We start from the raw sequence: 288,358 nt of genomic DNA on the forward strand, positions 1-288,358 counted from the left end.
TGTCCTATATTCTCAGAAATATTTTATTTCACATGATTCAGGGGAGATTGAGATCAGATGGTAGCTGGGGTTGTTTGATTTTTTTGCTAACATGTCAACACATAAAATCAGATACAATATTTGTACACATTCAAGGGCATTGAAGATATCTCAATTATGGTAAGTCTCAAACCGGTGCTAGGAGCCGTCTCAAACTGGTGATAAAACTTAAACTTGCAGTGAGGTGATAGTTTTTGCTCCGTGTTGAAGGCCTTACTGTGACTTTGAGATAAAGAACAGCAATAAAAGCGCTGTTTCTTTGCTTTATCAAGTTTTAACAGGTCTAAATAATATCCCCTTAAAATTACATTTCCAAACAAATATCCTAAAATGTGTTATTCATGAATTTTTAAGTGAGGTAGTTTTTTTTCAAAATGACGGTGTTTATATCCAAGTACTAAAACACTCTCATACACCATGCAATATCAATCATTTCTGAAAAAGTAATTGTACTCATAAAAAAACCACGTATTTAAATATAGGTTCAGGTGAGATGTGGGGCGAGGCGATTCTGCAGTGGGGCGAGTTGTCTTACTTCCAATTTCACTAAAGTTATTTCCCTTGAGCATGATGAGGTCTTGAATGGATTTACCGTACATAATAATAATTTGTTTAATTCTGCATTCATTGTAAGTTTCATATGAACTTTACTTCATGATATATATTAAAACTGAAATTATTCAAAATAACGTAGACCTACAATCACTCAACAGGCACTTGTTTATCAATACCAACGATTTGTACAGTTGTATAGTAATATATATAATTTATATATGGATACTATCAGAAGTCGACTATATACCTGTTTACATAATCTTCAAATTGGTGTTTTTTATTTTAAAAAATTGACATCCCAAAAACAAATAAGGAAGCTACCATTTGATTTTTATGGGGGGGCTAGGATGAAATTTGAAAAAAATAGGCAGGACAGGAGTTTTGAGTAAAAAAAAAAGGCAGGATGAGATTATTTCCAAAAAAAAAATGCAGGATGACAATATAGTTAAATAAAAAAGTCAGGATAAACTTTAAAAAAAGGCAGGACCGAATAGAGTGAAAAATAAAAAGGCAGGACCGAATAGAGGGAAAAATAAAAAGGCAGGACAAAATTTTTCATCCTAGACCCCCATAAAAATCAAATGGTAGCTCCCTAACTGTACCTCACAATGTCCTATGACACTTCTTTAAGTTAAAATGTAATTGATTATCACATATTCCCTTGTGACTGGGACTATTATACTATAATAGTCCCAGCTTGTAATACCCTTTTTTTTGCATCGCTGACAAAGCATATAGAACAATAATAGCACTTATATGGTCAGATCATATGTTTTTGTACGTCATATGAATTCGTACTATGCATGCCTTTTTAAAGGAAATTGTGACGTCACAATGTATTCTTAATAGCACGAAAACCCATGAGACGAGGATAAGTCTTGTCGACTCTTGTGGGATATGTTAGCATGGTTAGTCCAAATAATTATGAGTCTTGAAAGGCTATATTAATTGTTTGCTATGACGTCGTCCTACGACGTTGTGGGAAGACATCACAGCAAAAAATTAAAATAGCCTTTCAAGATGTCATATAAACTATGATCCATGATAACTGTTTGGACTCGTGATAAGACAGCTGACACTTTATGGATGACCAATTATGCCAATGTAGATAAGACCAGCCAGCTTATATGGACACACCATTGTGACATGCAATGACTAATTGGAGGTCTTAAATTCAACCATACCTTTAGGTGCCATTATCCTTGTCCCTTTGTCTCAGCTGGTTGATAGCGATCTGATGAGCAATCCTACATAGTACATAGTATATCTCCTTTTTATTATACTCACAAGTTTACAAATCCATATCAGTGAGCTATTACTAGTTAGCCCAATTTGCAAGCTTTTAAGACTTGCTTCATTTGAAATTTGAATTGACTCTGCAGTTTACATTTGTACATATAAAAATAAAGATGTGTTATGATTGCCAATGAGACAACTATCCACCAGAGGCAAATAATGTGGATGTTAATAACTATTGGTCACCAAACTGCCTTTAACAATGAGAAAAAAAACAATACCGTATGCATATAGTGAGCTCAAAAGGCATGCCATGACAGAATGTGAAACAATTTAAAAGAGAACATCAACAGCCTGATACATTTGTACCTGACTGTAAAGTGAAGTGTGTATCCATCATAAATTCATTTCTAATCATGCTTAACAAGCTTATGTCTTACGTATATACATTTCCAAAATGATGTCTGATATTGTGACCAGGTTTTTATAACAAGTTCATAGGGAAATTATTGATCAGTATAGTATTGATAAAACAATGCAACCCCCCCCCCCCCCCCCCCCCCCAAAAAAAAAGATCATATTACTTCATATAAAATAAAAGATGTGGTATGATTGCCAATGAGACAACTTTCCACAAGAGACCAATTGCAAATGACACAGAAATAAACAACTGTAGGTCACGGCACGGCCTTCAACAATGAGCAAAGCCCATACCACACAGTCAGCTATAAACAGGCCCCGAAATGACAATGTAAAACAATTCAAAAGAGAAAACTAACGGCCTAATTTATGTACAAAAAATGAACAAAAAACAAATATGTAACACATAAACAAAGGACAACCACTGAATTACAGGCTCCTGACTTGGGACAGGCACATACATACATAATGTGGCGGGGTTGAACATGTTAGCGGGATCCCAACCCTCCCCCTAACCTGGAACAGTGATGTAACAGTACAACAAAAGAACGAACTATAAAAATCAGTTTAAAGAGGCTTAACTCATCAGATGGATAAAAATACATATACTACAAATACAAGTGGACGTGGCCGGGTACTTGTACATCCAAACAACAAAAAGACATTAAGTACAGATCTGAGAGTACTCGCAGTTACTGACAACTAGTTCAAAGCCACTAACAACTTATAAAAAAAGCATGCATCTAAGACTAAATTATCAATCTGTACACATCCAACATCCAATGGATTTAGTGTAAAGACGTCATAAACAGTCAAAGAAAAACATGACCTTGTGCAATGCCAAGATACAGGTATCGACAGATTGTAGAGCCATGATTGTGCATATATGTATAGAACAATAATATTTAGTTAGTCTTATTATTTTGTCCTCCTTTTATCCAATTTCATTTATAGGCTAAATATGTGATAAACATCCAGAAATATGCCAGACTGTCTGACAAGTCTGACAATTATGCTGTTGGGTAGACAAATATTGGTAACTATATATCTGGTCCAACAGTCAGGGGTACTTACTTGTGCAAGTTATTTTTATTTACTTGAAGAAGTAAATATTAATAAACTTATATAAGTAAATTTGTAAGATACTTCTACAAGTGTATTTTATTTACTTGTATAGGTAAATTATTTTAATGGCTTAGTTATGTCCCTTAGACTATCAGATATTTTTACTTATACAAGTAAAAAAGTCATACTATCTCCCTTTCTTGAATTTCTCAAGACTTCTTTTCTCTTACTCTAATAGAATTTTTAATTGTCTGTCCTTTGCAGATGTCTTTACTTATCATTTAAGTGTAATTTCATGGACAATGAAAATCTCATTTGTCTGTTATCTTCAAAACAATGCTTATTTACTAGTCTCCAAGGGGTAATTTTTGAAAGCCTTGCGCAATTACTTTTAAAAGATATTTGCGCAATTAGTTTCTCTGTTGAAATAATGAGATGAAAGGTTGAACTCTAATAAAAAAATATGAGCTAACCAGAGAAAAATTGTTTAAGGCATGTTTTTACATCCCAAAACTTGAGAATTTTAGGGATTGTAAAAAAAAATTACTTATACAAGTAAATATTTTGAGAAAATTAAGGGGAGATTATTCAAACCTTATTAGAAAATATGAATACAACAAATTTACTTATATAAGTTTATTATTATTTACTTCTTCAAGTAAGTAAAAATAATGTGTACAAGTAGTACCCCTGACTGTCCAAAAGGTTGGCAAACACAAATTTTGACCCAATATTTTTCAGCCAAAATCAAGTTAAAACATGTTTAGATATCCATTTAAACACATGAAAAACATACAAAATTAATCATTGGAAAACGCTAAAGATATAGTATTGTTATTATTATCATGATTATAATTGAGTTTAAACTAGTGGAATATGTATGTTTATTGTTTTGGAGGTACATTGTACATGTAGTTTGTTATACATAGTCACACATACATTTGTATCATATATTTAATTAATTTCTAATTGAAAAGCCATTGCCTTTATCATGCCGATATATATATTTTTTTAAGCACTGTAATCTGAGACAATTACATTCAGTTTAAAAACCCTCAACTATTGTAATTCTTTTTTTTTCCCATATTGATTTTTACATGTACTAGTAACCATAGTGACTAAACATTTGCTAAAGAAAAGTGTATCAATAGAATAGAGAATAGAAATGGGGAATGTGTTAAAGAGACAACAACCTGACAAAAGAGCAGAAGCAGCCAAAGGCCACCAGTGGGTCTTCAATACAGCGAGGAAAATCACGCAGCTGACTGGTTGCAGGCTTCAGCTGGCCCCTAAACAATAATGTATACATGGTATACTTGTTCAGAGAAATGGACGCCACTTTAAACTCCGAAACACAACATGTGCAAATGAATCAAAATTTTAAAAACACACAAGAGTAACAATTAAAGGCTAGAGGTTCCTGACTTTGGACAGGAGCAAAAATGTGGCAGGGTCAAACATGTTTTGTGAGATCTCAACCCTCCCACTGTACCATGTATACCTCTAGCCAATGTGGAAAGAACAAAGCAAAGCAAAGCACATAGTAAAATATATATATTGTCACGATTGCAGAGTTTTTTATATAACTTTCTTTCTTTCACAAAGAAACAGTTAGCAGAACCAAAAATAAATGTATACATCATGTACATTACTGTTGAATGGTGACAACTATTACGATGTTTAAGTGTCAGGAAATCAAAGGAAAATGAATAATAAATCAAGTACACATAACATTGCATAAGTGAAACTTGTGATAAAGGCCATGGAAACACCAGATGGAATAAACTTAAGTTCAGGCAGTTCTAGTCCTAGCAGTGATGTGCTAAAGAGACAAAGAAATTGCATCAGTTCTAATAAAAGAAAAGATTCACTGCTATCAAGATGGAAAAAATCAGGGCTCGCTTTCAGGAGATATCTATATTGTTTAGATGCAAAACAATCTGACAGTTCATCTACAGACATGACAGATGAGGAATTAGTCAATAAAGTAAAGACCAGTCAAAATACTAAAAATAGTTATGTTAAAAAATCATTGTCAAAATATTCATCCAGTATAGACAAAAGACAGACTGATTGCCATGGCAATGGTTCTGCTTACGGCACTGGAGAAGTTCAAAACAATGATAGAATTTTAATGGCTAGTAAATGTCCACAGCGAAATAAGATTTGTCAAAAAGAGCAGAAAAATGTCCATTGTGAATGTTATACATGTTATAGTGCTATGGATGATTTGCTCACTGATGATTATTTATCCCTACATTCCAGTAGAAACTGTGACACGGATACAGATCAATCAGATTGGTGTCACAGTACGGACCTGATAGAAAGCACCTGTGATTGCTGTAGTCAATGTGATATTTCTAAAAATTGTTTAGACAGTTGTCATGCTTGTAAGAAATTGGAGGGAGATCAGATCATGACAGATTTTTATGCATTCCAAGGTCAAGATGAATATCATATATGTTCAGAACATTCCAATCAGTTGCCTGAAAATATTGAAAACCATAAACTTAATAAAACTGAAAGATATAACAAACCTTTTAAAAGAAGCAAAATTTCCATAAATAAGTGTCTGACTGATAAAACAGCTGGTAAAACTAGTCACTTTGATAATAATGGGAAGCAGAGTGGATCTGATGAAATCTTTTGTAAAAGATGTCATTCTGATAATACTATCAGCAAAAAGTATCAACATGCTGATGTATTTTGTAGAAAATGTCAATCAGAAAGCAATTTTAGTTTTTTCGGAAATAATTCAAAATCGTCATATGTTGACAAATCATCTGAGAGAACATGTAAGGATCACAGCAGAAGTTGTATATCAAAGAATTTAGATGAATCTAATTTAAAATCTGATGACATCATTCAAAATAGGGATAAATTTACCCTATCTGACAAAAAACTTCCATTAAAGGGAGATAATCATAGATTTACTTATTTACCTTTGAATTTGGATCCTGATTCTAGATCAGTACATGGAAAAGTTGATCATTCATACTCAAACCATTCCAGTCCTCAAGATAGTTATGTTGTTACAGAAGGATTTAGTGATGATGACAACGATGATGTTAAATATCTAGAGGCTGCCATAGACTACAGTCCCTCAGGGTTCCTCTCTAGCTTAACCAGAATAAGCTTAGGTATGTAAATATAGGTAAAGAAAACAAACTTAGCGTTATTTGTGCACTCTATGGTGAAAATCTCTACGTTTGTACAAGGTCATCCGTTTGACCTTTTTTTGGTAGATATGAGTATCATATGACTTTTTACAATTTTTTTCATTACTGAAATTGAGTTTATCTCCCTTGACTGAAAAATGGGTATGTAAATAAAAAGATTTTCACGTCCCCTAGCACAAAATTGAACCGAAAACTCGAAACATAAATTTGCAAAACGAATTTATTTCTTGATGAGGAAAATATCAAACTTTTTTTTTAGATTTGCAAGAGAGAGTTTTTTTAGGTTTTTATTTATAAGTGCAAAATAAGTTTTCAATATACATGATATGCACTCCAGGTGCGGGAGTTTCTCGCTGCATTGAAGACCCATTGGTGGCCTTCGGCTGTTGTCTGCTCTATGGTCGGGTTGTTGTCTCTTTGACACATTTCCCATTTCCATTCTCAATTTTATGATATATTGTTTATATTTTAAGTATTCGCATGTTTTCCTTAAGTGTTTAGTTATCTTTGCATTTCCTCATCAGATATCAGAGATCATGGAGATAGGAATGAATTAGTATTCAGTATCTAAATAAACATGATAAAATGCTATAGTTTTGAAAAGTTTTTTTTGGGGTTTAAATCTGATTTTACACAGACGAGTCAGAAAAATTGAAATATCAACTTATGGATAATGTCACCTGACCATTGGTTTTTTGTCGGGTGTGGTTGATAAGTCAATTAATTGAGTGTAATTGAATTTTGTCCCCGTGCAACGTGTTGCAGGGATGGGTGGGGCGTCCCTCCAGTTTTGTTAGCACTCTCAAGTGTACAATTCTTGCAAGATTTTTATGAAATTTATATCATAGGTTTATCATGTTTATATCAGCACTGACTTTGACAAGTTTGAAAATCAGTGCCAATCAATTATTCTTAAAAGAGCTATGTCCATGATGTCCATTGGAAATATTAGTTATATAGAAAATTGCATTGTTAGAGCTCTCTTTTGTACAATTCCCGCCAGAGTTTTATGAAACTTATATCATAGGTTTATATAAGCAATGTTTTAGATGAGTTCGAAAATCTGCTGATCAATCTTTTTTAAAGAGTTCTTCCCCTTAGAAACATTAATTATAAGGAAAATTGCATTGTTAGTGCCCTCATGTGTACAATTCATGCCAGATTTTTATGAAATTTATAGGTTTATATCATCAATATCTTGGATAAATTTTAAAATCAATGCTGATCAATTATTTTTGTCAGAATTTTATGAAACTTATATCATAGGTTTAAATTAGCAATTGATGTCTTTGACACTTTCAAAAATAAGTGCTGATCAAATATCATGAATATTTTTAACGAGTTATGCCCCTGGAAATATTGATTATAACAGAAATCGCATTACCATGATTACATTTGCTCTGAAGTCTTCATTTATAAAAGTTCTAAAGAACAAAAAAAAGAGTTTTTTTTTTAGTTATTGCCCTTGTGCAACCCGGGGACATTGGAACTCTGTCATTTTATTAAATTGGAAATATGTTGAATATAATCATGATGATCATGAATTGGAAATATGTCATGTACATGATGTATGTCATGTATGTTGAATATCAAAAATTTCCATGTGCTTAATCATATTAATTCACCTGTGGAAAATACTAGGCAGACAACCGAAGACTTCCTTTGAAATAACCACTATCCCAGAACTGCTTTTTTAAAAAAGGCAAGCCTCGCGTTTTAAATTTGAAAATTTAACTGTCTCGAGTGGATAAATATTGTATCACACTCGATGCAGTGGTAGAATCTATATGAAAATCACTTATTTTTGTGTTTTACATACTGACATTAGGATAACATTATAGAGATTTATATCATGATTTCACTAGAAACTGATCTGAGAAACAACAAATTAATTGACAAATATATTTGACCTTTTTGCTATTTTCAGAAAGTCTTTCAGAAGAATCTACAGATAAAATATATCTATCTGATGATGACAGTTTACCACAAGCACCCAGTTCCATTCCTGGTTTGAATTATGCCATGCCCTATCTCTCTGACAGGTTAAAGAACAGTATTGCACAACGTCTTGGTCAAGAAGGAAATACTGATGCTAGAAATGATCAGAATGATATCGTTGATTTTCAGGTTTGTGTGTACAGAAATTGAAAAAAAATAAAATTAGATTTCGTTGTTCGTTGTTTGCAGGAAATAATTGATCAAATAATTTCAGGAAAAGTAGATAAATAATTGTTGTTTATCTTTTTCTTTTCTTTTTGTGGAACATTTATGCATGATTATACATATCATGCATATATATATCGTATATATAGATTTTTATCCGCAAAAAAAATTTGCGGTCATATATTGGTATGACGTTGGCGTCGTCGTCGTCCGAAACCGAAGATTGGTTTTCGCACTCTAACTTTAGTTTAAGTCAATGGATCTCTATGAAATTTTACCATAAGGTTCAATACCACAAAAGGAAGGTGGGGATTGATTTTGGGGGTTATGGTACCAACAGTTAAGGAATTAGGGGCCAAAAAGGGGCCAAAAATAAGCATTTTTGTAACTTCCAGACATAATTTGTGTGTTAGTGTATGGAGGTTCCATATCACAAAGGGAATGCTGGGATTGATTTTGGGGGTAATTGCCTCCAAATTTTAGGAATTAAGGGCCAAAAAGGGGCAAAAAACAAGCATTTTTCTAGTTTCATGACAATAACTTGTGTGTAAGTGTATGAATATCCCTGACATTGTACCACAAGGTTCCATATCACAAAGGGAATGCTGGGATTGATTTTGGGGGTAATTGCCTCCAAATTTTAGGAATAAGGGACCAAAAAAGGGCAAAAAACAAGCATTTTTCTAGTTTCATGACAATAACTTGTGTGTAAGTGTATGGATCTTTATGAAATTGTACTACAAGGTTCCATATCTCAAAGGAAAAGCTGGAATTGAGTTTGGGGGTAATTGCCCAAAATGTTTAGGAAAAAGGGGCAAAAAATAGGCATTTTTCTAGTTTCCAGACAATAACTTGTGTTCAAGTGTATGGATCTCTCTGAAATTGTACTGCAAGGTACCATACCACAAAGGGAAGGCTGGGATTGATTTTGGGGGTAATTCCCTCAAAATTTGAGGAATTAGGGGACATAAAGGGGCAAAAAATAAGCATTTTTCTAGTTTCAGAACAATAACTTGTGTGTAAGTGTATGGATCTTTATGAAATTGTACTACAAGGTTCCATATCACAAAGGGAAAGCTGGGTTTGAGTTAAGGGGTAATTGCCTTAAATGTTTAGGAATTTGGGGCCAAAAAGGGGCCAAAAAACAAGCATTTTTCTAGTTTCCAGACAATAACTTGTGTTCAAGTGTATGGATCTCTCTGAAATTGTACTGCAAGGTACCATACCACAAAGGGAAGGCTGGGATTGAGTTTGGGGGTGATAAATCATAAGGGGGTTCAAAAAAATTTTTTTTTCTTTTTTTTCTTTAAAACTTTCCATTTTAAATTGGTTATTTCTGATTTATATATAAACATGATAAAAGCAAATAATAATGATATGGTTTGAATAGGTAAATTAAAATTTTTTAAGTTCTTAGACCACATTCATTCTGTGTCAGAAACCTATGCTGTGTCAAATATTTAATTACAATCCAAATTCAGTGCTGTTTCAAGCTTGAATGTTGTGTCCATACTTGCCCCAACTGTTCAGTGTTCGACCTTAGCAGTCGTATCAAGCTGCCCCCCAGCAGAGCATTTTATTCAAAATACACTGGATTCATTTATTTTCATAATTATCAATTTTTGTGGATTTTTAAAAAATTTTCATAGATATTTGATTCTGTGGTTGTCAAAGTTCTGCATACAAGACTAAAGAAAAATAGTTGTTTGTTGGACTTTTAAATTCGTGATTCACCCTTATCCCAAAATTCACCAAAATTGGTATCCCATGAAAAATATTAAATCCTCTAGCTGTTGTGCATGTTCATGATGTTGTGTAAATTGTGTAAATAGTCATGATAGTGATGAACATATGTCCTAAAAAATATTTGAAAATATTTTGAACAACTGAATTTATAAAGGAAATGATAATACGTAGATATAAGAAGATGTGGTATGAGTGCCAATGAGACATGTTTAGTTAGTCTTATTACATTTTGTAGATACATGTTACTTAAAGATGTGTCTAGATTATTTAAGTCATGCTCAAAATTGTCCAGTTTAATCTCTAAACTAAAGCTGTGAGTAAATTTAGAACAGAGTACTATAGTCCTGGCATCAACACTGATGTTTAATATCGTTTTAATGTCAATTATTGTTTAAGATGCCTAAATGATTACTATGATTACCTATTATTGCTAAGTCTAAAGGAATTCAAATCTGGATAAGAAATATTCTTTGGAAGCCCTGCTTTCAACACTACTTGTTCAATTTTATAGACTGGTGTCAGTCTTAAAACAAGAGAAATTTCTGATGATTATTTTCTTTACCAAATGTACAAATATAAAAAAAGAAGATGTGGTATGATTGCCAATGAGACAACTCTCCACCAGAGACCAAATGACGTAGACATGATAGAAGTTAACAACTATAGGTCAACGTATCGCCTTCAACAATGAGCAAAACCCATACCAAAAATAGTCCGCTATAAAAGACTCGAAAATGACAAATGTAAAACATTTCAAACGAGAAAACTAACGGCCCGATTTATGTACAAAACAATGAACGAAAAACAAATATGATATAAAGCAACAACCACTGAATTACAGGCACCAATTCAAGTTTGTTTAGATTAAAATAAAAAAACAATATGCCTTGCTTCATGGTATGATAATTATGTTTAAAGAAAATTTTTACTGGAACCAACATCAACATGATAAAGAACAAAATGATTCCTATAAATGCGTAAATACAACTATTATCCTCCAGTTGAGCCTTGCAATAATCAAAGTAATTTACATAATGGATGATGGTGATAACTGCTGAATGTACAGTGACAAATTAAATGCATATATTCAGGGTGAGAGTATGTTAATGTGATACGTATATGAATCCTGCTTTGTACTGACAAGATGATCTGGATTGATAATGTGCTAGTTCACAAGGTAACCAAGGTAACAGTTTGCAGTGAGACATATCATCATACTCAGACACATAATTCAGACTCCAAACTAACCAGTCTTTACCGTAACCTCTAAATACTTCATCATGTTCATGCTAAGAAGAAAAGAAGCAAAAACATAAATTTTGAAGTCCTTATTTTGACCTGCATGTGGATCCAACCTAGGACCAAAGGACTAACAATATAAAGGTATAAACAAAAACACCCACGAAAAAAGTTTCAGACTTTAGATAGGCACATTAAGGATGTTTGCTACTCTGTTTTAATATAACAAGCTTTTTAAAAGACTGAACTTAAAGTTGATAGTATATAAATAAAGGAACTAAAAAAGCAGAAAAACATGAAGGGTCTGTACGCTTGTTTTCGAAATATAAGCCATTGAAAATTTGGGGGGAAATTATTCTCTCTAGATTTTTCATACATTTAACTTTGGCAGCTTTTTCTTTCCAAAACTATGAAAAAATCAACAAGGATTTTATAGGATTTTCAAATATGGCTTTTAAAACTATTTGCAATAAAATTATGAAAAGAAAAGCAGGGGTTAGCGGGCAAAATGTGTAATAGCACTTCATGGATCAGGATAAAACCAGAGGATTCCGAATATCTGGCAAAAATTCAAAAACAAGAGGAGGAAACATCCTTAAATTCAGTTGAACTTGTACCATGATTAACTTTATTTCTATTGTACACAGCTATCTTCGATTTTTAATTTGGATTAATAGACTGAATAAAAAGGACATAGTACTGGTAACTCTTTGATGCATGTCCATTTCATCAAATGATTGGATTTTAGATGCATGACATAATTTTGTTTTAGTAATTTTATTAAACTTAAGTAACAGTGCTATGATCTACCATTTGTATTTTGTCTACTTTATTAGGAAACAGAAGAAGTAACTCACAGTGAGGAGGAAGAGTCTTATCAAGGGAGACAACTATTAGTTGACCAGAGCACCAATATAGAAAATATGACTGAGGAGGAAACACTGACAGATTTACTAACAAATCTGGAAAAGATCGACATGATTAACAATCTGTTACTCAGTGACCAGGACAATTGGGACATTAGTAGGGCAATGGAAACAGTTAGTGTAAAGTATTATGTTAATACAGAAGTAATTAGATATTTATAGATATGGACATGATGGAGCACCTTAGAATATCTCTGTTTTTCCAGGTTGGGGTTCATGTTTTTCAGTCTTTAGTTTTCTATGTACTGTTTTGTGGACTGTTGTTGGTCTTTAAGTTGATTTTCATTTTTTTGCCATTTTTGGGTCAGTTTCTCTTTGACTTATGAATTTTGATTAGCCCTTTAGGGGGATCATACACATCTTATTTATACATGTTATAGCAGGTATTCTTATAATATTTATGCAAAAACTGTGTCAGGGTTGATACGGTAATAATTAAAACTTCCATATTTTTAGCTCACCTGGCCCAAAGGGCCAAGTGAGCTTTTCTCATCACTTGGCGTCCGTCGTCGTCGTCCGTCGTCGTTAACTTTTACAAAAATCTTCTCCTCTGAAACTACTTGGCCAAATTAAACCAAACTTGGCCACAATCATTATTTGGGTATCTAGTTTAAAAAACATGTCCGATGCCCCGGCCAACCAACCAAGATGGCCGCCATGGCTAAAAATAGAACATAGGGGTAAAATGTAGATTTTGGCTTATATCTCTGAAACCAAAGCATTTAGAGCAAATCTGACATGGGGTAAAATTGTTTATCAGGACAAGATCTATCTGCCCTGAAATTTTCAGATGAATCGGACAACCCGGTTGCTGTCCCTGAATTGGTAATTTTAAGGAAATTTTGCCGTTTTTGGTTATTATCTTGAATATTATTATAGATAGAGATAAACTGTAAACAGCAATAATGTTCAGCAAAGTAAGATCTACAAATAAGTCAACTTGACCAAAATTTAACCAAACTTGTCCACAATCCTCATTAGGGTATCTAGTTTAAAAAATGTGTCCGATGACCCTGCCCGCGAACCAAGATGGCCGACATGGCTAAAAAATAGTACATAGGGTAAAATGCAGTTTTTGGCTCATATCTCTGAAACCAAAGTATTTAGAGCAAATCTGACGGGAAAAAATTTTTTATTAGGTCAAGATCTATCTGCCCTGAAATTTTCAGACCAATCAGGCAACACATTGTTGGGTTGCTGCCCCTGAATTGGTAATTTTAAGAAAATTTTGCAGCTTTTGGTTATTATCTTGAATATTATTATAGATAGAGATAAACTGTAAACATCAATAATGTACAGCAAAGTAAGATCTACAAATAAGTCAACATGACCAAAATTGTCAATTGACCCCTTAAGGAGTTATTGCCCTTTATAATCAATTTTTTACAATTTTCATAAATTTTGTAAATTTTTGTAAATTTTTACAAATATTTTCCATTGTAACTACTGGGCCAAGTTCATTATAGATAGAGATAATAGTAAGGAGCAAGAATGTTCAGTAAAGTAAGATCTACAAACACATCACCATCACCAAAACACAATTTTGTCATGAATCCATCTGTGTCCTTTGTTTAATATGCACATAGACCAAGGTGAGCGACACAGGCTCTTTAGAGCCTCTAGTTTTTCTTGTGATATTGACTATATTGTTATCACATATATATTTGGATATTTCAGTTCACTGTCAGAGCTCCAGATAAGTTGCGTATTTGCCTAATTACGCAATTAAAACAATAGAAAACCCAATTCAATTGTCCTTCTCAGTGTTTAAGAACCTAATTATTTATTAAAACTACATTTCCAACCCTAATAGTCGCTGTCAAGTGCGTTATTTACCCTAAATAATGAATTATTTTTGCATAATTTATAAATCTATTTTTGTAATTTAAAGAAATCTACTTGCGTTCTTAAAATAGAGCACCAATCAAAAAGCAATCCTAACTTCTCTGGCATTCTCACTCACTTACATTAACGTAAACGTAAGTGAAGTGGTAAGGGTCAAGAAGTTACAAATGGCAGAACTGGGTCCTTGTCGGATTCTAAAAATCGTTTGTACGTTGCTAGAATTTTGTATCCTGATAAACAAGCGGCACCAGTTCATAAAATTTTCTTTTTATAGCAAGGGAATAGAAGAGGTAGAAAAAGAACCTCTTGTGCACAATAACTCCGTGTGCAATACCACTGGACATTAAATAACCACCCATCATCAGGATCATATATTTATAGTGACCGTTTTGCTGCTTACATGAAAAATATTTTGGTGTTTATCACTGAATTGGGTAAAAATAAAACTGTCCATGAATCGATGTTACATTGTTTTAACACATTCACAGAACTTTAATATTGATGCATCATACACATGACAATGAATCAATTTTACCCAAACAGAGTAAATGTCTCAATTTTAAAACCATGATGAAAAAACCCCAATGCATTCAGGAATATTGGAGTGAAAAACCCAATTCAATCTTTGCCTGAGGGGTGAACTTGAACTGATGATGCAAAAGAAAAACCTATTTCACTCAATTACATAACAAATGAGGAGTAAAAACCCTAATTAGTAAATTCTTATCTGGAGCTCTGACTGTGTTGTTGGGTTTGTGTCTAATTGACATATATACCCCACATTTCCTTCTATTCATAATCTTCTTCTTCACTTTTCATGCCTTGTACAACAATTAATATAATGGGCACTGAAGTACATGTATTCAAATAATTTTGATTCATTTTGCAGACAGCTGATACTGATCAAAATAAAGATGAAGAAAATATTTCTGATGGTGGAGAAGCTGATGATGAATTTGAATGTGACTGTCAGTTCTGTGTAGGTTCCAGTCTAGGTGGAGATAGTTGTCATAACAATGAGGAGGATACTGAAGATAGAAACAGTCATGAAAGTGCTGCACAGAGTGAACTAACAACAGTAGAAAATACAGATTATGGCTTAAATTTTTGGTATGGGTTTAGATTTTATAGAACTACATTGTAATAAAACTGAAGACATTGGCCCCTTGGAAAGAAAAATAAACTATTAAAGTTAAATATCATTGAATCAAATGTTACTTTTGAAATTTTTATGCCCCCTCAACCCTTGACCGTCTGTACTTCCGTCCGTACCTTATTTGACAATTAATTTCCATTCTTTAACTTAAGTTTACCTCAACTAAATGTTATGTAACTTATACACAATGCTTATTACCACAAAACAAAGATCAAGTTTGAATTTTGGTGGCGTCACTTTTACGGTTCTAGAGTTATGCCCCTTTATAAATGGAAAAATTGCTGAATTTTTGGTTTCTGTTCTTTAACTTTAGTTTGACTCAACCAAATATTATGAAACTTATATACAATGCTTATAACGACAAAACAAAGATCAAGTTTGAATTTTGGTGCCATTCTAGAGTTATGCCCCTCTACAAATGGAAAAATTGCTAAATTTTTCATTTCCATTCTCTTACTTTAGTTTGCCTCAACCAAATGTTATGAAACTTATACACAATTCTAATCTTATTACCACAAAACACATCAAGTTCGAATTTTGGTGGCGTCACTTTTGCTGTTCTAGAGTTATGCCCCTCTACAAATGGAAAAATTGCTGAATTTTTCGATTCCGTTCTCTTACTTTAGTTTGCCTCAACCAAATGTTATGAAACGTATACACAATGCTTATTACCACAAAACTCAGATCAAGTACAAATTTGGGTAGCGTCACTTTTACAGTTCTTGAATTATATTCCTTTATAACATTATATGCAAGAGGGGGCATCATCTGTGTCCCATGGACACATTCCCCATTTATTTTTTTTTTAATTGTGATATAGAATAAAAAATTTACTATCTTTTGTTTCTGTAAATATATGGTTTAATTGACTTTTGATAAAATGACATTCATTTAAACCTTTGGCCTCAGTGACTATCAGTTTTTCAAAAGTCAATAAAACCACATTTTTGTCGAGCCTTCGACTTTTGTTGAAAAAGCGAGACATAGCGATCCTTCATTCCGTCAGCGTCGTCGTCGTTGTCGGCGGCGTCCACAAATATGCACTCTGTGGTTAAAGTTTTTGAAATTTTAATAACTTTCTTAAACTATCCTGGATTTCTACCAAACTTGGACAGAAGCTTGTTTATGATCATAAGATAATATTCAAAAGTAAATTTTGTAAAAAAAAAATTCCGTTTTTTCCGTATTTTACTTATAAATGGACTTAGTTTTTCTGCCAGGAAACATTACATTCACTCTGTGGTTAAAGTTTTTAAAATTTTAACAACTTTCTTAAACTATCCTGGATTTGTACCAAACTTGGACAGAAGCTTGTTTATGATTAAAAGCTAGTATCCAGAAGTAAATTTTGTAAAAAAAAAATTCCATTTTTTCCATATTTTACTTATAAATGGACTTAGTTTTTCTGCCAGTTAACATTACATTCACTCTGTGGTTAAAGTTTTTAAAATTTTAACAACTTTCTTAAACTATCCTGGATTTGTACCAAACTTAGACAGAAGCTTGTTTATGATTAAAAGCTAGTATCTAGAAGGAAATTTTGTTCCATTTTTTCCGTATTTTACTTATAAATGGACTTAGTTTTTCTTCCAGTTAACATTACATACAGTCTGCAGTTTAAGTTTTTAAAACATTTATTAGATTCATAAACTATCCTGGATTTTTACCAAACTTGGACAGAAGCTACTTACAATCAAAAGATAGTATAGAGAGGAATATTTTTATTAATTTTTTTCCTCATTTTTGCTGAGCCTGTGATTAACAGCAAAAAGTAGGCGAGACACTGGGTTCCGCGGAACCCTTACGAATTTTTACCTAATCAATAGACATTAATTGTATAATTTCTGTCACAAATTAAACAAATGTTGGTATACTTTCACGTTGTGGTTTTGATAGGGAAAACAGGGATATTTATGACTACTATATAGACATGATGGACAGAAATGAGTTTACTGGAAGTAAATGCATGTTCCTTAGAAGAAAACAAAGTTAAATGTTAACTCTCATTTTGATTGAACAATAAATCTTGAACCATGCAAGTATGTGATTTTTAAAACTCTTTATATATGTCTGTTTGATTATAGGATGTCTGAGAGAGATGATGATGACGGTATGTTTACTATAAACATTGAAGAGTTATCTCCCCTAGATCTACTGATGAATGACAGAAGAAGTGAACTAGAGCTGATGTTTGAGGTAATCAGACCTTATAAACACCTATAAAGCATCTATATCAGACTTATGAGCCAGCCCATCTGGCACTATGTCCCCAATGTAGATTGTAAGAAAATTCTGAATTAAAAGCATTTTATAAAACTGAAACAGATGTATAAATCATTAGCAGAAAGAATAAAACATCAATTTGGTTTGAACCCCTGCACATGGCAAATATCAGTGGTTCTTTGAAGGAACTTAAGCTTCACAAAAAACACAAAATTTCAATCAATCTATCACAAAACACCAATTTAGTCAACTCCCAGCAATGTTTCACATGTCAGTTTTCCTTAATGAAAAAATAATTATGTTTTGAATGAAACCAATAGACTCAATTTTATTTAGATACACTTGCAACTAGTTCCATATATGTAAATCAAAATTTATTAAACAAATATCACTCATTATGATTTAAAAAAAAAAAGAAATAGTTTTTAAACATTATTATATCTGTAACTAATGTTTGTGGAAGTAGTTATATAAAACTTGATATAAGTTGTATATTTATATCAAAGTTGATTCCCTACATTTTTCAATATATAAATGGATACTATTCTAGCTCAGTTATCCAAAATTATGAACTGTTAACTTAGCTATTGATTAACATAACAAATTTCCCATATATTCCTTTCGATACTTAAAAAGAGAACAAACAACTGATTCAAATAAAGCATTTGCAAAGAAATGATTTAATGGAGAGACTATGCCTTGCTATTTTTGGTCGATGGTACTTTGATATAAAGATATTGTAATACTTCCCTACAACATGAGCAATAATGAGATACTGGATTGACTTGTTAGTCTCAAACCCTTTGTAAAATCCAAATGAAAGAATTCATTATTTCCTTATTATATTGTTATGATTACAGAATGTTATAATACAAATGTTAGCTGTCCATCCAGACTTACTGGGAGAACAGGCTCCGCCTCCTGCTACTCAGTCTACTATACAGAACTTACCAATAACTCCAGTGACCAGTCTACAGATAAGTAAGTCTTTCACAAGTTGAAAATCTAAATAAGAAAAGTTTAGTAAAACAAGAATATGTAAAATTGAGAATGGAAATGGGGAATGTGTCAAAGAGACAACAACCCGACCATAGAGCAGACAACAGATATGATGCCCTCTCCTACTGTTACATTTCCAATGTTAATTGAAACCCATAATTTGGGGTCAAAACCCTATTTGGCCTTCATTTTAAATAAAATGTGTACCAAAATGAGTATGTACTAAGTTTCAAGTTAATGTGACTACAACTTTAAGATAGCTACCTTGAACCAAAACTTCAACCTGATATGGGGCAAAATGGAAAACATAAGGTCTCCCTACTACCGTATAGCAGGTTTTTTTCGCTGGTGTAAAATTTTGCGATTTAGGGGCAACAAAGTATACACCAAATTTTGGCAGTTTTTAGTTTGGTGGATTCTTAATTTCAATTAAATATATTGGCGGATACTGAATTGGTTGCTATTAAAAAGTTGTGAAAAAGTGGCAGGCAGAAAACAGTTAAACATATCTTTGCTGAATGACGTCTTATTTATTGAATATATTCAGATACAGTTTTTCAATAAAATACTGGTGACATAGATATTTAAGAAATTGACCAGACCTTTGGTGTACTAATTAGGTCATAAGATTATCATGAGTGACTTATAACTCTTATATAATTTGACACTAATTAAGAACGGTAATATACCTAACAGTCTGAGAGTACCTGACTCTCTTATATTATTTGACACTAGATATAAAGGGTATACATATACATTTTTTAATTAGCACTCATGACATCATTTTATAAAAAACTTGTATGTATAGTGCCCTTTGGCATTAATGTTTTTCAAACAAACCCATACCGTCATTGACTTTCCAACCGGAAAAAAATAGATCATTCACAAAATGATATATAGCTATTAGAATGTTCATATGCATAAATTTCGAATTTATTTTCACGATTTTCATTTATCCGCCAATATAAGCGAAAATAACCTGCTGTACGGTATTGTAGGCTGTGAATATCATTACTTTTGATTAAATGTACATAAGACTTCAATATTATAACATACTTGGAAAAAGCCATATATCTAAATGTTTGGGTTAATGAAAAGAACTTGTGTGCTATTGAGTTTATTGTCATTACAATGTAGACTGTCTTACTGATAGTTACTGTACAGTAATTGGGTAAACTATTAATTTTCTGAGCGTTCCTCTCAAAAATAGAAACTTCTCGACTTACAATTTTTAGTTCACTTGACTTACATCACTGTCTTATACTTTTTTTATAAATGTTCTACTCTGAAACCACTTGACCAATGTCAAACAAACTTTGCTTGAATGATCCTTAGGCTATTAAGCTATTGTTTTGTCACTGCCAACCAACCAATGTGGCAACATTGTCTCAAAATAAAACAGCAAGGGGGAAAATGCAAACAATTATCTTATTTCTTGAAAAAAGTTGATAGCACAAAAATGTTCAGAATGTTATGATCTACTTACTTCTCATTTCATCAAAATTATGGGATGAGTCATTGTAGGAATAATTGCTCTTAAATCAAGATTTTTGACAATTTTTAACATTTTTGCCTTATATCTTGAAAACTATAAAAAATAAAACAACCATCATTTACTCCTTATATAAAATTGAGAATGGAAATGGGGAACATGTCAAAGAGACTACAACCCGACCAAAGAGCAGATAACAGCTGAAGGCCACCAATGGGTCTTCAACGCAGCGAGAAAATCCCGCACCCGGAGGTGGTCCTCAGCTGGCCCCTAAATAAAATTGTGTACTGGTTCAGTGAAAATGGATGTCACACTAAACTCCAAAACATATAAAGGTACTAAAATAAAAAAAACATACAAACATATATGCATTATAAGAGTTATTGATAACTAAGCAAATTAAACCCTACAAATCATTTCATTGGTTTATGTCTGTCTGGTGAAGGGGCAATTTAGGGTAATTTGATTTTGGGCGAGAGGAAGTTTTTGTTTGTACTGTGATTTCATTTTTATTGGTTGGATATTAATTTTCCTTGAATTAATGGTTATAGGAAAACCACTGATTTAAATGTTAAAAAAAGTACAAATTTTCTAAAGGCTTTCTAAACTTTTGTAAAACCACGAAACCGAAAGTTCTATTCAATCCTCCAAAATTGGTATCCACGAAAAATAAATGAATCCACAGTATCCTGCGACTCTTTTCACAAAAAATCTTACGACTAAAATTGATCATAAGTTATACTGAAATGTGTTTGACTTACAAGAGTATTTTTACTCTTAAGATTTTTGGTGAAGAGAGCCACTGATTTTTATGTAAATGACAAATGTGATCCTGGCATTGAAAAAAAATATTGACCTTGATTTCACTTGAATGTACCAGAAAAAAATCTGATCAATAAAATAGTGAAATTATATATCAAAGTTTAATGTTTTGTTTTTTATTTATATATTAGTAGTGTTTTGTTTACTTTAAAGGTCAAAATATATCCTGTCCAATTTGTCTGTGTATCTATGAAGAATGTGACTCTACGACAACATTACCATGCCAACACCATTTTCATCCTCTCTGTATAAAGGCTTGGCTCAGCAAGGTATGTATTCTAAAAAATCAGTTAGTTGAGAACTTTGATTGTTATCTATAAATTTTCCTCAACAAGAGTTCAGTGTATGCAAATTGGAATTTGAGAAAGTAACAGTTAACTTACTTAATTTTGGAGGGAAAATGTGTTTTCAGTAGAAATTTTTAAAAAATGATATAAATATTTGCAAGGCAATTACAAAAAAAGTGTATTTGATCCTCATAAAGCAATGATCTAACTAACACCAAGGATTAGTATCCATCACACACAACTTTGAAGTAAAATAAATTGTGGAAACAACAACAACAGAACCAAATACAGGGGCTTAGATCACTGTAAATTTTAGTAATATTTAGAACTAACACAAACATACTGACTGCATATGCAATTATGTCAGATGAAGCAATCAGTGGAAAGTTTACTCAGAAAATTACTTTCATATTAAAAAAATAAGAAGATGTGGTATAATTGCCAATAAGACAACTCTCCACCAGAGTCCAAATGACATAGAAGTTAACAACTATAGGTCACCATACAGCCTTCAACAATGAGGAAAACCCATACTGCATAGTCAGCTATAAAAGGCCCCGAAAAGACAAATGTAAAAGAATTCAAATGAGAAAACTAACGGCCTGATTTATGTAAAAAGCAATGAACTAAAAACAAATATGATATACAGCAACAAACAACAACCACTGAACTACAGGCTCCTGACTTGGGATAGGCACATACAGAATGTGGATGGGTTAAACATGTTAACGGATGCCCAACCCTCCCCTAACCTGGGACAGTGGTGTCACAGCTGTACAACATATGAACAAACTATAAAAATCAGTTGAAAAAGTTTTAACTAATCAGATCGATACAAAGCAGAAAAACAAGTTACAAAAACACAGATGAACGTGGCAAGGAATTTATACATCCCTACAGCAAAAAAAACCACAGAGTACAGATCTGAAAGTACTCACAGTTAGCTAGTTCAAAGCCAATAACAACTATTAAAAAAATTATGTATCGTGTTCAGTTTGAGATTCTTTCAGTTACATTTACAGGGCTTTCAATAAATTATCAATGAACAGGCTGTTTACTAATTTGAAGTGGCTGACCAAAAAGGTGATGGGGGGTGGGCCCCCCCCTCGAAAATTTGTTTGACCTTACATTGAAAATGGTGCACTCTGAGTCATTTTCAAACTATTTACAAGTGCATAAAAAATGGGGTTTCATAGGAATGTTATCTTTTTTTTTAGCTTGTAAGGTCAATCTTATGTGATATTGCGTATTAAAATAAGACAAATAAAAATATATTAAAAATAATCTTAATTGTTATTGTATTGCCAGATTTCGCAAAAAATAAGAAAGCAACGGAGGGTCAGCATAAACTATTAATACCAAGACTCTGTGTTAAAGTCCTTACTTTGACCTATGGTTTACTTTGTGACTTGGATGGAGAGTTGTCTCATTGGCACTCATACCACATCTTCTCATATTTATGTAAAGACCTACATGTATATATGTCATATGCAAAATCTGACAATTTCAGTTTTGATCCAGAAAAGAAATATTATTTTCATGTGTTATATATTTCATAAAAACATGCAAACCTGGGAAAGGACATATATGCTGAAGTGGGAAAATGTCCACCCCTTCTTAGCCAGCACTTTTAACAAAGGCTTCCATTTGAGATAGGTTAATGTAAAAAAAAATCAAACTGAGGCAGGACCCATCCTAACATTGGTACTTTTTTCAACGAGTGGGCTAATGATCAGCAAGGGGAAATTATAACTGAAAAAATAAAGAGAGCCTTTTCCCTAGCCTTGGCATTTACCTTCCTACCTGCTTTTTTAGTAAAACTTGAGGGGAAAGGTCCAACTATAAATAAAAAATGGGAAGCCTTCCTCCTATCCTAGGCCCCATCCACAACAAATGGGCAGTGATAAACCTGGAACTATATACTACAAACTGAAGAGAAAAGGTCAAAAAAAAAAAATGGGCAGCACCCCTCCTAGCCTAGGCACTATTTTCAACCCCCCTTCCCTCCCCAAGAGTTAAAGGGTGGTAATAATTAATGAAATACTTGTTACATTATAAAAAGGGCATAGAAGGCAAGCTTAGGCAGGCCTCATTTATATAAACATGAGACTGTACAGACCTTCTAAGGCTTCTTTGAAATTTAATAACTTCAAATAAAAAGTTTTACCTGTAAATGGTTCCAATGATTTTGTCTTTTTGCTGGTAAAAAAATCATTTACTTTTGGTCTTTCATTTCATTCAGTTTCATTTAATTTATTAACATTCAATTTAAAAAATTGCCTCCTAAATCTTTTTAACTTTGGTTTTTCATGAGTTATCCATTGATAACATACGTTTTTATTTCGATATCTCTCTTTATTCTACCATTGACAATCTTGATCATTCAAGCGATTGATTGAAGATCGTATTTGAATGCAGGCAAACGTCTTACTGACGCTGATTTTAAGTTTACTTTCAGATTGAAATAAACAATTAATTTCTCCATAGGCGACAATGATAGCCTTTTTCGAGATACAGACTTTAGAAAGTTGATTTTTTTAACGAAACCTTGCTAGAATTAAAGATAAGTTATTAGGACAGTATTTTTTGGTCCAAAAAATATAGGTTCGCGTTGCTTTTCTTAGCGTAATTTGTACTTATCTCCCATGCCTATCAATTTTGCACTTAAAAATACGTGTCTCATCCTAGTGTTTAAAAAACATCTCAGTTCTGTTAGGGCTAAGGAAAATAATTTATTTGGCCTTTGGTATAATGCAGAATGCACGAAGTCTCTAATAACAAAAAATAACGGGCGCACATATCAACCAATCAGGATTAGCTATACTCTTAATTCTGAATACCATGTTATGCTCATAAAATGGCCGCGCCTATAAAATCTAATGGTGTATTGTAACCTATACGGTATTCAATACTTTCTAGAATCATGCAATTCATAGTTCGTAAGATGCACAAATATATATGCCACACAAAAATCATCTTCAAAACGTTCTGGCATTACTCTCTGAATTTTCACAATTTTTTATCAGAGGTGACCCCAGCCAAAAAATGTGAAAAAAAAAAATCTGTTTTTTTGAGTAAATGCGGTACTGCTAAAAAGGGCCTGAAGATAATGTCCACTTTCTCCAATGATTCTTTATATGTCATCAAGTACTGATTATATTGATACCAAAACCGATCCAATATGTAACTACTACGGGGAATTTTGAACAACAGTTTTAAATGAAACCATTTTCGTATAAAAGTACATTTTTGAAACAGACTATAGCATTTCAAAATATGAAAAATGTGTAAATATTTGTGTTTAAACATCGAAAACTATTTGTTAACTACAAAATGTCATGCCTATTCTATGTTTTATTGTCTGCCATTCGAGTGAACATTTCAATGTTTGAAGGGGATCATTTCTGTACATTTCCACTGAATTTGGTAATTTCGATAACAGCACTTGGATCGAGATTGTCATGTTTAAAAATCGATTTGTATATCTAAACTCTAGAAGTGTACGTGCTTTTTTCAAATAAATCAGCAGAAGTTCAGAAAATGACATTTTCTCTCCACAGTAAGTCAAAAGTTGAACCCACCCTTGTTTCTAAGGTAAAACGCAATACAAATATGAAACAGACTATAGCTTAAAAACTAGTTAATCAATAATTCATTTGTCACCAAAAAATACGGTTTCACATCAAATATCGAGTAAAATTACTGTTTTTGACACTTTTTGAGCACTATGATAAAGAGATGTCGTCGCTGTATAGATTGAAATAAACAATTAATTTCTCCATAGGCGACAATGATAGACTTTTTCGAGATACAGACTTTAGAAAGTTGATTTTTTTAACGAAACCTTGCTAGAATTAAAGATAAGTTATTAGGACAGTATTTTTTGGTCCAAAAAATATAGTTTCGCGTTGCTTTTCTTAGCGTAATTTGTACTTATCTCCCATGCCTATCAATTTTGCACTTAAAAATACGTGTCTCATCCTAGTGTTTAAAAAACATCTCAGTTCTGTTAGGGCTAAGGAAAATAATTTATTTGGCCTTTGGTATAATGCAGAATGCACGAAGTCTCTAATAACAAAAAATAACGGGCGCACATATCAACCAATCAGGATTAGCTATACTCTTAATTCTGAATACCATGTTATGCTCATAAAATGGCAGCGCCCATAAAATCTAATGGTGTATTGTAACCTTCAGTCAGACAAAATGGTCCAGTCGGTTATAAAAAGCCATCGTTTTTGAAAAATCTATGAAACTAAAAACTCCATGAGACAAAAGGTTAATAAAACTTTGTTTTTATACGACCGCAAAAAAATTTTTGTGGTCGTATATTGGTATGACGTTGGCGTCGTCGTCGTCGTCGTCGTCGTCGTCGTCGTCCGGCGTCGTCGTCGTCGTCCGGCGTCGTCTGGCGTCGTCCGAAGACACATTGGTTTTCGCACTCTAACTTTAGTTTAAGTGAATGGATCTTTATGAAATTTTACCACAAGGTTCAATACCACAAAAGGAAGGTTGGGATTGATTTTGGGGGTTATGGTAATAACAGTAAAGGAATTAGGGGCCAAAAAGGGGCCAAAAATAAGCATTTTTGTAACTTCCAGACATAACTTGTGTGTTAGTGTATGGATCTCTTTGACATTGTACCACAAGGTTCCATATCACTAAAGGAATGCTGGGATTGATTTTGGGGGTAATTGCCTCCAAATTTTAGGAATTAGGGGCCAAAAAAGGGCAAAAAACAAGCATTTTTCTAGTTTCATGACAATAACTTGTGTGTAAGTGTATGGATCTTTCTGAAATTGTACTACAAGGTTCCATATCACAAAGGGAAAGCTGGGTTTGAGTTTGGGGGTAATTGCCCTAAACGTTTAGGAATTTGGGGCCAAAAAGGGGCCAAAAAACACATTTTTTTCTAGTTTCCAGACAATAACTTGTGTTCAAGTGTATGGATCTCTCTGAAATTGTACTGCAAGGTACCATACCACAAAGGGAAGGCTGGGATTGAGTTTGGGGGTGATGAATCATAATGGGGGTTCAAAAAATTTTGGGGGGGGATTTATTTTTTTTTCCTTTTTTTCCTTTTTTGTTTCTTTTAAAATTTTCCATTTTAAGTTGGTTATTTCTGATTTATATTTAAAATCAAATAATAATGATATGGTAGGAGATACACACCAAACAGGATGTGTAAATTATTATATAATAAGTATTGTGCAATAGCAAGAAATTTTCAATTGCACAGTATTGCACAATAGCAAGAAATCTTCAATTGCACAGTATTGCGCAATAGCAAGAAATCTTCAATTGCACAGTATTGCGCAATAGCAAGAAATATCCAATAGCACAATATTGCGCAATAGCAAGAAATTGTCAATTGTACAGTATTGCGCAATAGCAAGAAATATTTAATAGCACAGGATTGTGCAAAAGAAGATACTTCCTATAAATTGCTTATTTCTTGACCAATTTCAATGGGGTTTTATTCTTGATTTCATGGGGTTCTTTAATATGCTGAATCTAACCGTGTATTTAGTTTTACGTTTAGGAATTTGGGGCCAAAAAGGGGCCAAAAAACACATTTTTTTCTAGTTTCCAGACAATAACTTGTGTTCAAGTGTATGGATCTCTCTGAAATTGTACTGCAAGGTACCATACCACAAAGGGAAGGCTGGGATTGAGTTTGGGGGTGATGAATCATAATGGGGGTTCAAAAAATTTTGGGGGGGGATTTATTTTTTTTCCTTTTTTTTCTTTTTTTCCTTTTTTGTTTCTTTTAAAATTTTCCATTTTAAGTTGGTTATTTCTGATTTATATTTAAAATCAAATAATAATGATATGGTAGGAGATACACACCAAACAGGATGTGTAAATTATTATATAATAAGTATTGTGCAATAGCAAGAAATTTTCAATTGCACAGTATTGCACAATAGCAAGAAATCTTCAATTGCACAGTATTGCGCAATAGCAAGAAATCTTCAATTGCACAGTATTGCGCAATAGCAAGAAATATCCAATAGCACAATATTGCGCAATAGCAAGAAATTGTCAATTGTACAGTATTGGGCAATAGCAAGAAATATTTAATAGCACAGGATTGTGCAAAAGAAGATACTTCCTATAAATTGCTTATTTCTTGACCAATTTCAATGGGGTTTTATTCTTGATTTCATGGGGTTCTTTAATATGCTGAATCTAACCGTGTATTTAGTTTTTGGATTTTGGGCCCCGTTTTTAAATTGGTCCACATTGAGGTCCAAAGGGTCCAAAATTAAACTTTGTTTGATTTCATCAAAAATTGAATTATTGGGGTTCTTTGATATGCCAAATCTAACTGTGTATTTAGATTCTTAAATTTTGGTTCCGTTTTCAAATTGGTCTACATTAAGGTCCAAAGGGTCCAAAATTAAACTTAGTTTGATTTTAACAAAAATTGAATTCTTAGGGTTCTTTGATATGCTGAATCTAAAAATGTATTTAGATTTTTTATTATGGGCCCAGTTTTCAAGTTGGTCCAAATCGGGGTCCAAAATTAAACTTTGTTTGATTTCAACAAAAATTGAATATATGGGGTTCTTTGATATGCTGAATCTAACCATGTATTTAGATTTTTGATTTTTGGGCCCCGTTATCAACTTTGTCCACATTGAGGTCAAAAGGGTCCAAAATTAAACTTTGTTTGATTTCATCAAAAATTGAATTATTGGGGTTATTTGATATGCCGAATCTAACCGTGTATTTAGATTCTTAATTTTTGGTTCCGTTTTCAAATTGGTCTACATTAAGGTCCAAAGGGTCAAAAATTAAACTTAGTTTGATTTTAACAAAAATTGAATTCTTAGGGTTCTTTGATATGCTGAATCTAAACATGTATTTAGATTTTTGATTATGGGCCCAGTTTTCAAGTTGGTCCAAATCGGGGTCCAAAATTAAACTTTGTTTGATTTCAACAAAAATTGAATATATGGGGTTCTTTGATATGCTGAATCTAACCATGTATTTAGATTTTTGATTTTTGGGCCCCGTTATCAACTTTGTCCACATTGAGGTAAAAAGGGTCCAAAATTAAACTTTGTTTGATTTCATCAAAAATTGAATTATTGGGGTTCTTTGATATGCCGAATCTAACCGTTTATTTAGATTCTTATTTTTTGGTTCCGTTTTCAAATTGGTCTACATTAAGGTCCAAAGGGTCCAAAATTAAACTTAGTTTGATTTTAACAAAAATTGAATTCTTAGGGTTCTTTGATATGCTGAATCTAAACATGTATTTAGATTTTTGATTATGGGCCCAGTTTTCAAGTTGGTCCAAATCGGGGTCCAAAATTAAACTTTGTTTGATTTCAACAAAAATTGAATATATGGGGTTCTTTGATATGCTGAATCTAACCATGTATTTAGATTTTTGATTTTTGGGCCCCGTTATCAACTTTGTCCACATTGAGGTCAAAAGGGTCCAAAATTAAACTTTGTTTGATTTCATCAAAAATTGAATTCTTGGGGTTCTTTGATATGCTGAATCTAACCATGTATTTAGATTTTGGATATTGGACCATAATAGGTGAATGTCCAATTTAAAATTTTTAAGTTCTTAGACCACATTCAATCTGTGTTAGAAACCTATGCTGTGTCAAATATTTAATCACAATCCAAATCCAAAGCTGTATCAAGCTTGAATGTTGTGTCCATACTTGCCCCAACTGTTCAGGGTTTGACCTCTGCGGTCGTATCAAGCTGCGCCCAGCGAAGCATTTTATTATTTTATTCTCTTCAAAATTATTTTTTGTTTAAGCATTTGAACCGGCGATTTCCGTCTTTTGAAACGGCGACATTCCGCTGGGTGCCGGCTCTTAATGAAAACCTTGCATTTAAGTATATTATACATAGTCAGGAACAGAATGGAGATTTTTACTTGCACAAATTTATTTTAATTCAAAATTTTACCATTTATATTGAGTACAGTTTAATTATCCCCTGACCAAATTGAGATGTTGAGTGGATACTGTGTATGGTTTGTTTGTGTGTTCATTCACTCTTTCATTCTTCCATGTAAAGTTTTGTATTAAAATTTAAAAATAAGAAGACTTGGAAGGATTGCCTTTGAGACAACTCTCCAGCTGAGACCAAATGATTTAGAAGTTAGCAACAATAGTTAACTGTACGGATTTCCAAAATGAGCTAAACCCATACCACATAGCAAGCTATTAAAGGCCCCAAAATGACAATGTAAGACAATTCCAAAGAAAAAACTAAAAAAGTCTTGATCTAAGCTACTAGAATTCAAAGATTAGTAATTTTCATTGATATATCATATTGAGTGATGAAGTTCCATACTAATATTAAATTACCTTAATTTTATTCGTGAAGGGCTATGGTTGAATTGTGTTGTCATGTAGAAGCCTTTTATAGCTGGCTATGCAGTATGGGTTTTTCTCATTGTTGAAGGCCCTACAGTGACCTATAGTTGATAATATCTATGTCATTTTTTCTCTGGTGGAGAGTCAACCCCTTATATTATATTGTTAAGTTTTGTATTAAGGTCAAGATATGCCCACTACCAATTATAGAAGAATTGACTTATGTCAATTGATGCATCATGCTAGTTATAAGTTATTAAGATCCACACTCAATTTTGATGACTTTGACCTTAATTTTTCACACCCTTTGTTTATTCCAACCATAATGCTTGGAGCACACTTGGTACCAATAGAAGTATCATTTGTCTGTTGAAAAACCTGTCAGCCCACCAGTAGTTTTAAGTCATAATTTTAAAGTTAATGAATTGTTATATATATATATATTAAACATAGAGTTATTTTTGCTCATGCAGAACTTAACCAGGAATAATGGCTTTTCCTGACCTTTGAAAATCTCTGCCATGAATGCGAGAAACTGGAAATCCTGGAGCACGTGGCAATCATGAGCTTCATTTTATCCGTTGTTGACTGAATATGTATCGAGGGTTATATGTTTATTTCTAGATCTGAGAAATCAAGAATGGTAGATCTTTTTTATATCTTCTCGACATTAATGTCTTTCTCAGGGTACTGATGTGTTGGATTCATTTGTTTTTGTTGGTAACCATTTTTCATTGATTGAGGAAAACTTGCAATTTTGTTGATATTTGATTTCCTGTTTTTGGTCAAAATCTTGCAAACAACCCTATAGAAAATTTGTTATTAGTTAACATTTCAATTCTGTGTTTCACCTGTACTCATGATATCCAATGAAAAATAATTAACCCACAGTTGAGTGAATAATCCAGAGTAGAGTGAATTCTTAGTTCTGATGGTGTTAAAATGGGTTCTTAGATTTTTGATTTGTTGAAATTATGTGTAATTCTACTAACATGGTTGAAGGGGCCTTGGTGGCCGAGTGGTCTAAGTAGTTACTACTGTAATCACTAGCCAGTCAACACTGAGGTTGTGAGTTCGAACCCTGCTCCTGTTGGTGCACTCGACTCCTATCTTAATTGACTAGGATTGTCAGTTTTCCTATCGAAGGTCGGTGGTTTTTCTCTGGGCACTCCGGCTTCCTCCACCAATAAAAACTGGCCGCCACGAAATAGCCCAAAAGCGGTGCTTAAAAGTGGCGTTAAAACACCAAAAATCAAATAAAAAAATCAAATCTAACATGGTTGATTGCATAATATCTTTATTAAGTGTTTAAAATATATGATGTATTTCTTTTCAGTCAGGAACGTGTCCAGTTTGCAGATTTACATTAGAATGAGAAGCCAACAGATATGAAGAATTCAAAATGAAACAAAGCTCTGGATTTAATATATTATAAATAATTAAATTTATTTACATGCTGGAACAGTTCTGTTAGACACACCAAAGCAAACAAGAAATACAAATGTAACACAGGTGGAAACATGCAGATTTAAAATAATCCTTATAGTGCTATGAAGAATATGAGTTGATGGATATTAAAATAATACAAGATATGTGATAAGCTCTTATGAAAACATAAATAAAGACTATTATTCCAATAATGAATTAATTTTGATTGGTATTAGTTGTTACGGTTGAGAAATAGAAATGTGAGGCGACTTTTGTTGTATATCCTGAGGAGACACAAAAACCTTTATGGTATAATTTATCAAGTCATAAAGTTAATTGTCCTGAAAATGAATGAAATATTTACTGCTGGTCATTAAGCAAACAGCAATCAATCCATCATAAATAAAGAAAGAAGAATAAATATAGAAAAATATGGCATTAGGAGTTGTATGTCAATTAAGGAATGACTGTAAAAAAAAAATTCTGTCTATGAAGAAATAACATAAAAAATGTGGTGCACACTGAATAACTGCATAGCATGTTATTTAAAAGTGTGCACCACATTTTTGAGGTTATTTTGAATAGACATAAAAAATATTACAGTCATTCCTTATAATTTAATTATATATTCCATTTTTAAGGAATAAATCATGAACAAACGTTGATGACAAAATTATGTTTATGAGCTGATAGACAAAAAACTTTCAGCCAAACAGATGATGTGTTACATCCAAAAATTAAATTGTTGCAAGATAATGAACAGATTACATTCCATGTATGAACTACTCCTACACTATAGGCATAGTAAAATTGAAATTTCAAACATATTGAACAAATTATTATGGTCAACAATTCTCTTTGTCATTTAGTTTGTTTAATTTGTTTGATTGCATATTAAGGTGCAGAATTAAAGATATATGCATAATTTTTTTTTTGTATTCCTTCAGCACAGTTAACCAAAACTTGGTTGCTTAATATGTTGTATAAAAGTCACCAAATGCACCAAAATCTTGACCTCATTCCTGTTTTGAGGAGTAAGGTTTTTAGGACTGAGGCATTTCAGGACAGGTAAACAATCATTGTATTGCAAATATGTGCATGTGTCAATATTTTTTGACCTCATTCCTATCCTCCTGTAAATGTTAACTTTTTTTCTATTCAGTCTGTTCCATAGTAAAGAGACGTCAACTTCCGGTAGGGGATAATAATGGGGAGATAATAAACCTGCCCAAATTCTTGACCATAATCTGTCTTGAGTTAGGTTGCGTAACCAGCCATTGACAAAGTATCGTTTAGGAAGATAATGAATGCAAGGGGAATACACAGTTAGGGATCAAAAAGCTGCATTTAAGGATATTTTTGGTGCAAAATGTTGAAGAAAATTATACAGGAAACACAGAAAAGACTAGTCATAGCACGTCATTAGTTAACCTACTTAGGTACTTAAGAAAAGGATATTTTGCCAATATGGCTTAACACAGCTTTAATCGCTATGAACCATTCAACTGCATATCAAAATATATTAATATCAAAAACAATGATATAAGTTTCCCTGGAAATAAAAAAAACAGGACACAACCAATGCATATTTCTTCTCAAAAGACAAAAAAAATAATTTATTTTTGGCTATAATTTGTGTTGTATTTGAGAAATGCAAGTCATTATCAAGACTGGAAAAAAATAAAATAATCAATTTTAACAATAAACAACGATAAGGCAAATAAAGAACAGAAAAAATATATAAAAAAAATTTCATAAAATAGCAGCTGCAACTCATTTAGTATGAAGATTGTAATGAAGATAAATGAATGGGCATACAAAAAGTAAATGTTTTAAATTGCAATAAAATAATAAATGTGTATAAAAATGAAAATGGAAATGGGGAATGTGTCAAAGAGACAACAACCCAACCAAAGAGCAGAAAACAGCCAAAGGCCACCAATGGGTCTTCAACACAGCGAGAAAATCCTGCACCCGGAGATTACTAAAAACTGCAAATTGGATAGAATTTGTTTAATTATTAGTACTATTTAAAAATGAGTGTGAAGGAATTTCCAAACAAAAGCCCAGGTCCAGATACAACATAAATCATTTATGCGAGGAACGTCCTTCAATGCAAAATTTAAGGAAAACGTTTAGATCACCATTATATCAAAACTGTACCATTAAGTCTCATCTTCCAATTGGTTTCATCAACTTTCAGGTTTTGACTTTATGAGGGGCTAAAATACTGGAAAACTGGCAAATCCTCATTGTATCACCTTGGTTATTAAAGGAACAGGCAATATCAATCTTTAGAAAGACTCTCACTAGAATATGCCAGTTCATTCTGGGACCCCTTCGTTATTGAGGATCCAAATAAATAAGAAACGATACATAGAATGGCTGCTTAGATTTTCATTTACTGACAGAAACAGCTCAAGAGTTAGTGACATGCTAATTAAACTAAAATGGAGAAACATAATACACAGAATGGCCGCCTTGTCATGCTCTATAAGATGAAATTGGCATCACAAAAACATAAACCCAACCGCTCAGTCAACCACGAATTATGTACTCACTCTCATACCAAATTCCATCCTGCAGAATATAAATACACCAACAATCATTTTTCCATGTTCCACTGATCATTGTGATGAGAGTAGAGTCGTTCAAAGCATCTGTCAGTTTACACCTTTAGTCAGTAAATTTTTCATGTGTAAACAGTTTTACTGTCATAGAAAAAACTAAATAAAAATGTACACTCTGTAAAAGAGTTGATTTTGATATATAAATTTTAAATTCTAATGTAAATACGGGTTCACTAAGCCATGTGGAGTACAGGTAACACAAACTCGAGCATGTTGAAGGCATTCACTAGGTTGAAACTATTGCTGTATATATAGGATATATCCATAAAATAGTCTACGATTTGGTGCTGAACTGACTTAACATGACTAATGAAAAACATCTTGACAGGGATTCTAAGTTAATTAAATTTTCTTTTGGAAGACTTAAGTTATGGATAATTTTCTCCATCACAAGTTACCGTAAATGAAAGCCGTTCTGTTTTGGGTCTTTCTTCAAATTAATTTTTGTTCCTACTGAATATTTTGGCTAAAACTGTATCCCTGATAAAAAGACGATATTTCCTTATACAGGCAACACATTATTTATAACAATTAGGGATGTCAACTCGGTGGACAATTACTAATCGAATATTCGTTGGTTTTATCGAGCGATGCTCGAGTGCTCATTCGGGAATATATCTACAACACGGAAACACAAACATTTGTATTTTACATTCTCAGGAGTGTTGTTCAACGGACGAAAAACCATCTGCATAAGTATCTGGGACAAGAAATTACACACCATAACTAATAGCTCATTACATTTACATACAAGTACTAATTAAGTAAAAAAACAATAATATAATCAATATAATTTAATGAACACCAATTTAAAAATTATAACGAAGAAAAAAACATATCAAACAATAGTATTTGGTAATCGTTAAGAAAACACATTTAATGTTTACAAAGGAAGTAAGGATAAGAAGTTTAACTATTCACTGAGAGTCACCAGAGGATGCAACGAATTTACTTTATTTAGAAACATTTTCTTGTCAACTATTATTGGTGACAGTCGGTTTTGCAACTTTGTAAATTACAGTCTGTATAGTGACTGGAAACAGACTGTAAATATAGAGAAAAAATTTTACTGGATGAACTTCAGGTTCTCCTGATAGAGATGGGAATTACAAAAGATAACAGGTAACAGTCTTGCAGACGAAAATATTTGCTCTGACGGTACCGATGTGACGGAATGGCTAAGACATGTTTAGTTCAAAGTGTTATCCTAGGTATAGCCCACGTATTTTCGGAGGCATTTTATTTTAGATGACAATTTAGCACAAGCATTCGAATCAAAATGTATTTTATTTACTAGTATGATTAATCAGTGATGCCTATTTAATTTCCGAAAAGAGGTTCTCAAGAAGATCAATTTTATATAAAGAAGACAGTAATATTCTAACAGAAAACCGATTAGTCGAGTATCGTTTTGGTATTCGATACTCGGTACTACCGAACGATACTCGAATACTCGAGTACTCGTTGACATCCCTAATAACAATTAAACTACTATGACCAACATTTCATATTTGTAGAAATTGGTAAAAGAGTGTTTTAGTCTATACCGTTTATCTAATGCAGATTGATCTGCGAGCTTTCTTTTGTGTGATATTATGTAGTTACTGTAGTGTTTTACTAGTGCGTTAAGTTTGGTTGTAATGCCTACCTTGATTTGTTTTATCTAGTAGCAGGCATCTTCCTAAATACAAGGAAGTTGCCATCAGAATGCCACGCTCTTCATCGTTATTAGCACATGCATACCCCCGTGTTCATAAAAATATATATGACTTAAATCAACGTTAAAAGATCTAATCGTTTAAGAAATGTCATATATTCAGTAAGACTAGAGACACAGACTTATATAGAAGTAGTATTAATTTTTTAAAAGTGGATGGTTTTGCACTTGTTAAAAGTTTGGTAACCTATATATGTACCACTGCAATACGTTTGAATCATATAAACAGGAGGCTAATGTTAAAGGACATTACAATCCACCATTTTCTACATTAGGAAATGCCTGTACCAAGTCAGTAATATCACAGTTGTTTTCCATTCGTTTGATGTGTTTGAGCTTTTGATTTTGTTATTTGATAAGGGACTTTTCGTTTTGAATTTTCCTTGGATTTTGGTATTTTTGTTATTTTGCTTTTTAGAAAATGTAAACAAGTATGACTCCGACAAATGTTCACATGTACAATGTCACGGTCATTTAACATCCGATGTAATAAAGTTGTACATCCTGTGTAGGATAAATGTAATCATGGCGGAAAGTAAAGACTTCAGTTTTAACATCATAGTGATAGCAGGAGAACCCGCTACGGGAAAGTCAGTTTTTATTTACAGATTCGCCGCCAACACCTACAAGTTATTAGGTCATACAATAGGTATGGTATATTTTATGTAAACATTGCTGTGGAGACTGCGAATTCGTTAATCGTTTCTTTTCTATAATTTTAAATATAGTTTACTATACTAACAACCCAATACATGTAACGCACTCCTCATTCCAATATACAGTAGTTTGATAATATCTTGTTTTTGCTAAATACTTTTTAAAATTGTAGTATATTTTAACATAACCTTGATTCAAAATTAATGCACGGGTTTATACAGAAATTTTATTGTTCTTTTTTTTGGCGACATTCAGGATTTCAGTAAATAAAGTCAAAAATCAAGTCGAGGATTAGTCAAACTGCAGGTCATTAGAAAATAAAATCGATCGAGAGACTGAACATCGAAGTCATTAACCTTGTTTTCATGTGAATAAAAACACGAGAATTTTCACAATTTGTTGCGTTTTTTGGTTGAAAATGTCAAAACTAAATTTTAAAAAATATTCCTTTACACGGAAATTGATGTTTATGACTGCAGAAATTTGTTTCTTTTGTCGGTTAGTATATATTAAATTGATTCTTTTCTAACGTTTTAAAATACCTTATTTTGGAAAGACTAATTTATCATTTCCTCGACACGGATAATTCGACGAACCCATTAAAAACGAAAATCATTAATTTATATTTTTATACGTAATATGGACGTGCGAATCTATAAAAGGTTGAATTGATAGTTGATTGGTGTTATTTGGACTCGACTCCAACACTGACCAGTAATCTGTCTTTTGAATGGTTTGCAATTATCATAAATCAACCATTTAATCCGTTCAATAATTTACTGCAAACTTCAGTTCACTTTACAAAAGTGTTGATAAATTCTATGGTTAACATCCACAGATGGTCATCGTTTGGCAAAACCCTTTTAAGATATTTTGAATTTTATTGCAGGTTGTGGTTATTATGAAAAGTCTATATCTGTAGATAAAACTAAAGTGATGCTTAACATATGGTAGGTAACCTTTGATACGTGTATCCGTTGAGATGAGAAAGAATGACCATTTAAAAGAACCACATGAATACAAAATCAAACGATTTTACATTTCAAAATTTGAAAAATAGTTGTGCGTTTACAAGCACTTAATAGTCCTTATTTTGAAACAGTTATTGAAGCATATAAACAAACTGACTGAATAAACTCTAACTTTCCGTAAAATTTTCTAGGTGAAGATAAAAGATCGAGTTTACGCATCAATCAAAATGAAAATAACTGGCATTACATATACTTCCAAAAATGCAGTAAATAAAATCATCATAGATACCAGGATTTGAAATTTTGTATGCCAGACGCGCGTTTCATCTACTAAAGACTCATCAGTGACGCTCGAATAAAAAAAGGTTAAAAAGCCCCAATAAAGTACATAGTTGAAGAGCATTAAGGACCCAAAATTCCTAAAAGTTTTGCCAAATACAGCTAAGGTAATCTACTCCTGAGGTACATTTAGAAAAGCCTTAGTATTTCGAAAATTCAAAGTTTTGTAAACAGTTAGTTTATAATTATGACCATATCAATGATAATTCATGTCGACACAGAAGTGCTGACTACTAGGTAAATTCATAGAAGATAAACTTTCATTACTTTCATTATTATTGTTCTGTTGCAAAACTATCTATGTTCAGCTTTGGAGATAAAACTTTTGAACCAGGAGAATTATATTGCATAAGAACAAACTTAAAGTAAATCACTAGGGAATCGCATGACCTTCAAAATAAGCGTGACCCGGTGTGTCAACAGGGCTAGAGTTTCCTGCTTATGCATTCATCACCTGCCATGCAAATTCACACCAAGTAAAAATGTCACTAATGACAATAGAACACAATCGATAATATTACAAATCAGACGACTATACTGCTTTCTAGGGTCCAAGACCTAAAGAAACATGTCGCTAATGAATTGAGACACCGGCAAATCGTATCGAACAACCGATTCGTGATGGTGACCGTAAAATTGAGTGTTGAATTTCCGGAACATTGCAACGTTTGAAAAGAACAAGCCTGGTTTTCTATCAACATGTATGGTGGAGAGAAAAAAAGACATTTCGGACACTGATAAAAGAGAACTGAATGTAGACTTGATTATGATTTAGAAAACAAATTGAAGTTTTTCCCAATAATGCTGTAAGACCAAATCACGGACCCCGACAGAAAGATCTGCATAAACAAAAAATATATAAACCACTTTTATACAGCGGGCAGACCCTATCCCAGCGGACAAAAGTATTTCGACAACAAGAAATTTGTAGACGAAACGATCCACGATGAAAGGACATACGTGTACCAACAGTTTGAAAATAATGTTACTACATCAATGATGGTCCAGTCATCTTGTATACATACGTTGTATGTTTTTATCTAAGAATGGAGTATGCAAGTCGAGAAAATATACCCGTGTCTGAAGGAACGATAATAGGTCATAATGAATTGTATATCAAAGCGCAAGGAGCGATAAAGGCCTTATTTGGACTTTTTGTTTTATTTATTTTTTTATTTTTATTTAAGATTTCCATTTATGTGCATTTTAAAGTTGAGGTAACACAAAACAAAAAGAGTTTTCATTCATGACGTCACAATAAATTTTCAGATAGTGGTCTGACTCGCAATTAAAGTACACATGCAAGTTTCAACTAAATAATTTACCACACCGTTTGTCAATATTTACAACACCTTATTGTTGTTCAACATGTAGTACTCGCATTATTTCTATTTTGTTTCTACTAACAATTTTGAGGCATTAATTTTTTTAGATAATTTGGAATTATGCTATATTATTTTGCATGCATGTAAATAATTATATGTTTATAATTGTCCAGTTTTTCTTACTAGTATGTCAGATGTCTTGTTATTAATTGATGACTATATTGTCGTTTTTCTTACTAGTATGTCAGATTTCTTGTTATCAATTGATGACTATATAGTCAAAGAAACAGTATATATATAGTTTGATTGATTGTTTACAACACTATGGCTTTAATAATGCTAACATACCGCAAACATTCAATCGTCGAAAAATCTTTGAACAATTAATTATACAATGTCTACTGTCATACAAGGCAGAGGTTTAGCTAGCTATAAAACAAGGTTTAATCCACCATTTTTACATCAGGAAATGCCTGTACCAAATCAGGAATATGACAGTTGTTTTCCAATCGTTTGATGTGTTTGAGCTTTTGATTTTCCCATTTGATAAGGGACTTTCCGTTTTGAATTTTCTTTTGAGTTCGGTATTTTTGTTATTTTACTTTTTAATATATTCTGAGATAATTCTTTTCATAGGGATACAAACAGCTTAGGGGAAACCCGGTCGTTATTGCCAGTGTATCTTTTTGGTGCCGAGGTAAGATTTATTGCTTTTGAACAAAGTACGTTATCTGGCAAAGTTGACCTTAGATAAATTTTGCTATTGTTCGGCCCTTTTGGTCATAAAGCTCATTATAATAACGTTTCTATGGTTTTGTAAATCCCTGGACTTCAAATCATTGGGGTTGTTGCGTTCCTCATGAAGATAACCTCAGAAAAGCTCTTCGGTTCGGTCGCACGAAATCTAGGAAGTGTTATTTTCATTTCTAAGCCATATTTTGGCCAAAGGCTATCCACCAGTTATAAAATGAAGTCCAAGTAAGCAACTTCATGTCATCTTACGGTTGTCAACAATGTTTGTATTAGTTTTCAGAATTTCAAATATATCTGCCTCGAGCCTCATTTTTAAGACATTGATTGTCAAAATGTGCATCTGATGAAGTAAGATATATACCGTTAATGTTCTTATTGTTAAAGTATGAAATGTCCGTTTTTACAAGGCATTAGAATTGTTGGCATCTAACATTCAAGGATGGTTTGGTAGAGGCGTAGCTTAAAGTGTTAATTTAAAGAAAAAGTTAAATGAACAACGATAGCAGATCGATCTCTGATTGGTCGAGAAAATCATCGAAGACACCAAAGATGTAACTGTATATTACGAGACATGATTGAAGTATAAAAAAACATAACTTTGTCTTATGTGAAAAATAAAAATATTACAATGTTAGAGAAACAAATAGAGTAAATTTCGTCGACACACGATTTAATATGACCAACAAGATTTACATTGTTATTTTATTTTATATTTTTCTTGTTATATTTATAAATTCAAACATGTTTACGCTGATGAAATTAACATGCTTCGACATATGTTATAAATTAATTTTAATCTTGCTATTTTTTATTTGTAGGGCATTATATTGACCTATGACATTCAAAGCCAAAAATCCTTCCTGAGTGCAAGTGAGATGATTCCAATTATCAATCAAGTATGTATGATCGTATACTTTTAACAATTACAAAGTGTACTTTCACAAGTAAATGTGTTTAGTCTTAAACTGCCATTTTGATCTCAAGCCTGTACACGTACAATACAGTAAGGTTTTGGAACCATATATATTAATTTTTGTAACATTCGCTGCCGATTGTAGTTACGTGTAAAAATCGGATGATAAGTTATCGATTTATTGTTTGATTGATTAATTTTGTGCTTATTACTGAGAGACCAATATTTGAGGCATATTAAAGACAAAAACATATCAAACTAAATTCCAAGGTTGATTTAACAGGATGTAGGGCAGTTAGTTTTGACTGCCACAGAAGAAGAGGGCTTTTTTAGTAAGGCTATACTCTTACCTTGTAATACGTCAACAACGGCACCCCTTTAAGAACTTATTGCAATCTTTCCTTTTTATTAAACTCCCCAATTTCGGTCGGATGGGATTGCGTAGTCTTACACCCCGGATTACGCAAAGGGTACTCCTTCTGCAAATGTTTTATTTTGGACAGGGGTTCTAGGTCACCATATTTGTTTGCCAAAGTCAAATCTTGGTTTTCCCGAAAAAAGATACACATTAAATTTGTAATAAATCAACCGTTTGTCTTAGAAGTGATGTTGGCAAATACAATAACATTGTATGACATGTTCTCATCTGTTGGTAACTAAATCAACAGTCTTTTGTGACATTTTGTGCCATGATGTTGTTAGAGTTTGTCCGATTTTACGTTTGAATATCCCTTTGGTATATTCCGCCGGTCTTCTTCCTCTTGAAGAACAGATAACATATCTGAGTCATTAACAATTCCAAAAGGCCGACTGAAAATCGTGTTTACACTGTCTAGATCGTCATCAATAACAATCCTGGTAAAAGTAAAAAAGGCAGATGGCCTCCCCTATTATATTCTTTCTTGAATGAAATATGACAGAATGTGGGACGAACTGTCAATAATTTAGTATTAAATGTATGTATCTAAGTGTATATTTGGTGAAAATTTCTTTTTAAATCCTTTCGAGGTACTTTTCTCCAATACAAAAAGTTAAATAGAATGTTTTCTTTTTTCAGAATTGTAATAAAGAAGTAAACAGAGTATTCGTAGGGTTAAAATGTGATCTTAGACATAACCGAGCAGTTCTACAGGAGGATGCCCAAGAGGTAATGTTAATAAATATTTTCATAAAAAAATCCGTCTATTAATAAATCAATTAAACTGATTTTAAGAGGAATATGAAGAAGAAGTACATTGTATGTAGTTATGCACTTGTTATTCGCAATAGAAAATAATAATATACAGTATGCGACTACTAGATGCCTTGCCTTAGATCACCCCGGTTCGTGTTGCCCGGTTTTTAGTTTTCTATGTTGTTTTTTGTATACTGTCTATTGTTCGTTTTTCTGTTTGTTTTTTGCCATTGCGTTGTCAATAGATATAAGAAGATGTGGTATGAGTGCCAATGAGACAACTCTCCATCCAAGTCAAAATTTATAAAAGTAAACCATTATAGGTCATAGTACGCCAGTTTGTTTTCGACTTATTAGTTTGAATGTCCCGTTGGTATCTTTCGCCTCTCATTACATTTTGTTGGATTGCTATTGAATTGATGTAACATCTCATAGTCTGTCATATACTGTGTTTGGTTGGGTTCGTGTTGCTCAGTCTTTACTTAATAACTTACTCATGTTACTATGTATTGTTTTGTAGGCGGTTATTTGTGTTTTCTTTGTATTTCGTGTTTTCCCATGGTATTGTTGTTCTTCGTCGACATGATAACTGATTGTCTTGTGTCTGTTTTTCCTTCATTCATGCGTGTAGTGCAAATCCTTTTGTAAACGACTGCTACATTTAAATTTAAATTTGACATATCATTTAATATCCATCAAATCCATATTATTAATATTTCATCTAGAAAAAACTGAATTTGTTTTAACAAACAAAAACCGCAAAAGCATGTGGTGGTATACCCCTTTTTCTGGCTATGAGGTTAATAAAAAGTTTATTGTCCCGGAGACTCTAACTAATTCCCGAAGCGAGGTGGAAAGAAATAGTTGTGTAAAGAGGGACAATTAACTTGCTAATGTCCTAATAGCCAGTAAATAAGAGTTTTTTTATACAGAAGGTATGGGAAAATGTCTGCTTCCAATACCCGTGAATAGTTTTTGAAACATTTAGTCAGGTAAATAGTCTTTCAGACAATTTCATCAAAATAGTAAATTTATTCGTGTATGATTTGATAAAGAAAATAAAACTCTGAGGTATAATAATAGAACATATTACAGACATTACACTTATACAACATACACTTGTTTAACATATACAAACAATTTCAAAATATTTTCTAGTGTACTGATATAATAATTAGACTTCCATATTGTGTCTTGTTTTGCAGTTTTTAGTCTATATTGCAAAAGTATGCAAATGAGATTTGATAGAAACAATTAAGAATGAGCGCATTGTACATATATAATTAACTGGTAACGATTCATTTCAACTCGTTTGTCTTTTTTTTTTATTTAGTTTGCAGACAAACATAATATGAAATATATGGAAGCCAGTGCATTTACAGGAGAAAACGTTGAAGACGTTTTTTGTTCCTTAGCGGAAGATATAAAACGAAGACTAAAACAAGAGATGGTATGTACGATCAAATGTATTGTTATTATATCATCTGACCATATCGTGCTAGCTTATATATTGTAACTGTGGTTTTTATATGGTGTAAATTACATTCTATTCTAATTCTTACCATGGTCGTCCTTCCACACTTGATACATGGAGACGTCCGTTCTTGTTTTATTTTTTTGTGTTTCAAAGAAGTCCGGAGCACTTTTCTGAAGTTACCTTCACCAAGAACGCTACAACCCCAAAATTTAAAAACAGGGGTTTAAAAAAAACGTCAACACGTTAGGAAATATATGACAACAATCGACATAACAGTACGATACTTTGTATGAGGTAGTTATATCTTAGCTTCTTATTTTTTTTAAAAATTAACAACGAGTAATTCTAAAAATGAATGTTACAAAAAATGTGAGTACTGACGCACTGATTACTGAGCTTATGAAACCAATCATGGATTAACACCACCAATGGTACTAACCTGGAGCTTGTAAATGAAAATAACACTATATATTTCGTGTTTCTGAAGAGCTTTTCTGGATTACCAGGAACGCTACAACCCAAACCGTTCAAAGCTACTAAAAACTTTTAGAAGTTACTGACAGCTAGTTCAAAACCAATAACAACTAATAAAAAACATGTATCGATGACTAAGCATGTTAATATTATTAAATTCAATGAGATAGAGGGTTTTTGACCACTACCACACAGTGAAAAACAGTTTTCTTCGACATCAATGACTGGCAGAACACACCGACAGAATTGCAAAATTAAAGAAGATTGTATTTCTACATTTCAGAATATTTTTTCTCATATTATAATTATATAGGATAAAATATTCAAATACCATTTAAAGATGAACGTTTAAAAATATATTAAATCAATACTAATCTATTCTAATCAAGAACATTCTCTTTATCACCACAGTGATTCTTTTTTGATTCAGCAGACATTCAAGCAACTGAACTAGTTAATCTCAAGTAATTAACTATAAAAGCTTAAATCATAGTTTCTAAAATGTCTACTTCATTAACATCTTTAGTGTTACAAGAACATGTACAAATTTTTCTTAGTATTTCATTGGAACTATGTTGTGGCAATTTACGTCGTTTGTCTATAGTTTTCATTAATGTTTATGTGCAGGAATCAAGAGATCGAGCTAGGAAAGCAAACAAAAAATCAAGATTTAATCCAGTGAAGTTAAGAAAGCAATCAAATTTAACCCGAAGTCCACACATTTCAGGGACAGCAAACCAGCAAACAGTAAAGGAAGGTTTATATCATTGATTTTGCAATATAAATATTGTTAATATGTTGCTCTATCAGAAGGCATGTAGTATTGAATAGCATTTCTTACATTTTTAGAAATTTCTAGGCAAACGTATATAGCATTTAGATGTCGCAGTTTAAAATGGACCATATACTCTTGGGGTATGCGAAACGGTTGTAAAACTGCTAAGTGTAGTAATGGGTGAAGTCATTTCTCTGAAAAAACACGACAACATTCATAAATAGCAGGTTTTATTAATTAAACATCAGCAAATACAATTTCAAGAAGGATATAAAAAATATGGACGACATAACCAGACCACAAATAAAACCACTAACTAAAAATTCAGATTTGAATAAAATTGTTCGAACCACATTATAGAATCATAAATACCTGCAAAAACAACAGCCGTGGATATTATTCCCAAACGACCGTATACATCATCTACTGAACTAAGAGTAATAGTGATACATGTATGTAAGTACTCTCAGAATTTCAACTCTACCCGTTGAATGCATACAAAACTACTCGTGCATATAAATGTTAGTACACATATAAACCTACACATAATGGCAGGGCAGGTCATGTCAGGTCAGGTCATGTCAGGTCAGGTCAGGTCAATGCCATATGAAAAGTCTGATGAACTTATGAATATGAATATATTAAAGAGCACATAAAATAAACATGATAATGATTATAAAATAAACGATTGCATGAATACATCATCTGTGCCATATATATATATACAAAAAAAAAATTATTAACAATATCTTGATTTGTAAAACATATATGAATAGCAAACTTTAAATGATTTTCAACTTTACTCAAGACATTTTACATTAAAAACAATGTTCATTTTGAGCAATTGTTTTTGTTGTACTTGCTTTGATTTGATAATTTCCTAGTTAAAATATTAGATCTATTATTCCCTATTTATAGCTATTGCTATGTTTGATGGATGTAAATCGAGACAGAAGATACCAAATGGATAATAAAAAATCGTAACTCATTCCGAAAAAAACGACCCAAATATAAACACTAGTTTGCAAAACCCTATATGGAAAACTTAAAACTGAGCAACACAAACCCTACCAAAAACCAGGGGGGAAGTCATATTTTCAAACTATCCTGGTAACCATCAGCATTAGAATCACAGCTGCAAAAGAAAGCTTTTTCCTTTGAGATTCAAATTATAACATCCAATTCCGTGACACATAATGACATTGTATTTGGAAAATACCGGTTCTTAAATTATGAAGACTTGTTTATTCCTTACGTTGAGGTTAATCACATAGTGTATTTCAGAATTCAAAAAACACAATATATAAAATATATATATTTAAAAAAAAATTAGAATTATACATTGAATACATCATTTGTACATAAGGAATGTTACAGATTACCATATGTTTTGACCATCGACTTTTTCAAAATTATAATTGCAAAATTGTATAGAGAACGATGTAAACAATAATTACATGGAACTGTCGGAATTTTATAAAGTACAACACTTGCAAACACATCACAGTATATGCATATAGGACCAGCTGTGATGCTTGAAAATTTGCTTCCTTTTATTCAGTACTTGTTTGGAAATATAAAGATGATGATATAATTGGGGAACGTCCATTTTTTAACCTTTTTTTTTACAAGACCTATGATTAATGAATTATTCCTGATACTTAATTAATGAAATGATGCTAGTAGTGAATGAATTATATTTGAATGAATTGCAATATATTTAGTTTTTTGTTTTGGTGGCATCTGTTTACTACACGTTCTGATGATTGTTTTGATTTCTGTTTATAGGTCATTTTGTTATCATTAATGAAAATATAATCTTCAACATAATTTGGAAGATTATACATGTACAAGCTTTTTGGCACACTAATAACATGAATAAGTGGGCACATCTACTTTTCAAATATAAGTAGGTATAAAGAAAGATAAAAAAAAATATAAAAAATGGTAATTTATGTTTTATGATTTCTTTTCTAACAAGCAAAGTTTTGAAAACACAGTTTTGAGAAAATGTACACCAAATATGAATAAGACGAAGCAGAAGTCTACTGATGTGAAAATCTGATAAATACATTATACAATGAGTCAAACAATAAATAATTGTGAAAAAAATCAGATTTTAACAGAGAACATACATAATCTTTCATCCATCAACATCAAATCCCAAAACGACAAAACCGGAACCCGATACGAGGTTCCTTACTTCAGACAGGCATATGCAAAAATTGCGAGGTTGCCCAAGTTACAAAATTGTTATTTAACAGTTAAATCATATTTATCAACCCATTACAGTAAATGATGAGTTGGAGTTGCTGGGGCTAGAAACAACTGAAGATTTACAAGAAATAATGAAGCTTGGAACATATCGTTGCTATGGGAACAGAATATTTCTCGTTGGGCAGTTTTTTGTAGGAAAGACTACGCTAGCGAAGGTCCTTATAGGTGAGGAATTTCCAAAACAGCGTGGAGCTACGGATGGAATTTGGATTCACATAGGAAAGGCTGGAATGAATCTCGATGACAAGAAATGGCTTTGTTTGCCTCAAGGTTTGTTGTGTTGTGTTGAGTGAAAAGTTTAAGTATCACAATTATTTCATTTAATTCCGCATACAAGTATATTGATGATGCTCTTTCCATTAACAATCCAAACTTTTTCTAATTAGCTGCCATTAATATATCCTCCTGAACTAGAGATTAAGGAAACCACAGGTACAGCTTCCTTCGCCTCATTTATAGACATATACCTAGAATTTTACTATAATGGTCATCTCACAATGTCTCTTTACTTTGATCTGTGATAAACGAAACGATTTTAATTTTGAAATTATAAATATTCCTCACCTTAGCAGCAATATGCTAACTTCATCTGCGTATGTAGTATACTTCTCAACTCATACGATATTCAATGTCAACAGTGTCTAAAAAGAAATGCGTCAGGGTTTTGCTAAAGAACGTCTCGAACTTTTTCTCAAAAAGTTTATTTGAAAGTACAACGACCTAATAGATAAATATCCAATGTCTACTTCACAAATGATGCAAGATGGTCTTGAATTATAGATTCTAGATGCTGGAGTTGTGTATCTTTTAAATTACTTGACATTTTTCCCTGAATTTTTGTTTTTGTTATCATGTTTATTTCTGTCGTATGACTACTATATAACTGTAAGTACCCAAACTTTTTTTTTTGTTGGAGTCTTTGTCTGATTTACAATCAACTACAATTAATGTTTTGTTGGCGTCTTTGTTAGCTCTTTTGGAAAGTTTGTATGAATGTTTTAATCAGTTGTAATGTATGTCTGTAATGTTTGTTTACACGGTTTTGGCTGCTGGATTCCATTAACTGTCACATTTAACTATAATGTCACATTGGGTTGCTTACCCAATTTTGTCAATATGTCGGAACTATAAGCAACTGTCATATAATTGGGATGTTTAATCAGCTATAACACCTGATTAAACCCACCATTTTCCAGGAATATGACCGTTGTTTCCAATTCGCTCCGTTGGACGATAATTTCTAACGTTTTATTTTGTCAGTTTTTATCGACTCCCCTTGTTTGAATTTACCTTGGAGTCCGGTAATTTTGTTAATACTTTTTTTACATATTCATAACAATCTTGGTAAATGGAGAAACTTTGTAGGTATTGAAAAAATACTATATTGTCCGACAGAAATACACTAATTCATTCGCTCTTTTATATTCAACGATATTTACCCGGGTCGATTAAATGTTTGTTTTAGCTCTCCTTGCCCCATAGAATATGCGATCTTTTGCTATTATTTGACATGTGTTGTCGTCTTCTGTCAAACTAGAGTATAGATATAAATAACTTAGACTTCTTCAAACCGGTAATGGAAAACATGCTAAAGATGTGGTATATTTGGCTTTGCGCGGTGTTTAAATACGTAGCCACCCTCGGTTAGAGCGGATACGCTAAATCCAATCCCTCCTATAGAGGGAGTATAAACCTCTCTGCATGTCAAAGAAGTCTCGCAACGCCCTCTAACATATACTAATATTGTTTAATGTTTTGTAACAGGCAGTACGAATTTGGATATTGTTGCCGGAATGCTAATGTCATTGCAGAAGCAAGATAGGGAAGGAATGCAGGCTGGAGAACAATGTTTAAATTCGGTTGAGTCTACTGAACAGCCTATATGTTACAAGGTAGAAAAAGAAATGCATATTGCTAACGATAAACCGAAAGAATCCCAAACAATACAACCGTCTTCAGAAATTCCTGTAATAGATGAGAGATATGCAAAATCGTCAGTTTCACCGGAATCTGTAAAAACGACGTCATATGACGTGCCAAACAAACAACTACAATTCCGGAACTTATTGTCAAGCAATATCCCGCAACGAAAATTGAAACATCTTATCTTCAAAGCAATTAAAGAAGGAAAGTACAAGCAGAATATAGTCTTTTTTGATATCTGGGATTTTGGTGGTCAGAAGGAATTCTACATGACACATCAGCTCTTTATAACTAGTCGTGGAATATTTGTGTTGATGTTTAATGCTTGTCATAGTCTTCGCTTAGAGTATGATTCCTCAATAGCTAGCCATCGGGAGCCATCGGCAGCAGGTACACATACATAAGTTTGCCTTGCATTTCATATCAATTAAGAACATTTTAATCTTGTCTGACTGAAATATTAAAATAACTTGACAAAGATGATGCTCCCTTTGCATGCTTGAAAATAGTCCTACAAACATTGGATTAAGTAAACAATAATGCTCAAGCACAATTAGGAGATGGCTGTGTGCGAAAGACACTTGCGATACACCATGGTTCTGTTAATATTACAATCTAACAAAAAAAAAGGAAAATTAAAATCCTGATCACATGGTATAATACCCCACATATTAAAGTTTTCTTTGGAAACTGTATGAGGAGTTAACCGGATATACTAAGCATCAAGCATGCACAATTACACTAAAGATGGAATTCTGTCATTTGCAGTAGATTTTAAGAAAAACAAAATTCTGTTTATATGCATAATATACAGCAGAATATGAAATGTCAAAACATGATTATGTTTAACAATTATTCAAATTGTAGACCAAAATAATATTGTAAAAAAGGTTTAAGACAGTCCTGTAAAGTTTTTATGACGTCTTGGTATAGGCATACATTTTGAAAAGGTATGTGACTATATGATATATCACTGCATTTAAAATTATAATTCTGAGAAATCTTTGACATATGGTATCAGTTTCATTGTTTTATAATGTTTTTAGATTGCTGTCTCATTCACCTTCAGCTAATATCTCCGTATATTTATACGAACGTTTTGTATATCAGTAAATATTTCGATTTCAGTTTACTTAGTACATTGGGTGAATTCAATATTGACTTACTGCAAGAAGAGCATTGAAGGATTTCCTCGAATTTTGTTGGTTGCAACGCATAAAGATAGAATTCAAAAGGTAGAACAAATCTTATAGTTTTCTCTTATCCAGTAAACATAATATGCATGTGTCAAAGTAAATTCAATAGATGCTTGACATACGTCATATATTTCCGGAGCACCTTAGTTTACCCCCTAATTTTTGTCTCGCCTTGAGACTTAAGCGTTCTATTTCCAGCTGCGTCAACATTGTATTAGTTTATGATTAGATGAGTTTATGGGGAACCACTGTTGAAAGGTCTATGATATTTGGCTTGACGGTATATAAGCATTGGCACATCTCATTTCCATTGATAGTTTTGGCCCTTCCCCTTCAATTATGGCCTAATGACTTTAAAACTATTGCATAGAATTGCATTTCCTATCATTATTTTCTTAAAAGAGGGTCGCTGCTTACAAAAAAGATATTAAACCAAGAGTTCCACGGGGAGAAGTTGAAATCATTCCTTCGCAAATCTTACGGACGCCATCACAAGTTGGTTGATCGATATGGAATATCTGTTTCACAGATGACGACGGATATGTACCAGTTGTCATAACCTCAATCCCGTCCTATTTTCCTCGAATGTGACCTACCGAATTAGACTTAACACAGGATTTGTACTTACACGAGCAACACCACGGGTGTCACATGTGGAGCAGGATCTGCTTACAATTCCGGAGCACCTGAGATCATAGGCTTTTGGTGGGGTTCGTGTTGCTTAGTCCTAAGGTTTCTATGTTGTTTTTTGTGTACTGTTTGTCTTTTCGTCGGTTGTGGTTTTTTGCCATGGCATTTTCAGTTTGTTTTCTACTTATGAGTTTGAATATCCATTTGGTATCTTTCACCGCTCTTTTACATGTATTAGGTCAGTTAAAAGAGAAACATTAGTGTTAGGTCAATGATATTTTACTTGTAATTGTAGAAGCATTAGCATATTTCATTTCCATTGTGATCATTTAGCCCCACCCCCTCAGTCAGTGTCTGTTGACTGAATGTTTTGCATAGTTACATGTTAAAGTTTGTGATTACTGATAGTTCATTTAAATTTAAACCCCTAATGTTAAGTCAAGGATATTTGGTTCGCAGTTGTATTAACATTTTCAAGTCTCATTTCCATGGCACCATCACTTCATCATGGTTTATTGAATTTGAAACGTTTGTATAGTTTACAGTTTAAGTTTGGGATTAGGTTAGTTTAACGGAAAGCACTTATGGTAAGCAAGAGGTATTTGATATGCAGTTGTATGATCATGACATTTTTCGTTTCCATGGAGGTTATTTGGCCCTGCAGCTTCAGTCATGTGAATTGACTTTGAATGTTTTGAATAACTTGTATATTTGAATATTGCAATTTTAATTTCAACATTTGCCTCATACTATCAAAATGTACTTCTATATTTGTCAAAATCTGCGTTTTATACATATTATTTTGATAATGGTACTATCTATAGCTTCTGTTTTCATAAACAATTAAGATATTTGGTCATGTATGGGTTAAATAATTTACATACACAGATGCTTTATAAATTTGGAAATGGCTGACAAACACATTAAACCAATCATGTATAGCGTGATGCATGAACACCAGACATTTATCAATAACGGAGTAACATAATGAGTGTCACTATAGGAGGATGAACCACCGACTCTTCCAATGCACCACCCGGATTTAATTGGATTTATTGTTTATGCATCATTGGTTTTTTTATGGTTTCAAAAGGTTTCAATTCCCTCAGGCAAAGTTGACAATAGATGGATTTGGCTATTACTGGTATTTTAAGGTTCTTTTTGGTCATGTAGCTCTTCAAGAAAAGAGGGACGAAAGATACCAGAGGGACAGTCAAACTCATATATCGAAAACAAACTGACAACGCCATGGCCAAAAATAAAACGACAAACAGACAAATAATAGTACAGATGACACAACATAGAAAACTAAAGACTAAGCAACACGTTTCTGTTTTATACATTCTTGGCTTTCAAATATTCGGCTTTGAGCATTCCTTATTATGGTTAAGCCAGGAAAGCGCTTCGGACATATAACATTTATAAAGTGTTGTTTCTATATATTTTTTTTACAGCACTGGGTCGATACTGCTGCTGGTTAAATATCAGTCCCCGAGGATATCATCAGTTCATTAGTCAGTTTTTCAGTACTGTCATGATTTATAACAAACCTTACCTTATAAATTGATAAATTATTAGTAAACTAAGGTTTCAACTCCCTCAGACAAAGTTGACCGTAGATGAATTTGGCTATATTTTTTATGTTCATTTGGTCATGTAGCTTTTCAACTGTTTCTTATACTTTCGTGGATTTCAAATATTCGGCTTTGAACGTTCCTGATTAAGGTAAATCCATAACAGCCCATGAACGAATGAAAATAACAAAGTGTTGTTTTTTTTATGGTGTTTTGTGGATTATAAAATTGAGAATGGAAATGGGGAATGTGTCAAAGAGAAAACAACCCGACCATAGAGCAGACAACAGCCGAAAGCCACCAATGGGTCTTCAATGCAGCGAGAAACTCCCGCACCCGGAGGCGTCCTTCAGCTGGCCCCTAAACAAATATGTATACTAGTTCAGTGATAACGGACGTCATACTAAACTCCATATTATACACAAGAAACTAAAATTAAAAATGATACAAGACTAACAAAGGTCAGAGGCTCCTGACTTGGGACAGGCGCAAAAATGCGGCGGAGTTAAACATGTTTTTTGAGATCTCAACCCTCCCCCTATACCTCTAGCCAATGTAGAAAAAACAAACGTACAACATTATGTCTCTTCGTCGTTTTACCTTTGGTCATGATTTGATCTGTTTCGACTAATGGGTTTCGCCTCGGTATCTTTTCGTTTTTTTTTTAAATGCAAAGCCCTTCTGTAAATGAATTTTAAAAGAAATTGTTGGTTCCATTGATCAAGATAAAGAAATCAGTCACAGCTTGTTGTTAAAAACATGGGCTATTTTAATATATATCTTCATGACATAATATCGACTTTATACAAACTGTATTCATTCATTGAACTGATTTCAATGTGTCTATGTCTAGAGTTTAATCACATTACTAGTATTTAGTTTATAGATACGGTAAAGATAGGCAATAATACTATATCGAACGTTTAAACCTTTTATTAAAAACAGACCTCGTATTTATAGATAATTTTAGTCATTACATCCATGCAGTTCAAATGTCACGATCAACCTTAAATTTCAAAAGCAAAGTCTATAAATAGATTCTTACATTGCAGGATAAAATTGAATCGTGCCGAGAGAAGTTGATTGAATCACTTTATCAACTGTTCAAATCACACGCAGGTCTTCCTCATTTGGAATACAAGCCTCTGATTTTCATAAACGCCACCGATATCAACGACCCAGAAATAGATCTTCTTCGTCAACGTCTGATTGAAAGAGCCTCTGATCACCCTAGATGGGGCGAAGAAATGCCAACCGCATGGGTTCCATTAGAGTTACAGATAGCTGAACAGGTGGAACTCGGCAAACATATCATCTCCAAACAGCAGTTACAGGATCTCAACACCAAAAATGAATCAATAGTGTTGTCAGAGAAGCAGCTAGACACCTTCCTGAAAGTCCAACATTCACTTGGCAAGTTGCTTTTCTTTGATGAGGTCAACCTTCGTGACTATATCATCATTAATCCTGTTTTCCTGATCGAAGTTCTGAGATCAATTATAACAGACAAGCAGTTTTGGCCAAAAGAAGAAAAAATGGTAAAGATCTTCCGGTCTTTGCAGGACACTGGTAGAATAGAAAGGATGGACATGTATGCCTTATGGAACCAGGAAGCATTCAAACAGATAGTACCGTATAGAGAATTTATGATAAACATTTTAGTGTACCTGGACATACTTGTTCCTCCACAAAATCTCACAGAAGATGACTATCACTCACCACTAGTTTCTTGTTATTTCCTTGTGCCTTGTATGATACGAAAGCATGATAACACAAAATATATGACAAGAAGATGCAGCTCTAAGAATTCAATCATCATGGCCTACAGATTTGTTGAAGAGGTGATACCTCCTGCATTGATCTATCGTTTTCTTGCCTCGTTGGTTACTATGTGGGAAGTAAAAACCTATAAAGGGTCAAGCATGGCGTTTTCCAACCTTGCAGTTGTTGAGGTCGACGAGAACCATGATGTAGCAGTCCAGGTAAAAGGCAAAAGAATCGTTGTTTTGCTCATTCATACTGAAGATGTTGCACATATCGTACCAACGTTAGCTTCTTCTGTTCAAGAATGTCTTACGGCTGCTGTGCATCGGATATCAGAATTCTATTCCCTGTTGTCAGAGGATGGAGATCCAAATGCAAAATACTCAACGCCATTTGAAATAGATTTCGGAGTAATCTGTGAAAGTCTTTTCCGCAAATCCGTGTGCTTTTTTCCACATAGGGATATGCCAACTACAGGAAGATGTACATGGGTTTGTCCACATGGCACACCTCACGAGGTGAAACAACTTTCCATGTGGTTTGCTGAAAAGGTAAGGAGTATCTGAATAGTATCTGGTTTAAATGCATACCCTCCAAACAACCATAGACTTTTATCGATTTATCAGTTTTCCATATTTATTGTATCATAAATAATACTTAATCTTGAACAGGCGAAAGTAACATAACAAATTTCTTAGTTGATCCTGGCAGTAAAGACAATACAAACTAGGTACGTGTACTGCAGTAAATTCATTGCAACAAAGTACAGTAAGGCATATGACAGTTGCTTTTCATTCGTTACGATGGTTGATATAGTCTAACTTTTGATTTTTTTCAAGTTTAAAAGAATAATCTTTTTTATAATTCATGTCAAGTTAAAATTTATAAGTGAGTGTAATTTTACTTTTTAACGTTTAGTGTATACGATTTTCAGCAACAGCAAACCATCACTTACTGTCTTGTGATACCTTGACATATTATGAGTTTCAAATAACAAGAAAATTTCGTTAATGTCAATTAAGTAGGGTGTATACTGTGTACGACTTTGCGTGCGAAGTCGTATTGGTCATACTTTATTATCTTGTCAGTAATATTAAATTTCACACCTAAATATGCAAAAAAAAACTAATGAAGTATTTTTTAAACTTCATTTTTATTAAATATCATTTTATTTAATTATTTGTTACACACATTATCCATCTGCTTTATAAAACAGCTGCTTAAGCAACTAGATTCGAAAGCATTTTAAATGTGCCGAAACCGGTATGTGTGATCTTGTACGATCCAAATTAATGATAGGTTACTAATGTGAAGTATACATAAAGGCAACAGTAGTATACCGGCGTTTAAAAGTCATAAATCGATTGAGAGAAAACATATCCGGGTTACAAACTAAAACTGAGGGAAACATATCAACTATAAAAGGAAAACAAAGGAACAACAGGAACACTGACGTGCAACAAAAACAAACGCCAACATAATACGTCAGTGAACATGTATGCATACGAAGATGTAAATTGTTCATCAAAGGGTAAAGATTAAAATTACTCGCGACCTTATGTACATGTTATATGAACGAATATTAAAAGTAAATATATTTTTAGGTTTCCTGTGAAAAATGTGAAGAAAATTGTGAAGGTAAGAACATTTATCTTTATGACACTTTGTCGTAAAAATTATATTCTAAATTGGAAGACATGATATTCAAACCTACCGTATTGGTTAAAACATTCGTGATAGTGACACAGTAACAAGTTTTGTCGTTAGCCGTACACACCTGTTAATTTAGTCTGTATGATATAATAATACATTTGTTTAACTTATCAATTGAGATATGAAAACGACATACAATGGGACAGAGTCTGCTACTACTAAGAAATGGGAAGTTGACAACAAGAATTCTGAAATCGTCAATTTCTCATAAATTTTAGATTAAAGTCAACCCTTGGTGTCAATTTTAATAAAGATGTCTAGATATGAAGCATACTTGCCAGTTTCGATTATATCTGAAAACAAAAATAATCAAAGATGCCAGGTTTCAAAAGCATAAACGTCAGACTCATGTAAAGAATGCTGTGTATTCACGACAATTGGTAACACGAAATAAATGAATTAACAGACTGAGTGGTCTAATGTATAACAATTAGTGATCCTTTTGATATAAATGAGGGATTTAGCATTTACCTTATGAATCCTTTCTTAAGCTAAAATCGGTTTCAACATTTTTGGTAATTGTTTTATCTGTCTAAACATATTCGAGACAATTACCTAACTCATATTAAATAAAACCACTACCCAAAACAAGTTAAGTAGCATTAAATATATGAGTGTAAGAGTACATTGGCGTTGATAAAGCCTAAAAAATGGTCACGCATATAATATTTCTGTTCTGAAATTATGTTCATCGCAATAATTGATATGCATTGTGAAATTACTATATATTCGATCATTTTCTTTTCACTGTGTAATTTCTATTTATTCGATCATTTTCTTTTCACTAGGTCTTGGAAGACTCGAACTAGAGCAATGTCCTCTTGAAAAACATATACTAAGACTTGTTGCAGAAATAGAACCATACAAATGCAGAGATGTTATTGTTAACCTAGGGGTTACAGTTAATACATGGGAAAATCTAGAATATCAGTTCCAACATCAAAATCCAAATGATCTGAAATTCATGGCTGTTCTCAAATGGAAGGAGGAAAACAAAGATGCTTCATTTTCAAAACTGCAAAAAGCACTTGAAAATTGTCAAATCAACAAACACATTCTATGTCAGGTAATAAATCAATTGTTTCATTGTTAGAACATTGTGACAATCAACTATTTAAATCAAGTGTTTAAGAATAATCTGATGTTACATGAAATAAGTTTTTTCTATGAAATGTAAAAAAGACATGCAAGAAAGACGCTTCTTAAAATGTCCTATGGCTACAGAAATGATGATACTTCATTCGTTAGTCCCAACAGTGCAAGGTTAAATGGTCGTCTAGGTTTGATTGTAAAGAGGCGAAATATATCAAAGGGATATTCTAACTCATGAGTCGAAAAACAAACTGACAATGAAATAAAAAAAACAAAAAAAACAAACGATGCAAAGGCAGAGAACAGTATACAAAACAAAACGTAGAAAACTAAAGACTGAGTAACACGAACCGCATCATACAACCGCACAATAAACCGGAAACGATATCTTCCAAATTCTATTAGTGTTAAGCTTTCATCAATTATGCATTTACTGCTACATTTTATTGTTTGAAGTTCCCTTGGTATTCGTCTGTTGATTATGAATTATCAATTCAAAAGCCAAACACAATTTAACATGTATCTAGTTATTTCAATAGCACATACACTTTTTTTTGGGGGGTGGGGGGTGGGGAGTTTCATAATTTATTGATGTGTTTTTTTTTTAACTATTAACGAAAGTTATTACTTTCAGATTTTGAGAGACAGTGATCCACATTCTGGTAAGTAATATATCATATTATAATGTAGTGAAATATCCAGGTTAATTCTGCAATTTGATTGGCTAATAAGCAGAGGATATGAGGCCATATACCATGTGAAGGAAAACAAAGATAAAAATAGTAATTAGTGCTGAATCAGGACACTCCAGTATAATGTTTTTGTTATTCGGGCTTCACAGGGGATATGGGATCATATTCCCTATCAGTGTCTTATCGGCTCAGGAGATATAAAACATGACAGGAAACAACATATACTATCTGAAATAAAAAAAAATTAAATTGCAAACAATGTCTTAGACTTAATACTTGTTTTATCTTCTGATGTTTGTTGTCAAATTGTATGAAGATCACAATTAAAATTGCTTATTTATATCCTTATTAAATTGTCAACCTCTTTGAAGCAGCCTGTAGTCTTTTCGATTTTGATTCGTTAACTTCTCTTCAAACTTGATAAGATCACTGTTGTTCAAATTATGATTGCAGCTGCCCGATTTGCATGGTATGCATTACAATTTGTACTGTTAATATCATTATTAAAAATGGCGTTTAATGTATATTTATAATCATGGATGTAGATTATTGGAGAATAATTATAAATTATTTCAATTGAACTTTCAGGTATTCCCAAAGACTGTTTAGAGAAGATACCATCAATGTCAGTGCTGAGATATATATCCAATCATATTGGAGACAGCTCGTTACAACTTGGTATAGAACTTGGCCTTGATATCTCAGAAATAAAGCATATCCAGCATCAATTCAGAGATAAATTACTGGATCAAACAAGGGAAATTTTGCGATGTTGGAAACAGAATCATTCAAAACCAACAGTTGAAAATTTAGTCAAAGCTTTGTTTAGAGTTGGGAAAGCAAGCTGTCTGAAGGGTGTCCATTTTTGATTCACATAAAAGGTTTCACAAAATTCATGGATTCTGTTTGATAATACATTCAAATGACACTTAAATGAAGTTTGTTTGGTCTGATATAACTCCGAGTATCAAATGACACTTTAATAAAGTTTGTTTGGTCTGATATAACTCCGAGTATCAAATGACACTTTAATAAAGTTTGTTTGGTCTGATATAACTCCGAGTATCAACTGTCAGTAAAAATAATTGTTTCCTTTACGTTTTTGTATAATATTTGTGTCATGTTGCGAACAGTTAATACTTGTTAATGTATGTTCCCTTATAAAAAGTTCTTTCAGGCAAAATAATTAAATTCGATAACTATGTAGCAGCATTTAAGTCTGATTCTAATTTGGCACTTTTTTCATGACATGCTTTAAAGAATTTTTATAGTTATTGTTTATCACTCTCAGCGTACTCGCATTTCGTTTCCTTCGATTGGAATTATTGTTCACTTTCTTTAATCTTTCATAAAGGAAACAGCAGTACAAACTGCAGACAGCTAATTATCAATCAGTTCCTTTGCTTTCAAATTTTTCTAAAAAACCTTTATTGATTGCCAAAAATCATGGCACGTCACTTAAAACTATTTGAATTTAAGTAATCTTATTAAAATACATAAGCTAGAGTTCAGGATTTTCTTGATACAAGTAAATTGGAATAAAATCCCAGTTGAAAGGATACCAATCTAATACCCATGCATGTACCAAAATGAAAATTATGTAAAAGTGCTTGAATTTGTAGTACATTCAATGATTATTAATCAATTTCTTTGAAACTTCATGTGATAATAAAATGTATATAGTGAGTGATTTTCTGAGTCAATAATGCATATCAAATTTTATCCAGAAAGTTAATAAAATGACCCTTTAATACTCAAAACTGTATTATTTTCTTACATACAAGACCCTCATGGGTAGTCAAGGTCGTTAAAAAAAACCCTCATCATCCACCTAAAAGTTTGATAAAGTGATTTTAATTTAGCAGTCTTATTATGGGAATAAAAATTCTGCCTTTCAATTATAATATAATTGCATTGGACTTATGACGGAGGTAAAAGGGCTCCTCCAGTTCCAGCTACTTAATCAGACGTTCTAAGTGGTTTTAAATTAATGATTGATTGGCTAATATTTGTTTTCTCAACGTCCGATGGCAAATATATAAGGCATGTTTCCGGACGAGAATAAATTAACAATATTTCAATTTATAATAGTTAGGTTCTGCAATAGGGGGTCGAGCGGAATGATTGGCAGGGAATTCCGAATGCCAATAGAAAATATTATTTATTGGACATGGACAGAAATCAAACCTTCATACAGTCCACCTACAGACTCCTTGAAGAGCTGCACATGTTGCTAGGGTTTTTAACGTGTAGATATCGTGGTACTTTCTATACATGATACATCAGATTTAACGTCCTCATTCTAACATCATGTGCCTACGAAATTATGCAGTCCGCACAGTCAAACAAATGACCCACGTTGTCGAGCGTTTTACTATCGGTCGGAAGAAGACTAATGGATGACCATATTCCTATACCCCATTCATCCTTCGGGTTTGATTTCATTGATCCTTCAACGATGTAAACAATGTCATGTATTTTTTATCCAATGGCCTTCGACAATGATCAACTCACGTGCAATACTGTATGGGTTTTTCTCATTGTTGAAGGCCGTACGGTTGCCTATAATTGCTTACATCCACTTCATTTAAACTTTGGTGGATAGTTGTCTCATTGGCAATCATACCACATCTCCTTATTTTTATAAATTTATATATTGATTATTTCAATCAAAAACAGTTTCTCTCAGGGCACTCAACGTTGTAGGCCTACAACGGGGTATAGTGTATGAGATCTGAAAAAGCAAGAGGTTTTACCCCACTAAATATTCACGTGCCTGTTCAAGCAAGGAACTCCGTTAGTTTTCAGTCATATCCTAATATTTTTGTCATGTAAGGAGCTTGGTGTTGATGGCCGATATCCTAATTTCCACTAATTATAAGAGATAAATTTAAGCTACGGGTATTTGATTTAGTTATCTCTTCAGCACCTTAAAATACTTATATAAGGATTTGTAATATATCAATAAGGAAATGTGGTATGATTGCCAATGAGACAACTTTACACTAGAGTTCAAATGATGTGGATGGTAGAAAAATAAGCAATCCGCACGGCCTTCAACAAAACTTTGTAAGACTTTTGTTGTATTTGATAGATACTGTGGATTCATTTTTCTTCGTGGGATATCAATTTTCGTGGATTTCGTGGGTATAGGCGCACCACGATTCAAATGTTCAACGAAATACAAATATTCTATAGGCTTGTATATAGACTTTGGCAAAACCACGAACTTAAATATCAACTAAAATGCAATGTTTACTGAATCCACGAAAATTGATACCTACGAAAATAAATGAATCCACAATATTTTCATTTGAAAAAATACATTTATATATAACAGATTGCGGTCGGTTTTTTGTGGGATTTGTGTTGTTCAGTCTATAGTTTTGTATATAGTCTTTCGTGAACATGTTTGTTTTTCCGTCGTTTTTCGGGGTTTGTTCATGGTGTTGTCAGATTTTCATCGACTTAATGGTTTCAAATGTCCGCTTGGTCACGTCCGCAACTTTTATCATGTGTTTAGCTAAATAAAGTAACGTGTATATCACCAACGACATAAGGATTCAAGTTTCTTTTTCAAAGATCCTTCATCGTCTAAGAGAGTACGGATTTTAAATCTATTTTCTGAAACCGGAAGGGGCTAAAAAGGTGCAACAATGGAAATCTATGTGACTGTCATACAAGTAAAAGGTTAAGCCAGCTATTAAACCAGGTTTAATCCACCATTTTCTACATAAGGAATTGCATGTACCAAGTCAGGAATATGAAATTTGTTTCTCATTAGTTTGATGTGTTTGAACTTTTGATTTTGCCATTTGATAAAGGACTTTCCGTTTTAAGTTTACTTGGAGTTCGGTATTTTTGTTATTTTATTTTTTACATTTATCACTGGAATTACCTGTCATAAACAACAAAACTGGTAACTACGTACCAATCCGGAGCACATGAAAGTTAATGTAAAATGGCTAATATGATAGATGTAATTAAAACGAGAATTATTACAGTAAAATGTTATTCCCTGCACCATGAAAAGGGATGACGAAATGGACTTATTTGTATGGTAATGCTACAGAACTTGAGAATAGCCATTCTCGTTTTGAACTAATGAAAAATATACATTAAAAAATACCAGAGTGAGACTCGATTGTTGTTAGTTTCATGTTTTTCAATATGCAGGTTTCTTTCTTTGTTCTATTTTTCAGTCTGGGAAAGATGAATTTTAATTAGTCGTAATTGGCTTTTTATTAGATTTTAGTAATTGGGATTACTCTTAGATCGTACCTTGTTCATGTGTTCAGTCTTTTTGTTAGTTGTTTCTGACGATCTGAAGAGTCAAGCTCTTTTCAACTGTTTTTTACAGGTTGTACCTTTGTTATGTTGTAACACTACTGTCCAAGGTTAGTGGGAGGGTTGAGCTCCCACAAACATGTCTGACTTCGTCAAATTACTTATGTACCTGTCCTAAGTCAAGAGCCTGTCATTCATTAGTCGTGGTTGGTTGCTGTCTGTCATATATGTTTTTCGTTTGTTATTTTGTATATAAATCATGCCTTTGGTTTTCTACATTTTGTTTTATGGGGTGGGGGGGGGGGGGGGGGGGGTCTTAGATAGATTTCTATGTGGTATTGGTTTTGATAATTGTCAAAGGCCATACGGTGACATCATGTACGTCATTTGATCTCTGGTGGATAGTTATCTCATTGGCAATCATACCACATCTTCTTATTTTTATATTTATATAGTGGTTTGTCAGCTGTTTTTCTTTTTTGGCCAGATTTTGTCTGTTTTTTTTTTCGACTTGAAGATTTTATTGACACCTTAGTGTCTTCTCCTCTGTTTACACCAAATGGAGCTATGATACTGAAGTTGAGATAGCGGGTGATAAATTTTAGAAAATGAGCATGTTGTGAAATATTGACACAATCTCTATTTTGCTTTATAATGTTTGAATGTAACTGCAACTCATGATACAATGTAATATCATTTAAGGACATGAAGACTATAGGATATCTAACTGTTAAAAAGATCCCCCAAAAATGCGGCAAGATCAAGACCTAATTCAAACTATAAACTGGCAATGCTACAATATTTCTTATTTTCATATAACGATTATTAACACTTGGTACTCAGCGCAAATGTAAAAATACAAAAAATACATAATTATATTCCGCGATTGTAGATTTTGGTTGCTCTCCTGGTAGTATTTGAATGAACAATTTGGCGGACGTTTTCAATTAACGAATATTAAATTTCACAAATTGAAAAAGTTCAGAGAAGAGCAGCTCGCTTCACAAGCAACCGCTTTCATAACGCCAGCTCAGTTACTGGAATGATGACAGACTTAAATTGGTACCCACTTGAAATTAGGCGTTTTAGAACCAGACTCAAGCTAGCGAACAATAAGCCAGCGAACAATAAGCCAGCGAACAATAAGAAATACGCGCAAAACTGATCTTGCCTAAAAACCGAAGACTTGCATTAACATGAAACGTTCTTTGAAATCTGATGACAATCATTTCCAGTAGGAAGACGAAATGCCAAACATTTTCAAAAAGACTATTAATTGAAAACTGTTTATTTATTTATTTATTCATTTATATATTTAAGACAACATAATTGTTCTTGACCACATGACATCTCTTGTAGGATTTTCAAAATTCCTTTTAGGTTCTCCTCTCCCTTTTTTGATTACCTTTGAGTAGAAACGGTTTGTCTTTATAATCATGATAATAGTGAATAAATAAAAAAAAATTAGACCATACTTAACTAGTGTAATTTATAAAAGATAAAATTAAATCCGCATGCTTATATTCCTTTTAAAAGAAAACAAAATACCGATTTCGGAACGTAAAGTACAGAATTTTGCAGTCAGAATTATAATTTGAAATATAAGCGAATAAATATCCACAGTTTTCGTTAGGAATGATTGAAAACTGGCAATTTATTTATTACATTTCAATAGGAAATGTGTTTTATGTGACAATGACACACGTGACACGATATCTGAATGGATATAAAGATTTCAGCTACTTTAACAGACAAAATTTTCAAATCAAAGCTTTTCAAGGAGGCATATTTAAAAAAAACTCGGGAAACAGACGGAAAAACCGAAATCAGAAGAACAATTTCTTTACACTGAGTTATATTAACAAGAAGAGGATGCAATCACTACAATACAAACTATTTCATTTTAACATTGGAATTATTATCGGGGAAACGGTCCAAAGTTGGGGTAGGGTGACCCAACCCCCTCCCTTCTTTAATTCATAAAAATGTCCCTACGGCAGAGCTTTTGTCCACACTAGGTACAAATGATAGGCAAACCCTAACTTTGGACCTCAATTAGAAAAGTTCCGTAACTTTACCCACCTAGGTCTTTGGGTCCAGGCAACCTTAGGCAATTGCCTATCATTTGTACCTGGTTTGGACAAAAGTCTTGCCGTAGGGACTTTTTTATGAATTAAAATTGGATGGCGGTAGGGTCACCCGACCCCAACTTTGGACCTCAATTAAAAAAGTTCCGTAACTTTACCCACCTGGGTCTTTGGGTTTAGGCTACCTTAGGCAATTGTTCATCATTTGTACCTAGTGTGGACAAAAGCTTTGCCGTAGGGACTTTTTTATGAATTCAAATTGGGTGGTGATAGGGTCACCCTACCCCAACTTTGGACCTCAATTAAAAAAGTTCCGTAACTTTACCCACCTGGGTCTTTGGTCCAGGCAACCTTAAGCAATTTGTACTTAGTGTGGAGAAAAGCTTTGCCGTAGGGACGTTTTTATGAATTAAAATTGGGTGGTGGTAGGGTCACCCTACCCAAACTTTGGACCAAAATCTTTATGTTAATTCGTTTCTCGTTCTATTTGGGTGCCACTCTTACACTTATCACTCTTCCTGCGGAAATATAGTAAATACATTACCAGAGTGACGACATACTTTTGAATAATTAGAAAAATGAACTAGTTCTTTGACAAAAAAAGAAAACTGCGTATAATGCTTTTATTTCTAAAGAAAATCTAACAAAAAATACTGGACGTTCCAAAATCAGTCGATTTATTTTTCTTTTCTTTTCAAACGCATATGTAAAGTAGAAGATTTATTTGTATCGTTACATGTACACTAGTTTAGTGTGAACTATTGTTATTAATTGTTTCATTATTATAAAAACAACAACAAACCCATCTCTAATTAGAGAGCACTAAAAAGAGAAAGGATTACCTAATAGGAATTTTAGATGTCCGGTTAAAAAAAAGTTGTATTAGATACACGAATAACTAATTAACTTTGTCTGTGTTAAAATGGAATTGCATTTCGTTCTCCTACTGGAAATTATTGTCATTAGAATTAAAAGGACGTTTTGTGTTATTGCAAGTCTTCGGTTTTTAGGCATGATTATGTTGGCGCGTTTTCTTATTGTTCGCTGGCTTATTGTTCGCTAGCTTGATGCATCTTATTGTTCGTTGGCTTAGTGTTTGCTAGCTTGAGTCTGGTCGTTTTAGATACAAACTTGTTTTCTTCTACAAAATTATACACGAAATTGTTGCAGTCCCTACATTTAACCTTTTGATCCCACTAGACAATAGAACCAGACATAGCAACCCACACTCATTTAGGTAAATACAAACATCTAAAGACAGTTATAAATATTCATTTTATCCGCGTAAAGTTATAGATTGGAATCATTTGCCACAAAAAATAGTTTCATGCTGTACAGTCCAGGGATTCAAGAGTATGATTTCAGAATCTGCTCTCATCCCTATTTTCTACCCTTAACTATTATTGTTATCAAATATATATAGTTTTATCTAAATGTTATTTTTCAAATGTATATATATCATTTTTATTTTTTATTCTGTTTCTTTTATCTGGTTACCTTGTAGGTTAAAACAAATTTTATAGTCGACGACCGGCGAATAATCTTCAATAAATGAAGGTTCGCTAGAAACTTAAAGAGGTATTAGTTCATGGTTGCAACTTCTGAAAATGAAGTTGTAATCAATCACTGTCCATACATGTAAACATTTGCTTGAAAGTGTCCACACTTTTGTGTATTACGGTGGACAATTTAAAAAAAAACTTGAAAATCAACAATAAAAACGTTCATCTTATTTCCCAAAATGTTGCAAAATTGCCTCATGCACATCATTTATTTTTCTCCTTTTCCCTGGTTGATATATTACATAAGAATTCGAAGTAAATAAAGGGTAAAATTCTTGAATGAGTTAATGTATAAAATATATTGAAAAGCTGGAGATAAACACAAGCGACATGATAATATGCACTTTTCTTTAGAAGTGAAATAAAAATGTATGTAAGTTGTCTTTCTTCCTACATTTAAGTGGTTGGTAAAATCTGGAACATTTTCTTATTACTAATGTAAAGATTAGAAGGTCTGGATGACTTCATTTCTGTAGTCTTTAAATTTGTAGGCTACTTCTCTCTTTTCTTTTTTTTGGGGAGGGGGGGGGGGGGGTGGCGGATGAAAAGGGGGGGGGCAATATTCTTTATTATTTATATCATAGCATCCCATTTTCCTCTGTTCCAATTTTCTCTTGATGGTTTTGCTTTTTTTTCTGTGATATTGGCCCATTAATCTCTTTTCTGTATATCCCATCTAGACCATCATAGATTACGTATAGCATAACAAAGTTTAAAATTAAGGATCATTTCATAAGAATACCACGTGAAATATACATGTAACATTACCAAATTCATTCACTATACAAAATATGAATAGACAAATATATGAGATTTTTGAAAATTGGAACAAAGGTTAACGAAAAAATATCTACATCTTACAGAACAGATTACCGATATCCAATGTATTACTTTTGTGAAATCAAATGCATTACTTTAATAAGATAAAAAATATTCGAATATCCGACTATGAAACAAATAATAAATTGAATACAGGAAACACCGTTTGTCGAACTAAAAAGATTTGTTGATACATCCTGATATACTGGTCAACAATTCTTGTATTCCCTGATAATCATTTGTAGTTCATAATAAGTTAATATAAATAAATAATAAGTAGTTCCTGGTATTTTGTTCAGTAGAGGATAAAAAGGCATGTGTTTATACCTTACTTTTCAAAAGTACGGCAAGTGCTTCCGTCAACGAACTTTTAAACTGTAAACCATTCACTTTGTAGTAGGGGAAGGGACATATTTGTTTTCTTCGGACATACGTGTTTAATACAACTTTAACAAAAATAAAAACTTTTTTCAATTACATACAGGAATAACTTTATGTAATCAGTTATGTTGTTATTTGTTTTATTCATTTTTTATTATAATTATTACAGGATTAATTTTGTTCTATATATTTTTCAGGTATGTGATGGAAAACATAATCACTCTGACACTGGCGATCTCAGTCAGCAGCTTTACAATTTACTGTGTTTATCGTCGAATGGTAGGATCAAGTACTAACCTCCCTGGACCAAGGGCGTGGCCAATATTGGGAAATCTTCTAATGATTAGTAGAGCCAAAAACTTGTATCAACTATCTAAGGAGTTACAAAAGAAGTATGGCAACGTTTACAGACTGCAGTTTGGACAGCTGACCGTCGTTTTCATTTCTGGACACAAAAATATATCAAAATTTTGGATTGAAGATGGCGATGTTTCTACAGACAGACCAGACTGGATGTTTTGTCCAAGAGAAATCGCCAAACAAAAAGGTGAGTTCCATTTTAATATCAATTATGGAAATGCAATTTAAAAACAAACAAATACTTTTGCTAATGTTGTAACAAAGATTTATAAATCCAAATTTATTATATTTACCGAGGCCATTTGATAGAGGTTATTTTTTTATCGCCTGTAAATGAACCTTGCATGCATCTTACTAGAATGAGAAAAATATGTTAACTGTTATAGTATATGATACAATCTTCTGCTTTTCTTACAAGATTACAATAAACTTTTTCGCGGTGTTTTCACTTATTTTGCCATGCCGTTGGATTGATACACCATATCCTGTATGTTCCCTTGTAATATGTGTATAAATACCGTCTTTTCCTAGTAATATGCGTATAAATACCGTCTGTTCCTTGCAATATGTGTACAAATACCGTCTGTTCCTTGTAATATGTGTATAAATACCGTCTGTTCCTAGTAATATGCGTATAAATACCGTCTGCTCCTTGTAATATGTGTATTTATAATACTGTCTGTTCCTTGTGATATGTGTGTAAATACCAAATTACTAACAATACCACAATAAAAACAGACGAAACAGGTTTTATTTAAACTTTTATGGTAACTTCAATATTGAAATATGGGTTCTTGTATTAGTTTCTATGCGTTCCATCATCATATTCCCATGAGCATGTTTGCAAAGATATATTTACATGTGAACTTTTAATCAATTTTAAAACAGTACGATATTACAAACGAATACTTCTATTTTCTTGTCTTAGTCGTTCAGACGTTCCAATAAACATGTTCGCAAAGATTATATTTACATTATGCACTTGTAATTAATTACTTTTAAAAAAGTACGACATTACAAATGAATGTAAAAGATTTGTGAATTTTACTAGGAATTTTATATGCGAATGGACATCAGTATATTGAACTAAATAAACTCATTATGCAAGCACAACACGGGAAATTTTTCCAAAAAAACATGGAACTTCAGCTCACACTAGAAATCAACGAACTGTGTAAGTGCTTTAGTCCTGACAATGCAGTAGATCCACGTGACCATTTTAGAACCAGCGTACTGAACGTTGGCACCATACTGACATTTGGAAAGAGGTAAATATATCATATATTAAAATACAAAGTTTCATTGTCCATGTCGATAAAACTGTAAAAAATCAAAATAACACTTAATAGAAGTTATGGTCTGAAGCCTTTTTCTGGTTTTAACTTATCAATAATGATCAAAGCCGAATATTTGAAAGTCAAAGATGTGTAAGAACAGGTATAGCTGAAGAGCTATGTGACCAAAAAAAGACACAAAAATGATAGCCAAATCCATCTAAGTTAAACCTTGCCTTAGGGAGTCGAAACCTCATATAAAATAGACAATTTAAGAAAGATTTGTTATTAGTTCTGTCAGTACCGAAGTACTGATTACTGAGCTATATATACATGTAGTGTTTACATATTTCGACTGACCACTGAGCTATATATACATGTAGTGTTTACATATTACGACTGACTACTGAGCTATATATACATGTAGTGTTTACATATTACGACTGACCACTGAGCTATATATACATGTAGTGTTTACATATTACGACTGACTACTGAGCTATATATACATTAAGTGTTTACATATTACGACTGATTACTGAGCTATATATACATGTAGTGTTTACATATTACGACTGATTACTGAGCTTTATATACATGTAGTGTTTACATATTACGACTGATTACTGAGCTACATATACATGTAGTGTTTACATATTACGACTGACTACTGAGCTATATATACATGTAGTGTTTACATATTACGACTGACTACTGAGCTATATATACATGTAGTGTTTACATATTACGACTGACTACTAAGCTATATATACATGTAGTGTTTACATATTACGACTGACTACTAAGCTATATATACATGTAGTGTTTACATATTACGAGGTTGATTAAATGAAGATATTTTAAGAAGCTGTTTTCATTTGTTGGAATTGAAATTATAGCCACATTATGATAAAAAAAACCAAAGGTTATCCCTGTACTTGACACTTCCGTAGGTGAAGCCCATGATAAAGTGGGGTATCCATTAAACAGTGCGTTAGGTATAATTAGTGACACATTATTGAACTGTTAACAATGTTCAATCTTCAGCCAATTTCTTATGAACTTCTTGGACCACTCCGGCCACCGAGGATCCCCGTATGTATATGGTGTTTTCGTTTTCATTGTAAAAGACCAAAAGGGCATTTTGTGTTTAACTTGAAAATAAACATTTCTAATGAGAAAGGTAAATATGATAGATATACTTACTGAAGGTGTGATGAGATGATTGACGCTGTTAATTTTCTCCTTGATAATATCTATGTACGTTTCGGCAATAAAGTTAATCGACAGGTTGTAGGTATTCCTATGGGCACCAATTGCGCCCCTTTAATAGCAGACTTGTTCTTGTACTGTTATGAATCACAGTTTATGACAAAACTCTGAAAGACCCGTCTAAATTGCATTTAATTGATAAATTCAACAACACTTACCGTTATCTTGATGATATTTTTTCGTTTGATAATCAAGAATTTTCTAAATATACCGGAACTTACTTTAAATAAATCACATATAAACGGTAATAACTGTCCTTTCCTAGATTTACATATTTCAGTTTTACACGAGAAACTCTACACTAAAATTTATGACAAAAGGGACGATTATTCGTTTCCTATCGTTATTTTCCTTTTTTGGACGGTGATGTTCCTTGGCACCATCTTACGGTGTTTATATATCACAACTCATTCGCTATGCCCGTGTCTGTTGTGACGTTTTGGATTTCAATGAACGTAGTCTATGTTATACTGGTAAATTATTAAGTCAGGGATTTCGTTACCACAAACTCCTTAAAACCTTTACTACATTCTTCCATAGATAAAAAGATTTGGTTTTGAAGTTTGGTTGTACATTTAGAAAACTTATTTCAAACGGGATAGCACATCCTAATTTTTACGGAGATATTGTTAACCGAGCCCGCAAATTAAGAAACGATGCGGGTAAACTTATCGACCCTTTAAATAAACTTATTCTAAAAGGTCACCAATTCAACACTGTAATTAATTCTTTGAATATTGTTTTTATTGATATTAATACTGATTTTGTTATCAGTAAATTAAAATTAAACTAATTTTATTATTTTTATATACATATGCACATTCATGGCTCTATAATCTGTCAAAACCTGTAACTTGGCATTGCACACGGTCCTGTTTTTCTCTGACTGTTTATGACGTCTTTACGCTAAATCCATTGGATGTTGGATGTGTACTGATTGATATTTAGTCTTAGATGCTTGACTTCTTTTATTAGTTATCATTGGCTTTGAACTAGCTGTCAGTAACTGCGAGTACTCTCAGATCTGTACTATTGCTGTGTGTTTGATTATTCTACATTGGCTAGAGGTATAGGGGCGGGTTGATATCTAACAAAACATGTTTAACCCCGCCGCATTTTTGTGCCTGTCCCAAGTCAGGAGCCTATGACCTTTGTTAGTCTTGTATGGTTCTTAATTTTAGTTCATTTATATGTGTCGGAGTTTAGTGTGAGGTCCATTTTCACTGAATTAGTTCACATTTTTGTTTAGGGGCCAGCTAAAGCCCGCCTCCGGGTGCGGGATTTTTCGCCGTGTTGAAGACCCATTGGTGGCCTTGGGCTGTTTTCTGCTCTTTGGTCGGGTTGTTGTCTCTTTGACACATTCCCCATTTCAATTCTCAATTTTATTAGTGTCTTTTTGTTGTGGGGATGTATAAGTACACATTCACGTCCACTCTGTATTTTTGTTAGATATATTTTTATTTGTATCCACCTGATGAGTTCATCTGACTTTTATAGTTTGTTCTTATGTTGTACTGTTACATCACTGTCTAAGGTTAAGGGATTGTTGGAGCCTTTATACTAGTTTAACCCCGCCACATTCTGTATGTGCATGTCCCAAGTCAGGAGCCTGTAATTCATTTGTTGTCGTTTGTTGCTGTGTAACATATTTGTTTTTCGTTCATTATTTTTACATAAATTAGGCCGTTAGTTTTCTCTTATGAATTGTTTTACATTTGTCATTTCGGGGCCTTTTATAACTGACTATGCGGTATGGGCTTTGCTCATTGTTGAAGGCCGTACGGTGACCTATAGTTGTTAATTTCTGTGTCATTTGGTCTCTCATGGAGAGTTGTCTCATTGGCAATAATACCACTTCTTTCTTTTTATATTCACAGATAAGTGTGAAAAAAGATGGTAAATAGAAAAATAAAGTATATGGGGGATCTATGATCCATGACAAACAACATTATTACATGCTCAGCAAATAACACACACACAAAGCAAAGGAACATCGCTTTTCTTGCTGTTCTTCATCACTTATATACTACATGTTTATACGTGTATATTTGTTTACAGATTTCATTATAGTGACGCGGAGTTTAAAACACTACACGCAATGATCCTTTACGTGTATAAACATGGTCTTGGAAGGAAGGAAACTTACTTCAGTTGGCTAGCTTTTTTTACAAAGTCTCAGGTACTGTGGATTCATTTATTTTCGTGGGTATCAATTTTCGTTGATTGAGGAAAACTTGCATTTTCGTGGATATTTAATTTCGTGGTTATGCCAATCTCTGCATACAAAGCATATAGAAAATGTGTAATTCGTTGAACATTTGAATTCGTGGCTCACCTGTACCCACGAAATCCACGAAAATTAGTATCCAACGAATAATAATGAATCCACAGTATTATTAATTTAATTTCAAGCGTAAGGCAAGTGCACGCTAAGGTTCCATTTAAAACAACTGACTTGGTAGTGTGCTCGCTGCTAATGTTAGAGGTTAATACCAGGATGTGGCAAACCAGACTTTGAATTTGGTACTTGCTGTTTTCAGTGCCTAGCACAAGGTATTTAAGATTAAGACATAAGACACGTCGATTTGGAGTCAAAATAAAGTGTATAAATAGAGTAATATGTTCACTTTCCATTTATCAAAACTTATTCATTAACATATTGTCGATATGATGTACCTGTAATATGGCATTGCACAGGATCATACTTTTATCAGACCGGTTATGACGTTTTAACATTAAATCCGTTAGATGTAATCTGATTGATACTTTAGTCTTGGAGAATTTGATTTCTTTATAAGCTGTATTTGGCTTACAGTAATTGCTAGTATTCTTAGATCGATACTGTGTGTCTTATGTCTTTATGTTAGTGTGTGTTTTTTTGGAAGGGGGGTTTCGTGCCCGTTATTCAAACTATTTCGAACTGATTTTACAGTTTGTTCTCATCATGCTTCTGTTGTACTATTAAACCATTGTAAAAGGTAGTGTGCTCGCTGATAATGTTAGAGGTTAATACCAGGCTGTGGCAAACCAGACTTTGAATTTGGTACTTGCTGTTTTCAGTGCCTAGCACAAGGTATTTAAGATTAAGACATAAGACACGTCGATTTGGAGTCAAAATAAAGTGTATAAATAGAGTAATATGTTCACTTTCCATTTATCAAAACTTATTCATTAACATATTGTCGATATGATGTACCTGTAATATGGCATTGCACAGGGTCATACTTTTATCAGACCGGTTATGACGTTTTAACACTAAATCCGTTGGATGTAATCTGATTGATACTTTAGTCTTGGAGAATTTGATTTCTTTATAAGCTGTATTTGGCTTACAGTAATTGCTAGTATTCTTAGATCGATACTGTGTGTCTTATGTCTTTATGTTAGTGTGTGTTTTTTTGGAAGGGGGGTTTCGTGCTTGTTATTCAAACTATTTCGAACTGATTTTACAGTTTGTTCTTATCATGCTTATGTTGTACTATTAAACCATTGTAAAAGGTGAGGAGAGAGTTGAGTGCTCACAAACATGTTAAATCCCGCAACATTCATTATGTTATGTTCCAAGTCAGAAGATTTAATTCAGTGGTTGTCGTTGGTTACTGTCTGATATCTGTTGTTGTATATTTTTTTTTTATTGTTTCATATTTTGTCATGCCAGAGCCTCTTATTGGTTAGTCCGTATGGTGACCCATGATTTCCTAAATCGGCGTTATTTGGACTTGGATACTAGTAGTTGTCTCATGAGCAATTATACCACATCTTCATTTTTATATGAATACTGAGTGTCTTCCTGTAAACTGTTACTTTGTGTGATCTAGTAAGTTAAATTGATCCCAGCTAGACAGTAGAAAATTGGTGTTTTCATATACCATAACCCTGTTAACGTCCAGAAAAAATCATTTAATATTTGTCACTGGAACTTAAGCCGACAAACCAATCTTCATATTCATTGTTATTGTTATTGTTATTATTATTATTATTATTATTATTATTATTATGGGCAGTAAATTATTCCCATACCCAATATGGATTTCAAATCTTTTTAACAGCTGAATAAACTTTTGGATAAAGGTTATAATTGTTTAACAGTGGTTATTTCTATAATAATTCGATTAATGTAGATATAGTTTGAAGCAAAACTCGAACGGTTTGGTTTTTTTTGTTATTTTTTTACATTAAAAGTATGTTTCTGTACAATTTGTTTTGTGCACAATAATGTGATTTTCCTCCTCTATTGTTATGTAGAATTAGTAGTATTAGGGCCCCGCCAAATGGCGGACGCCCTATAGTGATCAGTCTGTTCGTTCGTCCGTCCGTCCGACCGTAACAATTTGTGTCCGCTCTATATCTAGAGAACCGTTATGATTTCAAAGTTTATACTTGACATGTATATAAACCAACATCAGAGGGTGTGTCATAATGTATGTACAACTTCCTAGGTCAAAGGTCAGGTAAAAAAACTTTTGTTTTAGTTGACAACCCCATGTCCTATGGTAAAGATCGTGTCCGCTCTATATCTTGAGAACCGTTATGATTTCAAAGTTTATACTTGACATGTATATAAACCAACACCAGAGGGTGTGTCATAATGTATGCACAACTTCCTAGGTCAAAGGTCAGGTCAAAAACTTTTGTTTTAGTTGACAACCCCATGTCCTATGGTAAAGATCGTGTCCGCTCTATATCTTGAGAACCGTTATGATTTCAAAGTTTATACTTGACATGTATATAAACCAACACCAGAGGGTGTGTCATAATGTATGTACAACTTCCTAGGTCAAATGTCAAGGTCATAAACTTCGGTTTCAGTTGACAACCCCATGTCCAATGATAAAGATACAATTGTTTTACCACACATTATTCACAGCGGGGCCCACAGAGATGGCTCCCATCTCAATGATATCTAGTTATATTTGAACTGGTGTTTTTGCTTATATGCATAATAATACATACTCTTATGATCATATGTAAGAGGGTCTAGATGATTGGGGTATCATTTCTGTATTCTTTAATTGTTTGAGGTTATTATTCTCTTTTCTTTTTTGTCGTTATTTTCTATTTGTATTATTCTAAAATCCTGTTGTTCTCTTTTCTTTTTTTTCTGCACTTTTTATTTGTTTTGGCCCATTTTTCTCTAATCTTAGTCCATCATTCTGTGTTCTGTAAACCCAATCCAGACCATTATGTAAATTTGAAGATTATGGGGTGATTTCTACGTGAATTATTTATTTACAGGTTAGAGAAGTAATTGGATTTGACAAATTACACGAATTTATAAGAAAACAATTGAACGATCACAAAATTGAACATGATCCAAAGTCTCCAAAGGATTTACTAGATTTCTATATAAACCTATCAGAAGAAACAAGAAAGGACAGTGCTTTATCAGGTTAGTCTTTATTTGTACGTGTATGCATTAAAAAAAGGGTCGGCAGTTAAAAATTTTTTGGATTGTCAAAATCCGGGAAAAAAATCCCGTGTTCACCGAGTCCGATTCCGCCCGTACTAAATATCGTCGATACAAAAAAAGGATTTGCAAGAAGGTAATAAAATGAAAAGACAAAAACAAAACCATCGGAAATATTAAGCACACAAGATAACAAAACACTAACCAAACTTAACTCTTTGAATTAACCAAGTCGCCTCAACCGCCATAAAACTTGCTTTGTTCGTGACAAGTTTAAATCCGGTGGTATTCGGTAATACCTTATTTACAAGTTAAAAAAGTAGATATTGTAATTAAATATTTGATATATTATAGGTTTCTGAATAAATGTAGTCAAAGAACTTGAAATTGGTTATATGAAAGATTTCTTGCTGGTGTGCAATACACTGTGCTGTTGCGTAATACTTAGTAAATCTGTTGTCAGACTATAAACAAATAAAATCTTATAACTCGGAAACATAAAATCGAAAATTTATAAAAATCAAAAGGGAGCTTACAAAAATAGATATTTACAATTTACCAAAGTTTCATAAAAAATGCTGAAGCATTTTTGAGTTATTGTCCGAAAACTGGAAAATCCCACTTTTTGTAATGAAAAAATCCCCATAAATCTGAAATTTATAAAAATCAAAAGGGAGCTCATGTCGATAGAAAGAAACAATTCACCAAAGTTTCTTGCAAATTGGTGAAATTTGTTTCGAGTTATTGTCCAAAAACTGGAAAATTCCCCCTTTTTTAGTGAATAAAACCCCAAAACTCAGAAACGGTACCTCTTAAATTTATAAAAAACGAAAATGAGCTCACGCTAATAGATATGAATAATTCACAAAAGTTTCATGCAAATTGGTGAAATTGTTTTTGAGTTATTGTCCGAAAACTGGAAAATCCCCCTTTTTTTAATGAATAAAACCCCAAAACTCGGAAATGGTAAATCTGAAATTTATAAAAAACGAAAGGGAGCTCACGTCAATAGATATAAACAATTCACCAAAGTTTCATGCATATTGGTTACAGCGCTTTTGAGTTAATGTCCGACATGTTGACGACGGACGGACGGACAGACGGACAGACGGACGGACAGACGGTCAACGGTATACCATAATACATCCCGTAAACGGGCGTATAAAAATGCAAAAACAACTTAAATTTCATAGATAAATATTAATTTTACAAAATTAAAAGAGTTGCACATTATTTAAGAACGATTAAAAAGACACGCACATGCATATCAGCACCAGCAAATAAAACAATTATACTACACAAGCGGCATGTTAAAAGCAGGTGTTTGGTATAAAACAAATAACATTGAATCACCGATAAGCATTACAAATCGCATGCCGCGATTTAAACAGTTTTGGTTTTATAAAAAAAATATAATAAATCAGCAAATAAAGCAGTACTATACATGTACCGGAGTTAGAACAAGGGTGTAAAAGCAGGAGTTTGGTTTAAATTTAAAACTAAGCATTAAAACACTGATAAGCATAGCCATTAAAACAGTTTTAGTTTTATAAAAAGATATAATAAATCTATATCAGCATCTGCATATAATTTACTATTGTTTTCATTAAATCATCTAACGCTAGATCGGTATAAATTTCCCTGCAATTCTGTGTCTTTACCATTCCCTTGATACCATCAACAATTTGTGCATTTGTTCGGATGTAATCGCCATGTCCAATTTTAATATTTCCATGCACACTTCTTGTTATTGGGAAAATGGCAACATATTCCACGAACGCTACCCCATTACCGCTTGCTGGGCTCTCGGGACTGGTTACAACCCATGATATTTTTAACGGCATATTCCACAAGGCCAGAATATCATATTTGCTTTAGCAGTGGGTTTAACTTTTCTTTTCTTTGTGGCAGGCATGTTGAAACCCTTCCACGATCTTCCACCGTCAATTTAAGTGTGTTTAATAAAATACAAAACTTTGAAAAGTGTTCACCATGCAGTTGCGAATATTAGACCTCGGGCACTGATTTTTTTTAAATAACGGAATATACGTTTTGATCGAGCATAATTCTTCTATATACTCTTGTTTATATTTACTTACTTACTTATATACAGTTTTGAAATCTAAAATGTAAAAGTGCAACAACACTATCTACACACTTTAGATGTAGTATCGTACATATCCCCATTTATATTAAGGACAAAACAAGCAATGATTATTTTTTTTTATTCAGGAAAACATTTATTGTTATAAAATATTATTATTTTATTCTACCGGGCGCTCTTTTTTCTTCCCCGGGCGCTTTTTCTTTTCCCCGGGCGCTTTTTCCTTTCCCGGGCGCTCCCGGGCGCTTTTTAGTAGGACCGGATATTTCGGCTAACATGTGTGCAAATGGAAATAACTTTTTTTGTTATCTGCATATAAGAGGTATTTTGTATAGTTGTTCAAGTTATGATCGTAAAAAAATCGAGGGATGATATAGAAAAAAACCTTAACATTTAGAACTCTTACAGATGTAAAAAAAAATAAACTTGAGAGGAAAATACAATCTCTAGAATATCGTTTAAACTAAAAGATTAATTAAGTATAAATTTGGTGTTGCTAATAGTCTGTTGGCAGAAATGAAAACTTGTCAATGTCAAATCAGACATTACGAGTATTTGACAAAATAAAAAAGTAACTGTCCAGCCTTCTTACAAGCAAATAGTTATTAGACAGTGATCAACAAATTTTGTCAATTTCCAGACATTTTGTCAATTTCCAGACACGCGTCTCCTAATTTATTACTAGACTAGATGACTGTTACTTGAAAGAGCAGTTAAAGGGCTACAGGAAATATATATTATACATTGAACTATGACATGTCAGAAAATGTGAAGTATTTAAGGTGATATACATACATGTATAACTTATAGGCTGAAAGCGATCTACTAATTAAAGTAAACAATACAGATTTTCCCTGAAAACAGAACATCTTCATTTTCAAACAAATTATTGATGTTTTTTTTCAGAAACTAATATTTTCCAAGCTATCGTTGATATGTTTACTGGTTCTTACGACTCATTGACAGCCTCACTGATGATAATTGCGTTTTATTTGTTGAAATACCCTGATGTCCAAAGAAAATAAAGAGAAGAAATACACAGGGTAAACAAACACAACATGCTTCTATGTTAATCCATTAGCTTGCTTTGAAAATATGACATTTCATTCAGTAACATATGTATTCATTTTTTATTAAATCCAAAAGGTTTTTGTTGTTGTTGTTGTTATTGCTGGTTTTTTGTTTTTGTTTAATTAATTTAGTTTTTCAAGAAAGAATAAAGAACTACTGTAAATACCGAAATTATTGCCAGGTCTTTATTAATGCAAATAATGCGACTTCTTGAGTATTGCCATAATAAGAACTCTCATTCTAATATCAAACACATATATATGTATGTAGCTTTTCCTAAAATCACAATAATTAAACTGAATGAGTTTTTGTTCACTCTTCAAAATTTGCAATAATAAATGAACGCAATAATTTCTGAATTTACAGTATTTATCAAAAGTTTAATATTACAATATAAAGAAAACATTTTTTTTTAACATTTTATCATTCATTAAAAGTTCTTTTTTATGTCTTAAGTTTTTAATATGTTTTTTTTACTAACGCTCGGGTTAATTTGAATATAACGGCCCATAAGAAATTTTCCAACACATCCATGGTCTGCATAAATTATTTCTTGACTGATTGAAGCCTGTCGTAACTCACAAATTCGTTATCGCAATATGGCCGCAATATGGCTGTAGCGCAAATATTCATTAGGTAATACTGCAATACGACTACCATCAATTACAAATATAAATCTACAGGAGATATAAAGAAATAACCTGAAACATGATATTTTTTTTTCAAATGTATACAAAAATGGAGGCGCATTAAAAAGTTTACATTGTGAGAGAACATTTCAGTTGTAACTAGAGTATATTAGTATATGATACCTTTTGATAAAAATCCTCTTGCAGCAGAGTTGGCAAAAACCTGGGTTTTATGAGTATTGGCCAGCCCAACAGGAAATACTGGGAAATCCCGGGTTTTACTGGGTTTTACCGGGTGATACTGGGCAATACTAGGTAATATGAAATACTGGCCTGAATTTTAAAGAGAATTCAGTGATTAATCACAAATGCAATACATTAAAGATACATGCATTTATAAAAGTAAAACATAGTATTTTAAATTATAAGGTCGCTTGTTTGAGACTCTTAATATAGAGTGTATAAATTTGAGAAAATATAAATGGTCCAGCAACTTTAAGATAAGTGTACATGAAGAAACATAAGGCAAATGTGAAAAGCTTTTCTTAATAGTCCTCCTAAAAATCTATCTAGATTGGTCAACGTGTTACAATTCACTTAAACTCTGCTATAAAATGCATATTTTCAAAGTTTCAAATTTGATTATTGAAACAAAGCTTGGAAATTAACAAGATATCCTGAAATGTGCAAAACTTGTATTCTGACTTCAAAGATAAAAGAAAGAAATTGAATTTTCAATCGTCAGGAATGACTCCCAATGGTTATCTGTATAAAATGTATATAGTTAGCTATAATACTATTACACTACAACATGTGTAAAAATAAGCTTGAAAAATCATATTATCCAGTATTGCCAAGTATTACCCGTTTCTGGAAGTATTGCCCAGCCCGGGTAATACTTTGCCAACACTTTCTTTGTTTGAGATTTGTTTTTAATGTAAGATGAAGAACAGCAATACAAGTGCTGTTATTTTGGTTTGGACTATTGCCAAGATTATATAGGGGTTTCGTGTCAAGAAATAATACCCCATATCTGTTTAATTCTATCAAATTTTGTTTTACAATTGCATACAATATTGAATGTTCCTTGACAAAAATGTATAAAAGTTCACCCATAAGTTAGATAATTACTCAGTTAGCACATCTTTTGTAGGTATGCAAAGAAAAAAGTACAGTGACGTTAGAAGATAGACATACACTACAATATAACGTATCAACTATTAAAGAAGTACTACGTATAGCAAAACCCCGTATGAATGCATAAGATTTATATTTTCAATGATTATTAACATTTTTAACTGTAAAGTGACTTATTTTCGCTGTGTTCAAATCTCACAATTTATTTTGAAAAAACGTGTTCTCGCGCGTAGCGGAACAAGGTAAACGGATATTTGAGACAGTAAAATCAAGTTTTACGAAGGCCCAGCTTAAAATACAATACAATAATCATCATTCTAATGAATTTTAGTAAATATTTTTGTTTAAAATAGCCATTAATGAACAAATCCGTGAAACTGTTTCATCGTAATTGGCGTCTAATCAATATGACGTCATATGTATACTCCCGATGTCAAACATAAACGCTAGACGTATTTATACTTTTCATACGTTTCTCATTGACAAAAAGATAATTTTGAGGCACAAAATGTGACCCCTTTTTCTTTTTTTTTATTGAGAAATTTCATACCAAAAAAAGTCGGATTTCAAAAAGGTGGCTTTCCTTAGTAACGGATACAGAATGGTAGAAGAGGGTGGTAAAGGGGGGTGCTTGCACGGAAAAAACGTGAAATAAGACATAATTTCACGTTGAACGTGAAATAATTTCTGTCATGAACGTTGCACGAAAAATAAAGACTTTGATGTGAACCTTTTGTGACTGAGTCACTGTCCTCTTGTATATATAAACTCTCTGTTTTACTTAATATTCCGGATTAAGTATACACATTTATGATATAAATGGTTTACGGCTTTTAAAAAAGTATATAACGATCTTCTTAACTTTTAAAATGCAAATAAAGGAACAACATCATAGGCCTTTCTGCTTTATAAAAAAACAAAATTCAATCATTTTTTTTACTTGACGATCCCTGCCTAGTGTTTGAAATTTATTTGAAAAATACCGAGCACGCAAAATAAGCATTTGAAATTCACGATGCACGTAAAATTAAATAAGCAGAACACGTTGAACGAGGCACCTGTCTTGCACGACTGAACGTCAAATAAAAAAGTTAAAACACGTTGAACGTGAAATAAAAAACGGCGATCACGTTGCACGAAAATAACCCTTCACCACCCTCGTAGAAATTGGAATTTAACCCTACAAAATATTTGTCAACGTCCAATGAAAATTATCGTTACAAACAAATTGCATTAGAACGTGTTATACTGCATGGGCTGATATTTCTATCTCGTATTTTATCTGTCCCGTTTCTTTGATACAAAATACCAAATTCAGTCACATGTTAATCAGATTGTACAGTAATATGCCATTTCAGAATCTAAATTTTAAATGTTTTCCTCGTGAATCCTAAGAATCTGACACGTTCAATGTCTCACGCAACCAGTTTGCAAGCTGACTTTGGTTTGACCTCCATTTCTAAAGACAACAATAGAAGTCATGTCACTACCATATTTGGGCATTCTTTTGGTGATTTTTTTCTTCAATTGAAACGAGTCTGTTTCCTCCAAAATGTCCTATCAAATGAAATCAAAGCATGATGTACGTTATAAATGACAACTGCGTATACTTTTTAGAATTTTTTAACATACAAATTGTTCTGATTTAATGTACTGAATTCGAATTCGAAGCCTTCAAACACAAGGTCGTCACCCGTCGGGTTATTTTTTTTCATCAAAGAAGTTGAAATTTCTTTTTTAATTTCTGGGGAATTTAAATTATGGGATGAGACTTTTTATGAACTGGCATGTGTCAGATTTGTGCCACTTGATATGCTGTAATACGCAAATGTGCCACTTTGATATGTCGAAGTTTTTGACGAAGCGGTTCCAAAATTAATGTACGAGTTATGTCCCTTTGTTGACACTTTTCAAGAACAAACTTATTTGTACAAATATATATACAATTACCACCATGTGCTGTTATTAACAAGAGAAATTAATTAAAATAATCAATAACCTTTTTACTGAATATCATTTTACTACAGATATATGTAAAACATTTATGCAAACATATTTTATCATCTTAAAACAGTTCCAGGACTGAAATAGGGCTTTGCAATTACTCTTAGAAATACTATATTATTCAATGAGTTACTTTAATATTTGGTATATATTTTTACTGCTGTAACCGAATAATACTAACACAAAAATAAATTTCCGCTACATAAAGGCAAGGGCTAGCCAAAATATGCATACATACTGGATCTAGACAACAGACACTTGTCTTTTTCAGAGACAAGTGCCTGTGATCTAGACATGGTTAAAATGTCAAATCTAATGTTGAATTCCCTAACAATACCTTTATGTATATACATATATAATCATAGGTTTGAACGTTGTTTGAACGTTCAAACCTATGATTGCATTGGATAAAAACCGCAATTTTTATACGTGTGCTTGCAAAACAAATTTCTTGTTAGAGGGGTCTTAGTACAGCACAAACAACATTTTCCAAAAGACCAAAAAAGTGAAAAAGTATGTTTTAACAAAACGCATTTGACTAACAGGTCGAACAACAAATGTTCTTAAACCCTGCTGACTGCCATTAGCGATTGCCAAATAGACGGATCACCGATGTTATAAATGGATCTTAATTATAAATTTAATACTAAACAGAAAACAATAAACTTGAGGAAAAGATGGTATACCGCAAACAAAAGACGCAAAGGTTTTTGTACACCATATCCGGATTTCGACAATTAATGTCTCTTCAGTGATGTTAGGAATCAAAACGGTATTTGGAAAGCCATACAATTTACCTGAATTTAGGATAGACTTTTGAATTTTGAGGAGTCAAAATAGGATGAACGGATCATATAAACCCGAAGGCAAATACAATACAAGCCCATACGAATAAATATAAACAAGTCTAAATTGAAAACAACGTTCAAACCTATGATTGCGTTGGATAAAAACCGCAATTTTTATACGTGTGCATGAAAAACAAATTTCTTGTTAGAGGGGTCTTAATACAGCACAAACAACATTTTCCAAAAGACCAAAAAATATATTTATCTATTTAAAGAAATAATAATCAAAGTTATCTCAATGTTAATGCTTCATAATTTAAAATGAAAGGAACATGGTTTCCAATCTGTGTATGTTTATTAATTGAACTATACATTTCGTCTATTCCATGCAGGAACTACTGAATGGACACAAGTAGTTAATCATGAACTTGTGAATAAATAATAATAAGATAGGTTTGATCTCATGTATTTCTTCTTCTATTTAAAAAAAAAACAAAAGAAAAAAACTAGGCCTATTTCAGTGCAGTTTTTGAATGCTAAGTCAATAGTTTTTTTTTTTTGGCAACATCAATAAGTCACACTTCATGTAATTATGAAAATGCTTTCAATAAGAGTGATTAAAATGCAAGTCAGATAGAGATTGCTTTAAGTTCAAAGGACACGACTTTCATGTTTCCATTGTACATGTAATATTTGTATTATTCGTTTAGGAGTCCTTTATCACAAAAATAATAAAATATTAACAATGAATGATTTTTCCCAGTCATCTTGATTCAAGGTTGTGCACAAACACTTACAGTATAAAATTTCCTAACCTTATCGTTTCTGTTAACGTCAAACATTTAACGTTAAGAGAATAATTAATCCGGTCAAATTTACAGCTGAACTATCCATTTCTTTACCAAACAAACTCACTAAATATGTATACACTCGGTTTACATGCATGTTGAAATCGATGTGTAAGACCAAAAAAAACTACAATGTCAAAATATTTCTTTCTTTCGGAATTTTGTTCAAACGGGGTTTCATAAGGGGTGACAGAACATTAGACTTGAAATATTTTTTTTAACTTTGAGATACGTACAAAAAAAAACATGTATTAATTTTTGTACTTCTGTAGATTATATATAATCTTAGTTTGTGTGTGAAAACAGAAGAACAATTTCGCATAATTTTCAACGTATTTGTTTATGGAAGGCCAATTTGGGTTATATTTTCTTTGATAATAAGACACATGCTTAAGAGATAGAAAGACATCAATTTCTGACTCCAACGGCAAGTAAGAAACGGAAAACAGAAAATTTTCCGAATTGCCGCCAATTTCATTTTTCCGCGAAATTAACGCAATTTCAAAATGGCGGGCTTTAATATCAGTCTAACTATTATCTTTAGAAAGTAGCAACAACGATCGTTTCTGAAGGCTTCCTTTACAACTGATCAGTGATATATTTTTGCAGTTGTACTCTCTATATACAGAACCAACAAACGGGATATGGAAGTCGATGGTTATACTGTTCCAGCTAAGTCTGTTATCCTGTATGATTTAAATGATCCACAGGTCGATCCCGCACTATATAAAAATCCTCACGAATTCGATCCTGATAGATGGACAAAACCACAGACAAATTGCTACCTTCCTTTTGGGATTGGTAAATATAAAATTTAAAAAAAAATATTTGTATCAAAGGCGTATGGACAATTTCTCTGTATTTTTTTCCTTTACAGGGTTAGAATCTAAAAGTTGTTAAATCTTACTGGTATTTCACAATTTTATACCTGTGAATTCAGAAATTATTGCGTGTATTTATTATTGTGATTTTTGAAGAAAGGACGAAAAGGCGAGACTAATTATTGCGATTTTAGGAAAATCTGCATACAGATATATGTATCAGATATCAGAATGCGAGTTCTTATTATTGCAATACCGACCTAGTCGCATTATTTTCATAAATGAAAACCTCGCAATAATTTCTGAATTTACAGTACCTGTAAATTCAGAAATTCTTGCGATGTTTTTATTCAAGCAAAAACTGCGACAGTATTATGTTCGCAATAATAAAAGCACGCATTCCTAATTTCAGTAGCGAGTTCCTTCATAAAATGTTTGCAATCGTATAAATTAGACTTCGCATTTTTGACAGTGGTCAAGGATTCTCAATAATAAATGCACTAATTTCTAAACTGACAGTAATTCATCCAATTAAAAAGTTTGTCTGTGCTACATGTTGCCGTTGAAAGCATTTCTAATCTCAATTGCATATTTTGATTGCTTCAAATACCTTGTGAGAAGCTTCAGTATAATCTTAGTCAATTTGAAACTAAGTCGAGATTCGGACTAGAAATTATATTATTCTTAGATGATCTAAATTTGGATGTAACACGTCTTCTCGTTGGCTGAAAGATTTTTATCTGTCAGCTCATAGACATAATTTTATCATGTGACCGGAACGTCATCAACGTTTTTTCCTGATTTATTCCTTAAAAATGGAATTTAGAATTGGATTATAAGGACTGGCTGTATCATTGTTTCTGTCTATTCGAAATAATCTCAAAAACGTGGTGCACACTTTTAGATAACCCGCTACGCTACTTTATTTCATCAAAGACAGAAAAATAATATTACAGTCACTCCTTAATTATAAACAACTTTGTTGACAACCTTATTAGACTCGGGACGATTTTCAGTTTGACATATTGTACAGATACCTGTATGTTGAGGAAAACTATATGTTATCCTCAAGCTGTACTTTTAGTTATTTTATTCTTTGGGTTGCTGTATTACTGACTTTGTCCCAAATATCTTTATCTTCATACAAAATTATAAGCAAATAATGGATACATGAGGGTCGTAATGGGGGTATCTTCATGACGAATAACGGTCAAAAAATTCTTGCTAAATGACGTTAACGGTAATTTTTTGGTGCATGACGATAAAATATACACCTTCTCTATGACGTTTAATTCTTTCCAAAAATACCGGTAATGGGTAATTATTTGAGACCTCTGACGAATCACGATAAGGATATTTTGACGAATCACGATAAAATTTCAACCAATTTGACGTTAAACGGTAGCCGAAAATGACCGTTTGACGCCTGACGGTAAAGGGCATTCCTGCCTTCATACATGATATGTATTTCCATCAGAATGCGTTATTGGTATAATGACAATTTTAGGACGATTTAATCAATCACAATGTTTGGTGTACGTTTTTGAAAAATTTACCCAGAATGCATTAGACTCTGAACAGCAAAGTATGTGTCTTTGTTTTATAGGTGAACGTCAATGTCCAGGAATACCAACAGCAGAAATGTCTATGTTCTTGATTATAACAAATATACTACAGAAGTATGAGTTAATCCCGGAAGATGTCAACAACTTACCCATGGAACGAGAATGGACGGGAATTGAACTTCTTCCTCAACCCTTCAAAATGTTTATGAAACCTGTGGAATATTGACAGAGATTTAGGATAGTGTTGTTAAAATATAATGATTCTTTCCTATTGCAACACATGCAAAATGTATAATTACATAATTATATGTATTTAGTTAATAAGTGTAATCTTACGTAACAAACACACAAACACACATACACACATTGTCGTTCAAGTGTTTATTATTTAGTTGGTTTATTATACTATGCGTTTTGTCACAAATTATATAGATAGATTTATATGACAATAAAGTTTGAATTGAATAATTAAATTGTTATGATTTATTGTTTTATAATTAAATATATATAAATAAACACAAACGGGTCACAGTTCTCCAAAATGGACATCATGCAGTATACAAATCTAAATGAAAGTAAGGTGTTGAATTCTCTTTTATGTCAAATCGCCAAGAATATACATCCGTCCACACAAAAAAGGTCGACATGAACCTGTCTAGAGTGCTTCTACTTAAATAATTTCAACAGCGGCTACCAACTTACTTTCCAACGTTAACATCATTTCTAACTATGTAGACCTAGGCTACAAACTTTCCAACACTAACACAAAATCTACGTATTTTGATAGACCTCGGCTTCCAACTTTTCAAAACTAACATAACAACTAAATATGTAGACAGCAACAGCCAATGTCGAGACTCCTGCTTTGTGAAATACATAAAACATGCGGCGGAGTGAGTATTCGCCCATACATGTATTTACAAAGCCAATTGAAAAAATTATGAGATATTATAACAGATAAAATAACAAAAATACCGAACTCAAAGGAAAATTCAAAACGGAAAGTCCGTTATCAAATACCAAAATTAAAAGCTCACAACATATCAAACGAACGGAAAACAACTGTCATATTCCTAACTTGGTACAGGCATTTCCTTATGTAGAAAATGGAGAATTAAACCTGGTTTTATAGCTAGCTAAACCTCTTACTTGTATGACAGTCGCATAGTATTCCATTATATTGACAACAATGTGTGAACAAAACAAAAAAGACATAAAAGGTAAAATGTCCAAAATTGGGGTACAACAGTCAATATTGTGTTATAATCTAAATCACTATAAAAACAAACAAATATGTCAACGAAGAAAAACAAAATGGCATATATACAAAGCACATAAAGAATATTACCAAAAATGGACTAAACATTAACGGTTAATAAATTACAAAGACAAATAAAAGAACACTATAACACGTTGTAAAGATGATAAACAACGTCAGTACCTAGAATCTATACTTCAAGACCATCATGTATTATTTGTTAAGTTGATACGGAATATTTATCAACAAGGTCTTGGTATCTTCCGATAAGCATTTTTGAGAAAAAGGACGAAACGTTCTTTGACATAACCCTGGTTCATCAACTTTCTGCTCAGACACTAGTGACATTTTATAAAGTCTGAGTAACAACTGAAAGCTCTTGAATACCGAATGAGTTGGGAAATGTATATCCCATATGCAGGTTAAGTTGATATATTGCTACTAAGGTGGGGAAAATTGATAATTTCAAAATTAAAATCGTCTCGTTTGTCACATATTCTAATACTGAGATGACACTTATGTCAAATTCGAGGTACAGGTCTAAAAATGAGGCGGAGGAAGCCGTGTCTGTTGTTTCTTTAATTTCTATTTCTGGAGGATATATTAATGGAACTCAATCAGAAAAGTTTGGATTGTAAATGGAAAGAACATCATCAATATATCTGAATGTAAAATTAAATGATCTAGCTTCTTTGATCTTCTTGTTTTTGACAAGTGTCTGAAGGAACTCTCACTCATATCATGTTCAATCCTGTTACCACTAATAAGAAGAGGAAAGGCGCACAGTTCGTTCCCATAGGAATGCCGACAATTTGTTGAAAAAGTCTACCTTCAAATTCAACAAATATGTTGTCAATAACTCCAGCATACTGATAACTTTTTCCGCTGTGTAGCATGTTTTACCTTTTTGTTCACTATTAACAAAATATGCCGTATGGTATCCCAAAGTAACAAATGTATAGCGTATCCTACCATATTTTGAAGGTATGGTTCCAATTGATGTGTTGGGGTTCTCTGAACTTAGGACCATGAGATATTTATTACCTTTCGGAGATGTTCATGTTGAATAATGTTTAGAACCACATGGCCAGTAATAACATGGCTAGAGGGGCTGTAAATATAAAGCGAGTGGGAACAGTCACATGTCAGAGTTTTGTTTTTTTAGGTATTCCTTTAAATCAAGGTCCTGCAATGCTTGCTTATAGTAATATACTTTAGCTTCAATGGTTTTGGTGTAACTGTAAGATACAGTAGGAACAGACTTATTTTGAAAATAAAGTGGTATTTTAGATGTTACCTCCTAGTAATGAAGAACGTTGCTGATGTTGAATGCATCAATTATAAGAAAAATTAACTGGAAGGAATTTCCTCTTTTCATCATGTAAAGTTTCAGATCTTACTGGTTTAAAAAGACAGAAAAGAGCTACATCATAAAATTATACATACAATGTTATTGTTTCAATTTCAGTATTTAGTTCTATATACTCCTCGTTTATATATTAAAATGTGTCTTTTATTATGATTCATAGTCAACGAATTTGAAATACGTCAACGTAGTTCGTATTCATTTTTGCAATGTCGTATTTATTGTAAACAAAATAGACCGCCTGACTTATGAATTGAAATAAGGTGATTAATGAAACAAAAGCTTTCATTTTTTTTTATCTATAATAAGAAATAAAATTGTAATATTTAAATATTAAATGAATTACAAATCTTAATCATTCAATGCAATAGCCTATAAAGATGGTAAATATATAAATATATTTCATTACTATACCACCTTATCAAGGGAAGTTACTAACTAACTGACAGGAAAACTAGCCCGTCCGTTAAAGTATATATACACAGCGGCTATCAGATCAATATCATTTAAATCGTCGATGAAGTCGACGAATGAAAAAGATTTTAACAATCTTAACAATTAGAGTGCATACTCTATACTTTTAAATTTTGAAAGGTTAGTAAAATTGAAGTAGAATTGATGTATGAAAATCTTAATGGGGGTCCTTCATGTTTAGTATTCTTTTATTTTCTAGTCCATTTTTCTCCATTCTTTATACTTCTTGCCCTTTGCTCTGTATACTTCTTTATATTTAAGCACCTCATTATTCTCTTTTCTTTTTTTTTGTCCATTATTTTTTTCTCTATTCTTTATATTTTTTGCCTATTATTCTCCATTCTGAAAACCCCCATCTACACCCTCACGAATAAGGTCCATCAGCCAATATTACACAAACATTCTGGATTATAATCTGTTACATCTTATTCATATCAATTAAAAAAAACCACAAGTTCAAGCTTCAAATCGGGGATCAACATACCATCTTATGATGAGGTGATAATAAGTCACCAGAAAGCAAAAGGAGATAAGTAACCATCCTCTGGCAAATTATTCAAGCTCACGACTTAATTGATAAATAAATAAATAAAGAGAAGATGTATGATGCCGATAACAATCCATCAAAGACAAAATAACGTCGATATAAGCAATTATAGGTCACCGAAGAACCTTTAAAAAATGAGTTAAACCCGTACCGAATAGGCACCGAATGGCAAAATGGGAAAACTTTATCACTTATTGCGTCCGAAGCACTTTTCGAGTTTTACCTTTATCAGGAGAGTCAGACGGGGGAAAACAAAAGTGCATTTCACTTGTTGGTATTCTAGTGTTTCTATTCTTTTTTTTTTTCTTTGTGTGATACTTTTAATATTGATTGTTTTTAGTTATATCCAGTCAGATTTTTATTTTCAAAACCTGTCTGCCATCCCTATCTCCCCGCGCAGAATAGCAGATGGTCGCCCCCTTATGATAAACAATAAACGGAAAATTAGAATTAAAGGCTCCTGACATCGGACAGGCCCACAACGTGATTGGGTTGGATATGTATCTGAGTGCTCCTCCTCCTAACACACCTGGGTGGTGTAATTCAATTCATAAGAACAAAGTTGGTTTTTTTTCACATGTAACCACATAAAAAGTTGGAAAAAATAACATGTTTCTTCGGTATAAATGATCGAGGAGTTGAACAGGTTATATACAAAACAGATATAAAAATTTAGACAATATAAGGCAATAACTACACAGTAAAATAGTGATAGAGTAGTCATTGATTGGTTGATTGATTGTATGATTAATTGATTGATTGATTATATTATATATTATTGATTGATTGATTGATTGAGTGAGTGAGTGAGTGAGTGAGTGAGTGAGTGAGTGAGTTATTGTATAATTGATTGATTGATTGATTGATTATAAATTATTGATTGATTGATTGATTGGTTAATTGATTGATTTGTTGGTTGATTGATTGATTAATTGATTGATTGATTGATTGGGATTTGCTCATGTAACTCCGAACCAAAGACATAACTAATTGAGAATCCTCTTTTAATTATTGTTATTATTATTTGTATTATTCTTATATTGCTGTCGTCTTTATTTCACCAATGAAATTTATACTAAATTTTGCCTGTGTATTAAATTATTTTCTAAACTTCTTGGAATTCCATAATGACCATCCGATTACAATGGGACCCGCAAGTATATGACAAATGAACATGTTTTTGTCCTTCAATAACTCGGTTATGTCTCAACTTTTTTTAATGTGGGTATCCACTTTGTTAAGTTAGAGCTCGATTTTTGACCTTTTTTGCAAACTACAATAAATTTCCGATAATGATTCTGCATAAACCCTATGGGAAATCACAGAATTTTCTTAAAGTATATTGGAACCCAAAGACTTTTAATAATGTTGTAACGTGTAATGTAAAGATGTGAAATTTATTAATATTAAACACACATCATTTAGAAAGTACAACAAGAAGATGTTTTATTTCCCATTAAATGGGGTCACAAAGAGCATATTACAAAATAAGACATTAGTTTAAACAACAACAAAAAAAAAAACAAGTATACGAAGAAAAAACAGTTTGAGCATATATAAACTACATATAAACAAGTCTAAATTGAAAACAACGTTCAAACCTATGATTGCGTTGGATAAAAACCGCAATTTTTATACGTGTGCATTTAAAATAAATTTCTTGGTAGAGCGGTCTCAATATAGCACAAACAACATTTTTCAAAAGACCAAAAAAGTGAAAAAGTATATTTTAATAAAACGCATTTTACTAGCAGGTCGAACAACGGATGTTCTTAAACCCTGCTGACTGCCATGGCTATTGCCAAATAAACGGATCACCAGATGTAACAAAATGGATCTTAATTATTAATTTAATATCAAACAGAAAAAAATAAACTTGCGGAAACGATGGTATACCGCAAACATGAGGTGCAAAAATTGGTACCCCATATCCGGATTTCGACAATTAATGTCTCTACAGTGATGTAAGGAATCACAAAAGATTAAAAAAGTGAAAAAGTATATTTGAACAAAACGCATTTGACTACATATAAATATATATAAATTTGTAAGTGTGATGCCTCTTTCTCTTAATCTTTTCCTTAATTTCCAAGAGATATAAATTATTGACACCAGCAAGCAATTTTGAATAGCATATAATACCTACAAGTCATTTGTTGTTTAAACCTTAGCACGAAAATACAATTTGTTCCCCTTTGTTTGTTATTAATCCTACAGATCGATGACAAAATAATGGGTTTGATGATAAATTTTCCCTATTATTTTCATTTGGAGATCTTATCATTGATAAATTATTATGACACAAAAACGAGAGGCGAAATATACCAAAGGGATATTTAAATTCAAAAGTCGAAAATAAACTGACAACGCCATGGCTAAAGAAAGAAAAAGACTATCAGACAAACAATAGAACACAAAACACAACATAGAAAACTAAAGACTGAGCAACACGAACCCCACCAAAAACTTGGGGTGTAGTCCCTGTTGAAAATATTATGAACGCCATTTCGTTTCAGATCTGAATACTGCATTTAGAATGCTCATAATAATAAAACTGTTATAGATTATGAGGATGTGGATAGGGTTGCCGTAATGGAGAATAATGGGCAAAAAATATATAGAATAGAGAAAAATGGACCAAATATATAAAGAATAGAGAATATTGAGGTGCTTAAATATAAAGAATAGAGAATAATGGGCCAAAAACTATAAAAAATGGAGAAAAATGGCATAAAAAAATTTAAAAATACAGAAATGAAGGACCCCCATCCAGACACTCGATTATGTTGTTATATGCTGAACAGTGTATTCGGTACCTACAAATATCTGTCTCTCAATGCTTTTTTTGCTGTAATTTGTTTTGTCAATCACTTATTTATTCGTATAGGTTCTTTAAAATTCATTTCATAATCTTTCTTTACAAGACAGTTCACCGTTACAAATCAATTCATTAAAGAGTGAAACACAACGACATGGCCAAACGAAAACAAATAGAAAGTTTGCTCCCGACATATACAATGTTATTGATTCAAAGTAAAAATAACTTATTGTTGTCTATAGAGCTAAAATTCTGAAGACATTTTTTTCCTTTCTCCGAGGCCATGATATACAGGGAAAACATTTTGGAGTACTAATTTAAAGGAAATTTGGACAGGGGTTCTCTTGACCGAGCCTAGCCTGCCAGGTCTGTGAGCACAAGCTCAAAATAATAGTTATATTACAAAATATTTTATTTAAAAACTAATATTCTGCTTAAATTCAAATCTCTATATAACTCCCATGTCAGACAACTTCAAGTTATCACCAAGAAACAACAAATTAATGTGTACACATCATATTTTATACTTTCAGTCTGTTTTAGCAGCTGTGACCTTGACCTATGACACAAAAACATAATTTCAAAGTATTCGCTGCCTCACCAATAATTCTGAGATAAAAACAAAAACAAAAAACACTTAAGGTTTCATCAAGAAATTTGTTAAAAAGATATATTTTCCGGAACAGTTACCATGAACTCTTGGGCATACTGACCTCAAAAGTAACACGTCATGCAAGGGAAACGTAAGTTATCATACGGAACCACTTGATACGGACATCTAGTCGGACGGAAAGACAAGTGGATGGACTTACGAACAGACGGAAGAACTTGATTAAAAGACGGATAGACAAAGACAAAGCAACGACTATATATGCTTCCGATTGTTTTATTTTCTGGGAGCATAACAAGTCAATGGACAACTACAGTTTACAACATAATATACAGAAACAAAAGACCACAACAAAAATATTTGTATTCAATCTTATTTCTGCTTTTTTTTTGTTGAGAGATTTGAAAATAGTCCGAAGATAAGAAATGCCAGTTTTTGTTTTTCTCAATTTAAAAGTCCCTCGATACTAGTATATACATTTGTAGTAAAAAGCAATGATGATTAAGTGCCAAACAATGTAAGTTAACTTAATTGTTTATTTTGTAAATATTTACCTATAACAGTTTAGAATTTAAGTATTTAATTTGGATTTTTATATTATTCACATTATTTTTTGCTGGAGATTTCAGTTGGGGATAATTTATTTGTGTGTACCATTTTATAATATTGTAATGTATCAATAACATTTGTTTTCTCTAGAAATCTTTCAAATAGCTTAATTAAAACTACAAATAAATGTTATTCAAAGCTAAGCGTACCAGATGCAAACTAAAGTATCAACATTACGAGCACCTGTTACCAATTACATAATTTGTTTAATAGCCTGAAACTTAAGGTTGATTGACGAAATCTGTCAATCAGCCTTCTTAATGAATGATTAATCTGTGTTGACATGAAAGTAATTTGTATTTGTTCTTTCCATAATGTTTATCGAAATTAGACATGTTTAACACAGTAGAAAATTTGTCATTTATTGACTTCCCTTTATATAACCAGAAAAAGTTTAACATGTTTAAGTTAAACATTAACCTTATCATATTATGATTGTTACCAATAAGTTGAAAGAAAACAAGACTTAAGCTTTTAATTCAGTCAAGTATAGTAAATGAAAACAAAAGTTACCAGACAGTATTTAAAAGATTCATATATTTAAGGTTTGTGTAAAATATATGCCAGTACGTATTTTCAACTTCAACCTTGAAACGAGTGTAAGACAGAAATTATTTTTGATTTGACTTTTGGTTTGTGCTATTCGTTACTAAATTTAATTCACCCGTTAATAACAAACCATTTTAAATAGGCCTCCCCTTCTATATTTTAATAAAAAGTAGAGCGAACAAGTAGACAGATATTGAGGGCAATCAAAATCATTTGACGATGAACGACAGAAAACAGAAAAAAAAGAGTCAAATTTTGCCTCCAGAAGCTATAAGCGGAAAATTCAAATAAGTAGTAATTTTTATCTCTACATTCTCATAAACCAAACTCCATGGTATAAAGCCATTGTGAGTATTACTAATATAACAAATAGTCAGAATCTGACATTTGCGGAAACTAGGTCTTTACCTAGGATTACACTTAGACTTACGATTACAGTTGACGAAAAACAAGGAGTCCTCTCAAAATAAAAAATAATAAACCCAATTGAGATACATAATGCAAAAACTTATGGTCACAACAGTTGTGAATCGACACAAAGTCCTCATAGCTTTGTGTTTTATTAATTCTCCGAATGCGTGTTCAACCTCTACTCTATAGTGTGTAATATGGCTATTTAATTTTTTACACTTCCTCTGCATATTTTGTGGTTTGTCTCATGTATCATACTGGATATCTGTTCGGATATATTTTATCGCCTAATAAAAACAGCTCAGTCGGGAAAGGTAATTCTTGTCCTATATTTCTCATCAACATATACAGTCCGCCAAAAGTTAAGCACCACCTATCTTTATTGCATCGAAATTTTTTTCATTTAAAAAAACAGTTTATCCTCGAAAAAGAGAAAATATTCATGTAGCAATTTTGCTAACATATGCCATAAACAAACCATAAACTTAAGTTTGGTCACTGATGCAGGTTCTATGCATTTGAATTTTGCGTTCATAGAAATAGTGAAAATTACACAAATCAGAAACGGAATTTAAGTTTTACTTTGATTTTATTTTTTTACAACAATTAATCACCCAAAATCATTAAAAGTCTCTACAAATAATCTTTGGTATGTTCGGCAAATTTAATGTCAATATTTAAGTCAATAGGATGTGTAACCACCTCTCTTCCGGTACAGTTCCATAACACGGCGTCTCATACTCTGTACAAGCCTTCTGAACTTTAGTTGAGCAAATTTATTCCATTTATCAACAATTGCCCCTCTTAAATCGCCAAGATTTTGCAAAGGTGGATCTCTGCGATTGAGATTTATGCCAATGGCATCCCAGACATGTTCGATAGAGTTCAGGTCTGGAGACATGGAAGGTCAAAAGAAAGTGTCAATGGCTTCTTGATCTTTGTAATCGGTTACAATCCTTGCCCTGCGTGGTCTAGCGATGTCGTCCATGTACGAGGGTCTTGACGCAAGTTGGGGATTCTCAAAATGAGGGACTACAGTGTTTCTAAGCACCAAATCCCTGTATGTCTGTCTGTTCATGTTACCCTGCAAAATATGCATACCCAGCTTACAACAGTATGAGAAGAAACCCCATACTGTTACACCACCATCAACGATTGCTGTCGTTGGGCAATTGTTGTTTTGGTGATAGGCAGTTTTATTTCCCCGCCAAACTCGTATTCTGCCGTCTATTGGTCGTAACAGAAACCAACTCTCATCTGACCAATGAATATTTTGCCAGGTTCTCATGTTCCATTGTCGATGGTCATTAGCCAATTGAAACCTGATTATACGGTGCCTGGCTATTAGGGTCCGTCTTTTGACAACACGACGTGCTCTTAGGAAGCCTCTATGAAGTCGACGGACTAATGTTCGAACACTAACACAACCACCTGGAGGCCAGTGGTGTCTAAGCTATAGGGCAGGAGTAAATGGGTTGGCTTTAGCACGACCAATAAGTAGTCTGTCATCACGATAGGTAGTGAAACGGGGTCTTCCGGACCTTGGTCTATCATTTACAGTTTCTGTGTCAATATGACGTTGTAAAAATCTAACAATGACGGTGCGATTAACATTGAAATGGTTACCAATGCTCCTAGTGCTATCGGCATTTGACATGTCAATTGCTTGTCAACGTTCAATCACAGATAACTTACCGCTTGCCATATTTCACAGTGACTTGGTGAAGGTCAAATTTCACCTGTACGCTGGACAGTAGGAAGATGATTTAAAGGCATCGAAACAGTGTATTTGTAAAAGTGCAGATGACCTTTAATAAAAGATTGCTTGTCGGGTATATCGGAGTTTAATTTTTTTGGTCGTAATGAATTTTCTTAGTGTATGCTATAGGCAATTCATAACACCAAACATAAATATTTTTTCCGCAATAGTTCAAAAAATATTGACAGTTATATTTAGGTGGTGCTTAACTTTTGGCGGACTGTATATATTGCTGATGCCAAAGAAATTTGCACTCTACATAACATATCCTGTCATCGTTCAATATTACAACTTGAGTGTGAATGCAGTGACAATGTCTGTGTCCTTGGAAATACTTTTCTTGTAATTCCGTTATCGGCCACAAACTTTCCGTCGATAGCCCTACTGCAAACGATGTTTTGGCCACCTACCTTATAAGTTCTGCCAATCATCCAAAGAAGGCCAATAGATAAGACGGTAATATGTTTCTTGAAATAGGTATACATGTATGTGTGTCATCTTTGGTAGTCGAAACACTAGGGTCAACTATTTCAGAAAGCATATAATAAAACGGGTACGATTGTAACCATATCACAAAAGAATAATTCTATTTCCCGGGGAAAGCTGATAATCTGTCTGAAGAGACCATTAACATCGGCTACAATTCAAAGTAACGTTTCAGGAGTTTCACCTGTAAAAAGAATATAGTTTGCTTGCAAAACAAGTGAACATATTTGTTCGTATTAATAGTTCCACTCGCTTTACAAAAGCGGGCGGTATATAGTAATTAGGAGTCGTACATCTTTTATACCATTACACTTTTGTATCCGCAAATGTTCCCTAACCGACTTAAATAGTGTGTGAAGTTTTTTTAACAATGACGTTTAAATCTTGTAAACGGTATTTTTTCTACTGTAAGATTCGGATCAATTAACATTGTGTGTGTAAATTGAAATATCTTTACAAGCAAACAGCATTTAAATCAAGAATGACGTAATATAGTTTTATTTGATAACATATAACTACTTTATTTCTTTAGACATGTCGTCATCGTTTAAAAAACTTGTTTGACTTCAATTAAATCTAAAATTAGGTTCACAGACATCCCTGTACTTTAAAAGACAACCTGAGTGCTTTAAGAATATTTAAACGAAGTTCTTGGGGGTCTATACTTTGAAATTCTTGATTTAATTTAAAATGTAATGCATGTATATGTTTAATGCAACTTAAGTTACTTTAATTTTTTTAAACGAGGAAACGATGCAAAGGGGCACTTAGAACCCATAAGTCGAAGAAAAAAGACTCCACCATGGTCAAAAGAAAAACGACGAAAATACAAACAAGTCCACAAAAACTCCACAAAGAAACATAAAGTTCATTATGAAAAAAAAAATATCAACTGATTTTGACGAATCATGGTATATGTTGTCCAATTATAGCGGTAAAGTTTAAATAATTGAGACCTCTGACAGATAAGGATAATTTGACAAACCATATGGTAAATTGAATCAAATTGTCGCTAACGATAGTCGAAAATTAACAATTTGTGTCTGACGATAAAAGGCATTTTAACCATCTTCAAAGATTTATAGGATCACTTATTACAATACGGGCCAGTATATATAAAGACGAATATATATCTGCTATATATATTCATTGCATTGAAAGATATTTGTTGTTTTATTTTTCTAATTGATCTCGTTAGGCCGTCAATTAACAATTTATAGTAACAGAACTTATTGAAATGCATCAAACTGACAAGTTGTCACAGCAAGCTAAGATGGTCAGTTAGGGTAAACTGAGAAGAAAAAAAATCTAGACAAAAACAAACACAAATCATATTAAACGTAAAAACAACGAAGAGCCGCTGGTCTGACAAGTGTTTCAAACTGGTCCGAGTTGTCTTTAAAACTTGTTCGAGCTGTCTATAAAAGTTGTCTGAGTTGTCCTCAAATTGGCCAGAGTTGTCTTAGTCCGATTTGCCTTTGGGTCCAAATTGTCCCGATTCCACCTCTCAAGCTGCCATTTTTTAACAAAATTTCTTTGAAGACCTGTTGTTCAACTATAGAAAAACATCATAGGAGTTAGTCTTTGTTTGAACCGACGTTTTATATTTACACTTTGAAACGACCCAAGATTTAAATGCTACCTGTAAATGTAATTGTAATACTAATCGTAGGTGTATAACCTTCTATAAAACCCTGATACAACTGAATCCGGACGTTGACGCGTTTGAAGCGATAATCAGGCCAACATTTGGGATGGCAACAATTTCGAATGCCTTTCTAGAACATATGTGAGTATATATCTATGTGTATATGAACATGGTAGTTCATCTAATCAATTATAAAGTTGTTGCAAGTTTAAGATTTTGTAAAACATGTTTGATGAAACTGCTAGATGCAAAACGCACAGGCATGGTGCAATTTTCTACTTTTTATGAGGTAACAATGTTCAATATCTTTTCTTACATTAATTTTTGCGTAGCAATACTTTAAGCAATAACAAATAACTGCACGCAAAATTGCCACGTACTTTCAATTGTTCCCTAGAACTCCAAAATAAACACGATATCGGATTAAATAAGTTCACCTTATACTGTATCGTTCGTTTCATCAAATATGTCAAGTTTTTTGCTCTCTTACGAATAATAACTGTACAATTCGTTGACAAAAACCGTCACAAATCCCTGTCTTTTTAACGTATTCGTGATGGCAACAGCACCTCTTTTTTTGTATTTTATTTTAAATTTGCTTCTCTTAACTTTGTCAAAGGATAAAACCATGAAATTATTAGTCATTCAAAGCCATAATTCAAATGTTTTATCCAGCGCACAGCTGAAGGCATATTTTTTATTGAAGACTAGGAGTTTAGATGATATTTCTGATGAAAGTTTAAAATATATATATATTACAGCTAATACAACTTCAATATCTTAATTGTCACGATTTTTAGCCTCTCTTAAATGACGAGTCAAGCAAGTCCTTTCCAACTGTTTCATTGTCAATTCTTATCTTGCGTTTGTTTGTACTGTATTCCTGTCACGTAGTGTTGTCATTTTAGCGATATTGTTAACATTGTCATATAAACGGGAGATTTGGCTAGCCATATAACCAGGTTCAACCCACCATTTTTTCTTATAATGTCCAGTACCAAGTCAGGAATATGGCAGTTGTTATCTACAGTCCGTTTATATTTATGTTGGCGTAGGCTTTTGTTGTAGTTCAGTGTTTCTATTGTTCTGTTGTTTTATAGTCGATGAGTTTCCCTCGGTTTTAGTTTGGTACCGGGATTTGTTTTTGCTTAATCAAATTATGATTATTGAACAGCGGTATACTACTGTTGCTTTAATTGATACCACCGTCTAAGGTTGAGTATAGGATTGATTTGCAAACATGTTTAACCCCGCCGCATTATTTGCCACCGGTATCATTGACAGGGGCGGACCCATACATTTTTCAGGGAGTGTCACCAATACTAACTTTCAAAACGTTTAATTTTTCTTTGTTGATAAAGGTCATGTATGTAGCAACAAAGCAAACGGTAACCTATGGTTTATAACATTGATTTAAATTTAAATTTAATTCTCTTTGAAGTCTGCGAGCAAAAGTGTAAACGGGCTCATGACATTCTTTGTGTAAACATAGTGCAAGCGCTACCCAAAGGATTGACTGGGGTTATAGAAAAATGGTCATCCCTTGATCTTTTGGCGAACGGCAGTGAAACGTTTATCAAAGTGGGCGTCCGTTTGGCTGTGTGGGATATATAAATTTCCAGCCTCGTCCGGTCAGAATTGGAACGTTAAAACCGATGCCTCGATTAGAGAGTGCCACTCACTTTGAATGGTAAACAAAACTTACAACTCTTTGATGGTTCCATGGGTGGCATTTTTCAAGGCTAAATTTCATTTTCCGATGGCATTCCACCTCCTCTCCACCAAAAAATATCCCAATCAACCCCTTATCATAGGACCTACATATTGTATTTACTATTATTTTGTTTGAGTCCTGAACATGCATGAAATATTTGCCATTGGACACTAAGAATACAACAACCAATCAATCATAATGCACGTGCATCAGATTTTTTTAAAATATTTTTTGTATAAAAATTTGCTTGATATATGATAATTCAAGGAAACTACTAAAATTTTTTTTTATAAAAAAAGAAAAAAGTGTTTTCTTAGTTTAAAGAAAAATAATCTCAAAACTGAATTGTGACTTTTTGTCCTGTGGAAAGTAAAATAACAAAAATACCGAACTCAAAGGAAAATTCAAAACGGAAAGTCCAATGGCAAAATCAAAAACGCAAACACATCAAACGAATGGAAAACAACTGTCGTATTCGTGACTTGGTACAGGCATTTCCTTATGTAGAACATGGTGGATTAAACCTGGTTTTATAGATAGCTAAACCATCACATGTATGACAGTTGCATAAAATTGCATTAAATTGATAACAATGTGTGAACGAAACAAACAGACATAATAGGAATAATAAATTTCTGTTCTACATTCGATCTCTACACCATGCACAATTCCCCTGGAAATAGTACAAGTAAGCAGTTCATATATACATGTAAAGTAAGGAAGCCTCGATCATCAAACAAATGCTGAATTGTGCATGCTTATGCACGTAAAGTAATACAGCCAGGTTCGTTAAATGTATTCGAAAAATTCATGTCACTGCTGCATCTCTCGTTGATATACGTTTCCGAGTCATATGTTTAAATAATTTAAAACTGGTTATGCGTAGCGATGTCGTTTGTTTGAAGATTGAAGTTTCAATGATCATTTTCATTTTTTTTTAAATATATAGATGAAAAGAAATATGACGAAAAACCAAACCTTGTTTTCTGGACTAATATTTCAAACGCGTCGATTCCGAATCGAAGCTTCCACATGTTTAACTCGTTACAAGAAAGATAGGACACAAAAGTTTAGTTTTTACATTCTTTCCATCCCAAGTAACCTTCATATATACTACTAGTACTTCCTTTGCTCGTATTTACTTGCTCATATTGAATATTGATGCATTTATATATAATATATATAAATGAGGAAATGGGGTGAATATAAATGAGACAACTATCCCACAGAGTAAAAATGAAGTGGTAGTAAGCAATTATATGCCACCGTACGGCATTCAACAATGAAGAAAAACCATTACGTTTAGTCGGCTCTGACATGATAAATGTGAAAAATTTCAAACGAGAAAACTACAGTCTTATTAATAACAACGACAACCACTGTATTTAAGGTTCCTGGCTTCGGACATGCACATAAAGAATGTTTCGGGGTTAAAAATATTTTATGAGCGCACAATACTTCCTCTAAACTGGGACAGTGGTGAAACAGTAGATCAAACTGTAAAAATTAGTTGCAATTGGCCTAAATCAAACGATCGGTACGAGGCACTAAAACAGCCAATATAACAACAATAGACACAAATCACAGAAATAAGAGTATTCGCAGTTACTGAAAGATAGTTCAAAGCCAATCATAACTATCAAATAAATCATATTCTCCAAGACTAAAATATCAATCAGTACCCAACCAACGGATTTAGTGTAAATAAGTCATAAACAGTTTGAGAAACGCATGCCATTGTGCATTTTGTCTGCTTGTACATAATTATGTTAAATATGTTATATTAAATCCGATCTTGAAGCAACTTCACAAAAAGACTTAATTTATATTCAGTAAAATAAGGAAGTGGAATACCATTCAGTCTTCAATATTCGCAATTAGACTAGAGTATGGAAACGGGGGATGTATCAAAGAGACAACAACCTGACCAAAAGAGCAGCACACGGGCCAATGCCACCAATGGGTCTTCAATGCAGCGCTAGCGAGAAAGTCTCTTACCTTTAGGAGGGCTTCAGTTGAACAATTATGTATACTAGTTCAGCGAAATGGACGCCACACTAAACTCCGAAACATACAAATGACCCAAAACTAATAAAAAAAAACAAAAAAAACAAGACTAGCGAATACTAAAGGTTTCTGACTTGAGACAGAGGCTAAAATACGTCAGGGTAAAATATGTTATGTGAGATCTCAAACCTCACCCTATGCCTCTAGCTAGTGTGGAATAAACAAACACACAGTTGAGTTAGATTTTTATAGACCAACCTACGTCGAAATTAAGTTACATGTATGTCTTAATAGCTAACAGGATCATTTAATAATTTTTATGAATTCAATATGAAAAATGTATAATTCAAATGATAAATATGTTCAAAATTAATAACTTTAGACACATTTTTTATGAATGATCTATATATTTACCTGCGTTATCTGTAAAATGCAAGCCAAGTCAAGAGCCATAGTCTTTTTAATTGCTGTCTGGCATGTTTTGATTGTTTTCATTGGTTGATGTAGTATAAATTAGGCCTCTTGTTTTTTTTAACTAGCTCACGTTTATTCGTCCTATACTGTAGGGAATTTGCTTATGGTTGAATGTCGTACTGTTAACGTTTACCAAATGTTATCAAATTGGCAGTACCACGCATATATCCGTGCGCTCGGCCAGTGATATCTGTAATTTGTCGCGCGATTGTATTTTCTAACCAATTTACACTTTCATATTGTTTATGACACTTCTTGCATGTACAAAAGAAATAAAATACCAAGTGTGTTTCAACTATGCAACGGATATTGAATGTTGGCTTATATATGGCGGTGAAATAATGTTTTTGTCATGTATATTGTTATCCACATATTAAAACATGTGTTTTAATACATGTAAAATTCATTTGAAAAATACAAAGATTTCGCAAAGAATCGTACAGTATGAAATAGTGTACAGATAACGAAACGTATACAATTTGAAAATAAAGGCATGTGAAATCATGTATTTTTTTGGTTTCTAGATAACACATAAACCTAGAGTCTTTACAAGTGTGATAAGTCTTAACGATAATATTATCAAAAATGTATGTTTTAAAATATATGATGCACGGGAAACTTGAATTTATAATTATCAAAAATAGTGAACATGCTTTTATCAGTGGCAAATTCGTGCATTTTTTTTATATTGGCATATAAAAATAATCAAATTTTTTAAATAAAAAACTTGCAGTAAGAAATGAGTAATACAGCAAAATACCCAAAGAATAAATATTGGGATTTCCTTAAAATTGTAAATTCTCCTCTGTCTGAACTCGATAGTACACGCTGTGTTCGATTCGAACGCGTCAACGTCCGGATTCATTTGTATAGGGGTTATACGGGGTGATGACAATTTCCGCAAATGTCTACTAATTCGAATGTATGATCTACAATGTTCAAAAAAGAGATTTCATATTAAATACAAGATATGTAGGAGTACAAAATTATATAAATGCTAACGATGTTACCCCTCATCCACAAGCTTCGCCCGTTTTACTGAATTTCTATATAAAACAAGAGTATGTATCAAAATTAAAGTGATACCAGATAGAAAATAGAAAAGCTAACATCGAATACAAAAATGTTATTTATTAGAAATAATTGAATTAAACCACCTTGAAAAGAAGAAAGTCGCATTAAAAGTCAGTAATTTATTTGTATTGTACTTCTTTATAGTTTGTTAGGTAAATGAAATATAAAAAAAACACTCACTCCATAATATATTTACTATTCCAAAATTGTACAAAGTTGCTAAAATATTGCTGCATTAATAGCGTGCATATATGGTTTCCTTTTTGGATGAATCGTTTGCAATATGCATGTTAAAAATCAACTTCAAATAATTATTTATCTTGTGATCGTTTCGTTACGTTGGAGGAGTGCGTTCTTAATGTAAGCAATAGTTGTAATAGTTTGACCTTAGCATGTACTTATATCTTCCATATACAAGTAGTCCTGCAGATCGGTGACAAAATTGTGGGTTTGATGATAAAAGCACCACGTTTGGCATGGTAGTAGTTCTGGGTGTTTCAAACAGTATAAGCTATGGACCCACCTTAAAATTTCATAATGGCGGCTATTTCCAAGATGGTCGCCATAAAAAATCAAAATCAACATATATCACTTATATAAGGTAACAGTTAAGGTCAAATTTGGCATGATTGTAGCGCTTTGTGATTAAAAATATGTGGAGTTCACTTTGAATAACATAATATAATCTATATACAATTTTTGTTGAAAATCTATAGGAAAAAAGGATTGTATTTTTTCAACAAAAAAATAAGCTTTTTATTCGAGCTTGAATAAATTTCTAACAAAATTTTCAAAATGGACCTTCCTTGAATAGCTCTCAACACTGTAGTTATTTGGTCGAGACAATCTTGACTTATATTACGACATAAAAAGTGCTGAAGAACGGTCAAACAGAAAGAGTAAATAATATAGGGTACCACTGACTTGTCGTCGTGGCCCTTATAGATTACTAATTTAAGTTTTTTATCTCGAGTTTGAACAAACTCATGTGAAAAAATCGAAATGGGCCTTTCTTTGAATTTGTTTCAACACTGTAGTTAATTAGTCGAGACCATTTTGACTTATATTACAACAGTAAAAGTGCTGACGGACGGACAAACAGTAAGAGTGAATACTAGGGTACTGCCGACTTGTCGTCGGGGCCCTTATAAACTATGCGAAACTGTTAAGTGGACTAGCACGTATGTCTCAATGTTATCAATAGACGTCAAACAGTATATAGATGAGGCAAAACAATCTCTTTATAGTGTCAAGGCAAGATAGTGTCTGTTTTAAAATGGTAAAGGACGGAGACGGTGAATTAATTCTTAAAAGAAAATCAATACGTACATAAGATAATAACAAAAGGAAAGGAAAGGTGCCTTCATTGCTGTTTTCATCTCATTTATAGTTCAATTGAACCTTATGGATGGAATTCCCTCACTTTCTGTTGAAGACGGTTTTAGTACCGATTTTAATGGGTTTCATTGCTTTATTTCTAATTTCATTATGCTACAACGGACGAACACCACTGCTGGGTTATATGAACAAATAACAAATTGTCAAATAAATCTTACTAATTTTGTCAAAATTTCCCGACAATCTCAATGTGAAATACAAAACAATAGAAGTATTTAGACAATTATAGGACACCTTAATTTATTTCTTAGATAACTTAGATACAAATATTATATTTAACAATTTTCAGAAAAGTGATAAAGCAAAAGGTGCACCAGCATACGGAAGCCCATTTAGGATATCCAACAAAATTAAAAATTCGAGTTAATGAACTTAATTAATCGAGATTACGGATTAAGTCGTTTTCATTCATTATTATTTCAAAAAATAACATTTGGGATAACGGAAATTAACCCGTGATCACGAATAACAAAAATCTGGGGTAACATTTTCCTCTGATTCGTTCAAATAAATCCATGATAACGAATTACTAAATTAGTGATTGCGATTTTGATTAGTAATCACGAATTTTGAATTCGTAATCTCGGATTCAAAGTATATTTTCTGAAAAATAGGCTTCCCCAATAAAGGGGTGTAACCATAGAAGTTTAAATATGTAGCCTAAGGGCCAATTTCCCCCTGAATATATTTCACACCAGAACCATTTTTAAAAAGTCTAAGTCTTTAACTAAATTCTTATTACATGTATCACAGTCCAATGTATGTTCTCTAAGGTTATAACAACATAATGGGTCACTTCTAAACGTATCACAAAATTATAAACACCTAAAGAGCCTGCAGTTAGTCCAGACCGGAAAAATGTGATAGCTTAATAAATCAAAACACTACATGTACCACCCTTTCAAAATTTAAAAGTATAGATCATGCATCCTCGTAGCTCAAATAAAGATAGCTCAAAACGGCTGATAGACCTTAGTCATCTATTCAAGTCTTCTTCGATTACCAACCTTTCAAAACTAAAAACTATAGATCATGCACCACGTTATTTTGTCTTTGATAGATTGTTATTGGCAAATAATACATCTCTTTATTTTTTTACTTATCAATTTTAAAGGCGTGAGCTTGAATAATTTGCCAGAGGATGGTTACTTATCTTTTGCTTCCTGTTGACTAATCATCATCTCATCATAAGATGGTATGTTAATCCCCGATATGAGCTTGCGTTTTTTTTTATTAATTGATCTGAATAAGATGTGACAAATTATAATCCAGAATATTCGTGCAATATATTGGCTGATGGACCGTATTCATCAATTCTTATCATCTTTGATTATACTAACCTTTCACAATTTAAAAGTATATCATGCACCCTAATTGTTAAGATTGATAGAGTGTTTTTCATTCGTCGACTTCATCTACGATTTTAATAAATTTGATCTGATAGCCGCTGTGTATATACTTCAACGGCCGGGCTAGTTTTCCTGTGCGTTAGGTAGTAAATTCCCTTGTTAATGTGATAAGGTAATGAAATATAGATATTTTTACCATCTTTATAGGCTATTTCATTGTATAATTTAAATTTGTAATCCATAATATTTAAATTATACAATTTTATTTCTTATTATCATGATTATAGATAAAAACAAGAAAATTTGAAAACCTTTGTTTCTTTAATCACCTTATTTCAATGCATAAGTCAGGCGGTCTATTTTGTCTGCATTAATTATGACATCTTCATGTTGATATTGCGTAAATGAAAACGAATTACGTTGACATATTTCAGTTTCAATAACTATGATACGAAATATAACAACAAAAATTTTATATATAAACGAGAAATACTTGGAACTAAATACAGAAGTGAAACAAAATGTTTTTTTTTGGTTTTGTGATATCAAAATCGAAAAACGAAAACACTTCCGTTTTTAAGTATTTAAGTATTTAAGATATAAAAAAAACGAAAAACGAAAAATCTTCCGTTTTTCATTTTAGTTTTAGAGAAATCAAAAACGAAAAATGAAAACACTTCCTTTTTTTTCGTCTTTTGTTTTTGATATCTCAAATCGAAAAACGAATGGACGAAAATATAATGACCCTCTTGAATAATCCAGTTAATAAAAAACGCGCAAAAAGTGATTCATTTACAGCCTTAATTAAGTAAATATGTTTTCGAGACCAAAAGTTTTGTAAAAACAAAAAGGATAAAAATCGTACAGTCAAACCTCATCTTTTCAACCTTGTAACTCTGTTTATAATGGTAATACATATTGTGTAAACTGTGCAAATACAAAGTTCAAATGTATCATTTAATATAATGCCTGTACAAATAAACATGGTTAGTTGTACCGTCAGTATCTGACAGCCCGTCATCAGCTAATCAAATGTTGTAACGTATACATATGATGCCGGTCTTCATTACATGTATTAAAGGGTATACTCAAGAATAATCAGAATGCCTGTTATTGCTATTTTTCAATTTTCAACCATCTTTTTGTATAACTTTCCATCTCAGCTACTCGCCTGAAATATTTTATTCCTCAGTCGAGTGGGAATGTGATGATATCAGAAGCCGAACCTTTTCACGTTGTATAAGAACAGTATATTATCTATGGTCTTGTTAACTGGAGGCTACATACCCTAGGCAATATATGACTTTCCTTCCGAGTCACCATATATCATTCCCGTATGTGATACGTATTCGAATTGTGAAAGCGTTTTCTAAAAATGTTTTCAACAATTGTATATTCCTTTTATGATTTTTTTATATGGACGCCATTAAACTGTAAAAGATAGGCGAAAATATCAAAGGGACATTCAAACTGATAAGTCGAAAATAATTTGACAACGCCATTGCTAAAAAAGAAAAAGACCAACAGACAAACAACAGTACAGAAAACACAACATGGAAAACTAAAGACTGAGCATCACGGTCCCCAGCAAAAGCTGGTGGTGATCTTAGGTGATCCTGCTCCAAAACAACATAATGAGTAGACCTTTTTTGTCAATTTTCAGGCATACTCAGTCATGTTTATGCAATTTGTCCATTTAATTATAAAAAGACATCAGTACTATTCATTTATTTTTTTCAAACAATTCTTCGCTACGTCATTCATAGTGCGTGCATTTTATCATGATTTTTTTTTACAAGTACACAAATACAAACGAATGGATTAAAATGCGTATGGCTGTTTACGACATTTGTGAAATGTTGGAAGTACAAAATTAGAGGTTCAAAGGAGCCTGCATCTCTGCATTTTTCATGAAATTGATACACTGCAAAAATCGTATGTCCAGAGGCGGATCTAGGGGACAGGGGGTCTAACACCCGTTATGGAGCTCTATATATGATAAATGCATCGACTTTTTATAAGTATCACTCCAAATGTTTGCTTGCTCCGCATCTGATGTCTGTTGTGTGGAGACTGTGCGTTTTGCTTGGCATAATTTTTGTTTATCGTTTATAGTTTTCTAAGAACTGGAAATATACAAAAAACATTTTCAGGTTTTTGGTGGAGTCGTGTTGCTCAATTTTTGTTTTTCTATGTTGTGTTTTGTAAACTGTTGTTTATCATTTGATCGTTATTAGATTTGTCCATGTTATTGTCAGTTTGTGTTCGATTAGCGAGTTCAAAAGACCTTTTGGTATCTTTCGCCTCTCTTTTAGATGAGTTGAAATTATGATATAAGGTCAACAACTAGTATACTGACGATTTCATTTATTTACTGGTGATTTTATCAATTGACTTTTTGTAGATCTTGTTAAGCTGATCATTTTTGCAGGTTACATTTTTCTCTATCTAGTTCAGTTTGCAAGATAAAATGAATATACATGACCAAATGGGTCAAAATCGTCGTACTTCTCAATTTGCTTATTACAGTACTCCTCAACTACATTTTACAACAGTTTACGGCAAATGGTTAAAAATCGTCATTAAGAGGTTATAACTCCCACAAGGAGTCGACTAAAGCTTTTGATTTGTAAATAATGTTTTGCTGTTCACGGTGTCTTCATTTCTACAATGTAGATCCGCTTAAAGCGCAAAAGTGGGTAAATATTGTTAATAAAGGGAAATAACGTCCTTGATGAGTCGACTGACGATTTTTGCCAATTTGACTTATCTTAAGTTCTAGTCTTGTTAATCATTTTTGCTTTGATGGTTTTCCTCTATCTGTTACAATCTTCAATAATATACAAGCATTAATGTAAAACAATGGGAACAGATCTTCATCTAAGGGATATAACTCCTATAATTCGGACCAGATGAATACAAATTATATTTTCTGACACTGTATTTTACGACTTTAAAATTTTGTTCAAAATGTTAAACCTAAATGCTTAGGATATACTTTCTCCATGATAATATAAGTTACATTATGATATTTGATCTTGCGGGAGTTTTTGGTGTCATCCGATAAACTGCTGTTCATTGTATAACTTCAGGACTCAATTGTCCTATCAGTTAGCGAGACAAGGTTTGAATTCTCTCCATTTAAATATATTCCATTCACAGTCGTTTTCAAATGTTTCATTTTTTCAAGAATAACTCTTGACTTTTCATCAATAGAAATAAGAAGATGTGGTATGAGTGCCAATTAGACAACTCTCCATCCAAGTCACAATGTGTAAAAAGTTAAAGGTCAAAGTACGATCTTCAACACGGAGCCTTGGCTCACACCGAAAAGCAAGCTATAAAGGACCCCAAAACGACTAGTGTAAAACAATTCAGTTCAAAATGCACATTAGCAGGTTTAGGCTCAGCGCCGAGCATAATATTATCATGTTTACTTTGAAAAAACTGTTCAACTGTTCTACTACGAGTCCATAGATTTTGCAGCTTTTATACATTTCCCCAAATCGTAAACACTAATACATAAAGTATACATAAAGTATACGTATATAATCGTAAAGTACTCGTTATTACACATAAATCGCTCGAAATAACTCGTAACAATATGTAAAGCCATCGTTATACGACCCGACTGAAATCATAAGCAAAACGTAGGCATTCGTAAAAATCTGTAAACAATTCTGCCCAATAGGTATTATATACAGTCCGCCAAAAGTTAAGCACCACCTATCTTTGTTGCATCGAATTTTTTTTCATTTAAAAAAAAACAGTTATAAATCCTCGAAAAAGAGAAAATATTCATGTAGCAATTTTGCTAACATATGCCATAAACAAACCATAAACTTAAGTTTGGTCACTGATTCAGGTTCTATGCATTTGAATTTTGCGTTCATAGAAATAGTGAAAATTACACAAATCAGAAACGGAATTTAAGTTTTACTTTGATTTAATTTTTTTACAACTATTAATCACCCAAAATCATTAAAAGTCTAATATATGGTATGTTCGGCAAATTTAATGTCAATATTTAAGTCAATAGGATGTGTAACCACCTCTCTTCCGGTACAGTTCCATAACACGGCGTATCATACTCTGTATAAGCCTTCTGAACTTTAGTTGAGCAAATTTATTCCATTCATCAACAATTGCCCCTCTTAAATCGCCAAGATTTTGCAAAGGTGGATCTCTGCGATTGAGATTTCTGCCAATGGCATCCCAGACATGTTCGATAGGGTTCAGGTCTGGAGACATGGAAGGCCAAAAGATAGTGTCAATGGGTTCTTGATCTTTGTAATCGGTTACAATCCTTGCCCTGTGTGGTCTAGCGTTGTCGTCCATGTACAAGGGTGTCAAACGCAAGTTGGGGATTCTCAAAATGAGGGACTACAATGTTTCTGAGCACCAAATCCCTGTATGTCTGTCTGTTCATGTTACGTATACCCTGCAAAATGTTCATACCCAGCTTACAACAGTATGAGAAGAAACCCCATACTGTAACACCACCATCAACGATTGCTGTCGTTGGGCAATTGTTGTTTTGGTGATAGGCAGTTTTATTTCTCCGCCAAACTCGTATTCTGCCGTCTATTGGTCGTAACAGAAACCAACTCTCATCTGACCAATGAATATTTTGCCAGGTTCTTATGTTCCATCGTCGATGGTCATACGCCCTTTGAAACCTGATTATACGGTGCCTGGCTGTTAGGACACGTCTTTTGACAACACGACGTGCTCTTATGTAGCCTCTATGAAGTCGACGGACCAATATTAGAACACTAAAACGACCACCTGGAGGCCAGTGGTGTCTAAGCTATGGGACAGGAGTAAATGGGTTGGCTTTACATGTAGCACGACCAATAAGAAGTCTGTCATCACGATAGGTAGTTAAACGGGGTCTTCCGGACCTTGGTCTATCATTTACAGTTCCTGTGTCAATATGATGTTGTTAAAATCTGACAATGACGGTGCGATTAACATTGAAATGGTTACCAATGCTCCTAGTGCTCCTATCGGCATTTGACATGTCGATTGCTTGTCAACGTTCAGTCACAGATAACTTACCGCTTGCCATATTTCACAGTGACTTGGTGAAGGTCAAATTTAACCTGTACGCGGGACAGTAGGAAGATGATTTAAAGGCATCGAAACAGTGTATTTGTAAAAGTGCAGATGACCTTTAATAAAAGGTTGCTTGGCGGGTATATCGGAGTTTATTTTTTTGGTTGTATTGAATTTTCTTAGTGTATGCTATAGGCAATCCATAACATATTTTTTTCGCAATAGTTAAAAAAATATTGACAGTTATATTTAGGTGGTGCTTAACTTTTGGCGGACTGTATATTATGGTTGCAACTTCTTAACATAAAGATGTTATCAATCATTGTCCATAAATGTTAACAATTGATGCAAAGTGTCCACATTTTTGTGTATCACGGTGGACAACTTAAACAAAACTTGAAAATCAACAATAAAAACGTTCATCTCATTTCCCAAAATGTTGCAAAATTGCCATGCGCACATCAATCATTTTTCTCCTTTCTTTAAATTGAAATATTACATGAAGGTATTGATGGGGGTCCTTCATTTCTGTATTCATTATACTTTTTGCCCATTATTCTCTATTCTTTGTATTAATTTTTTAGCATTATTCCATATTCTGTAAATCCCCATCTACACCCATCTTACATTAGAATGAATGAATTAATGTGTAAAATCTATTAAAAAGCTGGAGAAAAAAACAAGCCACATAAAAATATATGCACTATTCTTTAGAAGTGAAATAAAAGAGTATGTAAGTTGTTTTTCTTCCTATGGAACGCCAAAACTATTTTTATGCCCATTTTCATTATATGATGTGCATTTACCTTTATATGATGTGCACTTGTCATTATATGATGTGCAAACACCTTTATATGATGTGCAAATATCCTTATATGATGTGCATTTTCCCCTATACTATGTGCAAACATCTTTATATGTGGTTGTGTCATTATATTATGTGCTTGTAACATTGTATGATGTGGTTCGATTTACTTCATTATATGATGTCAAAACGTCCTATATGATGTGCTTCCATCATTGTTATGGTCAATGATCATGATTACGATTAGAAGGATTACTGTCTACGTCATAACTGATTCCGATCTGCTTCTCCTGACTTACTATAAACCTAGCTCAAATCTGTAGCTATCGTTTGGAAAACGGTTGAGATTTTAAAAGAGATAAACATTGGCACGTTGTACCTCGTTTTAAAGATGAAAAAATCGCATCTTATATAATTGATGGAAAATTGTCAAAATATGAATTGCAAAGTTTAGGTTTAATCGATGGGTTTACAATAATGAACATACGGTTGCAGTTATTAAATGAATGGTCCTCGATTGTGAATTGAGAACATGGAATTCAAATATTTGATCTATCAGAGGATATTCTAAATTTTTTTGAATGCCAGTTTACTGTTTCTGATCTAGCAGCTCCAGTCTCGTATCAGCTTCCGAAATTGCAATATATAGAAAAAATGAGACAGTGCAATTTAACAAAACATCAATGTATACACCTCCAGACTCAAGAACTGTAAACAGGGCTAAGGTACCTAAAGTTCATCTTTTATATCTTTTTCTTGGAGCCAAGAGAGGGAGGTATGTTTTTTTTTTTTTAATGTTTGATTCCAAATTTCTTAAAAAAAAAAAGACATTATTTGTTTCAGAAGGGAAGCAAACAAAATAGTTTGTTTCCATTGAAAATGTCTTTCCTATTAAAAGGCAGTTTCTTCTATAACAAGTTGATACATAAATTTCAAGTAAGTTCATTTCTAGTAATGTTTTGCCTTGCTGATCATTTTAGCTGTTCAAGTTTCTCTTTATACATTACTTTTCTCAAGTGGTTAGTAAAAAAGACACAAAAATGGGCAAAAATGGGACATTGAAAGCGTAATGACTGCTGTAAGGGACCGGTCATTTGTAACTCCAAAAAGGGAACCCCAAAAAGGGGATAGGAAGAAATTAAGGGGGGCCTTGCAATTTTTTTGGATGGAAAGATGGTATTCAGTTTTTTATATTTATAAATAATATGCGGCCGTATAATGGTATGGCGATGTCGTCCAATGACATTTGGTTTCCAGACAATAACTTGAGAATAAGTGTATTGATCTCTATCAAATTGTATAACAAGGTTCCATACTTGTTTTTTTGGGGTAATTGTCAACTGTTTAGGAATTAGGGGCCAAAAACAAGCATTTTTCTTGTTTCAGGACAATCAGTTGTGTATAAGATAAGATAAGATAAGATATTTTTATTCCAATGAAAGGGCCCATGAAGAGCAAAGTAATTTATTACAATGATTTAGATAATTGACACAATAATGTTGATAATCATATATAAATATGAATATAATCATCTCAATTCTAAGATGTTACATCACAGCCAGATCAGAGCCATACACATATAAGTAAATAAAAAAGCATAACAATTATATTTAATATTAACAGGCAAATATTCTCATGGGTTACATAAAAATATATCTATACTATATTGATAGTTTTCTGAGTTCAAAACATTTATTAATATGAATTGCAATAATTTTGAATACCTCTAGGTTTTCTTGAATAAAAAGCCAATTAAACTTTGCAATTGTGTTTAACTTTTCGAATTTTTACAACTTATCAAAATTTCATCATAAAACTCTTTTCTCAAGAGATTATAAAGGGGACATTGACATATAAAATGTTCTTCGTCTTCAACTTTATCCAACGTGCATTTTTTACATAATCTTTTGATTTATCTATATAGTTTTTTGCATATCTATTCGTCTCTATTTTCTAAGTATATGGATCTCTATGAAATTGTACCACAAGGTTCCATACCAAAAAAGGAAGTTTGGGATTAATTTTTGGGGATATGGCCAAAAACAATACTTTTCTAATACTGCATAAATTGCTTATTTCTTGACCAATTTCAATGGGGTTTAATTCAAAGTCTTGAATTCTTGGGGTTCTTTAATAGGCTTAATCTAACCGTGTAATTAGATTTTTGATTTTTGGCCCCGTTTTTAAATTAATCCGAAATTGAGGTTTAAAGGGTCCAAAATTAATCTTGGGTTGATTCCAACAAAAATTGAATTATTTGGGTTCTTTGATATGCCAAATCTAATCGTGTATTTAGATTTTTTATTTTGAGCCCCGTTTTCAATTTGTCCACATTAAGGTTCAAAGGGTCCAAATTAAACTTTGTTTGATTTCATCAAAAATTGAAATTTGTGGTTCTTTGAGATGTCGAATCTAATCGTGTATTTAGATTATTTATTTTGAGCCCCGTTTTCAAATTGGTCCACATTAAGGTCCAAAGGGTTCAAATTAAACTTTGTTTGATTTCAACAAAAATTTAATTCTTTGGGGTTCTTTGATATGCCGAATCTAACCATATATTTAGATTTTGGATATTGGACCATATAATAGGTAAATGTCCAATTTCATTTTTTAAGATCTTAGACAACATTCATTCTGTGTCAGAAACCTATGCTGTGTCAAATATTCAATCATAATCAAAATTCAGAGCTGTATCAAACTTGAATGTTATGTCCATACTTGCCCCACCTGTTCAGGGTTCGATCCACACCCTACACTTCCCCCTACAGTAAAAAAATAGTTTTTACTCGAAAGACATCATTTTTTTTACGCCTTGTTGCGCTCGCCTCAATTGTTAGACCTAAATCCTAAGTTTCAACATGTTCTTCCAACCGAGTAATTTTCATCTGAAGCTAAAATTGAATGAAGGTGTGGTAAATATCAATGAGACTATAACCGGCATATCCAAATTAAGTTCCCTGAAGTCGCAAACAACTGCCACACTTGAAGTTCTAGATCCACTACTGACGCAATGGTTTATTCTTATAAAAGCAATAGAAATTTAATGCATTATTTTGTTATTTCGAACAAAAGTATTGATAAATGTGTGTGTGTGTGTGTTTGTATGTGCCGGGGGGTGTTTATGTCTATTGAAAAGGGGGGGGGGGGGGGGGTCTTGAATCTATTTTCTTTCTTCAAGGTGGGGACTTGAAAAAATAAGATACATTCCCATGTTTTCTCCCATGCACGTCCCCTTCTAATGAACAAAATGACCCTTAGTAGTTGATTTATAATTTCAGTCATGTTTAATTATTTATTTGTACATCTGTTCTTGTCTGTACCATTTTGCAAGGAACGGTTTCTCTATAAATAAGTTATCAAGATAATAGGCAATAAAACAACAAAACTCACCAGAGCCCAAATTGCCCAAATAGGACCTTTACTATAGAGCATATTCAGACTGTTTTCATTGCTATATTCTTTTTTTTTAATCGATTGTTTAGCGCAGTTTTCAAGATATAGCAAAATATTAAAAGCCGCCGCCACAAACTGAATCTCACAAAACTGAACCTTATCGAAAAAAAAATTATTCAAGGGTTAAAAATTTTAGAATGCTTGGAGGGACAAATACTTACAAAATATTATTTTTTACTTGAACAAATGTGTTAAAATTAAGAATAAGATACTCGAGTCGTTATCCAAAACCAATATGAAAGGCAGGGCTAACTATTTGGACATTGCTCTAGATCGTGTATTGCTAACCATTTTGACTGTTTACAGTTTCTACCCAAAAACTATTATTTAAAGCCAATTACTGTTACAAGGATTCATCGCCGGAATAAATTTTGTTGAAATAGAACGTACATGTAGGTATAGATCTTGACATTCTGCGCAATTTTTTTTAATGAAAAAGTAGTTTAATAATACTATTTTCCGTTGTTTTTCAATGGAAAACATTTGCCATTTGATCAGTATCGCCAACCTATCAATAGAAAATGGTAAACGTTGAAAGGGGTCTACTCATCATTAATCATATATAGATTCCAAACATATAGCTTTGCAGTTTCAGTGAAGAGGATTTTTAAAAATTGACCTGTCAAATTCAAAGATTGACTCTGGTGGTATTATTTTTTACCAATCGGAACTAAATGAAGGTCTTTTATATAGGACTTTCAATGCCTTATTCTTGCAAAGATTTATTAAAATTGGCTGAGTGGTTTCAGAGAAGAAGGTGAAAATGTGAAAGTTTACGGACGACGTATGTTCAATGACGAGAATAGCTCACATGGCTCTACAGGCCTGTATGACAATAACAGTTACTGTTGGAAAACTGGATTTTATTTAAAAAAAGATATGTTTAACATCTTCAATCCTCGAGCTTTAATAATTACAGAGACTTGTTGGTCTTGAGATGTAAAGTCCAGCGCTGGATATTATATCTACAGAGCTTGACTTTAAATCTGTAGCGCTTGATTTTACTTCTGCAGCGCGTCACTTTAAAAAAAAGATAACACAACTCTCTATCTGTATGAGACTAACAGGCCTCAGGACACACTAAATTAATGCAGTTTTTTTATGTTCATTTAGACACCAATCTGATTAAAATACTTTGCTTACAAGGATCTGAAAACGCTCCATTCTATTTTTTGTTTTAAATACCATTTGGGATTCTCTGGTTTTGTCGGATTGATATACACCTTCAAAAATATGAAGGATGAAGTTTCATTGGCTGATGTAATAATTACCAGAATAGACAGTTAAATGGAGTGGTGTTAGGTACTTGTAACCAAAGCTTAGGCACAGGATCTGTATCTTAATCAGATTGGTTAGGCACCGACTAATCATCTTTTGTTGGCGGGAGCATGTGTATTTCCTTGTGCTCAGGACAAACATATTTTTCAACTTTGATTGAAAATAAACATTTTTTTCAATAATAAGGTTATTTTTTTAATTTCATTGTTTTAATTAATCCCTCATTTTCAATAGAAACAAACTTTTTTTTTGCTTCCCTTATGAAATGAATAAAGTCTTTTTCAAGAAATTTAGAATCAAACATCTAAAAAAAACATCCCCCCCCAAAAAAAAAAATAAAAATGAATGGTTGATACTTTAGCCCTGATTACAGTTCGATTCCTTGAGTCGGAGGTGTATATATGATCGACTTCCCAAGAAACCTTTTATATTGCGATTTACTGTCTAGTTAAAGCACCGCCTCGGTGGTTTCGTGGTAGCGTGTTCGCCTCGAGTACGGGAGGTCGTGGGTTCGAACCCCAGTCGGGTCAAACCAAAGACTTTAAAATTTGTATTTGCTGCTTCCCCGTCTAAGCACACGGCATTAAGGAGTAAGAGCAAAGACTTGTCGGCTCGGAATCAGAATAATGTGTTCGCGTAAGGTGACATGTCTTCCTGTGGAGTGTTACCTTGTGAACTAGCACGTAAAAATCCGGCTCAGCGTGTCGGTCTAGTACAAAGCTGGATAAATATTTATATTACATTAACATATTCTCATCCGAAATGTGCATATTAATTTGCCGCTGGACGTTAAGCATCCATCCATCATCTAGTTGAAGCTGTAAAATAAATGCACGAAAACATAATAAAAAGCTGCGATCATCCATACCGCTGGGCCTCGGTGGCCGAGTGGTCTAAGTAGTCAAACTACTGTATCACTAGCCTATTAACACTTAGGTTGTGAGTTCAAATCCCGCACGTGGCAGGTAAGCTCAACCACAATATTAATTGACTTGAATTGTCAATTTTCCTACCGAAGGTCGGGGGTTCTTTCCGAGTACTACGGCTTCCTCCACCAATATAAACTGACCACCACGAAATAGCACGATAGTGTTGAAAGTTGTGTTACGCACCAATCAATCATCCATACCGGTTTACTTATGCATGAGTGTTTTATAGCTATTGTCATGAAATACTTTAATAAATGACTGTGATTTAATTGGTGTCTATTGCAATAAAAGTTGTTTTATCATAATTTATTTTCGCCGCAGCCGGGAAATTTTTCAACTAGCTCCAATATTATTTGATCTAAATCTTCCACCTTCTTGTTGAATTGCGCTGTCTTATTTTTCTATAAAATGTACTTTCGGAAGCTGATACGAGGCTGGAGCTGCTAGATCAGAAACAAAATGCAGAATATCCTCTGGTAGATCAAATATTTGAACGCTGGTTCTCAATACAGTTGAGGACCCATTATTTAATAACTGTAACCGTTAGTTCATTTTTGTAGTCCCATCGATTAAACCTAAACTTTGCAATTCATATTTTGACAATTTTCCATCATATAAGGATATTCGCACATCATATCAGTATATTTGCACATCATATAAGGATGCTTGCACATCGTATAAGTATATTTGCACATCATATAAGTATATTTGCACATCATGTAAGTATATTTGCACATCATATAAGGATGCTTGCACATCGTACAAGTATATTTGCACATCATATAAGGATGTTTTGCACATCATATAAGGATATTTGCACATCATACAAAGGTGTTTGCACATCATATCAGTATGTTTGCACATCATATAAGGATATTTGCACATCATATAATGACAAGTGCATATCACATAAAGGTAAAAGCACATCGTATAATGAAGACATTTTCTTATTTCTAATGTATAGATTAGAGGATCTGGAGGGGTGGACTTCATTTCTGCAATATTAAAATTTGTAGTCTACTTCTCTCTTTTCTATTTTTTTTTGTCCCATTATTCTCTATTCTTCTGAATATTATAGCATCACATTTTTCTCTTGTTTGTTTTGCTTTTTTTTCTGTGATATTATTGCCGCATTAATCTCAATTATGTTCTCCCCATCCAGACCCTCATAAATTACGTATAGCTTAACTTACGTATAAAATTAAGGATTAATAAGACTATCACGTGATTTTTACATTTAACTTTACTATACCAAATATGAATAGACAAATATAAGAGCTTTTTCTTTAAATTGGAACACAGGTTACCGAAACAAAATTTACATCTGACCCCCACCCCCTTTCCACAAAAAAAGGGGAAATCAAATGTATTACTTTAATAAGATGAACACAATATTCGAATATCCAACTATGAAAACAGAAACAAGCCTTGAGGACAGGAAATCCGGTTTGTCGAATTAAACAGATTTCTTAATACATCCTAATATACTGTTCAAAATAAGTTCATATAGATAAATATAAGTTGGTTCCTGGTTTATTTTCTTCGGTAGAGGATAAAAAGGTATGTGTTGATAAGTAAGTCAAGTGCTTCCGTCAACGAACTATAAGACTCTGTCAGCTGCAACTCAAAACCGTAAGTTTGCATGTTTTAAATTTATCAGTTACTAGTAATTTAGTCCACGAGGTCAAGTTATTAAAAATATATCAAATAAAAGTCTTTATAGTCAGTAGGTAAACCATCCACTTTGTAAGAGGGGGAGGGACATGTTTGTTATCTTAGGTAAATCATCCACTTTGTAAGAGGGGGAAGGACATGTTTGTTATCTTAGGTAAATCATCCACTTTGTAAGAGGGGGAGGGACATGTTTGTTATCTTAGGTAAACCATCCACTTTGTAGGAGGGGAGGGACATGTTTGTTATCTTAGGTAAATCATCCACTTTGTAAGAGGGGGAGGGACATGTTTGTTATCTTAGGTAAACCATCCACTTTTTAGAAGGGTAGATACATGTTGTCTTAGGTAGATCATTCACTTAGTAGGAGGGGAGGGGCGTAAACTATCCACTTTGCAGGAGGGGAAGGGACATGTTTGTTTTCTTCGGACATACGTGTCGAATACTTTTTAAAAAAAAAAAATTTCAATAAAATGCAGGAATAACATTTTTTTTAATCAGTTATGTTGTTATTTGTTTAATTTTTTTTTTCATTTCGAATAGAAACAATCTATTTTTGACGGCAATTGAGAAACAAAATTATAATTATTTTCAACAAATTTAGAATTAAACATCCCAATAATTGATGAACGATCGGTACTTTATAACTAGTATTATGTGGTTTGTTTAATATTTTATTCAATAAATTAAATCATATTACATTATAAACAAATAAAATCCAGAAAACAAGCAACATTGTTTATTTACTTTTCAGCAGGTAAATTTCGCGCAATCGTAGAAAAACTTTTTATTCGCGCAAACTTAACGTACCGGTTTATTTTAATCTGTTTCCCAAAAATGATGACATACAATAAAATAAATACTTGGACTAAAATATTTGTGGTACAACGTGTCGACAAAAGACCTTAGATACACGTATACACAATGTTCAAGTCATTGTTTATACATGTGCATGTAATTGTATCAATTATTTCTGATACCCAGTAGTTGATTTCTTTTATAAAATTTGTTTTTATATAAGATTGAAAGACTAAATCTAATTTTCAATTTTGGTATTCATATAACTCTAAGATTGGTTTTGTTTTATTTTTACTTTTAAGTTTAGCTCCTTTGGGTCAAATGGTTAATTTACGCTATTTATAAACATTGAATGAGGATCCCATGTCCATTTTCTTCTGATTAGGGTTCCAAAAGATTATATTTCAATTTATAGATTCAAATGGTTTGCAAATGCAAACTGTTACAAATAAGACAAACCCAATTAGAAAAAAATGTGAACAGTACAGCAGAGTTCGAATGGGGTTTACAGAATAGATAATACAGCTGGGTTCGGATGGGGTTTACAGAATAGAGAATAATGGTCAAAAGTGCAAAATAAAGAGCCAAAAAATTAAAGAATAGAGAACAATGGTCAAAAGTGCAAAATAAATAGCCAAAAAATTTAAGAATTGAGAACAATGGTCAAAAGTGCAAAAAAAAGAGCAAAACAGTTAAAGAATATAGAATAATGGGGTGGTAAAATATAAAGAATAGGGAATAGAGGGCAAAATTTATAACGAATAGAGAAAAATGGCTAAAAAAATAAAATAATGCAGAGTCCTATCCTTATTGACATTGATTTCTTCTTTCTTTAAAGGGGAAGGAGTCTTGGGTAAAAGCAAACTTACATTAATTTTGTTGTCATACGTAATAATATACCTAATGACCAGATAAGATACCCCATTGCTACTAATGTGATAAAATGACATGAATAAACTATGACTGAATTATCATCAAAGTTTCAAAACTAAGAGTTTGTCTTTTGATCATTTTGGACTCATAACTTTTAAAGATGACAGCTGAGTTAAAAAACCCAAAAAAAACGGAAATCAAATGCTTAAGTACGATAGGTTAATCTGATAAATAGATAAAAGAAGATGTGGTATGAGTACCAATGAGACAACTCTCCATCCAAGTCACAATTTGTAAAAGTAAACCATTATAGGTCAAAGTACGAAGTAGATAAAACTTTTTTAAAAAAGTCGTAAGGTTGGCTAACTCTCACAATACAAGGGGTAGTGCAAATCATCTGTTAACTCACATAACCGTTAACTTAACGGTCAGCATTTCTATGTTGATATGAATTATCATTGATATGAATTTATATTTATATTTATGAATTAACTGTTTACAAAACTTTAAGATTTGTAGAAATACTTAGGATTTTATACCCAGGAATAGATTGCTTAAGCTGTATTTGACAAAACCTTCCGGAGTTTTGGGTCCTCAATGCTCTTCAACTTCGTACTTTATGTGGCCTTTTTCACTTTTTGATTCGAGCGTCAGTGATGAGACTTGTGTAGACGAAACGGGCGTCTGGCGTATGCAATTTTAATCCTGGAATCTATGACTAGTTTGATTATTAACGGAAACGTTAACGGATATGTACGTGGTATTCACATTCTTTTTGTTTTAAATCCTTCTAGCTAGTTAAAACGGACCTTATTCGAACATACACAAATCATTCAAGAAAACCGCATATGAGCAATATATTATAATTTTTTTTTTCCATATGGCAAAATCTAAAAACGAATGACCGTTTTGTATCGCCTCTACGAAGTATTATATACTGAGGCATGTTGTTTCTGGCGTCGGCGGCGACGGCGTCAATAACTTGTTAAATTTTGTGAGTAGGTCAATTTAAGGGGAACCACTAATGATAAGTCAATGCTTTTTGGTATACATTTGTTTTAGCATTGGCATATCTTTTTCGTGGAAATTATTTGGCTCATTTCCCTCAGTCATTGACTCTGAAGCTTTTACTTAGTTTAAATGTTAAAGTTTATGATAAGGTTTGTTTATGTTTGACTACTTATGATAAGTCATTTTGATTTGAAAGGCGTTGTACAAGCATTAAGAGATCTCATTACATGTTAAAGTATTGGAATATTTTTTTTTTATCTTACTATCACCATTAAAGGGTGAGACATATCTCTGCGTCAACAGTTTATTATTGGAATATTTTTCTTTCATGTTTATTTCTAGAAGATATATTTTCAATCAGTGGCAGGTGGCTTATAGTCCTGTCAATCTTAGCTGAAACATTGACAAAATTGCAACAGAAACTACTTGAGTGTTTTTGTGTCTAGGATGTCATCATATCTGATATACTAAGAGTCTACCAAGATACTAGTTGTAAAAATAGATGACTTTGGGACTTTTTTATAATAAAAAAATGACGAAAATTGGAGAATTTTTATATTTATGTGTTTGATGAAGCAACATCTTTTATTAAATGTAAATACAACTAACTCTATTTCAAACATCATAAACATGATTGTACTTGGAAATATAAGACTTTAGTGACAAATTTGCATGTCATAAAATTAATATTTTGAGTCAAAAACTAAGATTTTATAATGAAATCTACAAAACTAGGAAACCGGAAAATTTATCAATTGAAACGATATTTTAAACATCACACACATGATAGTTTACGGAAACATAAAGAGAAGTAAATATTTTGAGTCAAAAGCTAAGATTTTTATCAGGAAATCTCTGAAAACAGGAAACCGGAAAATTTATCTAATGCATAGAGTTAAAGATTTGTTTGTTAATATTTTCCAAAATATATACTGAATAAGCAGAAATATTTAAGTTCCAGTACATAAACGAATCTTGTAAAATGTGCTTCATTGGCGGTATCTTATTTAGGATGTAAAAGGATTTAGAAATGCATAAATTATTTTTTATATGGACCCTTACTAGGTGAGATATAAATTTTATAGAGTGAATCATAAAACTCGTGTTTAGGGATAAAAGGGGGAGGGGGTAACTTCAATTATATCCTATAAAGTATTTTGAAAAATGAATGATAAAAGAAAAGTACACAAATGGAAAATGGTATTCTTTCCTTTAATCAAATTGACAAAAATATACATTTGTAGCCTTTCAAGAAATGTATCCCAAAATTTAAATTTTGCATGATTCGTGTATGGACTTCTTCTTTAAAACATCTCTAGTCATTAGACGATTTATGATATATATGTTAGTCAAAAGCTCCCTTATGAAAACATTTGAAAATTGAAAAGTAAATAAAATGTTTGTTATGATTCCGTGGAAACCTCTGACTTTTGAAAGGTACGGCTAAAACTTAAATTTCGCATAGCTATGTATGGACTGTTCCAAAGCCTGCAACTAGTAAGACAAAGGATTGTTGATACAGATTAAAACAAACTTTTGGAGCTGTATAAGTTTGGCTATTATGCAGATTATACATGTACATGTAACTGGTAGATTCATATACAAGGGGTAGCATACGATCTGTTAGATAATCCGGCCACTGTCTGAATATAAATGTGTATGCATATAAAAATAAGGGGACTTGGTATGATTGTCAATGAGACAACTATCCATTAGATTCTAAGATGACATTGATGTAGGCAACAATAGATCACCGTACCCGGGCCTTTAACAATGATCAAAAACCATACCGTACAGTCAACTAAAAAATGCCCCGACTTTACAAAATGTGAGAAAATTCAAACGAGAAAACAGCTGGTTTTATGACAAAACAATCAACGAAAAAAAGTTTGACAGACAACCGTCAACGGCAACCACTGAATCACATGCATCTAACTTGAGACAGACACATACAGAATGTGACGGGGTTAAATTTGTCCGTGAGCGCTCAACCCTCTCCTTACATAGGAATATGGTGTATAAGCACAACATAAGAACAAACTGTAAAAACACTTGGAAATTACTTGATTTTTCAGATTTGCACAAAGACAACAGACACAAAGTCCCAATCTAAGAGTTCTCTAGATTACTGAAAACTAGTTCATTGAAAATCACAGCTCTTAAATAAATCATGTTATCCCAGACTAAAGTATCAATTAGGACACATCCAACGGATTTAGTGAAAAGACGTCATACACATGCTGAGAAAAGCTTGACCATGTGCAATGCCAATATTGTAATATCGACAGAATGTCGGACAATTAATTTTCATAAATTAAAAGTATACATATTACCCTTTTGGACACATTATAATGACGCCAAACCGACGCGGGGGCCTCTGTGGCCGAGTGGTTTAAGTAGCTCATCTACTGTGTCACTAGCCTGTCAACACGGAACCTTCACACATGGCTGGTGCGTTTGACTCCAATCTTAACTGATTAGAATTGTCAGTTTTCCTACAAAATGTCGGTGGTTCTCTTCGGTTAGTGCGGCTTCCTTCACCGTCCATCCATCTATCCGAACCGACGTATCGTTGGTCTTACTCTTAATTGCCTCGTCCTAGGCACAGAAATAGAAAAACAGCCAATTTAAAGTCTGGTTTCCAATGCCATGAATTGTACCCAAGATTCAAGACTGTTCGTACTTTAGGAGAGCATACTTCTGAGTCAGTTGTTTTGAATTGAACCTTAGTGTGTACTTGTATTGGAAGTAAATTTGTACTTAATCACTGTCAAAATTTCGACGAAAAACACTTTTCCCATTTAGATCCACACAGACTTATAACATTTAGGGTTAAACGGGGTTTACAGTTCCCCCCTTTTTTTAATTTGAATTGCATGAGATATTTTTATTGAGATGAATAGGTACATGTACCTTTTCATAATTTATTAGATGATATTATATTCATAAACTTCTAAAATTGTTGGTTATGTAAAGTACGGAAAAAAGCTAGCTGTGAAAAAGCGTTTTTATTACGACCATATCACGTTGAAAACACCGGTTCTCGCCCGATACTTCGATGGGTGATCACCTGGGATTACCGGGAGTTGTAGTCATAAAACAAGCTACAAGTTATAGCAATTGGAGCGTTAAGCTGTCAAAGAGAGATCACGTTGAAACTGCTAAAATTGTTATCCTATTCTCAAAAACGGACCAATATTGTTATGGTAAATCTATAGAAATAACAGAAACTAAACTAAAAGATTGTCCAATCTATTGGTTAAAAATTTACGTAATGCAAAGACCGAAAGTAAAGGGCCCCTTATTCTGTCAATTTGGAGGAAATCTAGTGACAAGGTACCAGTTTTCATGTGTTCTAAGTAAGGTGTCAACGAGTACTCGAGTATTCGAGTATCCCTCGGTAGTACCGAGTATCGAATACCAAAACGATACTCGACTAATCGGTGTCCTTTTATATAACTGTCTTCTTTTTATGAAATTGATCTTCTTGAGAACCTCTTTCGGAAAATTAAAGAGGCATCACTGATTAATCAAATTAGTAAATAAAATACATTTTGTTTCGAATGCTTGTGCTAAACTGTCAATTAAAATGACTCCTTGGGTTATACCTAGGCTAACATGTCGTAGCCATTCCGTCACATCGGTACCATTAGAACAAATATTGTCGTCTGTAAGACTGTTAGTTACAAAGTTACAAATCTTTTAATACATGTAGGCATAACGGATTCAGTTTCATTTCGAACACATTGTTTTCCTCGTCTGTGCTGCTTCAAGCCACTTTGAAAAAGGAACCTCTGAGGAAGAGATAAAGAGACTAGGTCGCTGGAAGTCAAATGCATGTAAGGAGTGCATTCGTTAATGAGTTCAAAGTATATAAACAGTTGATATTGATTTTCTCTCAAAAACTTTCACATTGATTTGATACAATTGTACATGAGTTTTTTTTTAAATATTTCATGAACTATTTTTATAAATGCATACTTACTTTACTAAATGAATCTTCAGGTCAACAAGAAAACAAGTCAGTTTGGGTTGTTGGGTTTTCGATTGTGAAAAATGCGTTAACAGAAGCTAAACGATCATACGATGGCTGAAGCTTATGACTGCATAGAAAAAAATACAGGGTATGGTGGCAAGGAATAGGTGGCATGAAATGGGGTGGGGGGGGGGGGGGGAGGGGGAGCTTGTACCAAGGACAAATTTTCTCCTCCAAATTGAATCCCCTAAAATTGTACTTATCCATTGTGGTGTAATAGTATAGGGTTTATATCACTCTTTGATTTTAGAGAAACCTTGACGTATGATATTTTGTAAATACATGAAATGCTGCCACAAACAAAACTTGTTTGGTCCCAAATCTTCCGCGAGATATAGTTAATACCAACAAGCAATGAATATAGCAGCCACAAGAATGGACAACTTTGCAGCTTGGCCGAATTTGTGGCGGTGGTCGAACTCAGTGTCCAATAACCCTCGGCATAGCCACTGAATTCGACCATTTGGCGAAAATAGCGACACAACATCTACAAATATATTATGCTTCTTATATAATGGAATTATGTATCCGCTGAGCTTCTGATTCCCAGGGCCAGCATCCGATATATTTTGGAAGCAATAATGTTAATAAGGATATTATGTTGATTTAAGGAAATGCCATTATAAGGAATAAGAATTATGTGGAAATAAGGAATAAGGAATGGACAATAATGTTGAAATAAGGAATAAGGAATGGACAATAAGGTTTAATTATATATACTAGTGACTTGCCATTTATGTTTCTCGGCAGTCCCATTCTTTGTCAAGCCGTGGCCGTTCAATTTGTACATTTGCCAAATAAAATAATTCTTACTTTACATATGTATGTCATTTAGCCCAACATTGTCTCAGATAATAGAAAAACAAAGGATTTGGGGTAACCATCTATGACACAAAATCAGTACATGCACAGCAGAACACACACCAAAATGAAAGGAGCAGCGCTTTTATTACTGTTCTTCATCTCAAAGTCACATTGAGGTTTTCAACACGGAACAAAACAACAACAACAAACAACAAACAACCTCTCAGCTCACTGTAAGTTTAAGACGGCCCTAGCAATATACTTACACTGAAAAGAATGTATCATTATTTGTCTTAACATTCAGTAAACGTTTGGACAAATGTATGATATACATATACACGAGGGTCTGGGTGGGGTTTACAGAATAGAGAGGGTCTGGGTGGGGTTTACAGAATAATGTCAAAAAATAATAATGAAACAGTATAAAGGATAACTGTTGAGATAACAGAAAAAGGTAATACAATACTGATTACAGAAATGAAGGATATACAGAATTAAAAAAATCGTTTAATTACACAGAATTGTATTGTTAAATATTTTTTTGACAATTTTACAGAATAAGCGTTATTCTTAAAGATATAGAAAAAATGCTTAAAAAATTAATAGAATACAGAGATTAAGTACCCCCCTTTCCATACCCTCATACGTGTTTGCTGTGAGAGGTGTTTATTAATGAAAATGTTGCGTTAATTAAGTCTCCCAAACTTCGAGGGCCAAAAAGAAGGAGGGGTTTACTATAGAGCCTTATGGGATTTTTTTTTCTATTTTCAAATGATTATAACTTGAAAACAGTTAGTGATAGACACAATCTTTATAATTGAAAATATTCTAAATAATAAGGCACATTAAATGAGATAAAAGGTTAGCCCCAAGGGGTTACCCCCACCCCCTGCCATTAGAGAAAGTTTTAATATCTTGGAAGTGGTCAGGATCCCCATCCCTAAACCATATATATGCTGGTTTGTCATGCCAAGATGATTTGAATGATAGTCTCAAGGGGTCGTCCCGACCCCCTGCCATTTGAGAAAGTTCTAATATCTTGTAAGTGGTCAGGATCCCCACCCCTAAACCATATATATTTTCCTGTTCGTCAAGTTACAAAGATTTGAATTATATATAGGGTCAGTCCCCAGGGATTCTCCCCACCCCACATGTTCTAATATCTTGTAAATGGTCGATATCCCCACCCTAAACCATATATATTCCTGATTGTTATGTCACAAAGATTTGAATGATATATAGGGTCAGTCCCCAGGGGTTCCCCCACCCCAATGTTCTAATATCTTGTAAATGGTCAAGATACCCACCCCTAAACCCTATATATTCCTGATCGTCATTTCACATAGATTTGAATGACAAACAGGGTCAGTCCCTATGCGTCACTAATGCATATCACTTTACTGGACCAAACCAATTCGAATCACGCACGTGGCAGGTGCCATCGACTCCAATCTTAATTGACTAGGATTGTCAGTTTTCCTACTGAAGGTTGGTGGTCCATTCCGGGCACTCCTGTTTCCTCCACCAATACAAACTGACCACCACGAAATAGCACAATAGTACTGAAAGTGGCGTTAAACACCAATCAATCAATCAAAAGAATACTAATTCATATACTACTGAAAGTAATTATCTTTTTATCAATAATTATTAAAGAATTATTTTTTTTCTATTGTTTTTTCAGGTATGTAATGGAAAGCATAATGACTCTGGCACTGGCGATCTCAGTCAGCAGCTTTACAATTTACTGTGTTTATCGTCGAATGGTAGGATCAAGTACTAACCTCCCTGGACCAAGGGCGTGGCCAATATTGGGAAATCTTCTAATGATTAGTAGAGCCAAAGACTTTTATCAACTATCAAAGGAGTTAAAAAAGAAGTATGGCAACGTTTATAGACTGCAGTTTGGACAGCTGACCGTCGTTTTCATTTCTGGACACAAAAATATATCAAAATTTTGGATTGAAGATGGCGATATTTCTACGGACAGACCAGACTGGATGTTTTGTCCAAGAGTAATCACCAAACAAAAAGGTGAGTTCATGGACCAAGAGCTTTAATAACAATTATGGAAATGCAATTTGGAAAAAAAAAGAAAACAAATACTTTTGCTAATGTAGTAACAAAGATTTATAAATCCAAATTTATTATATTTACCGAGGCCATTTAACATAGGTTATTTTTTAATTGCCAGTAGATGAACCTTGCATGCATCTTACTAGAATGAGAAAAATATATTAACTGTTATAGTATATGATGCATTCTTCTACTTTTCTTACAAGATTAAAATAAACTTTTTCGCGGTGTTTTCACTTATTTTGCCATGCCGTATATCAAGCGTTTGAATGTAACAAACAATTGTCGCCAGATACAGTCAAACATTTGCCAGGGAACGGACAATGGGACTACAAAAATCAGAAAGAATAGTTCTATAATTCTAGTCAGATAATGATATGTGACTATATGACTTTTTGATGAAGATTATCAATAATAGCGCTGTTCTTGATTTGGTATATCGAGTTTGTGTATCACTTTTATCATGAATTAGTACACTGTCTCGTGTTTCTGTTCCTTGTAATATGTGTATAAATACCGAATTACTAACAATACCACAAGTAGTTCCTTGTAATATGTGTATAGATACCGAATTACTCACAATACCACAAATAGTTCCTTGTAATATGTGTATAACTACCGACACGGCTGGTAATCTACACACGCAGAACAATCGGTTCTGCAATGAAAATCGTGAGAGGATTTTCCGGTTATGCTTGAGTGGAGTAATTGTCACCGCTTCAAAAGGTATGTACATTTCTAAATCGCAATTTTCTAATTCAACGGATCAAAATATTGAAAATCGGAGAATGCTATGCTGTGGTGAATACTTTAACGAAGAGAAACATGTATCATTTATTGTTGTGCATGGAGTAAAACTCCTACAAAATCAATCGTCCCACGAGTAATTGCCGAAAAAAGTGACATTTAAATTTTGAGATGGTTCTATTGACAGACCTACAAGTTCAGATTTAGTTTTTTTTTCTGTCAACGGGATTGAATGTCGTTTTGGGCGGCGTGTACGCTGTCCGAAGTTGATAGACGTCTTAACAAATCTAAAAACTGCCAATTTTCATTATTTCATGCGCGAGGGGATTGGTTCTGATTGAGGACATCGTGAATGCGTGAGGGGAAGTGCAATCATATCTTTATATCGAAAAATGCAATAATCACTTCAAAGAAAGGCAAGTAACTTGCATAGTTTTATTGAAGTTCATACTAAATACAAATTGACAATGGAAATGGAAATGGCTACAACGTAAATATAAGTGGTTTAGATTTATGATTGACTATGTTTTTTTCTCATGTGCATGTGTAACAAAAAGTTTGTTCCGGCGTGACATTTGTTCCGCCGGAACTTATTTCATAGAAAATATGTTCCACCAGAACTTATATCACAGAAAATAAGTTCCAGCCCTGTAAAATTTGTTCCGGAACTAATTTTTATACCTAATGTGAAATAAGTTCCGGAACAAATATCACAGCTCCATGAATTTCGTTCCGATATAAATTGTTTAAAAAAAAGTCAGATAAATTCCCGTTATAAAAGTTAAAAAATTTTGAAATATCAAATTAAGTCAGCATATCTGTTGTAAGTAGATAATATGATTAAAAAACAAATGCACAATTAAGATTAAAATTAAGATTAACAACGGTGATAAAAATTTAAACACCGTGACTATTTAATTTTTGCAGTTTTAGCCTTCTTGTTTTGTTTTTGGCAATTTTCACATTGTTGAACATATTGCTTTGTATCACTCACAATACCTTTCCAGTAATATCTGTCTGTTATCTTATTGACAGTTTTATTAAGACCTTGGTGCCCACTATGGTCATGGCACATTTTTAAAATACTTTGGACTTTGTCTTTTGTAACTACAAGTTTTTTGGTTAACTGACCAGTAGTTTTGTCCTTATCAATATAATACAAATGTTCATCTTCAACTATGAAATTTTTCTGTGTGATTTTTCGAATTCTTCTTTTTTCTGCATCATTTTTTTCATTTGGATATTTTTTTTCTAGAATGTAATTAAATATTTTGCTATACTCCAAAGGATCCATATTGGATGTTTACACTTTTTATTATTATATATTATCAATGTAGTGCTTGTTTTATAATGTACTTGAATGATAACTTTAAACTCACTAATGACAATGCTCATTATTAAAGATAAGTTGTATAACCAGTGGAACATGTTTCACAGATTAGGAACTTATTTCACCAGGTAAGGAACAAATCTCACAAACCAGGAACTTATTTTACCAGGTAAGGAACAAATTTCATAGAATAGGAACTTATTTCACAATGTAAGGAATAAATTTCATAAACCCAGAACTTATTTCACCAGGTAAAGTGTGGAACTTATTTTATAGAGATGGAACAAATTAAATAGAAATTGTCTGTAGAAAGTTCTCCCGGAATATATTTCATGTGATATTTGTTCCACTGGAACTTTTATCACAGGAACAAATTTTGGCTCACACATGTATTAAGACTTTAATCTATGTTTTAGATGGATTGAACACGCCACTATTGCCTGCAGTGTGATAAGTCATAAACTCCACGTCCAAAGCCGAACTTCCATGCAAAGCTGGTACATAAAAACGCACTAGACACAAAGTGCAGCTACTGTGACAAGACTTTTTCATCTAAAGATAGTAAAAGAAGTTGAAAATTCCTCCTGACAATCATTTGTGTTACACTGAAAAGGCTTGGCTCCCATGCGGACCACAGATTCATGCCTTCTTTTATTATCTTTAGATGAAAATGTCTTGTCATAGTAGCTGCACTTTGTGTCTAGTGTGTTTTCATGTACCAGCTTTGCATGGAAGTTCAGCTTTGGACGTTGAGTTTATGACTTATCACACTGCAGGCAATGGTGGCGTGTTCAATCCATCTAAAACATGGATTAAAAGTCTTAATACATGCACACGAGAAAATCAATCATAAATCTAAACCACTTATATTTACGTTGTAGCCATTTCCATTTCCATTGTTAATTTATATATTTAGTATGAACTTCAACAAAACTATGCAAGTTACTAGCCTTTCTTTGAAGTGATTATTGCATTTTTGGATATAAAGATATGATTGCACTTCCCCTCACGCATTGACGATGTCCTCAATCAGAACCGATCCCCTCACGCATGAAATAATGAATATTGGCAGTTTTTAGATTTATTAAGACGTCTATCAACTTCGGACAGCGTACACGCCGCCCAAAACGACATTCAATCCCGTTGACAGAAAAAAAACCTAAATCTGAACATGTAGGTCTGTTAATAGAACCATCTCAAAATTTAAATGTCACTTTTTTCGGCATTTACTCGTGGGACGATTGATTTTGTAGGAGTTTTACTCCATGCACAACAATAAACGATACATGTGTCTTTTCGCTAAAGTATTCGCCACAGCATAGCATTCTCCGATTTTCAATACTTTGATCAGTTGAATTAGAAAATTGCGATTTAGAAATGTACATACCTTTTGAAGCGGTGACAATTACTCCACTCAAGCATAACCGGAAAATCCTCTCACGGTTTTCATTGCAGAACCGATTGTTCTGCGTGAGTAGATTACCAGCCGTGCCGAATTACTAACAATTATACCACAATGAAAACAGACGAAAAAGGTTTTATTTATTTTTTTATTTAAGGATGTACACCTCTGAGGAACATTTCTAGAATTAAACTTTTTTTCTTATACTGATTTTTGGGTTTATATGACTGTAAGAAAGTAATTGATGAAGAAAAAAATTATATGGTGGTGCACTTCTTTTTTTGCTAAGACCATTTGAAGATACCCCATTTTTAATGATTTTCCCATTTTTCATCAATTTTTACCCATTTTTTGGCTATTATCATGAAAAAAATCAGTTTCACCATTAAATTTTTTTTTCATGCTTTCACAAAAGATGAAGTAAAAAAACTATAGGTTGGTGTTAATATTTAGAATTTTTTCTAAACTGTTTTTGCTTTTTCGTGACAAATTGACCATGCTGTCAATTTTGTAAATTTGGGATTTTTCTCTTTTTTTATAACAAACTTGAAGCATATTATTTCAACTTCTTTGTTGTAAATGATTAAAATACATATCTAAGAATTTTGAAAAGAAAAATTGATATGGGATGTACATATTTTTGGTAAAATCATTTCTTTGTATCGTTCACCCATTTTCTCATGACAACATTTTGGCTGATGACACTGACCGGATTGGCTATAAAATTTGAAAACTTTATTACTCAAAAACCTCTTATTGTAAGTACACATTTTTTTCACAGAGTTTAGTTTGATTATAATAATTTCTAAATTCATTCATGCACTAAGTCTTGTAATTAATTACTTTAAACAAAAGTACGATATTACAAAACAAATATTTCCAGCTTCTTGTCTTAGTCGTTCAAGCGTTCCCATGAACATGTTCGCAAAGATTATATTAACATATGCACTTGTAATTAATTACTCTAAACAAAAGTACGATATTACAAAACAAATATTTCCAGCTTCTTGTCTTAGTCGTTCAAACGTTCCCATGAACATTTTCGCAAAGATTATATTTACATATGCACTTGTAATTAATTACTTTAAACAAAAGTACGATATTATAAAACAAATATTTCCAACTTCTTGTCTTAGTCGTTCAAGCGTTCCCAGGAACATGTTCGCAAAGATTATATTTACATGTGCAGTTGTAATTACTTTAAAAAAAAGTACGATATTTGTAAGTTCTTGTCTTAGTAGTTAAGGCGTTCCTATAAACATGTTCGCAAAGATTATATTTACATATGCATTTGTAATTAATTACTTTTAATAAAAAAAGTACGATATTTCAAATGAATGTAACAGTTTTGTGAATTTTATTAGGAATTATATTTGCGAATGGACATCAGTATATTGAACTAAATAAACTCATTATGCAAGCACAACACGGGGAATTTTTCCAAAAGAACATGGAACTTCAGCTCACACAAGAAATCAACGAACTGTGTAAGTGCTTCAGTCCAGACAATGCAGTAGATCCACTTGACCATTTTAGAACCAGCGTACTGAATGTTGGCTCCATACTTACATTTGGAAAGAGGTAAATTTATCATATGAGCTGCGTCGGATACATGTACATGTATAAGACTTTTATTGATAATGGAACATTCAAATACGAAATAAAAGATGAATTTTGGTCTGTTTTGTAGGGTTCTTACTACAACTCAATTTTCAAACAGTTACAGCTTCCCGTAGAAATTTTTGTAGAGGTTAACCAGGGTATACATTTATGTTAATCCTTGCACATGACACTTCCGAAGGTGAAGCCCATGATAAAGTGGAATATCCGTTTAACAGTGCGTTAGATATATATAGATATGCAGCCATGCCCGGTCCGAATGAGTATGGTTAAATCTGATGCCTCGTGTCACACTCCCTGCACGTTAAAGACACCTTGCAATAGCTCTCCGAGGGTTTCGAAGATAGTCTGTGGTAAGGCAAAATGTCTACCCCTACCTTTCACCCTGGTCGATCTACCTTACAGAATCTGTGTGCTGCATTCAATCAATCATTATAGATTTAAAATAAAATGTATTTTTACACACAAAATATTGTGTTTGTATATGTATATAGGGTTGATTGATTGATTGTTAGTGTATAACGCCACATTCAGCACTTTTGGCTACCGTTGTGGTATGTTTTTAGTGAAGGAAGCCGGAGTGCCCGGAGAGAACCAACGACTTTTGGCATGAAAGTCCTGCAATTACGATTGGAGACAGACGCGGGGTTCAAACTCACAACCTCAGTGTTGACAGACTAGTAGTGATACAGTCGATAAACTACCTTTTTTGATAATCGGCCATCAGCACTATCGACTAGTAACAATGGTTAATCTTCAGCCAATTTCTTATGAACTTCTTGGACCACTCCGGCCGCCGAGGCCCCTGTATGGATATGGTGTTTTCGTGTTCATTGTAGAAGACAGAAAAGGCATTTTGTGTAACTTGAATATTTACTCACAGATAAGTGTGAAAAAGACGGTTAATAGAAAAACAAAGGATACCGGATATCCACCCATGACACAACTACATTACATGCACAGCAAAAGACACATAAAAAGCAAAGGAACAGCGCTTGTCTTGCTGTTCTTCGTCTCAAAATCATATATATTTACAGAAGTGCAAACTGTATTGGGTGAAAAAATAGAACATGTAGAATTTTGCAAAATCTGGTTCACTGTAAGAGATTTCAATGAAATAAACTCAAATATAAAATTTTATAACTATTTCATGAAGATTGAAAATCCTGGGTAATAAATATGATGATTTAACCTAAGTTTACAGTTAACATTATGGATAATTTACCTAAAACCCTGTATGCAAAGTAAATTCATAATATATTCATACATGTAATTTCAATTGTAAAAAAGTGCTTATATCTACTCTTCGCAGTCATTGAAACTCATAGATCCTTGACGAACCTTGATGAACATCTTGTATACTACATGTTTATATATTTGCAGATTTCAATATAGTGACGCAGAGTTCAAAACACTACACGCTAGGATCCTTTACGTGTTTAAACATGGTCAAAGTCTTGGAAGGAAAGAAACTTTCTTCAGTTGGCTAGCTTTTTTTACAAAGTCTCAGGTATTATAAAATATATGAATACTCAATTAGCGATGGATTTAATTTCAAGCTTAAGGCAATTGCACGCTAAGGTTCCATTTAAAACATCTGACTCGGTAGTGTGCTCGCTTCTCATGTTAGAGGTTCATTCCAGGCTGTTGCAAATCAGACTTTGAATTTGGTTCTTGCTGTTTCAGTGTCTAACACTAGGTATTTAAGAGTAAGACATAAGACAAGTCAAGTCGGTTTGGAGTAAAAATAAATTAATTTGTATAAATAGAGTAATATGTACACTTTTCATTTAATAAAATATATTTTCTTAAATACTGTCGATATGATGTACCTTTAATGTGGCATTGCGGAGGGTCATATTTAATCAGACCGGTTATAACGTTTTAACACTAAACTCATTGGATGTATTCTGATTGATACTTTAGTCTTGGAGAACTTGATTTATTTTTAAGCTGTTATTGGTTTTGAACTAACTTCAGAGATCTTAGATCGATACTGTCTGTCTTTTGTCTTCATATTAGTGTTTGTTTTGTTTTGCTTGGTTTGGTTTTTGTTGTTGTTTTTTTTTTTTTTTTTTTTGGGGGGGGGGGGGGGGGTTTCCTGCCCATAAATCAAACCATTTCCAACTGATTTTACAGTTTGTTCTTAAAAATGTATGTTGTACTATTACACCATGTGAGGGGAGAATTTAATCCCGCAACATTCATTATGTTCCTGTCCCAAGTCAGAAGATTATAATTCAGTGGTTGACGTTAGTTACTAGATATAGGAAGATGTGGTATGAGTGCCAATGAGACAACTCTCCATCCAAGTTACAATTTATAAACGTAAACCATTATAGGTCAAGGTACGGCCTTCAACACGGAGCATTGGCTATATAACTGTCTGCTATATTTGTTTTTGCTTATATGCATAATAATAACGAATCATATGATCATATGTAAGAGGGTCTGGATAGATGGGGATCGTCATTTATGTATTCTTTAGATTATGGGCTTTTGTTTTCTCTTTTCTGTTCATTTTTTACTCTTTATTTTCTATTCTTTATATTGTAAAATCCTCTTGTGTCTATTCTCTTTTGTTGCCCATTTTTCTGCACTCTTTATTTATTTTGGCCCATTTTTCTCTAATCTTGGTCCATCATTCTGTGTTCTGTAAACCCCATCCAGACCAATATGTAAAAGTGACATTTGGAAATTACGTAGGTGATTTCTACGTGAATTGTTTATTTACAGGTCAGAAAAGTCATTGCAGAATTTGACATATTACACGAATATATAAGACAACAATTGAACGATCACAAAATTGAACATGATCCAAAGTCTCCAAAGGATTTACTAGATTTCTATCTAAACCTATCAGAAGAAACAAGAAAAGACAGTGCTTTATCAGGTTAAACTTTGTTTGTACATGTATATATATTTATCTTACCTCCTATACATTTCTAGGAATATTATTGCATGGTTAAAAGCGTCCACGTGGAGACCGTATAAAAATTGCGGTTTTTATCCAACGCAATATAGGTTTGAACGTTGTTTTCAATTTAGACTCGTTATATATGTATAAGTCTAGAGATTTGCACAACGATACTTATAAAAGATGGTATTATACGAAGATGTTGTTATTAAATCGTGTTGACAAATATTTCGGCTAAAGCTAAACAAATAGGGAAGAAGGATATTTGTTAAGCCGAAATATTTGTGAACACGATTTAATAACAACATCTTCGTATAATACCATCTTATATAAGTATCGTTGTGCAAATCTCTAGACTTATATCATTTTTTCCTTATCTGCACAGTATCGTCTATTCTAGACGATCCGGTACATAGTAAATTTGCTGGTTGGTCCTTTTTATAGACTTCTATATATACATGTATATATATATATAATATATATATAAGAATAAGAAGATGTGGTATGATTGGCAATGAGACAACACTCCACAAGAGACCAAATTACACAGAAATTATCAACCACAGGTCACCGTACGGCTTTCAATAATGAGTAAAGCCCATACCGCATAGTCAGCTATAAAAGGCCCCGTAATGACAAATGTAAAACAATTCAAACGAGAAAACGAACTGCCTAATTTATGAACAAAACAATGAACGAAAAACAAATATGTTACACAGCAACAAACGACAACCACTGAGTTACAGGCTCCTGACTTAGGACGGACAGGCACATACAGAATGTGGCTGGGTTAAACTAGTTTGAAAATTTCTGGATCCGCCACTGCCTTGTTCGTGACAAGTTCAAATCCAGTGGTATTCAGTAATACCTTATTTACGAGTAAAAGAATTAAGCCGGTATTTTGGCTACCACGTGTGCAAATGGAAATCATTCTTTTTTATCTGCATATAAGAGGTATTCCGTATACACATGTAGTTGTTCAAATCATGATCGAGGGATGATATGAAAAACAAACCTTAAAGTTTAGAACTCTCACAAATGTAAAAAAAAAATCAAACTTGAGAGGGAAATACAAGATCTTGTATCTAGTTTTAACTGGAAGATTAATAAAGTATGAATTTGTTATTGCTAATAGTCTGTTGGCAGAAATGAAAACTTATCAATGTCAGAGCAGACTTTATGAATATTTGACAAAAATTAAAAGCAAATGTCGAACCTTCTCACAAGCAAATAGTTATTGGACAGTGTTCAACAAATTATGAAAATTTTCAGATACGCGTCTCCAAATTTATTTTTACTAGATGGCTGTTATTGGAAAGAGTATACTTAAAAGACTGCAGGATATATATATATATATATAATACATTGAACTATGACTTGTCAAAAAATTTGAAGTATTTAAAGTAATATACATATATATCCTGCAATTCGGTGTCTTATCATACATTAACAGCCCAACATATATCGCTAGCCTGTATCTGTATACTATGCAGATATCGAGTTAAAGCTCCGCCCACTGCCGGGCTATTTTTGTGTATTGCTGTTGGCGAGTGTTGTATGAACTTTCAGAACCTCAGAATGTGTATTGCAATCGCATTTCAATGACGTATTGCTTAGTCCGTAAATGTCCCAGTTTCCGATCCGCAACCCACTTTCTGCTCATAGACAAACATGATCAGCAGGATTAACTCCATTTTCTACGGAGCAATCTTCAAGTTCAAAACTTGAATGTGTAAATCACGAAATCAACGGTATGCAACAATGTCAATACTCAGTGAATGCACGGACAGTTCGAAATTCTGAAGCGTAGGACAAATCAAACAGTTTTGTCTTAAATCGGACAATGTTTTGTTATTTCTTTTTACTGTTGAAATTAGTTGTTCAGTTCAGCTTCTTGTATATTCCTCCATTAATTGTGGAGCACTACCCATAGGGTATTTGTAGTAACTATATACACCTTATAACATAAGGAAACATTTAATTATGTACAGATGACTGAATTTAGGCAATAATAATTACTAAAAAAGTAATATTATAATAAATTCATAGGATTGTCATCATAAAATTTAAAAAAATAATATTCATAATGTGCTGAAGTGTAGGAAAAGTTAAGTAAGAACTTGATATATTTACAAATAAGAATTTAGAATTTAAGTGGTCTTTAATTAAAATTAACTTTCTTAAAATTGTTAGTTAAAGGTGCTATACGTACATCAGAATTTATAATGAAAAGGTTATTTTATAAGACTTATGTAAAAGGGTTGGGGTTTAAAACAATTCAGCATATATACACAAGTTTTCCTTCACAGTTTAAAATTACCTCATTTGGGATCTTGTCATTATTCTTTAAAGGTACTTGATATCTTAAAACTTTGCAAAAAATTAATTTAGGTCCTAATAAGTCATAAAATAGTAAGATGGTAAAGTAGGGAACTAGTTTATTTTAAAAAAGTTAACTTATACTGTACTTGTGTTAAAAGTTTTTTATCTTTTTTGTGCGCAGCATATGCATCTCATAGCACATATATCTACAAAACCAGGTTCAACCCACCATTTTTTTTCTTAAAATGTCCTGTACCAAGTCAGGAAAATGGCCATTGTTATATTATAGTTCGTTTCTGGGTGTGTTACATTTTAATGTTGTGTTTTTGTAGTGTCTTAGTTCTCCTCTTATATTTGATGTGTTTCCCTCAATTTTAGTTTGTAACCCGGATTTGTTTTTTTCCCATGGATTTATGAATTTCGAACAGCGGTATACTACTGTTGCCTTTATCTAGCCAGAGTTTCAATGTTTTCATACACAGTTGAGTAACAGTTTATGTCCTTGCTAGTACAGTCCATTATGAGCTGCAGTAAATTCCCTTGTTGTATGATCTTCTTGTATGTAGAGGTATCAATTTCATCCATTGTCTGTTCGATTTTTGAGCAATATTTAGATCTTATTTGCTCCAATTCTTTGCAGCGTAGAATAAAATGTTCTAGATCTTCATTTTCTTGTTCACAGATTGTACATATCGGGTTAACTTTCGGATCGAACTTAGCTCTTTTGGCTTGGAATATGTACGTTTGAGTACTTATTCTTGTTTTTATTTCTCCTGCCTTTACGTCTTTACTATTGTTTTTTACGCTTTTCCATATATTGTGAGCTTCATTTAATGGATTGTTCTGTATCTCTATGTATTTAAGTGATGTTTTTTTTTCCATTTTTTCATAATGACATTCATTTTTCCAGTATTCCTTGATCTTTTTTCCTTCTAGTCTTTTCCATTCGATTTTCTTAAGTGGTTTTTTTATGTAGTAACTACTAGATTTCAAATTGTATTTTGATAGAGTTTTTCCCACTTTGTTGATAAAGTCTTTTCTTCTTTGGTCTGAAAATGCTATTTGTCGGCGTAGAATTTCACATTCTATGGTTCCTGAATTTCGAACAATATTCATGAAGAAGGTATTACTAGGTAGATTTTTGTCTAATGTAATGGCAATAGGTTCTGCTCCTACCAGGGTATAGACAGCCATATTTGCTGTATTATTTGGAAGCCCTTGAATTTGTCGGAGGATTTTTCTCTCTGCCAGTTCTAGCATATCCTTTTCTTTTACAAGTAAGTTCATCACCTCAAATCCGTAGATGCGTCTTGGTACTGCATATGTTCACCATAGCTTGTATGCGACAATGGGTGAGAATCCCCTTCTGACATGTAAACCAGCCCCGAGAAGGCTTTATATTGTTGCCCTGCCGGTTCTTATTCTTTCTGAGATATTTGCCCGGTTTTACTCGTTTCTTTTGATACCTAGATGTTTGGTTTCATTGGTTACATTGATGTCATCATTTTCGAATTGCAGTGTTGATATGTTTGAGCCTTTTGCATTGTATAAAACAGCTTCAGATTTTGTTGGATTGATTTTAACTAGATCTCTGCTTGTATGGCGCTGTACTATGTCTAATATTCATTGTGCGTCTGCAGTACTATTTGCCAGGACAGTAATGTCATCGGCACATGTGTGTGCAGGGACTTGTATATCACCAATACATGCTCCAAGTCCACTTTTTAAAATGCAATCCAGTATGACGTTGTTGTAGCATTTATATAGCGTTGTAGATAGTTTTGCACCTTGTTGAATTCCTTGTAACACCATTACATCTTCTGTACATTGACCTTCCCATTTAACATTAATGCTCATGCCTTTATACAAGTTTCTCAGTAGTATCCAGAGCTTTCCTTTTATTCCATAATGGTACAGCTTGATGAATAGTATTTCATGGTTTAGTTTGTCAAATGCATTTTCTGCATCAAGAGTTATTAAAATCATCAGTATCTTTAATTTCTTACTTTCTTCGATTGCTTCTGATGTGAGGAAAGCTGCGCATAGTGATGACACTCCTTCTGTAAAACCTCTTTGCAAGGAGTTTTGTATGTTATTAAATACAGTCAACTCTATCCTTCAATATACTTTGTAATATTTTTGCAAAGGTTTTAGTCACAGTTATTCCTCTATAGCTAGATGGTAATGTTTTGTCTTTTTCTTTCTTTAGGATTGGTGTAAGAATCCCTGTCTTTAGTAAGATTGGTACATCCAAATATGTTAAAATTAAATTTAGCAAATGTACTATAAAGGGAGTTAACTCATCCATCCCATATTTGTAGTGTTCTGCCGAAATTCCATCCTCATCCGGTGCTTTTCCTGCTTTAAGTTTTTCTATAGCTTTATTAACCTCCTTTACATTGACATGATCAATGCCTTGACCTTTTTCTCTTTCTATGGATTCTATTATATTGTTTTGTATTTCTACAAGCTCTAGCTTTTCAGTGTCAAAATTTTCCTTTAATGTTGTCGAAGCTAGTTGTTGGAAATGTTGCCAAATGTTCATTATGCTTGGTCCATCTTCTGCAGTCTTTTCATTCAGTTTCAGTATCTTGGTGTTAGTAAAGTAAGTGGGGTTTTTTTCTTTGCACGTTGATAAGCTTGTAAAAAAGTTTTGTGTCTGCATTTGAAGCTTTCATAATTTTCCCCGCTGTTGATTCTCTCTGAGAGGCATAAGCTTATCTTTGTGCTTTTCGACGTATTCTTTTTGCAGCTGTCATTTTGAGTTTGAGCTCGTTACTTCTTTCTTGAGGTGCTCCATGTTGCCTCCATACTTTATATGCATTTTGTGATTGCTTTGATGCCTTTTCTATTTGTTCATTCCATATCGCCTTGTCCTTTGAATTGATTTTGATTTTTCTTCTATACTTTGGGATTGCCACTTCTCCGGCTTGATGTAGCAATTTTTCTAGATTTCTTAATTATATCTTGCTCAATGATTTCTTTGATTTTTGCATGAGGTTTGGTAGATCTTTATTGATGATTTCCTTATAAATTTGATGGTCACAGTCAGTCCATTTAGGTTTTGCTATGATAGTTGTTGCTTTTTCCCTTACTTTTTTCAGTTGGCTATTCAGTGTCAAAATAACAGGTACATGGTCCGAGGTATTCTCTGGGTCAGTATCAAGGACATCAATTTGTCTGATTTTATTTATTATTTCCGAGTTACTTTTGAAGAGGAAGTAATCAATTTGTCCTTTCGGTTTACCATTCTGGTGATTAAATGTTTCTTTTAATGGGCATTTCTCAGTATTTCCTATACAGTTGTTATGTTTTATACTAAATAATTATTAACTTTGAGCGATGTATTATTGTTGACCATGCGAGATTCTTTTCTGCATACCCGTCATCAGCTGATTGTGTGATTGTAATATTACTACGCGGACCTCAAAGGATTTTAAATCGAAAATAAATGCATTAAATTGGAGTTTTTCTGCTTTCAAAGCAAAAACAATGTACAAAATTAACTGCAGGATAAAGACAATAACTGTTTAGTGTCTTTAAATATCAGCTGTATTGGTACTCGGCTCGAAACTGGAGTACTTTGTAATAGCTCGCTGAAGCTTGCATTACACCTGGTTCTTAGCCTCGTACAAATACAGCTGATATTTAAAGACACTAAACAGTTACTGTCTATTTGACTTCTCGGCTGAAAGCGATCTAATAAAGTAAATAATAAATAGTTTAGACAAAGTCGGACAGAGCATCTTCATTTTCAAACAAATTCTTGATTTTTTTTTTCAGAAACTAATATGTTCCAGGCTATCATTGATATGTTTACTGGTTCATACGACTCATTGACAGCCTCATTGATGATAATTGTGTTTTATTTATTGAAATACCCGGACGTACAAAGAAAATGCAGAGAAGAAATCCACAGGGTAAACAAATACAACTCTACGTTTATAAACACGCTTCTATGTTATTCCATTAGCTGGCTTTGAAAATATGACATTTCATACAGTAATATAGGTACTCATTTTTTATCTTAAATTCATTTTTTTTTGTTTTTTGGGGAGCATTTTTTTTGGGGGGGGGGGGGGGATTTTGTTTTTGTTTTTAATAACCGGGTGGAGGTTATCTTGTAGTTGTTATTTTATTTTATTTTTTCTAACAAACAAATTCATGGCCTGCATAAATTATTTCTTGACTTTTTTAAGTCTGTCGTAACTCACAAAGTCGTTATCGCAATATGGCTGTTGAGCAAATATTTATAAGCAAATATTGCAATACGACTAACAACACATATATAAATCTACAAGAGATATACGAAATACCGGTACCACAAAACATCATTTTTTAAAAATTTTTCATCTGAAAAGGTTTTGATAAGTACACAAATGGAGACGTATTAAAACGTTTACATTGTGAGAGAACGTTTCAGTAAATTGTACATAAGAGTTTATAAGTATATGATAAATCGGGCATATGTTATATGATAATAATTCTCTTACGGGTTCAACACTGAATAACTTTTGGTCGCCGTGACCTATATTTCGCAGTGACGTTTGAGATTTTATTTCTTTTGAATGTAAGATAAATAACAGCAACTCAAGTGCTGTTCTTTTGCTTCGGACTTTTGTCATGAGTATTTATGGGTTTCGTGTCAAGAATTTTTACACCTTATCTGTTCTTTCTATCAAATTCCTTTTTTAACAATTGCATACAATATTGAACGTTCAATCCATGACAAAAATGTGTAAAGGGAGATAGTAACTCAGTTAGCACATATTTTGTAGGTATGCAAAGGAAAGAGTACAGTGACGTTAGAAGATAGAGATAAACTACAATATAACGAATCAACTATTAGAGAAGTACTACGTATAGCAAAACCCCGTATGAATGCTTTAACTTTATATATTCAATGATTATTGCAAATTTTTACTGTAAAATGATTTTTTTTAGCTGGGTTCAAATCTAGCAATTTGTTTTGAAAAAAAAAACGTGTTCTTAGGATTTTATGTTTTGATATGTTCTTTTCACTGATTTTAACATTCTTTGAAGATCAATTTACTGAGAGTAATATTTCGAGATTTTTTTTATAAAATTTTGCAGAAAATTTTAATCACGAAATTGCTAAAAATAAACCCCTCGGGGAAACGTCTTGCTAGTATTGCACAAATAAATATTTCATCACTATACTGTTGAGTGATCTATTTTCGCTGCTTATATATAAATTTTTGTGTTTTTTTTTAGCTAAAACCTGTTTGCGAGGTTTTGTTTTTGTGTTTTTCTTGTTCCTAATTCTAAAATTTAAATTATAACATAATTGCGAAATAAGCAAATTTTTAAAGGCAAAAGTGTACCCCTATCAAAAATTTCCTTCTTTACAATGTCTTGCTCACGTTAGAAATCAGTGTACGCATCATTTACAAAATATGGTGTCACACCGTCTGACGTCATGTAAAACGTGTTATACTGGGCTGATATTTCTATATCGTATTTTATCTATCCCCTTTTCTTTGGTACAAAATACTATTTTCAGTCACATGTTAACCGTTTTAAATATATACATATGTTATTGCAGCCCCTCTTTCATAGCTGAAAACAAATGTTACGATTTTAAAATCTTCATCTAAATGCCAGATGTTGTAACGGTTGTTTCTGTATCAGTGACATTAAATAATATAAATATATTTTATCAAAACCTTAATAAACACACATTTATAATATGCCATAATCTGATTAAAATAAAGAACATGTGTCCAAACAAGGATCTGAAACCGATCTGTTCTACTTTCTGTTTATAAAGACCTTTCGGGATCCTCTGATTTTGTCAGATTAATACACACCTTAAAAAAATTGAAGGCTTAAATTTCATTGGCTGATATAATAATTACAAGAACAGAAAGTAAAACGGAGTGTTGTAAGATCCTTGTAAGAAAATCGTGAAAACAGGATCTGATTTTTAATCAGATTGTAATATGCCATTTCAAATCTAAATTTCAAACGTTTTTAAGAATCCTCAAGAATCTGACACGTACAATGTCTCACCTGATATATATTTTTTTTCAGTTGTACTCTCTATATACAGAACTAACAAACGGGATATGGAAGTCGACGGATATACAATCCCAGCCAAGTCTGTTCTCCTGTATGATTTAAATGATCCACAGGTCGATCCTACACTATGGGAAAATCCTCACGAATTCGATCCTGATAGATGGACAAAACCACAGACAAATGGCTACCTTCCTTTTGGTATTGGTAAATATAAGATTAAAAAAATATTTGTATCAAAGGCGTATGGACAATTTTGCTGTATTTGTTTCCCTTACAGGGTCAGAATCTAAAAGTTGTCAAATCTTATTGGTATTTCAAAATTTTATACCTGTGAATTCAGAAATTATTGCGTGCATTTATTATTGCAATTTTTGAAGAATGGACGAAAATGCGAGACTATTTATTGCGAAAATCTGCATATAAATAAATGTATCAGATATCAGAATGCAAGTTCTTATTATTGCGATACCCACCTAGTCGCATTATTCGCATTAAAAAACCTCGCAAAAATGTTTTGCGATGTTTTTATTCAAGCGAAAACTGCGACAGTATCATCTTTGTAATAATAGAAACACGCATTCCTAATTTCAGGAGCGAGTTCCGTCATAAAATGTTTGCAATCGCATTAATAAGACTTCGCATGTTGAAAGTAGTCAAGGATTCTATATAATAAATACACTAATTTCTAAATTGACATTAATCTATCAAATCAAAAATATTTTCTGCGCTACATGATTCCGTTGAAAGTAGTTTTATGCTTAATTGCATATTTGTTTCTTCAAATTTTGCATCGAAGTACTAATTCTGGTACATTACTTAAGGGCGGCACTTTGTGGGAAGCTTCAGTATCATCTTTGTCAAACTTTTTGAAACTAGGTCGAGATTTTGACTTAAAAATGATTTTATTCTAAATCATAGACAACTCTGTTGACAACCTTTTTGACTCTGGACGATTTTGAGTTTAACATACTGTATAGTACCCGTATGTTGTTGATAACTGAGAGTTATTCTGTCTCAAACTGTATTTTGGTTTTTTTATTCTTTGGGTTGCTGTATTATTAACTTTGTCCCAAACATTCCTGTTCTTCACACAAGATTAGAAGCGAATAGTTTACACATGAAATGTATTCTCACTAGAATGCGTTATTGGTATAATTACAATTTTAGGGCGATTTAAGGGAACGACCATTTAACTTCGATGGTTTTTCTGATCCCCAATTCGTTGAAAAAAAAAATTCTGAATCCAGATTTTTCCTATACCTTATAGTGGTAAATACGTCGAAAGACAATAAAAAAATCTTCGCGCTTCGTGCGAAAAAAACTTTCTGACTCAGACAAAGAACCATACACCCCACACCCCTTTGAAGTTAAATGGGCTCCCTGATCAATCACATTATTTGGTGTATGTTTTAGAACATTTTACCCAGAATTCATGAGACTCTGTGTCTTTGTTTTATAGGTGAACGTAAATGTCCAGGAAGCGTTACAGCAGAAATGTCTTTGGTCTTGATTATGACAAATATACTACGGAAGTTTGAGTTAATCCCAGAAGATGTCAACAACTTACCTATGGAAAGAAAATGGACGGGAATTGTACTTCTTCCTCAACCCTTCAAAATGTTTATGAAACCTGTGGAATATTGACAGATTTAGGATAGTGTAATGTTAAAATATGATTCCTGTTGCAACACATGCAAAATGTATGATTACATAATAATATGTATTTAGTTAATAAGTGTATTCTTACGTAACAAATACACACATATACACACATTGGCTCTGTATTTGTTATTTAGTTTGTGTTTTATACCATGCCTTTTTTCTGGTCATATACTATGTTTTGTTTGTTTTAATCACAAATCATATAAATTAATTTATATAACAATAAAGTTTGAATTGAATTAAATTGTTATGACTTATTGTTTCATGATTAAATATATTAAATTCTAATGTTACAGAAACGATTTGAAGTGGTCATTACATCCGTACTCTTTATAGACAATGAGACAAATTCAATGATCACCAAAGTAAAAGACGTATTGAAAATATTGATTTTTTTGTGGGGAAAGACGGCTTCAAGCCGTCAATTCCCTATTTGGTTGGCCAGACTTCCAAGCTTCTCACGTCAATCATTTTGTTTTTATTTTTGGGAAAACACCTCAAAATTTCATACTGAATTGACGAAAAGGAGACACACAAATGAACAGATTGACTTTAAACACTTTTTTACACATTTCCCTTCTGTTTCTCGTGAAATTATCGTATCTTGAGCTCTCCCTTACAGTGGCGTAGCTAAGCCATTTTTAAGGGTACGCCCGAACCTCGGCGAGGGGTTTGAGGGTCCCAAGCGGGTACAGGGCAAGGGACCTTCCAGCAGGGGTCCAACGGAAGCTAACGATTTATTGAGAGAGAGATACTATTTCTGTAATTAAAACTCATCAATAGCAACATACTTTAAAGTCTAATTTCTTGATTTTATTCATGTATAATTTATTCAGTGTGTTGATTTGGAATCTAATGGCCAATAGTTGTTACTATGAAATATGTTTAAAAGGAGATGTGGGGTAAAACAATCAATCGACCAAAGATCCAAACCTTTCGAAATATAAAAAAAGCAAGTCTACATTTTCAATGGTGTCGTTCTTTTGATTATTATGACTTAATCTTGTTTTCTCCCCTTTTATGCGCAAATTTCGTTAATGGACAAGTACATGCAATAATAAATTTTCATAGATGGTCAGGTGTGACATAAATATACTCTAAGGGTTACGTGGCATCCTATGTTTCGCCTGGGATTGCTGCTGTCGGTTAAACTATAAAAAGTGAATCCATTTATCAGTCAAATACAGGATTTAAAAGAAATCAAACTTTTCTTTAAATGTTTTTCTTGGTCTTAGAAGATAAGCTTCTGTCCAAGTTTCATAACAATCTACGAAAGTTTACAAATGTAGCAGGTGAAAAATATTCAATTCAAGACCGTCTGCTAATTGCCCCCCCCCCCCCCAAAAAAAAAGGTAAAATACTGAAAAATGGAAAAAAAATTTTGACTGAAATTTGCTGACTGTTGTAAAAGTTTTGAAATCATTTAAAAATTAAGGAATATATCTCCCCCATGCAAAGCTCTGATTCTTTGTCCGGAATTGGCTATACTTTGGGTACGTTTTATTTTAATCAGCTCTTCCAATGTTTTTATTATGTTTTGGATTTTCTAATATTTCGGCCTAGAGCATCACTGATGAGACATTAATTGTCGAAATGCGCATCTGGTGCAAAAAAAAAATTCGTACAGTTGGTGTTAACATTTTTACATAAAATTCGATGAAGTTTTGACAAAGTAATTGATACGTAACAAACAGTATCTACTTGTTAACTAATAAAAACAATGTTCTTTTCAGTAAAATGCGGAAAAATTAAAAGTAAATTTTCATAATTATGCTCTGGATACTTTTTAAAAATTTCTGCCTATATTCTGTAAAATTTCATAAAGGTTTTACAACTTCATTGATGTTTTAAAAAATATTTAACCACAGGCTGAACATAAATATTGACGACGCTAACGCCGATTACTAGTACGGAATGTCTCGCAGGCTCGACAAAACTGCATATCGTATCGCAGCAGATAATGAATTGCTTTAAACTATAGGAAAGGGAGGATAATTCACAGTAGATTCAGATTTTGAAAGAAAACGAACAAATAAATAATATGATACCATTTGATTAAAAAGTAAATTTCTTCATACTGTTATCTTCAATTACAAGTCAGTGGAGAAAGAACTACAAGGCTCATGTGCTTTTAGCCAGATCTTTTAATTTATTTAGATTAAAATATTTTTTATCCAAAATTCATGTGTACGCCCGGGCGTTTTGACGTAAACGTAGCTACGCACCTGCCTTACACTTTTTACGTTTCTTTTACAATCCGGAAAAATCAGTATTACTAAATATTCTAAATATATCCATCCCAGTGACGTCATGGTTGGAATTCCACACTACGTAGAAGAAGGGATATCCTTTACTCATTATTAAAATCATTCACAGAAATCGTGTACGATTTTAAAATCGGTATTTGTTTATTTAAACATAATTTTGTTTGCTGTAGATGATTCCAACATCAATGCTTTTATTTGTAGGTCAACTTTCACGGTAAACAATGGGGATACATGAGATTGGGGAGAGAAACGACAGTTTTCATTCTTTCTGTAACTGTATTGAGAATCTTCTTCCAATACAGGAGCACCTCAATTGATGAGTAATTATCCGCCAAGATAAAAGTTAATGTATCTGAACAATTTCTTATATGATAAGTAGTCTTCCATTTAAACAAAATTTCAATGTGTACCAGCATAATGGTAAAAAAATGATAAAATTTTCAAATGTTGCTTTTTGTAGTTTAAACATATTTATTCATGAAATTTGCATATATCAAAATGTAGGATCTTGAAACAAGCTGCACACAGCTTATATCAATCTGATTGATTTTTATAAGTACATGTATCCCTATGATGAGAGTTGTAACTGGGAACTTTATCAATGGAAATTTAAAACTGAATAGACTTTTCAGTCCTCACTTTCTTGAGAAAGTTGTAATCAAGTCTGTCACAAAAAATAGAGAATGACCCTAGCCTGCAGTTCAGTGGTACACAAAAAAAAAATTAAAATATATTGTAGAAGTTATTAAATGATAGAATTCAATTGAATTTTAGATAATTAACTTTCACCTTTAATCAAATGTTTTGATTTAGAAGGTGCCGATCTCTTCCATTGGTCCAAACTGAATCCATGATGAATTCTTGACTTAGGAAATGAAATTACATTAAACAACAATTAATTTCAATATTGTCAACCTTTTTACATGTACTAGCTGTTCTTTTGCTCATTCTTTGTATGAAGACTATCAAAAGATACCCCAACAAAATAGAAAAAAATAGCCGTCTTTTCCCTCAGAGCTCTTAAGCTCTTTGATTAATGAAGGGACGAAACAACTTTCTAACACTAACACAAAATCTTCATATGTACACCGCGGCTTCCAACTTTCCAAGACTAACACCAAATATACATATGTAGACTTCGGCTTCCAACTTTCTAACACTAACATAAAATCTACATATGTAGACATTAGCTTCCACCTTTCCAACACTAACACAAAATCTACTTATGTAGACATTGTGACATGCATACAACATGTGGCGGAGTGAGTATTCACCCATACATGTATTTGCGGAGCCAATTGCATATGATATATCATACCAGATGTTGACGTTAATCTGTTTGAATAAGGAATAATCACCTGAAGGAATTTATAAACGCATCCGTCTATACATATTATTGTTAAAATCTAACAGAAAAAAACACAAAAACTATAAAAAAAAATAATGTAAAACTCCAAGGTCTCAATCAAACTGGGTGCTAGTTGAAGCGATGGTCAATGAATGAGACCTTTAACTATAGAAGCGCATATGGTACACCCCTTGTAAAGTTATTTTGTTGCAAATAAGTCGGAATTATTAGTTATGTTGTGTGTAATAAACTGGAATAAAATCATCATGTGTAGTCAACTTGTCGGAATGATGAAGAAAAATTGCATTACAATGCCGACTTGCTAGAATAAATGTAATGACAAAGTAATAAGAAGTGACATGTTGAATTCAACTTTTTAACTGATTATGTCGACAACTTGCTAATTTGATGATAAGGTAAAACCACATGACCATTTTGGAAAAAAATAGGTCTATTTTTAAATCGATGTCCATATCAGTCGTTTTTTTAATGTGCTTCGGATGTTTGAAACCATCCATTGAGTTCAAGTTCAAATTAAAGTTCGAGTTGTTGTTCAGAGTTATTTGTTATAAAAAGGGCAGTCAAATAATAGAAAAAGTACTAAAAAAAATATCAATATGTCGGACATAAGGGTGATATACCCACATCACTTAGTCCGGCTGTTTATTTTCCTAAGATCTTACATACACTACAATAATAACAAACACAAAGCAATGCAAGAGATTAAAGACAAATTTGCATCATTAGCAAACACGGTTAAAGCTAAAACCAATTCAGCTTTAACCTCAGTTCAAGAAGTCTTTACAGAAACACAACTCATTACATCGGAAATCGAGATAAACAATAAGGCATTCGTAAATAAATCAAACAGCTTGTGGGACAAATTGAATGCCGTTTCTAATGAGACTAAATCTGTGATGCAAAATTAATTGTTTTTGGCTTTTAACTATCTTTCAGTAACTGCGAGTACTCTCAAATCGTACTTTCGTTTTAATTTGACCTGTTGACATAATTTTTGTTATTCAATATTGGCATTTAAAAAGTCGGAATGCGAATACATATGTTCAAACTCTTTTAGGTCATTTTTTAGTAGCAACAAACAAAAGAGCTATGTCAATTGGACATGCTTTGATACTATATCTGCCCTTGAATTTTTACTTGATAACATTTGTGTTTGCTTTCGAGATTCCGTATATCGTCAAGTTATCGGAATTCCAATGGGGACTAACTGTGCACCACTTATTGCGGACCTGTTTTTGTATTGTTATGAGTTACAATTTATGACTAAAATCAGCAAAGACCCATCGAAACAACATCTGATACAAAAATTTAACAATACTTTTAGATATTTGGATGATATATTGGCTCTCAATAATGACGACTTCAATATGTATACTAAAGAAATTTATCCTGTTGAACTTACTTTAAATAAAGCTAATACTAACAATGACCACTGTCCTTTCCTCGATCTTGATATCTATATCATTAACGGGAAGCTTAATACAAAAATTTATGATAAAAGAGATGATTTTTCATTTCCTATCGTTAATTGTCCATTTTTAGATGGTGACGTTCCCTTGTCACCTTCTTATGGTGTTTATATATCTCAACTTGTACGATTAGCTCGTGTATGCAACAACGTATTAGATTTTAGCGAGAGACATTTATGTATTACTGAAAAATTATTACACCAGGGTTTTCGATATCATAAACATTTACTAAATTTTATCATCGGTACAAGGACATCATTCGTAAATATAAATTAACATGCAGACATCTTATACGTTCAGGTATTTCACGTCCAATCTTTTATGGTAATATTCTTTACAAAGCACAAAAATGTCAGTATTCACCTCAAAAGCTAACAAAACTTTTAAACAAACTTATTAAGGAGGGATATAGTTACGATACTGTTGTCAGGTCATTAAAGATTGCATATTTTGGCTTTGATATTGATTCACTCATAGGGTCTTTGCATCGGAATTAAACACATTTATTCTAAAACCAGTTGTTGGCATGACACGGGTTATGTTCTTCTCAAATATTTTATGATGATATAATACTAAACCCTAACAGGGGGGATTGTGCCTAATATTCATATGATGAAGACATTATCTTTCAATCAGTTTAATTGAGGTCTGGAGCTGGCATGTCAGTAACTGCTAGTAGTCTGTTGTTATTTATGTATTATTGTCAGTTTGTTTATTTTCTTTTGTTTCCTATTCTGACATCATCGGACTCGGACTTCTCTTAAACTGAGTTTTACTGTGCATACTGTTGTACGTTTGTTTTTTCTACATTGGCTAGAGGTATAGGGTGAGGGTTGAGATCTAAAAAAAACATGTTTAACCCCGCCGCATTTTTGCTCCTGTCCCAAGTCAGGAGCCTCTGGCCTTTGTTAGTCTTGTATCATTTTTAATTTTAGTTTCTTGTGTATAATTTGGAGTTTAGTATGACGTCCATTATCACTGAACTAGTATACATAATTGTTTAGGGGCCAGCTGAAGGACGCCCCCGGGTGCGGGAGTTTCTCGCTGCATTGTAGACCCATTGGTGGCCTTCGGCTGTTGTCTGCTGTATGGTCGGGTTGTTGTCTCTTTGACACATTCCCCATTTCCATTCTCAATTTAATTACTTATTTTGTTTTATATCTCGTCTCACTATTCTTAATATATACCACCTTTGAGTATTTAGCATGACGACAAAATTTTCACTTCGAACAACAAATTGATTTATTTTGTAAAAAATATTTCCGTACTCTTAATAACAAAATATATATATGTAAATGTACCTGTGTACGTTAATTTATAGATCAAATTTTTTCGTTCAGTGTATGTTTACTTGTTTTTGTTAATATGTATTTTTTATTGAGTAAAGCCATTTCAATTTATATTTTATAGTGTGTCTTTTCAATGTTGTAATGTTACACTACTATTTCAGATTAGGGTGAAGGTTGGCGCCTGTTAAAACGTTGAAACCTGCTGCATTTGTTTGCACCTGTCCTAAGTCAGGAGCCTGTTGTTCAGTGGTTGTCGTTTGTTGATGTGGTTCTAAAGTGTTTCTCGTTTCTCGTTTTTTATATAAATTAGACCGTTGGTTTTCCTGTTTGAATTGTTTTACACTAGTCAGTTCGGTGTGAGCCAAGGCTCCGTGTTGAAGGCCGTACTTTGACCTATAATTGTTTACTTTTTACACATTGTGACTTGGATGGAGAGTTGTCTCATTCGCTTTCATACCACATCTTCTTATTTCTAGTAACGTATACATATGATGCCAGTTTGCAAGAATAATCAGAACGCCTATTATTGCTATTTCGCAAATTTCAACAATCTTTTTGTGATAACTAACTTTCCATCTTAGCTACGCGCCTGAACTGTTTGTCCTCAGTCGAGCGTGAATGTGATGATATCAGAAGTCAAACCGTATTCACGTTGTATAAGAACTTGTACGACTTTGCCCCCCGCAGAGCTATAGAAAAACAGTACATTAACGGGTGTTACACGGACTCTTTTTAGATGATACACGGACTCTTTTTAGTTGTTACACGGACACTTTTTATGAATAGATACACTCGTGCGTGATCAGTGAGTTCATGGGCACTTTAACTTTCAATTAGATTTGAACTTTTTGGTTCACCGACATATTTCCTGTCTTTTTATTAAACAAAATATTTACGTTAGCATCAATATCTTTTTTCAAACATTTTCAGTAAAATACTATTCATATCAGTACACTAAGGGATTAGACATTTAACTTCAAAAAGGGGGGGGGGGGGTATGGTTTTCTCCTAAAAAAAGATATTTTGATCCCAAATTTTATGAGAAAAAATTTACTATGGTCAAGCAGATGACAAATTAATGTTCTGCATGATTCCTGATTTTCCGAATACCGTATAGTGCTAATTTAAACAAAAATATTTGGGTGATGGCGTTGAAAAGTAAATAGTTAATATACTCAGAAAAGAACATACCGCCCCATTTATGAAGCAAAATAATCGGTTAATAAATGTTTTCTTCGATATATAGACATGAATAGTATTTTGGACAATGCTGAAAGTAAAGAAATGATGATACCGACGTTCATATTTCAATAAAAAAAAAGACAGGAAATAAGTAAATAAAAAAATCAAATCTTATCAAAAGATAAAATCCCTATCAACTCACCAATGCACGATTGATCCTATAAAAAAAAAGTGTTCGTGTAATACACGTCCAAATAAGCAGCAAATCTAGAAGAAAATCATTCAACTTATGTCATCAATTTTGGACGGTAATCTGCGATTGGACCATATAGTAACACGTGTTTAATCCCGATCAACACTTGCAGATCTAGAGACGAGCATGAATTTAAAAAAAAAATCAAAGTATATGCCTGAATATTTATAATATTAAGACAAAATCCATTTTTTCATAACATTTCATTCACTAATGAAGTAGGAAATTCATTCTTTTGATACATTTATATTGTTATTGAATTTATATATACATATATATCAGTTGCGGATCCAGCCATTTTAAAAAAGGGGGTTCCCAATCCAGGACAAAAAAAGGGGGGGGGGTCCAACTATATGTCCCCATTTAAATGTATTGATCGTTCAAAAAAGGGGTGTTACAACCCCCGGGACCCCCACCACTGAATATTGAATTCATGTTTTTGGCAACAAACGTGCGATTTTTACGATTTTTTTAAAGGGGGAATGGGGGGATGGAATGGCACATTCTGCATTTTTTCATCAAAATAAAGATCACAGCATGTTTATTTTAAATTAAATTAGGCCCCCTCCCCGCTTTCCGTTTCATCCATAAAAATCAAACGTTAGCTTACTTACCACTAAAATATTTCTTTAATATATTACTTTTTTACGAAGTTGCATTTTAAAAAGTCTTAAATGTGTACAACATTCATCTTTTACTTGATATGGTTCTTTTTTATCAAATTATTAGATTCTTGATTTTTTTCTTGAAAAAAACTTTCGGTTGATGGGAAATGAAAAAAAAGTGTGTTTATACTATAACTTACATTTACTGCTTTATGGCTATCTAAGTTTCTCAAATATTTAGTCTTGCAAAATGTATTATTACTTTCTTGAAACGTCGTACAAGTCAGATACAAAACAAAAGTAACAAAAAAACAGGCCGGAAACAACCTGCCGTATAGTTTTTCTGCACTTGTAGTCAGGTCAAGGTCCTCGGCTATCGCCTCGGACCTTGACCTGACTACTCGTGCAGAAAAACTATCCGGCAACGGTTGTTACCGGCCTGTTTCTTTGTTACCTTTGTATTGTATCTAATACATACCGATCAGTATATTATCTATGGTCTTGTAAACTATAGGCTATGTGTATATCAGATCGGTTTATATTTTTAATAAAAAAATACAGTTTTGTTGCATTCAAACTGTTTATGTCTTGGCTGCATACGGTTTACTTTATCAATAAAATGTATCATCATTCTTATACAATGTTCGTATTTCATACACGGATCATGCAAAAAAGTATTAAAAAAAATACCGAACTACAAGGTAAATTCAAAAGGAGGAAGTCCATAAAATATGACAAAATCGAACACAAGACTTTATCAACCGGAACAAATGGAAAACAAATGTCATATTCCTGCAAGGCGGTATATGATTTTCCTTCCAGGTCACCATATATCATTCCCGTATGTGATGCGTATTCGTATTGTGAAAGCGTTTACTAAAATTGTTTTCAAAAGTTGTAAATTCCTTTTATATGGACGGCATTAAACTGTAAATAGATAATATCATATGACTTTTTCAATATCAAATCCGTATCAACCCGAGACACCAATATAATCCCAAGAGCTCTGCTCGAGGGATTATATTGGTTGAGGGTTGATACGGTATGTGATATTGAAAAAGCCATATCATATACACTTTATTATATACATATACCTCACGTAGATGTTTTTTATGTGACATGACGTCATACAGATAAGGAAGTTTGAAATGACGTCATACAGATTATAGGTTTGACATGACGTCATACAGATTAGGAGTTTGATAAAGATTGCAACAGTGACTGCAATCGATGACGTGACGTCATACAGATTAAAGGTGTGATAAAGCCTTTGCAACCGTGCTGATATCGATATCATCACGGGTGGCCGATACAGCACGCTTGCCAATGATTGTTTTACACATACAATTTATCTGTATTTACTACTAAGTATATAATAAAACAAAATATAACCTATGGATCCTTTTATATAGGTAGGATATAGGTAGGATATAGGTAGCCCCGAGGCGGTGGCAAAAACAAATGCGAAAGTCAGGCTAGAACTACTAGTATTATACTTATACAATATATTATGTCCCAGAGTCAGGGAAGGTCAAATCTTCTTATTTTTATTATATTCTACGTTTTGTTGACAAGTAAAGTTTCGTGATTTTGATTCCTAGTTACTATTCAAAGCTGATTTTGATCCTTTCTCTCTCTTTAAATCGTCAGAATCGGACCAGGTGGTACCTGCTCAAAGAAGCACGTAACGAGTTTAAACTTGTTAAAACACATTATCCTTTAACTTTTCATTTGACGTTTTCGAAGAACAAAGTTATATCATATTTAAGCTTGAACAACACTGTATTGTCAATTGTTTTTTACAAAGAAATCCATGTAAATAAAGCGGATAACTTGTACTGCGAATAGTTATATTCTGTACGGGCAATAAAATACATACTTTTTGCTGCCTTTGCTTCTTTGCTTCGGGAATAATTATATCTAGTCGTGATGCTACACAGTGATATTGCGAATGGCTTTTTACGAAATTTGTAAAATTAGAGGTCCAAGGGAGCCTACATCTCTGACCTGGCATTTGTTTTTGGCATTGATACACTACAATACTATGTAATTCTATGGAGAGAGACTGTGCTGAACAAAAGATGGTCGTTTTTGTTTGACACAATGATATGTTTGTTTACAGTTTTCTAAGTACTGAAAATAGGTTTTGGTGGGGTTCGTTTTCCTCAGTCTTTGGTTTTCTGTGTTGTGTTTTGTATACTGTTGTTTGTAATTTGATCGTTATTAGTTTTTTTTGTGTGTTCGACTTACGACTTTGAATGACTCTTTTAATTGGGCAATTATGATATATATGGACAACAACTATAGCACTAACGATTTCGTTTCTTTATTGGTGATTTTAGCAGGTTACATTTTTCTCTATCTAGTTTAGTTTTCAAGATAGAATAAATTAACATACAAAATGGGGCAAAATCGACTTTGAACATGTTGAAGAGGTGAAACACATATATCAAGGAGATGACTGACGATTTCAGTGAGTTGACTTATTTGTACCTCTTATTTTACTTATAGCAATTTCTCTTCAACTACTACAGTTTACGCCAAAAAGGGTTAAATGGTCATTAAAATGTTATAACTCCTACAAGGAGATGACTAACGCTTTCAGTTTGTTTACTTTTTTGAAGATATTTTTTGACTGTTTACAGTGTACCTCATTTTCTCAGTAAAGTTTAGATCCGCCTAAAACGCAAAAGTGGGTAACAATTGTTATTAAAGGGTAATAAATTCCTCGAGGAGTTAACTGACGATTTATACCAATTTTGACTAATTTTAAATTCTAGTCTTCTTAATCATGTTTGCTGTTATTATTTCCCTCTATCTATTACAATCTTCAAGAATATACTAGCATAAAAGTGAAAAATGGGAACATATCTTCATTTAAGAGATATAACTCCTATAAGGAGTCGTCTTACGACTGTAAACGTAAGTTAATATTGGTCCGACGGGCGCCAAGTAATTGCAAGTAGATCACACTCGCCCTTTGGACCAGACAAATAAAAAGATTATATTTTCTGACACTGTATTTTACAACTTAAAATTGTGTTCAAAATGTTAAACCTTAATGCTTAGGATATACTTTCTCCGTGTTAGTATAAGTTACATTGTGAAATTTGATATTGCAGGAGTTTTTGATGTCATCCGATAAACTACTGTTCATTGTATAAGTTCATGACTCAATTGTTCTATCAGTTAGCGAGACAAGGTTTGAATTCTCTCCATTCAAATATATTCCATTCACAGTCGTATTCAAATTGGGATCACTTCCATCATTGAACAAATGTTTCGTTTTTTCAAGAATAATTCTTGACTTTTCATCAAGTTCAAAACGCACATTAGCAGGTTTAGATTCTGCGCAAAGCATACTATTATCATGTTCACTTGGAAAAAACTGTTCAACTGTTCTACTCGTAGATCGGTTAGATATATGACTATTTCGTCGTAGCTTATGATCTCTTTTTACCTTTCTGATCTCTCTTCTTACCTGTAAAACAATTGATTTATAAATTAAGTTCTACCAGACAATTCTGCGAAATAGAAATCAAATCTTGTGTCAAAGGGGGCCTTTCATTCGGGTTGCTATCTCATTGACATACCCCCACCATCTGTTTATGTATATTGCTGGATGAGTCATGTTTTGTTTATAGTGACATGTACGTAAAATGTTGTACGCTCTTCCCAAGTGGGAGTGGTCCGATAAAAAAACGGAGGATCATACATGAAGTACAGAACAGAAAGTAGGGCCTGGGTAAGTTTACAAGAACAGATGGACCATAAGTAGTAACATCACATGCCGTAATTTACACAATATCCTTATATTTTCTCATTTCTCTCCTTCAAACATAATATATCCTAAATATATGTTTCTTAATATGTTAAATAAAGTCTATAAGAATAATTACACATCATTTATGCCCGGATTTTCTTACGAGTGCTTACGGATGACACAAATTCACGGATCCTCACGATTTGGCCACTTTTGCGACCGATTTAAGAGTATTGTTGTTACGAGTTATTACGAGCTATTTACGGATTATTACAAGTTATTACGATGTTTTTGGGGCAAAATGCAACGATTTGTCACGGATAACTACGAGCAACATAAGGGCATTTTACGAGCTGTTTACACATTGTTAAGAGTATATTACGGCATGGTACTATTCATTGATTCAGAAGCTTTTACGTGTTAGTAACGACCTGTGTACGTGTTGTTACGTAAGTAACGAGTAAGTTAGGAGTCCTTAGTATTTTGCAGCTTTTATACATTTTCCCAAATCGTAAACAAACGGTAATTATACGTAAATTATACGTTTATATTCGTAAAGTATTCGTAAAGTACTCGGTACTACACGTAAAGCCCTGGAAATAGCAATATATAGAGCCATCGTTATACGACCGGACTGAAATCATAAGCAAAATGTAAGCACTCGTAAAAATATCTGTAAACAATTCACAAACTAACCGAAACAAATTGCAAAATAAAATTGTTACATGTAATTATACGGTTTTTAGCGAACAGTTTACGGATGGTAACTTGTTGTTTACTAGCGGTTTACGATACTTATGGATTGTAACAAGTTATTTATGGAAAAAACAAATCCGTGGACAATCGCAAACAGATTTTCTGACATGTCCCTAAATAGAGTAAGCGAGTTGCGATGAGTTATTTGCGAATACCAGCGAGTTATTTACTGGTGATTGCGATTTACTACGAGTATTCTATCCGTAAGAACTCAAAAGAAAATCCGTGTATGTGAAGGGTCATTAAAAATGACCAGGTTTAAGGCTTTTTAATGTAAGGCTATTCCTGTGCAGTGATAATTGTGATTGACAAACTTTAAGAAGCTGTTTGGTATTATAAAATATAATAATGTTACGTTGTATTTTTGAGTGCTGATAATTTTGAACAGTTTTGAAAAAACAAAAAAATTTGCTATTTTTTTTGGTATTTTTTTGTTATGTTTGTCATTTTTAAGAATTTGGTGGTCATTGTAGATAATAGCCACTGTTAAAACTATTCCCTTACTTTTCCAGCTTCGTTACGATTTAGAGCTTTATGTGTCGTATCTATACATCAGTGTACAGTGTATTAGTAAATATCGCATGTTGCCAACTATTGGTATTTTGACCAATTGATTCGGTGGGTTGCTGTATCGTCAACGTATACAAATGTATCCAGCAACTCCTTTTATTACTATTAAATACTTAGACCAACTTTAGTTTTTATCAGATTTCTATCGCTCCTAATTACATTACTCAAGTGATCTGATTTAAATTTCGCTATAAAAATGTGTACGTCAAACTTATACATGAAAGTTAGTTTAAGATCCCATTCAAAACTTAGCCTGTTTACTTGAAGGAATCATGGTTGAAATATGATTTTTGTATGAGAGAAAATGTAAAAAAAAATATGTGGAAATGAATAAAAGACAGTATAAAAGTATGGGTAAGAATATCGAAACAAACTTACCTCTTCGTTCATAAAACAAAACAGTATTGCCACTGCAAATCCCTGCAAAGACAAATATAAAACAGATACAAAAATATAAAAAAACCTAAGTCAGCAAGCTCCGGATTCGTCAGTGCATATATTGAACTCATACCAATAGCGATCTACATCCCTATTAAATGGTAACATATATATAGTTTAATTTCATTGACAAGAAAGATTACTTAATGTAACAGTCCGGAATTTTCTGCACTGATACTGTTTAATTTTAGTAACTTTGACCTTGACCTACTGACCTCAGATTCAAAAGGGATCCTCTCATAACATGTGACCATACATGTCTTATCAAGCATGTAATGTTCTTGGATCATTCATTTATTATCTGAAACCCCCTTTCTCCACCTTTTTCAGTCTACTTTTAGTTACTATGACCTTGACATTAGAAGCAATGATCTCAAAATCTATACAAATTGCACTCTTAAAATTAAATTTTTATTCAAAGGTTTTTTATATCTATTTTTTCAAGATATAATAGAGAATGGAAACGGGAAATGTGTCAAAGAGACAAATACCCGACCAAATAGCAGAAAACAGTCTAAGGCCAAGATACACTGTTAGGAAAACTCACTTGAAAGGAGTTAAAGAACATTTCTGTATACAGCCATATAACCTCTAAGATTGGTTCCATGCATACAGGCACAGCAATAAAGGCAAGATAATACACTCCAAATAGTGGTATTAAAATCAAGGTCGACTTCGCTAATTTTCTACAAAAAAGTAATAATAAATATACAGACAAGTGTTTTTTTTAAATTAAAGTTAAGGATAAACGCCCTGATGAAATTATTGAATTTTAATTGATTTATAAGCAGATGAACGTAATTGATATTTTTATAATAATTTAATACAATGAGTTTCATGCCAACATTCTTATGCTAAAGGTAAATAATAAAGTGTTATTTAAATCTTTAAATAATTTTGAGTAAATATATTTATAACTGCCACACAGGTTAAATTATTTTTTTAGTAACTAATCGTTTTTTTGTCTTTAAATAAAATTACTAGCTGGTTTATGTGTTCAACCTTCCTCACCATTCGCACAAAATATATACATGTAACGTCTAATACATGCTGTAACGCACGTATGCACATGACCAGCATAATTAAATCGATTCTGCTCTAATTTCTAAATCACATGTCTGCTATATCTTCTACATGTTACTCTTAGATTTTACGTTGGGTTAACTTGTACTTGTTTAGAGATTGAGGGCCCCTAATGTGTACCTTGGAGTTTTTCTATTTCTTAGTCATGTGTTTGAAAAGAACAACGGAATCCGGGAGTACATTAATAATACTCACTGTATCAAAAGATCGTTGATTTTTGTTTTTGTTGCTGGTTTGTTGAGTTGTTGTTTTTCTACATAATTATGTGATATTAGATTAATTGTTGTCTTAGACATATCGTGCTCGCCAAAGACAAAATTTTAATATTACACATTTATACATGTATATCTACTATGTTCTAAAGAGTATATCATATGGGTTTTTCAATATCCCATCCGTATCAACCCAAGACACCAATATAATCCCAAGCGCTCTGCTACGGGGTGTGATATTGAAAAGCCATATCATATACACTTTTTATATACTTCAAGTAGATGTTTTTTTTTTCACGTGAGATGATGTAATTCAGATTAGGGGTTTGAGACACGAAAAAGCCTTTACAATGTCTGATATCGATGACGTGACGTCATAGAGTTTAGGGGTTTGATAAAGCTTATGTAACCGTGACTGATATCGATATCATCAAGAATGGTTGATACTGCACGATTGCCATTCATTGTATTACACATGCAGTTTACCTGTATTTACTACTAAGTATATAAAAAACATGTATATATACTATGTTCTAAACATGTTATTACATATATTACCTGTATCGCTTTGGATTCCTAGTATGCGACGCTGTTAATTTGGTATATAGAACTCTCATGATATTGACAAAAAATATGAAATTTATCTGAAAAATACAATGATAATTACAGTTATACTTACATGACGGTAGGAGAAGGAATTACAAGGTGCAGGACACATGTGTGTACACATATCACATCTGAATTTTACATTATGCAACCTAATTCAATATCAGTATTAACAAATGGTCATTAGTTAAAGTATATAAATGTGATGGTGGTTTTGTGTTTAACATCAAGTAACAAATATTACATGTTAATTTGATATAAGCACTCAATAAAAGTAGAACAACATACTATATCGGACTTTCAGCGTGCTTCCTCACAAGGTAACAGTACAGAGGAAGACATACCAACCTACCCGGAACATAATTCTGACTGTGAGCTAACTTTGCTTGTACTGGGATCCTAAATTCATTTTGCATAGCGGAGAAAGCAGCTTATACCAGTTTTGAAGTCTATTGTCTGTTAAACGTTCCCACATTCAAGGCGAGCACGATATGTACAATGTTATGAGACTTCCGATTAAAGTATATACACCAGTCACTACATAGTACGAATTCAGAAACAGACAGATGTCATATATGTTTGCTTTCTTTTCATACATCTGCAGCCTAACACATACACATATATGATTTATCCCAGGTTTTGCAGATACATGTTGTTGTTCGAATGGAAAGGATTTTGAGTTACATTGTAGCAGTAACACATTTCTTATTGCATAGATGTATCATACACTGACGTTCTTAAACTGAGTCAACTTTATACGGCCAGACAAAGATTGCATGTAAAAAGAAATCGCTTACTTTGTTATCTAACCGATAGTATCCCTTCTTTAAAAGTACTATTTGGTCACTATAGACCCGACATAAACTTTTTAATTTTTTTTCATGTAAATCATATAGATGGTTACTTTTTAACTCTGCTATAATTTATACAAGATTGTAGTACTGGCTAAAACTTGTGTAACACAGCACACTTTAAGAAATGTAATTTACGTTTTAAAAAATAAGGAAGGGGATTCCAAGAAGGGCTATCGAAAACTGTTGGCCTGATGGTGGTATTGCCTAAAAATTGTGTAAAAAGTAAAATAACAAAAATACCGAACTCCAAGGAAAATTCTGAACGGAAAGTCCCTTATCAAATGGCAAAATCAAAAGCTCAAACGCATCAAACGAATGGAAAACAAACTTGTCACCATCTTATGGTGTTTATATATCTCAACTTGTTCGATTCGCTCATGTATGTAACAACGTATATGATTTCAACGAATGAAATCTCTGTATTACTGAAAAATTATTACACCACGGTTTTCGATATCACAAACTAGTCAAACCATTTACTAAATTTTATCAACGGTACAAGGACATCATTCGTAAATATAAATCAACATGCAGACATCTTATACGTTCAGGTATTTCACATCCAATATTTTATGTTAATATTCTTTACAAAGCACAGAAATGTCGGCATTCACCTCAAAAGCTAACCAAACCTTTAAACGGACTTATTCGGTAAGGGATATAGTTACGTTTTGTTGTCAGATCATTAAGGATTGCATATCTTGGTATTAATATTGATTCACTCATAGGGTCTTTGCATCGGAAATAAACACATTTATTCTAAAACCAGTTGTTGGCATGCTACGGGTTATGTTCTTCTCATATATTTTATGATGGTATGATACTAAACCCCTAACGGGAGGGATTGTACCTGATTTTCATATGATGAAGGCATAATCTTTCAATCAGTTTAATTGAGGTCTGGAGCTGGCATATCAGTAACTGCTAGTAGTCCTTTGTTAATTTATGTATCATTGTCATTTTGCTTAGTTTCTTTTGTTACCTATTCTGACATCGGACTCGGACTTCTTTTAAACTGAGTTTTACTGTGCGTATTGCTATGTGTTTCTTTATTCTACATTGGCAAGAGGTATAGGGGGAGGGTTGAGATCTCACAAAACATGTTTAACCCCGCCGCATGTTTGCGCCTGTCCCAAGTCGGGAGCCTCTGGCCTTTGTTAGTCATGTATGTTTTTTTAATTTTAGTTCCTTTATATGTTTTGGAGTTTAGTGTGACGTCCATTTTCACTGAACCAGTACATAACTATTTAGGGGCCAGCTGAGGACCACCTCCGGGTGCGGGATTTTCTCGCTACGTTGAAGACCCATTGGTAGCCTTCGGCTGTTATCTGCTCTTTGGTCGGGTTATTGTCTCTTTGACATATTCCCCATTTCCATTCTCAATTTTATATGTCATATTCTTAACTTGGTACAGGCATTTTCTTATGAAGACAATGCTGGATTAAACCTGGTTTTATAGCTAGCTAAACCTCTACACGGTACACTTTATGAAATGTAGTTCACTATTTGAAAAATCAGGAAAGGGGTTCCAAGGAGGGCAATCGATAACTTTTATATCGGATTTTAATTAATTGCTTCATATATTGACTTACAACAACTGTGGCTGTGATTGGTCCTTTTATTATCCAGTAATAGCTGTTATCAACATCATTGGTGCTCCAGCATCTTATAATTAAACAAAATATTCAGATATTAAAATAAACCGGTATCACACGCCCAGTAGTCAGCACTTCCGCTGTTTTGACATGAATATCATCGATATGTTCACAATTACAAATTAATTGTTAACAAAACTATGAGATTTTTCGATATACTTAGGATTTTCTACCCCATGAATATATTATCTTAGCTGTATTTGGTAAAACCTTTCGGAATCTTAAGTCCTCAATGCTCATCAACTTCATACTTTGTTTTTAACCCTTTTAACTATTTTGATTCGAGCGTCACTGGTGAGTCTTTAGTAGACGAAACTCGCGTCTGGCGTACAACATTTTAACCGTTTCTACGATGAGTTTATTGATTAAAAAACACGATTTCATAAAAGTTAGCTGAACATTTTAAATTTTGTCTGATAAACAAAAGCAAGATTAGCGAAGTACGACTTCAATTCTGTATGATTAATTTCTCTGTTATATTATTTTTATGGACTTCCTTTATCATGTTCGATACATGTATCTGTTGTATTTTGAAATTCTGTTTTGTCAGATATCATTCCTCATGATTTTCTATATCATTAGAGAACTAAAATGGCCTTGCTCAATGGGTACAGCGGTAATTTGAAAATATCAACAAGTACAAAACTAATTATGGTTTATCTGACACACTGATTATTTTTTTAATTTCTGCATAGTTTGGATTTCAACAAAAACAACAATTAAAATAATAGAAGTAAATAATATCATTGGTTTATTGCTAATGGAATTTAATTAGACGATGAAATAAAACAACCAATTTAATTGACAACATTGCTAAATTTATTACTAAAGTATCGCCTATTATGAGGTAATATTTGAAATGTACTAATATGAAAATAAGAAGATGTGAGGTATGATTGCCAATGAGGCAACTCTCCACTAGAGACCAAATCACATAGAAGTTAACATCTATACAATAAGCAAAACGCACATCGCATAGTAAGCTATAAAATGCTTCATTTAATCAGTATCATGATGTAGTTCAATTCATAGTATTTTAGAAAACAGAAAACCAATACAGATTTGTCAAAGAAAATTAATAGGGTCGAGTAAGTTATCTTTTTAAATGCATTTTAAAGAAACAGCTTATTTGAATTGATACATACTTACAATGTATTTTCGTGTTTAATCCGCATAATTACCCACGGGATAACAAAAGTCGACGGTGCACCTGTTAATAGCAAAATCATAAATACATATACTTACTTTCTTAGTATATTATCAGAAATGTAGGATTTGGAATGAAACACTTAGAAATTGAAATGTCACACTAGTTATGACTGGTATTTCTCACTTTTTCATCGATTTTTATTGTGACGTAATTGGACATCATGCAATGTTATAGAATTTATAGCAAAACTAAAGTGTATCTAAATTTCAAGGTTTTAACTGTCAATTTAAGTTTTGAATTTGCCATCCTTAGTCAATCAAAAGTTGATTACTTTAAGGTTATTAGTTGTACCCCTTCATCATTGTATGATTTTATTTGATTAAAAGAATGGAAGGAAAACAGTGTAATATTTAGTGTGTCACGTGTGCAGCATGATCTGTTTACACTTCCACGTCACTAAAAGATCACTCCCAATTCTTGATTGGTTTGTGTTTCTCAGTGAAGTGTTTTGTTGACAGTCGTTTTCATGTTTTTACCATGTGTTGTCGGTATGAGTTTTATGTCCCACCCCGGTGGAGGGCACATTGAGTGTTACCCTTGTCCGTCCGTACGTTCGTTCGTACGTCAAAAAGTTAGCTTCCGTTCTCTTACTTTAGTTTGCCTCAACCAAATGTTATGAAACTTATACACAATGCGTATTACCACAAAACACAGATCAAGTTTGACTTTGGGTTGCGTCACTTTTATCGTTCTCGAGTTATGTCCCTTTATAACGTTATATGCAAGCGGGGCATCATTCTCTATTTTTTTAATATCCTTTTGTAGCTTTCTGTTCCCTTTTTTAATATCAAAGCTTTATATGTTAAAATGACGACATATTACTACTTAGGTATCAATATCAAAGACCGGATCATATTTTGATGGCACATTATAATAGTACTCCTTTATAAGTCAACTTTTGCTGCCTGGTTTTAACATCTTTCTTTATGATCTTGTCTGATTTGTGTATCATTCCAACAAATCTGTTCTTGTAGAAATAAATAATACAAACCAAACATGACCTTATCAGAACTGCAGAAATCGTAGATATTATCGGAGAAACCTAAAGTCTTCAGTACAACTACACAATGTATTAAAAAAGAGGCGAGAGAAACCAAAGCTCCAACTCTCTAGTCGAAAACAAACCGACAACGTCATGACAAAAACGAAAAAGATCAACATACAAACAACAGTATACAAAACACAACATACAAAACCAAAGACTGATCATCACGAACCCCACCAAAATCAGGGGGATCTCAGGTGCTCCGGAAGGGTAAGCAGTTCCTACCCTGCGTGTCGTACGCGTCCTGTTGCTCATATTAAAACTGAATTAGCGAATAAATGAACATACCCCATCCAAATAACAGCAGTGTCTTGTATAAAGTGGAGGATACATTGTATTTTGTAGACATGACAAATGTATGCATGTAGATCCCCTCGATAAATATCCACATAAAGTTAGTTGATAAGATGTAATAGAAGAAAGTGTACACAATTTTACACCCTATGGACTGAAAAATAAAAAAAAGGCATTTTAATGAATTATAAACATTTGATAATTTCCTTTACATTTCTACTACGGTTTCTGATAACATTTTTATGACTTATTGTATTGGCTATTTGTTAATGAATATATCTTCGTGTTTCGTGTAAAGGTGAGGCCCCTCATGGGGGCGTCCAAGTAATCACATAATCACAAATTTTTTGCCAATATAATCACATTATCATTAGTTATCTTTTTTAACAAGATAATCAAATAATCAAAAATACAGTCCTAGATTATCAAATAATCAAATTATCATGAAATATTTGGTCTGGTAATCAAATAATCACTATAAAAACGGCCAAGTAATCACATAATCAAAAACCCCACGAGGAGGCTCAAAGGTTTTTGCCTTGTTTTTTAATACTGAACGTACATGTACGATGACCTGTAAATGTCCACATCTTTGTCCTTTAGTCTTTTATAGGTAGTATATTTTACTAATGCAACTTTTTTTTATGTACGTATGGATAACAATTTCATTGAACTATTTTTAAACATCATATTAAGAACGCATGTACTTTGTTCATTTTCATCATATCAGCGATAGTTGTGTTTCAGAATTTTTGAAGATTGCAAAATAAATTGGAATAAAACCCACCAGCACAATAAAGAACTGTGGACATGCATGTCTCTTTTTTACCTTTAAATGGACTTTCTGGTGTAAACGCGGTACACACAGTAGCACAGTAATATGGTCGTTACCATATGCTGTAGTTCTTTGATTAGAGAGATATTACAATAAGGTGAAAGTTAAATATCACACTGTTACTTTCGCAATCGGTTTATAATTTTGATTATTCCGTGATAAAGATAAAGTCGCAACCATATCTTCTGGCTAAAATTGTATCATAGGAAAGAAAAGGGCGAACATCAAACTTCTCGAACAAGATTTGTCTCTAGATGTTGCAAAATTTAAACTACGCGAAAACCACTGTACAGCACATTTTTTGTTGGCCGCAGAAGCATTGGAAAGAACTTACAGCTCTTCTATGAAAGCATGCAAAGCAAACCTTTGATCAACTTGCTTGCTATGTTTGCTTGGATGTTTGCAAACAATAGGTAGGCGGAGTTTCAGTCTGTTTTATATATACTGGAATTTGATTGGACAATAAAAATTGACATGCAATGAAGTTAATATTTATTGTCCAATCAAATTCCATTATATAGTAAACAGACTTAAACAGACTACCTACCTTTTGTTTGCAAACATCCAAACAAACATAGCAAGCAAGTTGGTTTGCTTTGCATGCTTTTATAGAAGAGCTGTAATAAGTTTATGCATTTATAAAACGTAGATAACTAATTACAGTTTGACACGACACATGTATTTTTAATTTTGTAACTTATCAAAAGTTATTGATCAATGTTTCATCATGTATTCATGAGAAAGGTTAAATATTCTACAAGTCGAGTGCTCCTTGGGTATATTTGATGATGCAGTGAAATACAATGCACATTACAATAAGAACACTTATGTTGGTATGTCATTAATGACTAGAACAATGATCTATCACGCTAAAAATCCCTCGTAAATCTACTATTTCATCTGATGCGTATCTATGTGATAAAAATTAAACATGTATTGAAATCTGAGGTCATGTTTTTTGTCTAAAAACAAACATGACGATGATTTATAGAAGTATTATCAATGTTACTTTGTGGAATAATATTCAGTAGTTAAATAATGAATATTTATTTTATCTATTGCACTCCATTTTAAAACACTTAAGCGATTAAAATTTTATCAGATAAAAGTAAGCACTTTTCATTTTTTAACATTTCTACAGAATAATGCTTTTGTAATAAACTATTGTATCATCATTCTGTAAAGATATATGTTTATTACAATGTTGCAGATATGATCGTTACTATCTGATAAAGACATTAGTGCTTAGTTTTATCTCTGCTTTGCTGATGGTTGCTGCATACAGCAAAACAATTGATACATCCCGCCATTGTGTTATTGTGCTATTGTCTTTTTTTTGTATTCTTGTCTTTCATTTTTGCTTACTAGTATGTGCTTTGTCAATAAAGTGTCTACATGTCATTTTGTATATCTTTGTTAACATAGTTATTTGTTTTTATAGTGATTAAGATTATAATACAATGTGGACTGGCTGCTGCACCCCAATTTTTGACATTTTTACCTTTTCTGTCTGTTTGTTTTGCTCACACATTGTTGTCAATATAATGGAATTTTGTGCGACTGTCATAGTAGTGAGAGGTTTAGCTAGCTATAAAACCAGCTTTAATTCTCCATTTTTTACATAAAGAAATGCCTGTACCAAGTCAGTAATATGACAGTTGTTTTCCATTCGTTTGATGTGTTTGAGCGTATGATTTTGCCATTTGTTAAGGGACTTTCCGTTTTGAATTTTCCTTGGAGTTCGGTATTTTTGTTATTCACTACTTTTTGAAATTATTCTTTCGACACTTTTACAGACGCCATTATGATTTGTTTGACCGTCATGGAATATCTCTGTTACCGATTGACAATGATAATTCCATATGTCGTAAACACAATGCCGTCCTTTGTTCATCGATTACGACACCAATCCATGCGACATATCACCGATTGTTGACTTGCATAAGGTAACACGACCAGTAAACTAAATATTTCTTATCATCCTGTGATATCTGAGTCCGTTCCCCGCACTTTTGTAGGGTTCGTGATGCTCAATCTCTAGTGTTTTGTGTGTAAAATGTTGTGTTTTGTGTGTAAAATGTTGTGTTTTGTATGTAGTATGTTGTGTTTTGTGTGTAGCTCTATAGTATAGCTCTATATGGTTTTGAAGCCCTAAAGTAAAAGAGGGTCAAAATTATGCCAGTAGGAAAACATTATTTTTCCAGCAATATAAGACATCTTTGTAATAACTTTTAAACATAACTGTGATACCTGCCCAAACGATAGGATATTTTTATTCTCATCCGTACTATATATACTGTTGATTTCAGGGATAACATAACTGTCCTTTATAAGACATATGATCGACCTAAAGATGAATGAGACAAACATATTGATGTGGATCGTGTTCCGCTGGCAGTGAAGATTTCTGAAATAATATAAAAACACAAAATATTAAAACGGTGCGACGAACAACAATAAAAACAGACAATATATGGTAAAAATGACGAAAGAACAATCAACAATAACACTGAAAACCGAGAAACACGAACCGTACCGAAAACCGGGGATGAAGTCAGGTGGGAAGGGTAAATAGTTCCTACTCTACATGTGGCACCCGTCGTGTTGCTTAAGCGATAAAAATCAGGTAATAAGTCGCTATCGGTGATGTCAAAATCAAGAAAATGAGGATTGAATAGTGTTTACGACAAGTGGAACATATCCGTAATTACAGAATAATTCGAAAACAACGATTATTTTACGCAAAAGAAACACGGTCAATTTCCCAGTTTGTATTGCAGCAGTAATGCCATTTTCAGAAGTCTTCATGTTAAATCCTTATACTACAGCTTTATCCTGCCATTACTATATGTATAGTATATATCTGAATATTTAATAGTACCATAAACATACATAATAAGTAAACATACGACATCCTTCTTTCAGAACATTTTCACTTAAATTAAGTTTTGTCCAAATTACTATTAAGGATGTGCAATATAATAATGTCTATTTGGGATTATAAAATGTATCATATCGTCGCAGGGCTTCCAAAATGTCTTATATGATTATTTTTTGTTGTTGCTAAAACTACTTTTTCACACAAACCGGCTTGGCGGGAGGAAATTTCTGATACTACTTTTCCAAAATATCATATCAAAACATTTGAAATAAGACATTGACAACATTGCCAATCTCAATTGTTAGTAAAGTTTGCTTCCAAAATGTTGAATGTAAACTTGAAAATTGTTGTATAATGGTTTTGGGAATAAAAAATTTGTACATTTCTTTATTTCTGCGAAAATAAGGCTAGTTTTTGTGTTATCCAGAAATGTGCAAGTTTTTATTTCACAGCCATTCACAAAGATGTTCACATACGACATTCGGGAAGCAAACATTTCAACCAAATTTTCAAAGCCTGTTTGTGAGATTTTGTTGATGTTGAAAAATTAACAATTATGGAGACGTATTTTATTCGATATCTTAACTTAAAATAAATAAATGCATATTGTCATGATTTAACAAAAAAAAAAAAATGGAATTTCTTGAAAGTAGTCGACCCTCCCCTATTTTTCTTTCTTTTATTTAGAACACGCATGTCATTACATTTATTACGTTCTTTCTACGCATAGTGCATTGACTGACAGCAAGAAAATAAAATCCACGACTCAAAATTCCATTATTCCATTAATCTCTACATACCTAAAATACAGCATAATACTGACAGCTATAAGTAATGACAGCAACGATATACTGTATCCAACATCATACAGTATCTGAATGTATCGCATGTGCTCCTAATAAAACAGATTTACCATGTTGATTGTTAACATACTAAAATACTTATGCAATAGATTTATAACAATTATTTCAGAACTCTTAAGAATGTAAGATAACTACATACCGTTGGTATTAATATTGAGAAGAAACTAGATGACAGCATTTTTTGGGGTAGATTTATTTCTCCAATAGTTTAAAATTTGTTGATATTTCCATTATAGTTTGATTTGTTGATATTTCCCCGATATAAGTTATGATTTATCGATATTATAGTTTATAATTTGTTGATATTTCCCCGACAGTTTATAGTTTGTTAATATTTCCCCGATATAGGTTATGATTTATTGATATTTCCTTGAGAGTTTACAATTTGTTGATATTTCGCCGATAGTTTATAATTTGTTGATATTTTCCCGATATAGATTATGATTTGTTGATATTATACCGACATAGTTTATAATTTGTTGATATGTTTCCGATAGTTTATAATTTGCTGATATTTTCCCCGATGTAGTATATGATTTGTCAATATTTCCCCTATATTTCACCGATAAGGTTGATTATTAGCTGTTATTTCCCCGATATAGTTTATAATTAGCTAACATTCCCTAGAAAAATTTTATAATTCAATTTAAGTGATATTTCTCCGATATAGTTTATCATTTGTTGATATTTCCCCGATATAAATTATAATTTAATGATATTACCCCGATTTAGTTAATGATGATATATAAAGACAAGGATTTGAAATGAACGTTCGGTCGAAAAGGGCAAAATGAAAATCTATAACAAAACCAGCAATAAATTCTATCAAATATCAGCAATTGTTATAGATGAAGGAGATAGCAGATGACCGATATAAAACCTTACTAGTAATTTTTAACTTAGATATAATATTTTTGAAATCACACGAAAACCAGGAGTAAAAAAAATAAATTAAGGAAACTATCTTAAATGTACATATTTGAAGGAAATAAAACCGAAACTATTTATTGTTTTGAAAACGCCATCTTATGTTCAATCTATAGTGTAAAGATTAGGAGATTAGGAGTTCCGGAAATTTTTCAGTGACTTTACGACTTCTGGTAACATAAACTCATCATTGATACATTTTCTTTCTCTTAACAAAATACTAGTAATCTAAGATCAACACTGCCTTGGTGAGTTGGCATATTGAATGATCTCAAATTCTACACAAAACGGTATCAACATTTACTTTCACAATAGCAGGAAATAAAACACGCCCACTACCCCAATATTAAACATACAAGGTGTCCACGTGTTCGCTTTTAACCAATGATATTCCTAGAAATGTATAAGAGGTAAGATGCTTACCTTCACAATAGCAGGAACCACTGATGGCGATTTATAGTTCAGTATACTTGGATCAAAGCATCCAGATAAGTTTGTCCAGGTTTTATTAAAGATCGGATGAACGTACCACTCACCATTCCGTAAACATTTTCTTGATGCATTACCTGAAAATAAAGGAAGACTTGTAATTCATTTACAATAGAAAAGAAAGTATATGGGGTATCCATTCATGACACAAAATCAGAACATGCACAGCAAAAACACAAAAAGCAAAGGAACAGTGCTTTTATTGCCGTTCTTTATCTCAAAGTCACAATGATGCCTTCAATACGGAGCAAAAACACTCTCCTTACTGCAAATTTAAGACAACCAATAGCACCGTTTGAGTGGACTTGTATAGAAACGGGCACATATTGAAGACTTACAACCACATGGTCGGAAGAAGACGTATGAAATGACGGGCATTGATTGCTATGTAATTAAGTAACACTTTATAAATGTCGTGCGTCTGAATAGCTTTTTCGGGAAAACTAAAACCTAAACATTTGAAAGTCAGTGATGCAAAAAAAAAAAAAAAAAAAAGCACGTAGAAATGTTGAGAACTATATGACCAAAAGGGACATTCAAGAATTGTCAAAATAATTTAAGGACAACTTTGCCTGGGAGATTAGCTGGCGAATTATAAATTTAGGACAACTTTGCCTGGGAGATTAGCTGGCGAATTATAATTTAAGGACAACTTTGCCTGGGAGATTAGCTGGCGAATTATAATTTAAGGACAACTTTGCCTGGGAGATTAGCTGGCGAATTGAAGTAAACTTTTCTGCAAGTAAAAACTTCTGTTTCTGAGCAGGGATATGAAAATCAATATAATATTATAATACGGACAACCCCCGGCCCCCTTAAAAAACAACATTTATTCCAAAACTTTCTGAGAAGTGAAAAATTATTATGAATGCTTCCTTCCTTTTAAACATGCATTTGCTGTTGGTCAATCCACATCAAGGTAACCAACGAATTTAATATTGAGCGAAATAACCTAATATCAGAATATCATTCAGAATTGCTATAAATTATATCGTATCTGATTGGGATTATTAAAAATTTACTGATTTAGATGACATTTTCCATTTAACGGCAAAATATAATGATTGAAATATTTAATACATTTGTTCCTATACTGAGAGCTACAGATAAATCAATCCATCTTGACTGCTTGACTTCTTCATTCATCACTGTTTCAATTAGAAATACTTGTATTTTTTGTCTCATATATTTGTAGACATGTCAAATAGCAAACAACTAATTATAGTCAGTCGCTAAACACTACAGGGCAATGTAAAATTGTATGTTTTTGTTGATTATTGCAATACTTTCTAATATGAGACTTTAAAACATTGACTAAATTGAATGGTACTGAATATTAATAGTACTTAAACGAGTTCCTATAATAATTCCTTTTGGTACGTGATTTACCTCGTGTGTATTGTTTTCATTTTTATTGTAATGCAGGAGAAGGCGTAGGCGATATATTTGAGAATTGAAATCTTCATTTTGCTGTTTTTTTTTTTTTTTATTGGAGGGAAAAGCGTTGACGGAAGCGTTTCACACAAAAAATGTACGCATGATCCCCACTTCTACAATAAAAAAACTACAAAAACGACACATTCAATTCTTATTACTTTTTAATGCTATTTTTTGTGTAATAAAGCAAGCTTCTAGGTGATTTGGTGTTTACATTTTCATACACATTGTTGTATAATGTATTCACGAAGAACACGAAGATCCTTTTGAAACATCTCTATGCTGCAATTACCTCCCAGTATTGCCGATTGTGCGGGAATTAGTGTGAATTTTAAATGTCAACTCATTCATGACACAGATAAGTACGAAGTGGCTATAAAGTCTTGATGGACTTTTTGGGGAATACTGGGGTTAATGGGACGTCATAGCACATTCCATATGAAATCATGCAAATTGCCGACCCAGACTGGAGCTGCAAGTTTCTGTCCCGAAATAGAATCAGTACCAAGCAGAAAAATTACACACCATTAATTTCATTATTCGTTTGTCTCCACGAATATATATCTCATATTCACCGAATATTTCATTGTAGCTCAAACGAAACGTTATTTTCCTCAACCCTCCAAATTTAGAAACGAACTTACGCTTTCTCTAATATATGAGGGTCTTGGTGGGAATTGCAGAATAGAAAATAATGTGCAAAAATTGCAGAATAAATGTCTCAAAAAATAACAAACAGAGAAGAATGTGATGCGGAAATATAAAGAATAGAGAATAATGGGCAAAATAAATAAAGAATAGAGAAAAATATTTTTGGAAAAAAATGAATAAATTTACGCGAATGGAATGAGACAACGCAGTCACGTGAAACTTGTTGAAAGTGAAAGTTGGTGAAATAAAGCTGACTTTTTTTCTGCCTGAGACTGAAAAGTATCACCGGGAATAAATCTCATATAGACTTGTAGTTTACGGATTATCCCTTATTTAAAATAAACAATCCGTTATTTAAAAAAAAAAAAAAAAAAACGTGACCGCAATTTCGTGTCGTCTTTTTGGTATTGTTAGTGCAACATACACAGATGTATTACGAAATCGAGAGGGAAAACTCCTATTTAACCAGGAAATGTCAAATAACAAATACAGACAAACATTTTCCTGGTAATACATGAAATAATTTGTTTACATTCCACAATTACCAAACCCAAACTTCAATGCTTTCCAACGAGGGAACGGAAAATTGCAAATATTTGATTTCATTTTAGATAGTTCATACAAATTCAATACTAACAAAAAATGTTTACTAACATTATATGACACCGTGCATTTGTCTCTTTTCCACAATAAAAAAAAAGGATTATTATTGAAAGAGTTTATATTGAGTTAATTGCTGTCTTGAGTCTCATTATTCCAGTTCTATCTCTGTAATAGCTCTTCGTAGGAGAGACGTTAATTAAAATATCCTTTGACTTAAAATTCATCAAATATCAGTTCAAACATTACACGTTTATTAAATCTGTATTTCTTTATAAAGTTTTACGTGTATAAACAGGCCAATCAATACATTTTATAGTTCTTTTGATATTTTGCATATAATTTTAACACAAAACCATTTAATTGATCAACATGGTAATTTATAGATTTATTATGTGTACGTGTTTTTAATATGTAATCTATACTGTTTAACTGTAATACTAGTTTCCATGATCCAAAACCCCTCTGAAATTACATGTACATAGCGGCACCAAGTTTTTATATATATTTTTTTTTATTTGTTTGGATATAAATTTCAATTTAAAATTTCTTTGCATTTTTCTAATTTTTTCAATTTGTTGTATCCAAAGGTCTTTTTAGGTTCTATTTATATTTTTTCAGCATGATTTACTAAGTTGTAAATATATCTAAAAGCCAAAAGTTCCAAACAACGACGCATCAATGCTCAATTATATTGAATTAAAATAGGAAATTTAAACATACATAAATGAGCTACAGATCGGACTAAAAGCAAATAGTGCAGTTGAAAACAAAGCACCACACTGTTCCTAGATGATCAGTCTGGTATAAAGTGTTTCATACTGGATGAAATAAATTCAATGTATTGGCTACCTTTTAACATGATGGTGACATATAAAAAAAGTAGTTAAGGATGTACTTAGGTGAAATTAGAAAAAATCTAGAATTTAAAATTGATACTGTAAGTCAGAAGAGCATTAGTTAAGGAACAAAATCAGCTAAAATATTGATAGGTTATGGAGCTTCTTTTTTAGACATTTAACTTTTAAAATATGGCGGGAAAAGGCTGACTCGGTCTTTTACCTTATATTTGCATTGGTATTATTTGGGTCTCAAATCGAAAGGAAAGAAATCTAGAATCTGCTAAAATTTTGGTTAATGACCTTTTATGAGCTATTGAAGTCTAATATGAAAAGAAAAATACGTAATATTGGGCAAAATATTTTACCCTGTTTCGTAGGGAAAAAACCAAGGAGCCCGAACATCTGACAAAAATTCCTAAATCTGACCGAAGTACATCCTTAAGGTATAGAACCACTAATTCGGGCCCGGTCAGAAGAAATTAGTACTTATTTTATACAAAAAAGTTCCAACGCATAGCTGCAACTTTGTCAATAAGTAAAATATATGGGTGCTTTTGGTATCAAATGAAAGCTTAAGGGATCACTGTAGAATTTGCTGGAAGTTTCTTTTGAATAAGAAAAATGTGTGAAATTTGAATAGGAGTCATATTAACCCTATTGCTCAGATCAGAAGTACCTTTTTTGTACTACCCAACTTCCGGGAACCTGTGCGCTCCAATATGCTATTAAAATTATGTTGAATTTTTCAGCGCAAGTCAGGATAAGGTATAGTTTGACATGCAATGAGTGTCACTTTATTTAAACTTAAGACAACATAGCTTAGAATGCTTGTAATTGCAGTATTTATCATAGAAAACAATGAGCTATGAATTAGTGATTTTATTTTTTAAAGATAATAACGATTTCAATGCATCACATTTACTAGCGCTTTCATTGCTTTCAATATTATACTATTATAGCCTTTGTATGAGGTCGATACGATGATATATCGACCTGAAAGAAGTATACTGACTGAGGACGAAGTCCGAGGTCGATATACTTCTTTAGGTCGTTATACTCTTGTATCGATCTCATACAAAGTCTACAATTATTATATCATTATTGTCAATAAGTCAGAAGTAGAGCAGCAATTTATCTGATTGGTTGTTACGATTGTGTCCGATATTCTAAAATAAATGTGCAATATCACTTTTCTATATCTGCTGTTTTAAAATGTAGTTGAACATGTGACTCTTTTTAATCGAATCAAGTTAGTTAGAATATACACAATGATAGTGTTATAATTATCTTTACATGTTTACTATATCTGAAGAAAACCTTATAGTCATAATGATAGAAATGAAAATTTAAAAAAAAAAAGGTCCTTCGTACTTTCTTGTTTATTTGACCTGTTGATACTAATTGTATTGCTTTTTTGTTATTTAATGTTATTCAGGGTTATATCTGGTCTATATACCATCTTTGATAAGTGTTTGGTATAACTATAAATTTTCACTTCGTACTATGAACATCAAAATTATTTATTTTGTAAAAATATTTCCTTTCTCTATTGGTACTGTACACGTATACCTAACAACAAAATTATTTTCATTTACCTGTGTTTAAAGTTATTACAAATGGCTGATATTATTGTTCGAGCATATTGTTTTTCTTTAATTGTTTAACATGTCTTACCGATATAACATGTTACTTTTATTATTCTACCCTTAGTTTATTTATTTTGTATTTACATTGTGTCATAGGTCAAATTTATTTGTTCAGTGTATGTTCAATGGTGTTAATACGTCCTTTGATTGAGTTAAGCTATTTCAGTTGATATTTTATAGTGTGTCTTTCTATGTTGTGATGTTACACTATTGTTTCAGAAAAAGGGTGAAGGTTTGGTACCATTAAAACGTTTAAACCCGCTGCATTTGTTTGCACCTGTCCTAAGTCAGGAATCTGATGTTCAGTAGTTGTCGTTTGTTGATGTGGTTCATAAGTGTTTCTCGTTTCTCGTTTTTTATATAGATTAGGCCGTTGGTTTTCCCGTTTGAATGGTTTTACACTAGTAATTTTTTGGGGCCCTTTATAGCTTACTTTTCGGTGTGAGCCAAGGCTCCGTGTTGAAGACCGTACTGTGACCTATAATGGTTTACTTTTATAAATTTTGACTTGGATGGAGAGTTGTCTCATTGGCACTCATACCACATCTTCTTATATCTACTTAATATAATCCAATAGAATAAAAATGCAATTTAATGTTTCAATAATAATTCATGAAGATAATAGAAAGACAAACCAAACAAAAAAGGTATTAAACTTATAATATGATAAACTTTCTGTTGTCATAGAATGATCTAACATGCACATAATTGATAAATGTAAATAAATGAATCTTTATTGCAAAAGCATAAACATGCTATGGCAAAATTAACAACATATATTACATAATATAAAACACAGATAGACTGCAGAGAACAATAGTAAAATACTATGACAAATGTAAAGTTATGAGACTATATTAGATCTAATATTCCATGCAGTTTTTATATAATTACATAATTTGATAGTGAGAGACTAACTAGACGCTTAAAGTAAATTCAAAAGTTTATAAATGTACCGTCTTGTATTCAAATCCAGAAATTTGCAAGAACAAAAGCCATTTGTTTCCTTTATATATAGGTATTAAATTGCGTAATAAGCAATGTTTGCGTACTTGTAATCATCTTTTAGCCCAGAGACCTTTAGTTATCGAAATTGTATAGATAAACAATAAAATATTATTATACAATTAATTAACAGTTCAATAGTCGGTTACCTCAAAGTAATTCATTAGTTTGATCGTCTTGAAGGAAAACACAATGTAATGACTTAGCTGCGTCGGATAGAAATCGACCTTATGTAATTGAATATCAATATATCTGTTATCTTATTTCGGGTTGAAACAATCTCTATACAAAGTCTGTAACTCTTTGTAAATTGAGTTGTTATAACAACTTTACAAAACAGACCAAAATTCATCTTTCATTTCGTATTTGAATTTTCCAAAATCAATCAAAGTCTTATACATGTACATGTATATGTGCACTTGCATAAGGTTGAGTTCTATCCGACGCAGCTCATTATTATTGTTACTGTGAAAATACCCAAGAAATATTTGATAGAAATGTCATATTGTAAAATTTGAAAGCTAATTAAATAAGACAGAAATACCAAGGGGACATTCAAGACTCCCAGGTCGAAAAAAAAACCTGATAAACGCCGTTGCAAAAAACGAAAGACGACGAAATGTAATGTATAAAAAACTTTGATAACGTTTTTTCTGAATTGCTTAAAAGTACAGCTTGGTTTGATTTTGGTCAAAAGACAACTGAAGAGGTCTAACATTAGCACAATCCTTTTGTTTGTAAACATAGATATACATTAACAAAACAGCAACCATAAAAAACTAAAAGATAATTATAGATCTTTTGGTTGTTTGTATTTTACTCAAAGTACGTTTCATTTTACAATTGTGCATGATTTTATTATAAAACCCGGCTGGATCACATCAAAGACTTGAAATTTGTATTTTCTTCTTCTCCGCTAAGCACATTTAGGAGTAAGAGCAAAAATTGATCGGCATTTAGCCAGAATAATGTGTCCGGATAGGGTAAAATGTCTTCCAACGGACTGTTACCTTTCGAACTAGCATGTTCAAAATCGGCTCAGCGTGACAATCTAGTACAAACCTGGATTCATATTCACATCTTATTAACAAAATTCTCGTCCTGAATAATGCATTTAATTTGCTACTGCACGATAGACTGCCATTCATCATCATCATCATCTAATTGTATGTAACGTTTACATGTGAAACCTATTGCACCAGTGCTCAGTTCCAACATGTCAGTCTCATTCTTTATTACGACGAATTAATCACAAGTACTAAGGTAATCAGTTACATCACAGAATGTTATACCGTTGTAAATTCTATCTCAATCAAATGGTATAACTAATCGATGTTATGTTCAGCAGCTTATAACTGTAGTCGTAAAATAAAAGAAATGTCATAAAACAATGTGAAATAGAGACTTAACTAATATCTTTAATACAAAGGTGTCCGTAATAATTATTTGACGACACTTAACTTTAAAAGTTTTTGGAAAGTACATGCTTTGCAGGGCATCTGGTTCCTGTTTGTGACATTGCCAAAAAATAATTATAGCCTCAACAGGTTCTTGAATACCTAACAGAAATGCTTGTACCAGAGACATTATAAGACGTGTTAGGATAAACAATAATCGTTATAATAAATGCAAGGTTCGTTTATTCTAATAACTTTCTGGTTAGCATCTACACGCACTGAACGACATTGTCGTGAGGTGGAGTTATAGATATAGGAAGATGTGGTATGAGTGCCAATGAGACAACTCTCCATCCAAGTAACAATTTATAAAAGTAAACCATTATATATTAACAAAAACAAGTAAACATACACTGAACGAATAATTTGATCTATGAAAATATAAATACAATATTTATAAAAAGGGGGATGTAAAACAATGTCAAAAAGACAACTATAACCTTGGAAAAAATGGCGTTAAATAAAATAACGTACACAGCTTAATTTAAATATAATGCCTTGTTCTTTGATAGCACACTTTGATATTAATTTGAAGCACGACCTTATACCCTGTATATTTTACAAAATGAATAAAAATGGATAGAAATAAAATTCTTTTTCGTTCGTCGATCAAAGCTCCGTTTTGCAAATTCGCAAGAAAAGAAACTTCTGTGAAAAGCGATGTTTTGTGTTTGTTAATAAGGATTTTGATTTTGAAAATGTATCTTCAAGCAGAACATTTTACTCAAACAATCAATGAATCAAACCTCGAAGAATCCCCTGGTTATCGATATAGTTCCAGCTAATTTGATTGATTGGTAAATATTTTACAGGATTCAACATACACGCAATTCTTTTTCTGTACAGGTGTAAATGGTATTGGTAGAAAATTGTCACGCTTCTAGCACTGGTGACACCAAAAAAATCTTTGTTCTGAATAGGATTATCTGAACCTGTTGCTATTATTGCCGAGTCTTCCCAGTTTTCCATATATCTTGTGGTGGTAAAAAATGTTCCCCTTTAGTGTACCATACAACCCACTTTTTGTGATTTATTTTCATTACATTTTCATTTCATATCAACCATTTCACGTCAATCGTCTCGATATATCATGTTGTGCTTCAAATTAATATCAAAGTGTGCTATCAAAGAACAAGGCATTATATTAAAATTTAACTGTGTACGTTATTTTATTTAACGCCATTTTTTCCAAGGTTATAGTTGTCTTTTTGACATTGTTTTACATCCCCCTTTTTATAAATATTGTATCTATATTGTCATAGATTAAATTTATTCGTTCAGTGTATGTTTACTTGTTTTTGTTAATATGTCTTTTTGATTCAGTTAAACCATTTCAATTGATATTTTATAGTGTGTCTTTCTATGTTGTAATGTTACACTTCTATTTCAGGTTAGGGTGAAGGTTGGCGCCTGTTAAAACGTTTTAACCCGATTCATTTGTTTGCACCTGTCCTAAGTCAGGAACCTGTTTCAGTGATTGTCGTTTGTTGATGTGGTTCTTAAGTGTTTCTCGTTTCTCGTTTTTTATATAGATTAGACCGCTGATTTTTTTGTTTGAATTGTTTCACACTAGTCATTTTGGGGTCCTTTATAGCTTCTGATCGGTGTGAGCCAAGGCTCCGTGTTGAAGGCCGTACTTTGACCTATAATTGGTTACTTTTTACACATTGTGACTTGTATGGAGAGTTGTCTAATTTGCACTCATACCACATCTTCTTATTTCTATACACTCTAACCGGTTAATTAGTGATTTAACTTTTTATAAAGGAACAGAAGACACAGAAGGGACACTCAAAAAGTTAAAGAAAAAACTTTCAATGTCCATGGTAAACAACGAAATACGCATAAAGACAAATAACAGTCTACAAACCAAATCGCAAATCTCAAATTCTCGATCAAGATAATCAAGTAAATTACATAATTCTGCAACGAAATACATGTATGAATTGCAAAAATAAATACATAAATGTACTTGTAATGACTAAACGGTTCATAATGGATATTTGATTATCAAAAACTGCAAGAAAAACACAATGATTAGTATGAGAAATCAGAACTAATTGACTGTCAAACTGTAATGGTTCCTTATTACTTAGATCTGTATAGAGGCATATAGCATGTAATACGAATGATGTTGTAATTTAGTAGAATTTTTTCGAAAACAAACGGAAACTAATTTTCTGCAATTATTTCAAATTTAGAAACGGGTGTGTTTACCGGCATCCTGTAAATACAAGACATCATTACTTTTCATATTAATCCTTTTCAGTTATGTTTCCATATGATAAGAAAAACGGCTGACTTTTAAAGCTTTAGTTCACTACATTGTACCAACAACGATTTTGCTATTCTGACAGTCATTGAATAACACTAATCTTAAAATACTGGAAAAATGAAACCACACATTATAGATTTCATGCGTCGGACGCGCTTTTTTGTATTTACCCTAATCAGTTACGCTCAAAGCCAAATATTTGAAGCTAAATGTTAGGATTGTTTGTCAGTTCCTAATATCGGCATTGGAAGATTTCCCCAAAACTATCCAGTATAAATTGATATTTATTATGTAGTTAATAAAACCTTTAGGTTTGTAAGAATCGTTATTCGCTATCCCCTTTTTTCCGTATTTGCAAGCAATATCAATTGCAAACATTTTCATAAGTTAACTATCATCTATTAATTTTGGCAAAATGGATTAGACAAAAGTAAAAAGTCTTCTATATAATACAATATGAAAATAAAACAATATGAGCACACATGTAAAAGAGCTATTCATCGGATATAATGCGAACTATACATGAAGAAAAATTAAAAGGAAATAGAGGAAGATAAATATTTTTTGAAACGATGACGTAAGTTTTGATGATGATGGTCCGTATCAAAATCAATAACCCTTAATTAAGGTATGAGGAAACGGTTTGACTTCTAAAAAATCTTGAACATTATTTAATTTATGAAGGTATTTATATCATTTCATGATTATTAAAATTGAGAATGGAAATGGGGAATGTGTCAAAGAGACAACAACCCGACCATATAGCAGACAACAGCCGAAGGCCACCAATGGGTCTTCAATGCAGCGAGAAACTCCGGAACCCGGAGGCGTCCTTCAGCTGGCCCCTAAACAAATATGTCTACTAGTTCAGTGATAATAGACGTCATACTAAACTCCAAATTATACTGTCTATATTTGTCATTCTATTTTTAAAAGAGTTTTAAACATGATAACAGCTAGACACTTTTTTCAACTCTTACTTTTCAGTCTTTAGTTTTCTAATTTGTGTTTTGTGTACTATTGTTTGTCTGTTGGTCTTTTTCTTTTTTAGCCATGGCGGCCTTCAACACGGAGCCTTGGCTAAAACCGAACAGCAAGCTATAAAGGGCCCAAAAATGACTAGTGTAAATCAATTCAAACAGGAAAACCAACGGTCTAATCTATGTAAAAAACGAGAAACACTTATGAACCACAATAACAGGCTCCTGACTGAGGACAGGTGCATACCACTGAAGCGGGTTTAAACGTTTTAACAGGTACCACTTCTATCATCACAGACCCAAATGCAAGACAAACAAATACAGGTAGTCATACAAAGCATATTTATAAAACCATGCTACTATTCATTTATCATCTAAATAAATGAGTAAAGCGGTAGCAATAAGTAAGTTCAAGAACGTCATAGTTCGTTGAAATACACATTCCTTTCTAACACATATGTTTGATTTTCCTGAACGACATATACGCGGACGTCTTTTTCTATTCCTATACAATTTGAAGAGGCGTGAGATTTCTTTCTATTTTTATATCAAATTTATAATATCCATTCTAAAGTTAATTTCACTTGCCAAGACATGTGTAAAGTATCTTTGATCATCTTTAAAATCAAGATTGGCATACTTAAAGCTATGCATGGAATTAAGAAAGATAATGAAGTATCAACTGGTTGACATGAATATTAAATAGCGAGCAGCGAAGAACTGTTATATGAACTTATCGTGTATGGAAAACTTATTTCAAAATCAGGAGACAATTGTCAATTTGTAAGCTAAAGAATATGAAAACAATATTTTACAAATTTTCGTTAACAGATATACCTTCCACATGAACGCTCAAACCTAAAATATTGAAAGCAGAGATGCGTATGTATCTAAATACGATAGGATCTATATGACCTAAGACACCTAAAATTTACCCAAATTCATATAAGCATGATAAGGTCAACTTTTGTGGAGTGACTTGCAGCCTTAGTTAAATTTTATAGAGTAAATTTTAAATTAAGACATAAAATATGCGGTAACTAAATAGACAGTAGTCATTCAGGTGTCAAAAATGTATTGTATTTTTCTAGATTTCATAAAAAATTCAGGCATACCAAAATAAATATCTTATTTACCGGTATAATATGACTGTGTCTCAATTTACTAGCGACATGTTTTCGCAGTTGTTAAATCTTTTAGATAGCCCAATTTTGAATAGTCGTTTAATCTGTAATTTACCAATTGTATCGTTTTTCTCCATTGTAACACTTTGACTGAGTGCGGATTCGCATGGAGGGAAATGTAAAACAGGATACGCTTACTCTGTCGAAGCATCCAGTCTCACTTCTTTTTGGAGTTCAGGCAATTCCCTTAGTTAGGAATTGTTATCTTAATTTGTATCTTCTTACTCAATTTGTAAGATTTGAACATCTTTAATTAACTGTTGCATTTCGACGTATTTCCCCTCTGCAACTGCTTTGAATTTATTGTTTTTGAGCGCAACTAATAAGTCTTCTATAGAAGAAACGCCTGTATTGCATACTAAGCTGTAAGGCTGATATCTTTGATAAGTTACTACTTTGAGTCTCGGACTTGTTCAGATAGGATGTTTTACTGTCATACATAACATCAATTGGCATTTACAGTATTGGCAATTTTTATCTTAGATTTAGCGTTTTTATCTCTCAAATATGAAAAGATTTATCAAGTTATGAGATAAAAGAATTAGAAAATGACCAATAACATATGAAAAAATTACGTTATGTTACGCAATAAATTATCAATAGATGCAACCATATGCCCTTTTAATCTGTATGGCCTCACGTCAAGAGATAGTTCATCATTTGATACTGCACGTGGCAAACACATAAAAACTATATCCATTGGTAATCTTCCATTATTTAGAAAAAATAAATGGTATTTTACACGCTGTGCATTTCTCATTTTTTTTATATTAAGACTTGACACGTTAACAAGATAGCAATAATGTAATAATTATCTTTACAAGCTTATGTCAAAACATCATTTACATAAAATATGTTATGTTTTCCACCCCCAGGAATAGATGGCCTTCGTCATAATTTTGCACAACGGTTTGATATTTTGGTTTTCAAGGCTCTTCGTAATTGATTTTGGTCTTCCAACTGATTTGATTCGAGTTCTTTGACGATCCCTTATAACATGATAACTTATTAGTCTCGTACTTTTAGGTGTAATACCACCAAATCATAGTACGTCACATCCGGTTGCATACGAAAAAGAGTCGAAAAAAATATTCCCTTGAATTTAATTAATTCATTGCAGTAAAAAATTTCTGGGTCATAAACATATATCTCGGGTGTTTGAAAGCACCATTATTTTTCAATTTGTTGTTTCTATAGAATATTTTGGAAACTTGAGGTTACATGGTTACTAAAGCTTGTACACAGGTAAAAAAAAGAGATGAAAATTTGATAGATTTTACTTCCAGTGATGGCTATTTTCTTATATGCAATGAAATGTTATGTGAAATTTTGTCTATAGTACTGGACAGGATAAAACTTTACTCATGCCAAGTATTTCTTTATTTGAAACAAAGATAAATTCTGCACAATTGTTTGAAGAGTGCAAATTTAACAAAGACTAATAAGGGAAAATCAATGGTGGTATTATACCTGAAGAGTGTTTTTGTAAATAACAGTATAGTGTCACAATTATTTCATCAAACCAATTTCGAAAAAATACTACATTGAAATTAGCATATACATGGTATGCATATTTAATATATTATAGTTTTATATATTTGAAATAAATCAAATGTAAAAATTTGGCTTTGTACATGTCGTTTGTTGATGAAGCCTACATTTTACAACGTTAATCATTTGGAGACGACAATAACATTGTACAAGTTTCGTGCATCCGAAAAACGTTTCTGATTAACCTTCAACAAAACTGATCAAACCTGAACATTTGAAAGTCAGGAAGTATAAATACGTTGAAACATTAGGAGCAATATGTTCAAGGAAGACTTTATCAATCATTCATTCATAGTACATAGTAATAGTTGACTTAATTGGCCGTAACTGTAAGGTATGAATATAATATCAGGGTACATAAAACAGAAACAGGTAACATGCCGTTATATTGAATAAATGACTAATTACACAATTAAATAGTTCGTATAATGTATGATTGTGGTTATTGTGTGTTTTGTATAACAACGTCGAAAAAAAAATTAGAACAAAAAATTCAATGAAAATACAAAAACCAAACGTACAAAGAAATATATTTCAGACGGAAATCCTTGCCATAATATATTTTTATCTCGTGCGTAAAAATCATGCCGTTTTTGTCTTTCAAAAAGATATAAAGTCAGCGGGAAAACGATTTAAGAGACTTTGAGAGCTTAAAGTATATATTTTAAGTGATAATGGATTGTTACTCCTACATACTCCCGCAGTGCATTTCCACGGTTGTTCCCTTTATACAATTCTATCTTGATATGTTTGTAGCTTTCAAGCATACTTTTATTCATTAACATATCTCTTTCATACTTTTATTTCATTTAAGGGATGTACGTGGGCGGGGTTTACTGTCTCATTCTCCTCAAGGGCGGTCTTTGTTGTTAAAAATTTCATGCGTCCGAAGCGCTTTCCTGGATTTACCTTCACCAGGATTGCTCAAACCGATTTTTTGAAAGCCAAGAATGTATAATAACCTAAACAGTTGAAGAGCTATATGACCAAAAAGGACCTAAAACATTAGTCAAATTTATCAACGGTCAACTTTGCCTGAGGGAGCTGAAACCTTAGTTTCCTATAATTTCAAAATGTATTAACGGACAGTTCTAGAAAGGTTTGTTATAAATAATGTTAGTACCGAAGTACTGACTACTGAGCTGATGATACTGCGGGGGACTGATAGTCCACCAGCAAAGGTATCGACCCAGTTCTGTAAAAAAATGAAAACAAAACGTTATAAATTTCATACGTCCGAAGTGCTTTTCTGGATTTGCCTTCATCAGGAACGCTCTAAGCCGAATATGTTAAAGACAAGTGAACATGTATATCCATTTGATACCCCAAACAAATATACATGGTGTGAACCAGAACAAGGAATTGATTTGTGTATCAAGTACACCCAACTTCTCTGAGAGTATTTTCTAAAATTCACTCATTCACATTTATACAAAAATGCGTCAGTCCGGCCTATAAGGATTTTTTTTTAAATGGATCTTTGATCAAGGAGTTTTAATACCCGCAATTAATTGTTAACGTAATATCTTAAACCCATAAAATTAAAATTTCCTTCTTTTGTAAGATTTACGAGGACAATTTGAAACCATCTCTCACGATCCCATGTTTACTGCGCTAAATGCACATTCCGACAATCATAGATAGCTCGTCAGTGATGCTCTTATCTAAAATACTTGTCAATCTAAAACTAATACAAACGTTTAAGAGCTGATAAAACCAAAAGGACTAAGGGTATAGCCAAGGAATAAAGTCATGGATGAGGGAGGTACATATCATTTCCTCAAAAGTTTTAGTAAGTTTCCTCATTGCAAATTTCAGAGATACAATATCCGCATTTTCATACCATGACCACAGTACTGAACTCCTGAGCTAAAACTTAATTATGTATAACCAAATTTCGGTTCCAAACACACTTTAGTTTTCCATTTCGTAGCGCACGACATATACTTTTGTAATAATATTCCAGAAGAATAACAACTGTCAAGCATTTCAGAGAATCTAAACACATCCTTGGATTTAGGTATGGTTTATGTTCCATCTGTTTTGCTGTTGTTGTGATTTTGTTTATATTTTCGTTCGTTTTTTTTTGTAGATGGTTTTATCTCATTCCTAGTCCATCTTTAAGATATTTGATTAACCCCGTTGTATCTCCTTATATTAATCTCCCTCACGTACGCTCGATACAGATATGCAAAAGGCGTGTGAACATCAAAACCAAATTACCAATACAAAAACAGCCAAAACTATTCAAATTAAATTTTGCCCAAGGGAGTTGAAACCTTGGCATAATATCTAATTGATAAACTAAAAATGTACCTCAGAAATAAATATTGTTAGTAAATCAGGCCTTTACAACTTACCAGTAAACTTAACCTACTGTTCGACTTTTATAAAAAAAATATTCTTTAATAAGGTACAGTGATAACTTTAGAAATGATCTGCAACGATTATGTCAGGTGTTACTATAATACGAACCATACTGCATCTCAAATCGGGAAACACCCTCATCTTTAATCTTATGTTTTTGTGTGAAGTTAAGCACTGTAAATCTTTCAATGATAACAGTATATAAATAGCGAATAAAATTCGTTTGATCACTTAAAACATATAATACATCTTTTGTAAAAACAAGTGTTAATCATCTGTAAGGAGATTATAGAAAAATTAATGACAGGAACAATACTGTGTTAAATATTATAAATAAAACTATAAAATATAAATAACTCTTCTTGATAGAGGGATTAGATTGGGTTTACAGAATAGGGAATAATGGCCAAAAAAATAATGAATCGAGAAAAATGGGTATAAGAAATAACGAATAAAGAATAAAGAATAATGGGGAGCAAAATAATAAAGAATAACTGTGTGAAATGAAAGATATAGGTAATACAATACTGATTACTTTGAAACTTTTCAATTGCATCAAATATGTCAAAGGGTCATAACCATGAGAGTGTAAAAGTAAGATTAAAAAAATCAAACCATCAACGAAATTGGGACAAACGATGGACGTGACATCAATACAATATATATCAATCTGTTTTAAAGGAGCATTACCTGTTAAATTCATGTTCACCGATTTGACTCAAATTCTAATATTTGATTTATAACATATTAAAATGTATATCCAAATTACAATAAGTCTGATATAAACAATTCCCAATGCATGGACTCGATAATATATATATCAACATTTCGTGTGTATTTAGTCTAGACGCCATCTAATTAACCATCGAGATGACCTCCAAAGACTGCCGACGGTCACAGAACACGATATAAACGTAAACATAAATATAAATAAATTGCGACCACGTGCAATTGGATTTTTCTAGGTCTGTTTAATTTCATGTTAGAGGTTACAAAAATAAGATAATCATCGTTTTTACCTGTATAAGAATGATTTTTTTGTGGATCGAATCCGTCAACGAAATAGTTCACCTTTGTTTCACTTTCAATGTTGACATTCTTTTCCTTTTAATGGCTGATCACGCCTAATACATGCGTTACCAATCTCTAGCTAAGGGGTTAAATTGAAGGTCAGACGAATACGGATTCAATGAGGTCGAATTATTCACTTGCAAGTGAATAATTCATCAGCAATGTTTATTAGCTTATTTTGACAAAATTGAACTAAACTGCCTGCTAAAAGAGAATAACTATTTCACTATCATTTCACTTTCATTAATGATTGAAACAAAAAAAAATCATAGTTTAATTTTGTTTATATCTCGAAGCTAATGCCTCTTTAACGACCAATAACATTTTAAACAATTTTATTATAACGTCGAAAAGTTCTCTATTAACATGCAACATAAGGAAACAAAAAGAAACTAACACATTTGTACAAAATCAATGGTCATAAATATCTTTACCAATTATAGATAGAAACTCATCCTATTGTGCATTGTTCACAACATTTCATCAATATAATAGTAATTGATTTCTACGGATATTTTGGTTTTAAATTAGTGGTTTAAAAAGTTTCATTAAAATCTTAAACATTATGTCTAGCGATTTCCTATTTTAATCCAGATAAACAGTTGCAAATGTGCAGTATTATGTATTTTCGACATTTTTTGACTGAGGCATCAATTATATAGGTTGTGGGTCAACAGGAAAGAATGACTGGAATTTTGAAATTTCACTGGACAAAGAGAAGAGTAAGAAGTTGCACCTTTCTATTGGTCGTATATGAACCTCGCGTCGAGTTATTGTAAGAGTTCTTTAGGTGGTACCAAACACCTCGACTAAAATTAATTTGGCTCGTTTAACATTCATAAAATTTTGACAAAATAAATACTTTGACTCTTTGACAATAATATAAAAATTTCAACAAACTTGAACCACACACTTTATCGGAAAAATTTCATTGGATATATAGTAGTTTGACAAACACTAATTTGGTCATTGAGAAGCTTAATATTTCCTTAACAATAGAACGTGATTAAAACGTTCAGCTGATTTTTACAAAGTTATCTCCTTGTAGTGTTATGTACCACCTTAAAAGGGTAAGAAAACGTGTGAATTTCACAAAACAAGAAGACTGATTTCCCGCAGTTTTTTTTCTGTTTTACTTTTACATTTTCCAAAGCCAAAACGTTAAGCTATGGCAGTAGTACTGCAGAAGATGACTATATCTTATTAATAAATTACCCATTTGTGTTCCCAACGAATTAAGTCATGTGCTGTTTGAATTTTATTCAGAACGGCGCTTTAGTTGAAACAGCATTGCCAATTATAATTCATCGTAACGACAGCTTTCTTCGTGAGGTGTTGATTGCAAGGTAATTTTTCCAGAGTAATATTTCGATTTAGCAAAAATAACATAATTCCTATTTTTAAATCCAAATATATATATACTACTTATATTATATCATTTTTATGTATTAAAAAGAAAAACAGTAAGCTGATTTTGACGAGTCACACCCTGTTCCCAAATTTACCTCTACATCCTTCATAACTCCATAAGTGGAGTTGCCTAAACAAGATATCAACCCTCTATTTCTATACAAGAAAGACGAAAATGTATAGTGCAATTTGAATTTAATTTCTTTGAAGAAATTGTCGACACAAAGTGCTGGCGAACGGAGTAAACAGAGTACAAACAGTCGGACTATACAAGATATACAGTTGCATTTAAATATTGCCGTATCAGAAGCAGGAGGTATACAGAAGAAAGAAAACAATTAAAAAAAGATGTTATGGTGCATTGTTTAAATTGATAACATTAAAGATGTTTACTAAAATATTTCTATTAAAGTCAGATAAATGACGGTGATAAAAGACATCAACGAGTTTACTGTTGTTTTAAAATGATTTCAATCACGCCGGGTGTGTTAACTTGTATTGAGATGTTTTTACACGTGAAGTTGATTTAAAGGTTATACATAAAGTTGTTTTAAACGTTTAATGTTTTCTGCAATATGATTTATTAAAGTATCGTTTTGAATCATCTATATTTTCTTGCAAAGCATATGTTTACAAATTAAATGATAATGACTATGTATTCACTTTTAAAAGCGTAAAAAGTATGAATGCAGGTGTTTAATTCAAAACATATGCCACATTCATCTGTAGAAATGACAGAATGGTCAGAATGATAATGAACGTTAATGTGTTTGTTAAACATTTTTTGTCAGATTGATTTCAAGGCGTATAATATATTGATCAAGTAATGTTTATGTGGTATTTTGTCTCAAATTTGTTGTTGGAAAACAGGAATTTTTGACCTTATTTACAATTTTCACGAACAAAAAGAAGACACTGAAGAGACTGCCAACAACAAAATGACATAGGTTTAGTGCTATCTTTTATAATTGATAAAGAATAGAAACACATTCGGTAAATAATAGTAACGCATGCAAGAATGTCGTTTTTGTAAATAACACGAGTTAGTTTGTGGAGACGGTAGAAGTGGACATATCAATCATGTGTCAATGTTATATTGAATTTTGATGTTAAATCCTCTCGAAGATTCTTACTTCTAATTACAGTCAACGGCTAACAAAATTGCAGTATTAGCAGTGTCAAGCAGTTGTGAAATCGTAAAATGTACTAGATTTGTTAGAATATCTACAATCCCTTTTACTACGTTTTTGTAACAATATCAACACGCCTGACTTATCTACACTCTGAAACACTATTTCTCATATTAAATTTTAAAGATTGCTTTCATCTTATCAAATGATTTGTCCCTTTAAATTAAAGATCCCATATATCCATTAATATCACTCTCAAATTATTGCATTTTAACTGGTTTTATGATGCTTTTTCGCTTTGACATTTACTAATTGATGTCACCTTTGAATCCTGAGACGATTGATAAATGCTTTTAGAGAGATACCTACCCTGGTTTTATACCTTGTTTAAGTCATGTTTCTTGTTGTTTCGTCTCATTATTTTAAAAGTTTTATAATCCAGACTTTAGAGATTAACTAAACTTCAGTATATAACATTTATATGTATGTGAGTTTTCCTTTATCGAAAATCTTTTAAAGTAAAACAAAAGCAAAATTGGTTGGGACTAAGAAAACAAATGTTTCAATTTTCATTGTATAACACAACTGTAAACTTGTCCAGTGTTGAATATCGTTTGATGACGAATATGTGCCTTGTAAGATCTATGATATTGACGTTTATTATATATTTAGTTGTAAATACAGATAAATTGTATGTGTAATACGGTCAACAGAAATCGCGCTGTATCAGCCATCCGTGATGATATCGATTTCAGTCACGGTTGCAAAGGCTTTATCACACCTTTAATATGTATGACGTCACGTCATCGATATCAGTCACTGTTGCAAAGGCTTTATCGAATCCCTAATCTGTATAACGTCATGTCACATAAACACATCTTCTTGGGGTATATAATAAAGTGTATATGATATGGCTTTTTCAATATCACGCACCGCATCAACCCTCAACCAATATAATCACTCGAGCACAGCTCTTGGGATTATATTGGTGTCTGGGGTTGATACGGGTGTGATATTGAAAAGTCATAAAAATTTCTATCAAGTGCAGGTGAACATATAACATGAAACAATAAACGTATAGTTAACGTATAGTAAACGTATAGTATATGTTTATAGTCTTCTTGTATCCTGATTCTCTTCTGAGCGAACAGTTATATTCAAATAACTGTTAACGGCACACTTCAATTTGGGGTACTCAAAGAACTCGCTACCAAACAGGAAAAAAAAAACCTGTAGAGTTTCGCTTTACTCATGTTTCTAAAGCTCGTATATATAAATAATATATTTTCCTACAATGTATGAACATTGTATAACGTCTAAGTACCGAAATTGCACTAAGTACACAATTTGCACCAATTTAACAGAAAATGCAGCGGAAATCTTACAGGTTTTCTTAGAGACTAAAAATTAGTTTTTTTGTAATTTGGCAATATGCACGTCTCTTCGTCATAGCTAAACATATTTAGATATACACAAAAGGAAACATTCTATATCAATATATGTTGTGTCCGGTAAAACGTAAGTCTACAGAAAAAAGTCAACATTTAAAAATGAACAATTAACATATATCAAATGAATTCATTTCTTACAAAATGACTAGTAAGCATGGGCAAATGTCAAATTGTTCTAAAAATGTAGAGAAATGAAACAAAACATCAGTTATTATATTTTTCACGGATGTGTGGTTAAGCATGGAAGCAATTGAGGTACTCGTCATTACAGATTCTTGGGTCGTTTAATGTTTGATTAAAACACAATTTTCTGTGATTCGGGCTGGATTTAAAATTAAACTTGTGAGTCTATTTAGTAAATAAGGATACGTCTTAAAAATAAACACAGAATAGAAACGGTTATCTTTTTCTTAAGCAAACGTTATTGAAAAACTGTTAAAATAAATGCAATTTGGGTACTCTCATGTATTATATAAATCACAAGCTTTCAATATCTTCATAACGGTAAATTGGAAGTTTACATTTGTAAGATGTATGAACACCATCATGCTTTGGTTGTTCCTTAAAGAATACTCAAACGTAACTGTGTCACAAATGACAAAGGATATCTTCCACTTGTCGTTATCGGAGTTCCGATTTATATTCGTCAATTGCGAAAAAACTAAATTTGAATCATCACCATTTTCTTACTTGTCAAGAGTATCCCGACATAACACAAGTGTTAGACGGTGTGTATAACATGTCAGAATAGACAAGTTTTATCTCCAGTGTTGGTTAGTTTAGTGTTACTCAATATTTTTTTCTTTATAATGTTTAGTGGAATAACTTTTCCTTATTTGTATATTTGGCCACGGTTTTGACTGTTTTTCATTGACGTTTTGATTGGCCCCATGGTATCTACTCCCTCTTTTTCATATTATTTTATAAAAATACTGTAGTTATCTTCAGTTTATTCGTTTTATAGTGTGCGGATTCAATAAATATATACATATACATTATCGTAAACAGGATATATAAATCCTTTGTTATAATCTATCTATATAAACTGTCAGGTATGTAATAAAATACTCAAAATAATAATTATTTATTGTGAAAACAGATTTAGAAAGCATATTTTTATGAAGAAAGATAATAAAGTGTCATAATTTCATTAAAGAGTGTAATTGATGCAAATTAAATTACGCAATGAAAGCCTGCACTATTTCAAACAAAGGTATATCTACTGCCAAACCATGGTTTATTGCAAAAGAGAGGCGAAGGATACCAAAGGGACATTCAAACTCATAAGTCGAAAATAAACTGACAACCCCATGGCTAAAAAAAGGGCAAACATACAAACAGACAAACAACAGTACACAAAACACAACATAGAAAACCAAAGAATGAGCAACACGAACCCCACCAAAAACTGGTGGTGCTCTCCGGTGCTCCGGAAGGGTAAGCAGATCATACTCGTCATGCAAATTTCGTTTTAGAATTCATTGCATATTGAAATTCTTTAAGGGAGTCGAAATTTGCTGATAATCTATTTTTTACACAATTGTTTTTGGCATGCCAGAAAACCAGGTTCAACCCACCATTTTTTTCTTAAAATGTCCTGTACCAAGTCAGGAAAATGCCATTGTTATATTATAGTTCGCTTCTGTGTGTGTTACATTTTAATGTTGTGTTTTTGTTGTGTCGTTGTTCTCCTCTTATATTTGATGCATTTCCCTCAGTTTTAGTTTGTAACCCGGATTTGTTTTTATCTCTATCGATTTATGAGTTTCGAACAGCGGTATACTACTGTTGCCTTTATTTAATGTGATGTTTATCGTTAATCTTGTTTTAAAATGCATCTTCTAGAAAGGTAGCTGTTTACCATCCTGGAGTGGATTAGATCATCCCCGATTTTTTTATTTTTTTAGACCAAAACGTATTAGTTTGGAGAAAAAAAGAATGAACAAAAATACCGAACTTCAAGGTTTCATAATTAAAAAAAGGAAAAGTCCATAAAACCTTACAAAACCAAAACTCGACGATATAAACCAACAGAAATAATGGAAAACAACTTTCATATTTCTGACTTGCTACACTCATTGAGGTGCGAAATATTAAATCTGCCACTGTCGATATCAATTTGCTTTTACTAAAAATAATCTAAGCAGATGCAGATCTTTTTTATAAATTGACATAAGTCATTCCATGTTAATACAACTTTTACTGCAACTTCAAAGTTAGAAAAAGCTGTTAATCTTTATTTTCTATGTAATATGGCTTTTATAAAGATTAGTGCATTAACATCAGTCATAATGTGAGAGTTGGTGTATAAAAACAAATATTGAAGCAGAAGAAAACAAAAAAAACATTAGAGTTTATATATTTTCTCCTGAAGTCATTACCAATGTACAACAAAAACATACACTATCCTAATTAGTTGGAAAGGTTAACGTTTGCTAAATATGATACACCATTTTCAATGTAGGTAAATTCAATATTGAGATCACTTAATCAAATAGTTGCATTTAAAACTACATTAATACTCAAAACACATTAATCTGCATTACGTTTGTTTGAATTCAAGACAACAAAGTTTACAGAAACTTATCAAAGGTGAAGTTCAATTGTATTCAAATAATAACGTAATATATGCTATATAGTAAACAGAATATGCTTAGAACTTTGGTTCTGACTTTTATGCATTTTTACCTAAACGCAACAGGTTGGTTGAATACATTTAGTTGAAGTATTAAAGTAATGAACGTCAAAACACTTGAAGTTCCAATTGCCTGTACTTATTATACCTACATGAATCTTGTTGGGTACTTAATCGTAAGTTCTCGGAAATTCTTTTTTTAAGGGGTGGTATATATGTTTTTGTCAAATATCTATACTACTAAAATAACCAGGTTCAATTTGTTAGCCTTCATGACGTTAACACGACGAATCGAAGAATTCAAATTTATATATAACTAATTTAGGACAATGGTGTTGATTAAAAATTACACCATTCCAGGCCCTTTTGTGTTCCACATAATTAATATTACCAATAATTAATAAGTTCCGGGTCGAATCCGATACCGATACCAATAGTATATGTCGCATGTAGCTTCCGGTAATAGAAAACCAAGACGGGTTCAAACAGAAACATTTTGAATGCACAGAAAACTTTGCCCATTATAATCAGCATGGCTTTATCAGATGACAATACGAATACTAAAAATACAGGCTAAAAAATAGGCGTAGATTATTTTATTCAGTCACGGACCCGCGATGTCGGGGTGTGTTCTTGTAACAATAAAACATCAAATGCACCGTTAACAACTTACCATTTGGTAAAACACTGTACATATAACTTGGGCATGGCTGGATACTTAAGGAACCAGATTCAGTGTGTGGCCAACACATTATTCCATCAAACACTTGATTACAGTAGCTATCTATGAAAGAAGAAAAAATAAGTTATCCATTATAACTAGTTACATTTTTTGTTGCCCTTAGAGACAACTTTTTGGTAAGGCCGGAATAAAGTTGATTTTGTAAACGTTTTTAATTTGATGAATGCAAATGCATGATTTTATACTTCCGGTCAAACGAAGCTAGGGCAAAAGACTTTTTTGAATAATAACAGTGGTCTTATTATTTAATCTTTAGAACACATTAGTCATAATGACAGAAGATAAAGTGGGACCTATGTTAATATAATAAACCGGGATAGTGCATCATAATTTGTACGGTAATGTAGTTTATAGAGCCCGTAAAGTAAGATACGATTCATCCTTCTTATGTTGTTCTGTTTCACTACTGTTCCAGGTTAGGGGGAGGATTGAGCGCTTGCAAACAAGCTTAACCCAGCCACATTCAGTATGTCTCTGTCCAAGTCTGTCATTTTGTTTCCTTTTATCGTTTTGTCATGAATGGCCAATGGTTCTATTGTTTGAATTGTTTCATATTTTTCATGTCGGTGCCTTTTACAGCTGACTATACGGTATGTGTTTTACTCATTGGTGAAGGCCGGAAGGTGACCAGTAGTTGCTTACATCTACGTCATTAGAGCACTGGTTGATACTTGATTTATTTGCAGTAATACCACATCTTATTATTGTTATATTGTTCTCAAAGGAAATCAATTCAACACTATAATAAGATAATAGACTAGTTATTTTGTTTTTATCGGTACTAACATTGTGTCAATAATAGATTAAAACATGACCAAATATGTTTTGCTAGACAGTTATCAACACCTATGGGCCTACGCCCTATTGATTGATATATTAGAATTGCACACTGCCATGCTTTTCTCAAGATTGTTTTTGACGTGTTTATTTTAAATCCATTAGATGTGTACAGATTGGTATTTTAGTCTTATATCTAGAGTTCAGTAACTGCGAGTACTGTTATATTGGAATATGTTTCTTTTTATTTTTTGTGGTGTTTAAATTCATCATAGATTAAAAGATTCATTAATGACGCTCGAATCAAAAAGGGTAAATAGACTAAATAAAGCACGCAGTTGAGGAGCATTAAAAAATTCCGAAAGGTTTTGTCAAATACAGCTAAGGTAATCTATTCCTAAATTAAAATTCAAATTTATGTAAACAGTTAATTTATGATTGTGACCAAATGAATGATAATTCATGTCAACACAGAAGGGCTGACTACTGGGCTGGTGATACCATCGGGGAGTAAACCTCCACCAGAGGTGGTATCGACCCAGTGGTTGTAAATTAACTCATCATAGATACCAGGATTAAAGTTTGTACGCCAGACGCTAATGTGCATAGTGGTAAATCGGAAGACACGAAAACAAAGACAAGCACCAAAAATTTGCGCAAGCATATATTCAAGTATACACTGAAAATCACGAAAAAAACACATTCAAACCACCAACAAGGCATGAGCAGTAGTTCTTAAAATAATAATTGAGTAGTAGTTCAAATAATGACAAAACTGTACCCGAACCCGAGGTATCTAAACATCCTTTACAAATGCTGTCATCCGCCACATTGTTTCGATTTTTTAATTGTTGTTTCTGGCTTAGATTATCTCATAGATTATCGACATTTAAATGTTTATGTAGCAAGTTCATTTTTGTACTTTAATCTCAAAATTCTTGAAAAACCTAAGAAAAGTTATAATAGTAATCGATGAGTGATAAGAAAACGACAGTAAATGTCTAGCCTGATCTTAAAGCTAATAAATCATGCGAGGGAGAGACGAAAATAAGATTATCATAGCAAAAATTACATGAACTCTATTGTTTGAGTGAGATCTAAGCTTTGCCGGGGTTTAATCTATAGATATCTGGTACCATTTTATATGCGAAAATGACGTTATCAGGATTAAATATGCTGATATAGTTAAATAAAATAAAATTTGATGTACCACTTTCACGTTCGAGTGCAATTTCATTTTTATTTATGGCTCATAAAAGCAGTAGTATCTATTTAATTTCTTTAAACTTAAAAAATAGTCATAAAACTGATAAATCAACCAGTTGTAATTCTCGAAATACTTTTTCTAGCGTAGAATAAAAATCAGTAATTAAAATTATTCTCCGCCAACGGAGAAAGCAATTATACCCTTGATATGCAATTAAAGATTATCATTCTTTTCTACTAACTATGTCACTTATCATTAACGGTGGTAAGGTTTAATGGTAGGCCAGTCAGTGAAACGTCTTCTATTCTCAAATAGTTAATTAAAAATAGTCTTCCAGAAGATATGAACACGAAAAAGCAAATGGTTTAATAGATGACACTATCTATTAAATTTTGTTTTGTAATTTTTTTGGGTTGGTAACCTTATTAACCAAATTAGCCGTACGTTATTTGCCAGTTTTTTTGGGTTTTTTTTTTTTTTTTTGTATTTTGATTTTGGAGGTTTCAAAATCAGTGTTATTTGTTTGAATGTTTATTAAATATGAACGTTTCTAAGAACGAAGGACTGTTTTTGATTTCTGTTGTAATAAAGCATCGGGGCAAGAGGGTGTATAATGGTTTACTTTTTATGTTGTTTCACAATTAAAATCATTAAAAATAATACGGAATAAATACTCAATACAGATAAATACAAGATGCAGAAGGAAATTCTAAAAAAAAATGTTTTCCGTAGCGCTTTGATAGATAACTTCACCAGAAACGCTCAAAACTAAAAAATTTTGAAAGCCAATGATGTATAAGATCTGGACCGCAAACATGAGGTACTATATGAAAAAATAGCCAAATTCATTTTTTATCAGCTTTTCCTGTGGGAGTTAATTTATTTATTAGGTTATTAACGGATAATTTCAGAAAAAAATAGATACTACAAATGATGACGTTACCAAAACTCTGACTACTGAGCTGATGATACCACCGTGGACTAACAGTCCACCTACAGATGTATCGACCAAGTGGTTGTAAATGGAAAAACACACTATGTAATTTCTTGCTTCCGAATCGCTTTTCTGGTTATACCGTCATCGGGAACGCTGAAAACCCTTGAATTTGAAAGCTAAGGTTATATAAGATCCAAAAACAGGAGGATCTAAGAGAAGATTACTGTGAAACACTTGGCGTGTACACGATTTTGCTAAAAAAAAATATGTCAGATAAATGGTGACATTTCATTCGTTGAGGTTGCATTTTTTTATTTATTCAGCTACTTCATGTATGAATGCAGACGGCTGAATATTAAATTTTAGTTTGATTCGTGATCATTATCTTGAAAAACCTATTCTATTCTAAAAGTGTTGTTCTGAAGAGACACAATTGATAAGCGTTGGTTCTATTAACATATATTATGAGCCTGGAGGAATAATATTATCTTGTTTACGAACCAACGTCTATCAATTGTGTTTCGAACTTATCATTGTGAAGTCTTTGCAAATTTAATAACTTTATTATAGGTAATCTAAAATAATAATATAATTATCTTCAATTATGTACAAGTAGCAATCACTACATGTAGGCGTTTAAATGGATGAGCGTTGGCTCGTAATAACATATACTATGAGTCCGGAGGGCTCTATCACTTGATTTATTCATTTTAAAATAAATCTGTGACGTCATTTCAAAACAACTGCTTTCTTCTTAGTTATAACTGAACTAACGATAACAATAGAAATTAATGGAAGGAACACACTAAGTACATTTAAACCATGAACAAAATGTTTTAAAAAATCGTATGAACTTACTATCTTCAAAAGTGTTGGCATTTCTGTTAAATGATCATGAATACTAGATACGCCCGTTATTTACAAAGCAATTCATATTCGATCTATTTTTTTTGGGAAAGTATATGTTTCAGAATTTCTAAAAAGAAACAGATATAATTTAAACCACGTCTATTTACACTCAGAATATTTTGCGAATTTGTTTTTTTTTTTTTAAAGATATGTATTGAAAAAGATGAAACTATAATTAAAAAAAAACCGGGGAAATATCTTATTTCTTTTGAAATGCGTAAAATATTTAATACAAAAAAAAATAAATCAAGTGTAGTTTTTAATGCCAAAATATAAACAATAACACACATAGTAAGAAAAATGAAAAATGAAAAAGAAACCAAAACAAGAAGAAACAAGACATTGAACATATAATTTGTTCTCCCAAAGTTTACTCTACAATTCGTCTTAATCTACGATTACTAGATAGGCTGACATAACATCGATGGTTGTATTGCTACTTGCAATGGATGAGTGGAGTCCAGAGTGTCATTCTTGAGGTTACAAGAGCGCAATTATTTGTATATATTTTAGTTTAACCCAAGATGGTACTCAGAATATAATAAGGTGCGGCTTCTGATTGGATGACACAGGGTTGAAATTAAATTTAATCGGAGGGTTATTTATTTAGGTTTTAAAAATTCTAAAATTTAAATTCATATTTTACAATAGTGTTGAAAATATTTTCAATTTATGTCCGAAGGAGACAAAAATTGTTACCTTTCCCATGAAACGAAAAAAAATAGACGTTTTTTTTCAAAACAGCATTTTAAGTCAACTTTTGCCCTATGACCATATACAATGTATATATTTTTTGGCTGTTATACAACGCTGACATTTCCAGGAACAGAAACTGCTACTCATTTTTGTACCCCACCTACGATAGTAGAGGGCACTATGTTTTTCGGTCTGTGCGTTTGTTCGTTCGTCCCTTCGTTCGTCCTTACCGTCCGTCCGTCTGTCCCGCTTCAGGTTAAAGTTTTTGGTCAAAGTAGTTTTTGATGAAGTTGAAGTCCAATCAACTTGAAACTTAGTACACAAGTTCCCTATGATATGATATTTTTAATTTTAATGCCAAATTAGAGTTTTGGCCCCAATTTCACGGTCCACTGAACATAGAAAATGATAGTGCGAGAGGGGCATCCGTGTTCTATGGACACATTTTTCTAGTTTGTGTAGTCTTCAAGAAATAAAACATTAAACAATACCGGTACCTATGGAAAAAGCATTACGAATAATTGCGGCCCTGACATTAAACTTTAAAGGTTGTCTTTCTTTTACCGTTAAACATTAGTAATTTAAAGTTTAATAGCTTGAAATACTTGTTTGGGAAATTCTGTTATGCAATATTTGTCATTAATTACATCTTTATATGGATTTTATTTAAGTGCCTACCATTAAGTGATAAGAACCAGAGGTATTGCATATGTTTTTTACAATTATATTCCATTTGTGAACTAAACGTTCCATTACCACTTAAATCTATGACATCGTACCACAAACATGAAATGCGTGTTCGGGGCTTCTAAACTAAAACAGCAATCTTAAACGTTAAATGGTAATACTCTCACATCTGTTAATTAGAAGCAGCAGATTAACAACATTCAAATTCCGTGAATCCATTTGACATTAGCAAAATAAAAGAAACAAAAACCTGATGGAATTGCATTAATTCCAAATGGAACGAGTGCGGTTGTATCAATAGGGTAAGCGGCTAATGCAATGCATGTGATGCCATACGAATCTACACTTAAAATGACACGATAGGATATGACACAATCGGTAAATTTTCAAATACGAATGCTATTCTGGTATCTTGAACCCCTGAATACATTGTATATGAATCTTACATATGTAGAGAGTACATCGGAAAGGTAAATCGGCAATTGGGTGGACCGTACAGGACATATATGACCAACAAACGAAGAACAAATGCAGAAGAAAATTGCAACATGTCTCGCTGAGAAGACAATAAATGTACAAATCAGAACAGATACTATCACATTGTAACAATACAATAAATATACAAGTCAGAACAGATACTATCACATTGTAACAATACAATAAATATACAAGTCAGAACAGATACTATCACATTGTAACAATAAATGTACAAGTCAGAACAGATACTATCACATTGTAACAATAAATGTACAATCCTTTAAACAGACTTATTCGGAAAGGATATAGTTACGATACTGTTGTCAAGTCATTAAGGATTGCATATTTAGGTATTAATATTAATTCACTCATAGGGTCTTTGAATCGGAAATAAACACATTTATTCTAAAACCAGTTGTTGGCATGATACGGGTTATGTTCTTCTCATATATTTTATGATGGTATGATACTAAACCCCTAACGGGAGGGATTGTACTTGATTTTCATATGATGAAGACATAATCTTTCAATCAGTTTAATTGGGGTCTGGAGCTGGCATGTCAGTAACTGCTAGTAGTCCTTTGTTCATTTATGTATCATTGTCATTTTGCTTAGTTTCTTTTGTTACCTATTCTGACATCGGACTCGGACTTCTTTTTAACTGAGTTTTATGCGTATTGCTATGTGTTTCTTTATTCTACATTGGCTAGAGGTAGGATATCACATTGTAACAATAAATGTACGAGTCAGAACAGATACTATCAAACTGACTGTCAAATTTTCACGTTGTAGTCATGTACATTAAATTTTGTGTTTTGTTGATTAAACAAATCTAAATTTCAAAATAATATTATTTTCATGTACTTAGGCCTACCACACTTTATGTCTGTAAATTCAGGATATCTTGACCGTGTGCTGTATACGTTAACTTGTTTTTATTTTATATATTTATTTTCTCAGACGAGTTGGTGGTCTGATGTGATGTTATCTTCATTATTTTTGTGATTTTTGTTATTCTATTTGGTATGATCTTCTATAATTGTAGAATCCATAATGTACTTCTTTTAATTGCTATCAACTAGAAAAATAATATGTCCGCTTATAACTTACCATTTCTAACGGAGGCCGACAGCCTACTAACATTGCACTTTTCTTCTGCTTTTTGAACCATTTCCTGTTCATACTGTAAAGATTTCGATACATCCGAAACCTGAAACAAAAATGATTATTATCGTGTAAATTGAGATGTAATGAAATGGTCATAAATCGAATAAGAGGGGAAAAACTTAATTTCGTCGAATATTCTGCGCAAAATAGTCTCTCTAAATGACGATGGATGTTTAAACTCTGATATTTAGTTCAAAGAACAATGTTACAACATTTTCATTGGACAGATGGACGGAGGGAACAGGGACGGACGTACGGAATACTGTGCACCCCTTCTTTTGAACGGGAGTTTAATCAATTCCATTAATTGAATATGCTTTAATGTATTTCCGGGGACTTGTCCAGGGACAGAAAGATTAATTGTAGATCACTTACTGGAAAGCCCAAATGAAACGATAATTGACGAGTACAATGTTGGTTGTCAGATTTCCAGCCAAGGGTCAATGGTTCTCTCTAGACACTCCGGCTTCCTCCGATTTAAACTGACCTCCACGATATAGCCAATATTGCTGAGAGTGGCGTTAATTCCAGCAATCAATCACAAATGTAGGTAGTCAATACAACGTAAGAACCTCCAAATGCTCATATGAAGCATTTAGCTGAGATGTTGTAGTTTTTATTATACTGAACATTTTATCTGTTATGCTATGGGCAGAAACACAAAATAAAACATTATTGACAGCTTGATGGCCATTTTGTAGCTGACTATGGGTTTTGCTCATTGTTGAAAGCCATATGGTTACCTATAGTTATAATCTTCCATGTCATTTGGTCTCATTGGAAATCATACCACATCTTCTTATTTTTATATTTTGACTGTCACCGAAAAGGGGGATATTGTATTTGGCAGAAGTTCGACCTTGTAACTGCCAACATTCAGACCGCTCAAAATTGGATATCATAGTCAACCTCCACAGTCAACCTATGCTAAACTGTTTTCTAAAAATGTTATAAAGCAAGAACAAATAAGATATTTTTATTTCAGTGATTGATTGATTGTTGCTTAACGTCCAGTGGCAAATATTTCATGCATTTTCAGCATTTAAGTTGTTTATATCTACAGGAATGCTCACTGTAATGTCACAAAGTTAACATATTACAGCTATCGTTCATCTTCATGCTTTTGTGTGTTTAAGGCAATCAAAATATTTTAATAAATGCATTCCATTTTTATAAACTATTTGAAATGACAGAAACAAAATTGACTTCAAATAATCAAGATTGATATGGGGTATTGGTCAGTCAGAAAACCGCACAACAGCACTATCCACCAAAGTTTAAATGACGTAGATATCATGTTTACAGAACAGTTAACAAAGGAAGTATTATGGTACCATGAGACCAGGTTATAAAAATTCAAATAAAAACAGTTTTTTTTCTTTCCACGTAAATTATGTTATTGCTAACCGATAAATTGTTTTTTATCATTGTCATGTCATAACAATCAGCGAATACATCATTGATTGAATCGGTGATCCTAAAGAATACTCTATCAGTAAGATCGTTGAGTCAATGAATATTCAATAAATAAAAATGCCTTTTTAACTAAAAAATATTGAGAATATCCATATCAATAATTATAAACAACTTTAAAATTTTAGAATATCTTTATAGCCAGAAACCTATAAAAAATTGTCCTTGTATATACCGTATTTAGAAATTATAAGAAAACTAAGGTTTCAACTCCCTATGGCAAAATTGATCTTAGATGGATTTGGCTATTATTTTTAGGTCCTTTTTGGTCATATAGCTCTTCGTCTGTTTCGGTTCTTATACATCTTTGGCTTTCAAATATTCGGCTTCGGGTGTTTCTGGTGAAGGTAGATCCAGAAAAACGCTTCAGCCGCATGCAATTTATAACAGGTTGTTTTCATTTTTTGAAGGCCGTACGGTGACCAATAGTTGCTTACATTATGCTATTTCTACTCTCTGTTCACACAGTGTATATAGATATATCCAAAATTTGTTTTTATCTTAACATTTCGGGTGGAGTAGTATTGTTTTATAAATGCAAGATTATCTAACTCGACATATCTTCTTTTTCTTTTTATCAATCTGATATCAGACAACTATTTAGAAGTATTGTGTTCAACTGATTATGATAATCTCCTTGCATTTGTATCCTACTGATAAAAAGTAACATGTTTATAAAAACATTTCCACTGCTAAATAGCTTCCTGTTATATATATATCTAATTCTCTGATATCCTATCTTGTTGTAAACAGCATGAAGTATTTTGACTACCCCGAATAATCTAGTCCCTCCCCGTGAACGACTCTCTCACTCACCCATGTAGCGGAATAGAACGACTTGAATATTTCGGTTATATTTTTTTTTTTAAAGATAAATAAATGTATCTTGAACAACCATTTTGAATGTTTCCAAGTCCTATTTTCATTACTTCATATTTAAAATTTGTATTTATATTTATTATATCATTTTTACTTTAATAGTTTACAATTGGCACACTTAATGAACAATGTCGAATATTTCCAAATCCTATTTTTATAACTTCATATTTAAAACTTGTTATTATATTTATTATATTATTTTTACTTTAATAATTTACAATTGGAACACTTAATTAACAATGCTGATAAAACCACTTATAGTTTGTTTATACATGCTGGTTTTCTTCAATAAGAAGTAACTCGATATTTGATAATGTTTGATACATTATACAATGAAAAGGTGAACAAAAATATATAAAAGTAATAATAACATGGCTGAAATAGAATAACAAATTGTTTTAAAAACTTTAGAAAAAAAACTTATATATAAAACAACACATTTTCTATAAATTGAATTCAAAGAAAATCATAGAAAGAGATATAAAGTATGATAAATAATAAAAAATGAAAACAACACTTTAAAAATTTCATGCGTTCGTAGCGCTTTCCTGTATTTACCTTCATCAGGAACACTCAAAGCCGATATTTGAAAGCCATGGCCCAAGTTGAAGAGCTTTATGATCGAAAAGGACATAAAAATGATAGCTAAATCCATCTAAAGTCAACTTTGCCTGATGGAGTTGAAACCTTAGTTTTGTAATAATTTCTGTATTTATAATCGAACAATTTCAGAAAGGTTTGTTATAAACTACCACTTAGCTGATGAAACCTTCGGGACTACGTAATAGTCCAACAAAAGCGGTATCGACCCAGTGCTGCAAAAATAATTATGATTGGAAAGAACCAAAAAATAAAAAGAAGCATTTAAAAAAGGGTTTAAATTAAATAAATGTATACTTAATTAAAACTTTTTTTTTATTATAGAAATACCTTACCTCATTCTGGTGACAAACTGTACCTCCACAAATCCTGAATATTAAAACCAATACAATACTACAACTACAGAGTATAAAGCACATTGTAACGTTAACTAATACCAAATCGTAGTCTCTAACTTCACAGTTTCCTTTACCATCCAAACTCTCCAATGTAGTCTTCAATGACTTATGAGCCTTCTAACACAGTCGATAAAAAGTCTTAACTTTAGAATAAGGAGAAAAAAATAATGCAAATTGAATGTATAACTGTCCAAGAATATCACTATTCATAATCCAGTCATAGTCTATATTTTATTATTGTTTCCAATAAACCATCGTTACCATAGCCTACTGTCAATTAAAAGAATCTTCTCTGCCTCCTCAATAAATGAGAAATATAATTGGATATGTAAATCTCTGTTCTTCGTATAATACATAGCTTATATTTCAATCGGTTATTAAATTACAGTATTTTTTATTTACGCATAATTCAGTCACAACAAGGCGGAGTGGCATGTGTGCTGCTTCCACAGAACACTGCATTATATCTGAAAGAAAATAAGTATATGGAGTAATTACTAATGACTAAATCATTGGTGGTTGGCCGTCAATTATTGCAGTTTTTTATTTTCATATATTAAGAATTAATATACGTTTGTTTATTGATATGTAAAACCTTGTATTGCGATAGTCTTGATGAAGTATCATAATGATAGTCAGTTGACAATAAAGTCCGATGCCTAGCCTTCCGACATATATAGGTGAAATTATATCTATAATAAATCAGTGATGGAAGTTTGTCAATTATTAGAAATTTTATTTTCATATATTAAGAAAATATAAGATATTATGTTTGAGTATTGATATGTAAAAACTTGTACCGTGATAGTCATTTGAAAACGCAGTCCGATATAATGAGCACCCTTAAAGTTACATGTATAGGTGAAGTTCTAACTAATAAGTTGTAGATTGTAAAATGTCAATTATTGCAATTTTTCATTTCATATATTAAGGGTCGATATATACGTTTTTTTATTGATATGTAAAAACTTGTATTGCGATAGTCTTGATGAAGTATTATAGTCAATTGACGCATAATAGTCCGTGGATAATAAAGTCCGATGGTGAGCACCCTTACATGTATAGGTAAAGTTATTACTAATAAGTCAGTGATGGGAGACTGTCAATTATTGCAATTTTTCATCTTCATATATTAAGTGCCAATCTGCCTAAGAATCAGGCAGTGGTGAAAACATGACAAACAAAAACCCACTCAGCTTTACATTAATTCATGTTCAGAATGTATAATGGTGCATGAATATAACATTCGTTTCCTTTCCCCGTTCTGGTAATTCAAGATATAATTTGGTTGATATGCACTAGACATTAACAATTAAGGGGCGATAACTCTGTAATTTGCTATCATTCTTACCAAAATTTAACTAAATATTTCTCCAATTACCAGACACGCAGAAACAAAAGACCTACCATTTCTAACTCAGGATGAGGGTACCTTCAAAAAAGGGTGGTTAGGTCGGTGGGTTTTTTCGGCCTTGTTTTGAATTTTTTCTAAATTGCCTGATACTTACAAAGACTGGTACTTAAGACTTAATATATGTTTGAATATCTATATGTAAAACCATGTACCGTGATAGTCAATTGACAATAAAGTCCGATGGTGCACACCCTTACATGTATAGGTGAAGTTATTACTAATAAGTCCAGTGATGGTAGGCTGTCAAATATTGCCACTTTCTAATTTTCATATATTAAGAGTTGATGTATGTTTGAATACTGATATGTAAAACCAGAGACATTTAATACATGCAATTCATGTCTCTGGTAAAACCCTGATCTATGATAGTTAATTGACAATAAAGTCCGATGGTGAGCACTCTTATATATATATAAGCGAAATTAAAACTGATAAGTCATTGATGGTAGGTTCTCAATTATTGCCACTTTTCATTTTTATATATTGAAAGTTGATAGATGTTTGGATATTGATATGTTATTCGGTACTAAGTATTCACGATGAATTATGATACTAGTAGTCAGTTGACGAGTGAGTCCGATGCTGAGCACCATTACATGTATGCATTCTATACAATATAAAAGGGGGGATTTCTGAGATTGACATGCAAAAAAATAATAATAAAACCTTCTATATTTCTATAGTCTAATAATTTCATTCTTAGTTGGATTTTTGTTTGGCAAAAAATGTGAGGGGGTGGGGAGCAATACCCCGGCTTATACATCTACTATAGACTTTACATGTTGTGGTCACATGGGAATTTACGGTATCTGGTCATTATAATAACTCTTGATAATGTCACTTAGAACTGAATGGGATGTCAATGTGAATGCCGTTGTTAATAAAACTACCCTCATGGGTTTACGGAGGGAAACTTTGAGTTTATTCGACAGTCAATAGATTGATTGATTGGTGTTTAATGCCGCTTCAGGACTATTGGCTGTTTCTTGGTGGTCAGTTTTTTTATAAGAAGCCGGAGAGCAAGGAGAGAAACACTGACCACCGGAAGGAAAACACTGACCACCGGAAGGAAAACTGTCAATAGACATGAAAATGTCTAATAACTACAGTGTTTACCCTGTAATTCTTGTACTGACTTGATGTTAAGAGCAAAAATAATAAATATAGGGAACAGTTGCCAGATAGATATAAAAATTATAACACAACCAATGTTACGAGTGTTAAGAAAGCATCCACCAAGCAAACTAAAATATATCCGATCGCCTGAAAATGACAATCATTGAAACATGTAGGAAAAATTTGACAATTCTTAAGATTTCTGCAACGATACTGAGAATAATGTTTCGAAGATGCAAGTTATATCGTATAGAAAGACAAACATTGTATTTACAACAAAAAGTCTTCGTCAGAGTCGAACTTTCAAAATGTGAAAATTCTTTGTAATCCCTTGTACAATGTTACAACACTCATACCCATATAAGGTCATTGTATATTTTTAGTAGAGACTCTTAAACTTCATCGAACAAACAATTTTCAAATAAAAAAAAAATCATGAATAAAAGTTTTTTTTTATTTTTTAAAGGTATCATTGTATAAAAATTATAGGTAGATTGTTCAGATAAGAGGGTCTAGGTGGGGTTTACAGAATAGAAAATAATGGACAAAAAACGAAGAATAAAGGGTTACAAAACAAAAAAGAGGAAAAAATAGGCAAAAAAAAAAGGAATAGAGAATAGTGCGATGCTAGTAAATTATACAGAATAGAGAATAATGAACGTCCCCCCCCCCCCCCCCAAAAAAAAAGAAAGAATAGAGAAATATGGCCTAATTTTTTTTTTCAAATACAGAAATGAAGACCCCCTTTCAAGACCCTCGTATAAGACATGGTGGGCCGTTATAAATAATTATCACACTGTTATATAGATATAACATGTTCATTTAATATTCTAAATATTGTATAGATGCATTGTAACATGATACTAGATTAACAATTAACATCCTAAAATAAGTATTTTCGGTCCGACATTACAGTCAAATTAGAAATTCTCTTTTGTACTATTTATCATATATTATTTAAGTTTATCGTGTTGCTTTTAATAGCACTCCAATGTCATTTTCTGAAAGCAAGTTGCGACATCAATCGTGCGAAGGTCATGTCAGATACATATCCATTATGAGAAAAAATTAAATTTCATTTGGAATTTCAAATTTAAATATACTATTACTTCTTCCTTTTTGTTACAAAACTGACATCTGATATGCAGCAGGAAGGAGATCTGGCTGTTTACTGAAATTCTTAAAAGTGAGTTCTATCCTGTATTCATATTACCGTTCTATCCTGTATTCATATTACCAGATTAACAATAAATCGTCACGATACAGTTTTGTCTTATGATTTTTTATCTTATTCTATAGCTACTTTTTACATTTTATTCAAATAAACTATTGTAAAAACAGTAATTCTTAAAGTGTTTTGATTTGAATGTTCTTTTGTGGACTAGAGCATTGATTGATTGGTTGGTTGCCTGTTTAATCATTGCTTAACATCGGATCTGGAACGGGGAACCAATTATTTCCCCCATTACTTCAATGATTTTTTATCCAAATTGAGGGGCAGATTTTTTATTTCCTATATTAGACTGCAAAATTGCAGTTAGCCCCCTTCATGGTTTCTTTGAGAATTCTCGGGGGGTCATGACCGGCATTTAAGAGAGCAATACTGTTTTGAGTATTAATATGGTCATTTATTAACTTCCTGATTATAATCGAAAATAAAATTTGGCCCATTTACTCAAACAATCATCCACACTATACATTTCAGAATCACTTAAAATTTAACAGAAGTTGAAAGTTTAATGAATTCCCTTTAGATATACTACAATTTTAAGCATCTTTACGTAATTTTTCATCTCGGCACAATATACCATTTAAAAGATGGTATATTTATTTAGGAACTTCATTCGTTGGTACTGGATTGGTATCCTGTAACTGGGATCCTATTCCATCTATATTATGCCATATATTTGTTATTAACTAATCTATCAATATAAGAGAAAGTATCTGAATGATATAAACAATTTTATCTTTTGTACTTGTAACTCTTATTGATAACATATATCTTTATTCTCGTAAACAAAAGTACAACGTTTAAGAGAAATATAAAAAAGAAACTAACACACTTTGTATAAAATACAAGTACAAATGTAGAGACACAAAGAGTTTACCCAGGATATTCTAGGCATTCAATAAATCTTCGTATAATTTGCTTAAATAGTTCAGACGGTTTGTTGCTATTTGTTAGATCTTGAAATTCTAAAATGTGGTCTGTTTACAAAATGATGCTTTAAAAGCGTTTGTCTACTTGCATTTATGGCTGAACATTCCAACACATAATGAAATATCACCGGAATATCAGAGCAAAATGGCTACACGAGGACGACTATGGGTATATCCCTGAGTAACATCTGTAGTCACTTCTTGCCTGGTCCAATTGATCGTTATGGGTGTAATCGTATACAGTAACTATTGTGTAATCACATACAGTAACTGTTATTAAGGACTTTCCGTTTTAAATTTCCCTTGGAGTTCGGTATTTTTGTTATTTTACTTTTTACGTCCTTGTACTTTGGTCTTTAGTCAACACATCTCCTGATTTTTAATCCTAATATTTTCATTCAAGATAGTTCGACATTGAACTTTATTATTTATCTATTATACGTCGATGGCAAACAAACAAGAAGAAAAAAACACACCAACGATATGCTCCTATATGAAATACTGAACTGTGCTATGATGTCCCATGAGAAAACTATCCAACACAGTCCAAATTAAACGGATTTAATCACGTATTGCACACCGTGCGATCTTCATCAATAAGAAGCAAATTACTAGTATTAACCTCTTGAATTTAAAAATATTCCATCTTGTTGTTTTGGGAGTGAATTCGAAATCTTTGTTTAAATGTCAAAATTAGCGAGTGACCCTGGCGGCACTCTTTTTAATATCATTTGAAACAGAGTAGGGTCCTTTATAGAAAATCTTCCATGCACTATTCCGATTCCGTTAGGTTTAAGTTGACCTGGTACATAATGTAGATGTACGATTGTCAATTGGTTTTCAATATGAACTATTTGCCTCGAATGCTGCCATGTACACCACCTAATCAACAGTGAATAATGAAAAGGTTTCCTTATCATCAATCTCAAAACATTTCGTTTTGTAGATATATCGGGAAATATTATTTATTGAATGTTGTGTGTTTAGCGTCCAGTGGCAAATATGTCATGTATACAATGTATGTAAGGTTGCATTATTTACCAAACTACTACTGTTCTTGTCCAAATATCTATAAACTAGATTTATTGTTAAGAGATGCCAATAAAACTCTGACTATAAGTATGGAAAATGAGATGTCATATTATTACTTAACATTGTATAATGTGTGTTGTTTTCTTCTGTTTATCACTGTGTCATATTGAAAAAAAATGTTTTGATTGCTATGCATGTATATACATTCATTCAATCATTCAAATTGGCAATAGATCCAATAAATAAGCACTATGAAGTTGGTCAACCGAGATAAAGAACATGTATTTCGAATGCCAATGAAAATTATGAGTTTACTTACTTTTTGCAGGTAAGCACTTTGAATTGCAACAAACCCCGCAATTTGTTGCAAAGGTTCATGAACGTACAGAGAGTACGACACGCTCCCTACAAGATGCATCAGATTTAACTTCCCTCATTCTGATCGGATGTGGATGTGTATTTATACATCACATAGAGGAAGGTTTGAATGGTATATACAGAATACAGAATAATGGCAAAAAATAAAATTAATAGAGAAAAATGAGCAAAAAAGATAAATAGTAGAGAATAATGGGGTGCAAAAGAATGAAGAATAACAGTGAAAAATAAAAGAATTAGGTAATAAAATACAGAAATGAACCATGCACAGAATAAAGACATCATGTAATAACAAATAAATCTCATAATTAAATGAGTTTCATGAGAATTTCACAGAATAAGCATTAGTTTTAAGATGATGAAAAATGCCCCAAAAAATAAAGAATACATAAATGAAGGACCCCCAATTCAAATCCTCATACACCCAAATTGGACGCCCACCTAGAGCATGGATTTTACTGCCGATGGGTAAAGTTCAGGGAGTAGTACCTTGTCCCTATACGCTTGTTTATACAGTATATGAAAATAAATCCTTAAAATATCTATGCATATGCTTAAGCTAATTATAAATGGAAGAGCATTGCTATTTTGTACTAGATTACATATACTAGTACATGTATAACGATATAAAGTATTAGGATTCTGCCTTTCTTGGTACATGTTTGCAATTATGATTGATCCTAATACCAGTTATTACATTGTCTATAAGTGTTTTGTTAAAATGTATACTTTATATTGAATGATTTCTTGACAATAAGAGAAATTTTGTCAAACTTCACAACATTCTTGGTATGCCTGTTCTTTAAATCAGAACGCATTCCCTGTGATATTGGGTCACAATATGTCATCGTAACCTTTTACAGCTACATGTAACTATTCAGTATGGGTTTTGCTCATTGTAAAAGTCCGTGCGGTGATCTGTAGTTACTAGTATTTAGTTAATTGCCAATCATTTGGTGGATAGTTCTCATGGACAATCCTATTCCATCTCCTTATTTTTTTATGTTTACAAATATTACTATCATTATTTGCTTCACCTCGGGGTTACACTAAGGCAAACGATTGGGAGCAAAAGTTTTATGTAATGTTGATCCCTGTAATCTATACTAAACAGATGTCATTTATATTAAGAGTAGGAACAAGATAAATAACATATTAATCGGTGGATAGGAGGAAAAACCTGCATATGATCTTTGCTATATTACTGATGAAATGTTTCTGGGTAAGAAATTAACTACGGGGTAGATCATTAATACACACCTTTAAATGAATATGGCAGACTTTGAATCAGCAAAATTTACGTGTGCGAAGCTAAAACAAATAAACTTAATTAGAAATATTTCTACTTAAAAATATATTAAATTTACGAGTTCTAAAATATGCATGTCATTCTGAAGATTGCTGTAAAAATGATTTGCAATGCTAGTTATCAAAGCAAAACATGTACTGTTTAGCTTGTTAACGTTTCTATACTAGTTAAAAAGTGCATATAACCTTTATAATTCAAAACACGTTAAAACAATGAGACATGCAACTCATCTCCGGCAATTATTGAATGACACTTTGAAGTTAATTTACTTCGAGCACTAACTCTTCTAGTTGTTTCCTGAAGTATTTCGTCAAGACATATGCCTCATTAAGTAAGCATGCTTTCACATAATAATCTTCATTAAAAAAGTAAACACCGAAGAAAAAGAACTAATCAGTGAGTTAAAATATCATCAATAAATATCAAAACACATCAAAACAAACCGACAGTATGACAATTCGATTTGGAATTCTCATTTGCAGTCTTTAACAAAACAATAAACAAGTTCTTGAGGAAAATAAAATAATTAACCTTGACATTTATTTCTTATTCATCTTAGAATTCTTTTTTTTTGTCTTTTATTTGTTAATCCGATTTAACGAGCTTCATATTTTTGTTTTTCGATTTTTATATGAATGTTATTATTCATATAAAAATTGAAAAATATAGATTATAACATGGCATTCTTCATATCAGACCCCTTATCAGCCCTAGGTCATGATATCAGCCCGAGAGCCGACAGGCTCGAGGGATGATTTTGACCATGGGCTGATAAGGGGTCTGATATGAAAAATGACATGTTATGTTCTTTTTATCATATACTTCAGCAGAAGCCATACAGACATGAAAACTTTTTTAAATCTTGTATTATTTGTTTTGCGTTTTTTTAATAATATATTTTCCTGTTTCCTAATATTTCTTCTGTTATTCTACTTCGCTATGTTTTCCACTTAAATGTACCACTGAGGTTTATTTTCCGGAATTTGCAGAATGACGTCGAAATACTTTGTGATTACGTTAAAGAAAGGCATGCGATAATAACCGGAAGCAGTTGATATAAACCGGAAACAGTTGATATATACCGGAAGCAGTTGATAACAAAAGTCATATCACACGGCTAAGACAATTCCTCAAATTTATTGAATAAATATATGTATAAATTAGTTTTATCCCATTATTTTCTACAAGTATATGATAAACGAAAATATCAAGCTTGTTAACTGGGATTAACAAATAAAAGATATTAAACAACTTGAGTTTGAGCTTTGTTATTAAGAATGGGGGTATAATGTACCAAAAGCTTCAATAAATACCCTCCAACCAAAATCAAAATTGGGAATATAAGATATGAGTGATTATTTATTAATACAAAATAAACAATATTTCCTGTAAAATATTTTAGTTCATGCTACAGGTTTCATGTTACAAAGTTTTAACCTAGCTAAATACATATACGTTAAATTTTGTAATTTAGAAGGGATAAATGTATAATTATAATCCCAATTCGTTTGTAACGATAATTTTCATTGGACGTTGACAAATATTTTGAAGGGTTAGATTCCACGTTTTACCAGTCCGTAACTAAGGAAAGCCTCCATTTTGAATTCCGAATTTGTTTTTGGTATGTAATTTCTCAAAAAGCAAGTATCTGTACAATATGTCAAATTCTGAATCGTCTAGAGTCTACAAAAGTTGTAATCAGAGTTTTTTTTAATTGGGATATGACAACCACCAACGAGGCCCTTTTGACTTAATACATGCACAAGGTTAATGTGGCAGGTTAAGATAATTTTGTGAGTTCTCAACCCTCTCCCTTTTATTCTCGATCAAAGGAATAAGAAAACGTCATACAAAAATATAAACCAGTACAATGTATATTTTCTGTTGATTATTTATTTTCTTAATCAACGTGTGGTTTGTTTGATCTCAGTTCTTCATTGATCAATATTCAATGATGACGTCAAATTTACTTGCTTTCCTCTAAATATCCAATTGTGGCGTCACTTATTAAGGCGACCATACCGGATGGCGTACGATAGAAAGAACATATGATCATCGGGAAAGAAGGATTAGGTTTGTCTGCATAAAAATCATTAGAGAAACAGATCCCATCACTGCATCTCGTGTGATACGATATTTCTCCACTCGACACAGTTACATTTTCGATATTTAAAATGTAACTGTCTCGAGTGGAGAAACATCGTATCACACTGGATGCATTGGTAGAAGATATAGTATATATATATATCATACTCTTGAATAATAGAAAACAATTTAAGATCTGCCATCGACACCTATGGTTAAAACTCAGATTCTTTAGACATTAAACAACCACTGATGAGGTTCCAACTTCTGGCAGGTACATAGAAATGTGTTACACTAGTATTGTGGGATCTAACCCCCCTACTCCACCCCCTTTTTAATCTCGGTTTGTGGATTATTAAAACGTCAATAACAGAACATAACACATAATCAGTACAGAAAAGGCACTTAAATGTAAAACATCGGTAGAATACACAACAACCTTACAAAATGATAACTAAAAATATCATACCGTATAAAAATGCATTTTTTAAATTAATTTTGTTTCCTTGTTTAGTTGATACATTGACAAACCAGGACACATAAAGCTGATTTTGTGGGATTATAGGGAATGTTACAGAAGTTTCGATTCTTTTTATCAGCATACCGGTATTGTCTGATCACTATCTAAACTGATAGTCTTACATGTAACAGTATGTTTCATGAAAATAGATTTTTAAAGTCGTCATGTTACCTAGATAAAATGTTAAATGATCGTGTGTGATGAAAATTCAGCAAAATATCATCAAACGTAACAATACTATATATCAGAATTGATTTATCTATACGTATAAAAAAAAAAACTAATTGTTTGATTTTTAGATACTCCGTATTATATCTTATATAGATAGCTGATCTTCATTACCAGAGTGTGACAAAAACTAGATGTGGAATATATATATATACAACATATATCAGTTGGGAAGGAACACGACAATGAAGTCATTAAAAAGAAGATCAGTGCTATATTTAAGTGCCCCAACTCACCCACCACTTTAAGATAAGAGGTCAATATACGGACCCTACATAAGCAATTATCTATACAATATATCAAGCCATTGAACACATGTTGTAAAGTTATATATGGAATGATTAAACTTGTCTTAGTTTCACAATTGATAGATCTTTTTTTCAGTGAGCAACACTTCCGAATTTAGCTTCACTAAAAGCTGAAATTTCTAAACAAGGGACCTTAAATAGGTTAGAGTGTTTATGAGTTATATTTTTGTATGGAGTTCGTGTTGCTGATCGAGTGCTGTGCTGTGTATACAGTTGTTTGTCTTTTGGTCGTTTTTAGTTTTTTGCCATGGCATTGTCAGTTCGTTTCCGAATTATGAGTTTTAACTATTCCTTTAGTATTTTCGCTCTTAAATATCACAGGTATACGATTATGTCTTTATCTCCCTTTACCTAGATTTCCTCCTTAAGAACAAAAAAGCTGCATTTCTAATTAAACATGTATCTCCTAGGTCCATCACCTTAAGTACATTTAAAAAAAAAAATTCAATATGCTTTTATATATCTTTTTAGTCTAATTTCATATGAGTATGCGTGTATATATAACATGCACAGGGCTGCCTAAGGTTTTTGTTTTCCGGGTGATTTTAGATACAAGATGTTTTAACTGGGAAATAAGATGCGTGTTCGGTAGCTGTGTAAAAAACGAGAAAAACATTTGAAATCGTTTCAGGCATTTATTTTGCTCCAAATTTTAGTCAAAGAAGTATTTTATAATATTTTTTCGTATAGATTGTTCCCTTTGGTATCGTTAATCAATTATTCAAGGAATCGGTACTGGTGAATTCAGAATAAAGGAGTTTATGGGTACGCATAACAGGACAACAGCCTCAAAACACAGTTAACTAAAAGAGAGGCTCACATAAGCCTGTATATATCATTTGGCAATCATATATGATTTATAAACGGTAAGTATCACAAAAAATGTAAGAACGTTACCATATCAAATAAATACACCCTGCTTTGTGCAAGACATACAAAGCTTTTCTATATATTGGACAGCGTGAAGACACAAGTCATCTACACTCCTACATATACAACAGTTACCAATCTTTTTGTCATGAACTGTTTGCTAAGCGGAGAGGCAGCAATGTCATTTTAAAGTCTTTGGTTGGCATGACCAGTGATATAACTCATTACACCTCGCATTTAAGACAAGCACTCTACAACGACAAATGTACTTAGTGTCTCTGCAAAAACTTTGATTTGCAATTATACTATTTGTTTTAATAGATTTACTTTATCAAAATGTTTATAAATTTCACTGGTACTTTTGTGTAAACAATTTTTGTAAAAAAATATTTTTGATATTATTGAATGCTTAAAAAGCATTGATGCAACTGAATACCATAAAAGTATTACAGACTTAAAGAGTTATCGCCCTCAACCTAGGTCCCCTCCCGCAAATTTTTCTTCGTGACGCTGATTTATGTCAGTTAAGAGCAGACACTGTTTCGGAGTTCGGCGCTTGTTTTGTCTAAATAGCATAAATGTTACAAAGTGCATATACAAACTTTAAATACATAAATAAAATAATATATCAGTTATTAATGTATACTTACATGTAGCTTCAAACAATTGTAGCGTTTATCGATAGATAACAGATAAAAACATTTATCACTGTTCGGTAAATCCCATATATACATATGTGTGCATCAACATGTTAGAACTAACTGATCAAAGAGGAGTTGATAAACAATTATTAAATTTTATATAGTATTCAATGGTAAAGCTCTTAACTATACTTAACCTGTCGCTTGAACTTTATCAAGTTAATATTCAATTAAGATAAACATATTTTACAGACGATTTTAATTACAATTATTCAAACGCAAGGTCATCTATTAGAATCAATAATTCTGAATAAACCTCTCGGTCAATCAGTTAACTTTTGCAATCTCAAGAATCATCTTGAAGGCGTGCAACCAAAATTTTATTAAAAGTATCAGGAAGCGTCTAGCACAAATTACTAGATTGCAAATCGAACTGAACAAGAGTGACCCGGATGCCTTCTGTTTAAAAGACTTGGGATAATTACCGAGTGCATGATCACTCGAAGTGATAACCTCATTGATCTTAATTGTATAGGTTTCTATAAATTCAAACATTAATTACAGATACGTATATAGTGCTCTGACAAATACGTGACAAGGCGTATATATATATAAACAATAGGTTATTCTTTATAAGCGTCAAACCATTGAAACTCGTCTAACGTAGCGAAAGATACACGAATCACACGTCAGGGATATGAAGATTTTTGCTTGAATTCATGAATAAAAATAGATTAATTAACTGATATCCAAAAAAACACATGCTTTTACATTTTTTATTAGATTCTTCTGCAAAGTGTAGATTATATAAGTGTGTGTTGGTACTATTAAAAATGAAAGAAATTGTATTTTTTTGTGATTTAAGAGTAATAGAGGATAAATTTCATTTCATCCTACAATGTAGCAGATATACTAATTTGCGTAAAAAATATGTGTCTTTTTGACCTGGTTTGTATAAAACATGTGTCCTGTGCACTGTTTTCTAGAAACTTTTTGTGTGCTATTATATATGATATCACACGTTTCAATTAAAAAACAAATGTTACTCTGAAAGAATCTTAAACGTTAACTTATTTTTTTTCTTTTATGTATTATCTGCAGAGTAAATGAATTTAGGAATGCAAATGGGTACATCAAATGTTGACAATTGTGATGATACCGCGTGTACCAGCTCAGTGGTGTTCGTTTGTATTGGTAGGAATGATGAGAGTTGTATGATGGATATATAATAAAAGTAAAATAAAGTAAAATACATAAAACAACTAATTAAAATTGTACATTTGACAATAATGATTTAAATTTTTACGAATTGCATTATTAAAGGCGTAAGACAGAATAGATGAGGTAAGATGACGCAATAGATAATTTCGTCTTTTGGTTATACTATATTTAAACATAAGTAAATATTATGCCATGAGTTCTTTTGGCCACAACTTTTAAAGTAACGTTAAGAAATCAAGTAAATAAACTGTAACGAAACATAGCCTGCAAATTTGATATTATTTTGAGAGTAATTGACTATTAACAAATGTATGTTTAGGCCTTTTGGTTTTTTGGTTTGTTTTTTTAATTTTTTTAATTTAATCGGTACGCCTGTTTAAACTCTGAAACAGTGGCAACGTGTTCTCTTCTACTATATATATACGTGAAGCTGGCCTTTGTACGTTTAGCGTAGTGACGTCAGCACCGTTTCGGAGTTTTACGCTCGTCTTTTTTTTTTATGGCATAGTAATTTCATATCATATTCATAGACTTGAATAACAAGTTGTATTAATGAAAACAAAATGTAGTTGTTGTCTCAAAGTCTTGTTTGGAATTACGCATATATCATTAACCTTTCGGAATACGTTATACATGACATACATGAAAACACCCAGTCAACAATTTGAACAGAATGTCAATTGTTCTATTAAGCACGAACGTGGATTTCTTCGTATAAAGTTAAGAAGATGTGGTATGGTTGCCAATGTGACAACTCTCCACCAGAGACCAACTGACGTAGAAGTTAGCAACCGTACGGCCTTCAACAATGAGCAAAACGCATACCCTATAGTAAAATATAAAAGGCCTAGAAATCACAAATGTATAACAATTCAAAAGAAAACAAATAACGACCTGATTTATGTGTACCAAACAATTAACGAAAAACAAATATGATATACATGCATCAACAAACGACAACCACTGAAATCCAGGATCCTGACATGGGACAGGCACATACAGAATGTTGCGTGGTTAAACATGTTTGCGGATGCCAAACCCTCCACCTAACCTAGGACATTGGTATAACAGAACAACATAAGAACAAACTATAAATATCAGTTGAAAAGGGCTTAGCGTGTCAGATCGATACAAAGCACACAAAAAAGACACTAAGTACAGATCTGAGAGTACTCGCAGTTACTGAAATCTAGCTCAAGGCCATTAAAACAACTAATAAAAAAATTATGTATCCAAGACTAAAATATCAATCAGTAAACATCCAACCGCCAATGGATTTAGTGTAAAGATGTTATTAACAGTGAGAGAAAAACATGACCTTGTGAATTCCAAAACATAGGTTTCGACAAATGGTATGAATGCCAAGTGTAGACGAACTTACCACATGAGATTTTATCTGAATCAGAATCTTCTCATGACTAATGTACAATTTTGAAAGAATGATTACACTGCCCTGAAGAGGCTCGGTGCATCAAACTACTTAAGTTATGATATCCAATCGTAGTACTAATTTATCGTAGGACATGTAGAAAAATCCGTCCGTTCGGAACAAATCTTAACTTAAGTACTTTTATGCATATCAGCCCAGGTGTCTTAAATATAACAGCGGATACAATAGTTAAACATATAAGTGTCATGTTATTTACTTTTTATTTATATAATCGTGGAAGTATATGCATGTTTATGTTTTATTTAAAGCTGATTTTAACAAAATAATACAATGTACCAGATGAAAATTAAGTAGCGTACATTACATTTAAGTAAGACGTGTTTATTTTTTTACGGATTGTTAACAAACTATACACAGGATTATACTGTAAATAGATGATACACACGTTTTGTTTTTTTTTTATTTTCTAAAGATATCAAATATTTATCACAATTAACAAAATGTATACACAGTAGCTTATCACATCAACCACCACAGTGACTATGACAGCGATAAGGACATACAGTTCACTGCCGTAAGACCACGCCATAGATGTATGATAAATAAACTCATCATAGCTACCAGGATTAAAAATTTGTACGCTAAACACGCGTTTCGTCTACAAAAGACTCATCAGTGACGCTCGAATAAAAAAGTTAAAGGCAAAATAAAGTACAAAGGTGAAGAGCATATTGAAGACCCAAAATTCCGAAAGATTTTGTCAAATACAGCTAGGGTTATTCCTTGGTGGAAAATACTTAGTATTTCGAAAAATTCAAAGTTTTGTAAACAGTTAATTTATAATTATGACCATATCAATGAAGCCACACTAAGGACATCTGTGTCCTTTCTTAGATAAAACATATAAAAAAATAAGGAGATAGGCTATGATTGCCAATGAGACAACTATCCACCAAAGTTCAAATGAAGTGGATGCTAGCAATTATAGGCAACCGTACTGTCTTCATTAATGAGAAAAACCTTTTCAATATTGTCGACTACAAAAGCCCCCGACATAAAAAATATGAAACAATCCAATTGAGAAAACTAACGGCCTAATTTATAACAAAACAATTTACGAAAAACAAATATGACAGACATGAACCAAGTACCGACAACCACTGAACTACAGGCTTCTGACTTGGGACAGGCACATACAGAATTTGGCGGGGTAAAACATGTCTGAAGGCACCAACCCTCCCCTAACCTGGGACAGTTGTGTAACAGTATAACATAAGAACAATCTATAGAAATCAGCTGATAAGAGCTTAACTCATCAGATCGATACAAAGCAGAAAAACATCTAACAAAAACACATATTGAACGTGACACGGAATTTTTACATCTCTCACAACAAAAAAGACACAAAGTACAGATCTGAGAGTGCTCGCAGTTACTGACAGCTAGTTCAAAGCCATTAACAACTAATAAAAAAAATCCTGTATCCAAGACTAATTTAAAATATCAATCAGTACACCTCCAATGGAATTAGTGTAAAGATGTCATTAGCAGTGTATACATTTCAAACTATCAACAAATTAATTCGATGCAATGAAAAGAAGTATAACGTCACTTGATAGCACTGCCGTACGAAATACCATTTGATAATTATGTGTACAACGTAAATATAATTACATCATTCGGCGCTATGCTCATTCTAATGTAAGAAAAAATAAACGAGTCATATATATTCCGTAATGTGAAGACAAATCGAGTATGTTACTATAAAAATTAAGACAAATTATTGATAATAACATTTACCATTATTTGCCATCATATCCATTATATCTATTGTCATGGCTAGAGGGGGTGTGGTGGAGGAGAGGGTATGGATTAAGAAGTTTTTAGTTCAGCATTACTAGCTATCAGCTTTTCATTTAAACTATTGAAATCAATTTTATACTTTTTAGTCATGCGATATCAGAGCCAAAATTTTGAATTGGTTTACTGACATCATGTGCAAATGTTTAGGTAACCTGATCGAGGCGGAACTAGGTGGTGCAAAAGGTCTTATTCTGGAGAATGTATGATAAACAGAAGTCATTGGCAAAAAATCTCAAATCATGAAGACAGAGGGAACAAGGACAGCATGCTCGCCTCGTCAAATGTACAGAGAAAGCCTGTCTATTGTTATTTGTTTTATGAATGTTACTATGTGTATATACAACTAAATCGTCTTTGACAATTGATACAAAACTAAGGAAAGCTGCCCGTGAATTCCCTGATTGTTATTAGTTTTTCTCATTGGAAACACATGGAAAAAATAAATCGTCATTAAAATTCCCACCATCGCAGATTATTATTAATTGTCGGCATGAGAATTGCCGCTCCCGCAGATTTTTTTTTTAAACATTCGCTTTCTTCAAACTCTTCATTCAGTGTATTGATAATGGTTACAATGAAGTAACTATTTACATAGGCGACAATGGTAATCTTTTTTGTGTTCTGCGTTTTCACTATAAATAATTCATTGAAAAAACTGTCAAATTGCAAATTTTCCACATCTTTGGGTGTGAATAAAACTGCCAAAAGACATAAGGTGCGGCAGCATTTTTGATAGAAAATGGCATTTTTTTAAGGGTACTCTACAGTTCCAGAATTTTTTGAAATAGTATGAATGAAGATCACCCTTGCTTAATTTTGCACAGAACATTTTGCTGATCACAAAGAGTTTCCTCCAAATTTATCGCTATTTCTACACCAATAGCCGACATTCATTTTCACTATTTCAATTTTCTTTTCTAATTAACAGGGCAGCAAAAATTAAATTTACTTCTAGCTGGATGTAAAAACTTGGTGGCGCCCGTCATCTTTAATTACTTCCTTTAAACCGATTTACTGAGTAACGTCATTTGCAAATGGTTTTTACAGTTTGTTGTTGTGTTGCTTTTGTTATAGATGTATCATTTGTTGAATGCTTCATGTTGGAAAAAAACCGAATTAAAATGAATTGATTAATTAGTCTTCACTTAAAGTAGTCCAGTGGCAAATATTTCATGCATGTTCAGGATTAGAGCAAATTAACAATTAATACAATAGGGGATTGACCGGGGTGAATAGCGGGAAATTCGGAATGTCACTGGAAAAAAGGAATATTGAATAAGGACGGGAAATTAAACTAAAGTAGGTCACCTTCAGACCCCTCTAAGAGTTGTTGCCAGGGTTCTAAACGTGCAGAGAGCGTGGTAATCTCTCTACACGAGATTTATAATTAAACATCCCCGTTCTGGCTAGACGTGACTGCGAATCTATACATATTCCACAACCATACGGATGTCCCACTTCAGCAAGGTTTTGACTGCCGTTTAAAAGAATATCAAGGAATAACTATACAGCAGTAAAGCCCTTCGTGTTTCAAAAAAATTGAAACCGTGACCAATAGAAAACAACATCGTAAACATATATTTGCACGCGATACGCGCTATCATTTTGTCAATGGCATCGTATTATCAGCTCTTCTATTATACAATAAAATGACCTACCGTCATGACGGTAATATAGCAGAAATAAAACAGGCTGTGATAAATCACTTCATCATAAAATATTGTATCAAAGGTAGTAATGTTTTATTTTTATCTATTATACACTTAATAGACTATATATATACACAATACCGTACATTCGCTCTTGTATATGGAAGATATAAGTACATGTTCAGGTCAAACTATTGCAACTATTGCTTACCTTAAGAACGCACTCCTCCAACGTAACAAAACGATCACAAGATAAATAATATTGATTGTAATTTAATACAATAAGTTGTCTCAAAAGGACGTTATCATATTTGTTTTTGAAGTTAATTTTCAACATGCACATTGTATTCAATTGATCCAAAAAGGAAACTATATACGCACGCTATTAATGCAACAATATTTTTAACAAATTTGTACATTTAAAAATAGTAACTATATAAAGGAGTGAGTGATGTTTTGATATTTTGTTTACCTAACAAACCATAAAAAAGTACAATACAAAGAACTTGTTGTGTCTTATTACGGACTTTTAATATGTGCTTCTTCTTTTCAAGGTGTTTTAATTTAATTATTTCCCATGAATATTATTTTTGAATTCGATGTTTGCTTTCTGTTTTCTGTTATCACTTTAAGGTAGCACGGTAGTATTTGCATTCCAGAATTTAGGTTGCTCTTTTGTGTACCCTACTTAGGTCAATGTATCTGAACAGTGTGATTGGACTAAAAATACAGTATCAACTGAACATACTTTCCCAAACTGAGGGATGAATCAGGTGTAGAAAAATATGAAATAATTTTACAAACAGGTGAAAATGAATTTTTGAGAATTTTTTTAAATTTTGTATTCACTGCATGATAAAAGACCTAAAAGCACTAGTGGCCTTAGGTTTTTAAAAATAGCAAAAAAAGTAAACGGTCATGATACATATTCAAATTTATTTCTGATTAGTATAATGAAAGTACTTCAGTTAACTGTGTATGTAGAATTTTTCGCAGTGCTAGAAAGTGGTGAAAATCCTAAAAAGGCTATCATTATCCCTTATGGGCCAGGAAATACTACCGTGCCACCTTAACTGGGATATATATGTTTACACAAAATCAATAAAGGTATTTGTTTTACCTATGCAATTTGTAAGTTTATCAATAAAAAGTTGATTAAGGGCAACTAGAATAAAAACAGCCCTTAAATTTCACCCCTGGGAGTGAAAATTGCTGATTCAGCAAATTTTGCCTGATCTGTGGGTAATAATGTTAATATTTACCTAGAAAGTAAAATTTCTTTATTTTTAAGTAACTTGCAATACATTTTTAATTATAAAGTTTAGTTTTAACTTTTCGCAGTGTCTGACACTTGTGCAACAACTGGAATTTGAGACGCGACATATTTTAGTCGCCTGTACCTCCTATAATTTTCACCGTAATAAATAAAGTGCATAATTTTTTATTTTTTTCCACACAAGTACAGCTATACTAGTTTTCTTCAGGTTTAATTTGTAGTTTTGTGTTAACATGACACCAGTAAAGAGCTTTTTTGGAACTAGTAAGTGGTTAAGGGATCCTTACTTATTCATTTAGCCCTCATATTTAGCTGAAATAGAGATAGCATTAGGGGTTTCTTTACATTGACAAGACAATTTTTTGGACAAAGAATGTGATTATGATTGTATATCAGCAAGATTAAATAGTTTATTCATTTTCCATGCAAATGTCATTAATTTATTTGATTTTCTGACCCTGAAAAGCACAATAAAGCTAAATTGATTATGTAAGGGGACATAATTAACTGAATGCATACATGAGAAATAGACAATGAGTCAACTTAAAGATATATTCTAGTACATGTATTGTCAAAAAGATCTTTGAATAATAGTAAACTGCCATCTAAAGAGTCTTGTTATATTGCCTTCATAATCTGGAAATGCTTAAAGGAATGTAAGGCATGCTGTAAAATGTGGAATGGACTTTACTATCAGTTTTCATGATTTGGTGCTTAAACTGTTTCTTTCAGTCAGATTAACTATAAATAGAGTTGGCAATCCAATAATTCCTCCTGAATCACCATGGTTTACTTCTGTGTTGATTTGAAACAACATATATTTGGGTTTTGTTCACTCCTTAAGTAAAAATGTTCAGATGAAAAAAAGTGAAAATCTGCCAGCTGGGGTAGGGGTATACTTTTTAATTTTTTTTTGGTAAGAAATAAGTGAAGACTAGTATTCTTTATTGTAATATGTTTCCTAGTAAGAAGTCTATGCATCATAGGTGTCATGACAGATTTCAAGTTTGTAATGTCTTGGTTAAGGTAGCACGGTAGTATTTGCATTCCAGAATTTAGGTTGCTCTTTTGTGTACCCTACTTAGGTCAATGTATCTGAACAGTGTGATTGGACTAAAAATACAGTATCAACTGAACATACTTTCCCAAACTGAGGGATGAATCAGGTGTAGAAAAATATGAAATAATTTTACAAACAGGTGAAAATGAATTTTTGAGAATTTTTTTAAATTTTGTATTCACTGCATGATAAAAGACCTAAAAGCACTAGTGGCCTTAGGTTTTTAAAAATAGCAAAAAAAGTAAACGGTCATGATACATATTCAAATTTATTTCTGATTAGTATAATGAAAGTACTTCAGTTAACTGTGTATGTAGAATTTTTCGCAGTGCTAGAAAGTGGTGAAAATCCTAAAAAGGCTATCATTATCCCTTATGGGCCAGGAAATACTACCGTGCCACCTTAACTGGGATATATATGTTTACACAAAATCAATAAAGGTATTTGTTTTACCTATGCAATTTGTAAGTTTATCAATAAAAAGTTGATTAAGGGCAACTAGAATAAAAACAGCCCTTAAATTTCACCCCTGGGAGTGAAAATTGCTGATTCAGCAAATTTTGCCTGATCTGTGGGTAATAATGTTAATATTTACCTAGAAAGTAAAATTTCTTTATTTTTAAGTAACTTGCAATACATTTTTAATTATAAAGTTTAGTTTTAACTTTTCGCAGTGTCTGACACTTGTGCAACAACTGGAATTTGAGACGCGACATATTTTAGTCGCCTGTACCTCCTATAATTTTCACCGTAATAAATAAAGTGCATAATTTTTTATTTTTTTCCACACAAGTACAGCTATACTAGTTTTCTTCAGGTTTAATTTGTAGTTTTGTGTTAACATGACACCAGTAAAGAGCTTTTTTGGAACTAGTAAGTGGTTAAGGGATCCTTACTTATTCATTTAGCCCTCATATTTAGCTGAAATAGAGATAGCATTAGGGGTTTCTTTACATTGACAAGACAATTTTTTGGACAAAGAATGTGATTATGATTGTATATCAGCAAGATTAAATAGTTTATTCATTTTCCATGCAAATGTCATTAATTTATTTGATTTTCTGACCCTGAAAAGCACAATAAAGCTAAATTGATTATGTAAGGGGACATAATTAACTGAATGCATACATGAGAAATAGACAATGAGTCAACTTAAAGATATATTCTAGTACATGTATTGTCAAAAAGATCTTTGAATAATAGTAAACTGCCATCTAAAGAGTCTTGTTATATTGCCTTCATAATCTGGAAATGCTTAAAGGAATGTAAGGCATGCTGTAAAATGTGGAATGGACTTTACTATCAGTTTTCATGATTTGGTGCTTAAACTGTTTCTTTCAGTCAGATTAACTATAAATAGAGTTGGCAATCCAATAATTCCTCCTGAATCACCATGGTTTACTTCTGTGTTGATTTGAAACAACATATATTTGGGTTTTGTTCACTCCTTAAGTAAAAATGTTCAGATGAAAAAAAGTGAAAATCTGCCAGCTGGGGTAGGGGTATACTTTTTAATTTTTTTTTGGTAAGAAATAAGTGAAGACTAGTATTCTTTATTGTAATATGTTTCCTAGTAAGAAGTCTATGCATCATAGGTGTCATGACAGATTTCAAGTTTGTAATGTCTTGGTTAAGGTAGCACGGTAGTATTTGCATTCCAGAATTTAGGTTGCTCTTTTGTGTACCCTACTTAGGTCAATGTATCTGAACAGTGTGATTGGACTAAAAATACAGTATCAACTGAACATACTTTCCCAAACTGAGGGATGAATCAGGTGTAGAAAAATATGAAATAATTTTACAAACAGGTGAAAATGAATTTTTGAGAATTTTTTTAAATTTTGTATTCACTGCATGATAAAAGACCTAAAAGCACTAGTGGCCTTAGGTTTTTAAAAATAGCAAAAAAAGTAAACGGTCATGATACATATTCAAATTTATTTCTGATTAGTATAATGAAAGTACTTCAGTTAACTGTGTATGTAGAATTTTTCGCAGTGCTAGAAAGTGGTGAAAATCCTAAAAAGGCTATCATTATCCCTTATGGGCCAGGAAATACTACCGTGCCACCTTAATTTGATACATACTCTAGTTTTATATAGAAATTCAGTAAAACGGATGAAAATGGTGGATGAGGGGTAACATTGTTCGCATTCATACAATATTGCATTCAAACATAATTTCTTTTTAAGCTGGATCTCTTTTTAAACGGCGAATTTACTTTAGCAACAAATATCACAAACCAAACGTCGGACCAAAAATTGTTTCTGTCTTACACTTGTTTCAAGGTTGAAGTTGAAAAGACGTACTGGCATATATTTTACATAAATCTTAAATATATGAATCCTTTAAATACTGTCTGGTAACTTTTGTTTTCATTCAATATACTTGACTGAATTAAAAGCTCAAGTCTTGTTTTCTTTCAACTTGAAACAACTAATTGGTAACAATCATAATAGCATAAGGTTAATGCTTAACTTAAACTATGTCCTGGTTAGGTTAAGTAAAGACAATAAATGACAGATTTTCTACTGTGTTAAACATGTCTAATTTCGATAAACATTATGGAAAGAACAAATACAAATTACTTTCATGTCAATACAGATTAACCATTCATTAAGAAGGCTGATTGACGGATTTCGTCAATTAACCTTAAGTATCAGGCTATTAAACAAATTATGTAATTGGTAACAGGTGCTCGTAATGTTGATAGTTAAGTTCGCATCTGGTAAGCTTTGAAGAAAATTTATTTGTAGTTTTAATTAAGCTATTTGAAAGATTTCTATAGAGAAAACAGATGTAATTGATACATTACAATATTATTAACTGGTACTAACGCATAAATTATCCCCACCTGAAATCTCCAGCAAAACAAATTGTGAATATTACAAAAATCCAACTTAAACACTTAAATACTATTGACAATGTAAATATTTACAAAATAAACAATTAAGATATCTATCGTTGTTTGGCATTTAATCGTTATTGTTTTGGACTACAACTGTATATATATATATCGGGGGACTTTTAAATTGAGAAAAAAGAAAACTCTCATTTCTTATCTTCGAACTATTTTCAAAATTTCTAAAAAAAAAAACGAACTAAGATTGAATACAGATATTTTTGTTGTGGTCTGTATTGTTTCTGTATTTAATTTTGTGGGCTGTGTTTGTCCATAATGATTGACGTTTTATGCTCCCCGAAACGAAAACAATCGGATGCATATAGTCGCCGCTTTGTCTGTCCGTCTTAGCTTTTTAATCCAGTTCTTCTGTCTGTTCGCAAGTCCATCCACGTGTCCTTTTGTCCGACTAGATGTCACGATCTTGTGGTTTCCGTATGATAACTTGCGTTTCCCTTACATGATGAAACTTATACCAATGACAGATATCTGGAAGGGAAAAAATCGTATTACTTTTGAGGTCAATATGTCCAAGTTCATGGTCACTGTTCTTAAAAATATATACCTTTTTAACAAATGCTTTCTTGATCAAACCTTGATTGTTTTTTGTGTTTGGTTTTATATAGATCTCAGAGAAGAACGATATAGATGAGGGAGAGAATACCCTGAAATTATTTTCTATGTCATAGTTCAAGGACACAGGTGCTTATTCAGACTGAAAGTATAAAATATGATGTGTACACATTGGTTTGTTGTTTCTTTGTGATAACTTAAGTTGTCTGACATTGGAGTTATATAGAGATTACACTTTCATCGAACTATTAGTTTTTAAATAAAATGTTTTGTAATAGAACTATCATTTGAGGTATGTGCTCCAAGACCTGGCAGACTTGGAGAGAACCCCTGTCCATATTTCCTTTGAATTAGTATTCCAAAATGTTTTCCCTGTATATAGTGGCTTCGGAGAAAGGAAAAACGTGTCTTCACAATTTTGATTCTATAGACAACTGTGACTTTTTTTGTACTTTGAATCAGTAACATTGTATATGTTGGTAACGATCCATGTATATTTCTGGGAGCCAACTTTCACCTTATTTTCGTTTGGCCATGGTGTTGTGTTTCACTCTTTGATGAATTAATTTGTAACGGCTAACTGTCAAGTAACAGCATGAAAAGACAAATTTCAAATGAATTTTAAAGAACCTATACGAGTAAATATGTGTTTGGCAACACATATTACAGCAAACAAAGCACTAAGATGATGATGGATGGCTGTCTAACGTCTAAATTAGCGGCAAACTAATATGCATATTCAGGACGAGAACATGTTAGTTAATGTAATATGAATATTAGCCCTGCTTTGTACTAGACCGACACGCTGAGCGTGCTAGTTCAAAAGGTTCAAGGTGCGTAGGAAAACATGTCACCTTACCCGGACACATTATTTTGACTCCGAGCCGACCAATTTTGCTCTTACTTCTTAGCGGAGAGCGGAGAAGCAGAAAATACCAATTTTGAAGTCTTTGGTTTTACCCGGCAAGGGTTAGAATCTACGACCCCCAGCACTCGTGGCGAACACGCTACCACGAGACTACCAAGGCGGTTCACAGCACTGAGAGACAGAAGATATGTGTATGTACAGAATGCACTGTTCAGCAGATGACATCATAATCTATAACAATTATATAAATATAAGCATTTTAAATGCAGTATTCACATCTGGAACAAAATGACGTTAATGATATTATCAACAGTTACTAGGTTGGTCTCATGCAACCCTTAATGTTCAATATACCTGAACACTGTGGTCAGACTAAAAATACTGCTTCTACTGATCCCATATTTCCAATTTAACTGATTAATCAGGTACAATGTATAAATACAAAAACATTGCATACAGGTGATAATCATTGTTTGAACAGATTTAAAATTGCCTTTTCTGTGTATTAATCAAGCCATAGTACCCTATGATCGTCATATTTACATATAAAAAACAAGAAGATGTGGTATAATTGAAATGAGACAACTCTCTACCATAGAAGTTAACAACTATGTGCAACCGTACGGCCTTCAACAATGAGAAAACCCATACCGTATAGTCGGCTATAAAAGGCCCAACATAAAAAAAATATGAAACAATTCAATTGAGAAAACTCACGGCCTAATTTATAACAAAGCAATTTACAAAAAAAACAAATATGGCAGACATGAACCAATGACAACCACTGAACTGCATGTATTCGTATGATAAACCTTTTCGATCTTACTTGGGAAAGTGGTATTCAAGGTATTTAAATCACTTCCAGCCAAAATTTACTATCGTTCCATGTGTTTCAACATATTTGTAGATTGATAAAAATAAATCGTAAAGTTAAGTTTTGAACATTGTGTCTTGACCAAAAACACATCTTTCTACATTGAATGATTAATCAGGTGGAAATTGGTTTTGGGGACGTTTAATAATTGTGTTTTCGCTTCAAAGGGGTTGCAAAGCACTTAAAGTCATGTAGGTTTGTAAATCAAGCGGAATATGATAACGATCATCATACATTTTAACATACACAATTTGGAATGTTCTGATGAAAGTTTTAATCAGTCGGTTGGTGTATGTTTTGTGATCTTATTAGAAATTGATGATTTGTTTTTGAAAAGATGCAGTTATCCCTAGGGATGTGAGACAAAGAATTTCCGTTCTTCTTACTTCATTACAATTATAATTCTCAAATAAATTGTAAATGGAATGAACTTTATTTTGTTTTGATAATACTCGGATTTTTTTTATGTGTAACTAATTTTAATATATTTATGAATGTTATGTTTGTTCTGTCCGATTCATTTTATAATACCATACAGGATTTGGAATAGATGTACTATTAAGGGTAGTTGTTAACCACCGGCGGTGTAATATAGTCCTCGGGGTCACTTTATTTACGTTTATGTCATTATAAAACAATCGGATATATATATATATATATAGATATAAGAAGATGTGGTATGAGTGCCAATGAGACAACTCTCCATCCAAGTCAAAATTTATAAAAGTAAACCATTATAGGTCACAGTACGGTCTTCAACACGGAGCCTTGGCTCACACCGAACAGTAAGCTATAAAGGGCCCCAAAAAATTACTAGTGTAAAACCATTCAAACGGGAAAACCAACGGTCTAATCTATATAAAAAACGAGAAACGAGAAACACTTATGAACCACATCAACAAACGACAACTACTGAACATCAGATTCCTGACGTAGGACAGGTGCAAACAAATGCAGCTGGTTTAAACGTTTTAATGGTACCAAACCTTCACCCTTTTTCTGAAACAATAGTGTAACATCACAACATAGAAAGACACACTATAAAATATCAATTGAAATAGCTTAACTCAAACAAAGGACATATTAACACCATTGAACATACACTGAACAAATAAATTTGACCTAAGACACAATGTAAATACACACATATATATATATATTTCATTTTAAATAAAATATGAAACAATGCATTTAAAATACGAAAAAAACTCTTGATTTATTGCTTCTTATATTATGAACAATCCATATTTAAAAACATAACACATTATATAAATGTTTCAATAACATATCGTGTATCACATTCTTGCTATTTCAGTAGAAAATTATAATAGAGTTCACTCTATGGGGTAAATAAACAGTAAATTGTTATTTATCTTCCATCAACAGGCAGGAAAATGATATTATTAATTATTCATAAAAAAATCATTTGTCATAAAATTAGTTAATATTCATTAAAGTGTAATCGTATATAGTTATGTGGTTTTGTCTATTTATGAGGGTCTGGAATAGATTTACAGAATAGAGAATAATGGACCAAATCTACAGAAAAATGGAAAAAAAAAATAAAGAATAGAGAAAAATAGTCCCAAAAAAAATAAAAAACATAGAATAATGTGGTGCTAGAATATAAGAAACAGAGCGTAATGGTAAAAAATATAAAGCAAAGAGAAAAATTACATAAAAAAATCAAAGAATATAGAAATGATGGACCCACCACTTTATCCAGACCAACATTAATGTAACGATCATACAGTATTATTGTTGTCTTCAAAATGATATAAACGCATCAAATTCGTTTCAGAAATTGGATCCAATATTTGCATGAAGAACATATCAATCTTGAAGTTTATCCATTTAACAAAACAATCTTGAAGTTTATCCACTTAACAAAATGAAAGACTGGTTTCAATCATGCAAACAGTTAACATCGTGTAGAATTACTTGACCCCATTAACCAAACACCTTTATTATACGAAATTCAATATTTAAATGTAACTCCGTCTGATTACTAGTAGATAATAAATAACGATGTATGCATATGTTTGCCTCGTTCATTTGAACTCATGAAATTAAATTATCATAAACTTTACTTTCCAATTAAGAACGATTTATGTTAATAACCATTGACTGTTCTATGGAATGAACAAAAAAAGTAAAAAAAATTTAATCCTTTCAATGGTATTGTTAAATTTTAAAAAAAGTATAAACTGGGTACATTTTTATTCAAAAAAGGGAGTTGTGCATGATAACACAAAGATTTCATTCATATGTATAAGTTGACATATTTGGCTGCTAATTGCAATTTTACATAATTCCTTACTTAACTTCAAAACAGTTCATCTTTGCAACAAAGGATAGTTTGGGTCATAATAAAATATTAATAAAAAGATCTCCATATGAGGATGGTAGGGAAAATTTGTAGATTTATATTGAACGCCGATACTTTGAAGCCATTGAGCAAAGATACAAATATAATTATATCTGACAAACTTACGTTTTCAACTACTTAGAGGATGATATTTGTTAAAGTTGATGATAGTTTTACGTATTCAAGTAAAATGAGCAAAGAAAGTCTTATCCTAAAGTGTGACACAATATTATATTTTGATATTGTATCAGTCTAATATTCCTCTGACAGTCAAAATAACTTTCATTTTTATTTCCTTTGGGAGTCAAAAAGTTCCTACCGTGTGCAAATCATTGGGGACAAACGACCAAAAAACTCATATTAAACTTTAAAACATCTTTGTTGATATCAATTTTCTCAATGATGACGTCATAATAACGGAATCTACGTTGTAATTACAGGACTAAAACATTCGCAAAATTTACATTTTCGTTATGATATCAAACAGAAGACAAATATTAATCATAATGCTTTTTGTCAGTTTCTTGTGCAATTCGGAGACTGAGATACTTCAACTCCAGAATAGTAAAGCACATAAAGAGTGTCCAAAGATGTCTATATATAAAAGGAATATCAAAATGAACTTATGCATATGCCGTCTCTGTAAATTCAAAACATAGATTATAAATTATTACAGTATTTATTATGGAAAAACTATAACCATAATGGATTAGTCATACCTGTTTCCGATTCAACCCGGACATAAAGCTGTCGGGGTCAACATTAATTTGTTTTGCTCCTTTACCCAATCCGAACATGTTCCAAGTTTTGATATTTTAGAATATTATATCGATGCTTTGTCTTCCATTCAGCAAGCGCTTAGAAGATATAGAATATGCAACATATTCAGTATCTTTTGTTATATTTATACATTTTGAAAAAAATAGTCTTGTTATGAAATCCTTTGAATTAAGTAATGCTCTTGGTCTGGCAACACTATTAAGAATCTAAGAATAAGTATATCAAACCACATACTTTACCATGACTCAGATGTTTGCCATATACTAAAATGACCGCCTATTCAACATCTAGATAAGGAACCAGAAAGTCCACATTATCAGCGAATAGGTCTATAACAACACCTCTATATAGCACGAACAGGTTGTGTCTACAGTAGCGACATTATTTTGGACTTGTTAAGCATGCATGCGCACACAACACAGTGACAAGATAGCCAACCTAATGATGGTGGTCACTTAGTGGTAGAAGTAGAAGAGGACATAAGCCAACGATTACTACGTTACAGAAGCTGTAACATCTTCATGAATTGGTACGCAACTGTATTCATACCAATGATATTTACGATGTTAGTTACCTATGAGGGGCCTGATGGGTTATTTTCGTTCTCGTGATCGGCGCATTTTCGCTATCGTGATCCGTTTTTCTACAGATTTTTTTTTATATTTTCGTGATCCGTGATCATGGAAATTTATTTTCTGTGAATCGTGATTGACAAAAAAATCAACTCGTGAATCGTGATGAGACCCCCCCCCCCGCATGAGGCCCCTCACCTATGGGTCATCATCCAAACAAGAAAAACGTTATTCAGATTCAAATAGAGGTCCACATTATCAGCGACTACGTCTAAAACAACACGCCAATGTTCAGGGCAAGTACAATGAACGCTTTGATGTTTCCAATAGGGACAGTGACAACGACTTGTACCTTAAAAGAAGATGTATTATCTTCAACGGCTTATAAAGCTGGCTGCATTAATACCAGAGAGATCTATTAGGGTACCTACTTATAGGTCATTATCGGAATAAACACTACTTCACTCGGGAATAATTTTATATGTTTAAATCAATGACATCTACAAATTCGATTAAAAGTAGGAAATACAAAAACCACTGTAGCGATACTAGCAACTTCCCAGAAACAAATTAAGGCGACAATAGTTTACTGATGTTCAAATCTCGTAAATCGATTAAGAGGAGGCAAATCGAGGTAACAAACAAAATTACAAACATATTCTTGTAGGTGATTTAAAATCCCTTTCTAGTTACGACAACGATGCAGATAAACAAAATATAAATGATAATCAATATTACTATGTAGTATGCAGTGTGTTGTATAGTATATGTAGAATGTTTTACCATATATACGTACTAGTAAAACGATTTACAAAGCAGTCGATGAATTTTCGGAAAAGGAATATAACTGAGTTTTCATCAATAATCTTTGACCACGGACATATTTTAAGGAAAATAACGTTTTAACTATTATTACTCCTTTTTTTCAGCACAAAAATGGGCGATTGCTCTTATGACATTGACATGTCTTGCAGGGATTTTAATATGTTGGTGATGTGTGCAGTGTTTTATGAGATCATAGGTGTTCCATTAAAATATACAATCACCATCATTTAACTACTTATTTATGCACGTGTGACTTCCAAAATAGAGGCGAAAGATACCAAAGGGATATTCAAGCTCATAAATCGAAAACAAAATGACAGCCCCATGGCAAAAACAAAAAAATAAAGACGTAAACCAAAAACAATACATAAAACACAACATAGAAATTAAAAACTGAACAACACGAACCCCACAAAAACTAAGGGTGATCTCAGGTGCTCCGAAAGGGTAGCAAGATCCTGTTCAATCTAATTAAAATATAGAACTCTGATTACGTTATACGTTATACTCCATATATGGAGTATAACGAAATTATACTCCATATATGGAGTATAACGAAATCAGAGTTTTATATTTTAATTAGATTGGATCCTGTTCCACATGTGACATCCGCCGTGTTACTCCTTTAAAATATTTTGATATGTGATAGCAAGAGATTCGGCTTCGATCAATAGCGGATCGGTAAGTGAGTCTTATCTAACGCTTAAGACATCACAAAATTAATAAACCATCAGTCATGTAAATTTTCTAATCCTGACATTTAACCAAATGCGAAATTTTAAAACTAAATTTTGCATGACAAAGGGTAGACAAGACTGTTGCTTGTATGAACATCTCATGCATTCAAAAAATCAAAAGTACAAAGAGCAACACGAGCCCCCTTAAAAAAAAACTCTGGTTGATCTCAAATGCTCCAGAAGCTTCACATGTGGCATCCGTCGTGTTGCTCATGTAAGGACCACCCCGCTGATACGTCTAATTCAGAAGTTCACATTCGAGGAAAAGAGGACGACATTTGCAACATATCTGTCGTCATCTCTGAAAAAGATTTTCCATAACGGTCAACCAACTCGTGATGGCGTCCGTAAAATTTTAATAGTGATGATTTCGACTTCACCACTTGGAACCTTTGATTCAAAAGCTTCCTTTGTAAGCAGCATCCCTGTCTTAAGGAAATCATGATAGGAACTTGACAAAAAATAAGTTTGTTGTTTTGATTTATAGATCGCTTCTTAATTTGAAAATTGCGAACTGTAAACCTGTTTGCAGATAGTTTATGTAATGAACACTGTTTACATATTAGACTAATTCTCATCTTTATATTAGTTTAAATTGCATGTACTGGTGAATTGTTCACATGAGTTAACTAGGAGTATATTAAATGTACTTACATAAAATTGAAATTTTCCATGTTAAAACTACTTCTTCTCCTAAACCCTTGACCATAATGTCAATGAGATTTCTCATTATCTTAACCATATACATGTAATGCCATTGTGCACCGATTATTTTGCTTTTTGATCGGTATCGTTTTTTTAGTATCCTTCCGAAACATTTTCCATTGCTGTATTTGGGAAGGTAGGGTGCTCATTTTGTATCCGCAACTCCTCATTAACCCCTTATCAGAATTTATTAAAACTAATATATAAAATTATCTCACTGTTAATTTCTTATTTAATAAACACACTCATTAATTAAATAGCATGAAAACAAATATATATCTTAAATAAAATATATATCTTAGCAAATGGTAAGAACATATAAGATATACATCAAATAGCTGTAATGAAATATATTGATATTGTGTGAATATGTATATAATTTATATAGATAGGTCATTTTGGTCACAGTGAGTGAAAATTACTATATCTTTATCTAAGAGTGCTACATTTTATTTTTAGATAACATCGTATGGTGTATTAAGAGTATTATACACACTAGTGTACCGGATGAGGATCCACTTAACTATAACTATGTATTTAAATATAATAATAGACGAGAAAATATCCTCCATTGCCTCACTGTGGGACAAAATGATGTATAAATTATTGTTGTATGCAGGGTTTCCCCTGGGTCAATTTCATTTTTCGCCACCTCTTTCGCCAAAACAATTTCTTTTCGCCACTCTAAATTTTTGACTGTCAAACAGAGATGTTTGGATCGTTAACTTCATAAACATGTTTTTTTAGAACTTGTTTTCCTTCTTGCTCACAAAAAGATTGAGTTTACAGCATTGTTGGCCTATTTATCATAATTCAACATATCTATTTATATCCTACATTGAACACTCGATAAAGAACAAAAGTTTAATTCTTGAACTTTTTTTTTAAAGATACGGTAAAATTTGACATCTGGGAACACAGGCTTATCATTGTAATGGATACTTCCAGTCTAGTTAAAGGACAAATAATAAAATCAGAGGTTTGTCTAACTTCTGAACCATATCTTCAAAACAATAGTTTTCTACTCCGAACCATCGTAAAGTAAAAGCTGAGACTTAAGTTATGCTTATAACAGGTGCGCCACTAAAACGATTGTGAAGTACCTACTACAAAAAAAAAAGTTTTATCAAAGTTGTAACAAGAATCCTCTAGAACACATGTGACGCCGTTTTACCACACATTTTCATTAAACATTACAATTAACACCTTTTTTTAACTAGTCCATTGTTACCGATTGCTCTCAAATGCTATCAGCTGTCTATTGATTTTCTGACAAAATCGTAACGCGTGACGAGTTTAAGGTAGAATCCGAGTATAGTCTGATCAGGGAAAAAGTCCAAGAACATGAAACAAAACCAAGATGGATGAAGTCGAACTGTTGTATTTCTTTCGCGAATTGTTTTCGCCATTCATAATGTTTAATCGCCACAATTATATTTTGTTCGCAAAAAAAATCCCTGGTTGTATGTAAACCAATCATCATTCTATCCATCTTGTATGGGAAAGGATTTATATAGGCTGAGCCTTTATCCAATCCCTTTATTTAACATAATTGATTTGAACAATAAAATCTTTATATTGAATTTATTGAAACTTTCTCAAAATCTTAACCATGACTGGCTATTGTTTCTTTTTTGTTTGTCAGAATATTTTTTTAGTTTGTCCTTACTATTATTACCATTTATATTTAATAACGAGAGTTGATATCAAGCGGTATCCAATTCTCATGAATTGTTAAGCCTATTTCTCTTCTGGTCAACATTCATTTTGTTATCTGGTCTTTTGCACATACCACGAGTGACGTCGTATGTTCTTTTCCAGCGTCAAACTTTAACATCAGACATTTTGAAACTTTTTGTACTCTTCAGAATGTAATACAATTTGCCAAAAAGAAGATTTCCAGGTGAAAAGTGTGAGTGTTTTGTATATTATTGAAGAAATTGCATATGTCCATTGCCATGGACGAAATGTACATCGTCTTAACCTTTGAAAGTTATCAATGAACTAACGAATAACCAATTAAAATGTCGTTGTATCGTCTCATGAGGCTGGATACGCCAATCAAAATAATGCAATTTTCGTATCTCTTTTCCGTATCACACTCCATGCAGTGTGATACGAGATATATCTCTTTATGCAAGAAGTAGATAACTGGCCACAACCATAAGAGAAACGTTAATATCCAATCCCCTAAAACACTAATCACAGTCCGATGAAAATTCCAAAAAAAACAATCTTCAACATATATTTATATTAACGATAACAACGTACACTCATGTTGGCGTATGAATACACAACGTCATAGTGGGCGTGTCGCCATAAAAATTGACAACATTGAAAATAAAGGTAATACTTTTAACCAATCAGAAGACAGTAAATACACCAAATTTATTTATATAATGATATTGTGCGATACCAATTCTGCTTTTTTTTTCTTAATTATTCTTGTGGTTTTAATCATACTGTAACCCTAAACAGTTGTTGCTTTTGTAATTTATAATGACTGTTGACTTCATGTTTAACTTATCTTAAATGGAAATGGAACATAAAAAAATATTATTTAGAATCAAATTAAAAGAAAAAGTAATTGATGATCAATTGAAAAAAAATTAACTGTCAACATAGAATTAAAAAAAATGAAATAGATGTTGCAAAATCTCTTCCCTTCAAATCTATATCTTTGGATTAATAGACTTATAGATAAAGGTGATAACTACAATATTGTTGTTAAGTTATTGCGGTTGTTTTTTATGAGCATTAATTCACAAATTTATAGCTTGAAGCAAAACTAAACTGATTCAGCATTGAAATTCTTGTTTTGATCGATGCACAAGATAGCGGTTTCCTTACCTTTTCATGACGTTGCTGTATATAGTCTACTCTAAAGTACAATATAAAAGCATCTCTTTGGAAACGCCAATGTGGCATTGTAGCATATACTACTCTTCATTCGTTTCCATGTATAGATGATTAAAGTTTTATATAACATGATTTAATAATGTCTGCCATAGTGCATTTAATCAATAGATTTGTGGAGATTGGTATTGGGTCATTAATCCTTCAGAGGAAAGATTAATTTAATGTCAAATTAGCTTGCAGAACTTTTGATCGTTATTGTGCATCGTGTCTATATGCATAGTTAACTTTATAATTCCATTTTGACAAATGATCGCCTTTTTGACAGAATAATGGGCGAAATTGAAATTGGGTTATGACATAATGGTTGCGGATCACAAGTGTGACAGAGGAAAGATCAGTTTTATTTTTTATTAGCTTCTACAGATTTTATATTATTATTGGGCATCATGTTTTAACGGATAGTTAACTTTATATTTTTTTTTAGTAATGGCTTCTATTTGTTACATAAAACAGTGCCAAATCTCCTTGAAAGTTTTCTAAAATGATCCGTTTTCTTAAATTTATGATTAAGGTATGATATGTTGCATGCAATACTATGCAATTACGCTGAATATATGTGATGATTATAATTCAGAGAAATATTTTGGAATGCAAAACAGTATCATTCGAATATGGTTTTTGGCCTTAAATTATATTGTATGTACTGTTATTTGTTCGACGTGGTTCATTCAAAAAATGTCGGTACGATATCAATATGGTTAGCAGAAGTTCAGTAGGGGAAATCTTATAGTTAATATGTAACTCTTTTTAATGTACTACTTTCAAAATTCCAAATAATGTCATCAACCTTTTACCACAAAAAGATAACTGGAACAATACGTACACCCGGGGTTGTCGTTCATGAATATATAACAACTGATGTGATGATAACAGTGCATACAACTGTAAGAATCTAGAAAAATAGTATTCGTAACAGTACATTTCATTACAACGGACATACTGTAAAATGTTACGACAGAAGATATACAAGACTACACGAAAAATCTTTTCATGAAGTTAGAAGACATTTAAATTGTATTCTAAATGACACAATAGTTATTTGATAAAGCAATACATACTAGGTGTCTTGTTTTTGTTTGTTTTTTTTTTTTTGGGAGAAAACCGGAGTACCCAGAGAGGTACACAAACCTACGACATAACGGCCGGCAACTCTTCGCCTTCCATGTTTGTTTATATTTTCTTCCATCAGGGTTTTTCCTTACCAATTAAACAGTGCGATTTACGAATTACCAACATAAGGTGTGATGTCACTTTGACGTCATAAACATGTCAATATTTACGTATTCTACCTAACATGGCCATTTCAACACCTTTGTTAAATACAGTTTGTAGTAATATATCTTTTTGAATAAAAATGTTGGTCATATCTAATTGATAAGAATGACAAGATCTGAAAATTTGGCAATTTTTGTTGTTTTACTTTTACTGTAACAGGTTTAAAGCCCTGATGCCAATATATAAGACAAAATTCAAAAATGTAAATATACTGATTACAGACAGATTAATGTCTTGTGAACATTTGCAAGATGTTATTTGGTAGATTTATAATACTTTTTAATTTTCAAATTCAAAGGACCTAAAAAATGGTCCTTACCAAACCTTTTCCTTTTTAGTAATTTCTGGTATCCTTGTAATCTATTATTCTAAAACACAGACTTTGTTCACTGGCCTAATTGATAAAGCGTTTTTTAAAGTCATAAAAAACGAGTTTCTTGTAATTATAATGAAATTATTGAACCAATGCATGCATATATACTAAACTAAGTGACTGCCCTGTATGCACGTTTTTTACATTTGCTACGAATCTTTAACGTATTATTGACAACTAATATTTCATTCAGTAAAATAAGTTTCCTTTTGAACCCCTGGACCTCTAATGGAAACAAACTCGATAAAAACATATATATTGAATACCGAAAATAAATTGAATAGAAATCAAAACAGAAATCACTGTACCCTCACATTGAATTAGGCTTTACAAATCATATTTGGTAAATACCTCATCAAATCGCATCGCTTAGTTCAACTAATCTAAAGTTGCCTAAATGTTTAAATGAATTGTCTTGTATTGAAAATTTATACCAGGCTCCTCTCCTTTATGTCTTCGTTTGGCGAAAGATGCTACATGGCTTCATATAAACTCAATTCGTTGTGATTGCCGTGGGATAAGGTTAAAACAAAAAATAAAAATGAACATAAATGATAATAAATTATAGAATATTTCCATAAGAAAACCAAAGAAAACGGTCATCGCATCAAATATAAAAGCTTCTTAAAAGAGATCAAGGAAATCAATAACAGCTTCTTTATTAAATAGAGGTCTTTTAAGGATTAATTTGACCCTTTTTCACCATTACGAGGAGCGATTATGTACCTCTAAAAGATGGTTTTCTTTATCAGTATATTCTTATCTCTTATATTTTTGCAGTTGACCTTGAAGACGATTGAATTTTCTAATGATATCACAAGTAATTCCCAAATTAATCGTATTATCTATATTGGTTGACCATAAGTATTCACTACTTCATAACAAGTATTTCACGGTATTACCCCGATATAACTAAGGATGGTCTAGATAGTAAACGAGAATAGGTCAAAACAATGGGAATGGGGTTAAAATGCTACAAAATGAGAATTAAAAAGAAGACATCAAACTATTACAACCTTGAAAAACAATACTATTACATTGGACAATTCTTGTCAAGGCCTCCAATTTAATACTATGTGACGTTAAACACTAAGCACAGATACCGGGCTGATAATTTGATACGCCAGAATCGCGTTTTGTGTTCATGATAAACACCAGTGGTGTTCAAAATCAAAATAAAACACTTGGATGTCCAAATTAAAAACGAAGTTACAGAGAATTTAAAGTCAACATTTAAAAAATTAGTGCCAAATGCAGATCTGGTATTGTATATTGGGGGTATTACAACGTTAGTGTTTCGAATAATTCAACAATATATACAGAGTAAACTTATAGAAAGTGGACGTATCAAATATAGTTTATGTAAACTAAAAAGTGCATGCTAACTACTGTCATAAAGTAGCCATAAAGCTAGCCTAACCAACATTAGGATAACTATGCAGAAACAAAAACTTTGTAAGGAGGACTGTAGGTACACAATTGTATACACATGCATTTTTAATCTGTGATATAAAACGGGTCTACTATCTGCGACCCGAAAAATAAAGCAATATATTATAATAAAACTGGAACTAATACAAAGATAATCAATCCTTTTGCTTAAGCAATAAAATTTTGAGGAAAGGAACAGCAGGGCAGACGATTTGTTATTTCGAACACTGGAAAACAGAAGTAAAGGTGATTGATGAGCGGGTGCCGGTACAGCTTTCCCATCAATTTCCATCAGACAACGCCAAAAGAGACCATTTAAACCAAAATCTTTTGAGCGTTGTCAGTTTCGAAATGAAACACTGTTTTTTTTAATATTTTAACATGTAAACGTTGAATTCATACATGGGCAATCAATTATTAATATATTAATGAAAATTAGATTCCACACTTAATCACAAAATCATATCCAAAGTTTGGATACATATCGAATGGGTAATTAAGGAGATTTATTGTCACACAACGCAGATCTTATTAAGAATTATAAACACATGTATTTAAACATTTCAGTGTTCTTATTGAAACTTTTAGTACATCTCTTTGATTTTATTATGCTTCTATCACTTTAGGATTTGTATGCGGAGAGGCAAATGAACATCTTATATCAAAATTCTACCAATCAATGTTGCAAGCATATAGATAAAGTCATCATAGATACCAGGCTTAACATTTTGTACGCTAGACGCGAGTTTCGTGCACCAAAGGCTCATCAATATCGCTCGAATCAAAATAAAGGCCAAATAAAGTACGATGTTGGAGATCATTTAGGATACAAAATTCCGAAAGATTTTTCCAAAAACAACTATGGCGATTTCATTTGATGTTGTATTTACACTTAACGATTAGCAAACAATCAATCATTTAATGTTCACCCTCTGTGAAAACTAATTTATATAATACATAACTCATTAAACGTGATCATCTACACAAATTTTGTCATTGATAAGTATGATAAGTATAAATAACAGTATACGACCATTTGACCTATCGCACACTCTTTAGTTGTGCACTATAGCAAAAGCCTCAAAACCAAAACAGTAAAACCAAAATGAAAAAAAAAAAATATTTGTTGAATTCGAGAAGTGTGATATCACAATACAATGAACTTATCAGTGACAGATAAAAGACTTTGATTTGCTTATCATAGACTCTATATATGGGTCATTGGCGTGTTGTCTAGATATAAGAAAATGAAACTTATTCTAGTCGTCATTGTTTTCAAAACAATTACCGCTCGTAAGTATACATGTACTTTATACTAAACACGTTACATATGAGCTGCGTCGGATAGAAATAGACCTTATGCAAATGCATATCAATACATCTGTTAACCTATTTTGGTTGAAAAAAATCTCTATGGAAAGTTTGTAACTTTTTGAAAATTGGGCTTTTATAAGAAAATCTACAAAACAGACCAAAATTCATTTTTTTATTTTGTATTTGAATGTTCCAAAATCAATCAAAATCTTATACATGTACATGTATACGTGAACTTGCACAAGGTCGTTTTCTATTCGACGCAGCTCATATATTTATTTTTCATTAACACGTTCTCCATTATATCTGTAAATAAATACTAGACTATTCGAAGAGCCAGTATGACTGAGCTGGTTTTTTTTAATGTATGATAACCTCATCAAATGAAAGTATCATACATCTAATTTTTACGAAATTGAAACAGATGTTAAAATAGAAGAAAATGAAACCTATTTCAGAGAAATGACAGGTGTTCCTGAAACAACCTTTATCTGGTATTCTTCTAACAAAAAGTTGAAAAGAAAAAATAGGATATATAGAAAACTGTGAGATCCATCTTTAATGAATGCGATCCATTCTGGGTGTTTTATTTTACCTTTTTAGTTGTTTAATTGGAGAGTAACTGCTGGGTTTATTGTAGACAAAACGCACGTCTGGCGTACCAAATTATAAGCCTGCTACCGTTGATGAGTTTTTGAACAGTTATGTTATTTACAAAATGAAAATTTAAAGTTAAAAGGATTTTTTGTTAATGCTTATTGGAGACGTAGGGTTCAACCCACCATTTTTTCTTTAAATGTCCTGTACCAAGTCTGGAATATGGCAGTTGTTATCAAATAGTTCGTTTCTATGTATGTTGGCGTTTGTTTTTGTTGCACTTCAGTGTTCCTATTGTTACTTTTTTCAGTTGATGTGTTTCCCTCGGTTTTAGTTTGTAACCCGGATTTGTTTTCTCTCAATCGATTTATGACTTTTGAACACCGGTATACTACTGTTGCCTTTATTGTTCACCAGCAGCATTATGGGCATGTTGCTAGGGGCCGTATTTGATTGAGGGGATGCACTAAGGTTCTAAAAAATCATACATATTTCATAATTGGTAAAAAAATCTCTGTTTTTCAAATAAGAATATACATAATAACATTAACGGGTTTGCTGCACCAAATGCGCATTGCGACTATCAAAGTCAGTTCAGTGAAGCTCGAATCAAAAAGATTTGAAAATCAAAAACCGAATATACATGTTATGGAGCTGATATAAAAGAAAAAAATAAAATGCATAGCCAAACTGTACAAGGAATAAGAACTATGCGTCAGGAAGATAAACTCAAAAAAACACTGCTATTTGAAATAAAGTTATGTTTTCACCACTGGCTGCAGGAAACGTATTTAGAAAAAAAAAACACGACACCTTGTATGGTGTTTTGTCAAAATTATTTTCTCTTTTCTTTTCTTTTCGGTATTCAAGTTTTCAAAAATCACTTTATTCCCCACAAATGAAATTTAGGCGTTACAAAAATGGCTGAACTAATGACTTTGATTTCATCAATCTTGTATTGAACTAATATCAGTTGTGAAGTCAATGGCTGCTACAATAAATTTTCAGACGGGATCGCTTATTCTATTGTATTGGAAATTAAAATAAGTGGTCCTTAACATTTGTATTTGAGTATATATTGACATTCTCAATTTTATTTCCTGATTTTTATGTTTTCTTAATTTATAAAAGCAAATTTCAATTAAGCAATAAACGTATTTTAATGCCAATACCTAAGTGCCAAGCTACAGAACTGATGATACCTTCTTTGGCTAACAGTCCTCCAGCAGAGTATCGACCAAGTGGTAGTTTTAACATTAACGATACTTATGTTGATTCACATTATGCGCATTCGACAAATTTAACCCATCAATGATGCTCGATATTCCCAGATTCCAATTTGAAATTAATTAGAACCAATGGAATGTGAGTAATTCGCCGAATATAGAACCTTCGATGTTTTTCATAGAAGTTTTCATTTTAGGTGTAATACCATCAAATCACAGTACGTCACATCCGGTTGCATACGAAAATAGGTCGAAAAAAAAATATTCCCTTGAATTTGACAGTTGTAGGTATTTAATCCTACATTTCATTGTAGTAAAACATTTCTGGGTCATAAACATATATCTTGGGTATTTAAAAGCACCATTATTTTTTTATATGGGGTTTCTATCGAATATTTTGGAAACTTGAGGTTACATGGTTACTAAAGTTTGTACACAGGTTAATAAAAGGGGAAAATTTGATTGGTTAACTTCCAGTGATGGTTATTGTCTTATATGCAATGAAATGTTATGTGAAATTTTTTCTATAGTACTGGACAGGATAAAACTTTACTCATGCCAAGTATTTCTTTATTTGAAACAAAGATAAATTCTGCACAATTTTTTGAAAAGTGCAAATTTAACAAAAACTAATAGGGGAAAATCAATGGTGGTATTACACCTTTACGAAACAGTGGCTGGCATGGTCATGATCAAAACCAGTTGTTGTCAGAAAACTGTAATTCTGTATAGAAATCATAAAAGTATCATTTACCAAATATGTTGTTTTTTCAAATGACACTTTTAAGATCATTTATTACAAATTTTGACATTTTTTGTTTACTTTCATAAATGTTGATAGAGATGTTTGAAAGTGGTTCATTATTTTTATAAACCATAAAGGGAATAACACATGTATTATTAACCAATTTTAAGGTGCAGTTGCAGGGTGCTTAGATTTTACTATCAAATAATCTATTTAATTTACGATAGCTGTAATGCCCCTAATGAAAATTGTAAAGGTATCATTTAACCCAAATTTGGTAGAATAGAAAACTCCAATTGTACTTGTTGGTTAGATAAGTTAAAAATTATATCGGTGTTACATGTAAGCGTCCATAATACTAGTATATATATATATATCAATCCAACAATCAAAGTCAATCAAAATACACATATACAGGTACACATACGATTATTTATTAACTTATAATGTATTGTCTTTTTCACATATTAGTGTTAATTGGCAATCAACCAGACAAATCCTGTCGTCATGGTTGGTTATCATGGAGACGTACATGTTTTATGCTGTCTGTAGGAGTTGAAAACTGGAGTAATGCAGAGGTGAGTTATTAAATGCGGGATTAAAGAACGTAAAAATATAATTTAAAAAAAATGTTGTTAAAACAATAATTGACGAAAGTAATAAGGTAAAATATATGAGAAGTGAATATTCAATTTAATCTATGGACAAAACATGTAAACGTTTTTTTTTTCAATTTAAGACATCATTTTTCTTTAAGCTCCGCTGTAGGGCTTTTGGAGGATACCTTGCCGAAATATATGATGCTGAAACTAATTCCTTTTTGAAGAATCATCTGAAAGCTTTACACTTCAGCAGTAAGTTATTCTAAAATAATACGCATTTCATATTCAATTATATATACCTACTATGTATATTCCTCCCACATATAAAAATAAGGAGATGTGGTATGATTGCAAACGAGGCAATTATCCACCGGAGTCCAAAGGATGTGAGTGAATGCAATTATAGGTCAAAATCAATACCATGCTGCATGCTAAAATAGGTCCGTGGAGGACAATAACCAACACCATTCACTCGACTGAAGACTCCTGATCTCAGCAGGAAAAAATAAAGAATGTAACAGGTTTAAACTTGTAAAACCTATATTTGTGAGTGCTTAACCCTTTCCTAATCTCCTAATCTTGTACAATGGTGTTACAGCTAATGCAACATTAGGAAAAAAAACTATAGAAATCAGTTGAAATGGGCTTGTCAAATCAGATCGTTATTAAACATAAAACAACTAACAAAATGACAAAAAAATCAAAGACTACTTGCAGTTACTGAAAACTAGTTCATCGCCCAGTTCTGTCTGCTGAATGTTATACATATTGGAAAGTAACCGGGTGATTAATAGTTTATTGCTATTTCATTTACAGGCAGTTGTCGTTTTAAAAAATCTTTTTTGTTCCTTATTCACACATTTACTATTCAGTCACGAAAGATCAAATCAGATATAATAGTAAATGTCATTTCAATTCAAAATTTCCTCACTATTACTCAGTCAACAATTTACACCTATTGACTGGTTATGAGGGTAATAGCAAGTTTGTTGTCCATGAGGTACCAACTATTGTTAGAGGCGAAGCCGAGAGCAATAATTAGTATCAAAGGGACAACAAACTTGCTATTACACTCATGACCAGTCATTAAGTGTTTTTTGTATACCGAACAAAAATGTTTACATACACCACTTTGAAAAAACACCCAAATAGTCACTTAAACATGCACAAGATGAACTATTTGGTTCTTTTTGTCCGTGTGGTATTTGTAAATATCTTATTTACTGTAATCAAGACCGGGAATCCTTGTGTAATCCCATGCATATAATAAATGCTAGCTTAAAATATATTACCGTATACCAAAGCAATCACAGATTATGAAGACGACGACAGCCCCATACCATACATTTGTTTTGTTTTAGATCTTAAAATATGTAGTTTTCTTTTTCTTTTTTAATTGCTTCTGGTAAGTAATATGCATGTAAATTTGAAATTATGACGACAGACACATACAGATTATACCGTTTACGATTTGTCAGAGTTGAACGCGTTGCCAAGCGCACAAATTAAAGCATAATAATCAATGACGTCATTGTTGTCCAACGAAAAATTAGTATGAAAAAATCCGGGAAATATGTTGATAAAACTATTAACCGGGGTAATAGTCTTTGAAACTATTGACTGGCAAATAGTCTGTGGAATGAAAAAGCACAAAAGTTTCATTCTTTTTTATATAGAAAAAACAAACTGGGGTATTATAAATAAATTTAATGCTTTGACATTTAGTATATTAATCATATTTTTCGAATCAAATTTTAACAAATATCGTCATATATGCATGCAAACAACTTTTCCAATTCAAAACAAAAATTACAATTTGATTGCAAATATATATATGGCTGTGATTACACATACATGATACGTTGGGTTAAACATGTTTTTGATTGCTAACCTACGACAGTGGTGTAACAGCACAAACTATAATAACATAGACGCTACCCATTTTTTTCTGCACCAGATGCGCATTTCGACAATCAATGTCTCTTCAGTGATGCTCGAGGCCAAAATATTTGAAAATCCAAAGCTTATAAAAAAAATGAAGAGTTATAAACCAAAAGGACACAAAAGGTATAAAATGCATTAGGAAATGGGTCATTCAGCGTATTCTTTATTATCGTCACTATATTTGCAAGTGAACTAGATGCTAGTGCAGAAATGATTTTAAAAGTTAACACATACAGTTTTCTTCATTTTCCGTTAGCACATATATCACTTTACACGAACACATTATTGTAACTGCGAGCCAACCAGTATTTGCTCTTAGTCCTAAAATTCACGCGCTTAGCGCACGAGTGGTAAATAATAATTTTCGGAAGATTGGGGTGTTGGTGGTTGATTTGTTCTTTTGTACTGTGTGGTATTTTCGTAGATTCATGTTATCCTTTTGTATGTAACTTCTAGGTCTTTGGTTTAATCCGAGTTCCTACACTCAGTGAAAGTATGATACCAAGACACAATCAAGACAGTTGAATAATTTTTGTATGTTAACGGAATTTTTTTTACAGTATGTCATGTTCAAATTGTTTCAATGTTATGGTTGACTATCCTTTTCAGAGCTTGGGGTTTTATAGATCTGTTTCATAAAAAAGTTGGCCTTATTGTTGTTTCGCTCCCCGTGTATAATTTGGAGACAAAAAACCGAAATTATTCGAAATTGGAAACTAATTATGGAGATTATCACTTAGCTGCGCTCGCCTTAAAGTAGTTATGAAGTGTTTAAGGAATTCGTTGATTCTTCGTTCAAGTGATTGATTTATCATAAACTTTTTTCGATTACTTAATAAAGTTGTAACGATTTTGATATTTTATAGATCACACAGTTTCTTATTGGATTGGATTGACTGATGTTGCTAAGCTGAATACTTGGGAATGGTTACATGGCAAATCTCTCCCTAATTTTACGGATTGGCATCCATCACAGCCTCAGAAGAACAACGAACACTGCTGCTCATTAATTGGTTTCTATGCATTTGATTGGCACGATGAATATTGTGATAATATTAACCATTTCATTTGCCAGGAAGACTTGTATTGATCTAAATATATGATAAACATAGTACGTATGTTGAAAATTTTTATTTACATTTAGTAGCACTGGGTCGGTGCCAATGCTGGTGGACTGTTATTCCACGAGGGTATCATGAAATCAGTATTCAGTGCTTCGTTACTGATATGACTAACAACCTACTTGTCTCTACTTCCCAGTTGACAGATTTGTAAATTATTAGAAAACTAAGATTCCAACTCGCTCACGTAAAGTTGTCTTCAGATGAATTTCGCTATTCTTTAAATTAATCCTTTATTCATACAATTCCTAATGTTTCAACATATTAAACATGCGTGGCTTTCACATGTACAGGTTGGAGAAATAACATCAACGTTCCTGGTGAAGGTAAATCTAGAATAGCGTTTCTTATGTACGAAATTTATCAAGTTTTATTTTGCAATCGACTTTTCTATTATTCTAATACAGATGTACAGATAACACGAAGCGATATACGTATACTAGACGTATATAGTCTCCTGGTATCCTGTTTCTGTTGCGAATGAACGGTTATGTCAAATGACTGCTTACGTCACAGTTAAAATTTGGGGTCCTCATTGCGGTCCGCTTTTAAGTCATGTCGATTTCTTTCAAAAAACAAATTCAACGATTGGGATGGGAAAAAACGTACACATTTAATTGCAGGATAAAGACAATAACTGTTTACTGTCTTTAAATATCAGCTGTATTTATACTCGGCTCGAAACAGGAGTAATAGCTCGCTGAAGATCGCATTACACCTGTTTCTTAGCCTCGTACAAATATAGCTGATATTTAAAGACACTAAACAGTTATTGTCTATTTATTTTCATTCACGTATTTAATCATGCATATGGTTTGGATTCATTGCAAATAATTGGATAGTTTTTATCGCTTACATGGCTAAAAGTAGAGCGAAGGTCACATCATTACATTATTATATTTTAAAAAATACATTGTTATCTGTTGTGTACAGTGTAGGTTTAATAACACAACCCTGCGACTGCTTCTATCTTGTCAGGGTTACAATCCTGTCTAATGTCTTCGTTTTGTTTCTACAGGTGCATTACAGGTAACATTTATTATATATCAATAATTATTGTAAAAATACGTATAACATGATAAAATATATCGTAGTAGGGGTTCTATCTCTGTGGCGCTGTTGTAACATAGGTCATCGGGTGCGGAATGTGTAATGTTACAACGGAATGCAATATGTTGGAGAAAGAAACGCATAACGTTTCTACGGATTGCAGAATGGCAAGGAGGGAGGTGTGACATCACTACGGAATGCAATATGTTGGAGAATAGATATAGGAAGATGTGGTATGAGTGCCAATGAGACAACTTTCCACCCAAGTAATAATTTATAAAAGTAAACCATTATAGGTCAAGGTACGGCCTTCAGCACGGAGCATTGGGTCACACCGAACAGCAAGCTATAAAGGGCCCCAAAATTACTAGTGTAAAACCATTCAAACGGGAAAACCAACGGTATAATCTATATAAAAACGAGAAACGAGAAACACGTATGAACTAAATAAACAGACGACAACTACTGTACATCAGATTCCTGACTTAGGACAGGTGCAAACATTTTAAAATAGACTATTTTCATATTACCGACTTTTGACTCCGAATTATGTAATTTTTCGACAAGTTATCTTTTCTGTGGTAAGACATTCTAGTACTCGTTCAAGTAAGAGCAACCAAAATAAGCAAAATCAAACATATAATCGGTGTAATTTGAGGGGAAAGTTTACTGTTTTCCGATGATTTTGTCATGTAAAGAAAATGTAAAGCAGTTAATTTCCCCCAAAAATTATACCGATTGAAAGCTTTATTTTACGTCTTTACCTTGCTCTTACCACAGAAAAGGTAACCTGTCGAAAAAATGTATAATCCGGAGTCAAAAGTCGGTAATATGAAAATAGTCTATTGAATGCCCGATGTCACTGCCACTGTCGAATGCCAGAATTCAGCGCAATGAACTCATTGTATCACTATATAAAGCAATATGACGCTTGAATGAATTTTACCGCTGTGGTCGGAACGTCTTATATCAATTTGAAATTGGCGTTAAGAGAAATGCATTAATACTACTCATGTCACATTGTGACTGTGGGGTATTGAAATAAGACTGAATGCAACATATTCATAGACCAAGTATGGTGATACAAAATGAGCAATGAAATCTTGTGGAATGCTTCTAATTAACTGCATAAAATATTAGGTCAATCCTGTGGTCAGATTTTTCAATATGAATTGGAAGGCGTAGTACCTGTAAAATATATATTTCAATACATCTAGACCGCTCCGGTTTTTCTGGACCAACAAATTCTCAGGCGTACCTAAAGAAGGAGAAATGCACCATAGAAGTGTATAAAACAGAAATGGTTACAGGACTAAAATGCTTATAGAATCCCAGCGTCCCTTAAACCCTAAATTTAAGAGAAATCGAATCTTTTTACAAGGAATCGATTATTTTTGGGACACGGATTTAACCAACGGCATATAACTCATATACTGTGGATTCATTTTTTTTTTTCTGGGTATCAATTATTTTGGATTGAGGAAAATTGTATTTTCGTCGATATTTGATTTCATGGCTTTGAACAAGTCTGTATACAAGCCTATAAAATGTGTTGTTATTTAAATTCGTTATTTAACTTTTTCCACACAATCTATGAATAATAATGAAGCCACAGTATTCGATATTTACTGGTGGATTCAGGCTACAATTGATTCCCTTTGATCGTGATCTAGGAATATAAAGTTTTATATGGAGTATTTCTTCCGGAGTTTTCTTGCTACTATTATCTTTGAAAAGTTTACTATGCAAGTGCATGGTCTTATAAGTTGCATATAAAGAAATATATATTGAAATAAGTAAAACATGTGAGAGCAATTAGTTGTTGAAAGTGAAAGTAGTGATTCGGCCAAAGTGAAAGTAGGATTGAAATTCGCTTTCGACATTTATTTAAGATTCAATTCCTACCCTTGGCATGTTTTCTGTTTTCATGGCACTCAAGAGAAAACCAGCAATGGTTTGTGCTTCACAAGTATATTTTATCAGAATGATAGTGGTCTATAAGCAATTTTTTTTATTAAATTTTACTCTTACAAAGAAATGCATCGTAACCAATAGAAAAAAATATGATATTAGGCCTGATAGCCACTATTACGTTTCCAATTTGTTCGTAAAAGACAGTCATCACAGAAATTTGTTTGTTCAAATCCAAAGAGCTCAGAACAATAAATTCCTGACTTGGTACAGGCATTTCCTTGTGTAGAAAATGGTGGATTAAACCTGAAAAGTTTTATAGCTAGCTTAACCTCTCACTTGTTAGACAGTCGCAGATAACTCCATAAAGGACTTTCCGTTTTGAATTTTCCTTGGAATTCGGTATTTTTGTTATTTTACTTCTCTTATATATGCTATTTCAATAGGTAATTGCTGAATGTCATGGAGATCCTAATCTAATTGTATTACGTGCATATCTCTTTTGCAAAGATAGTGGAAATGGGTTGAAAATTAAAAAATTAAGGATGTCATACATTAATATCTGTTGTAATACATGATAGATGTAATGTTGCTCTTTTTCAAGGTTTTCTGAGTAAAAAACTTGTCAAATTTGAACAAATGACATATCCTCTGGAGAAGAAAAATTTCGTTGAGATTTGTACCTAGGGTCATGTTAAGCAGAAGATATAATGTCCAACCCTTCATCTTGGTTTAGTGATGACAATTGGAATAATGGGCTGTCGGGTATCTTTTGTATTGTAAAGACCACTGAATGGGTTATACTTTTACCCAAAAGACATTGTTTAAGTCCAATCATAAACTATTAATTTTTATTGCAGTCCTGTCGATTTGGATTCACGTTTTCTTTTCACTTTTCATTTTGGTGGATGTTTTGTTCGAATTCTTATTATCCTTAGGACATTTCCATATCAATTTTTATAGATGCACCCATTTCTAGAAATAGAGTGTTGTGGTATTATTGCCAGTGAGACAACTATTTATAAAAGACCACATGACAAAGATGTGAACAATAACTGGTCACCGTACGGCCTTCAACGACGAAAAAACCCATACAATATAGCCATCTAAAACCCGGAATTATTAAATGTAAAAGAATGCAAACCAACAGCCTGTCTATTTTGTATAGCAATAAACGAAAAACTATTGTGCAGTTGGCCTCAAACGACAACAACTGGATTACAGACTCCTTATTTAGGCCAGGTGCATCAATAATATTGAGTGATAACTATGAACGCTCAATTTTTTTATTACTTCGGACAGTGATGTGACAACACACCATAGTTACTCACAAACTGTAAAAATCATCTATAATTAAAAAGCTTGACTCGACAAATTTATATTAATCACTTAAACAAATAACAAAAATAAGCAAAGTTTGCAGTTACTGAAAGCTAAACCCTACATTAGCATGTACATAATTTGTCAATTATAGTCCGAACTTGTGACTTAACATACACTTAATTTAATTTATATTAATAATTATATTTTACTTGACTGACAAAAAAATATCATTGTTATTTTTTTTTTCCATTAAGATTTTTTCTGCTAAACGGGAGACAATCCAATTTGAATTATGTTCAATCACCGATTACAATCCGATACATTGGGCCATTCCAGTTAATATCTGACAGGTGGGGATGGATGGGGAGATTTTTTTTTTATATGTATCAGAAAAAACATCATGAAAAACTACCTATCAGATTTAAAGATTAAGACCTATCAGATGTAGAGTTTCTGTTCATAATGGGTGGATGGGCTATCATGGAAAAAAATTGACTTATCAGAATTTTCTACTGCAAGGGTTGTACCCATCAGAATTTTGCTGACACTTCAACCTGTCAGAAGATACCTTCCAACGCTTGTAAACTTTCATTTAGTACATAATATATGACTAGTGAATGTATCTTCGTTATTAGGCAAAAATGTATTAACTACTATTTTGGACTTGGGTTAATTTAGAACTTTGCATACGGTATAAACATCTGCCTATTATGGAAGATAGTATGTTGACTTCTATAGATACCTTTTGGGTTGCTGTCATATTTACGTTTATCCCACACTACCGTTTATTCATATTTGTATCATTTGAAAGAATTTACAGTAATAAGGCAAAACAAAATAGTGTGATTGGTTCATTCAATTTTAGTTCTATAGTTGTCACTGGTTTTTCAATAGGAAATTGTTTTAGGGTCGCAGGGATGTTAAAAAGGATAGATTAAATAAACTAACCGAATACTGCATTTGTATTTGCTCTCTTTTGCATGGTTAAAGATGAAGACAAACACAATATTTATTCATTAATTAAAAGGACATCTTAAAGTATGAGACAACTGAACATTATATAAGTTTTTCCATGTGCATGCATTTGTGGGGAATGGAAAAGTAGTGGACAATTCCTGTGATCATTTAATATTAATAACACTTATCAATGGACATAAATCAGAAATAATATCAATTCAAACTCATACTTCCAGTGTTGTTCTGATAGATAAAGATTTCAGTTCACTTAAGTAATGAAATATTATTTCATAAGTCGTAAGTTCGATTGATTTATCTATGGTTGTTTGCGTAATATCCAGTTGTAATTACATCATGCATATTGAGAACGAATGGAAATTTGGACCGCTACTAAAAACTGAGAGTATGCTAGATCATAATTAAGCTCTTTACTGGCCAGTATATTAATTTCCAAAAAAAGGAGAATTTTAAAACATTTCCAAGCTCAACATCTTTCAAGCGGGTTGGCCGCTTTCAAACAAGTCTACCACCACCCTTCTGTATGTGCCTATCACAAGTCCAGAGCATGCAAGTCTGTTAATGTCGTTGGTTGCTGTCTGTCTTATTTGGTTTTTTTTGCCGTTCTGATACAATGTAAACCCGCAAATCCATCAGTACCGATCAGGACCAAATAACCAACACAGAACAGTCTCTCGCAGGACAACCTTACTCACCGTGTTCAAAATAAAAAATTTATAATCATCTTTATAATAATATATAGCTTGTTAAAACAAACTTTGCTTACAATTGACATCTTAGGGGCGTAACTCCAAAATGGATGATCTGAATTTTCTGAAAAGTGCACTGTAGAAAGACATTAACCTATTGATTATAAGATTTGTTTTAATTGTTTAAACTGTTGCGATAACTTTTGCTTGTTATTTGTTTGTCAGAAAAAGTTGCTATCTGCATAGGGTAAGACTTTTTTTATTTTCTTCTGGAACCCTCCTCTTGGAAAGCGTTTTAATAAAAATGTTTACAATCATCTGCATCAAATTAATTACTTCTAACAAATTTGGAATTTTGTTAACAAATCCAAGCATCTCATTACAGGATTGAACTTCATTTGATTTAATAAAAAGAAAAGAATCTAGAGTACCGCACGGTATAAAAAAATAGTTTAATATAAAAATAAAAAGATGTGGTATAATTGCCAATGAGACAACTCTCAACCAGAGGCCAAATGACAAAGAAGTTAACAACTATAGGTCACCGTAAGGCTTCCAACAATGAGCAAAATCCATACCGCATAGTCAGCTATAAAAGGCCCCGAAATAACAAATGTAAAACAATTCAAACGAGAAAACTAACGGCTTGATTTATGTAAAAAAAATCAATGAACGAAATACAAATATGATATACAGCAACAACCGACAACCGAAAACCCCACCACATGTTTACGTACGTGCCTTTCTCAAACCAGGAACCTCCACAGCGGTAGTGTCATATCTCAACCCTACTCCTATTTTAGTTAGTGGAGTAGCTAAAGGAATATCAATGAGCATGACATAGATTATTACACAAAAAACTTAACTCAATAATAACGGTATAATATAGATAACAAAAACATAACCTCGGCACACACAAAGCAATGATAAACAATTCAGATGCAACGAAAGCTCGTAGTTACTGAAAGCATGTTCATATACTTGATCTGTTGATATAAAACCACATGACGTCCTATACTCTAATATTGGTGGTTTTACTTCATATAGGATTTCATGCAGCAACATCATAAACCGCTTGACAAGAAGGCGAGACTGTGTTAACAAACCTGTATATAAATTCGAATGCAGAAAACAAACAAATCAATGTACTATTACTTGAAACAACAAAATAAACGAATTTATACATGTTATAACCCAAAATACCAGATGCAATGATCGAACAACAAAAGTTTAATCGTACTTGACCTTTTATTAACTAGTTTATTAAGATCAAGAGATATATCTAAACGGCAATTCCTAAACGTGTTAGCTTTTAGGGAAATATTATGAAATTGAGAATCAGTCTTCCGGCACTCCAATTCTTAATTGATAGGGGGTGCCGCTAGGGTTCTGTTACCCCACCCTTTTCATATAAATTAGATTTGAAAAATGTATACCTTTTCATTTATTGCGTAGGTCAAACTGTAGCCTTTTCCCATATTGGATGAGTTTCGTGTGGTGTGTTGGAAAAGTGGAATACCAAAGTGTCAAAAGAGTGAAGATTTGTGGATAAAAATATCACCTTTGCTCGGAGCTCAGATTCCTTATGTAATGTTTATTTACGGCGAGACTTTCGGCCGTGAAAAAAAATACAGGGCTTTTCATATAGCAAGTAAGGGGAACTTTATTGACCTTAATTATCATATATTTCTGATGGTTTCCCCCTACTATTCACATACTTTCCAGCTGGAAAATGTGACCTATTCCAGTGGCACGTCCTAACAATCACCTTGTATAGGGAGCCCTACCCCCCCCCCCCCCCCGGAGAAATATAAAGACAGAACTTCAAGGCAAAAGTCCGTGTCATCCGATTACTCATAAATGTTGCCGGTATAAAAATCCTAACATTAAAAAGAACAACGGTCATGGTCATCAACGTTTGACTTAGTAAAAGTGACCAGTCGAACGTCTTTGAAGTAAATTAATCTAATTGGAATAATCTTGGAATAGTATACTGTCAATATATTATGTCCCAGGTATGAGGGTATGGATGGGGTCCTTCATTTCTGTATTCTTTAATTTTGTTTGCTCCCCCAAGGGTGACTAAGGAATCGTAATATGGTCACCATTGGTCTTCCAAGTAACAATGTATAAAAAGTTAACAATTATAGTTCAAATTAAGGCCTTTAACACGGAGCCTTGGCTCACATTAAACAGCAAGCTATAAAGGGCCCCAAAAGGACTAGTGTAAAACAATTCAACCAGGAAAACCCACGTAAAAACGAGAAACGAGAAACACCTATGAACCATACCAACAAACGACAACCACTGAACAACAGGCTCCTGACTTAGGACAGGTGCATAAAAATGCAGCAGGTTAAAACGTTATAACAGGCACCAATCTTCACCCTAACCTAAGACAGTAGTGTAACATTACAACATAAAAAGACAGACTATAAAATATCGATTGAAATGGCTTTACTCTATCATAATGACATTTGAACAAAAACAAGTAAACATACACTGAACGAAAAAGTTTGATCTATGACGTAATATAAATACAATATTAAAACGTAGGTGCCTATATAACAGACGTTACAGTAAAAAACATCGTACACAGGTTAATTTAAATATAATAAATTTGTTGTTAGGAGTACGGAAGTAAACATTTTTTACAAAATAAATTTGTTGTTCAGAGTATGAGTACAGAAGTGAAGATTTATCGTCATACTAAATACTTATCAAAGGTGGTACATTAAAAATAGTGAGACGAGATATAACATAAAATAAGTAAAAATTGACTTACAAAAATGCGTTACAAATTGTGTCAACAGGTCACATTAACACGAAAATAAGATTTGAGAGTACTCGCAGTTACTGAAAGCTAGTTAAACACAAGTACGCAGCCACGTCCGGTCAGAATGGGGACGTTAAATCAGATGCCTCGAGTAAAGAGAGTACCACACTCTTTGAACGTTAAGATTCCTTGCAACAACTCTTTGAGGGGTCCGTAGGTGGCCTGTCAAGTTGCAAGGCAAAATTTCTGTCCCTATCCAATATACCCTCATTTTCCTGTGGCAGTCCAAATTTCCCCGACCTGCATCCCGGACGGCGTCTTTAACCGGACCTACCTATTGTATTTATTGTTAACTTGTTCGCGTCCTGCACATGCATGGAATATTTGCCACTGAAAGTTAAGCAACCAACAATCAATCAATTTAATTTGTTTGCTCATTATTTATTTATCTTTAAAAATAGTCATGATAATGGCTATTCTGTAATTACTTGATACCTCAGTGTATTCTGGACATTGTTCTTTTCTGTAATCAGTATATTTTTACCCAATTCTTTAATTTTTGCAGTTATGCTTTATATTTTAGCACCCCATTATTCTCTTTCTTTATTTTTTGGGGGATTTTGTCCATTTTCCTCTATTCTATACTTTTTTTGCCCATTATTCTCACGATGTTCAGTAAACCCCATCCACATCCTCAGGTATAATTAAAAAAATGTGGATTATTCAGTAAGACTCGATTTCAACTGTGACTGAATCACTGCAGGCCGGTTGAAAGGGACTCATATAAATCTGTCATAAGATCACAATTAATTACTAACCGTAATACCAATGTCATAGTGGTAACTTTACGTACGTACCCGGTTTGTGGTCGGTGAAAGTTAATTTGAACAATTTTAAATGTTTGGAATTCGTCATGAACATGATTATTAAAAGTTCAAAATTGAATATTTGATATCTGTGTATATATGTCTCTGATGATATAAAAGGAAAGAACAATTATAATAAAACTAAGTCAATAAAAAACAAGAATGCCGAAACACCGTTATTGCGTGAACCCCTGAGGGTTGATGCTGTAGTCTTTCGGAATACCGGAAATGCCTACTGTCTTTTCGGAATACATATGTTCTTTTCTATTGCCACCTGCGTAATAGGTAATGAATTGATCTAATGAATATGTATTAGCGTCAAACAGTTGCTATAGAGATAAGTGTTCATCGAGACTGATTGATATCGTACATCAATAGCTAATGAGAAACATTGGTCAATTATTCCCCTTTGAGTGATAACTCAGATGGCAGTGCCGTAGATCAGGTCAAACACACACAGCATCTCTTATCTATAACCTATTTAGAATTACAGTGTGTTAATATTTGTTTACAAATCATTAAAAGAGGTTTTTATTGCATTAAAAGAAATTCAAAGGTAGAAAAGCACATAGAATGGATAGTCCTATAATATATGACCTGTGGGCATTATTTATTATTTCTGTTTATTTCTGATATTTTCTTTTTACTTATTTTGCTATTTATCATTTTCTATTTTCTATTTTTTGTTTTTACTATCAATGTGCCAGCCACTTGAGCGTCGCATTAAAAAAATGAAAATATCAGCATAAAAACGTTAAATAAGGAAAATATAATGCGAAGGAAGGCATATATTATAGGATTAAAATAATGGACTGCTAGCAAAAACAGTGTAGTTTGCTATGATATTTTCTTTGCTGAGTGATCATACATCAATTACAAGTTTTGGTAAATGAAAGTTTAAATGAAATATTCAAAAATTCATATTTAAAAATAATAATTAAATAAATAATCTTAGATTTTATGATATTTGTCAAGAACTACCTGTTTGAAATATTTTTCATAAAAAGAAGTTAAAACTTTTTCCATTTCAGCAATGAATTATTAATTTCATTGAATTATTAATAATTTGTGATCTTAAAATGTGTACACAAAGAAGTCATTTGTATGTTTTTCAGTGCAAAACATTCGTCTTTATACTTGAAAGTAATAATCATGTTTTTGTTCCAACACTAACTCACCGTTTATCTCAGCCAAGTAAGGAACAGATTTAGGTATGATTAGTTCATTTCGGGAAGTATCGACATTTGGTTTCTAATACTTCATTGTTTTTCTGTTAATCCATCTGGAGAAGCAGCAAGAAAAGGAAGTGACTTGGACACAAACATTCCACATTTAATGGTTTGTTGCTTTCCGACTGACTCAACTCCTTGAAACACTGGGACTCTTAAAATAACGAAATCTTTATTTATGTAAACATCAACTTTGTAGGTGATTTCTATTTTCATTTCCGTATGACACTTTGATTTGACAAAAATGTGTCATCTTCGGTTCCCAGTCAAACTATTTCAGAAATCTAAAGTTGTACAATTGCTTAGCTGTAGTGCCCAATATTTCCCCTCATTGGCTCCAGATATAACTCTACTGGTTTTGATGTAAAATGTGCAAAGTCATTTCCAAAATTCTGATTTCTGTCATATGATTCTAATATAAGAATGATAATTTTTTAAAAGTATTTTGTTGAATAACCCATCAAATTTTGCATCTAAAGCTAGGTTTTGTTTTTAATTTGTCATATTTATGTATATAGTTTTTATTCCAGTTATATATTTTATAAAGAAAAACATACATGCATTTATATTTATAATTTTAGATATATTTAAAAGCTCTCTTATTTTCTTAAGTCAATAGGTTTCATTTTTCAAAGCATTGGGACAAACGACCTAAAATACATTAAATCTTCATTAAGACTAATTTCTTTATGATCATGTGTAATAACCAAATCTACATAGTAACTACTAGCAATCGGATGAATATATCATTGTGCAAAATTACCATTTTCGTTTTCCTATGAAACAGAAGCCGAATATTTATCATATTCCTTTTGTCAGAATTGTTTCCGGTTATTCACCAATTGTGCAATGTTTAGAGAGATATTTCAAGAGAGAGAGGTGAAAGACACCATAGGGATATTCTTACTCATAAGTCAATAACATACTGACAATATATGGGGAAAATACGAAAAACGACGAAAAGACAAACAATATTTAAAACACAACAAAGAAAACTAAAAACTGAGCAACACGAACCCCACAAAATACCGGGGATGATCTCAGGTACTCCTGATTTCAACTTCGGAATTATAGTAAAGTCAAGACAACGAACGAATTCATTTTTTATCTCTAAGTACTCTGAGAAACAGCGAATATTACTTTTTGTGAAAACATTTAACAAAAACTTGTTTTTATCACATATAGAGGGTCCAATACAAAGATTTCTATATATAAAAGAAATATCAAATTGAACTCAAAATTCATATGCCGCCTCTGTTAAATCAAAACCCAGCATATACATTATTGATTCACGAAGAGTACCTCATGAATTGTAACGGATTGTTCATACTTGTGTCGGGTTCAACCCGGACTTTGAGCTGTCGTGGTCAACACTTGATTTGTTTTCAGCCTTACCCAATCTAAACATGTTCAAAGTTTTGATATTTTTTATTATCATATTGATGCGTTGTCAGCAAGCGCTTGAAAGATTTAGAACTGTGAATATTTTCAGTATCATGTGCTACACTTGTACATGTTGTAAAAAAGTCGTGTTGTAACATCCCTTGATTTAGTAGTGTTCTGACAGCCATATCAAGAATCTTTCATGATAAGAATAAGTAAATCAAACCAAATACTTTATCATTTTCTCTTTAGCCAAGGTTGATACTGCAATGACCATCAAAACAAAGAACCGGAAGGTCCATCCACAAAACCAGCGATTACGTGTATAACAACATTTCTAATGAGCACGACAAGTATAATGTCCACGTTGGTGTCGACAACAGTGACTTCGGTAAGACATTCTACGTACAAAAAATGGCAAAACTCGAATCCCGATCCCGCGTCTAAACAATTATACTAAAGTACTGTAAGCAATTACTTTGAGCTACCATAAGAGGAAACAAAGAAGTACCAAGAGACAAGTTGTATCAAATTTGACCCGAGGATCAGGATCAGGATACGTTACAGAAGCTGTGACATCTTTCCGAATTTGTACACAACTGTGTTCATTTCAGTGATGACATCTACGATGTCAATTACCTATGGGTCTTCATCAAAACTAGAAAATACGCTACTCAGGAATAAAACAATGATATTAAATAGAGGCCCACATTATCAGTGACTACGTCGATAACAACACGGCAATGTTTACGGCAAGTACAATAATTTGATTTAACACGTTGATGTCTCTATAGGGGCATTGACAACGACTACTACCTTAAAATAAGATGTAATATCTTCAACGGCTTATAAAACTGTATGAATACCAGAGAGACATAACAGGTCACATACATATAGGTCATCATCAGAAATAAAAACTACTTCACCCGTGAATAATTATATAAATAACTCGATGACAGCAACAAAACCGATTAAAAGTACTAAAGACAAAAACCACAGAAGCGATACAAGCAACTTCACTTACGGGACAGTAGTTTATGAGCAAATTTCGTAAATCAATTAGGAGAGGTAAATCAAGATAACAAAAAAAAAACCACAAACATATTCATGTAGGTAAATTTGATTTTCTTGTGACGACATCGATGCAGATAAACAAAATATAGATAATAATAATTATTAAATTGTACTATGCAGTGTGTTGTATACTAGTAGTATACGTAGAATGTTTTACCATAGTTCTAGTAAAAGGATTTACAAAACCGTCGATAAATGTTCATAAAAGGAATATACACTGAGTTTTCATCCATTAAGTTGAACCGCGGTAACCTTTTGTTATCTGAAATTCACTCACGGACATATTTTATGGAAAATAACGCCTGAACTACTATTACTGGGTTGTTTTTGTTTTTTTTTCAGTACGCTGCTCTTATGACACTGTAATGCCATGCAGAGATTTTCACATGTTGGTTGTGTGTGTGGTGTTTTGTGAGATCATAAGGATTCCATCAATACATAAGATGCAACTATTACCGTTATGAAACTGATTATTTATGCTCATTTGACTTCATAAAGAGAGACTTAAGATATCAAAGGGATATTCAAACACGCAAGTTGAAAACAAACTGACAACGCCATGGCAAAAAAATGTAAAACGACGAAAAGACAAACAACAGTTACTGTACACAAAACACAACATAGAAAACTAAAGACTGAGCAACAGAAGCCCACAAAATACTTGTGGAGATAACGAGTGCTCCGGAAATGTAAGCAAAACCTGCTCCACATGTTACAGTCGTCTTATTACTTCTATAAAGTATTTTGATACGATATATCAAGTCATTATGTCTCATGCAATAGCGGATTGGTAATTGACTCTAACTTACAATCATATTCATTTGACAAATATATTTTTTTTTCAAATGAATCTTTTCAGATCACTAATTTCAAATTTTGACATTTTTTGTTTACTTTCATAAATGGTGGTCGAGATGTTTGAAAGCGGTACATTGTGTTTGTCAATCATATTTGTAAAAGGGAACAACACTTGTATTATATACCAATTTTAAGATGCAATTTGCAGTTGCAGGGTTGTAGATGTTTCTGTCAAATAGTTTATTCAATTCACGATGGCTGTTATTCTTGATTGTGATTTTGTCGTCAAGTTAACTCAATCAAAGTTGTAAAGATATCATTTAACCCAAATTTTGGTAGAATAAAAAACTAAAAAACTCTAATTGTACTTGCTGGTTAGATAAGCTAAAAATTATGTTATGTAACACTCCAAAACGTGTCCCCCCCCCCCCCAAAAAAAACGTGTCCATTACCCCCAAACGTGTCTATTTCTCCTAAACGTGTCCTTAAAATCCCTAAACACACATACGTGTCCGATTTGACATCCCCCCAAACGTGTCCGATAATTTTTATTCGCCAAAACGTGTCCGCTGTAAAACACCAGGAGCTGGTTGTTCAACTTGTCGTTAACTTTACGGTAGCGTTACCCTTAACGTGTCATTAAAAAGTTTAACGTGGCGTTACTTAACGGAGGTTAAAAAGCTGTTGTTCAACTTGATTTAACGGTAGCGTTAGCTAACGTGAGCGTTAGCGTATCTTAACCTGTCGTTAAATTTTAAATATAGTTTAGAGGCTATTTTAGTTACCCATTATTCAGCTTTTCTGAACTTCCTCCATAAACAAATATGGCTGACTTTACATCTGCTACTCAGTCTACTGTAAAAATTTCAAGGAAAAGAAATCCCAATTTTTCTCAGGCTGAAATAAGTGTCCTCCAGGATAAAGTGACGTTTCACTATATTGTTTTATCAATTTGGTTATTAGTGTTTTAAATTTTCAAAGTAAATGGAGGTACTTCACACTTTTTCCAAGTGCCTCAACTGTTGATTAAGTGATCATTTATTAGCATTGGATTGTTCAATGCCGGTTATTAATATTAAGCATGATTGCAAGTTAATTTGGAACGCATAAATTAACTCTTGACTGTTGATTTCTTAATGTCCACAAGGATTTGTATAGTGAGAAGGATTGGAATCTCGTGGACTATTTGCATTGCCTGTATTGAAATAAGCTGAGTATGATGAGATTTTGCGAGATTTACCGTGATGCATCTCTTAGTCGTTTTTCGTCCACCATTACAAATTGAATTTATGTCATTTCCAGATAAACTCGGCGTTTTGTAAGTATAATACTAGTATAACAAAATTACATGATGTGATACTTTTAAGTGTAAATTTATGACAGTTCTGATTCAAAAAACAGTTTATATCTTTACAAAACACATTGTCTGCATCTAAATATACTATGCATTTTATCTGTTGGTCATCGTTATAATCCCGCCCAAATGGGCGGTCCAAACCACAACTTTAATCTCAATCTCCTCCTTCATAATAAGGATTTGTGTTGAAAAACTTGAATTATATGAAATAAATGTGTGTGGTGCGTGCATATTATAAACTATATAGTGTAAGGAGCTTTCGTTGTTCTTATTTTAATGGTTATTTCAGACCAACCGTCAAAAATCGTACCGCGTCAGTGCAAAAAGGGTGGACTGATAAAATATCAATAAAGTGCCACAATCGGTCGATTTCAACACTGAAACGTAATTATATCAATTTATCATAGTTTATTTGTTGTACTTTCTAAAACATTTGGCTTGCAAAATGATAACGTGTGCTATTATCATATTTTCAAAATACCGCTACGGTTACTAGATGCATCCAAAAGTTATTAGTAGTTATTATGGGCGGGACCAAATTAACATAAATAAACTTCCTGTAGTCCCTCGAACGTGATGAAAAATGTTTACAGTAGAAAACATAGTTTGCATCTGTCGTTTCATGGACATTTACACCGAAAGGTATTGCTTTTTCCTTTAGAATTGATATGAAAATGTACTGGAAAATTACTTTATGCCTTCAAGGGTATACAGAACCCTGCTTACGTTCACCACATCAACTGAGTATATCATACAGTCATACTGCACATAGGCTACTGTCATAGGTCATCGCATATTTTGGCAGTAGTATAAGGTGAAAATATAGAGACACTATTAATTTACAAGTTAAAGGCGTGTTCTTACTATCATATATTAAGACTGTCCTATCTCTCCAATTTTTTGGTATACCTCAGGCCTGTACCAAAGATAACAGGAGAAAGTTACATTTGTATATGTGTATATATGTGCTTAAAAGTGTGGGGGATAAGGGTACGATTTCAGTCCGACTAATTCAGTTAATGAAATAAAAAATATGTATTGCCGTTTTCAGGATAAATCACAAGCGCTCGTCCCAGACCAGTATAATATTTCTGAGGCTTAACTGCCCAAATGAATAAAAAGAAATTTTATGAAAGACTATTTTTCAGGCTTTGTTGTCAAAAAGTGTTCCACAATACACAAAATCTCTTAACACTCATAAACAAAAACCAAAAAGAAAAAGAACGGTCCATTCACATGTACATGTACATGTATGGAGAATTTGAAAGTAAAATTAGGCACTTCATCAAGGAGCAGTTATAAACTCTCAGCTCACTACTAAAAACTCTTCATACATGTATTGTCAGGACTCTTGGGCGTCTGGGTTCATTATTTGAAATATAAAGAAATACCAAAATAGTCAAAAATTTTATGTTGTCATGGTCAAACATTTGATATTCTTGGGATAGCTACATGTATACTAAAGTACATAATTAATCCTTGTTACCCCAATACAATCAACCGGTTATGTACTTGTATAGGATGCATAATATGCCAATGCGGACTTTAAAATTCTGAACTTTTTCTGACCAGACTCCATATTCTACATAAATTCATGTCTTGTATTTTATTATTTTTGTGATGTATTATGAACTGTGTTACTTTGTTAATGTTCATATATATATATATATATATATATATATATATATATATATATATATATATATATGTGTATACCATAAAACCCACAATAACTGGATTAATTTCAATAAAATACATATCCCAGCATTATTATAGTGAACATGTAAATTACATCTGTTTACATGGTTTAAACAGTAACAGATTATACATAACCCAGCAGTGACGAGTGCCCAATTATTCGTTTTTAAATTACTGCAAAATTCTCTAAATGTTATTTGGTAAAAAAATAATTATTTAGCTTTTATATATGGACAGCTAGGAGAGCAGCTTACTCTTAATACATAAGTAATAAAATTTCAGTTACTGTGTATAATTGTTTAACATCATATTTGCATTAAGTTTTTTACTTTCAGATGTAAAAGATATGTTGTGTTCTAATAGTACTTTTCTCTGAAGACAATAGTTGGTTATGGCTGTGGATAATAATCAGGTAACTACATTATTAAATATATAAAATAATACTGATACCAGAATTACTTTAAAATCATTATATTCAGAATTTGTGCAAGAATCATACCAGTGTGCCACATCTCTTAATATTTTTTACAGAAATTCTTAGTTGAATTCTAGCCAGCTCTGACAGCTTTCAGCACTAGTACTAGTACTGCCACGTGCACAAAATGTAATTTTTAGATTCTTATTCGTTTTTAATTTGTAGTAGGCAGGTGTTTTTTGTTTTACATGTAATGTTTTATTTTTTTTGCTTTGAAATTAAATGGATTAATGTTATAATTTTTCAATATGGAAAATGTCAGGGAAACCCTAATTATATTTTATGTATTTTAGTCTTACCAAAAAAAATGTTTGTTATTTTCAGGATACCAAAGTTAAAGAAAGGAGATATGTTTCTTTGTGGTGAAAGTGCAAGAAATAACACCATATTCTGACTTACAAAATGATCACTCATCAGAGCTCCAGATAAGCTGCGTATTTGCGTGATCACGCAATAAAAATAATTAAAAACCCAATGCAATTGCCCATTGCAGGGTTCAATAACCCAATTAATTCAAAGGAAAACCCAATTATATGCCAAAAACATGGGTTCTTAACGCTTTTATTCGCTATCGTTTGCGTTATTTACCCTTACTTGATTACAGTCGTCGCGTAAATCTATTTTTATAATATTTATAATTGGAAATGTCCTTTCGTTCTAAAAATAGAGCCCTGCATCAAGTAGCTGTAATGGGTCCTTGTTTGAATTTTCCGTTGCTCAAAAGGTACACGTGTTTATGAAAACATTTCGATCTTCTCTTTGTTTATCCAATTAGCGTGTGACATGCTGTCACATTTTTTCGAATTGCTCGGGATTTATCATAACATACAATGAATTAAAACGAAAATAAATGTCCGGTAAAAATATTGAATAGAAGCATGTTTTCGGCTTCTTTTTGATAGCTGAGGGAAAGTTATGATGATAACAAGACTCAGCTAGTGATTTTAGGAAGCGGCCATTGAACGCACGGGCGTGTTTACTTGCGTACCATAACGAGAACATTGCTAGAGCGATAAACACGGGGTTCCGTCAAAAACGAAATCAGTTGGAAAAAGTGAAAGGCCAAATCAATTATGACATGATATGTAGTTTGAAAGCATCGGAAACCAAAAGTTCTGATAAGGGACAACTTAACCCAGATTTATGTAAATTGAATTAAACGAAAACAGTGTATATATTATTTTTTTTCATTTTAGTTGATGAGTGAATACACATATCCGTTTTTTACGTCAATGCAGCTTGACACTTTCTTTGTTTTGGTCTAATTGTTCTAGATGCTTAAGATAGTTGTCTTATTGGCAAGTGCAGTATAACATTGTCATTTATTTACTTGATGTTGCAGAATTATTTGTAAATTTAAGTTGAATGTGGTCTCCGTCATTATAAACCACCCTATAAACCTCAAGGTTTTGGGGTATATCTTAAATCTGGAAACTACTTTTTATTTTTATTAAAAAGTTGATCTGGCAAATAGGTGAAAGGACTGGCAAAACTTTCTTACAGCACCTACATTTCACATATATTACACAAAAATCTAAACACTTAGCCACACCTACCCCAACTATATTTAAACTGTAGGGTGATCATATGGGATCTAGAAAGGCAATTAGTTCCTGTCCAACTAGTGACACTAGCTGCAGTTTACATAAGTTTTGAGAAAATACAAAACTGACAGAACGTTTAAAACGGGACACAAATTAAATGTACAATTGCTTGTCAGTGAATAAACCAAATAAAACAGCTAGCACATATTCTACAAAGAAAGAAACACATTTAAGATGGAAACACATCTGGAGTTGATATAAATAAATGTGATTATAACATGCCTACATATTCAATATTGTGTTGATGAAAAAAACCCAATACATTAAGGAGCTTGATGGTGAAAAACCCAATTTGATATTTGCTTGAGGGGTGAATTGGAATTGATAATGCAATTAAAAAACTTTATCACCCAATTACATAAAAAAATGGTGGGTAAAAACCCCAATTTGTGAATTCTTATCTGGAGCTCTGACTCATACTGCATGCAATACAGGGAAAGGCATCAAACCAAGCCTCTAGAAGACATACATTTGTAGAATGTATTTTCTATGATGTACACGTCGCAGAGGATACTTTATGTTCCAAAAATTCAAATACAAATTGTGTCAGCTCCTGTGAAAAACTTAAGACGGAAGTTAACCAGAGTATGAAATCACCATTATCAATATGTAAAATCCAACCAGTGACTATATATTTATTCAAATAGTGTTATGAATGGAATTAAAAAAGGACTTGGAAAATTAACATGTTTTAATATTGCTTTGTGTGTGTGAATAAAATTTGTCAGCAAGAACAAACTTCTTTTATTACAAGACATTCCGAATACATGTCTTCATACATGTCATAGCAGGTACAAGTATTTCTGTGGTTGGGTGTTCCCGGATAGTTTAGTTTGTAACAATGTTCCGTTTTTTGGTCTTTCATGCTTGGTTCATAAGGAATGTAAAAACATATTTTATATGGGCATAAAAATAAGGAGATGTGGTACGATTGCTATTAAGACAGCTATCAGGAGATCAAAGGATAAGGATGTAAACGAAGACAGGTCAGTGTTCACTAAGATAGGTTTTCTAGGTACAATGTAGGTACTTTTTGAAAGTGGATAACCAATGGATTTATTGGGTCAATGGGATGAAGGTTGGTGATGTGGGAATGAATATTTTAGCTTGGTGAGAATTAGTAGAAGAAATAATGTTGCCCGTTCAAAATGAAAATGAATTAGCTGTTGCATTTCTGCCTCACATTAAGCATGAAAAATTATGTAAAAAAGTGAAAATGAAGCTACAAGTATGTGACATAAACAATCAGAGCAACAGATAAAAATGAAATAATATTGACTATTTGTGAATAATCTGTCCAAGAGAAATCCTCCTGCCTTACCCCCTAAAAATGAAATGATTGTCCACTTATATACAAATGTATGCTCTTAATGCTAATAAAAAATGTCAAATCTTTACCAATATAAAAATAAGGAGATGTATGAATGCCAATGAGACAACTATCCATCAAATTCAAATGAATTGGATGTAAGCAATTATAGGCAACTGTACAGCCTTCAACAATGAGAAAACCCCATATTGTATAGTTGGCTCTAAAAGGCCACAACGTGAAAAATGTGAAACAAATTATGAGTAGGGTGTATGACACAATAAGCAGATAACCCATCAAAGTTATTCGTAAAATGCTGTTAGTTGCTTGTGTTACTAATGTTTTTCACAAGGGAAATTTACTTGTTCTTGCCATGGGTACAACCATTGATTTTAGCTAGGGTATGAATGATACGTTCATTGTTGAAGACCCTACATCAACTGTCAAGATGAAGAACAGGAATAAAAGCCATGTTCATTGATAATTTTTGTTTTCTATGTATTGTGTGCGATTTAGTCCCATGTACATGTACATTTACTCCATATCTTTTTAGTTTCTATTTTACTGTTGTTTATAATCATGAACTTATTTTTAACTTCCTGCCAGTCCTTCAATGAACTCAAACCTCTATAGTTCCACTTACAACTCATGTATTTGCAGTTTGAACAGACGAGAATTCTTGAAAATCAATGAATTCATTTAATTTCTCATTTGTTGCGGACCTTACATTTGTACATGTATATTGATTCTGTTAAATTTATTCATAACTTAACTATGATAAAAAAATCAACATACAGATATTGTATGGAGACTGACTATTCTTGAAGACTGTATGATTTCCTCTAACTGTCAACATGGTCAATGCTCTTGTGGTAGTTGGGTCAGTTTCAAATAAATAATTGTGTTGACCTTCTCTTTGGGGTTATCTTAAACAGCTATTACTAGTAACATAAAGATGTGTTGGGCTACTCAAATTACGATCACAAGAAAAACAACAACATAATTACGATAATTTTCGGCAACTGCCAAATACGGTAAACGACTATCAAAGTTTATTTTCCAGCTTGAGAGAGGTCCTCAATATGACATACTCAGAAGGAATCGTGATATCTTTGCGAATTAAAACAAAATATTGATCAAAGATGCTAAAACAAACTAAACCTAACAACAAACAAGTCAGAAATGATTATCTTGCAATACACGCTGTTCAACCGGATATTTACTAACAGGCGCGTATAAATTTATAGTGGCGAGTACGCAACATCTCACGATACGCGAGAAGTGTCGATATACCGCGAGATTCCAATCCTTCTCACTATACAAACCCTTGATGTCCAGTAGCAAATATTTCATGTATATTTAGAACAAACATACAAAATGCAATTAATTAGTTTGTACAGTCAAATTCATCGTTTACTATGTTGATTCTTTTGTTTTAATATACCACGGTGATGCCTAACTATCTTAATAATAAATGAGTGTAAAGCACGGCCTGCTTTATACAGAATTAGTGTCTGTGCTTTTAAAGAGCTACTGTTCCACAAAAATAATGTTCCTGTATTAATATTGATTGGATTTTGAATTTCTAAAAATAACATAGTTACGTGATCACGTGTTGAACATGAAGGAGTCGCCCCAATATTCCGACACCCCACTAGTCCGACGCCCCATTGGTCCGACATCCCATTAGTCCGACACCCCATTGGTCCGACACCCCATAAGTCCGACACCCCAATAGTCCAACAAAGGAAGGTACATTATTTACGTAATAGAAAAACGTCTCGAAAGCATTTTCTTTTTAGTGGAGTGTTTTTCCCATAGATAACACCGTTAACTAAAACTTGCAAGGTTCTCGATTGCTTTTTATGCATATGGTCATGGTATTTCTTAAATACCAGATGGGTGATTGGTATTATCTGTCTCTGTTTCTTTGACATACTTATAAGAAAGAGTAGTTCAAATACCACGCCAAAAACGATTTTATGAAATAAATTTTCTATTACGAAAGCAACGTACATTACTGCCGTAATAGAAAATTTATTTCTTAGAATTGTTTTTGGCGTGGGCATTCGAGACTTAAAAGGCGTTTCTGCCATGAAACCGTTCGGCGTTATGTCGTTTCGGCCATACACCAGTCCGGCCTTGGTCGTTTCCTTCCATTACACTTTTTTCCTAGATGTTCTATCAATGTTTTGAATAAGAAAAATAATAGGTAAGTAATTATTTCTGTATATGTGATATATACTTTTTTATTAAAGATAAGTATGATGCAGAGTACGAAAAATGTCACAGTCGGCATTTCGGGGCCTTTTATATCTTACAATGTGGTATGGGTTTTGCTTATTGTTGGTGGCCGTGCCATGACCTATAGTTATTAACTTCTATGTCATTTGGTCTCTTGTGGAGAGTTGTCTCATTTGCAATCATACCACATCTTTTTATTTGTATAAGTTTGTGCTCAGCTTGGGACTGTTTAGTATTCTTTATGACCATTATTTATTTTCTTTAAACGTGACCAATTGCAACTTTAAAGTTTAACATTGTGTACTTGTTATCACACCGATTATAAAAAATGATGGTAAGTGTTATCTGCAATCAACTCCTAATTAACTTTCAAATACTACTTACTTTTTCAAATTTTATAATAGGTAAATAAATGAAAGTCATATAAAACAAAATCTTTTTTAATCTAAAATAAAAGTATGACTGAAATTACTTTTATAACATGGCCGAAGTGGTACATGACAGAAATGACCAAGGCCGAACTGGCTCCATGGCCGAAACGTCTTGTTTCCAAAGAAAAAAAAAACAGTCCCCAGTGTAGTGCAGTCTCTCATCGTTCACGTAATTTAGTCTCGGAAACGGTCAATACCGAAAAAGTATCATTTAACAATGCGAAGCTAAACGTTTTTTCAAGGAAGATGATTTCTGTTCATCTACACTGTACACGAACTTATGGATCGAAAACTTTTAAAACTGAAAGTTGTCGATTTGTTAATTAATAATATAATCGAAAATTAGTGAGTTTAAGAGTTTGTTTTTAATAAAAACAAGAATTTACATGTTCCAATCTATTATGTATCTTTTTTTAAAATGTGGGAAAACATGAATCTTTCCTTGCCCGCCTTAACGACAAGATTAATCATGTTTCCATGCTTTGTTTTATCACACAAAGTAAAATCTAAAAACACTTTGACCAGTGTATAAGGAAAATTTTATTAAATTTCTTGACAACAAGATTGTTTCTGTGCCAGAGCTGTATGGGTCAATTTACTATACAAATCACTTCAAGTTCTATCCTTGATATTGCTTTATACATATGTTTTTAAAACATGTAAAACAGGCCTGTTAATTTAATTTATTTTTCATTTTTCTTTTTCGTAAAATGTCTATTAACAGTCATTATCCATAATATCGTTTAGTTGATATAAGAGTTTTTCTGAATTTGAAACTGACTTAATTTCTTATTGATTCTCTCCAAATAATCACAGGTTTCGTTAGGATTGATATCTAGTTAACAGACTATAAAAGAAAATATGAGATTTTTTAAACACGCTGAAGTAAGTCCATTATTCATTTTTCATTATTCACAATTCAATAATGAATAATGAAATAGTTCATTATTCATTATTCAAGTTGAAAAGTAAATATTGAAATAGAAAACTTATTTTTTGACTATGACACTATATCCCGTATTTCTGAATTCGTCATTTTAATGTTATTTAACAAATATTCAAATTATTATAAGAAAAGAAAATGAAAACACTCTTCGAAATTTTCATCTTTATTAATTTATTAAGTTTCGTTGGATAAACTAGTGTGCTCCCTTAACCATTTTTAACAGAAATTCCTTATAATCATGTATGGACGACCTGAATACCAAAACATATATAAAATTAAAATACTATACATTGGATTTTTTAAATTTTTTGACTAGACTTTTGCTATTCTTCATCCCTGATTATAGATATAACTTGTCAATTGTGCCGCAATGCCCATTTGAAGGGTTAAGTAGGACCTAAATGCCAATATACGCGTGAAAATTTTGAAATAGCCAATTTTGAATAATGGAATTGATATTTTGAATAATGGAATGGACTTCTGCAACCTTCAGTCCCTAATTACAGATATACCTTATACGTCATTCGAAAGCTTATCAATAGAGGAACAAAAGGTGTATAGTCAATATGTCCCACAACGCCTATAAGAGGAGTTACGGAGGACCTAAATGTCGAAATTTTCGTGAACATTAAGAAATGCTTATTTTGAATAATGGAATGGACTGCTGCGACCCTTCAGCCCCTAATTACAGATATACCTTATACACAATTTGAAAGCTTATCGACAGAGGAACAAAATGGTTATAATCAATATGTGCCGCAATGTCCATTAGAGGGGTTACGCAGGACCTAAATGCCAAAATACGCGTGAAAGTTAAGAAATAGTCAATTTTGAATAATGGAATGAATATTTTGAATAATGGAATGGACTGCTGCGACCCTTCAGCCCCTAATTACAGATATACCTTATACGTAATTACAAAGCGTATCAATAGAGGAACAAAAGGTTTATAGTCAATAAGTTCCGCTGCGCCTATTAGAGGAGTTACGGAGGACCTAAATGTCGAAATACGCGTGAACATTAAGAAATAGCTTATTTTGAATAATGGAATGGACTGCTGCGACCCTTTAGCAACTTATTAAAGAAAACTTTATACACCATTTAAAAGCTTATTGATAGAGGAACAAAATGGATATAACCAATATGTGCCGCAATGCTCATTAGAGGGGTTACGCAGGACCTAAATGCCAAAATACGCGTGAAAATTAAGAAATAGTCAATTATGAAATGGATATTTTGAATAATGGAATGGATTGCTGTGACCCTTTAGCCCCTAATAACAGATATACCTTATACGTCATGCGAAAGCTTATCAATAAAGAAACAAAAAGTATATAGTCAATATGTTCCGCAACGCCTATTAGAGGAGTTACGGAGAACCTAAATGTCGAAATACGCATGAACATTAAGAAATTATAGCTTATTTTGAATAATAGAATGGACTGCTGCGACCCTTCAGCAACATATTAAATAAAAATGTATTCACCATTTAAAATCTTATTGATAGAGGAACAAAATGGTTATAATCAATATGTGCCATGTGCCGCAATGCCCATTAGAGGGGTTACGCAGGACCTAAATGCCAAAATACGCGTGAAAATTAAGAAATAGCCAATTTTGAATAATGGAATGGACTGCTGCGACCCTTCATCCCCTTATAACAGATATACCTTATACGTCATTCGAAACATTACCAATAGAGGAACAAAAGGTATATAGTAAATATCTTCAGCAACGCCTATTAAAGGAGTTACGGAGGACCTAAATGTCAAAATACGCGTGAACATTAAGAAATACCTTATTTTGAATAACGGAATGGACTGCTGCGACCCTTCAGCAACTTATTAAAGAAAACTTTATGCACCATTTAAAATCTTATTGATAGAGGAACAAAATGGTTATATTCAATATGTGCCGCAATGCCCATTAAAGGGGTTACGGAAGACCTGAATGCCAAAATACGCGTGAAAATTAAGAAGTGGCCAATTTTGAATAATGGAATGGATATTTTGAATAATGGAATGGATATTTTGAATAATGGAATGGATATTTTGAATAATGGAATGGACTGCTGCGATTCTTCAGCCTCTGATTACAGATATACCTTATACGTCATTCGAAAGCTTATCAATAGAGGAACAAAAGGTTTATTGTCAATATGTTCTGCAACGCATGTTTGAGGGGTTACGGAGGACCTAAATGTTGAAATACGCGAGAACATTAAGAAATAGCTTATTTCGAATAATGGAATGGACTACTGCGACCCTTCAGTCCCAAATTTCAGAGAAACCTCAAACACCATTCGAAAGCTTGTCGATAGAGGAACAAAATGGTTATAATCAATATGTACCGCAATGCCCATTAGAGGGGTTACGGAGGACCTAAATGACAAAAAAAGCGTGAACATTCAGAAATAGCCAATTTTGAATAATGGAATGGACTGCTGCGCCCCTTCAGCCTCTGATTACAGATATGCCTTATTCGTCATTTGAAAGCTTATCAATAGAGGAACAAAAGGTATATTGTCAATATGTTCTGCAACTCATATTAGAGGGGTTACGGAGGACCTAAATGTCGAAATACGCGTGAACATTAAGAAATAAGATGTTTTGGATTAATACAATGAACCTCTGCGACCCTTTATTTTTTTGAACTTACAGTAACTTTTGACCTGTAAACCTCAAAATTAATTCCTTACATCAACCATCTGTATAAATTTCATTTGATCAAGCAAGATCAACTCGTGCTTTTATTTGGAAACAATTTTTATACGACAGCAAAATTTTATGATCGTATGATGTTAATATTACTAGTACATTGTCGTCGTCGTCGTCGTCGTCGTTGCCGTCGTCCAAAGACATTTGGTTACCAGACAATTACTTCATTATAAGTGTTTAGATCTCTATGAAATTGTACCAAAAGGTTTCATACCATAAAAGGAAGATTGGGATTGATTTTGGGGGTTATTATCCCTACTGTTTAGGAATCAGCGGCCAAATAGGAGCAAAAAAGAAGTATGGTTCTTGTCTCAGGACAATTACTTGTGTATAAATGTATGGATATTTATGAAATTTTAACACAAAGTTGCATACCTCGAAAGGAAGGTTGGGATTGACTTTGGGGTTATTGTCCGAATTGTTTGAAAATTAAGGACCAAAAAGGAGCCAAAAACAATTTCTAATACTTTGTATAAATTGTTTATTTCTCGACCAATTTCAATAGGGTTTAATTCAAAGTCTTGAAATGTGGGTTTCTTTAATATGCTGAATATAACCGTGTTTTTAGATTTTGGATTTTGGACCCCGTTTTTTAAATTGGTCCACATTGAGGTTCAAAGGGTCGAAAATTAAAATTAGTTTGATTTCGGCGAAAAGTGAAATCTTGGGATTCTTTGATATACTGAATCTAACAGTGTAATTTAGATTTTTGATTTTAGGCCTGGTTCTCAAATTGGTCCACATTAAGGTCCAAATGGTTCAAAATTAAACTTAAATTAACAAAAATCGATTTCAAGGTTATTTTTTATATGATGAATTTATGCATGCATTTAGATTTTTTTATTTTGGGTCCAATTTTTAAGTTAGTTCTAATCGGGGTCAAAAATTAAACTTTCTTTGATTTCAACAAAATTGAATTTATGGGGTTCTTTGATATGTTGAATCAAACTGTGCATTCAGATTTTAGATTTTGGGCCCCGTTATCAAATTGGTCCATATTGATGTCCAAAGGGTAAAAAAATAAACTTCGTTTGATTTCATCAAAAATTTAATTCTTGGAGTTCTTTCATATGCTGAATCATTATTAGATATTTTGGAAATTAATTAAAGGAAAGTTTTATAGATTTTTTTTAAAGACATTGTATTAATGATAAGTATTATTTCGGATTTTTTCTTCATTTGTTTGGTAAAAGTAAAGGTAGACATCAATTATTATGCAAACTGGGTCAAATGCAAATTAGTAGTTTGCACAATATTTATAATGAGTGTGATACAACATCGTTTTTCAGTCCAAAATATGAGTGTAAACGTATCATTACAGCTTTCTGTAACCACAGACTGTTTCCTCGAGTTGACATACCTGAAGATTATATAAGATATGTTCTAAAAATAAAATACATTAACATTAATTTGTCTAGTATTTTTAATGACCCTACCGTTCAAAACCTTTATATTTTGATAACATTGAACCACCTTTAATTTCTGAAAAAATCACCACTATATCGTCCACCGTCGAAAATAAACTGAAAAGTGTGTCATCAGATCATTAGAGATGCTCTTTCATCCTACGTGTATTGTAAAAATTGATATAAAAAAAAATCTGACAAAAAATTACTTGATTCCTATTTCATTATCAGAATGTATTGTTGATATCCGCATATCACATTTCGAAAAAAAATAGAAATTAAAAAAAAAAGGAAGTTATACATCCATTTCTAAGACTAAAGACAAAATGTAAGTACTCTAAAAGCGTTTTGTGTTCATATCGGACGACAACTATCTGTCGATACCTATATTTTGGCATTGCACAAGGTCATGAATTTCTCTGACTGTTAATGACGTCTTTACACTAAATCCATTGGATGATGGATTTGTACTGATTGATACATTTTTTTTTATTGTTAGTTGTTATTGGCTTTGAACTAGCCGTCAGTAACTTCGAGTACTCTTATTTCTGTTGCTATTGTTTTTTATGCAAGTTGTTTTTTGTGCCTCATACCGATCTTTTGAGGTCAACCGACTGCAGATGATTTTTTATGGTTTGTTCTTATGTTGTTCTGTAACACCATTGTCCCAGATTAGGGGACTTAGTCCTTATGTGCCTGTCCAAAGTCAGGGGCCTTTAATTCATTGTTTATCTTTTGTTCATGTCTGACATATTTGTTTGATCGTAAACTGTTTTGTTATAGATTAGGTTGTTAGTATTTCCCAATTGATTTGTTTCACATTTTTCATGTCGGGGTCTTTTGTAGCCGACTATACGGTATTGGTAACATCTCCTTATTCATATATTACTTCCCTTCCCAATTCGATATCTCCGGGGGAATCCAATGTGTAATGTTTCATTCAAATCATGCAACAAAAAAACAAGTTAAAATAATCCTTCAACCATTTTTGGAAGAAAAACAAACAATTTACTATATACCTTTTGTTCCTCTATTGATAAGCTATCGAATGACGTATAAGGTATATCTGTAATTATGGGCTGAAGGGTCGCAGCAGTTCATTCCATTATTCAAAATATCCATTTCATTATTCAAAATTGGCTTTTTCTTAATTTTCACGCGTATTTTGGCATTTAGGTCCTGCGGAACCCCTCTAATGGGCATTGTGGAACAATCGATAAGCTATATCTATAATCAGGGGATGAAGAATAGCAAAGATCCAGTGAAAATAAAAAAAAATACAATGTATAGTATTTAGATTTTTATATATGTGTTGGTATTCAGGTCGTCCATACATTAAAACAAGGAATTTCTGATAAAATAGTTAGGGAAACACACTAATTTATCCTCCGAAACTTAATAAACAAAACTTAACGTTGAATAATGAATAATGAACTATTTCATTATTCATTATTGCATTTTGAATAATAAAAAATGAATAATGGACGTACTTCAGCGCAGTCATCACTAATTCACTTTTATCTTAATTACCAGTATATCAGAATTAAAATGCTTGGTACCGAAAATGGAGTTTTTATTTTGTCCTTGAATAAAAATATTTTGACCTGATGAAAAATCAAGAACTTCAATAACATAAGGTTGAAATTCCAATCTTTTCTTAAAAATCAAAGACCAAAATGCCGATGATGGTAATTTGGAACGATCAATGTTCCCTCAGCTCTACAGAGAATAAGGTGTTTAATGCTTTTAGCCACTAAACTTATCGGAGGCACAATTCAATTATAATTCTCCAATGTCCAATTTTGAGTGAAAGCGTCGATAGCAGTGCTTTCTGGATTCCAAAATTTTGAGTTGAACCTTTTCAATTTTGTATTATTAAAATTAGCAAATCTATCTATTGTGTAAGGATTCCAAATTTCATTCACGAAAGTCAAAAACTGTTACACTAAAGAAGTTTGCCAGTCATCAATATCAACCATTTTAGATTTTCACACCGAGGTATCCAAGCAGGACACAACGTGATAACCGACCGTGTACAGATTCTAAAGATATCATAAGCTAATTGTTGTAAATGCAACTTTGTACTGCCTTTATTGATTATATTTACACAATTTTGGTTGTCAGTATGCCATTTAACTATTTTTCATTTTAGATCAGGTTCAAACGAATGCAACGATAACTGAATAGCCCTGAGTTCACGCCATATTTTGACATTATTTTTACTCTGAAAATTTTCTTTTTAAACTTTCGTTGTCAAATTTTTGTTTCCAAAATTTCGCATCAAATGTTGTTTAAGGAAAAAACCATGCCCCTCCCCTTTGAGGTTAAATGATCGTCCCTGAGGTAAACAAGAGTCGTATTCAGACCATATAAAAATGGCTAAATAAAAGCAAACGTATACACTTTTCAAGAGAATACATTATTGTAACAGTTCGAACGACAGCTTCTTTAGCTACTTACTTGCAACATATACAAGTCCATGTAATATTATTCTTTGAATGGGTGTGTGGTTAGAAATTGAAATTCTGATCAGTTTCACATTTTGACCTAAGCAGAGATTTAATCTTTTTTGTTGAGTTACTTTCATTCATATATCTGAACGAATTGAATAATGGGATGACAACCTGGAAAATACACCAGAAATTACATGAAGGAAAACGCTCTGTCATCTCCAACCAGCCTTGATGGAGCAATCGCTCTGTACAAAATCCCTAAAGGATTTTTCATTAAGATATCTAGCTGATAAATTGTGATATGTGAACACCTTGATTGACTAAACCACATGATGATATTGATGTCCGTTGTTTTTCACCATATGAAATACCCATAAAAGCCTTGAAAATCAGACTTATACTCAGGAAAATCAATATATTGTACTTGTAAAACCAAAAAAAATGATACAATACCGCAATACTTTTTACAGTCTCCAGATGGTTTATGTTTCGTTCTGTGTTGTAAATGAAGTTAAATGGGGCAAACTCAAATGTTGAATGATGAGGTCTTTCCCATGTATTTTATTTCGTCTGTTTTCCCTTTTTTTCTTCAAATGTTTCGTGATATTAAATGCACTCGGATCTATTGAAGATATTATCAAAACAGTTTGGCCCTACATAGATAACTCGATGAAGAGCTCATTCCATCCGAAGTCTGCTGAAATACACTTTCACCAAATATGTTGTCAATAAAAATTTCCAGCATTTCAAAAACATCCTTTTCAATGTATTCTGAAGATTATCTAAATGCTTTTCTCAGTGACAAAACCAGAAAAAAAAGGTGTTTGGTATTTCTTTTGCAAAAAACAAGAATGTTTGATAAAATCTTTGAAATAAATAGGAAGATGTGGTATGAGTGCCAATGAGACAACTCTCCATCCAAGTCACAATGTGTAAAAAGTAAACAAGGTGTATATTTTCATAATGTATCCGATGACCCTGCCATCCAACCAACATCGTCGCCATGGCTAAAAATAGAACATAGGGATTTACTATAGAAATCTAATGGAAAATTGTAAAAAAAAACAATTTCAAATGGTCACAATTGAAAACTGATTTAAATAATGATAAGGGGTCTTCAGTAACTATTGTAAGTCTAGTTACTAGTGTGATGACCTGCTTTTAATTTAACTACTGAGCCAAATTAAACCAAAACTTGGCCTCAATCATTATTAGGGTATCTAATTCTATTTATTATGATTTTAACCTTATTTTACATGATTTACAAAATCACAGTAGATACAGGTGAGCGACACAGGCTCTTGAGAGCCTCTAGTTCAGTATTCTACTGACAAACGGATCTATCTTTAGGCAATTAACAGACGGTCTGGGATTTTTTTTTACATGATAAATTTATAAACCTTCATAGATTGTCATGAAACTTGGGCAGAAGTTAATATTCCATATCAAATACAAATATATAAGAAAATGTTGCACGTGAACATCTCTGAAAATTAACTATTTCATGTTCATTAACGAAATTAGTAGATTGATTGCTTTACTCCACGGCTCCTTTTAAACACATTATAAAGTTACTGGTTTGGACTTTTTCTCTATAACCAATGACCATTATAGATATCAAATTAAGATAACGAATAAAATAAAAAAATAAACCACTTAGAGTCTACAGTATGATGCTATTGATGAGTTTTTAATGACAAAAAAGGTACCCATTCTCGATATTTTCATTTTCGATGCTTCGCCCCCTCGAACCCACTGCCAGCAGGTGCTTTGTCCTGGACCCGCTTGGGGTCCTCAGACCCCTCGCCGAGGTTCGGGCGTACACGTAAAAATGACATAGCTACACCACTGCTAGTCTCTGAGATACAAACCTGAAAGCATAACTTAACCAGAGTCGTTCATGCGTAAAAAAAGGTCAAAGTGACCTAATTAATAGTGAATCCAGTAATACCACCGAAAGTCTATCCACTGACCAAATATCATTGCTATACCCTGTATTGTACTTGAGAAACAAACCTAACTAATATCTGGACGGACGGATGTACGGACGTCCAGACGTCCGGTCAAGGATAATACTAAATGCCCCTTTCACTTACGTGATCGGGACATAAAAATCACAAAAGTTAAACGTAACCAATGGACTGTGAAAGTGAAGGCCAGGGTCAGACGACAAGTGTCAAACTGACATGTACACCTTTTAATGAATCCACAGACCAAGTATCATTGACCTACCATTTATAGATACTGAGAAACAGACTCAATCATAAAATGTTAACTCAGTCATTGGACCATAAAAATGAGGTCAAGGTCAGGTGACAGGTTTCGAACTGACAAATACCGGTAAACCTTTGGATGAATCCATTGACCAAATATCATTGACCTACCATGTAGTAACTGAAAAACAGACAATCACAAAAAATTTAATCTGGTCAGTGGACCACTAAAATAGGGTCATGGTAAGGTGAGAGGTGTCAGACTGACAGCTAAAAACAGACAATTCCCAAGTTTTAACCTGGTCAATGGGCCATGAAAATGAGGTCAAAATCGGTTGACAGGTGTCGGACTGACATGAACACCTTCGGATGATTCCATAGAACAAATGTCATTGGCCTACCATGTGCAGTTACTGAGAAACTGACTTTATCACAAAACTTTGATTAAAGTTTACGCCGCCGTCGCCGAAAAAGCAATCCCTATGTCTCGCTATCTGTGACTTTCATCACAGGCGAGACAAAAATCTGCTGTTTCGCCCATGTGGTCTATTTTTAGTAACTGTGTCCATGTTGTTTGTTGCTGGTCATAATCGACGGACGTCAAGTGATGACAAAAGCTCTCCCCAAAATCTTTTTAGAGGACACAACTCAGATATGGTTAAACTGATCTGTTTGAAATTTTCAGCATAGGTCCATACTGGCATGATGAACCCTCGACAGATTTGTGATAGAGGTAACTGTTTTCGAGATATTTGCAAAATAAACTGCTGTGTGACCATTATGTCCTATTTATAGTAACATCGACTGTGTTTTTTATAAAGAGTCAAAAATCGGAGCATACATGTACTTTTTGCTTAAGCCCCTGTCACACTAGACCACGATCGCACCACGCTCACCGCGATACAAAATAAATTCAGATCGTGGTGAGGTCGCGGTATGAGCGGCATGAAAATGTAAATTTTCGTTGTTTTCACGATGCTTCTACGTCCTCATAACGCTTCTACAACGATCCCGCTACGATTATTCCACGTTCTCACCACGCTTATTCTGCGACCCACTACGATAATCACGATCTTACTACGCTCATCACGTTCTAACTACGAAAATACCACGATTTATCCGATTTCAACACGATCTTACCACGCTTCTACTGCGATTATAGCACGCTCTTACCACGATCATACTAAGATTATACCACGTTCATATCGCGATCTTACTACGCTCTCAGCAATAACGTGAACATCGTGCTCATATGAATACTGTTCCATTCCTTCTATTTTTCATTAATACGTAAATTTCTCGGAAACACATGCAACCAAAATATACCAGAACTAGTGGGCGTGGTGTTAGGGGTAGAGGTAGAAGCAGAGTGGCCTCTGATACGAATCATGATCCAGTAGAGATGTCTGACCGACCAATCCAACCTGAATCACAACCTATTGCTGGTCCATCAAGATCAAATGACGATGTTTTAGTGAACGATAGTGGGGATGACACAGATGTATCTGTGTTAATGATTGTAGAAGCATTACTACATGTACATGGTCTTGTGTTTCCATGGTT

General features: G+C 32.6%; 4 protein-coding genes across 11 annotated transcripts; 3 read left to right on the top strand and 1 right to left on the bottom strand.

The window, feature by feature from the left end:
- The first annotated feature begins 599 nt into the window (after positions 1-599).
- Positions 600-31,386, top strand: LOC127722164 (uncharacterized). Of its 4 annotated transcripts, none has more exons than XM_052229032.1 (10): positions 600-668; positions 3,205-3,286; positions 4,921-6,455; positions 8,422-8,621; positions 12,479-12,688; positions 15,303-15,523; positions 17,654-17,765; positions 18,653-18,773; positions 21,259-21,374; positions 31,083-31,386. In XM_052229032.1, the coding sequence occupies exons 3-10, from the start codon at positions 5,078-5,080 to the stop codon at positions 31,119-31,121; spliced, it is 2,397 nt and encodes a 798-aa protein (XP_052084992.1). In that variant the 5' UTR covers positions 600-668; positions 3,205-3,286; positions 4,921-5,077; the 3' UTR covers positions 31,122-31,386. The 4 variants fall into 4 exon arrangements, with proteins under 4 accessions (XP_052084992.1, XP_052084996.1, XP_052084994.1 ...); XM_052229036.1 differs by having other exon boundaries at positions 12,479-12,682; XM_052229034.1 differs by having other exon boundaries at positions 4,927-6,455.
- A 4,653-nt stretch (positions 31,387-36,039) lies between these two features.
- On the top strand, positions 36,040-58,927 carry LOC127722165 (uncharacterized). The gene is made up of 15 exons (XM_052229037.1): positions 36,040-36,170; positions 37,068-37,128; positions 39,450-39,510; positions 40,385-40,462; positions 41,537-41,626; positions 42,987-43,103; positions 44,232-44,361; positions 46,672-46,926; positions 48,421-48,969; positions 49,708-49,814; positions 53,032-54,294; positions 55,348-55,381; positions 56,245-56,522; positions 57,183-57,210; positions 57,829-58,927. Exons 1-15 carry the CDS (start codon positions 36,047-36,049, stop codon positions 58,107-58,109), a joined length of 3,456 nt encoding a protein of 1,151 aa, XP_052084997.1. The 5' UTR covers positions 36,040-36,046; the 3' UTR covers positions 58,110-58,927.
- A 39,272-nt stretch (positions 58,928-98,199) lies between these two features.
- Positions 98,200-147,280, top strand: LOC127722166 (cytochrome P450 2J4-like). Of its 2 annotated transcripts, none has more exons than XM_052229038.1 (9): positions 98,200-98,332; positions 128,608-128,957; positions 133,843-134,059; positions 135,482-135,608; positions 136,835-136,991; positions 143,121-143,257; positions 144,116-144,212; positions 145,392-145,583; positions 146,839-147,280. In XM_052229038.1, the coding sequence occupies exons 1-9, from the start codon at positions 98,298-98,300 to the stop codon at positions 147,021-147,023; spliced, it is 1,497 nt and encodes a 498-aa protein (XP_052084998.1). In that variant the 5' UTR covers positions 98,200-98,297; the 3' UTR covers positions 147,024-147,280. The 2 variants fall into 2 exon arrangements, with proteins under 2 accessions (XP_052084998.1, XP_052084999.1); XM_052229039.1 differs by lacking the exon at positions 98,200-98,332 and adding an exon at positions 119,319-119,362.
- An 11,197-nt stretch (positions 147,281-158,477) lies between these two features.
- Positions 158,478-227,151, bottom strand: LOC127722167 (parathyroid hormone/parathyroid hormone-related peptide receptor-like). 4 transcript variants are annotated; one of them, XM_052229042.1, is made up of 15 exons: positions 226,993-227,144; positions 215,958-216,008; positions 208,535-209,064; positions 205,191-205,290; positions 198,322-198,432; positions 173,891-174,033; positions 172,478-172,572; positions 171,047-171,203; positions 167,956-168,115; positions 166,562-166,622; positions 165,350-165,422; positions 162,856-162,941; positions 161,550-161,688; positions 160,943-160,984; positions 158,478-158,956 (listed from the first exon to the last, which is right to left on the bottom strand). In XM_052229042.1, the coding sequence occupies exons 3-15, from the start codon at positions 208,616-208,618 to the stop codon at positions 158,642-158,644; spliced, it is 1,566 nt and encodes a 521-aa protein (XP_052085002.1). In that variant the 5' UTR covers positions 208,619-209,064; positions 215,958-216,008; positions 226,993-227,144; the 3' UTR covers positions 158,478-158,641. The 4 variants fall into 4 exon arrangements, with proteins under 4 accessions (XP_052085002.1, XP_052085003.1, XP_052085000.1 ...); XM_052229043.1 differs by lacking the exon at positions 226,993-227,144 and adding an exon at positions 220,668-220,795; XM_052229040.1 differs by lacking the exon at positions 215,958-216,008 and having other exon boundaries at positions 226,993-227,151.
- Positions 227,152-288,358: the final 61,207 nt, after the last annotated feature.

This window comes from Mytilus californianus, unplaced genomic scaffold, assembly GCF_021869535.1.
Source record: "Mytilus californianus isolate M0D057914Y unplaced genomic scaffold, xbMytCali1.0.p SCAF_12, whole genome shotgun sequence".
NCBI lineage: Eukaryota > Metazoa > Mollusca > Bivalvia > Mytilida > Mytilidae > Mytilus > Mytilus californianus.

What these genes read in the sequence shown, in the direction of transcription:
- LOC127722167 (XM_052229040.1), bottom strand. Translation starts at nt 208,618, where the DNA reads ATGTGCTTTATACTCTGTAGTTGTAGTATTGTATTGGTTTTAATATTC. An exon ending in GTCGGCCTCCGTTAGAAATG is followed by an intron (nt 198,433 to 205,190) that starts GTAAGTTATAAG and finishes CTTCTTTCATAG; the next exon opens with ATAGCTACTGTAATCAAGTG. An exon ending in CAATCACAGCCACAGTTGTT is followed by an intron (nt 162,942 to 165,349) that starts GTAAGTCAATAT and finishes TGTATTTTTCAG; the next exon opens with ATAAATTTCATATTTTTTGT.
- LOC127722164 (XM_052229032.1), top strand. Translation starts at nt 5,078, where the DNA reads ATGGAAACACCAGATGGAATAAACTTAAGTTCAGGCAGTTCTAGTCCT. An exon ending in CTTAACCAGAATAAGCTTAG is followed by an intron (nt 6,456 to 8,421) that starts GTATGTAAATAT and finishes TGCTATTTTCAG; the next exon opens with AAAGTCTTTCAGAAGAATCT. An exon ending in AACTAGAGCTGATGTTTGAG is followed by an intron (nt 17,766 to 18,652) that starts GTAATCAGACCT and finishes TTATGATTACAG; the next exon opens with AATGTTATAATACAAATGTT.
- LOC127722166 (XM_052229038.1), top strand. Translation starts at nt 98,298, where the DNA reads ATGGCAACAATTTCGAATGCCTTTCTAGAACATAT. An exon ending in GCAGAGAAGAAATCCACAGG is followed by an intron (nt 143,258 to 144,115) that starts GTAAACAAATAC and finishes CATATTTTGTAG; the next exon opens with GTATGCAAAGGAAAGAGTAC. An exon ending in ACTACGTATAGCAAAACCCC is followed by an intron (nt 144,213 to 145,391) that starts GTATGAATGCTT and finishes ATTTTTTTTCAG; the next exon opens with TTGTACTCTCTATATACAGA.
- LOC127722165 (XM_052229037.1), top strand. Translation starts at nt 36,047, where the DNA reads ATGGCGGAAAGTAAAGACTTCAGTTTTAACATCATAGTGATAGCAGGA. An exon ending in GTTATTAGGTCATACAATAG is followed by an intron (nt 36,171 to 37,067) that starts GTATGGTATATT and finishes ATTTTATTGCAG; the next exon opens with GTTGTGGTTATTATGAAAAG. An exon ending in ATGGCTTTGTTTGCCTCAAG is followed by an intron (nt 46,927 to 48,420) that starts GTTTGTTGTGTT and finishes GTTTTGTAACAG; the next exon opens with GCAGTACGAATTTGGATATT.